Raw genomic sequence first — 247,061 nt, 5'->3', positions numbered from 1 at the left:
CATCTGGGTTTTTCCAGAATTTTCTGCTTTTCCAATTTGCCAGGATTAGAACCGATACTTAGAATAAAAAACTTGAAACCTCAACAGCCTATGCGATAGTGGATCCAATCTTGGAGTTCTGTTATATATTTACATTGTTGAGTTGCTACCAAAGATGGTTTTGAAGTTGGCAGAAAATCAACGTTGTAAATGAAGTGATGCTTACCAGAGTTGATTTAGGTTGGAGCCTCTGATGGCAACGTAGATTCAAATCTGCTGCCATGTTTTGTACATGAGCGTCTTTTTTTGCTTCACTGCTGGAGAATTTGACTGGCGATATGAAAGGGGAGGATTTTGCAATGTTGGCTGATTTGAGGGATATATTGAAGAAGCACTTATTAATATCTTTATATGATTTGTCAATTTGTTATAGCCATTAAAAGAACTATGTAACTAAATCTGTGATTACATATTTGGCTTGATTTAAAGTTTTTTTTATTATAAGGATATGGAATGCTCCACCAACAACAGTGTGGAAGTGTAACCCATAATAACTCCCAAGGGAATTGGATAATTTTTTTTTTAATTGTTTATAGAATCATAGAATGGTTACAGCACAGAAGGAGCCATTTGGTTTGGCCTGTCTGTGCCACTCTCTAAGAGCTACTGAGCTAGTCCCACAAACCTGCCTTTTCCCAGTAGCCCTGCATTTTTTTTTCCACTTCAGGCAATTGTCCAATTCTCTTTTGAAAACCATGATTGAATCTGTCTCACCACACTCTCAGGCAGTTCATTCCAGATCCTAGCCATTCGCTGCGTAAAAAAACAAAATTCCTCATGTCGCCTCTGGTTCTTTTGCCAATCACCTTAAATTGGTGTCTTCTGGTTCTTGAGCCTTCCACCAACAGTTTCTCTCTATCAACGCTGTCCAGACCACTCATGATTTCGAACACCTTTATCAAATCTTCTCTGGATCTTCCTGTCTCGAAAGGGAACAGCCTCAGCTTTGCCAATCGATCCATGTAGCTGAAGTCCGCAATCCCCGGGACCATTCTCATAAATCTTTACTGCACCCCCTCCAATGCCTTCACATCCTTCCTAAAGTGTAGTGGCCAGAGTTGGACACACTACTCCAGTTGAGGCCGAACCAGTGTTTTATGAAGGTTCACCATAACTTGCTTGCTTTTGTACTCTATGTCCCTATTTATAAAACCCTTGGATCCCATATGTCTTCTTAACCACTTCCTGAACCTGCACATACACCCCCAGATTCTTCTGCTCCTGCACCCCCTTTAGAGTTATATCCTTTATTTTATATTACCTTTTCTTATTCTTCCTATAAAAATGTATCAGTTCGCACTTCTCTGCATTAAATTTCATCTGCCACGTGTTCACAGTTCACAATACTTCCAAATTTTGTCATATGCAAATTTTGTAATAGTGCCCTGCACACCCAAGTCTAATAAAAAAAATATGGGGAAAAGGACAGGAGAGTGTGATAGTGAATGGTAGTTCCCTGAGAGCTGGTACATGCATGATGAGCCATATGGCCTCCATTAGTGTAAAATATTACGATTCTCCCATTCAAAATACATAGCTGTGACTTAACTGATTCCTGGGTTGCACCCTTCACTACCCCATCCAGATGTCCTCCATATATTCACACTTTGTGAAGAACTTGCTGCCATCATTACTTTTTGTAGCTTGAATTTGTGCTCACCTATTTTACTATTTAATTTGAAGCAGTTTTCCTGTTTTTTTTTTTTATGTACCACTTACTATTTTATATAGCTCAATAAAATTGTCCTTATCGTCTCAATGCTCAGTGGTAATAGTCACTTCTGATTCTGGATTCAAGGCCCACTCCAGAAACTTGAGCACAAAACCTTGGCTGATATTTGAGCACAAAAACTTGGCAGTATTGAGGGATTGCTATACAAAGAACAAAGAAAATTACAGCACAGGAACAGGCCCTTCGGCCCTCCAAGCCTGCGCCGATCCAGATCCTCTATCTAAACATGTCGCCTATTTTCTAAGGGTCTGTATCTCTTTGCTTCCTGCCCATTCATGTATCTGTCTAGATACATCTTAAAAGACGCTATCGTGCTCGCGTCTACCACCTCCGCTGGCAACGGGTTCCAGGCACCCACCACCCTCTGCGTAAAGAACTTTCCATGCATATCCCCCCTAAACTTTTCCCCTCTCACTTTGAACTCGTGACCCCTAGTAATTGAATCCCCCACTCTGGGGAAAAAGCTTCTTGCTATCCACCCTGTCTATACCCCTCATGATTTTGTACACCTCAATCAGGTCCCCCCTCAACCTCCGTCTTTCTAATGAAAATAATCCTAATCTACTCAACCTCTCTTCATAGCTAGCGCCCTCCATACCAGGCAACATCCTGGTGAACCTCCTCTGCACCCTCTCCAAAGCATCTACATCCTTTTGGTAATGTGGCGACCAGAACTGCTCGCAGTATTCCAAATGTGGCCGAACCAAAGTCCTATACAACTGTAACATGACCTGCCAACTCTTGTACTCAATACCCCGTCCGATGAAGGAAAGCATGCCGTATGCCTTCTTGACCACTCTATTGACCTGTGTTGCCACCTTCAGGGAACAATGGACCTGAACACCCAAATCTCTCTGTACATCAATTTTCCCCAGGACTTTTCCATTTACTGTATAATTCACTCTTGAATTGGATCTTCCAAAATGCATCACCTCGCATTTGCCCTGATTGAACTCCATCTGCCATTTCTTTGCCCAACTCTCCAATCTATTTATATTCTGCTGTATTCTCTGACAGTCCCCTTCACTATCTGCTACTCCACCAATCTTAGTGTCGTCTGCAAACTTGCTAATCAGACCACCTATACTTTCCTCCAAATCATTTATGTATATCACAAACAACAGTGGTCCCAGCACGGATCCCTGTGGAACACCACTGGTCAAACGTCTCCATTTTAAGAAACTCAAAACTGTGGAGATGCTGTCTTTTGGATGAGATCTTAAACTAAGGCCCCATCTGCCCTCTCCGGTGGATATAAAAGATCCCATGACACTCTTTCAAAGAAGAATTAGAATTAGAATATTACAGCGCAGTACAGGCCCTTCGGCCCTCGATGTTGCGCCGAGCTGTGAAACCATCTGACCTACACTATTCCATTTTCATCCATGTGTCTATCCAATGTCCACTTAAATGCCCTTAAAGTTGGCGAATCTACTACTGCTGCAGGCAGGGCATTCCACGCCCTTACTACTCTCTGAGTAAAGAAACTACCTCTCACATCTGTCCTATATCTATCACCCCTCAACTTGAAGCTATGTCCCCTCGTGTTTGCCATCACCATCCGAGGAAAAAGACGCTCACTATCCACCCTATCTAACCCTCTGATTATCTTATATGTCTCTATTAAGTCACCTCTCCTCCTCCTTCTCTCCAACGAAAACAACCCCAAGTCCCTCAGCCTTTCCTCGTAAGACCTTCCCTCCATACCAGGCAACATCCTAGTAAATCTCCTCTGCACCCTTTCCATAGCTTCCACATCCTTTCTATAATGCGGTGACCAGAACTGCACGCAATACTCCAGGTGCGGTCTCACCAGAGTCTTGTACAGCTGCAGCATGACCTCGTGGCTCCGAAACTCGACCCCCCTACTAATAAAAGCTAACACACCATATGCCTTCTTGACAGCCCTATTAACCTGGTTAGCAACCTTCAGGGATTTATGCACCTGGACACCAAGATCTCTCTGCTCATCTACACTAACAAGAATCTTCCCATTAGCCCAGTACTCTGCATTCCTGTTACTCCTTCCAAAGTGAATCACCTCACACTTTTCCGCATTAAACTCCATTTGCCATCTCTCAGCCCAGCTCTGCAGCCTATCTATGTCTCTCTGTACCCTACAACATCCTTCGGCACTATCCACAACTCCACCGACCTTAGTGTCATCTGCAAATTTACTAACCCACCCTTCTACACCCTCTTCCAGGTCATTTATAAAAATGACAAACAGCAATGGCCCCAAAACAGATCCTTGCGGTACACCACTAGTAACTAAACTCCAGGATGAACATTTGCCATCAACCACCACCCTCTGTCTTCTTTCAGCTAGCCAATTTCTGATCCAAAGCTCTAAATCACCTTCAACCCCATACTTCCGTATTTTCTGCAATAGCCTACCGTGGGGAACCTTATCAAACGCCTTACTGAAATCCATATACACCACATCCACTGCTTTACCCTCATCCACCTGTTTGGTCACCTTCTCGAAAAACTCAATAAGGTTTGTGAGGCACGACCTACCCGTCACAAAACCGTGCTGACTATCTCTAATGTACTTATTCTTTTCAAGATGATTATAAATCCTGTCTCTTATAACCTTTTCCAACATTTTACCCACAACCGAAGTGAGGCTCACAGGTCTATAATTACCAGGGCTGTCTCGACTCCCCTTCTTGAACAAGGGGACAACATTTGCAATCCTCCAGTCTTCCGGCACTATTCCTGTCGACAATGACGACATAAAGATCAAGGACAAAGGCTCTGCAATCTCCTCCCTAGCTTCCCAGAGAATCCTAGGATAAATCCCATCTGGCCCAGGGGACTTATCTATTTTCACACTTTCCAAAATTGCTAACACCTCCTCCTTGTGAACCTCAATCCCATCTAGCCTTGTAGCCTGAATCTCAGTATTCTCAACAACATTTTCTTTCTCTACTGTAAATACTGACGCAAAATATTCATTTAACACTTCCCCTATCTCCTCTGATTCCACACACAACTTCCCACTACTATCCTTGATTGGCCCTAATCTAACTCTAGTCATTCTTTTATTCCTGATATACCTATAGAAAGCCTTAGGGTTTTCCCTGATCCGATCCACCAATGACTTCTCGTGTCCTCTCCTTGCTCTTCTTAGCTCTCCCTTTAGATTCTTCCTGGCTAGCTTGTAGCTCTCAAGCGCCCTAACTGAGCCTTCACGTCTCATCCTAACATAAGCCTTCTTCTTCCTCTTGACAAGCGCTTCAACTTCTTTAGTAAACCACGGCTCCCTCGCACGACAACTTCCTCCCTGCCTCACAGGTACATACTTATCAAGGACACGCAGTAGCTGCTCCTTGAATAAGCTCCACATTTCGATTGTTCCCATCCCCTGCAGTTTCCTTCCCCATCCTATGCATCCTAAATCTTGCCTAATCGCATCATAATTTCCTTTCCCCCAGTTATAATTCTTGCCCTGCGGTATATACCTGTCCCTGCCCATCGCTAAGGTAAACCTAACTGAATTGTGATCACTGTCACCAAAGTGCTCACCTACATCTAAATCTAACACCTGGCCGGGTTCATTTCCCAGTACCAAATCCAATGTGGCATCGCCCCTGGTTGGCCTGTCTACATACTGTGTCAGAAAACCCTCCTGCACACACTGGCCAAAAACTGACCCATCTAAAGTACTCAAACTATAGCATTTCCAGTCGATATTTGGAAAGTTAAAGTCCCCCATAACAACTACCCTGTTACTCTCACCCCTGTCGAGAATCATCTTCGCTATCCTTTCCTCTACATCTCTGGAACTATTCGGAGGTCTATAAAAGACTCCCAACAGGGTAACCTCACCTCTCCTGTTTCTAACCTCAGCCCATACTACCTCAGTAGACGAGTCCTCAAACGTCCTTTCTGTCGCTGTAATACTCTCCTTGATTAACAATGCCACACCCCCCCCTCTTTTACCATCTTCTCTGTTCTTACTGAAACATCTAAATCCCGGAATCTGCAACATCCATTCCTGCCCCTGCTCTACCCATGTCTCCGAAATGGCCACTACATCGAGATCCCAGGTACCAACCCATGCTGCAAGCTCACCCACCTTATTCCGGATGCTCCTGGCGTTGAAATAGACACACTTTAAACCAGGTTCTTGCTTGCCAGTGCCCTCTTGCTTCCTTGTAACCATATCCCTGACCTCACTACTCTCAACATCCTGTACACTGGCACTACAATTTGGGTTCCCATTCCCCTGCTGAATTAGTTTAAACCCCCCCGAAGAGCACTAGCAAACCTCCCCCCCAGGATATTGGTACCCCTCTGGTTCAGGTGAAGACCATCCTGTTTGTAGAGGTCCCACCTACCCCAGAAAGAGCCCCAATTATCCAGGAAACCAAATCCCTCCCTCCTGCACCATCCCTGCAGCCACGTGTTCAACTCCTCTCTCTCCCTATTCCTCGCTTCGCTATCACGTGGCACGGGCAACAACCCAGAGATAACAATTCTGTTTGTTCTTGCTCTAAGCTTCCACCCTAGCTCCCTAAATTTCTGTCTTAAATCCCCATCTCTCTTCCTACCTATGTCGTTGGTGCCTATGTGGACCACGACTTGGGGCTGCTCCCCCTCCCCATTAAGGATCCCAAAAACACGATCCGAGACATCACGAACCCTGGCACCTGGGAGGCAACATACCAACCGTGAGTCTCTCTCGTTCCCACAGAACCTCCTATCTGTTCCCCTAACTATGGAGTCCCCAATGACTAATATTCTGCTCCTCTTCCCCCTTCCCTTCTGAGCTACAGGGACAGACTCTGTGCCAGATATCTGTACCCCATTGCTTACCCCTGGTAAGTCGTCCCCCGCAACAGTATCCAAAACGGTATACCTGTTGTTGAGGGAAACAGCCACAGGGGATCCCTGCACTGCCTGCTGGTTCCCTCTCCTTCCCCTGACGGTAACCCATCTACCTACTTCTTTTACCTGAGGTGTGACTACCTCCCCATAACTCCTCTCAATAACCTCCTCCGCCTCCCGAATGATCCGAAGTTCATCCAGCTCCAGCTCCAGTTCCCTAACGCGGTTCTCGAGGAGCTGGAGTTGGGTGCACTTCCCACAGATGCAGTCAGCAGGGACACTCTTGGCGACCCTTACCTCCCACATTCTGCAAGAGCAGAAGAATTTTCCCAATCAATATATATCCCTCAACCAACATCACTAAAAACAGATTATCTGGTCACTATCCCATTACTGTTTGTGTGACCTTGCAGTGCACAGGTTTTAACATTAAAATAGTGACTATACTTCCAAAGTACTGCATTGGCTATAAAGCACTTTGGGATATACTGAGGTTATGAAAAGTGCTATTTAAATGCAAATCTTTCTAAGGCTGTAAAGTTTCTCTGGTATGTCCTCTGATGCTAGGGATCAGTTCAGGTGACTTGTTGCACCATCTCTTGTGCTTGAAAATCTTTCTTGTACCTTGGTGACCAGATCAGGACACAGTAGTGCTAACTCTCTAATCAAAGCTAAAAATAGCCTGCACTATCAATGAACCCAAGTGTACTTGCACTGATTACTTGGCAGTTTGATTTTGCCTGATTTCACAGGGTGAGATCACTTAAATATATTAGGCTTGTTAGCAAAATTGAACCCCATGCTATAAAAGGGCCAGTGGCAGCATGGATACCATATTAGCTAATTATCTCATAGAGTACAGAGAGCTGTAGTGAATGGTTCTTTTTTTTGGACTGGACGGAGATATACAGTGATGTTCCCCAGGGTTCTGTGTTCGAGCCACTGCTGTTTGTGATCTATATTAAGGATTTGGACTTGTGGATTCAGGGCACAATTTCAAAATTTGCAGATGACAATTTTGAAGTGTGGTAAAGGGTGAGGTAGGCAGTAATTGACTTCAAGCAGACATAGACAGGCTGGTGGAATGGGCAGACACATGGCAGATGAAGTTTAATTCAGAAAAGTGTGATAGGATCCATTTTGGTAGAAAGAATGAGGAGAGGTAATATAGGCTAAATGGTACAATTTTAAAGGGCGGGGGAAGAACAGAGAGATTGGTGGGTGTTTGTGCACAAGTCTTGGATGTGGCAGGTTAGGTTAACAAAGCTGGTAGTAAAGCATATGGGATCCTGCGTTTTACAAATAGAGGCATAGAGTACAAAAGCCAGGAAGTTATGCTAAACCTGTATAAAACACTCGTTTCAGCTTCAGTTGGAGTATTGTGTTCAATTCTGGGCATTGCATTTTAGAAAGGACATGAAGACTTTGGAGGGGGTTCAAAAGAGATTTACTAAAATGGTGTCAGGCATGAGGGATTACAGTTATGTAGATAGACTCGGGAAGTTGGGTAGTTCTCTTAAGAATAGGGAAGGCTACGAAGAGATTTGATAAAGGTGCTTAAAATCATGAAAGGTTCAGATAAATAAAGACAAACTGTTTTCAATGGCTGAAGGGTCGAAAATGAGAGGGCACAGATTTACGGTGATTGTCAGATGAGCCAGAGGTGACATGAAGATACTTAAAGGAGAAAAATTGCAGGAACATGGGGAAAGAGTTGGGGGGTGGGACTAACAGGATTGCTCTTTGAAAGAGCCAACACACACTTGATGGGCCAAATGATCTCCTCCTATGCTGTACTATGATTATATCATTCTTGTTTGTCACATTCTACAAATATTGCACCCAGAGGAGCAGAAAGTGAATCTTGAACATAGCAACACTTAAATTTAAACAGAGGCATATCTTTGTTTCTGACTGACTTCCAGTGCTGAAGGAACCCAAAGACCTGTCTGCTTTACTAAAGAGAACCTGGAGGTCCTGCTCGAGGAAGTGGCGCTATGTGAGACTGAGGGAAACCCTCCTAATAGAGCTAATGTAAACAGGCATGGAAGTGTAAGGAAAAGGTTAATCGCACTACCATGAAGTCTACATAATTAATGTACTAATGTGAAGTCTGCTATTGACTTTTCTTGTAGCAATTAGCCTTTGTTAAGTAGGGAAGTATAAGCTAATTTTAAAGTAGTGAACACTGAACTGTTGAACTGACGCTGACCATACAGCAAGTCAATTTTAGGAAGAAAGAATCGCCTGTGTAATGAGGAAACTTTTCAAAGCCAAGCTGATTCAGACCACTAAACCGTTTTTTGCTACAATCCACCTTCTGTGCCTGGGAAAGAGAGAGTGCGGCCTGGGAACTTCAACCTTGCTCCCCTCCCTGTCCCTACACCCACACACCTCTGAAATAGGGGCTCAGTCAACCACTATTTCAATAGTACTCATAAGCCTGTGGTGAATACCTACCATTTTGTTGTATGTGCAGGAGGTTCACATGTATCTGCTTTAGCTAATTATCCTGCTATGTGAAAAGAATGATCTCACAAAACCCTGAGAAAAAGCAGATATTTTACAAGTATGACTACTTAACACTTAAAAACACTATTGTGAGCCTTATAGTCTGCTGCCTCATGATTAAGAAAAATTGGTGCATACAGCTATGGGAGTTAACCCCTTAAAAGCTGAATCTGACGCTACAAAAATATCTCCTTAAAAAATTCAACACAGGCTAACACATTGCAAAGACGCAGCAGAAGCAAATTGCACAACACTATAGTGAACAAAGTTCAATGTGACAAGTCAAAAACAACAGAAAGAATCCAAGACCAAGACTGGGAAGTGAATATTCAAGGATATTCAACATTTAGGAAAGAAGGGACAGGAGGTGGTGTTCTGCTGATAAGGGAGGATCTCAGATTGGAAGAACAAAATGTGGAATCTGTTTGGATGGAGCTAAGAAACAGCAAGGGCAGCAAACATTGGTAGTGTGGAGCATGGTGTTAATCAGGAGATTAGAGAAGTATGTAGCATGGGTAATACAGGGTCATGGGTGATCTCGATCTGTATATAGACTGGGTAAACCCAATGAGCACTAATGCTGTGGAGGACAAGTTTCTGGAGAGCATTAGGGAGGATTTCCTAGAGCAGTATGCTGAGGCACCAACTGGAGAACAGGTTATTTTAGATCCAGCATTATGCAATGAGAAAAGGCTAATTCATCTTGTTGTAAAAGAATCTTTAGGGATGAGTGACAATAATATGATAGAATTTAACATTATGTTTGAAAGTGAGGTAGTTCAATCTGAAGCCAGGGTGTTAAATTTGAACAAAGGAAATTATGACGGTATGAAGGGCAAATTGGCTGAGTTGGATTGGGAAAATACATTAAAAAGTATGACAGTACATAGACAATGGATAGTCTTCAAAGAATTCTTTTATAGTTCACAGCCACTATATATTCCTTAAAGGCACAAAAAACCCAAAAGTAAAGGCTAACAAAGGAAGTTAAGGATTGTATAAGATTAAAAGAAAAGGCCTATAAAGTTGACAGAAATAGTAGTAAACCTGAGGAATGGGAGGATTTTACAATACAGCAAAGGAGGACCAAGAAACTGATAAAGAAAGGGAGAATAGAATATGAATGCAAGGTAGCAAAAAACATAAATACGGACTCTAAAAGCTTCTATAGGTATGTAAAAAGGAAACGTTTGGCTAAGACAAATGTGGGTCCATTACAGGCAGTCAGGGGAATTTATATTGGGGAATAAAGAAATGGCAGGGAAGCTAAATGATTACTTTGTGTCTGTCTTCACTGAGGAAGATGCAAGAAATCTCCCAGAATTAGAGATCTAAGGAATTAAGGAGAATGAGGAATTGAAGGAAATTAGTATTAGTAAGAAGGTTGTATTGGAGAAGTTAATGGGGCTGAAGGTTGATAAGTCCCCAGGACCTGATATTCTACATCCCAGAGTGTTGAAAGAGGTAGCTATGGAGATACTGGATGCATTGGTGATCATCATCCAAAATTCTACCGATTCTGGAACAGTTCCTACAGATTGGAAGGTAGCAAATGGCACCCCACTATTTAAGAAGGGAGGGAAAGAGAAAACAGAACTACAGACCTGTTACCTTACATCAGTAGGGAAAATGTTAGAATCCATTCTAAAGGATGTGATAAATGGACACGTGGATAATAATGATATGATTGAGCACAGTCAACATGGATTTATGAATGGGAAATCATGTTTGACAAACCCGTTGGAGTTTTTTTGAGGATGTTACTAATAGACTTGATAAAGGGGAGTCAGTGGACGTAGTATACTTGGATTTTCAGAAGGCTTTTGATAAAGTCCCCTGCAGGAGGTTGGTTAGCAAAATTAAAGCACATGGGATAGGAGGTAATATATTGGCATGGATTAAAGATTGGTTAACAGGCAGAAAACAGAGAGTAGGAATAAAAGGGTCATTCTCACATTGGCAGGCTGTGACTAGTGGGGTACTGCAAGGATCAGGACTTGGGTCCCAGCTGTTCACAATAAATATATAAATGATTTGGATGTGCGGACCAAATGTTATATTTCCAAGTTCGCGGATGACACAAATCTAGGTGGGCATGTGTGTTTTGAGGAAGATGCAAAGCGGTTTCCAGGGGATTTGGACAGACTTAGTGAGTGGTCAAGAACGTGGCAGATGGAATATAATGTGGAAAAATGTGAGGTTATCCATTTTGGTATGAGTAATATATGTGCAGAGTATTTCTTAAATGGTAAGAGATTAGAAAGTGTATATGTACAAAGGAACCTGGGTGTCCTCGTCAATAAGTCGCTGAAAGCTAGCATGCAGGTGCAGCAAACAATTAGGAAGGCTCATGGTATGTTAGCCTTTATCACAAGAGGATTTGAGTACAGAACTAGTGAAGTCTTGCTTCAATTGTATAGAACCTTGGTTAGACCGTACCTGTGTGCAGTTTTGGTCCCCTTACCTTAGGAAGGATATTATTTCCATAGAGGGAGTGCAACGAAAGTTCACCAGACTTGTTCCCAGGATGGCAGGACTGTCCTATGAAGAGAGATTGGGGAAACTGGGCCTGTATTCTCTGGAGTTTCAAAGAATGAGAGATGATCTCATTGAAACCTACAAAATACTTAAAGGGATAGACAGAGTAGATGCAGGTAAGATGTTTCCCCTGGTTGGGGAGTCTAGTAGCAGAAGACATATTTCAAAATAAGGGGGAAGCCACTTAGGTCAGAGATGAGGAAAAATTTCTTTACTCAGAGTGTTGTGAATCTTTGGAATTGTCTACCCCAGAGGTCTATGGAAGCTCAGTCATTGAGTATGTTTAAAGTAGAGATTGACAAATTTCTAAATATCAATGACATAAAGGGGGATAGTGTGAGAAAAAGGCATTTAAGTGGATGATCAGCCATGATCATATTGAATGGTGGAGGAGGCTCGATGGGCTGAATGGCCTCCTCCTGCTCCTGTGTTCCTATGTTCAAACATTAAGTAATGCAGTTCTGCAGCAAACAGCAATGGAGGCCTCCCAATGCCTATTTTATGTGGGCTGCTAGCAAATGAAATGCTCCAATGCAGAAGAATATCAGATGTTTGTCATGCAACTAGTTATCAATGATTTAGATAATTCTGTTGAACCTAATAAGTCCAGAGCATAACTGTAGCACAGCCTCAAAAATGGTCAAAATTTCCTCTGTGAAATTGGGAGTTCAGTTGCCAAGTGCACATGGCCTTATTGACCCAATTCTGAGGGCCACTCCTGAACATCGAACATCGAAGTGTGATCTGACCAGGGCATTGTGCAATTTAAGTTTGACTTCCTTTGACTTGTACTCTACTGTTTTGGCGATACAGTTCAGTATTTTCTTTGTTAATTGCTGCTCTGCAATGATTGGGTGTCTGGCCTGAGGGTCTGTATTTTTGTTTATTTCCCATGTGATTTTTGTTTCACGTGATTTTTGTTTCACATGATTTATCACACCTTTTTCAATATTTTATTTCCTGATTTTTACATTTCTGGGAGAGATTCAGTGGGCTGGATTTTCATTATGGAGATGGGAAACAGGAACCGGGTCTAGTTTTGGGTCTGAAACCTTCCTCCTGTGGGAAGCTGATTCAGATTGCAATTTTCAAGTGGGAAAGCCCTTAATTTTGGAGACGGGTTTCCTGTCCCCTTAGAGCCAGAGGGATTGAAAATGGTAGTGGCTCAGATCAATTATTGTGCTCATGTAGATTTCCACGGCAGCCATCACTGAGGTTGCTGGTTGTCCTGAGGGAGAGATCTGCCTTCCACACAACCAGAGGGAAGCAAGATGTCACAGGGGAGCTGGAGGCCTGGCACTAGGGACAGGGCAGACCCTTGCTTCATCGATGCTGACCTGGATCTAATGTTGGAGGTCATGAGGGGGAGGAGGGCAGTCCTCTTCCCAGAAGGTGGCAGGATGAGGCCACCCTTTAAAAATGGCATTGCATTCTGGAGGCAGCAGGTCGCAGTGCCAATCTCCATGAACGTGATCTTCAAATCATGCTCACTGCCGTACCCGCCCTCAGCAAGCTTTGAAATCTGGCTCTATGTTTTTCAAAAGTCCCCACAAATAATCCAGTTAATCGAGATGAGATTCATAGACTCCAAAACATACAAAGTAGAATGTACGGAAAAAATGTTTAAAAGTTAATGATCTGTGGCGGTGCACAGGTAACATCTAAGGAGACATTTTTATTTAGATGCCTTTGCAGACTCAGAACTTCAGGCTGTTCCAAAGTTACAGCAGGTAACAAGGCCTTGCAACTACATGCAGCCGTCAGATATTGCATTAGCAACTATTGTTGGCACGACCAACTCTGACTGACCATGGGCCTCCAGTGTGAGGCTACTCTGAGCTCACTGTGGACGCTGGTCCCTGATCATGCCCAATGCACGGGTTAGCCACTTCGCCTGACATCTCCTGGGCGCCATTTAAGATATGCAAGGCTGTGAGCTTGCTATTGTAAATGCCACTCACCTTGCCAGACCGTACCAGGTCATTGAAATGCTTCTGGCACTGCACCCATGTTCGTGTGACCAACCCGTCGCTACTGACTTCCTCTGCTACCTCCGTACAAACATACAAATTAGGAGCAGGAGTAGGCCACTCAACCCCTCGAGCCTGCTCCCCTATTCAATAAGATCATGGCTGATCTGATTGTAACCTCAACTCCACATTCCCGCCTACCTCCGATCACCCCTTTGCTTATCAAGAATCTATCTACCTCTGCCTTAAAAAAATTTAAAGACTCTGCTTCCACTGCCTTTTGAGGAAGAGAGTTCCACACACTCATGACCCTCTGAGAGAAAACATTTCTCCTCATTTCTGTCTTAAATGGGTGACTCTTTATTTTTAAATAAAATTTTTTTAGGGTGGCACAGTGGTTAGCACTGCAGCCTCACAACTCCAGCGACCCGGGTTCAGTTCGGGGTACTGCCTGTGTGGAGTTTGCAAGTTCTCCCTGTGTCTGTGTGGGTTTCCGCTGGGTGCTCCGGTTTCCTCCCACAGCCAAAGACTTGCAGGTTGATCGGTAAATTGGCCATTGTAAATTGCCCCTAGTGTAGGTAGGTGGTAGGAGAATGGTGGGGGCATGATAGGGAATATGGGACTGATGTAGTATAAATGGGTGGTTGATGGTCGGCACAGACTCGGTGGGCTGAAGGGCCTGTTTCAGTACTGTATCTCTAAATAAATAAATAAATAGTGGCCCCTAGTTTTAGATTCCCCCACAAGAGGAAACATTTTTTCTACATCCACCCTGTCAAGACCCCTTAGGATCTTATATGGTTCAGTCAAGTCACCTTTTACTCTTCTAAACTCCAGCAGATACAAGCCTAGCCTGTCCAATCTTTCCTCATATGACAACCCGCCCATTCCAGGTATTAGTCTAGTAAACTGTCTTTGAGCTGCTTCCAGTGCATTTACACCCTTCCTTAAATAAGGAGACCAATATTGTACACAGTACTCCAGATGTGCTCTAACCAATGCCCTGTATAACTGAAGCATAACCTCCCTACTTTTGTATTCAATTTTCCCTCGCAATAAATGATAACATTCCATTAGCTTTCCTAATTACGTGCAGTACCTGCATACTAAACTTTTACAATTCATGCACTAGGGCACCCAGATTCCGCTGCATCTCAGAGCTCTGCAATCTCTCACCATTTAGATATATGCTTTTTTATTCTTCCTGCCAAAATGGACAATTTCACCTTTTCCCACATTATACTCCATTTGCCAGATCTTTTCCCACTCACTTAACCTATCTATATCCCTTTCTAAGCCTCCTTATGTCCTTTTCACAACTTACTTTCCTACCTGTCTTTGTGTCATCACCAAGTTTAGCAACAATACCTTCAGTGCCTTCATCCAAATCATTACTCTAAGTTGAGGCCCAGCACTGATCCCTGCGGCACATTACTCATTACATCTTGCCAACCAGAAAATAACCCATTTATGCCTACTCTCTGTTTCCTGTTAGCTAGCCAATCTTCTATTCATGCTAATATGTTATCCCCTACATCATCAGCTTTTGTTTTCTGCAATAACCTTTGATGTGGTACCTCATTAAATGCCTTCTGAAAATCTAAGTACAGTACATCCACTGGTTCCCCTTCATCCACAGCACGTTACTTCTTCAAAGAACTCTAATAAATTAGTTCAACATGATTTCCCTTTCACAAAACCATGTTGACGCTGCCTGATTACCTCAGATTTTTCTAAGTGCCCTGCTATAATGACTTTAATAATAGTTTCTAACATTTTCCCTAAGACAGATGTTAAGATAACTGGCCTGTAGTTTCCTGCTTTCTGTCTCCCTCCCTTCTTCATGAGGCTTGCTGGCCTCCTCCTCCTGTCCACTGGGAAGAGCACCTCCCTCCTTCCCTCGCCACCTGCAGGAGTACTTCCAGGGAAATATACTAAAGCTTGGAGCCACCCTTCCTCTAACTTCAGCTATTCCTGCACAGCCTCCCTCGTTCAGTCCCCTTCCAATGCCCTCAATATGTTCAGACTGTATGAAGGCTGTTTTCTGCCCTTTAAATATGATGACGGCCTTTGACATGCTGTAACTTCCTGCCATCCACCACTCGGTATTGGTCGGCTCTTCTGTCTGCAGCCATCAATTGGCTGCAGACATGAAAGTCCCCGAGGATGTCCCACCATGCGGTTGCACAACCTGAATTTGACCCTGGTGTTGGGACTTCCTCTCAATTTGTAAAATTCTGCCTTATGTCTCTATTTATAAAGTTCAGGATCCAGTATGCTTTATTAACTGCTTTGTAAACCTGTCCTGCCACCATCAGAGATTTGTGCACAAATACCCACAGGTTGCTCTATCCTTTTCCGTTCCCCATTAAAATTGTACCATTTAGTATGTATACCTCTCCTCATTCTTCCAACAAAATGGATCACCTTACACTTTTCTGTGTTGAATTTAATCTGTGTCTGCCCATTCCACCAGCCTGTTTATGTCCTCTTGAAGTCTATCATTATCTTCCTCACTGTTTACTGCATTATTAATTTGTCTGTCAACTGTACATTTCCAAATTGTACCCACAAGTCCAAGTCTTTAACGTATACCAAAAACAGCAGTAGTCCCCATACTGAACCTTGGGGAATGTCATTATATACCTTTCTGTAGTCTGAAAAACAGCCATTCAACACAACTCTGTTTTCTATCGAGTAGCCAATTTTGTATCTATGCTATTGCTGCCCTTTTTAACCTATGGGTTTAAATTTTGCTAATAGGCCTAATATATGGCTTTTTATCAAATGCCTTTCTAAAGTCCGTATACACAGCATCAACTACACTGCCTCATCCACCCTCCATGTTATCTTTTCAAAAAATCAAATTCGTCAAACACAATTTTCCCTTAACAAATCCATGCTTGTCCAAGTAGTTGTTAATTTTCTCCCAGAATATCATTTTTAAATGCTTCCCCACCACTGATGTTAAACTGACTGGCCTGTAATTACCAAATTTTTCCTTCTCCCCTTTTTTGAACAAGGGTGTAACATTTTCAATCTCCAGTCCTCTGGCACCACCCCTATATCTAAGGAGGATTGGAAGATTGTGGCCAGCACCTCCATAATTTCTACCCTTATTTCCCTCAGCAACCTTTGATGCGTCCCACCCAGACTTGTCCTCTTTCAGTACTGCCAGCCTTTTAGTACCTCTACTTAACTATTTTTATCTTGTCCAGTATCCCATCAGCCTCCTCATTTATGATAACTTTGGCAAGTCCTCTCCTTGGTAAACTTTGATGCAAAGTATTCATTTAGTACCATAGTCATGCCTCTGCCTTCACCAACAGTTCTCCATTTTGGTTCCTAAGTGGCCCCACCTCTGTTAATATGCCTGTAGAAGCTGTGGATTTCCTTTTATGTTAGTTGCCAATCTATTCTTGTACTCTGATGCTTATTTCCTTTTTCACTTCTCCTCTGGTCTTTTTATAGTCAGCCTGATTCTCCCTTGTATTGTCAAGCTGACATCTTTTTCTATTTCATCCTACTGTCTAATTCCTTCATCATCCAGAGAGGTCTGGCTTTGATTGGCCTCCCTTTCCCCCTGGTGGAAATGTACCTATACTGTACCCGAACTATCTCCTTTTCAGAGGCTGCCCATTGCTCTATTACATATCTGCCTGCCAGTCTTTGACTCCAATTTATCGAGGCCAGATCCCTCCTCAATTCTTTGAAATTAGTCCTCCTCTGGTTAAGTATTTTTATTGTAGATTTCGCCATATTCTTCTCCATAGCTAATCTAAACCTTATGATACTATGGTCATTGTTCCCCAAGATGCACTGAAATTGTGACATTCTCCACTTGACACACTTCATTTCCCAGGCATAGATTTAGTAATGCCTCCTTCCTCATTGGGCAGGTTATATACTGATCAAGAAAATTCTCCTGCATACACTTCAGAAATTCTTCCCCTTCTCTGCCCTTATCACAATCACTGCCCCATTCAATATTGGTGTAGTTAAAGCCTCTCGTTATCATTATTCTATAATTTTAGCACCTCTCAGTAAATTCTTTGCAGATCTGCTCCTCTAGCTCCTTCTCATTATTTGTTGGCCTATAATTAATGGGAGCAGGAGTAGGCCATTTGGCCCTCAATTCTGCTCTGTCATTCAATAAGATCATGGCTGATTTGATTGTGGCCTCAACTCCACATTCCTGCCTGCCCCCATAACCTTTGACTCCCTTGTAAATCAAAAATTTGTCTAACTCAGCTTTGAATATATTCAATCACCCAGACTCCACTGCTCTCTGGGGTAGAGAATTCCAAAGATTCACGACCCTCTGAGAAAAGAAATTCCTCATCTCCGTCATAAATGGGAGACCCCTTATTCTGAAACTGTGTTCCCTAGTTCTAGATTCCCCCACAAGGGGAAACATCCTCTCAGCATGTGTTTATGATTTCAAGAGTTCTTTGTTATACTTGCTTTTCCACAGGGTGAAGACTTAAAACGATGCAGGTCTGTAATCCTTTTTTGTCCACTGAAGAAAACCCTGGAGGTTTAGGAGCATGAATTCACTGTTGTTTTACATTTGCATTAGCAGTCAAGGTTCAATGGCGATGCCCTGGTTTGGGTCCTCAGGTGGAGAGTTCAAGGTCAACTCCAGTCTCTGCCTACATTTTGTTTAAATCTGGTGGTCTTAGGCAGGGTCTTTACTCTTCGTTGGCATAGATCTTTCTGCCTAGAATGTGCCTTATTAAAACCTTCATCAGAAACTTAGTTTCTGTCATGTGACTAGAACATCTCTTTCCATTGTCCTCATAAATAGTTTCTGATGATTAGGCCATTGTCAGATAATGGAGTCCAGGTATCACTCATCCACATACCATCTTGATAAAATAGGGCTTTTCACACCCATTCTCTGGATTTCAAGTTTGGCGTCCAAACATCTGCAGGAATATTGTGAACCCAGTTTTTTTTAATTAATTGGAGAAATTCAGCCATTACCACAGGAAGGATCATTTGCATTTTAATGGATTCTCAAAGATATGTCCAGAAAGGTCATTTGCATTTTAATGACTTCACCAAGCCTTGTCCAATCATAAACATTAGCTCAGGTTTCTTGCAGTTCCCTGTGAATTGGCAGAAAAGAAAATGTCACCTGACCTCTCAACTCCATTTGTTTGAGAGGGAAGTGCCTGTTTCAGGTTTACATACAAATTAGGCCAGGAGTAAGCCATTCATTCCCTGCTCTGCCATTTGATAAGATCATGGCTGATCTGAATGTGGCCGCAACTCCATTTTCCTGTCTGCCTCCATAACAATTGACTCCCTTGTCTATCAAGTATCTATCTAACTTAGCCTCCACTGCTCTCTGAGGAGGCAAATTCCACAGACTAACGACCCTCTGAAAGAAAAAAAATTCTCCTCATCTCCATCTTAAATGGCAGACCCCTTATTTTTAAATTGTCCCCTTGTTCTAGTCTCACCCATAAGTGGAAACATCCTTCCAGCATCCCCCTCAGGGTCTTATATGTTTCAATAAGACCACCTCTCAGTCTTCTGAACTCCAATGGGTATAGGCCCAAGCTGTTCAACCTTTCCTTGTGAGATAACCCCTTCATCCCAGGAATCAGATGAGTGAATCTTCTCTGAACTGCTTTTAATGTAATTTTATCCTTTCTTAAGTAAGGAGACCAAAACTGTACACAGTACTCTTAGTGTGGTCTCACCAAGACCTTGTACAGTTTAGATTAGAGATACAGCACTGAAACAGGCCCTTCGGCCCACCGAGTCTGTGCCGACCATCAACCACCCATTTATACTAATCCTACATTAATCCCATATTCCTACCAAACATCCCCACCTGTCCCTATATTTCCCTACCACCTACCTATATTAGTGACAATTTATAATGGCCAATTTACCTACCAACCTGCAAGTCTTTTGGCTTGTGGGAGGAAACGGAGCACCCGGAGAAAACCCACGCAGACACAGGGAGAACTTGCAAACTCCACACAGTTGTAGCAAAACTTCCCTACTTCTATATTATATTCTTCTTGCAATAAGTGACAACATTCTATTTGCCTTCCTAATCACTTGCTGTACCTACATACTAACTTTTTGTCATTCATGTACCAGGATACTCATATCCCTCTGTACAGCAGAGTTTGGCAGTCTCTCTCCATTTAAATAATATTCTACTTTTCTATTCTTTGCCAAAGTGGACAAGTTTGCATTTTCCCACTTTATACACGATCTGCCAATTTTTTGCTCACTCACTTAACCTCTCTATATCCCTTTGTAGATTGTCTGTGTCCTCTTGACTACTTAGCTTCCGACCTATCTTTGTGTTATCTGCAAATTTAGCTACCATACATTCGGTCCCTTCATCTAAGTCATTGATGTAGATTGTAAATAGTTGAGCCCGCAGCACTGATCCCTAAATAGTTGAGCCCGCAGCACTGATCCCTGTGGCAATCCACTAGTCACATCCTGCCAACCCAAAAATTATCCATTTATCCCTACACTCTGCTTCCTGTTAGCTGACCAATCCTTTATCCATGCTAATATGTTATCCCCTGCACCATGAACTTTTATTTTGTGTAGTAGCCTTTGATGTGGCACCTTATCAAATGCCTTTTGGAAATCCAAATATACCACATCTACAGGTCCCCCTTTATCCACGTTGCATATTACTTCCTCAAAGAACTCTAATAAATTAGTCAAACACAATTTCCCTTTCACAAAAACATGTTGACTCTGCCTGACCTCATCATGATTTTCTAAATGTCCTCTTTAATAATGGATTCTAGCATTTTCCCTATGACAGATGTTAGGCTAACTGGCCTGTAGTTTCCTGCTTTCTGTCTCCCTCCTTTCTTGACTCGAGGTGTTACATTCGCTATTTTCCAATCCTCTGGGACCTTTCCAGAATCTAGGGAATTTTGGAAGATCACAGCTAATGCATCTACTATCTCTGCAACCACTTCTTTTAAGACCTTAGGATGCAGGCCATCAGGTCCTGGGGACTTGTCAGCCTTTCGCTCTAATAGTTTTCCCAGTACCTTTTCCCTGGTGATTGTGATTGTTTTAAGTTCGTCCCTCTCTTTTACCTCTTATTTTTCAAATATCTTTGGGATGTTTTTCGTGTCTTCTACAGTGAAGACCTGTTCAGAGTTTGCACCATTTCCTTGTTACCCATTATTAATTCCCCAGACTAACGCTCACTTGAGTTACTCTTCCTTTTTAAATACTTGTAGAAACTCTATCTGAGAGTCTCATAGCTGAGCTATATTTTTAAAGTCCTCAGCCACTGGTCAAAAGCTAGCTGCTTACTTCTTTCAAAATCCAGATAAGTTTGATTGGCTTGCTTTTTGAGGGCTCTAAACTTTTGGCTGTAGGCTTCGGGTACAAATACATAGGCCCCAAGGATAGCATTTTTGGTCAGTTCATAATTTGATGAACTCTCATCTGGCAGCAAGGAATAAACCTCATGGGCTTTTACAGTTAGTTTGCTTTGCAGTAAAAGAGACCAGGTCTCAGCTGACCATTTTAGCTGCCTTGCCAAATTCTCAAAGGACATGAAAAGCACTTCTACATCCTCCTCATTGAATCTTGGAATTAGTTGGGTGGGTTTTAACAATCTTGTACCCAGTCCTGAATTCTGATCCTCCATATTGGCTATGCTTTCACATGCTCACTGTTACCCCCTAGTTAACTCAAGGTGCTTCAACTCTCGTTCTTCGCATTCTTTCCGGAATATTCTTTCTCTCTCTCTTGCCTGCCTTTCATTTTCTTCACATTCCTTTTGGAAGGCCTTCTCTTTATCCCTCTCCTGCCTCTCTCTCTCTTTTTCTCTTTCCTCCAATTCAAGTTTCCTCTGTTACAATTGTATCTTTGCTAACAATACCCTGTCTGGGTCTGCTTCTAAGCCTGTTTCTACTTCTTCAGATTCAAGGGAAAAATGGTGGGCCACTAGCCTTAGGAGTTCAGACTTCCTAGCCTTGCCACGTACAGTGATCCCACACTGCTCAGTCATTTTTCTCAACTCCCCCATAGACAATGCTTTTAATTTATCCCAAGTTACTTCACTCTGGCTTGGAGAGCTACTCGCTTCAGTTGCAGACATGGTAGTATTCAATCACACACAATCACAAGAAAACCTGTATTGATATTTTGCTCTTTTTGATTGGGAACAATTTGGCTTCCCACTTCAAATTTCACTTGTTTGTCTGTGGGTAACAATCTGGACCCCAGCACCCAATTTCTTTTACGAACAGGTGCGAAGGATGTCTTGGGGTCTGTTACTATCTTCACCTGGTCTTATTGTAACAGGTTTTAATTTTAAACACATTGTGTTTTGAGCTCCCCCTTTGTGAATCCTTGTTCACAACTTTCCAATTATAAGGGAAAGAAATGAGCACAAACAGGCTTTCTTTGGTTTAAAGATGAAATTTATTAAACCTTAAACTTTAAATTCAAATATGGTTCATGCCTACGTATATACAACACGCCCATGCTAGCATGCACACGCGATATCACATGCAGATAGGGACAGAAAAGAGCAGAAGAAAAGATAAGTAGAATAGTTTGAGGCAATATCTTATTACTGTTTCTCGAACTCGCTGTAGTTCTTGATTGAAGATATGGTCTTGCGTTTCGTTGGGGCCCAGTATTTGTCTTAATTCTGGTCTTGTTCACGTAGGAGACTGTTCTCTCTTTGAGTTTACATGTCTTCACAAGATTCAGTTCCATAGGAACGAGATGGAGGCAGGCAGACGGGAGAGATGCTCTCAGTGTATGAGCACGCGGCCTTCAGTTCAAATCCTTTGCTAGTCATGTGACTAAAACTGGTCTGACCACTTTTGTGTAATGGGGAAGCAACTACTGGGTCCCCATTGTTTCAACATTGTCTGGTACTATGCAAATGTCCTTCAGGTCAGGGCTTGCAATTTTAAGTTTTTGTTCATGTGGTGAGATAATGTGAGCCTCAGTCTCGGCAGGTGGGGGATTTATCTGAGAATTGGTTAAGACTTGGTTTATAATAAACAGATAATTTTGTTATTTATTAAAGAAACCTGGTTGGTGTGTGTATTCTGGGGAAAATAGAGTACATGATTGACTGTATCGGTAAGTGGGAAAATGTTGTGATCTATGGAGAATTGGGACTAGAATAAACAATGCACTCCTCCCACCTCAGTCATAACACTATTAATCAAAACAACAACAAATGTGCATTTTTGTGAAGAAGCTTAAAATGAGATGATTAATTTAATTTAATGACAGGTGATGACATCAGAAACAGCAGTTTCCCAACTTCGGACAGATTCAATTTTTCTGGTGAGCTTTTAAAAGTGTTGGACTGTGAGCCATATGGTGGACAACCATGCTCTAGATAAAGGGGGAAAAAACGTACCCAATGTCACCCTCATCCTGATCGCCACCCTTGTATGTGCGTAGACCCTCAGTACACAAACACCAAGTGTTACTACATACTGATGTTCTATCTGTCCCTGGTGTTGTGATAGATGGGTCTGGCCTTGTTGCTGTACTCCATTCAGTTGGACCATGCCATACCCACCTGTCCCTTGTGGAAAAGTTTGTATAGAAAAACACCTTTGGCCACAAGTCCATCAGACAGTGGTCCACACGTAATGTCCTCAAGGCCTTGAGGGAAAAGTAGATGGTAGATCCTATTGGATGGTTTTCCGAGCAGACTGTCAAATTCATTTGGCAGAATGCCCATCGTCAGAACTTTCAAACAAGCACCAAGATGTAAGGTGGTGAGAAGGGCCCTCCCCATCAGATCCTTTCTGTACGCCCAGAGTCTCACTGCCTCCGCATGCTGCTCTCAAAGCAGCTACAGTGGGGAAGAGACCATCACCCACCTCCTTTTGGAATATGTCTTCGCAAAGCAGGTCTGGAAAGAGATGAAGCGGTTTTTGTCGAGGTTCATCCCAAGCAGCTCCATAATGTAGGTCTCAGTGCTCTATGGGATGTTCCTAGGGACACATACGAGATAAACATCAACTGCTGCTGGAAGACCATCAACTCAGTGAAAGACACTCTTTGGTCAGCCCGAAATTTGTTGGTTTTCCAGTGCAACGAGTTATCGATGACTGAGTGTTGCAGACTGGCATATTCCAAGGTCCAGGACAACATGTTGAGGCACGCACTAAAACTTAAGGCTCAATGGGGAAAGGTAACTGCGTAAAGCCCCTCGGGCTGTATGAACCAGAGAATGTTTGACATGAAATATAAATGTACACTGTAAATATAAACTGTAATGGCAAGTGTAGTGAGGCACCTCATGTTCTGCATTGAAAGAAACAGATCTGTGCTGTACTTTATGTAATGTCAAATTTGAACAGTTATGTAATGTGCTTTTACAAATTTTATGAATAAAGTATATTTTTAGGGGAATAAAATGACCAGGCTGGGTCTCTTTTCTCTTGTACAAAGAAGGCTGAGGGATGACCTATCAGAGGTCTTTAAAATTACGAAACTCATTATTTATGACAGACAGAAAGAATGTTTCCAGTTGTGGGGAAGAGCAAAACTAAGATTATCAATAAAAGGTAGTCACCAAGCAATCAAATAAGGAATTCAGAAGAAACTTTTTTATCCAGACAGCGATGCAAATGTGGGACTTGCTACTCAGGGAGTGGCTGAGGTGAACATTATAGATGGATTTAAGGAGTCATTAAATAAGGATATGGGGAGAAGGGAATAAAGGGTTATCCCAATAAGAGTTAGAAGAAGAAGGGAGGAGGCTTGAGTGGAGCATACTGGCATGGACTGGTTGGGATGAATATCCTTTTTCTGTGCTGTAAATCCTATGTAAACTTTCAAATGGGATGTAAAACCGAGGCACGTCTGTTCCTTCGGGTGGACATAAAAGATCCCACGGTACTATTGCAAAGAAAAGAAAGGGAGTTCACTTGGGTCTTGTTCTAGGTGCTATTGTTCCACTGTTCACCCACACCAGGTTGCGATGCTTTGCTTGGTGCTGTTGCCCGATGCCCCTGCTGGGTATTTCTGCCCCATGTGGTGTTGCCCCCACTCGGCACTGGGTGTCACTGTGCTGCCAGGTGCCTTTTCCCCTGGTCCCGCTGGGTGCTGCTCTGCTGCCAGGTGCTGATTCCCCGGGCACCACCGAGCACTGGGTGCTGTCCACTCTGGCCGCGGTAGCTGCTGTTCCTCTGGTCCTGTTGGGTGTCGTTTTCCCTGGCCCTGCCCAGTGCCAATTGCCCGAGCCCCGCCGGGTGCCACTGTGCTGCCAGATGCCATTCCCCGGTCCCGCTGTTCCATCGGGTGCCATTCTCCTTGTCACCGCCGGGTGTCGCTGTCGTACCGGGCGCCATTCTCCTCACCGCCAGGTGTTGCTGTCGCACCGGGTGCCATTCTCCTTGTCACCGCCGGGTGTCGCTGTCGTACCGGGCGCCATTCTCCTCACCGCCAGGTGTTGCTGTCGCACCGGGCGCCATTCTCCTCACCGCCAGGTGTTGCTGTCGCACCGGGTGCCATTCTCCTTGTCACCGCCGGGTGCCACTGTCGAAGGTGCCATTCCCTCTGGCCCCGCCGGGTGCCATTCCCTCTGGCCCCGCCGGGTGGAGCTGTCGCACCGGGTGCCATTCCCTCTGGCCCCGCCGGGTGTAGCTGTCGCACCGGGTGCCATTCCCTCTGGCCCCGCCGGGTGTAGCTGTCGCACCGGGTGCCATTCCCTCTGGCCCCGCCGGGTGTAGCTGTCGCACCGGGTGCCATTCCCTCTGGCCCCGCCGGGTGTAGCTGTCGCACCGGGTGCCATTCCCTCTGGCCCCGCCGGGTGTCGCTGTCGGGTGGCTCAGACCAGCTTGGACGGGATACGCGCCATTTTCAAACCCCTTACCGCCGAGATTCGGAGTCCGGACGGTGGCAGCAGGAAGCGGAGTCTTGGAGCGGCCGGGGAGACAGCGGTAAGGGGATCAGAGGCCAGGAGAGTCTGGACTGCGAGGGGCGCTGAGTTCATTCTTGGAAACCCCAGTAACTGTCTTATAAATCAGCGGGGTGGTGGTGGTGGGGGAAGGAAAGGCAAGGCCCCGGGTCCGGCCGGGAGAGAGGGGACTGGGCTTCTTTCGGCCGGCGGTAATTGTATTATTTTGTGAGGTCCGGTCCTCGGTGTCTCCCTGCTCCGACCTGGGCCGGAAACCGGTACCGGAACATTGAGGGGCTGGGCCGAACTGAGCCGAGTGCGACTGCGTGTTGCCGGCCATGCGCATGCGTGGATCTGGAGCCCGGGAGACTTTTATGTTGATGGATGCTTCACCCTGGTTGCAGGTTATGTTGTTCAAGTCATAATGATCACTAATGCCTGACTGACTTCTATCAGAAATATTGCTTCATTGTTAATATGCAGGCGAAACATTTTGCCTTTTTTGTCTGAAATTGCAAGACTTAATCTGATATTCGAGCAGTCCTTCCCAACCTGAATAATCCTTCAATAAAAACAGAAAGTGCTGGAAATACTCAGCAGGTATGGCAGCATCTGTAGCGAGAGAAGCAGAGCTAACGCACAGATACAGCCACACCTGCTGAGTATTTCCAGCACTTTCTGTTTTTATTTCGAATTTCCAGCATCCGCAGTATTTTGCTTTTATCTTAATAATCCTTTGATTCCTGAGCCTTCCAATCTGACTAGTTTATGTGTCCCGGCTGAATTCTCTTCCCTAACCCTATGATATCCACCCTACCAATGGCTCAGTTAACATTAAGTTGAAGTTTTAGAAAAATTAATTAGACCATTTGGGAACAACTTAAAAGTTTAGTTCACTTTGGCTTTAATTATGCTACATTTGGTGAGAAGCCTAAAAAGTGACAGATTATCTTTGAGATACCAGAGATAGGCTCCTGGGCATCGATCAAGAATTTGCAGCAATCTGGGATGGAAAGGTGTGGCTGCAAGCCTGTGTTGGAGGGCTAAGAATCTTGTTACTTGATGCACTTAAATAGGCTCCTCATCCAGGTCAAACCTGGTACCCCTTCTGTTAATTTCTGAATGATGATTGCCAGGACATAACAAGCAGCCCCTGTATCCAGTTTTCTTCCTTGGCTACTTAGTAGTGCTCTCACCTCAAAGTTCATGCCACACTCCAGGACTTGAATAAAAATCAAGGCCAGCTGTGGGTGTGCTGCACTGTTCTTTGGATGTGTTGTTAAACCAAGCCTCCACATATATGTTAAGGGTAGCTTTCTGTCCATGACTCTCTCATTCTGTAAGTCTGTCATTCCCTGACTTGTGTGTGTTTCACGCAGTGCCCATATACATATCTCACATTCCTTCATTCATTTGTTGAATTTGCAGCCAGTACCTTTTTATAGATGGGATGCACAGCAGAGGAATGGAACTGACTGGATAGAGAGCAGGCATGGTCTCAATGTGCCAAATGGTCTCCTGCAATGCCATAATGACAGAAAGATGAAAGCCAAAATGTATCTGATAGGTATCTGGGCCAAAAGGTGGTGCTGTGAGGGCAACTGGGATTTGAGTCTTGGCCTGAGAAGAAGCATAATATTGAGTGGGAGAAGAGGAGTGGGGGGTGATTGGTTGGATACGACCTCAGAAGTAGCAATAGATGCAGATCTTGCATCCTCAGTTCAAATGATCCTGTTGGTGTCATGGTAGTAGTGAAGCTAATGCTTTGAATAGTACTGCATGCTGATGAGAGAAACGGTAGATGAAGGCCGAATGGAAGTGGGGACACACCATAGGATTCAACCTTGTGGCGGAAGGAGAGTCCTAGATTGGAGGAAGGCAATGCAGGAGAGCCCAGAAACTAGATTCACAGGGAATGCAGCAAGGCCTGAACCTTGACAGAGCAGTCTGATGCTGTCCTCTTTGTGTTTGGGGACCAACGAGGCATTTCCAGGTACCTGATATAGGGTCATTGCACTGCTGGTACATAAAAAAAAGTTTAGAAGGCATAGAGGATTAGCCAGTATCAGGACTGGCTGATCAGCTGGTTTCCTGAATGTTGCCTCTGCTGCTTCTCTAATTTCAAGAAACAGCAGAGGCAATGCTCAACAATCAGCTGATCTGGAAGTTCTGAATCCAAGGGGGCCTGTGCCGATGCTTAAAACTTGTGCTTGTCGTCTGCAGCAGCACCTCAATTTGCTGTCAGCCAAGGAACTGTACTTGGAGCTGAGATAAAGGTGCAGGGCGGCCTTGCCTAAAAATTGATAGAATATTGATATGCCTTTGAGGGATGGAGGAGAGCAAAGCTGCAGCACTTGGAGTGGGTCTAGGAAAAGCAGAGGTTAGGCATGTGGGTGAATACCGAGTTCGAGGTTTAACAGAGGAACGGGGAGCTGTCATTGTGAAAAAAATGGATTGTGTTTTTTCCCCAATGATCTGTGATATCATGGACTAATGCTGGGTTTGATTGGACCATGATATCATATGGTTAACAACATTAGAGACTCACTACAATATTGCCAATGCAAAATGTTTAATACGAATAGGTTTTTATATCATGCTGAAGCAATATGGGTACAGAACTAGTTTAAACAGTAATTACGAAGTGATAAAACTTAATGTATCAAACCTTGTCTTCATATCGATATCTGCACAGTACAATTGATGTAGTGAACGCAAAGCAGTTTGAGAATTTAAACTACTGTCCTGAATAGTTAATTCTTTGAATAACAAGGTAAGGACTGTAATTAGAAACTGTACAATGCAGAGAAAGGTGTTTAACTGTGCAGCCCATTAACGAATGCATGCAGGATCTTTGTGTCAACTGTGATTAAAAGTAAACTTGATATCACATACTGCTTTTGTTGTCTTGTAAACTGACTAAGGCACATAATACTCCTCTAATGTAGAGATGTGAGTGTTAACATGACCCTTACTGCTAGTTCCATATCACATTAACAGCTCATGCTACCGTAGTAAAGTACTGCTTAACACAGAACTTCAACAAACAGGACTTGAATTGGTTAAACTGATTGTAAATTAAGGCCATTCGAAATAAACTAAATGCCTCTTTAGAGCAGTTAAAGTGGCAAAGAAAAGGGCTTTGTTCGCTGGCTCCTTCACCCCCTTGCTGGAAGAATTTTATAGGATTAAGCTCTAGCTCGCAACACAGTAAAAAATGCATGCTGCAAAAAGAAGCATGCTCAGCAATTACTGCATATGCAAACTTTAAAGTTTGTTACTCCTACCCATGGTTGACTCTTAATACTGTCTGAAGTGGCCTACCAAACCATTGTTTGACTATTATTGGCGCCATCATCATCTCACAGCAGCTTGCCGTGCGCATTCATGAACTTTGTTTTGAAAGTGGACTCTGTTGGGAAAAAGTATAACCCTAGTTCAAAAGCTGGAAAATCGTGCCTAATATTAATTTGAATAATTTTGCATGCCCTCTGCTTTAATGAGGTTGTGACACAAAATCTAAGTAACAACTCTGGCACACAAAATGCATCCAGTTGCAAAATTATGGTCAAACAGAATTGGGTGCAAATTATGCCAACGGTGATGCCCTTTGACCCATTCTGCATTTGCACAACTGATGCAGATGACCTGAAAATTCACCCTGGTCTATTGAATTAAAGTTCATTATGCAACTTGTACCGTGAGGACATTTGTGTGAAGCTATGGATGAAGTGGAATAAAAACAAGAAATGCTGGAACCACTCAGCAGGTCTGGCAGCATCTGTGAAAAGAGAAGCAGAGTTAACGTTTCGGGTCAGTGACCCTTCTTCGGAACTGACAAATATTAGAAAAGTCACAGGTTATAAGCAAGTGAGGTGGGGGTGGGGCAAGAGATGACAAAGGAGGGTATGCTTTCATCATATTTCAATTGATCTGTAAATGTATGATGGAAGTTTTATTCAGTGGTGCTTCAGCGTCATACAAAATGTGGCCACATGGCCAAAGAAATAGTGAATTGCAACTGAACTTGCATTCATGAACTGTAGTTATACAGAATCGAGTAATTTGGATCAGCAGATAGTGGTATCACTGTTGCAAATTTTGCTGAAGAGCAGGGGATCTATCTCTCTTATTGCTCAACTCAAAAGGTAGAACAGATATGTGGAAATGCATGGTAAAGGGGACATAGTGCAGAATTCGATAACAAAAAATTGATTGTTTCTGAGAGCTCACCGTGCTAATACACGTTACATAATTTGATGAAAGGTCACAGACCTGAAACATTAACTCTGTTTCTCTCTCCACAGATGTGCCAGACCTGCTAGTATTTCTGGCACTTTCTGTTTTTATCACATAATTTACTGTCTGTTGCACATGTAAACATTTTAAGGTTAATTTTTCAGCTTTACCTGCTGGCACTACTTGTTGGAAATTGGGGAGTGCAGTGTTTACAATGTTCTGCCCATTCATTTAAATAGTTGGGAAATCATATTGCCCAGGTATGATCTGTACACTAAAAGTAGGGCAAGTCCAATCCAGCCAATTACCGCCCCATCAGTCTACTCTCAGTCATCAGCAATACACTTACACAGCAATAACCTGCTCACCAAAGCTCAGTTTGGGTTCTGCCAGGGCCACTCAGCTCCAGACCTCATTACAGCCTTGGTCCAAACATGGACAAAAGAGCTGCATTGCAGAGATTGACTGCCCTTGCCATCAAGGCAGCATTTGATTAACTGTGACATCAAGGAGCCCTAGTAAAATTGAAGTCAATGGGAATCAGGGGAAAACTATCCTCTGGCGGAGTCATACCTAGCATAAAGGAAGATGGTTGGAGGCAATCATCTCATCCCCAGAACACGCTATAGGAGTTCCTCGGGTAATGACCTAGGCCAACCATCTTCAGCTGCTTCATCAATGACCAATGGGGGCGGCACAGTGGCGCAGTGATTAGCACCGCAGCCTCACAGCTCCAGCGACCCGGGTTCAATTCTGGGTACTGCCTGTGTGGAGTTTGCAAGTTCTCCCTGTGTCTGCTTGGGTTTCCTCCGGGTGCTCCGGTTTCCTCCCACATGCCAAAGACTTGCAGGTTGATAGGTAAATTGGCCATTAGAAATTGCCCCTAGTATAGGTAGGTGGTAGGGAAAATATAGGGACAGGTGGGGATGTGGTCGGAATGTAGGATTAGTATAAATGGGTGGTTGATGGTCGGCACAGACTCGGTGGGCCGAAGGGCCTGTTTCAGTGCTGTATCTCTAAACTAAACTAAACATAAGCTCCCAATTGGGGATGTTCGCTGATGATTGCACAGTATTCAATACCATTCGCAACCCCTACCACAGTTTTGTAAAAGGCAGATGGTGTTGAGTAATCTAATTGAATTTTTTGATGAAGTAACAGGTAAGGTTGATGAAGGGAATGCAATGGATGTTGTCGATATGGGTTTTGAGGAAATGTTTGACAAAGTACCACATAAAAGGCTGGTTAACAAAATTGAGCCTCATGGAATAGGGGGGTCAGTGTCATTAGAAGGACAAGGGCAGCAAATGCATGGGAACACCACCACCTGCAAGTTCTCCTCCAAGTCACACACCATCCTGACTTGGAACTATATCGCCGTTCCTTCACTGTCGCTGGGTCAAAATCCTGGAACTCCCTTCCTAACAGTACTGTGGGTGTACCTACCCCACATGGACTGCAGCGGTTCAAGAAGGCAGCTCACCACCACCTTCTCAAGGGCAATTAGGGATGGGCAATAAATGTTGACTTTGCCAGTGACACTCACGTCCCATGAACAAATAAAAGAAAAGCAGTATGCGTAAAAATATCCATTATACAATCCTGGTGAACTGTGGTCCTTGCTGGCAGACTGAAGTTGTGTCAGAGGATTGACCTTAAGGCTTTACATTTTTGAGGGTTCTCTTGATTTTTGAGGATTCTCATTTGCCAGTTGACTTAACTTGTGCCTTTATTCATATCAAGTGTTCTTGTCACTAAAATTTGTCCTGAACCCTAATTTTAAAATTTGAGCCACCTTGTTGCTATCTTGCTGAGCAGTGGAAATGATCTGTCATTACTATATCATTACTATTTCTTGAACACCTGTACCACGTCATCACAGAAGCTTCTTTGCTGTAGTGAAAAAAGCTTTAACTTCCCAGCTGTCTATAACTGTAATCTCTCATTCCTGATGACATCCTAATGTCAGTGGCCTTCATAGCAGCCATTCATTATTCCTATCTCAAATGGTTTAATTTAATGTAAAAATTACAGCAAGCCCTTCGTCACAGAACACTGATCAACCAACCTACTTCAAATTTATCATGTCTTTCTATCTGTTTGGGAGATGAACAGATAATGGATTTATTTTTCTACAGAATATTGTATTCTTGGGTTATAAATGCCAGAGTTCTGCAGTGATTGTCTGCCATTGTGCAGTAGACTTTTCCCTTTGTTCTAAGGTCTTTGTTGTCATGTACTTATTGCAGATTCTTTGTTCTTTCTATGGCCATTAGATTGGAGTCTGGCAAACTTGGCAGAAGTATGGAATGCCTCCTTGAGATTCATATTCATTTAATGTTTTGCCTGCTTTTGTTTTGGTCACTTTTATATTATACTTCCTACTTGTTTTAACATCTAGATTTTTACCTAAATTTGCAGAGAGGCATTTCTTAATATGACTGCCACTTCAGAGAGAAAGTTTATAAACTTGCGGAAGCGTTTAGATCAACTTGGCTACAGGCAGCCCCTCGGGATCGAGACGCTCCCACTGGTGGAGAAACTTTTCAGGTATCTAAAGAAAAAAATCCTTTGTTGCTGTACTGCACTTTTGAGACAAGCTGAGAGGATAATTCTGTGGAGAAAAATGTTACATATGTTATGTTTCAAAGCATTGTAATTTCTTCAGTTGATTTAAAAAGTATTCTGTAATATTGTATTGTTGGTAGTAAAATTACCAATAGAGGAGTAATTCTACTACTAATCCAAATATATACCCATTTTTTTCTCCCAGCGCACTTGAATGTCACACTTTTCTATCTGCAAATTTTGTGCCAGGCTTATACTTGATAGGCTGAAATTTCAAATTCATAGAACCGATTGGAGATTGGCAACATACCAAACACAGCACAGCAAGTAGATACACTTCTAATGATAAGCTGCTAAGAATATACAAAAATTGCCAATTAAGATTGAGAAATCAGCAAGAGCTGCTGAAAAATTAATAGGAAAAAGTAAAGCAATTATTCTAAATATTTTTTGAAATCTTTGTTTCTCCACTAAGCTAAGGACTTATTATGGAGATAAAGTTTGTAACAAACTACAAAATTTATAAGAAAATTATTAAGCTTACTTTTATAAGAGCATTTTCATGCTTTTGAAATTGCCTTTAGCAATGTTTTCCTTCGGCGACATGATTTTTTGAGAAGCCCAAGGTTTAGGAGTTCGTAGGGCCTCCCTGACCTTTCACTGTAAGTTTGCAAGACTCAGCAAGGTAGAAGACTACAGCTTCCTACAGTGGCGCAGTGGTTAGCACCGCAGCCTCACAGCTCCAGCGACCTGGGTTCAATTCTGGGTACTGCCTGTGTGGAGTTTGCAAGTTCTCCCTGTGTCTGCGTGGGTTTTCTCCGGGTGCTCCGGTTTCCTCCCACAAGCCAAAAGACTTGCAGGTTGCTAGGTAAATTGGCCATTATAAATTGCCCCGAGTATAGGTAAGTGGTAGGGAAATATAAAGACAGGTGGGGATGTGGTAGGAATATGGGATTAGTGTAGTATTAGTATATATGGGTGGTTGATGGTCGGCACAGACTTGGTGGACCGAAGGGCCTGTTTCAGTGCTGTATCTCTAAACTAAACTAAACTAAGAACAAGACTGGGTTTCAAAACAATCCAAGTTCGGTATTTTTAACTTTCAATTTATTTATCGATAGAAAGTTAATAAGGACAAAAACAACCCGGTGAGGGAAAAGGAAAGAGGGTTAGAAGGAAGACTGAGGAGAGGAAGGCACAGTGGCGAGGAAAGTAAGAGCGGGGCAGAGGATAACAGCAGGGCAGGAGAGGAAAACAGGAGCAGAGACGGGGAGCATGAGAGAAGGGGCGAGGAGGGGGAGGGCAGAGAGAGAGATAAGCAGTAGGGAAGAGAGGGAGGTGTGGTTTAAGGCACAAACCAGAGTTTGCTTTAGCAGGAGGAGGGGGTTGTAGGACTGGATTGTTCTAAGGGATGAAAGGGGGCCAGTGTTCAATTTCTGGGGATGGAAGGGGTTTCACTAATTTTTGCATGAGAGGTTTGAAGGGTTGAATATTTCTGCAGAGTACTTTCACTGGTTTATGGATGATTTTAGGTGCCTCCCACATTTTCTGGAGGGTGGCAGCAAACATTCTTTGGTGTTTGTCTTTGTGGCTTTATGGTTTCAGCACTCGCTGGCTGGTTGGTGCTGAATCCTGAAAAGTCTTTAGAGAGTTGAGGAGTATTTCTTTTTCCCAGATCTGTTGAATTCACTGCTTTACCTTTTTGTGGCCTTTGGGTGTCTTTCATATAAAATCTTTGATTCTCCCATCTGAAGCAAGAGCTGAGTTTTAAATGTTTCTTTTCAATACCCTATTAAGTAACATTATGTTAAGTTACACCATGCAACATTTCCAATATATAATGGGTGTGTGTTTGATTTTTTTTTACAGGGTGTCTTTTTTTTTATGCAAGTCAGTGAGGCTCACCATAGACAAAGTCAGCAGCACTCTAGCCCTGTGCTTTTTGTAAATATTTTATTTAAATGCTTGTGAATCAACCAGACATTTAAAACCTATTTTCATGCGTTGCTCACCAGTCTTGCACATGAATCTGGCTTGCTGCAAAAGGCTGACTACCTCTGCCTTACTGGTTGGTCTCACTAGTGCATTTTTAAATATCTGTAGTTAAAAATGAAATCAAATTGATGTTGGTGCCTCAGTGAAAATGTTAAATAATACAAAAAACAATTACACCTGCACTTCTGTAATTTTTAAAGAAGCTACTACTAATTGAGTTTAATGGGTATCTCCATCACTGTGTAGTGTTCTAAACAATAGTTAACGTGTTGCAGTGATTTGGTGCACACAACAGAAAGCCTTCGCAATGCCAAACTGTCATCTGGAAAAACGGAAAAAGAAAGCAAGAACTTGGACTCTGTACTTGAACCATATAGAGCCGAAAATGCACGTCTTGTGCAAGAGAACAACAAGATCCACCAGGAATTACTGAAACTTAAGGAAGAGTCAGATCAACATATGAAAGGTATGAGTGAGCTTGGAACACATTCTTAAAGTATTGATGTAACAATATTGCAGTTTTATTTGTAGACAAATGGAGTTTATTTTGTCTGCATGCATTTTAAAATATTCTTTAACAGCCACTTGCATTTATATGGCACCTTTAAAGGCTAATCAGACAGAAATAGATACCAAACCAAAGAAGGAGGCTTTAGGAGAGCTGACCAAAAGCTTGATCAAAGAGGTGGGTTTTAAGGAGCTCTCATCAACATGCCATGGCATTTCACAGGAATACATAAAGTTAAATATGACAATGAGCCACACAAGGAGATATTAGAGCAGAAAAGTAGATTTTAAGGAGCATCTTAAAGTAGGAGAGAGAGGTATAAAGAGGCAGAGGAATTTAGAGAGTGAATTCCAGAGCTTAGGACCCTAGCAGCTGAATGCATGGCCACCAGTGGTAGAGCAATTAAAATCGGGGATGCTCAAGAGGTCAGAGTTAGAGGAGCGCAGATATCTGAGGGTTATAGGGCTGAAGGAGCTAACGGAGATAAAGAGGGGCGAGGCCATGGAGGGATTTGAAAACAAGGATGAGAATTTAAAAATAGAGGCGTTGTTTAACTGGGAGCCACTATAGGTCAGCAAACATGGAGTGATGGATGAACAGAACTTGGTGGGAATAAGGATGAGGGCAGCCAAGTTTTTGGATGGCCTCAAGTTGAGGGTGGAATGTGGGAGGCCAGTTAGGAGTGCATTGGAATAATCAAGTCTACCGGTAACAAAAGCATGGAGGAGGGTTTCAGCAGATGAGCTGAGTCAAGGCAGAGTTGGGGCGATGTTGCAGGGTTGGAAATAGGTAGTCTTATTGATGGTGCAGATATGCGGTCAGATGCTTAACTCTGGGTCAGGTATAACACCAATGTTGTAAATAGGCTGGGTTAGTCTCGAATATAAGAATTAGGAGCAGAAATAGGCCACTTGGCTCCTGGAGCCTACTCTTCCATTCAACAAGATCATGGCTGATCTAATTGTAGCCTCAATTTCACATTCCCGCCTACCCCCGATAACCTTTCACTCCCTTTCTTATCAAGAATCTATCTACCTCTGCCTTAAAAATAGTCAAAGAATCTGCTTCCACCACCTTTTGAGGAAGAGCATTCCAAAGACGCACGATCCTCTGAAAGAAAACAGTGACCCCTAGTTTTAGATTCTCCCAAGAGAGGAAACATCCTTTCCACATCCACCTTGTCAAGACCCCTCAGGATCTTCTATGTTTCAATCAAGTCGCCTTTTACTCAACTAAAGTCCAGAGGATACAAGCCTAGCCTGTCCAACCTTTCTTCATAACTCAACCTGCCCATTCCAGAAATCAGTCTAGTAAACCTTCTCCGAACTGCTTCCAAAGCATTTACATCCTTCCTTATATGAGGAGACCAATACTGTTCACAGTACTCCAGATGTGGTCTCACCAATGCCCTGTATAATTGAAGCATAACCTCCCTACCTTTGTATTCAATTTCCCTCGCAATAAACGATAACATTCTATTAGCTTTCCTAATTACTTGCTGAATCTGCATACTAACCTTTTGTAATTCATGCATTAGGACACCCAGATCCCTCTGCATCAGAGCTCTAATCTCTCACCATTTAGATAATATGCTTTTTTTATTCGTCCTGCCAAAATGGACAATTTCACATTTTCCCACGTTATACTCTATTTGCCAGATCTTTGCCCACTCACTTAACCTGTCTCTATCCCTTTGTCATCTCCTTATGTCCTCTTCACAAGTTACTTTCCTACCTATCATTGTGTCATCAGCAAATTTAGCAACCATACCTTTGGTCCCTTCATCCAAGTCATTTATATAAATTGTAAAAAGTTGAGGCCCCAGCATGATCCCTGTGGCACACCACTCGTTACATTTTGTCAACCAGAAAATGACCCATTTGTGCCTACTTTCTTTTTCCTGTTAGCTAGCCAATCTTCTATCCATGCCAATATGTTACCCCTGCATCATGAGCTTTTATTTTCTGCAGTAACCTTTGATGTGGCACCTTATCAAATGCCTTCTGGAAATCTAAGTACAGTGCATCCACTGGTTCCTGTTTATCCACAGCACATGTTACTTCTTCAAAGAGCTCCAATAAATTGGTTAAACATGATTTCCCTTTCACAAAACCATGCTGACTCTGCCTGATTACTTTGAATTTTTCTAAGTGCCCTGCTATAGCATCTTTAATAATAGCATGTAACATTTTCCCAATGACAGATTCTATGCTGTTTTTTATATTCTGTCCAATCTTCTGACCTGCCACCCATCTTTGTGCAATTATATGCTTTTTCTTTAAGTTTGATACCATCTTTAACTTTTTTAGTTAACCACGGATGGTGGGTCCTCCCCTTGGAACTTTTCTTTCTTGTTGGAATGTATCTATTCTGCAATATCCCTTAAATGTCTGCCAATGCCTCTCTATTGATCTATCCCTTAACCTAATTTGCCAGTTCACTTTAGCTAGCTCTGCTTTCATAATTGCCCTTATTTAAGTTAAAAAGTCTTAGACCCACTCTTCTCTCCCTCAAACTGAATGTAAAATTCAGTCATATTATGATCGCTGTTGCCTCAGGGTGCCTTCACTATGAGGTGATTAATTAATCCCATCTCGTTTCACAATACCAGGTCCACTATAGCCTGCTCTCTGGTTGGCTCCAGAATGTGCTGTTCTAGGAAACTGTCCCAAAATCATTCTATGAACTCATCTAGGCTACCTTGCCCATCTGATTCTTCCAGTCTGTCTTTTATTTATTTATTTAGAGATACAGCACTGAAACAGGCCCTTCGGCCCACTGAGTCTGTGCCGACCAAGAACCACCCATTTATACTAACCCTGCAGTAATCTCATATTCCCTACCTACACTAGGGGCAATTTACAATGGCCAATTTACCTATCACCTGCAAGTCTTTGGCGGTGGGAGGAAACCGGAGCACCCGGCGAAAACTCACGCGGTCACAGGGAGAACTTGCAAACTCCGCACAGGCAGTACCCAGAATTGAACCCGGGTCCCGGGAGCTGTGAGGCTGCGGTGCTAACCACTGCACCACTGTGCCGCCCTAAGCCCGTCTGTAGATTAAAATCTCCCATGATTATCACCGTACCTTTCTGACAAGCTCCCATTATTTCTTTCTTTATGGTTACTGTTAGGGGGCCTGTACACCACTCCAACAAGTGACTTCTTGCCTTTACCATTTCTCATCTCCACCCAAACCACTTCTACATCCTGGTTTCCTGAACTTAGGTCATCCCTCTCTATTGTGTTAATACCATCATGAATTAACAGAGCCACCCCTCCACCTTTTCCTAGCTTCTGGTCCTTCCTGAATGTCGTGTATCCTTCAATATTCAGGTCCAAATCTATGTCATCCTGCAGCCATGTCCCTGTAATGGCTATCAGATCATACTTATTGTAATAAATAATTGGCAGGGAGAAGGATGGAATTGGTGATTAGAGAACAGAGTTTGTAGTGGGGACTGAAGATAATGGCCTCAGTCTTCGCAAGATTTAATTGGAAGAAATTTCTGCTCATCAAGAATGGGATGTTGGATAAGCAGTCTGATGATTTAGAGACAGTGGAGGAATCGAGAGAAGTGGTGGTGAGGTGGAGCTGCGAGGCATCAGCACAAATGTGAAAACTGAGGCTGTGTATTCAGATGATGTCACTGAGGGGCAGCATGTAGATGAGTTATAAAAGGGGGCCAAGCATAGATCCTTGATGAGCACGCGAAGTATTGGTGCGGGAGCAGGAAGAGAAGCCATTATAGGCGATTCTCTTTATACCATTAGATAGCTGAGAATTAAACTGGGTGAGTGAAGTCACACCCAGCTGGACAATGGTGAGGTCTTGGAGGAGGAGTGTGGTCAACAGTGTCAAAGGCTGCAGAGAGGTCAAGAGGTTTACCCTTGTCACAGTCCTTTGATAAGAGTACTTTGGCAGGGATGGAAACTTGATATGAGGGATTCAAACATGGAGTTCTGGGAAAGATGGGCATGGATTTGGGAGGTGACAACACATTAAAGGACTTTGGAGAGGCACAAGAACACAAGAAATAGGAGCAGAATGGCCCATCGAGCCTACTTGGCCATTCAGTATGATTATGGCTGATCTTGGGCTTCAATTCCACTTTCCTGCCCACTCCCCATATCCCTTTATTTCCTGCGCGATCAAAAATCTTTTATCCCAGCCGTAAATGTATTCAACGATGAAGCATCCATAACCCCCTGGGGTAGAGAGTTCCAAAGATTCACAACCCTTTGAGTGTAGTAATTTCTCCTTATCTCAGTCCTGAATGATTGACCCCTCATCCTGAGACTGTGTCCCTGTGTTCTAGATTCCCCGACCAGCGGAAACAATCTCTCAGCTTCTACCCTATCAAGCGCTTTCAGAGTCTTGTTTGTCTCAATTAAATCGCCTCACATTCTTCTGAACTCCAGAAAATACAGGCCAAATTTACTCAGCCTCTCACTATAGGAAAACCCCCTCATCCCAGGGACCAATCTAGTAAAACTTCACTGCACTGCCTCCAGTGCATGTTTCTCCTTTCTTAAATGTGGGGACCAAAACTGCACACAATATTCCAGGTGCGGTCTCACCAAAGCCCTGTACAATTTTGTTAAGAATTCTTTATTTCTGTACTCCAGTCCCCTTGCAATAAAGGCCAACATGCCATTTGTCTTCCTTATAGCCTGCTGCACCTACCTGTTAACTTTGTGCATTCTTTGTACAAGTACACCCAAGTCTCTGAACATCAACACTTAGCAGTTTCATATCTCTTTAAAAAATTCTGTTTTTCTATTTTTACAACCAAAGTGAGTAACTTCACACTTCCCTACATTATACTCCCTTTGCCATCTTTATGCCAACTCACAGAACCTGTCTATATCTCTTTGCAGCCTCTCCATTTCCTCCCCCCAGCTTACCTTTCTATCGAGCTTTGTGTCATCAGCAAACTTAGATACATTACTCTCTGTCTGTTCATCCAAGTTATTAATATAGAGTGTAAATAGCTGAGGCCCCAGCACTGAACCTTGTGGCACCCCACTCTTCACTGCCTGCCAACTTGAAAATGCCCTATTTATGCTCACTCTTTGCTTCCTGTCTGTTAACCAATCCTCAATCCATGCTAATATATTACCCCCAACACCAAGAGCCCTTATCTTGCCTATTAATCTTTTATGTGACACCTTAGTGAATGCCTTTTAGTAATCCAGGTAGACTACAACTACTGATTCCTCTTTACCCTACTAGTTACATCCTCAAAAAATTCTAATTAATTAGTCAAAGCAGGATTTCCCTTCAGTAAAATCATGCTGACTTGTTCTAATCATACTATGCTTTTCCAAGTGCATTGTTAATTATGGTTTCCAGCATCTTCTCAATGACTGATGGGAGGCTAACTGGCCTATAGTTCCCTGTTTTCTCTCTACCTCCTTTCTTGAAAAGCAGTGTAACATTTGCTAACTTCCAATCTGTTGGGACCATTCCTGAATCTAAGGGATTCTGGAAAATCATAGCTAGCACCTTCACTATCTCTGTAGCTATCTCTTTTAGAACCTTAGGGAGTAGGCCATCTGTTCCCGGGACTTGTCAGATTTTAGTCCCTCAGGTTTCTCCACTGCTTTTTCTCGGCTGATATCAATTTCCTTAATTTCCTCACTCTTTTTAGCCCCATGGTTACTGCCTATTTCTGGTATAGAACTTGTGTCTTCTACTGTGAAGACGGACACAAGATATTTGTTCAATGCCTCTGCCATTACCTCATTCCCCATGTTGATTTCTCCTGTCTCTGCCCCTAAGGGACTAACGTCTACTTTAGCTACTCTCTTCCTTTTTATGTACTTATAAAAACTCTTACAGCCTGTTTTTATATTGATGGATAGTTTACTCTCATTCAATTTTTTCCCTTTTTATCAACTTTTTGGTGGCCCTTTGCTGGTTTCCAAAACACTCCCAATCCTCAGACTTGCTACTATTTTTTGCAACATTGTAAGCCTCTTATACTTTCCTTAACTTCCTGAGTGAGCCACAAATGGGTCTTTCTAGCTGAGTTTTTGTTTTTCAATGGAATGTATTTTTGTTGAACATTTTGAATTGTTTCTTTAAATATTTTCCACTGTTCATTTACCGCCATGCCTTTTCGTCTATTTACCCAATTAACCTTAGCCAGTTCTCCCCTCATACCATTGTAATTGGCTTTGTTTAAGTTTAAGATTCTTGTTTATGATTGAAAATGAAATTCAATAGTATTATGATCACTGTTTCCCAGTGGATCTTTTATGACATTGCTAATTAACCCTGTTTCATTACACAATACGAGATCTAAGATAGCTTTATCCCTAGTTGGTTCTACAATGTATTGCTCCAAGAAACTGTCACAAAAACATTCTACAAATTCATCTTCTCGACCACTGTTGCCCATTTGATTGTCCCAGTATGTATACAGATTAAACTCCCCCACAATTAATACATTACCTTTGTTAGAAGCTCCAATAATTTCCTGTTTAATGTTCTGTCCAATAATATAACTGCTGTTAAGGGGCCTGCAAACTACTCCTATCAGTGTTTTCTGACTCCTGCTATTCCTAATTTCCACCCAAACTGATTCTACTTCATGATTTTCTGAGGCCAGATCCCTTCTTATTAATGTCCTTGGGCTGAATTATACCAGCCTCTCAACGCTGTGGGTTGCGGCGGGGGGACCCGTAAAATTCAGCGGGGTGTGGCCCACCTCGACCCCCGACGTCGAGAAGGGCCCGCCACATATTAGCGGTGGCAGGGGGACCTTGGTGAAGCTCCCCCCGCCGCTTGGTGGTGGGGCCTTCATCTAAATATTTAAATTAACAGATATTAGAGGTAAATGAACTTAGCTGCTGGCGACGGCCGTCCCACACTGATTTTATGGCCGTCGATCGTGCGTTGCGCGCCTTCAGAACTCAGTATGGAGTTCCAAGACAAGAACCTGGTGGGGAGGGGGGAGGAATAAAATTTTCATGGCGGGTGGGGTGGGTGATCGGGAAAAACAACTTTTATCGGCTGTGGGGATGGTGGGAAGGGGTTGAAGGTCAAAGGGAGCAAATTTCGGGGGGGGATGTTCGGCTTATTAATAAAAGTTTATTGTGGGGGGGGAGAGGGCAATTTATATATAAATTACCCATTGTGGGGTGGGAGACAGGATTTAGAGTTGAAATAAAATTTTATTTTTATTTCCCGGAGACCGGGACCTTTAAATATTAAAATGTTACTGAAGGGCTTAAAGCCCTTTACAAATGGCGGGGGCGCCGGACGCCGTTGTCGGGGACACAGCGGCAGCCTCCTCTACGTCATTGAGGGTGGCTGCTCCGCCCCCTCTGCTTAAATGAGCCCCCGCATGTAATATTGCAGGGGCTCGATGGCGGCACTCCGTGTCGCAAGGCCACCGAGTTCAGAGCGCAGCACGCTAATAAAATTCAGCCTGTTGTGTCATCCTTTACTATCGGGGCTACCCTTCCTCCTTTGCCATTCTGTCTGTCTCCAAAATATTTTGTACCCTGGAATATTCATTTCCCAACCTTGATCTCCTTGTAACCATGTCTCAGTAATGGCAATTAGATCTAGATCACTTACCGCTATTCATGCCACTAATTCATCTATCTGATTACAGATGTTTCGTGCATTTAGATAAAGGAACTTTAATTTAATTTTTTTACCTCTATTCCCTGCAATGACCTCCTTTGCTGATGTACAATTTTTGTGAAACTCTCCGTCCCTTCTTGTCCCATTCTGTTGGCATTTACCCACATCACTATCCTGTTCTAATGCCTGACCTCTCTGTTTGGATTTCTAAATTTCTCTACCCAAACCCTCCCCGCACCCCGCTGTTAGTTTAAAGCCCTATCCAGATTCCTACTTATGTGATTGGCCAGGATACTGGTCCCAGACCAGTTCAAGTGAAGTCCATCCCAACAGAATATTTCCCTCTTCCTGAGTACTGATGCCAGTGCCCCAAGAATCGAAACCCCTTCTTCCCACACCACTCTTTGAGCCACGCGCTCAGTTCTGTAATCTGCTTGACCCTGTGCCAATTTGCGTGTGGCTCAGGTAACAATCTGGAGATGATTACCTTTCATGTTCTGCATTTTAGCTTGGACCCTAACTCCTCAAATTCTCTAAGCAGAACATCATTTTTGGTTCTATCTATGTTGTTGGCTCCCACATGGACCACGGCAACTGGATCCTCCCCCTCCCAGTCCAGGTTCCTGTCCAGCAGCAAGGAGATGTCCTTAACCCAGGCACCGGGCAGAACAACATAGCCTTCCGAGCTCCTGGTCATGGTTGCAGAGCACACATCTATCCCCCGTAATATACTGTCTCCTATCACTCCCCCCACTGGAATGACATCTTTCACCATGGTGGCATGGTCAGTCTGCTCATCCACCTTGTAATCCTTCATCCATACAGGTAGCAAGGACCTCGTACCCGTTGGACAAGGCCAGGAGCTGAGGCTGGTCCATCACTACATGCTGATTTCCCCCTACCTGCCTTACTCACAGTCACACCCTCCTGTCACTGACCATTGGCCATCTCTAATGTTCTCCCTACTCTAATGGGTGTGACTGCCTCCTGGAACAAAGTGTCCAGGTAACTCCCACCCCTCCCTGATGCTCTACAATGTCTGCAACTCAATCTCCAGCTCAGCAATTCTGAGCTGAAGTTGTACAAGCTGCAGACACTTACTACAGACATGGTTGTCCAGGATCGCAGTGTATTCCACAGATTCCCACATGCTGCAGTTGCAGTATACCACTGGCCCTGCCATCTCTGTGCAATTTTATTTTTTTAATTAGTAATTAGTTAATAATTTACTCAGCTGAAGGAATGAAAAGTTGCACTCACTTACCTTGGAGTCAAAGGAAGAAGACTCACCAGCTGCTGGAGGCTAAAAAAGATAGGAAAAGGAGCCCCTCTTTCCCTCTCTGCACCGAATTCCCACATGCACCAAATTTTCAACTTCACTCTGGCAATGTCTCACTCAGGCAGATGTCACCTCTCACTGTGTCCCCTCACTCAAGGGAAGGGAGTTTGGAGATAGGATGGTAGTTTGCAAGGATGGTGGATTAAGGGTTGATTTTTTGAGGAGAGAAGGGTGTTGGCAATAGATTTGAAGAAGAGAGAGAAGAGTTAACATTGTCAGCTAATGTGGGGAGCAGGTGGTCAGCCTTTTAGTGGGGATAGGATTGAAAGAACAGGAGTTGGGTTTCATGGACAAGATGAGCTCAGAGAGGGCATGAGGGGAGAGTGAAGAGGAATTAGGGAAAGATGCGAGGGCAGAGGCAGTTTTGAGGAAGTTTGGCCTGGTGGGCTAGTGGAAGGGAGGGATATGGCAGCCACAGCTGATTGGTTAGTCTCAATCTTAGTGACAGAAGTCCATGAGTTTCTTGCATTTGTTGAAGGTGAGGGTGGAGGAAACATGGGAGCGGGGTTTAAGAAGATAGTTTGTGGAGGAGGAAAGATGCCTGGGGTTATCTTTGCGTTCCAGGATAATCCTGGAATAATGAACAGATGAAGAGCAGGACCTGATAGTACTTTCAAACTAATTTATGTGGGGAAAGTTAAGAGCTTAGGGCCTTGACATCTGAAGGCAACAGCTACCAATAATTGAGTCTAGTTAATGGAGAAGGGATATCCAAGTGGCCATAGTTGGAGGAACTGAGAGTGGGGGGGGTGGGGAGGGGAGGGGTTGTAGGGCTGGAGGAGTTTATAGAGATGGGATGTGATGAAGATATTTAAACACAAGGATGGGAGTTTTAGATTGGAGGTGTTGGGAGACTGGATGTCTATGTGGTTAAGCAAGGATAGAGCTCATTGCGAGTGGAATTTGGTGCAGGATAAAATACAGATAATGAGAGATTTAGATTTGCTGGTCTTTGGAGGATGGGAGGCTTGCCAAGAGAATATTGCATTTGTTGAGCCTGGAGGTGACAAAGCGTAAAAGTATACTGTCTTTTTCCTTCCAAAACTCCCTTCATGATACATCTTTTCACACTTTCAAAAGCCTCTTTAACATCTCCCTCTTTGAATATTGTGTTCCCTAACTCTGCCTTTACTTCTGCTTTGATCTGACCTCAGCCTGTGAAACATCTTGGGAAGTTTCATGACAGTGAAGTGCTTTTCTTTCCAAAAAAATTCATTAAAATTTGTAAAACTACTCTACTTAACATTTGAAATTTGACCACATAAAGTGCAATACAGATCCGTTTCTTTCACTATAGTACATGAGGTACATCAGTACACTTGACATTACAGGTAATATATTTTTTCTCTTTGGCTTCCTTGTCTCGAGAGACAATGGGTAAGCGCCTTGAGGTGGTCTGTGGTTTGTGGAGCAGCGCCTGGAGTGGCTATAAAGGCCAATTCTAGAGTGACAGACTCTTCCACAGGCGCTGCAGATAAAATTGGTTGTCAGGGCTGTTACACAGTTGGCTCTCTCCTTACACTTCTGTCTCTTTTCCTGCCAACTGTTAATTGTCTCCGACTTGTCTCTCTTTAGCCCCGCTTTTATAGCTGTCTGCTAGCTCTGGCGATCTCTGGCAACTGACTCCCACAACTTGTGGTCAATGTCGCAGGACTTCATGTCGCATTTGCAGACGTCTTTAAAATGGAGACATGGATGGCCGGTGGGTCTAATACTAGTGACGAGCTCGCTGTACAATGTGTCCTTGGGGATCCTGCCGTTTTCCATTCGGCTCACATGACCAAGCCATCTCAAGCGCCGCTGGCTCAGTAGTGTGTATATGCTGGGGATGTTGGCCGTCTCAAGGACTTCTGTGTTGGAGATACGGTCCTGCCACCCGATGCCAAGGATTCTCCGGAGACAGCGAAGATGGAATGTTTTGAGACATCACTCTTGGCTGACGTACGTTGTCCAGGCCTCGCTGCCGTAGAGCAAGGTACTGAGGACACAGGCTTGAAACACTCAGACTTTTGTGTTCCGTGTCAGTGCGCCATTTTCCCACACCCTCTTGGCCAGTCTGGACATAGCAGCAGAGCCTTTCCCATGCGCTTGTTGATTTCTGCATCGATAGACAGGCTGCTGGTGATAGTTGAGCCTAGGTAGGTGAACTCTTGAACCACTTGCAGAGCGTGGTCACCAATATTGATGGGTGGAGCATTTCTGACGTCCTGTCCCATGATGTTCGTTTTCTTGAGGCTGATGGTTAGGCCAAATTCGTTGCAGGCAGCCGCAGTCCTGTCGATGAGTCTCTGTAGATGCACTTCCAAGTGGGATGTTAATGCAGCATCGTCAGCAAAGAGAAGTTCCCTAATGAGGACTTTCCGTACTTTGGTCTTCGCTGTATGATGGGCAAGGTTGAACAACCTGCCATCCGATCTTGTGTGGAGGAGAATTCCTTCCTCTGAAGACTTAAACGCAAGTGAGAGCAGCAGTGAGAAGAAGATCCCAAACAGTGTAGCTGCGAGAACACAGCCCTGTTTCAAGTCACTCAGGATAGGAAAGGGCTCTGATGAGGCACCGTTATGCTGAATTGTGCCTTTCATATTGTCACGAAATGAGGTGATGATACTTAGTAGCTTTGGTGGACATCCGATCTTTGCCAGTAGTCTGAAGAGACCACGTCTGCTGACGAGGTCAAAGGCTTTGGTGAGATCTATGAAAGCAACGTAGAGGGGCATCTGTTGTTTACAGCATTTCTCCTGTAACTGGCGAAGCGAGAACAGCATGCCAATGGTGGATCTCTCTGCTCGAAAGCCGCACTGTGCCTCAGGGTAGACACGCTCAGCCAGCTTCTGGAATCTGCTTAAAACGACTTGAGCAAAGGCTTTCCCCACTATGCTGAGCAGGGAGATTCCACGGTAGTTGTTGCAGTCACCGTGGTCCCTTATTCTTATAGAGGGTGATGATATTGGCATCAAGCATGTCCTGTGGTACTGCTCCCTCATCCCAGCACAGGCAAAGCTGTTCATGGAGTGCTGAGAGTATAGCAGGCTTGGCACTCTTGATTATTTCAGGGGTAATGTCGTCCTTTCCAGGGGCTTTTCCACTGGCTAGAGAATTGATGGCATTACTGAGTTCCGATTTTGTTGGCTTTTCGTCCAACTCATCCATGACTGGCAGAGACTGGGCTGCATTGAGGGTGGTATCAGTGACAACATTTTCCCTGGAATACAATTCTAGGTAGTGCTTGCATTGGTCAGTGATCATTTCCCCTGATTTAGACTTGAGGGGGACGAGCTTCTTGATGGTTGGCCCAAAAGCTCTCTTAATGGCATCGTACATTCCTCTGATGTTTCCGGTGTTGGAGGCCAGCTGAATACGACTGCATAGGTGTTGCCACTAGTCATTTGCACAGCTCCTGGCTGTTCTTTGCGTGGTGCTTCTGGCGGCTTTCAGTGCTGAGGATGTTAACTCGCTGGGGGATTTCTTGTAGTTATATTTACAATGTGCATTTAAGTGCTGTATAAATGTAAGTTGTACCATCTCTACTGCCTACCTAGCTAGGAGGCTGAGATGGTGTGAATGTGTACTTCTCTATGACACCATTTCATATCTACGGGAGTATCAACAAGAACTTGCCCACTGAGGATTAGTGAATTTAAGTATTGTGGGGTTTTGAGCCATGTATCCCAATTCTACAGTAGTGTGCTATATTGCCTAAAATGTATACTTACCACAGTTTAAGTATGTTAGCAGATTTTCCCATGTTTACAAAGGGTTGTTAGTTCCCTAACAATAACTCTGCTCATGATTTATGACAAGTGGTGTTTATAACGTGCTTTAATAGATTGTGTTATCGTGGTTTTACAATATATTAAATAACAAGGTGGCATGCAAATAATATAGCCTGGTTCCCAATCTCCAACTAGCTCAAGGGCATGTTCCACCCCCAGAAGATGCTTGTTGTTTCTTAAGACCTGGAGTGCCCAGCTTCAATGCTCAAGGCCATCTGGGCAGCTATGTGGCTCCTGACCATCCTGTGAGTGCTCTTGCCTTGGGGCAGATGGAAACCGGTTGTTTTCTTAAACTATCATACAACGCTGGACTGAGTCTACGTACAGCTTAATACATATTTACACATTTTCTGAGGCTACGTTTTCATGTGCTAACCTTGCTTCTAATGCTTTTAGTCTTTCACTCTGTTCAACAAGCTTTGATTATTATAATGACCGAGGTGGGAGCAATGCAGTGTCAGTTTAGTCCCATCACTTCACACGTCACAGCATGTTATTAAAGTTTTCCCACCCAACCAGAAAAAGAGACAAATTAAACACTCTAGTAATCCCCAGAATAAAACAGACCAAACCAGGTATCTTTAGACAACAAATTAATTATTTATTAAAAAAACTATATCTTAAACACTATTAAGATAAACCTATGTCTAAAGACCTTATAACTTATTATTTTAACTTAACTCCCCGATTCACACACATACTTTCAAAACTAACAGTTAACCGGTTTTAAAAGTAGTGTTTTTAAAAAAAAGTTAGTTGTTTCTTCAGAATAAATAAATAAGTAAGTCTTTGTGGGTTACGTTCCTGATGGGTGGTGGAGGTGGCTCCACAAATATCCTCATCCTGTACGATGGGGGAGCCCAGCACATCAGTGCGAAAGACAAGGCTGAAGCATTTGCAACAATCTTCAGCCAGAAGTGCCAGGTTGATGATCCATCTCGGCTCCCTCCTGAAGTTCCCAGCATCACAGATGCCAGACTTCAGCCAATTCAATTCACTCCGCGTGATATCAAGAAAAGACTGAAGGCACTGCATACTGCAAAGGCTATGGACCATGACAATATTCCGGCAATGGTACTGAAGACCTCTGGTCCAGAACTTGCTGCGCCCCTAGCCAAGCTGTTCCACTACAGCTACAAAACTGGCAACTACCCGGCAATGTGGAAATTGCCCAGTTATGTCCTGTACACAAAAGGCAAGGACAAGTCCAACCCGGCCATTTACCGCCCCATCAGTCCACTCTCAATCATCAGTAAAGTGATGGAAGGTGTCATCGACAGTGCTGTCAAGCGGCACTTGCTTAGCAATAACTTGCTCAGTGACGCTCAGTTTGGGTTCTGCCAGGGCGACTCGGCTCCTGACCTCATTACAACCTTGGTTCAAATGTGGACAAAAGAGCTGAACTCGAGCTCAGGTGAGAGTGACTGCCCTTGACATCAGGGCAAAATTTGACCGAGTATGGCATTAAAAAGCTCTAGCAAAACTGAAGTCAATGGGAATCGGGGAAAATTCTCCACTGGTTGGAGTCATACCTAGCGCAAAGGAAGATGGTTGTGGTTGTTGGAGGTCAATCATCTCAGCTCCAGGATATCACTGCAGGAGTTCCTCAGGGTAGTGTCCTGGGCTCAACCATCTTCAGCTGCTTCATCAATGACCTTCCTTCAATCATAAGGTCAGAAGTGGGGATGTTCGCTGATGATTGCACAATGTTCAGCACCATTGGTGACTCCTCAGATACTGAAGCAGTCCGTGTAGAAATGCAGCAAGACCTGGACAATATCCAGGTTTGGGCTGATAAGTGGCAAGTAACATTCGCGCCACACAAGTGCCAGGCAATGATCATCTCCAACAAGAGAAAATCTAACCACCTCCCCATGACATTCAATGGCATTATGATCGCTGAATCTCCCACTATCAATATCCTAAGGGTTACCATTAACCAGAAACTGAACTGGAGTAGCCATATAAATACCGTGGCTACAAGAGCAGGTCAGAGGCTAGGAATCCAGCGGCAAGTAACTCATCTCCTGAGTCCCCAAAGTCAGTCCACCATCTACAAGGCACAAGTCAATAGTGCGATGGAATACTCTCCACTTGCCTGGATGGGTGCAGCTCCAACAACATTTAAGAAGCTTGACACCATCCAGGACAAAGCAGCCCACTTGATTGTCACCTCATACAAAAACATTCATTCCCTCCACCACCAACGCACAGTGGCAGCAGTGTGTACCTTCTACAAGATGGACTGCAGCAACTCACCAAGGTTCCTTAGATAGCACTTTCCAAACCCGCGACCTCTACCAACTAGAAGGACAAGGGCAGCAAATGCATGGGAACACTACCACCTGCAGCTTCTCTTCCAGGTTACACACCATCCTGACATGGAACTGTATCACTGTTCCTTCACTGTCGTTGGGTCAAACACCTGGAACTCCCTTCCGAACAGCACTGGATGTTCCTACCTCCCATGGACTGCAACGGTTCAAGAAGGCAGCTCACCACCACCTTCTCAAGGGCAATTAGGGATGGGCAATAAATGCTGGCCTGGCCAGCGACGCCCACATCCCATGAATGAATGAAAGAAAGGGTCAGGTATCCTCGTGTAAAAATAATCAAATGCATCTCAAAGTCTTCACATGGGTTTGATGTAACTGTCTGTTCTTGATTGGCATTCAGAGCAATTCAGCTGCAGCAGGCATCAAACAGTTCTTTAAACAAGGAGGGTACCAGTGGGTTCACTTGGATTTTAAAAACCGACAGTCTCTCAGTCGAAACTTTACTCCAGCAATACACATGGTCTCTTCAAAGGGTTTTTTTATCCTTCGATAATTAACTTGGCCTGTTTGCTCATTGTAGAATTTCTGCTGAAAGAAATAGACAGCTCTTTCCTTCAGTAAGTACGCTTCGCTGGTGGCTGGTTCCGACTGGCATTTGCCAGTTTTTACACACAATCAAATCAAAACATTATACCATGTGACCTCTCCTGCAGTGGTCTCGGGACAGGTGCAGCTGGCACACTGTGCTCAGTCTTAAAGGCACACTGTTTTCAAACAGATTCTTAAAGGCACACACTGAATTTTACTGGCCCCTTGACGCTGCGGGTCGCAGCACGGAGGCCGGTAATATGCTGCGGGAGAGGCCCACCTCAACCTGTGACGTCAAGAAGGGCCCACCGCATATTACCGGCGGCAGTGGGACCTTGGTGCGACCCCCAATTAGCATATGGTAAACAATACTTACCTTTGCTGATTTTGCAGCCTGCCGTCTCTCACAGAATCACAGAATAATGCAGTGCAGAAGAGGCCCTTCAGCCCATCGAGTCTGCACCAACGCATTAAAGGCACCTGACCTGTCTACCTAATCCCATTTGCCAGCACTAGGCCCATAGCCTTGAATGTTATGACGTGCCAAGTGCTCATCCAGGTACTTTTTAAAGGATGTGAGGCAGCCTGCCTCTACTACCCTCCCAGGCAGTGCATTCCAGACCGTCACCACCCTCTGGGTAAAAAAGATTTTCCTCAAATCCCCCTTAAACCTCCTGCCCCTCACCTTAAACTTGTGTCCCCTCGTAACTGACCCTCCAACTAAGGAGAACAGTTGCTCCCTATCCCCCCTGTCCATGCCCCTCATAATCTTGTACACCTCGATCAGGTCACCCCTCAGTCTTCTCTGCTCCAGCGAAAACAACCCAAGCCTATCCAAACTCTCTTCATAGCTTAAATGTTCCATCCCAGCCACCATCCTGGTGAATCGCCTCTGCACCCCCTCCAGTGCAATCACATCCTTCCTATAATGTGGCGACCAGAATTGCACACAGTACTGCAGCTGTGGCCTTACCAAAGTGCTATACAACTCCAACATGACCTCCCTGCTTTTGTAATCTATGCCTCGATTGATAAAGGCAAGTGTCCCATATGCCTTTTTCACCACCCTATTAACCTGTCCTTCTGCCTTCAGAGATCTATGGACAAACATGCCAAGGTCCCTTTGTTCCTCGGAACTTCCCAGTGTCAGGCCATTCATTGAATACTTCCGTGTCACATTACTCCTTCCAACGTGTATCACCTCACACTTTTCAGCGTTAAATTCCATCTGCCACTTTTCTGCCCATTTGACCATCCCATCTATATCTTCCTGTAACCCAAGACACTCAACCTCACTGTTAACCACTCGGCCAATCTTTGTGTCATCCGCGAACTTACTGATCCTACCCCCCCACATAGTCATCTATGTCGTTTATATAAATGACAAACAATAGGGGACCCAGCACAGATCCCTGTGGTACGCCACTGGACACTGGCTTCCAGTCACTAAAACAGCTGTCTGTCATTACTTTCTGTCTCCTACAGCTAGGCCAATTTTGAATCCACCTTATCAAGTTACCCTGTATCCCATGTGCATTTGCTATCTTGATAAGTCTCCCATGTGGGACCTTGTCAAAGGCTTTGCTGAAATCCATGTAAACTGCATCAATTGCACTACCCTCATCTACACACCTGGTCACATGCTCAAAAAATTCAATCAAATTTGTTAGGCATGACCTCCCCGTGACAAAGCCATGCTGACTATTCCTCATCAAATTCTGCCTCTCCAAGTGGAGATAGATTCTCTCCTTCAGAATGTTCTCCAATAGTTTCCCTACCACTGACGTGAGACTCACTGGTCTGTAGTTCCCTGGCTGATCTCGACAGCCTTTCTTAAATAGTGGGACCACATTAGCTGTTCTCCAGTCCTCTGGCACATCCCCTGCGGCCAGAGAGGAATTAAAAATTTAGGTCAGAGCCCCTGCAATCTCCACCCTCTCCTCCCACAGCATCTTGGGACACAAATCGTCCAGACCTGGAGATTTGTCCACTTTTAAGCCTGCCAAAACCTCCCTCAGACAATTTGCTCAAGAACCTCACAGTCTCTGTCTCTAAGTTCCATATCTACATCCTCATTCTCTTAGGTGAAGACAGATGTGAAGTATTCGTTCAACACCCGACCAATGTCCTCTGGCTCCACCCACAAATTTCCCCCTTGGTCTCGAATGGGTCCTACTCTTTCCCTGGTTATCCTTTTTCCATTGATATACTTATAGAGTATCTTGGGATTTTCCCTACTTTTACCAGCCAGAGCTTTCTCATATCCCTGCTTTGCTCTCCTAATTGCTTTCTTAAGCTCCATCCTACACTTTCTGTACTCCACTAATGCTTCCGTTGATTTGCTCTCCTTGTATTTGCTAAAAGCCTCTCTTTTCCTTCTCATCGTACCCTGAATGTTTCTGGTCATCCATGGTTCTCTGGGCTTGTTGCTCCTATTACCCTAGAGGGAACATGCTGGGCCTGTACCCTCCCCATTTCCTTTTTGAATACCCCCCACTGCTCTTCTGTAGATTTCCCGACAAGTAACTCTTTCCGGTCTACCTTGGCCAGATCCTGCCTTATTTTACAAAAATTCGCTCTCCCCCAATCCAAAACCTTTTCTTGCAACTTGTCTATTTCTTTCTCCATAACAAACTTAAATTGTACCATGTTGTGGTCGCTATCACCAAAATGCTTCCCCACCAACACTTCAACCACCTGTCCGGCTTCATTCCCCAGAATTAGGTCCAGCACTGCACCCTCCCTTGTTGGATCCTCTACACACTGAGCTAAAAAGTTCTTCTGTATACATTTTAAGAGCTCCACTCCATCTAAGCCCTTAACACGATGACTATCCCAATTTTCAGCGCAGGCTTGGAGGGCCGAATGGCCTGTTCCCGTGCTGTACTGCTCTTTGTTCTTCGTTCTAATGTTGGGAAAGTTGAAATCACCTAATATAATTACCCTATTATTATTTTTACACACCTCTGCAAATTGCGCACATATTTGCTCCTCAATTTCCCGCTGACTATGTGGGGGTCTATAATAAACACCCAGCAATGTGGCTGTCCCTTTTTTATTCCTAAACTCTACCCATAAAGCTTCATTTGATGCCCCCTCCAAGATATCATCTCTCCTTACTGCAGTAACTGACCCCTTAACTAATATTGCAATGCCCCCTCCTCTTTTACCCCCTCCTCTGTCTCGCCTGAAGATTCTCTATCCCGGGATATTGAGCTGCCAATCCTGCCCCTCCCTCAACCATGTCTCCGTGATGGCGACTATATCACAATTCCACTTGTCAATCCTTGCCCTTAACTCATCCGTTTTACCTGCAATACTCCTTGCATTAAAGTAGAGGCCATCCATCCTCGTCTTACTCCCTTGAAACTTACTTCCGCTGTATTCCCTCTGACTTTTTATTTATTTAGCGATACAGCACTGAAACAGGCCCTTCGGCCCACTGAGTCTGTGCCGACCAACAACCACCCATTTATACTAATCCTACAGTAATCCCATATTCTCTACCACATCCCCACCATTCTCCTATCACCTACCTACACTAGGGGCAATTTACAATGGCAAATTTACCTATCAACCTGCAAGTCTTTTGGATGTGGGAGGAAACCGGAGCACCCGGCGGAAACCCACGCAGACACAGGGAGAACTTGCAAACTCCACACAGGCAGTACCCAGAACTGAACCTAGGTCGCTGGAGCTGTGAGGCTGCGGTGCTAACCACTGTGCCGCCCATACCACTGCGCCACTGTGCCGCCCACTTGTTTGCTTTCCTGTGTTTAGCTGTGTCCCTATTCTGCTTGGAGTCTGTGTCCCCTCCCCCTGCTAAATTAGTTTAAACTCTTTCCAACAGCACTAGCAAACCCACCAGCAAGGATGTTAGTCCCCCTCTGGTTCAGATGTAGACCGTCCCGCTTGTACAGGTCCCACCTTCCCCAGAAACGGTCCCAGTGTTCCAGGAATCTAAAACCCTCCCTCCTGGACCAACTCTTAAGCCACACATTCATCTGTGCTAGTCTCCTATTTCTATACTCGCTAGCACGTGGCACTGGGAGTAATCCAGAGATTACAACCCGAGAGGTCCTGCTTTTTAGTTTACTGCCTAACTCCTTGAATTCTTGATGCAAGACCTCATCCCTCTTTCTACCTATGTCATTGGTACCAACATGTACCATGACCTCTGCCTTATCACCTCCCCCTTCAGGATGCCCTGCAGCCATTCAGTGACATCCCGGAGCCTGGCGCCAGGGAGGCAACACACCATCCTGGAGTCACGTTGATGGCCACAGTAACGCCTATCTGTTCCCCTGACTATAGAATTCCCTATTACTATTGCTGTTCCTCTCTTTCCCCCTTCCTGTGCAGACAGGCTGATTGTGGTGCCAGAAGCTTTACCGATTTTCAAGCAGGACCCCAGGGGACTCCTGAACTACCTGCCTGTTTCTCTTGGACTGCCTGGTGGTCACCCATTCCCTTCCTTCCTCAAGTCCCTTCAGCTGCGGTGTGACAACCTCTCTAAATGTGCTATCCACGATGCTCTCAGACTTGCGGATGCTCCACAGTGTTTCCAGCCGCCGTTCCAGCTCTGAAACCCGAGCTTCCAGGAGCTGCAGCTGGACACACTTCCTGCACACCTGCTGGTCCCAGGGTGTGGAATTGTTCCCGGATTCCCACATGCAGCAAGAGGAGCACACCACGGCTTTAAGCTCTCCTGCCATGACTAAACCCTTTAAATTTAAAACTTTAGAAGACTGTTATAATAAAAAAAATAAATCAACTAAGTCTTGCTAAAACAATGACTTACAATTCAATCCAGTTTGAAAAATACCCACCAGGACATACTCACCAGTCAGCTGTGCTCTTTGGAAACTCTCTGCTCCCCTCACGCACTTTGAGGACAGGTAGGAAATGAAAGGAGCTCCTCGCTCTCTCCTCACCGAACTCCCTCAGTCACAAAACTCCTACTTTAGCACTCTAATGCAGCCCCAAGTCGGCACTCCAGTGCTCTCCATTGACACTTCCTGATTTTTCGATGAATGGGCGGTCGTCACGTGCCGTCCCGTTCACAATTGGAAAAGCCGGTGGGTCCACAGAGGCAGAAGGTGAATTTCTTTTCAGGGGACTCATTCTGCATAACTAGAGGGAGGAGGGCATTACAGGGGTCTCACTCTGCATACTGGAAGGGAGGAGGGAGGGGGCATTACAGGGGTCTCACTCTGCATTCTTGAAGAGAGGAGGGAGGGGGGGCATTACAGGGGTATCATTCTACATTCTTAAAGGGAGGGGGTCTGGGATTACTGGTGGGAAAGCTCTGCTGGCATATTGGGAGGTTCTGTGTACCATCCCTCTGTTAACAGTGTATGCTCTGTGATTGTGAGGGAGCAATGGCACACTAGGCACCCTGTGTATCAGGAGGGTGCCAGAAAGGACAGGAGCATTAAAGTTGTATGGATGGTGGGGGCATCAGCTGGTAGGATCTTGATGTGGTCATACTGTGCACTCTGCGTGTTGGCCAGGATGGGCAATGCCATGGCACGCCACATAGTTGATCCAGGAAAGTAGCCGATGTACCTGTCAACACAAGTCCCTGCCCTGTTTGGAACCTTCGAATACATGCAGGGTTCAACTTTATTGATCACATGGAAATAGGTATGGCTCATCCTACATTGTGTGATCCTCTGCTCGTGAGGATCGGTATGCGCCAGAGGCAATATCAACAGGCAGGTGCGATCCACGTAGAGGCCCCCGGTCATGAGCCGCAGCCCCCAAGGGGAGCTTGCCATTACAGTTGCTGTGCATCTACAGGCCCCACATGACATGCCTTCAGATGTCAGAGCACCAGTGTCAGAGGTGATTGCGCATGTAGACAGGGTGATGACACGTCTCTGTGCCCTGCTCAAGGACGACCTGCAGCCCATGGGCTCTGGTGAACAACCCATGCCTTTGCTCCTCATAGTGGTAGCAGTTTTCAAGTCTGATGCCTCTGTACCTTTTTAGGGGCCCAGCTGAAACCTTTGTGGGTTCACACAGTCAGCAGTGCACCGCTGCATCAGGGAGGTCACCAATGCCCTGCACCAGAGGGCCAGTGAGTATGTCCGCTTCAGGGCAGACTCTCTCAGCCAGGCCCAGAGGGCCATTGGTTCTGGCGCCATTGCCGGAGAACCATAGGTTGTAATGTTCATAGACTGCACTCATGTGGCCATCAGGCCTCCAGCCAGGCTACCAGCTGCAAACGTCACCATTAAAGGAGCCCTTTCAATCTAGGTGAAGCTAATATGTGATCACCGCAGATGCTTGCTGCGAATGTGACCGCTTCTCAGGCAGCTGCCATGACACCTGGTTCTTGCGCCAGTCCCAGCTGCCACTCCTGCTCACTGAACTGGCTCAGATGGAAGGGTGGCTTCTTGGAGATAAGGGCTATCCTTTGCAGACATGGCTCCCGACACCAATGAGAGACCCCACCCCTGCTGCAGAGGAGAGATACAATGCCAGCCACTGAGCTACATGAGCCACCATTGAACAGGAGATCGGCATGCTGAAAGAGCACCTCCAATGCCTGTATGGATAGGGTGATGCCCTGTACTACAGGCCGAAAAGGCCAGCTCCTTTCTTTGCTGCTCTGCACAACTACGTACCCAATAGGGGCCAGGCCTGGCATGATGAGGAGAGACGTCAACAGGATTCCTCCTCGGACTATGAGGACACTGAGGACCTGCAGCATGAAAGACACATGGGAGGGCAGATGGCACTTAGGCTCTGCACGTAGGGTTAGCAGTGAGCTAGGGATGTATGGAAGTGACTTATCAGACAAAGGCTGTATGCTCCATAGGTACCAAAATGAGTTCTGCAAGCCACACATCACCCTCGCCCGCCTGCTGTGCACCAGTCCACATCTGCAGCATCCCTGTGTAAGCCATTAGAGGCAGCAGCTGACTAAGCCAATGTCCATGTCACTGCATCCGTGGAGACACTCATGAGTAATGGTGGTATGGCAATGATGTTATTGCATACATTGGCTCTCCTGAAGGGCCAACAGTGCAAAGGGATGTGACATTGGCGCTACATGCTGGCACACATCATTCGCACAGAGAAAAGGACACGCATCTTGGTGAGGAACATTTAGTGAAAGATGTATTTACATTGTTGTGACACAAGTGCATTCCCATTTGTGTCAGTGTGTTTTGTGTAAACCTCTAATACATTTTATGGTCTATTTAAGCCTCATACCCTGGAATGTGCAGATTTACGATTATTCACCCAGGTGCAGCATGCCTACAAGAAGGAATGTTACACTAGAGTGGGAGAAGAGGATCGCAACTTTACAGGACACTGGGACTCAGCAGGCTAAGTATGTGGCGGCAAAGCGGAAAGTGCTGAGGGGATTTCTGCAGCACTTTCTGCTTTGCTGCCAGATTGACAGCAGCCCCACTCTTCAGCAGTCAGGTTAGATTTGACAGCTGTCGGGAAGCAGGTGCTGGAGTGCTAAAAATAGGGCCCCAGCACCTGCTGCACAACTGTCAAAAACTCTCGCTGCGCTGAATGTCTCGCCTTTCCCCATGTAATTTGCAGCAGCGAATGTCTTGCCTCTCCCCATGTAATTTGGAGGGAACGGCGCGCGGCCTCTATGGAAATGAGCCCCCGCGATTAATATCACGGGGTCTTGGCAGTGGCCAGCGAATTCAGTTCACTGTTTTTAATCTGAGAAGATAAAAAAGAAACAGTTCCGTGACAATAGCATAAGTCCTCAGTCAAATCTTTAACTTTTACTGCTGTATATGGTGTTGTGGCAACTATTCTCTTACCGGGGTATGATCCTTTCCTTGACTAGGGTGTGTATCATTCTCTACCGTTGATTTTTCAAACTACCTATTATTCAGACATAGAGACAAGGTTAAAATTACCCTTTCCTCCACATTTTCAGTAACACTAAAAATGCTGAGGGAAAGAATGCTGGGATACCTTGACCATTTAAATTATAAGGCATTCTTACAAAATATTAACATCAAATTAGTGTAAATATTTTCAAGTGTAAATGAATGTTAAAATTTATTGTGATGTCCATTTCAAATACCACTGTATAGAATTCCAGTTTATGCATGTAAAATGAACATTACCAGTTGGAAAATTGAGTGGAGATCCATCAGTCTGGACCTTTGCTGCTTTATTTCTGTCTTGCTCACTTTTGCAATGTAGTGATGCCTGGACTCCAAGGATTAAATTATGAGGAGAGATTACACAAACCTGGGTTGTATCACCTGGAATTTAGATGGTTAATGGATGATTTGATTGATGTTTTCAAATTATTAAGGGGAACAGTTAGGGTAGATAGGGAGAAGCTATTTCTGTTGGTCAGGGAGTCTAGGGCTGGTCGCATAGTCTCAAAATCAGAGGCAGACCTTTCAGGAGTGAAATTATGAAACATTTCTACAAGCAAAGGATTGTGGAAGTTTGGAATTCTCTCTTCCAACAGCAATTAATGCTGTATCAGTTGTTAATTTTAAAACTGAGATTGATAGATTTTTGTTAACCAAAGATATTCAGGGATATGGGGCAAAGGTGGGTAGATGGAGTTCAGTTCCAGATCAGCCATGATCTCAATGAATGGCGACAGAACAGACTCGAGGGGCTATATGGTCTACTCTGGTTCTTATGTTGCTGTGTAATTATAAGGGATTGGGAAAGCAGCATCAGCTTATCAAGGCCAAAAGAAATTTGAACACTGTATTTTTCCTTATTTCTGCCAGTTTAGTACTCCTTCCATTATGCACCCATACAAATTAGGTGTTTGAGACCTGAGCTATTTTTGGAAGTAAGGTTACTGCCACCTCCTCTGGACCATGCCACGTCCTTCTTCGGAGGGCACGTTTCTGTGTGAAATCCTCTGCTACTTCCTGGCCAGTTGCAGTAGAGGCCATCACTGTTTGTGCTTTATTCGACTAAGACTGGAATGGTATCTAGGTCATCACCCTGGCCAGGTGTGCGACTTTTCATCTTTTCTTTCCCATCTCAAACTTTGTTTAATGATTTGTCATACCAAAAAGAAACAGTGCTGCTGGCAGGATTTCCTGTTAATATTGCAAATTGTCAGCCTATTGCTCCATTGATTTTCTTGCTTTTATTTTGACTTATTTAACTGGCTGCTGTGTTATGAGGTGTGATTTTGTTTCAATTTTTTTTTTAACCCAAAGATTTAAAATTCACCATTAGAAAACTGGAACATGACACTGCAGATTTGAAGTTCTTAAATAACCAGTATGTGCACAAAGTGCGATCTCTAGAGAAGGAAAGTAAAGCAAAGACTGAAAAGATCCAGCAATTACAAGAGAAAAACCTGCAAGCGGTGGTACAAACTCCAGGTAAGATTACTACTTTTCGATCTGATTTTTTTTCCAGTTCCTTCAAAGAAAATATGAATGTAGGTATGTTGCTATAATTTGGGAAACACTGATGTGCTGTTGGGCAGTGATAGAATATACCATATTACTCTGTATTGAATTAGAATTATGGCGAGAAAAACAGTGATATATAATTTGAAATCTATTCTAGATTCTGTTACATGGCTGTTATTATCATCATACAAGTTCTTGCATGTGCAGAGGAAAGAAAGTGAAAATGCTCCCTCATCTAAAATGTTAAATATCTATGTTCTCTACAATTAGATACCAATTCTGTAGTCTCAATAGACCTATCACTTTGGATCTGTGCTTCCGTCCTCCATTGCTTCAGTAATATCTGTTATCAGACACAGGTCAGCTTCATTCTCGTTAATGGAAGGCAGTACTTCAGAACTGTATAGGAAACAATTCAGTGCCAACTGTCTTGGCGTGGAGTGGGGGCAGGAGGAGGTGTTGGTGAGAGTGGAAATCACTTGCAATTGAATATCATTTCAAAATCTTAGTCGTTTTAGCGTATTGGAGTGTTTTGAGTTTTCGTGTACAAAAAATAGATATGAAGAAAGTAAAAATATCTTGTAAATTAACTACTTTGAAAATATTTTCATAGTTTTAATTGAGCTATATTGTGTAGAAAATACTATTGAGAACCAGGTTGAATATAGAAGGGCCAGAGGGGAAGTGAAAAAGCAAATAAGAGAAACAGAGAGAGCATTAACATTGAAGGGAATCCCAACGTTTTCTATAGATATATAAATAGTGAAAAGGTGGTAAAAGGAGGAGTGGGGCCAATTAGGGACCACCAAGGGGATTTATGCATGGAGACAGAGGGCATAGCTGAGGTATTAAATGAATACTTTGCATCTGTCTTTACCAAGGAAGAAGATGCAACCCAGGCAATGAAGAATGAGGAGGCAATTCAGACACTAGAGGGTTTAAAATTGATAAGGTGGACCTATTAGATAGGCTGTCTGTACATAAAATGAATAAAGCATCAAGACCAGATGGGATGCATCCAAGGATACTGAGGGAAGTGAGGGTGGAAATCGCGGAGGCACTGGCCATAATTTTTCAGTCTTCGTAGACTCAGGGGTGGTGCCAGAGGACTGGAGAATTGCAAACGTTACACCCTTGTTCAAAAAAGGATGTAAAGATAAGCCCAGCAACTGCAGGCCAGTCAGTTTAACTTCGGTGGTAGATTCAGGACAAAATTAATAGTCACATAGACAGATGCAGGTTAATTAAAGCCAGCATAGATTTCTTAAGGGAGAATCAGGACGGCACAGTGGTTAGCACCGCAGCCTCATAGCTCCAGCGACCCGGGTTCGGTTCTGGGTACTTCCTGTGCGGTGTTTGCAAGTTCTCCCTGTGACTGCGTGGGTTTCCGTCGGGTGCTCTGGTTTCCTCCCACAGCCAAAGAGTGTAGGTAGGTGGTAGGAGAATTGAGGGAAAGTGGGGATGTGGTAGGGAATATGGGGTTAATGTAGGATTAGTATAAAATGGGTGGTTGTTGGTCGGCACAGACTCGGTGGGCCGAAGGGCCTGTTTCAGTGCTGTATGACTCTATGACTTTATGACTCTAATCATGTTTAACTAACTTGCTGAAGTTTTTTGAGAAGGTTACAGAGTGTTGATGAGGGCACTGCAGTTGATGTGGTGTACATGGACTTTCAAAAAGCATTTGATACAGTGCAAACAACAGACTTGTGAGCAAATAAAAGGGATGGTAGCAACATGGATATGGAATTGGCTGAGTGACAGGAAACAAAGAGTAATGGTTAATGGATGTTTTTCAGGCTGGAGGATGGTTTGTTCTGGAGTTCCCCAGCGGTCAGTGTTGGGACCCTTGCTTTTCTTGATATATATTAATGACTTAGACCTTGGTGTACAGGGCACAATTTCAAAGTTTATGGATGATACAGAGCTTGGAAGCAATGTGAACTGTGAGGAGGATAGTGTAGAACTGCAAAAGGACATAGACAAGTTGGCGGAATGGTTGGACAAGTGGCCAATGAAGTTCAATGCAGAGAAATGTGAAGTGATTCATTTTGGTGGGAAGAACATGGAGAGACAATATAAAAAAAGGGTACAATTCTAAAAGGGTTGCAGGAGCAGAGGGATCTGGGTGTATATGTGCATAAGTCATTGAAGGTGGCAGGATAGGTTCAGAGAGCAGTTAATAAAGCATACAGTATCCTGGGCTTTATTAATAAGAGTGTAGCGTACAAGAGCTACGAAGTTATGTTGAACTTGTATAAGACACTAGTTCAGCCTCAGCTGGAGCATTGCATCCAGTTCTGGGCGCCGCACTTTAGGAAAGACGTGAGGGAGTTGGAGAGAGTACAGAAAAGGTTCATGAGAATGGTTCCAGGGATGAGGAATTTCAGTTATTAAGATAGATTGGAGAAGTTAGGACAACTTAACTGGAGAAGGTGGCTCTACAAATTCCCCATCCTCAATGATGGGAAAGCCCAGCACATCAGTGCAAAAGATAAGGCTGAAGCATTTGCAACAATCTTCAGCCAGAAGTCCCAAGTTGATGATCCATCTCAGCCTCCTCCTGAAGTCCCTAGCATCACAGGTGCCTGTCTTCAGCCAATTCAATTCACTCTAGAGAAATCGCCAAGCCTGTTTGTGAAGAAGACTCTGAGACTAGGATGCATTGGTGGAGATTGTTTATTGCTTGTCACAGAGCTTACTGCTGCTCTCCAAACAACACCACCAGCCAGTGCTGGCTGGCACTTTACATATGCACACTTGAATACATTTAACTAATTAACACCCAACACCTGTTCACCCTATTATCTTGAACTACCAGGTATTTATCATCCATTAACAGAACTTCAGACACTGACATACGTGATATCAAGAAACGAATGAAGGTACTGGATCCGCAAAGGCTATGGGCCCTGACAACATTCCGGCAATAGTACGGAAGACTTGTGCTCCAGAACTTGCCAGGCTCTGGCCAAGTTGTTCCAATACAGCTACAACACTGTCATCTACCCGACAATGTGAAAAATGGCCCAGATTTGTCTTGTACACAAAAAGCAGAACAAGTCCAACCCGGCCAATTATCGCCTCATCAGTCTACTCTCAATATTCAGTAAAGTGAAGGAAGATGTTGTCGCCAGTGCTGTCAAGCGGCACTTGCTTAGCAATAACCTGCTCACAGACGCTCAGTTTGGGTTCCAGCAGGGCCACTCAGCTCCTGACCTCATTACAGCCTTGGTTCAAACATGGACAAAAGAGCTGAACTCAAGAGATGAAGTGAGAGTGACTGCCCTTGACATCAAGGCAGCATTTGACTGAGTTTGGCATCAAGGAACTCGAGCAAAACTGGAGTCAATGGGAATTGGGGAAAACTTTCTGCTGGTTGGAGTCATACCTAGCGCAAATGAAGATGGTTGTGGTTGTTGGAGGTCAATCATCTGAGCTCCAGGACATCACTTCAGGAGTTCCTCAGGATAGTGTCCTAGGCCCAACCATCTTCACCTGCTGCCTTCTATCATAAGGTCAGAAGAGGGGATGTTCACTGATGATTGCATAATGTTCAGCACCATTCGCGATTCCTCAGATATTGAAGCAGTCTGTGTAAAAATGCAGCAAAAGCTGGACAGCATCTTGATTTAGACTAATAAATGGCAAGTAACATTTGTGCCATCTCCAACAAGAGGGAATCTAACCTTCTCCCTTGGCATTCAGTGGCATTACAATCGCTGAATCCCCCACTATCAACATCCTGGGGGTTACCATTAACCAGAAACTGAACTGGAGTTGCCACATAAATACCGTGACTCCAAGAGCAGGTCAGAGGTTCAGAATCCTGCGGCGAGTAACTTACGGCCTGATTCCCCAAAGCCTGTCCACCAACTACAAGGTATAAGTCAGGAGTCTGATGGAATACTGTCACTTGCCTGGATGGGTGCAGCTCCAATGACACTCAGAAAGCTCAGCATCATCAGGACAAAACAGTCTGCTTGATTGGCACCCATCCACCACCTTCACCACCGATGCAGAGTGACAGCAGCGTGTACCATCGACAAGATGCACTGCATCAACGCACTAATGCTCCTTAGACAGCACCTTCCAAACCCACGAGCTCTACCACCTAGAACGACAAGGGCAGCAGATGCATGGGAACATCACCACCTGCAAGTTCCCCTCCACACCGCACATATCCTGACTTGGAACTGTATCGACGTTGCTTCACTGTCGTTGGGTCAGAATCCTGGAACTCCCTTCCTAACAGCACTGTAGGTGTATCTACCCCACATGGACTGCAGCAGTTCAAGAAGGCAGCTCACCACCACCACCTCAAGGGCAATGAAGGATGGGCAATAAATGCTGGCCTAGCCAGCAATGCCCACATCCAATGAATGAATAAAAAAAATCTCGGTGCTTCTGCCTTGTGGTTGGAAAATAATTTTTTTATTCGTTCATGGCATGTGGGTGTCGCTGGCTAGGCTAGCATTTATGCCCATCCCTAATTGCACTTGAGAAGATGGTGGTCAGCAGCCTTCTTGAATTGCTGCAGTCCTTGTCTTTTGTTAATAAATGAAGTTTAGAATATATCTACAACTTTTTGCCAATCTAAATTTGTGAGGATCTAAAAATAAGTTAGGCTTCAAAAAAAACTTCCATTAGAATTTGTATCTCAACAGTAGGAAGTGAGACAAGTATTGGAATAAATAAAGAATTCTTAAAGAACCTTTAACGGGTAAATTTATTAAATTGTGTTGCACGTATCTTCCGATAAAGCACTACCCCATCATTACTGAATGGATTTGTTGCCCAAGAATATTTTGGGATACAGTATATGAGTAATTTGAAACTTGACATATGGTGCAAGTGTCGTTCCTGAGAGGAACAGGTAACTTTTGGACCTATGGGGTGGAATTTTCCTGGGCCAAAGAGGCAGGTCTGGATGCATTTGCGGGATTAAATCCCCTAAAAATGATGTCGGGAGTGGATCCTGACATCATCCTGCCCTTTTTTGAGTTTCACCGGGGTAGGCTCGAAGGCAAGCAAGGGTGCTGTTGGGTGAATAATTAAAATAAACAAATGGCTCATTTAACAGCCAGCGCACCTGTTTCCTGACCTGTCAGCAACTTGCCAGAGTCACTGAGACAAGTGCACAGCAGGGAAGACTTCTTCTGTGATACTGACAAGCTGGGAAGCCTTTGATTGGTAAAACTGAAGAGCTCCAGCGATGGCCAGATGAGAGACTGCCTTTCATCATACTTCTCTGAAAGAGTGCTATCACTGCTTGACAGGTGAAAGCCAACTTCTTGAAAGGCACTTCACCTGTCTGGCACTTCACTCACCTTCAGCTGCACTTCCCTCCTGCTAACCTTCACCACAGCATGGGAGCAGCTTATGCAGCTCCACTTTGCACCTCTGATGAGGGACAAGAGGAAAAGCAACAACAACACCAACAACACCACCAGCAGGAGCCAGAACAACAGCAGCACCAGCTGCCCTCTTCTCAATCTCATGCCTCTCCACAGGGCAGAGGGGATGGACACAGAGGAAGGAGGCAAGACCCACAACAGAGCTTACAGGCAGAGGCTCAGCTCTCTGAATATGTCTGAGAATCAGTGCCTGAGGAGGCTCAGGCTCTCATGGCAGGTCGGCACTGACATCTGCAGCCTCCTGGAATAAGACCCCCTTCTCAGTGGACCAGGTGGCATGCATTGCCATTGACTGATGAGTTGCTTGTCATGGAGGGTCACCCAAATACCCCCACTCTGAGTCTTTGCCTGTGCCAAGATTGTGTGCTCTTTTCTGCAAGGAGAGAAGGAAAAGAGGTGTGAGTGTTCATAATGGATTGTGTGGAGAGGAGGGTGGATTGTGGAGGGTGACTGTGAGACGTGTGCAAGGGGGCAATAGGGTGAAGGTGTGTTGGCTACTCAGATGGGGATGTGAGGAGATGTCTGGAGCGAAAGGTGTGCTGTCATGAGGAGTGCTGTGCAGGGGTAAGTCAGAGTGTGGGGCTTGGCACCTGAAAGTGTTATGCCACTCACCTGTCATGTCCTCCTGAGAACCTGGATCCTCTGTGCACTGTCTCCAGGTTGGAGGGACCACACTCATGCTGCTGACTACCTGAGTCATTTCCATCCATGACTGCTTGGTTGGAGAGGCTGTTCTCTTCCTCTTGTGCTTAGGAGAGTTCACCTCACTGTAGTCCTCAGATCCTGCAGTTGGACCTCCAGGTAAGAGTGAGAGACCTGGGGAAGCAGCCTTCACAGGATCCTCTCCATTCCTGTGGTTGCCGCAGCCATAGTAACCCATGTTGGGGTCTCTTTAATTAGAAATCTTTCCTTTGACAGATCCAGCACAAGGCTCCACCCACCCTCCCAGATTGGCCAAGGACCAAGGAGGTGGGATGCTAATGCCGTGGCTCAGTTAAAGAACCTCATCAAAGCCTGTGCCTTCACCATTCAAGTTCCCAATGTGCAAATGGTCCCACCATTTGGTCAGAGTCTAAGTTGGGAAAATTCTACCTATCGTTTCCAAAGCTTTCCACTACAGGGAGTTTCCCCGCTTCATGTCTGAATATTAACTAATTATTCAAGATTGATTGTGAGTGTTTGTCAAAAACTCCATTATTGTTGTATCATGTGACTACCAGGATGGTAAATGGTGAGCCAGCTGGCGCGGTGGTTATAATATTCATGTTGATGCTGGATAATAACCATAAGATTCTGCCTAATGTGCAATAGGAGGTTATCAGGAAAAATCAAACTTTCCTGCAAAAGTTAGCAATTTATTTTGCACCCCTCTCCTGAAAGTGGTGATGCAGCTTTTAATATTTCACCCAATTACCAATATGTGCATCTCGATAAGCTATATTACCATGGGGGCATCACACCCAAGCCTGATATCTGTCATGTAAATCCATACATACATGCATACCTTCATGTGCACACCTTTCCAGTAGTGGATCACTGGATAAGAGTTGGAACCATGGACAGCTTCTTCTGTGGCATGTGGATCCTGAGGCCAATAGTAGTGGCCCAATATCCGTTCAATTGCACACTCATGAGCAGCCTGAGACTGTCTTTGTTTGGAAAGTTTGTACCCTACCACAATAGAAATTACCCACTGAATCACTGGTATGTGACTACCTTTTGCTATTTTTGTCACTGCAGAGCTTTGATACTGACTTGATGAAATCCCTTCTTGTGATACCGATGGTACCAATGAACTGTCAGATCTGCTCTGTAACTCCTGGTTAATTACAGTGTAGAACATTGTAGATATACATATATGGATCAGAAAGACAACAAAATATGACCTTGCAGTCATGCCATCACAATAGCACTAACATCATGTAAATGCTTAGTAAATAATATTGCATCACAGAAGGTTAGGTCACAAAATTACATCATAGAACAAATAGACCAGTGTAACCCAGTTACCAAGAATTTTGTATACTCCTGCAAGGAGGAAGATTACCGAGATCAGGGGTCGAAATGTTGTCAAACTGTAGAGATGTGAAAAAGTGTTGGGGTAGTTTATTTTGTTTAAATCACAAAGTTATTTCAAAGCTGTGCCTGAAAGTAAAGGAACGGGATCTGGCAAACCAGTCTTAGTGTCGTGTCAAATATGGAACGTATGTACAGTGCAATATGAAGAGAACTGGGCATTGAAATTAAATCTAAAATATTAAAATTTATTGCAAAACAAATGACATTTTTTCCTTTTGCAGGTGGTAGAAAGCGCACCATCCCATTCCGCCGACAACGAATGCAAATTGATCAGCCAATCCCTCCTTCAGGAATTGCATCAGCACCACAAATTCATACTGAAGATCCTTATTTTATGGACCTCTTGAGTGTGGCCGATAATAGGTATTTATAATTTATAACTGAACAGTAAAGCTAGATCAATTGAATTAGTATAGAACTTAATAATGACAAGTAAAATAGTTTATTCTTAAGATAGTGAAATAGAACATTAGATTGTAGGTTCAAATGGAGCGTATGGTTGTCCAAGATAATTCTTTTGGATCAAAACTTAGGTAAGATGAGTAAAGTGGATAGTTTCCCACTTCAGACTGCAAAATGAGGGACTCTGCATTTACAAAGACTAAGTTCAGCAGAATGGAATCTGCAAAAATGCCTTGCAGGCAAGTGATCCGCAGGATTTTAGTTACTGGAGCACATAGAACCCACATAGATGTAGATGGAGAATAAGACCTGCAAGTTGTTGAAAGCAATATAAATTAATGGTTCCTTTCAGAAACACAAGTGATAAGTTATAGTTTTGGGGTTTCTGCGCTTATAGATTTTCTCACGTTCAACATCTGGTCACTACCGTAGGTTGACCTTGCGTCTACTCTGATCTGCAATGCTTCTTTTTCTAATCATTATGTAGTTAAACAATAGCATGACTCAGGCTCCATAGACCAGCTACTGGAATGTATCACAGAATTGATACACTGTGCCGGGTGGCACAGTGGCACAGTGGCGCAGTGGTTAGCACCGCAGCCTCACAGCTCCAGCGACCCGGGTTCAATTCTGGGTACTGCCTGTGTGGAGTTTGCAAGTTCTACCTGTGTCTGCGTGGGTTTCCTCCGGGTGCTCCGGTTTCCTCCCACATGCCAAAAGACTTGCAGGTTGATAGGTAAATTGGCCATTATAAATTGCTCCTAGTATAGGTAGGTGGTAGGGAAATATAGGGACAGGTGGGGATGTGGTAGGAATATGGAATTAGTGTAGGATTAGTATAAATGGGTGGTTGATGGTCGGCACAGACTCGGTGGGCCGAAGGGCCTGTTTCAGTGCTGTATCTCTAAAACAAAACAAAACAAAAACAAATTGTTACAGCACAGAAGGAGGTCAGTTGGTCTGTCTTGTCTGCGCTGGCTCTCCAAAGGAGCAATTTATCTGAGCCACTCCCCTACCACCTTCTCCCCATGCATATTCTTCTTTTTCAGATAACAATCCAATTCCCTCTTGAATGCCTTGATTGAAACTGCCTCCACCACACACTCAGGGAGTGCATTCCAGTTCCTAACCACTCGCTGCATAAAAAAATTTTTCCTCATGTCGCCATTGCTTCTTTTGCCAATTACTTTAAATCTGCACCCTCTTGTTCTCCGTCCTTCCACCGATGGGAACAGTTTTTCCCTATCTACTCTGTCCAGACCCCTCATGATTTTGAACACCTCTATTAAATCTCCTCTCAACCTTCTCTTTTCTAATAAAAATAGTCCCAACTTCTCCAAGCTATCTACATAACTGAAGTTCCTCCTCCCTGGAACCGTTCTTGTGAATCTTTTCTGCGCTGTCTCTAATGCCTTCACACCTTTCCTAAAGTGTGGCACCCAGAACTGAAGGCAATACTCTAGTTGCAACCGAACCAGTGTTTTATACATGTTTAACATAACTTCCTTGCTTTTGTACTCTATGCCCCTATTAATAAAGCCTCGGATGCTATATGCTTTATTAACCATTTGAATTTTTCCTTCACTACCGACGGTAGACTGGATGAACACTCTCATATAGGTGAGATGCCGGCTTCAAACCAACAGATTTTCTTTTATGTAGATGAATGAACACTGCCCCGTTTTACACAGGGAGATATATTTTTGCTCCACTCTTGATGTATAAGGTGACAAAGTCGCAACTTGCTTTCTCTCTAATAATGGTGATGGCCAATTAAGCAGCTAACAGGAGAAGGAAGCTCTTTTATTTGTTCCAGTGATGTTGGCATTGCTAGCAGGCCTGCATGTGTTGCCCATCCCTAATTGCCCTTGAACTGAGTGAACCATTTCTGAGGGCAGTTAAGAGCCAACTACATTGCTGTGGATCTGGAGTCTCATGTAGGCCAAACCAGGTAAGGATGGCATATTTCTTTCCCTAAAGGAAACCTGATGGGTTTTTACAACAATCGATGATAGTTTCGTGGCACCATTATTGAGACTAGCTTTCAGTTCCAGATTTTTAAAAAATTTAATTGAATTTAAATTTCACCAGCTGCCCTGGTCAGATTTGAACTGTATCCTAGGGCATTAGCCCAGGCCTCTGGATAACTACTAAAATAAAAGCAAAATACTGCGGATGCTGGAAATCTGAAACAAAAACAAGAAATGCTGGAATCACTCAGCAGGTCTGACAGCATCTGTGGAAAGAGAAGCAGAGTTAACGTTTCGGGTCAGTGACCCTTCTTCGGGTCACTTCTTCTTCTTCCGAAGAAGGGTCACTGACCCGAAACGTTAACTCTGCTTCTCTTTCCACAGATGCTGCCAGACCTGCTGAGTGATTCCAGCATTTCTTGTTTTTGCCTCTGGATAACTAGTCTGGTGACGTTACCACTGTCTCCCTGCTATGAACATATTGATCCACAAGAATGCTGGTGTCCGGCACATAAGTGCAAAAGAAAATATTGATGGGTTTCCAACCATCTTTGGCTAGAAGTGCCAATGATCCTTATCTGTCAATCTTCAGCCAATACATTTCACTCCACGTGACAGCAAGAAACATCTGAGTGCACTGGACACAGGCCTGGCTAGGAACATTGACAACATCCTGGCTGTAGTTCAGAAATCTATCCTCCAGAATTAGCCATGCACCTAGTCAAACTATTTCAGTACAGCTACAACACTGGCATTTACCTGACTGGAAAATTGCCTGAGCAGGCACTGTCCGCAAAAAGCAGGACAGAGAGAACCCGACCAATTACTGCACTACTAGCCTACTACCAATCATCAGCAACATAATGAAAAGAGTCATCAGCAGTGCTATCAAGCGGCACTTGCTCACCAATAACCTACTCATGAAGACTCAGTTTGGGCCACTTAGCTCCGGACTTCATAATAACATTGTTACAAACATGGACACAAGCTGAAGTCGAGAGATGAGTTGAGAGTGACTGCCCTTTAATATCAAAGCAGCATTTGACCGAGTGTGGCACCGAGGAGCCCTTGTAAAACTGAAGTGAATGGGTGTCTGGGAGAAACTCTCCATTGGGCAAGAGTCATAACAGATACAAAGGAGGATGGTTGTTGTTGTTGGATGCCAATTATCTCATCCTGTGGACATTGATACAGGAGTTCCTCAGAGCAGTATCCTAGGTCAAACTATCTTCAGCTGCAAAATCAGTGGCCTTCCCTCAGCGAAGATCAGAAGTGGAGCTTTAATAAAAGCAAAATACTGCGGATGCTGGAAATCTGAAATAAAAACAAGAAATGCTGGAACCACTCAGCAGGTCTGGCAGCATCTGTGGAAAGAGAAGCAGAGTTAACGTTTCGGATCAGTGATCCTTCTTCGGAACTAGCAAATATTTGTGGAGCTGTTTACTGATGATTGCACAGTGTCCATTGGCAGTTCCTCAGATAATAAAGCAGTCCATGCCCACATTCAGCAAGACCTGGGCAACATCTGTCCTTGTGCTGATAACTGAGAAGTAACACTTGTGCCACCCAAGTGCTAGGCAATGACCATCTCCAATAAGTGAGATCCTAACCATCTCTCTTGCCAGTCAATAATATGATCATCGCTGAGACTCTCACCATCACCATCAGTAGTCACCATTGACCAGGAACTGAACTGGTTATTACAACAGGTCAGACACTGTATATTCTGTGGTGAGTGGCTCCCCAAAGCCTTTGCACCGTTTAAAAGGTGCAAGTCAGGATTTTGATGGAATATTCTCCATTTAACTGGATGGGTACAACTCCAGCAACACTTCAGAAGCTCAACACTATCCAGGGCAAAGACATCTACTTGATCAGCACCTCATCCTCTAGCCCAGTAGTTCTCAAACTTTTTCGTCCACGGTCGACTTAGGCAGGGCAAAAGACCCCGCAGACCACCTGCTGGTCCTGCCTGTACTGTTTTCGCTTGCCACCGCAAAAAAATCTCGTCAGACTTAATGGAAAGAATACCACTGTTTTTGATGAGACACCAATGAGGTGATATCTGGTTTCAAATTGGAGAGCTTCAGTCTCATGTCGGGCTTCACGTTCAGCCGGATCGTCATCTTTGTTTTCAGCCCCACTAGTGTTGAAAATCAATCTTGCAGTTGTATGTTGTAATGGTAACATAAATCTTGCTTATAAAACTACAGTGTTGTTGTTCGCGCTTAAGACAACTTGTGCTGTGCATGATTCAAATGTAATTGAGATTTTAAACTCATATGTTAGAATTTGCAAACCTTAGAAGTTTATTCCTTTAAAAGAACTGTAATTTCTATTATAACACATATATGTTAATTTTCAATCAATCTGTATATCATATTGCTATTCTATCAGGAAAAAAACACTGAATAAGAATCAGCATTTTTAGTAGAACTTATACGGGAACTTGACTTCTATACTGTTAAATGTGCTCAGTCTTTAATAATTACAACCCATGCTGAATGAGCAAATACAAAACCAGGCGGTGAAAAATATATTTTCCTTCATGCAATAGTAGATCATGTCACAGCTGAAAAATTGCAATGGGCAGCACAAGTGCTGTATAACTGAATATTGGTACTGGCAAGTGATAGAAAGAATGCCGCATAGGAAGAGGCCGCATGGAAAGGAAAAGATGAGATGATGGGGCTGTGTATGGGCACACATAAAAGAACAACAAGAAGATTAACTGTCAGAAAAGAGGAGAATGTATTGGCACCATCTTGTGCTGTAGATTGGCAGCTTGATTACCATAACTGATGTTACAGTGGATTGGAAGTGCCTTGGGAGAGATGGTAATAAAATGAATGTGATGCTATCATTTGTCTCAACTATATTTTACTTCACAAAATGCAGTTGAGTTAATGTCAGATGAATTAACACAGCAAATTTGAAATGCTTTTGTTTTTGTTACATTTGGCTATAATTATTTTCTTTTTACTGTTATACATGATGCTTTATACATTTTAATGGAAAAAAATCATAATTTGAGCATGTAAATATGCAAACATATGTATTTTAAATTCTAATGTTAATGAAGAGCTGACAGGACAGCCATTTGCTAACATTTAAATGATTAGTTCAGGGTTTGATTTCAGTTACTTGTGGTATGATCTAAAGGCCTGCTCCAGTCTGCAAATGAGACCCGACCCGACCTGATCATCAGTTAACTTACCTTCTGTTTTTCACTCGTTCCTTACCTGCACAAGCTTAAAATAACTAACAAAATCACCTTTGAAGTCCAAAAAGTAAATTAACATTAGAGTCACTTACCTGAGGTTGTGAGAGAGCGTGTCCGATCCGGTCTGACCTGACTTGAGCCTGAATACCGGACCCGGAAGTGCAACCCAACCCGTGTTCAGGTCGGGTAGCAGGCCTTTAGTATGATCGTCCAGCAAACAATGTGACTCTAACTCATTGGTCCAGGTATTGACTTTAGTACAGCGTAGGAAGAAAAGTCGGCCATTAGATTCCTTGAGCTTGTTTCATTCAAGTAGGTCATAGCTGATCTCTACCTCAACTCCATTTGCCTGCCTTTGATCCATAATGCCTTATAGCCTTATCCAATAAAATATTCATCTAGCCTTTTGAGAGGGAATTCCACATTTGTTACGACTGAGGCAGGAGGAGTGAAATGTTAATTCAGTCCCACTTCTCCACAGGTCACAACATATAAATAAATGTTCTCACTTACCAAAACCTTCTGTGCTGTAAGACTCTATGACTTTAAAACAATCAATTAGATACTCTATTTGTCCCCAGAATAAAGCACACCAACCAGGTTTCTTTACTAAACAACGAAATTATCCATTTATTATAAACCAAGTCTTAACCAATAATTAAGTAAATATATAGACGCGAATTGAGATATTAAAGCCTCTTTTTTTCCCCTAGCCCTCACACACACACACACACACACACACACACACACACACACACACTCATACACAACCGGTTAACTGGCAGGGTGGGGGGAGAATTTTGTTTGCACCTGTTACTAAGAAATAGAAGGAATAAAAAAAATTAGACTGCAGAGAAGATATAGAAGAAAGCCCTTTGTTTTGGTGTGGTGTCCCAAAGTTCAGTAGGTGGCTGCCACTCTGAATCTTCCTAGGCGACGTTGATGAACAGTCTGTTTGGGTTAGCGTTCAAAGAAATTCAGTTACAGAAGGCTGCCTTAGGTATTCCATCAGGTGTGCAGCAACAAAGCTTTCAGTTCTCTCACATTCGATGCAAAGGTCTTTTAAAGATGCAAGTTTTCTGCAAACATTCAGGATTTCTTCAAAATACAGGAGGCAGCAGTACAGCTTCATACAGGGTTTGCTTTTCAAGAGCAGGGATTCTTCAAAGAGCGGGGACAGTGGTTTGCATTTTCTTCTGATCTCCTGGCAGGTCAATAAGCAAATTCCAACTGCCTCTTTTAGTCCAAAAAACAGCTGGCTTTTAACAGTTTAAAATGAAACCAACTTTTTTCCAGGCAAGTCTTATGATAATCATAAATCCTGCCTTGTCGATAAGCAAAAGCTTGAGTCAAAACACAACCCCTCGCTATGTTTGCTTGAAGCCATGTGCCTTCCAGTAAAAACTTGTTTACTGGTCAACTGTTTGTTGACCTTTTATATAAAAAAAACACCGACAAAGTTCAACAATCTCTAGATGTCTATGAAATCCTTTTCAGTTTAAAAAAAAATATAGATTCTCAAGTTTTAACAAAAAATGGAAACCTTTCAACTACCCTTTGAGTGGAAATTTCACTAAATGGCCTAGCACTAATTTTAATATTGTGCCCCCTTGTTCTGGAAACCCAATTTTCATTAACTGATTTTCTTTAAAAACGTAATTTGTTCTTCCTCCATTATATACTTGTTCCTCTCAGAGAGACAGATAATCCTTATTTGAACTTTACTTGTGACTTTTTGTGATTTTTTTGCAGAATACTGGATCTACAGTCTACTGTTGATGAGCTGAAGAATGAACTGGAAAAATCAGATCGTGGGATGAGAAAATTCCGGAGGCAGGTGAGATGGTCGTATCTGAACACACAAACTTTTGATGTTTGTTACGTTTCTTTTTAAAAACGAATGGGAGTCATTTTCAAAATGGCAAATATATATCTTGATTTTTTATCAAACTGACGTCAAGCAAAGTCCTGCTTCTGAATTCTAACAAAATGTGTTCAGTACCTCATTCGCAAAAGACTTTATTGCTTTTATTGTACATGAAGTACCTTTTTGGTTTGAAGATGAATTAAAAGGCAAATAAATTAAATTGTCCTCCATTGAAGGTGTCCAACTATCTCTCAAGCCCCATTTTCCAGCCTTCAAAGCTCAGCCAAGTTGTTTCTTATATGACCAAGGGGCAATTGTGTACATATGTTTTTGACCCTCCTTAGCTTGATAATTGGAAAAGACTGCTCCAACATTGGTGGACTTACTTGAGGAAGAAATGTTTTACCGCCAATCAGAGAATAGTCTTTACCAATCTTCCAGGTTTGGGAGGTTCAAAAGACTTCTTCATTCCTTCAAAATAGGCAGTTGCAGAGGGTGACTGCCAGCAGTGTATAGAGCAGACAGTGCTGGAGGAGATCCGGTTTGGCAACAGGATTGCAGGCAGTGATGGAGAAATCTTGACCGTGTCAGAAAACATAGAGTGAGAAGTACTAGCTAGAGCAAAGGTAAGCAAGGAGCTGGTAATTTTTGCATGAGGTTCTGAATTATTTAGTATTTGGATTCAAATGTGTTTGTATCTAGTACTGTATACTATATAGGGTCTTTGAATTATTTTAGGGTATGGATGTCTGATTTAAAATATCATTTTAATATATGGCAATATGATTTTTTATGAATGCCTTTGGGGATTAGTACACACATTGCAGCCAGTCCTTTCAAAGTCTGTAACATTGGGGAGTATTTGTTTAAATGTTTGTAAATCACTCAGATAAGAGTAGGAATGTTTTATTAGAAAATAAGTAATTGTGTTGCAGTGGTGTTTAATTATGATTCTGTCTGATTCTAATGTATTATAGTCATGTGATACTTTTCCAGTTGTAGCAAATGGTTGCATTTCCTTGATGTCTGTGTTGTTTCTCAGTTACCTCTTGTTGCTGTATTTAAAGTCCATTGAATGCAGCCTGGAAGCTGATACTTTGGTGCCCCCATTACATGGGATTATACTTAAGATCTTGAATAGAAACCACTGGTAAATCCACTTATAGCCAACCCTGCCAAGGCTAAATTTGCACACACTGCCAACCCCTTGAGCTTTCCCTTTGGAATGAACTCTTATTGGAAAAAAATGTTCATGCCTCTGTTTGCATCTACCAGTCATCTTCTGTAAATGTTTGACTCAATTCCTTCTTGAGTGAGAGAACAAGAAACATTCATCCTTGAAAGTACCATTTAGTCTGCCAAAACAACAGTTCTACAGCATTTATTGTAAATTGTTCCCTATGATCCTGATAATCTCACCTGTAAAATTAAGAATTACCCTTTCAGCAATCCTGTACTGGATTATCTGTCGACTTGACAACAAATTGAACTAGTGAATGTCAATCACCAAAACTTTACATTTGAACTTCTCCTAATGGGTTTCGTCCCTTCAATATTCTGCGGAATGACAGATGCTTTTCTTTATTAAAGCTACAGTGCAGATGGAAATTATTGTAAGGTGAAAAAAAAAAGACTTGCATTTATATGGTGGTTTTCATGTCTGCAGGATAACTCAAAGTGCTTCACAGCCAAAGAATTGCTTTTTTAGTGTAGGAAAACGTAACAGCCGATTTATGCAGACCACTTTATCTGTTTTGGTTGAGGGAGGAATGCTAGCCAGTTCATCTGAACAGGTTGATAGGGCCTTGTTTTAAATGTTTCACCCAGAAGATTGCACTTCCAGCAATATAGTACTCACTCAGTAATTTACATGAGTGCCCATCCAGATTATACACTCAAATTTAGGAGTGGAGTTTGAACCTGTAACCTTCTGACTCATAGGTGAGCATGTTACCACTGAACCAAGTTGATACTGTGTAGCTGAAGTATTCCAATTAAATGGAAAACGTGAAGCACAATTAAATTTGGCAACTAAAATAGTACCATAATCGAATATAGATAGATTGAATGAATAATGTTCATAGGGTTTTAAAGGCTTTTCAGTGATTTCTGTTGAGATGATGAGAGAGTCCATTCTATGAATGGGCAGATTGTGTCTGACTCATGCTCATACTGCTCACAGTCTCATGTTGCTGGATGGGTATGATGTACATAACACCACTGGATGTTACAGAACCATTGTCTTCTGGTCTAACCTCAGAATTCTGCAATGCACTGCAGTTTTCTTTCCAGTGTCCTCTTTAACAAGGGATTTCCAATGGTCAACAAACAGCTCTAGCTTTTTTTTTAAATCCAGGCACATAAGCTTTTATGTCAAGTGCAGACGATAATAATTTTTAAAATGTACTTCATCTACTCTGAGAGCAAAGTTTTTGGGATTCAGAGACCCACTGGTGCCAGTTTCCTTCGTAGATTGACAAAGACCATAAAAAGAAAGATTATGAACAGTGTATTTTAAAAGTTTATTAGTCAGTGAATCACTTGTTAATATGTATTAAAGGCCTACTCAGGTCGGGAAAAAGGACCCAACCGAACCACAGTGGACCCGAGCCCAACCCGGCCCGAGTCCCTGCGATTTTGCTCCAAGCCCAACTTGACCCGATCCGAGCCCAACCCGACCATCTCTTTACTTACCTTCCAACTCGGAACCTACAGGAAGCTGCAGCGCATGCGTGATGACGTCATAGTGACGTCACTCGCTCACTGCGCAGACTCAGTTTTGTCTCGGACTCCCAGCTCAGGTAAGTTTTTTTTTAAATTTCGGTACTTACCAGCAGAGCACTTATCGTGTGTGTCTGGCCCGACCCGAGCCCAAAAGCCGGACCTGGCAGAGGAGCCCGACCCAGCCTGAATCTGACACATATCATCAGGTTCGGGTCGGGTAGCAAGCCTTTAATATGTATATCAAATTTCAGATTGATATCTTTGGCTGATTGCTAAAGCATTATTTAATGTTGGCAAAAATTCTGAGCATGAAACATGTAAAAATTGCACTACATTTCGGGTTAGATCTAAACAGTCAGGACTTCAACATAAAAGAATTTATATGCTTTATGGAGTAGATCCACATCACAGCCCCATATAAAATCTCAATTTTGCTATATTATACCAACCTGTAGTGAATCGCAAGGAAAACTGCATGAAGATACTTGCAAACATACGAATTAGGATCAGGAGTGGGCCATTCAGCCCCTTGAGCCTGCTCCGCCATTCGATAAGATCATGGCTGATTTGATTATGGCCTCTACTCTACTTTCCTGTCTACCTGCTATAACCTTTGACTCCCTTGTCAATCAAGTATCTATATAATAAAAGCAAAATACTGCAGATGCTGGAAATCTGAAATAAAAACAAAAAGTTCTGGAAGTACTCAGCAGGTCTGGCAGCATCTGTGGAGAAAGAAGCAGAGTTAACGTTTCAGGTCTGTGACCTTTCATCAGAACTCCTGGTGTTCTGATGAAAGGTCACAGACCTAAAACGTTAACTAAGAACTCTGCCTTAAAAATATTCAATGGCCTTGCCTCCACTGCTCTCTGGGGAAGAGAATTCCACAGACTAACAATCATCTGAAGGAAAAAAATTCTCCTCATCTCCATCTTAAATGGAAGACCCCTTATTTTTAAACTGTGTCCCCTAGTTATAGTCTCTCCCACAAGGAGAAACATCCTTTCAGCATCCACCCTGTGAAGTCCCCATAGGATCTTATATGTTTCAATAAGATCACTTCTCATTCTTCTAAACTTCAATGGTTATATGCCCAACCTTTCCACATAAGATAACCCCTTCATCCCAGGAATCAATCGAGCGAACCTTCTCTGAACTGTTTCTGATGCAATTATATCCTTTCTTAAGTAAGGAGACCAGAACCATACACAGTACTCCAGATGTGGTCTCACCGACGCCCTGTACAACTGTAGCAAATCTTTCCTACTTTTATATTCTGTTCCCCTTGCAATAAACGTCAACATTCCATTTGTCTTCCTAATCAGCTGCTGTACCTGTCTACTAACTTTTTGTGATTCATGTACCAGGACACCCAGATCCCTCTGTACCACAGAGTTCTGCAATCTCTCTCCATTTAAATAATATACTGCTTTTATATTCTTCCTGCCAAAGTGGACAAGTTCACATTTTCCCACATTATACTCTATCTGCCAAATTTTTGCCCACTCAACCTATCTATATCACTTTGCAGACTAATTTTTTTCCTCTACACAACTTACTCTCCCACCTATCTGTGTGTCATCAGCAAATTTAACAACCATACATTCGGTCCCTTCATCCAAATCATTGATGTAGATTGTAAATAGTTGAGGCCCCAGCACTGATCCCTGTGGCAATCCACTAGTGACAGCTTGCCTACCCAAAATGCTTCATTTATCCCTACTCTCTACTTCTTGTTAGCTTGCCAATCTTCTATCCATGCTAATATGTTACCCCCTACACCTTGAGCTCTTATTTTGTGTAGTAACCTTTGATGTGGCACCTTATCAAATTCCTTTTGGAAATCTCAGTATGCCACATCTGCAGCTTCCCCTTTATCCACGTTACTGTTACTTCCGTGAAGAGAATGTGCAACAATTTTCTAGTAACAGCAGTATATCTTCTGTTGGGGAGCTCTGGTATTACTGTAGCTGGAGGCTGGGATGGGTTCTGGTGAAAGCAGCAACAATCAGTTTATAGCATGTTTGCGCGATTGTGTTTTTATATTCATGTCGCTTATCGTAGTTGGCTTCATTAGTTTTCCTGTCGATGTTACAGCAGTTATATAGTTCAAAAGCTCGTGCTTTGCACAAAAAAAGTTCACAGCTACCTTCAAAATATTTTCTCCCATCATGGTAATGACTTCCAAGGTAGGCTGCTTCATTATCTTGCGGCAATGAGGCAACAGGTGGGTGGAAAGGGCAAAATATCTTGCATTTCAAGTGCTTCAAGCAACCCCTTTAGCCAGTACCACTTGCTAATGATATGCCTCTCTTTGTATTAATGAATTTTTTCAAATGAACTGACTGTGAACATTTGAGGGAAGTTGGCTTACTGCACTTCTGACTGGCTTTACAGCAAAAACTAGGCAGCCAACCCTAAACTTAACATGGAGTGGAAAATGAGGCCTTGTATGTTTGCATTAGTCACTGCTTTAAGAATAACAATAAAGAAGAAAATTGAAAGGGGAAGGTGTAAATAGATGTGATTATGTAACCTGCTGAATTCCACTTGAACGAGGCATTATTTCATTTCTGTTATTATGTCAAGCTCAGCACATAGTTTGTAAAGTCATTTTGCAATCTGGATATTCAAATATAATATGTTTCGATGGCCACCACCTTCATGCTTCTTATTCTGATAGAACTCAGTTAATTAAAAGCTGTACAGATGAATTATGAAAGGCAACTATCATCACAAACTCTGCGGGCAGAATTTTAGTCGTCATGGGGAAGGAGTGGTGAGGGGGGCACCTTCGGATATGGGTTAAATCCCCGAAAAATGCTGTCAGGCCAGAAACCTGAAATGATCCCATCCACTTCCAGCTTTTACTGGAGCAGATTTGGAGGCGAGCGGGAAAATTTGTGGAGCTGTTGGGTAAGTTATTTAAATGGTCAGTTAATTGTGGATTTAAACCAGTATTCTGACTTTAAAAGCTAATGCATGGGTTTCCTGAACTGGGTGGAACTCACCAGGGTCAACAAGGTGAGAGCACAGTGGAGAGTTATTAAAATGTTCAATGAAAGCCTTTAAAAATAGTGAAATTGCATAGCAGTTCTGAGTTCACTGCTTCATGGGTGATTTCCAACTTTTTTGTAGTCATTTCACCCACCATGGACTTCACTTACCGCAGTCTGAACCTCACTGCTGTCAACCTCACTGCAGCATGGGCGAAGCTGATGCAGCTATGCCATGGACCTCTAATGTGGAAGTACAGCAGCAGCCACACCATCACCATCAGGAGCAACAAGAATACCAACTCCAGCTGCCTTCTCTGCAGCTACATGCTGCTCCACATGACAGAGGATGGACACAGAGATCCAGCTCAAAGTAGGCAATACACCCAGCACAGGGTATGCAAACAGAGGGTCAGCTTCTTCGACATGACTGAGCAACAGTGTCTCAGAAGGCTTAGGCTTTCACGGCTGATATCTGCAGCCTTCTGGAACAAGACTTCCTTCCAGAGGGCCAGGTGGGCACGCGCTGCCAGTGGCCATCAAGATCACCACAGCCCTGAATTTCTTCACCTCTGGCACCTTTCAGGGATCTGCTGGTGACATCTCCAGGATCTCACCATCTGTTGCCTATAATTTCATCTCCCAGGTGTCTGATGCCTTGTTGCCAAAGCTACCACTTTTGAACACTTCAACACTGATGAGGCCAGTCAGATACATAGGACATTTGCTGCAGTATCTGGATTCCCACAGGTACAGGGAGTCATAAACTACACACATGGCAATCAAGGCACCCTCAGGTAGCCTGGAATATATATCAATCGGAAGGGATTACAATACCTCAATGTTCAACTTGTACATGACCACAGGAAGTTTATTGTGTATGTCCAAGATATCCTGGAAGCTGCCATAATTCATTCATTGTGACAGTTACATCTCCCGCAGGTCTTCACACCATCACACAGCATGAGCGGGTGCCTCCTTGGAGACAAGGGCTCTCGTCTGAGGACCTGGCTGATGATTTCTGTGAGGAACCCTACCACTGATGCAGAGGAAAGGTACAACAGGAGTTGCATGATCACAAGGATGATCATGGAGTAAGCCATTGGGTCGCTGAAGGTGCGATTCAGATACCTGGACAGATCTGGGGGTGCCTTCAGTATGCCCTTCAAGGATCCCCAGAATCATTATGGTCTAGTGTGCCATGCAGAACATCGCATTGAAGAAGAGGATGGCACAGACCAGTTGGCATCCTGAGAAGAGGAGCAGAAGGAGCCAAATGTGGCCAGGGTACCTGCAGCTGCTCAACTGGCTGCCAGAGAGGCCTGCGATGACCTCATATAGGCACGGTTCAGCTATTGTGAGTACATGAGACCATATGGCAGTACAATCATAAACCAAGTTGGCCCCCATCCGTGCCACCAACACTAATCATACCAAGTCAAAAATTCTACCGTACATTCACACCCTTTCCTCATCATCCAACCTGGTCATGCCTTTCACTTGAAGGCTACTGTCCAAGCGGAATTTGGGATATATTCACGACCTACTAGAAGCCAGGAGAATGAGGAGTTCAATTCAAGTGTTTGATTCATCGAAAGAAACATAAACAAATACCATGACTATTGTTATACACACATAAGTAAATTCCCTTGTGCGACTGTTATGCCTTTCTCATCTCCTTACTGTTACTCCTATGTGGTGGAATCCCTGTAGCTTCAGCAGAGCCCGAGGCAGGCTGTTCATTTCCCTACTCTGACAGATGTGTTACCTGTTGTGGACACCCTCTGGGTTTTGGAGGCTGTGAGAGGCAAATCAAAGATTGCTGCACCTGTGGCAGTGGCATACTCAGTCATTGGATTAGGAGGTAGCATGTGGGGTTTTGTCTGAGACAATGAGGGTAAGCAAGGGATGAGAAGTGGGAGCACCTTGAGTCCCATGTGCCCTTTTTCCATCTTCCCTCTCCCGGCCCACCTGTACTTCCCCTGCTAGCCAAGAGCTGGAGGACACAAAGTGGCAGGCTGAGCGTGTAGGTATTTGATCTGATACTCCATGCTGTTGGCCACTCTTTCCATGGAGGTGGATAATAGCACATATGCCTGAGACATCACGGTACTCGTACAAGAGATGGACTCTTCCAATGCCTCTCCATTGCCTCTGGAAATGCTGACAGATGCACACGCTGCTCCACAATTTTCTGTTTCGTGAATGACGCATCTTTTTTATCCATTCATCGGATGTGGGTGTTGGGGGCAAAGCCAGCATCTATTGCCCATTCCTAATTGCACTTGAGAAGGCACTGGTGGGCCACCTTCTTGAACTGTTGTAGTGCATGTGGTTTAAGTACACCCACAATGCTGTTAGGGAGGGAGTTCCAGGATTTTGACCCAGCAACAGTGAAGGATCGACAATATATTTCCAAGGCAGGATGGTGTGTGACTTGGAGGGCAACTTGTAAGTGGTGGTGTTACCATGCACCTGCTGCCCTTGTTCTTCTGGGTAGTAAAGGTCCAACTGATCATTGCACCATCTGACAGGCACAGTCCAATGCTGTGCCTGTTGCCAGCTCCTGCTCACTTGTGGTGTGCACCTCAGCATGTGACAACCTAGCTCACTCCACTGCAGCACCCACCGAGGTGTGTGTATCTCCGCTGGTGGAGGGTGTGCATGAGTCATGTGTTTTTTTTTATTCGTTCATGGGATGTGGGCATCACTAGCTAGGCCAGCATTTATTGCCCATTCCCAATTGCCCTCGAGAAGGTGGTGGTGAGCTGCCTTCTTGAACCGCTGCAGTCCTTGGGGTATAGGCACACCAACAACGTTGTTAGGAAGGGAGTTCCAGGACTTTGACCCAGCGAAAATGAAGAAATAGCGATACAGTTCCAATTCAGGATGCTGCGTGGCTTGGAGGGGATCTTGCAGGTGGTGGTGTTCCATGCATCTGCTGCCTTTGTCCTGCTAGGTGGTAGAGGTCACAGGTTTGGAAGGTGCTGTCTAAGAAGCCTTGGTGCGTTGCTACAGTGCATCTTGTAGATGGTACACGCAGCTGTCACTCTGCATCGGTGGTGAAGGTGGTGGAAAGGGTGCCAATCAAGCAGGCTGCTTTGTCCTGAATGTTGTTGAGCTTTCTGAGTGTTGTTGGAGCTACACTCATCCAGGCAAGTGGAGAGTATTCCATCACACTCCTGACTTGTGCCTTGTAGATGGTGGACAGGCTTTGGGGAGATGGGAGATGAATTACTTGCTGCAGAATTCCTAGCCTTTGACCTGTTCTTGTAGCCACAGTATTTATGTGGCTAGTCCAGTTCAGTTTCTGACCAATGGTAACCCCCAGGATGTTGATAGTGGGAGATTCAGCGATGGTAATGCCAATGCACATCTACAGGAGATGGTTAGATTCTCTCTTGTTTGAGATGGCACTTGTGTGGCACGAAATTTGCTTGCCACTTATCAATCCAAGCCTGGATGTTGTCCAGGTCTTGCTGCATCTGGACACGGGTTGAAGACTGGCATCTGTAGAAATCATAGAAAATCATAGAATTATATAAAGTTTAAGGCACAGAAAGAGGCCACTTGGCCCTTCGCGTCTGTGCTGGCCGAAAAATGATCCACCTATTCTAATCCCGCTTCCAGCATTTGGTCTGTAGCACTGCAGATTACAGCACTTAAGGTGCATATCCAGATTCCTTTTGAATGAGTTGAGGGTTTCTGCCTCTACTATCCTTTCAGGCAGTGAGTTCCAGACCCCCACCACCCTTTGTGTGAAAAAGTGTTTCCTCATCTCCCCTCTAATTTTTCTACCAATCACTTTAAATCTATGCCCCCTCGTCACTGAACCCCCTGCTAAGGTGAATAGACCCTTCACCTCCACTCCATCCAGGTCCCTCATAATTTTGTACATTTCAATCAGTCTTCTCTGTTCCAAGGAGAACAACCCCAGCCTATCCAATCTTTCCTCATAGCTGCATTTTTCCAGTCCTGGCAACATCCTCATGAATCTCCTTTGTACCCTCTCTAATGCAATTACATCCTTTCTGTAATGAGGTGACAAGAACTGCACACAGTACTCAAGTTGTGGCCTAACCAATGACTTGTATAGTTCCAGCATAACCTCCCTACTCTTGAATTCTATACTTCAGCTAATAAAGGAAAGGATGTCATGTGCCTTCTTAGCCACCTTATTGACGTGGCCTGCTACCTTCAGGGATATGTGGACATTCACTCCAAGGTCCCTCACTTCCTCTACGCTTCTCAGTATTTTCCCTTTAATCGTGTATTCCTTTGCCATGTTTGACCTCCCCAAATGCATCACCTCACACTTCTCCAGGTTGAATTCCATTTGCCACCTTTCTGCCCATCTGACCAGACCATCAATATCTTCCTGCAGCCTGCAACTATCTTCCTCGCTATCTACCACACGACTAATTTTGTGTCACCTGCAGACTTCTTGATCATGCCCCGTACATTTACATCCAAATCGTTAATATATACCACTAAAAGCAGGGGACCCAATACTGAGCCCTGCGGAACACCACTGGAAACAGCACTTTAGTCGCTAAAACAGCCGTCAACAATTACCCTTTGTTTCCTGCCACTGAGCCAATTTTGCAACCTTGTTGCATTTCCCTGAATCTCATGGGATTTTATTTTTATAACCAATCTGCCATGTGGGACCTTGTCAGAAGTCTTGCTAAATTCCATGTAGACTACATCAATGGAACTACCCTCCTCTATCTTCCTTGTTACTTCTTCAAAAAATTCGATCAAGTTGGTCAAACAAGATCTTCCCTTAACCAATCCATGCTGACTATCCTTAATTAACCTGTACCTTTCTAAGTGACAGTTTATCTTGTCTCTCAGAATAGATTCCAATAATTTGCCCACTACTGAAGTTAGACTGACTGGCCTGTAATTTCAGTCTATCCTTCGCTCCCTTTTTAAACAGAGGTACAACGTTAGCAGTTCTCCAATTTTCCGTCACCACACCTGTATTCAGTGAGGACTGGAAAATGATGGTCAGACTTTCTGCTGTTTCCTCCCTTGCTTCTTTTAACAGCCTGGGGTACATTTCTTCCGGCCCTGGTGATTTATCAACTTACAAGGATGCCAGTCCCATTAATACCTCTTCTTTCCCTATGCTTATCACATCCAATACTTCACACTCTTCCTCCCGAACTACGATATCTGCATCATTCCCCTCTTTTGTGAAGACAGAAGCAAAGTATTCATTGAGAACCATACCAATATCTTCCACCCCTAAACATAGGTTACCTTTTTGGTCTTTAATGGACCCTACTCTCTCCTTAGTTATCCTCTTACTCTTAATTTATTGATAAAACATCTTTGGGTTCACCTTGATTTTGCTTGCCAATATTCTTTCATGCCTTCACTTTGCTTTCCTAATTTCCTCTTTAATTTCACCCCTCCACTTTCTATAATCCTCTCGGCTTTCTGTAGTATTGAGTTCTCAGTGTCGGACATAAGCTTTCTTTTTCTACCTTATGTTACCCTGTAGGCTCCTTGACATCAATGGGGCTGTAGATTTGGCTGTCTCACCCTTTTTCTTTGTGAGAACATGTTTACTCTGAACCCCTTGAATCTCCCCTTTGAATGCCTCCCACTGCTCTGACACTGATTTACCTTCAAGTAGCTGCTTCCAGTCCACTTTCGCTAAATCACTCCTCAGTTTGGTAAAATTAGCCTTGCCCCAATTGAGAACTCTAACTCATGTTCTATCTCTGTCCTTTTCCATAATTATGTTAAAACTGACTGAATAATGATCACTAACACCAGAATGCTCTCCCACTGCCACTCCTTCCACCTGCCCATCTTCATTTCCTAAAACTAAGTCTAAAATTGCGCCCTCATGTTGGTCTTGCCACACACTGGGCAAAAAGGTTCCCTCAATGCACCCCAAGAATTCTGCTCCCTCAAGTCCTTTCATAGAACCAAAGAAAAATTACGGCACAGAAGGAGGCCATTCAGCCTATCGTGTCCGTGCCGGCCACGAAATAAAAACAGCCGCCCAATCTAATTCCACCTTCCAGCACCTGGTCCATAGCCTTGCCGGTTACGTCCAGGTACTTTTTAAAAGAATTGAGGATTTCTGCCTCCACCACCATTGCTGGCAGTGAATTCCAGACACCCACCACCCTCTGGGTGAAAAAGATTTTCCTCATGTCCCTTCTAATCCTTCTACCAGTCACCTTAAATCTGTGTCCCCTGTTAATTGACCTCTCCGCTCGGGGAAATAGATCCTTCCTGTCTACTCTATCTAGGCCCCTCATAATTTTGTACACCTCTATTAAGTCACCCTCAGCCTCCTGCGTTCTAAGGAAAACAACCCTAGCCTATCCAATCTTTCCTCATAGCTGCAACTTTCGAGCCCTGGAAACATTCTTGTAAATCTCTTCTGTACCCTTTCCAGGCAATTATGTAATTTCTGTAATGTGGTGACCAGAACTTCCCGCAATACTCCTGCTGTGGCCTAACCAGCGTTTTATACGTTTCCAACATTACAACCCAGCTTTTGAATTCATACCTCAGCCAATAAAGGAAAGCATTCCATATGCCTTCTTCACTCTTATCTATCTGTCCTGCCACCTTCAGGGACCTTTGGGCATGCACTCCAAGGTCTCTCACTTCTTCGACCACACTCAATATCCTCCCGTTCATTGCGTATTCACTTTATTTGCCCTCCCCAAATGCATTACCTTACACTTTTCTGGATTGAATTCCATTTGCCACTTTTCCGCCCACTCAACCAAACCATTGATATCTTTCTGGAGTCTACGGCTATCCTCTATCAACTACATGGCCAAATTTTGTGTCATCAGCAAATTCCCCAATCATGCCTCCCACATTTAAGTCCAAATCATTAATATATACCACAAACAGCAAGGGACCCAACAGTGGGCCCCGTGGAACACCACTGGAAACAGCTTGCCTTTCACAAAAACATCCGTCGACTACTACCCTTTGTTTCCTGACAGTGAGTCAATTCTGGATCCAACCTGCCACATTCCCCTGTATCCCATGGGCTTTCAATTTACTGACCAGTCTGCCATGCGGGACCTTGTCAAATGCCTTACTAAAGACAATGTAGACCACATCCACTGTACTACCCTCATCAATCCTTATTGTTACTTCCTCAAAACACTCAATTAAGTGAATAAGACATGACCTTCCCTTATCAAATCCATGCTGACTATCCCTGATTAATCCATGCCTTTCTAAGTGGCAGTTTATCCTGTCCCTCAGACTAGATTCTAACAATTTACCCACCACTGAGGTCAGACTGACCGGCCTATAATTATTTGGCCTATCCCTCACACCCATTTTAAACAATGGTACAATGTTCGCAGACCTCCAATTGTCTGGTACCTCTCCTGTATCTAGTGAGGATTTGAAGATGATCCTCAGCGCATCTGCTATTTCCTCCCCGGCTTCCTTTAACAACCTAGGATGCAATGCATCCGGCCCTGGCGATTTATCCACTTTCAAGGATGTCAGACCCTCTAGTACTTCCTCTCTCATATTCTTTATCATATCTAATATTTCACATTCCTCCTCTTTAACTACAATGTGTCTGCATCAACCCTCTCCTTTGTGAAGACAGAGACAAAAAACTCATTAAGAACCCTGCCCACATCTTCTGAATCCGCGCATAAGTTCCTGTACATCTCTGATAGGTCCTACCCTTTCCTTATTTATCCTCTTGCTCTTAATGTACTGATAAAATATCTATAGGTTTTCCTTGATTTTACCTGCCAATATTCTTTCATGTCCTCTCTTTGTTTTTCTAATTTCCTTTTTTCCTTCATCACTACACTTTCTATACTGCTCTAGGCTTTCTAAACATTAGCAACAGTGGAGGAGGCGGTAGAAGTGGTGGTGAGGTAGAGCTAAGTGCCGCCAGCCTACATGTGAAAACTAATGCTGTGCTTTCAGATGATGTCGCCGAGGGGCAGCACGTAGACGAGAAAAAGGGGGTCAAGGATAGATCCTTGAGGGAAACAGATGTAATGGCGCAGGAGTAGGAAGAGAAGCCATTGCAAGTGATTTATTGGCTACCATTAGATAGATAAGAATGAAGCCGGGGAAAGCAGTCCCACCCAGCTGGACAACAGTGGAGAGGCGTTGGAGCAAAATGGTGTGGTCAACCTTGTCAAAGACTGCAGGCAGATTGAGAAGGACGAAGAGGGAAAATTTACCTTTGTCACAGTCACACAGGATGTAATTTGTAACTTTAGTAAGAGCTGCTTCAGTCTTGTGGCGCAGGTGTAAATCTGATTGGAGGGATTCAAACATGGAATTCTGGGAAAGATGGGAATGGATTTGGAAGGTGACAACATATTTAAGGACTTTGGAAAGGAAAGGGAGGTTGGAGATAGGACAGTAGTTTGCAAGGGCGATGGGGTCATGGGTAGGTTTTTTAAGAGAAGGGATTTTGAGGAGATGGTAGATTTAAAGGAGAGAAGGCCAACACCTGAAGAAAGAGAATCATTTACAATATCTGCTAACATGAGGACCAGGAGGGGAAGTTGGGTGATCAGCAGTTTAGTGGGATAGGGTTGAGGGAACAGGTGGTGGGGCTCATGGACAAAATGAGCTCAGAGATGCCTGCTTAAACTAAAACCTTCTGCACTTGTAGATGGTACACACTGCAGCCACGGTGCACTGGTGGTGGAGGGAGTGAATGTTGAAGGTGGTGGATGGGTGCCAATCAAGCAGGATGCTTTGTTTTGGATGGTGTTGCTTTTTGAGTGTTGTTGGTGCTGCACTCATCCAGGCCACTCCTGACTTGTGCCTTGTAGATGGTGGAAAGGCTTTGGGTTGTCAGGAGGTGAGTCACTCGCTGCAGAATACCTCTGACCAGCTCTTGTTGCCTCAGTATTTATGTGGTTGGTCCAGTTAATTTTCTGGTCAATGGTGGCGCCCCCAGGATGTTGATGCTGGGGTCTGCAACGATGGTAATGCAGTTGAATGTCAAGGGGCAGTGTTTAGACTCTGTCTTGTTGGAAGTCGTCTTTGCCTGGCACTTGTGTTGTGTAAATGTTACTTGCCACTTGTCAGCCCGAGCCTGAATGTTTTTCAGGTCTTGCTGCATGCAGGCATGCACTGCTTCAGTACCTGAGGAGTTCTAAATGAAACTGAACACTGTGCAGTCATCAACAAACATCCTACATCTTACTTTATGAAGGAGGGAAGGTCATTGATGAAGCAGCTGAAGATGGCTGGGCCGAGGACACGAATCTGAGGAACTCATACCATAATATCCTCGGACTGAGATGATCGGCCTCCAGTGACCACAGCCATCTTCCTTTGTGCTAGGTATGACGCCAGCCACTGGAGAGTTTCCCCCCCGATTCCGATTCACTTCAATTTTAGTAGTGTTCTTTGATGCCACACTCGATCAAATGCTGCCTTGATATCAAGGGCAGTCATTCTCACCTCACCTCTGGAATTCAGCTCTTTTGTCCATGTTTGGTCCAAGGCTTTAATAAGGTCTGGAGCCGAGTGGTCCTGGTGGAATGCATACTTAGCATCACTGAGCAGGTTATTGGTGAGTAATTACCACTCGATAGCACTATCGATGACCCCTTCCATCACTTTGCTGATGTTTGAGAGTATGCTGATGGGGCAGTAATTGGATGGATTGGATTATAATTCTGATCCTGGATCTAGCAGCCTCAGTTTTAACTGTTTTTTAAAACCTCATGCATAAAGACAATAAAAAAAACACTATCTGAAGTGGATTACTTAACTGATGGTCTTGGTTCTTCAAAGCAGTGTGTTGTCAGCTCTGAAACTGATTCTTCCAACACATTGGGGTGATTTTATCATGGTCATGAAACTAAACTTCACAGCTGACACTGGCAAGAGGGGTTGGGGAAGGAGGATATAGACTGACTTCGTTATTTAACAAAATAGCTTACAGTCATTATATTTGGAATTTATGTCCTGATTTGGAAGATGTACCAGGAACTCTGGGGATGGAGGTTTCTGCTGTGGCAGACCTGGGTTCCTCATAAAACTTCCTTTTCACAGATTGACATGACAATATAAATTTCATAATGTAAAATTTATATTAAAATATGTAAATTTAAAGTACCTTTTTAATCATATCTCACTGCATCTTCACAGTGTTACTTGCACTACATTTATAGAGGAAAATGCTGCTTTTCTTCTTTTAAATGTCCATGTAAAGTACTGAATACACTGGATTATTAAGAACATCAGAATTTTTTAGGAACTTACAAAGGCCATTTACCTCAATAAGCCAGCCACTTTTCAGAGTTCAACCCTACCTACCTGAATTCTCATAACTTCTCTCAAGGATTTCTATCTCTAGAAAGCATGCATAACTGTCTTTTGAGCCAATTCAATGGTTCTGATGGCAACTTATTTCACAACTTTGTTTACACTTTGGGAAAGAAGTTCAAACTGGATCTGAATATCTGCAAATGTGCCTTCACTTCTGTTCATCATTAATTGATCAAAATAATATCCAACACGTGTCACAACCATGAGCTGGCATGTTGAAATTTAACAATGGTAATGACCAACCAGGTTACAAATTGAAAATATTTTAATTTATGTGTCACTTGCACTAATGCTTTATGAAAATAAAAATGGAAGTAATTAGAATTTAAGCTTTGTAAAAGCACCCTATCTTCATCAGACACAATCACCACTGCTGAAAATTCACGAACTGTGACAGCCAACGCTTCATAAGAACATAAGAAATAGGAGCAGCAGTCAACCATATGGCTCCTAGGCCCTGCTCTGCCACTCAATACAATCATGGCTGATCTTCAGCCTCAACTCCGCTTTATGTGATTCCTGCCTGCTCCCCATATCCCTTGATTCCCTGAGAGACCATTTACGGTCAAGTAAGGAAGGGCATCTCTCTTTATCCTCCTTGTTTTACCACAACAGGTTTAATTCTTAAAGTGTATGTACTGGCCAATTCAGTAGGTGTTTGATTGCTTACTTGCTATGATCATAACGAGAACCAATTGGACAGGTTTTCTTGAATTTTACAAAGAAAGAGGTTAACTTTATAGTACCTAAACCGAACTAATAACAATAAACAACACGCCAACTTTCACTTTCTCTCTCACACACACATGTGCACACACACACTAGAGGTTTACACAGGCAAATTGGTTATAGAGTGGGGAAAGGTAGATTGGTTGAGTTAGAGTCCATGGAAAAAAGGGGTATACAGTCTATGGCGTTTGGTGATTCGGCTGGCTTCTAGCTGAATTTGGTGGCCCTGAAGCTTTTCGTTTAAAGAGGTAGATGAATGGTTCGGTTGGTCTCTTTGGAGACTGTGATGCAGATGATTTCCTCCAGTGGGGTTTCTGATTCTAGCCGGAATTTGCAAAGGAGTCAACAAGCAGGATATGAAAGCTTTCAAGCTGGAATGGAGAGAGAGGAACCCGCACCCCCCAAAAAAAAAACTATCTTGCATGTGTCAGAGTCCAGTTGCTTCTCCTCTTTCTGCTGCAGAAAGATGCAAGCTTCAAGCCACAGATGGGGAGGGGCTTGTCACATAACAGTCACTCAGTTATTCCAGCATAGCAGTTAGCAGTGTTTCTCTCTTGCTGAGAAGAGCAGGTAGTTCCTTTAAACTGCCTGGGTCTTAGTTCTTGCTGGGGACTGAGCAGACATTTCATCTCCCTCCTCACAAGCATTGCAGTGAAGGATGCAGTGTTGCAAATTAGATAGCCATCTTAAGCTGCCAGCAAAACCATCCTTTTAGCTGGTCTTTTTAAAAATGTCTTTTAAGAAAAATATAAATTCAGATCTCCAGTTTGTGTATTAAAGAAAATTATCATGCAACAAACCACATCGGCGTAACAGACCAAAAATCTGTTTATCTCAGCCTTAAATGTATTCAACGATGGAATGTCCAGAACTTTCTGGGGTACAGAATTCTAAAGATTCACTAGCTGTTGAATGAAGAAACTTCTCCCCATCTTAGTCCTAAATGATTGACCTCTTATCCTAAGACTGTGCTCCCATGTTCTAGGTTGCCAAGCCAGGGGAATCAACCTCTCAGGGTCTACCCGGTCAAGTCCCTTCAGAATCTGTATGTTTCACTGAGATCACCTCTCTAAACTCCAGAGAGTATAGACCCAATTTACTCGGCCTCTCATCATGGGACAACCCTCTCATTCCAGGAATCAATCCAATGAATCTTCACTATGCTGCCTCCAATGCAAGTATATCCTTCCTTCAATAGGAAGACCAAAACTGTACGCCCTACTCCAGGTGTAGTCTCACCAAAGCCCTGTACAATTGTAGCAATGCTTCATTATTCTTGTACCCTAATCCCCTTGCAATAAAGGCCAACATGCCTTTTACCTTCCTAATTGCTTGTTGTATTTGCATGCTAACTTTCTGTGCTCCTTGGACAAGTACACTCAAATACCTCTGAACATCAACACTTAGAATATTGCGTGCAATTCTGGTCGCCACACAACCAGAGGGACGTGGAGGCTTTGGAGAGAGTACAGAAGAGGTTTACCAGGATGTTGCCTGGTCTGGAGGGCATTAGCTATGAGGAGAGGTTGGATAAACTCTGATTGTTTTCACTGGAACGACGGAGGTGGAGGGGCGACATGATAGAGGTTTACAAAGTTATGAGCGGCATGGACAGAGTGGATAGTCAGAAGCTTTTTCCCAGGGGGGAAGAGTCAGTTAATAGGGGACATAGGTTTAAGGTGCGAGGAGCAAAGTTTAGAGGGGATGTGCGAGGCAAGTTCTTTACACAGAGGGTGGTGAGTGCCTGGAACTTGCTGCCAGGGGAGGTGGTGGAAGCAGGTACGATAGCGGCGTTTAAGAGGCATCTTGACAAATACATGAATAGGAGGGGAATAGAGGGATACGGAGCCCGGAAGTGCAGAAGGTTTTAGTTTAGGCAGGCATCAAGATCGGCGCAGGCTTGGAGGGCCGAATGGCCTGTTCCTGTGCTGTACTGTTCTTTGTTCTTATTTACAAGTTTCACGTCTTTTAAAAAATATTCTGCTTTTCTGTTTTTACTACTAAACTAAATAACCTCATACTTCCCTACATTATACTCCATCTGCCACCTTGTTGCCCACTCACTTAACCTGACTGTATCTCTTTGCAACCTTTTTATGTCGTCTTCACAGCTTACGTTCATACCTAGCTTTGTATCTTCAGCAAATTTAGGTACATTGCTCCCTGTCTCCTCGTCTAAGTCATGAATATAGATTGTAAATAGCTGAGGCCCCAGCACTGATCCTTGTGGCACTCCACTAGTTACAAACTGCCATCTTGAAAATGTCCCGTTTATCCCTACTCATTGCTTCCTGTCCATTAACCAAACCTTTAATATATTACCCCCAGTTCCACAAGCCCTTATCTTGCATATTAACCTTTTGTGTGATGCCTTATTGAATGCCTTTTGGAAATCCAAGAACGCTACATCTACTGGTTTCCCTTTATCTACCCTACTAGTTACATCCTCAATTTGTCAAACAGGATTTCCCTTTCATGAAACCATTTTGACTTTGATCATACTGTGCTTTTCGAAGTGCATTGTTAAGAATTTTGTAATAATGGATTCCAGCACTTTTCCAACTGCTGATGTCAGGCTAACTGGCCTGTCGTTCCCTGTTTTCTCTCTCCCTCTCTTGAATTGTGGTGTTACATTGGCTAACTTCCAAACCACTGGGACCATTCTAGAATCTAAGGAACTCTGGAAAATCATAACCAGCGCATCCACTGTCTCTGCAGCTACCTCTTTTAGAACTTGAGGATATAGGCCATCAGGTCCTGGAAATCTGTCTAATTTTAGTCCCTTAAGTTTCTTCAGTATCTCTTCTCTACTGATATTAATTACCTAAGTTCCTGACTATTATTAGCCCCTTGGTTACCCTCTATTTCCACACCTTCGCCTCCAGCTTTGATGCCCTAGTCCCCAATAAAAAGATCAGTCTTTCTCATCCCCACCCTCCCCAGCACAGCCTTCATCTCCGCTTCCTGAAGTCCAAGGGACACAGACTTGAAAGAATATGGCGGTCATTGGTTTAGCCATCCATTGCCAGATCTGGCTGCACCACTTACAACACTGTTGGGTCCTGCTGTTGTCTGCTAAAACTGCTCACTATTCCAGGATCATCTTGGAATGCAAACTCCTGGCTTTTCCTCTTTACTGCAAACTGTCGTCTTAAATCCCTTTCCTTTTCCCCCTCCACCCTCACCTCCAAAAGTAAGTGCAAGGAACTCGTGGCGTTCTTTGTCTCTAAGATAGAGACTATCTGATCAGCTGCTTCTGCCATGTCCCTCTCTTCCAAAAGCCCACCTGGCCAAACTTCCTGTAATGCTCCCTCCTTCCTTGCCCTGATCTCGCATCTTTCTCTTTTTTTCCTATCTCCCCTCATGCCCTCTCTGAGCTCATTTTGTCCATGAGCCCCACCACCTGTTCCCTCAACCCTATCCCACTAAACTGCTGATCACCCAACTTCCCCTCCTGGTCCTCATGTTAGCAGATATTGTAAATGATTCTCTTTCTTCAGGTGTTGGCCTTCTCTCCTTTAAATCTACCATCTCCTCAAAATCCCTTCTCTTAAAAAACCTACCCATGACCCCATCGCCCTTGCAAACTACTGTCCTATCTCCAACCTCCCTTTCCTTTCCAAAGTCCTTAAATATGTTGTCACCTTCCAAATCCATTCCCATCTTTCCCAGAATTCCATGTTTGAATCCCTCCAATCAGATTTACACCTGCGCCACAAGACTGAAGCAGCTCTTACTAAAGTTACAAATTACATCCTGTGTGACTGTGACAAAGGTAAATTTTCCCTCTTCGTCCTTCTCAATCTGCCTGCAGTCTTTGACAAGGTTGACCACACCATTTTGCTCCAACGTCTCTCCACTGTTGTCCAGCTGGGTGGGACTGCTTTTCCCGGCTTCATTCTTATCTATCTAATGGTAGCCAATAAATCACTTGCAATGGCTTCTCTTCCTACTCCTGCGCCATTACATCTGTTTCCCTCAAGGATCTATCCTTGACCCCCTTTTTCTCGTCTACGTGCTGCCCCTCGGCGACATCATCTGGAAGCACAGCATTAGTTTTCACATGTAGGCTGGCGGCACTTAGCTCTACCTCACCACCACTTCTACCGCCTCCTCCACTGTTGCTAAATTATCAGACTGCTTGTCCAGCATCCAGTACTAGATGATCAGAAATTTTCTCCAATTAAATATTGCGAAGACTGAAGCCATTGTTTTTGGCCCCTGCTCCAAACTCCTTTCTCTAGCTAACGACTCCAATCCACTCCCTGGCAACAGTCTGTTCACAACCTTGGTGCTACATTTGACCTCAAGATGAGCTTCCGACCTCATATTCATGCCATCACTAAGACCATCTGTTTTCACCTCTGTAACATTGCCCAACTTTGCCCAGTCTCAGCTCATTTGCTGAACCCTCATTCGTGCCTTTGTTACCTCAAGACTTGACTATTCCCACACACTCTGTAAACCGGAGGTCATCCAAAACTCTGCTGCCTGTGTCTTAACTCGCACCAAGTCCTGTTCCCCTATCACCCCTGTGCTCGCTGACCTGCATTGGCTCCCGGTCAAGCAACGTCTTCATTTTAGATCTCTCAATGTTTTCATATCTCTCCATGGCCTCGTCCTTCCCTATCTCTGTAAGCTTCTCCAGCCCCACAACCCTCCAAGATATCAGCACTCCTAATTCTGGCCTCTTGTGCATTCCTGGCTTTAATCACTCCACCATTGGTGGCCAAGCCTTCAGTTGCCTAGGCGCCTTCAGTTGCCTAGGCCTCAAGTTTTGGAATGCCCTCCCTATACCTCTCCACCTTGCTTTCCTCCTTGAAGACACTCTTTAAAACCCACCTCTTTGGCCAAGCTTTAGGTCATCTGACCTAAGATCTCCTTTCGTGGCTCGGTGTCAAACATTTTGTTATAATGCTCCTGTAAAGCGCCATGGGACGTTTCATTATGATGAAGATGATATATAAATATAAGTTGTTGTTGTGGTTCTCATATGTACTTTTTGTCTTCTACTGTGAAGGTAGACAGAAAATGTTTGTTCAACGTCTTCTGCCATTTCCACATTCCCCATAATAATTTCTCCTGTCTCTGCCTCTAAGGGGCCAACGTTTACTTTAGCCACTCTCCTTTTTATATACTTGTAAAAGCTGTTGCACACTATTTTTATATTCTTGACTGGTTTACTCCCTTCTGTTTTTTTTCCGTTATCAACTTTTTGGTGTCCCTTTGCTGGTTTCTAAAACACTCCCAATGCTCAACCTTACCACTATTCTTTGCAACATTATAAGCCTCTTTATTGTAAGCGTATGCTATCCTTAACTTGCTTCTAACTTCTGTGCGCAGCCAATTTGGACCTCGCAGCCCTTGAAGATTGGTATGCATTGCTTTTGCGTGGCCTGTTTGCACCCGTTGTGACGCATTCCCAATTGCTGCACGATCACGCATCCATGCAGGGAGGATTGGTGACAACTGAATTTTTGTCTTTTACGTTTTGATATACAACATTATTTAATTATCTTGTTATAATGTACAGTGCACTGCCAAGAACTGTTAAAATGAGGGTGCAGTGTATATTAAGAGTCATTCAAGTTCAGGTTATTTGCATTCAGAGTCTGCATGTTCACCTCAACTGCAGTGCATTGAATTTGCATAATTTTGAGCACCAATTGTATAATGGTTTTGAGAGAAACATGACAGGAACTCTCCTTCAGTTCAGTGTACAGAAAACATTTATTTTCACTTTCCTCGTTATATGTTAAACGGCCACTCTTTTACAGGTTGAAGCAAGAGACGAGGAAATAGAACGATTGAACAGAACGTTGGAAGGTGGTCGTCCTCATGATGTTATCTCTCTTGAAGCTAAAAGCAAAAGTAATGAGCGACTTATAGCACACTTAAATCTACAGGTGCGAGCTAACATCTTTAGTTTGTAATATTTTATGAATAAGTAATCAGATACTGAGATTTAACTGAAATTCTTTGAGGTAAATTTTCTTGTAGGTTTTTTGTAGCTTGTATGCATTGAAGTTCACCAGTGACGAGTAGCATCCCTGAGAATAATGATTCTGTTCTTCTGTAACACAACCAAAATATTTTCCTTTTCTAAAAAGTAAGAGAAGTAGTGGTGTTTCTTAATATTATTTACAGATGGTTGTGAGTCTTATACAGCACAAGGTTACAAAGTAAAGGGAATTTGATAACCGCAGTAAATGAGCTGTTTCATTGTGACTAACGGTCTGATTTTAAACTTGCCTGTTAGACGGAAATGGGGGGAGCATGTGATTAAAATAGCAGTTGTGTACTTACCATTACATTCTCATCCACTGCCATTTTAATCATACGGATTTGGATTTGTAACAGGCACCTTCTACAGGCAGGCAGGGTGCTCATTAATATATTAAAATTGGGGCATTATGACACTGATGCCATTTTAACTAAAAATTGTGTGAAACCTGGTGGGGTTCCTGTCTCAGCCACTGACGCAATAATTGAAGTGAGCTGAGCTTTGGTTAAGTGGACCATCAGATCTTTTTGATGTTTGGTTTTGCAGGAGACCTTCCAACTTTTAGGTTACTTTCACATTTATTATCTTAGGAATTACTAGATGTAAAAAAAATTCAAGGTCCATTTAGTTTGCCTTCTACCATCCTGGTAGTCACATAATGCAACATTTTCAACTGAGAGCTGCTGAGTTTGGTAAGTCTGGTGAGAAGGAGTTTTTAAGAGTTAATTTTGATCTAAAGTCTAGTTTTTCTTCAATTCAGCAGTTAACTAAAAATTATTCCTTGAGTTAAGAGAAGTGAAGTTTTATATTCCGGCCTTAAAACAGGGGTATACAAGCTGTCTGGGAGCAGCTGCAGCTAGTTACTTAGGAGCTGGCGTAAACTGATTTTCAGAAGCTTGAATCAGTTGTTTTTCAGAAAGTATGAAAACAGGGCTTCCTCAGTGCTGCTTTGAGTGCACAGAGTGTAAAGGGGGAGTTTAGTGAGTGAGGGAGTTCAGCGAGGGAGGGGCTCCTTTCTCTCTTTCTTTCACCTTTTTTCAGCTGCCAGTAGCTGGCTCTTAATTCTGTACAGGGGAAGGCACTAATTGGTGAGTAATCGGTAAGTTATTCTACTTATTCTAATTATGATAAATAGTTTTTAAAATTACGGTATGGCAGGTCAGCTCAGCCAAGTGGAATGTACATCCTGTGGTATGTGGGAAGTCATGGACGCATCATGTGTCCCAGACGAACACATCTGCAAGAATTGTCACCGGCTGCAGAAGCTTGAGCTCCGGGTTTCATAACTTGAGTGGCAGCTGGTGTCACTGTTGTGCATTTGTGAGGTGGAGGACTACGTGGATAGCACATTTAGGGAGGTGATCACAACACAGGTTAGGAGCATGCAGGCAGAGAGGGAATGGGTGACCACCAGGTGATGTAAGACAACCAGGCAGGCAGTGCAGAAGTCCCTGAGACTATCTTGCTTCCTAATCGGTTTTCCATTTTGGATACTAGTGAGGGCTATGGTTCTTCAGGGGAGTGCAGCAAGAGGAAAGTCCGTGGCACCACGGGTGGCTCAGCTGCACAGGAGGGGCGGAAGAAGAGTGGAAGAGCAATAGTGATAGGGGATTCGATAGTCAGGGGATCAGACAGGCATTTCTGCTGCAGTAAACTTGACTCCATGATGGTGTGTTGCCTCCCTGGTGCCAGGGTCAAGAATGTCACAGAGCGGCTGCAGGACATCCTTCTGGGGGAGGGTGAACAGCCAGTGTCGTGGTCCACATTGGTACCAATGACATAGTTAGGAAGTGGGATGAGGTCCTGAAAGCAGATCTTAGGGAGTTAGGAAGGAAATTAAAAAGCAGGACCTCCAAAGCAGTCGTCTCAGGATTACGCCCAGTGCCACGTGCTAGTGAGCATAGGAATAGGAGGATTGATCGATTGAACACATCTGATCTGCAGTGCAAGCTGCATTAAGCAGGTTAATGCCACCCTGTTCACCAGGACTAACAAGTACAATACATTCCCTGTTGACCAAAAAGACAACACGAGAGTTATTGTGATTTATAGCAGTGGCTGGCTTCTGTCCAGAGAACATTGACTACACGCATTTTGCCATCGGGCCATCAGAACAGCAGCCAGCAGCATTTGTCGATAAAAAGGGTTACCTTTCAAATAATGTCCAGCTGTTGTGCAGTCATAGAAACAGGCTCATGCAAGTTTGTGCAAGGTATCGAGGCAACTGTCACAACTGTGACTGTCAGTCTACCATCCTCCAGTATTCAAGCTTCCCCTCCCAGGAACGTTTCAGGATGGCTGCTGTAAACAAAGGATTCCACCCTGCACGTGTGGGTCCACATGAAATTGTGGGCCCACCCGCCTCTGAACCCGACCCTGAGCTGCTTTTAAAATCCAACCCAACACCACCACTAACATTCCAAAGACCTGGGTTGAATCTAGAAAGGGCTTTGATCGCACAAGAGCCGCAAGGGTGAGTATAGCTCCACAACCTCACCACCAACCTGAGCAACACGAGTATAATGAAAGCCTAAGGGCTACCAGGATCTTTACTGAGCAAACAATGAGGATGCTGAAGCATAGCTTTTGAAAGAATCTTTTGCATCATAGTGGTGTGCTGTACACTGCACAACCTTGCCGTACAGAAACCTGCATTTGGAAGAGGCAGAAGGCCTCATCAGACGGGAAGGGCCAAGTAAAAGATGAGGAAGTATCAGGAGGAGAGCCACTATACACCTTGCAGCAAGAAGTGAGAGGGATCAGCTAACACCTCAGTGATTTGTGCTGATTTTTTCATTCCCCTGCTCTGAAGTTACACAGAGTCACTCTGCTTAGCATTGGTTGTTTAGATCATCACTTTCATTCTGCGTTTAAGAGCATTAAAACAATTCAAAACTTCTATGTTAATGACTTACTGCCAATGCAAATGTAGAACCTGCTATTAAACAACAATGCAGACTAAAGTGCAAAATGTGATGAAGGTAATTCATTCAATGGTAAACATAATTGCCTTCTCTTCATTTCTCACCTTTTGTTAAAAGGTTTACTAGCTTTGCTACTCTGAAGATACGCTCACCTACTGGCTTCAGCAAAGCTGGTGGATGACTGTTGTTTCTCATGGTGGGATACTTGGGTGCTCACGGCTGGTGATTTCTGGATGCAGGAGCTTATGAGGGCCCAGCTGCAGACTACTCCACATAAGCTTCTGCTAGGACGGTCTGGCGCAAATGACATGCAGGCAGGTACTGATTGAGGGCTTGGTGAAGGGGAAGATGTGTTACCATCCTGAGAGGGGGTAATGCACCCGCTGTGTCACTGACACTCTTGTGAGGCTAGGGCTCATCATTTCCAGTAATCTGCGGTATTTGCATAAGACAGTCTTCAGAATGCAGCTTAATGTTATGAAGCCTGCTGCATATTTGCAGGTCTGTGACCTTTCATCAGACCTGAAACGTTAACACTGCTTCTCTCTCCACAGATGCTGCCTGACATGCTGTGTATTTCCAGCATTTCTGTTTTTATTAAAGATTTTAGAGCTTATGTGTTGAGAGATTAAGTGATAAATGTAAAGCCAAGTGTGTGTAATGTGAACTAATGGAGGAGTAGTGGTTGTCGAAGTGCTAGTATGTGAGAAGAAAATGGTGTTAGTGTGTGGTGTGAAGAGAACAGAGGAAGTGAGTATGTTTGGACAGAGCAAGACAGGAGTTGCAAAGTGCTTTTGTGATTTTACACTGAAGAATGTGATGGGGGAGGGGAATTGTTGTGAGTGGTGGAGAATGGATGAGAGGAGAGAGGTGAAGAGCTGTACTCACCCTTGTGGCTCTTGTGCGATCATCAAAGCCCTTTCTAGATTCAACCTAGGTCTTTGGAATGTCAGTGGTATTGGGTTGGATTTTAAAAGCAGCTCAGGGTCGGGATCAGAGGCGGGTGGGCCCGCAATTTCGTGCAGCCAGCAGTTATGCTGGGTCAGTGCCACGATCCTGACCCTGAGCCACTTTTGGAGAGGCCAGGTTGGGGTTGGAATGGCTACCCGCCTGCAAGCGGTGGGCAGCCAATTGAGGGCACATAGGGCCAATTTCTGGGCCGATTAAGTCCCCGTTTCCGCACCAACTGGGATTTCCAGTTGGCAATGTGTGCAAGAGATATTAGCCTGGACTATGGCCAGGCAACCATGGGCAGGCTCACATCGGGAAAAGGAAGGAGGCCATGCTTCATCACGCGAGGGAACCCCCTCACCCACACCAGTCAAGGCCACTGGGCTGTAGCTGCGGCCGCTGGCCATCCCATGGAGGGGGAACCCCTCCATGATCATAGCCAAGCAGCTGTAACTGTTTTAATTTTTTTTTTAAAGTACCTCTTCAGAGGGTGCCTCCATGTTGAGCCCTCTCTCTCTCCCCATCACAAATCGGCAGCTCCCACCTCGTCCAGTTTGGCTGCCAATGTGTCAGTGCCTCCTGTTGGCCCTCCAGCCTTGGGAGCTAGCCCACGTTCCTTAATTGGACAGTGGGCCCACTCTACCATTAATTGGTGTGGCCCTTTAAAAATCAGGTTGGGCGTGTATGGAACATGCCACGTAGCGTCAGGACCTGCAACTGCTCCCAACTTCCGGTTCCCGACTCCAGACTGAAAATCCAGCTCATTATCCCTGTCAAGGCCTACTTCACAGCGGCCCTGTTAGATGCTCTTGCAGCTGATGGAGAAAGTCTGGCCCTGACCTCATCAAGAAAGATATAAAAGCTGGGGGCACCCCTTCAACTTACCTCTGGTGACAAAACTTCATCCACAGTTGGCCAAGCAAAAATCAGAGTGCTGATTGCAACCTCGCTTTAAGCAGTGCTTAAATCCCTGCTTTAAATTGTTCTCTGGAGGTGGGCTGGAAATTTTGTGCATCATGTGGGCAGGCTGCCCGACTCCCAATGCAGTCGATAGGGAAGCTGCCAGTCAAATAGAAAAATGCCAGGCCTCACACCAATGATGTCATGAGGGATACCTGCTTGATTCACGCCTAGAATTAAAATCAGAGCTTAAATGTCTTCAGTTATGACTTGAGAATAAAATGGTGCTTGTGTGTGGAGTGAAGTGAACAAAGGAAGAAGTGAGCATGTTTGGGAAATAAGTGAGAGATGTGTTGTCAGGTTGCTGTGATAAAATGTCTTCAATTGTCACTTTAAAAATGACAATTTAAAATAATTAGTAAATTTTAATTGCTAATTCAGTATGCTTCATATAGAAGCATAATCAAATGTAAAACTTAAGATGTAGGTTTGTCCTCTCAGAGTAGATAAAAGACCATATAGAGTGGAGGCTATGTGAGGGGATTATTTGTTTTAGATTTAAGGACCAAACTTGCAAGATGCTTTTCACGTAGTTGTGATAGAGATTAATTGATGTCCAAATGCTTTGGTGGCTTTATCACAAGACAAAACATGTACATCAAGCAGTAGTTCACACAGTAGAAGATCATTGCAAACCAATTAATAGGGTGTTCTGGACAGTGATGGCATGGCTGGTTTCCACTTTTCACCTCCCACTGATGATAGACAGTGGTTTTGTATACCAGTGTTTCAACCCCTGTGTTTTATTTGCCAAAACAGACAGTGACAGGTTTTCTCGTAGGTTTAAAACAGAAGATTAAATATTTATTGAACAATATTCATCACCCAAAATGTTCGCAACACCACCCACGTATGAATTCACTCTCACATGCACACACAAGAGAAGATAGAAGGGAAAGGGTAAAAGGTGGTAAGAGGTCATGGTGCAAAAGTCTGGTGTTTCAGGAAAAATCTGTGGAATCCTCTGAGAAGGTGAGTTTTTAAAGTTGCAGGCCTGTTTTCTAGTTGTATTTGCTGGGTTGCTGAAGTCTTCTGGCAGTTCACTTCAGTTTGAAGATGGTGCTGCTTTTTTAGTTCAGTTTTCACAGGTGGAGGAGTGGTTTAAAAGGCACTCTTTTCTTTGCTGCCTCAACTTGTCTCAGCAGGGTTCAACAGTGTTAGCTGGAATTGATCTCTCAGCCTTATGCTGGAATTCAAGATGACTTTTGATATTGACCATGTGGCTGGAGAGCCTAGATTGATGTTAATGACTGATGTTCCGAATTGGAAAGACCATTTTGTTCTCCAAAACGATTACCTTTAAAGGTGAACTTATTCGTGTTAGTTTCTCCCATGTGATTTTAGGTTTCAATTCTTGATGGGCTGTTACAATAGCATTTGATGGCCCCATGGTGATAAAATGAGGGCTGTTCACACTGTATTGTGGTGAAGGGTAGCTGGAGACGTAGGCTGGAATTTTATGCCGCCCCAGCGGGTCAGATGGTGGCGTGGGGACAGCGTAAAATTGAGTGGCAGGCTCTGGGAGGCCTACCCGCCCCGATTCCGCCTCCGACCAAGTTTACGGAGGTCCGGCAGCAGGCGGGGGGTAGGAAACGGCCCGCCCGCCTGAGGCCAATCAAGACCCTTAAGTGGCCACTTAAGGGCCCTCGCCCACCTCCACGGTTATTTTACCTGTGGCAAGCATGTTTGCTGGGGACATGAAAGGCTGCCCAGCAATAGCTGCCGGCCTTTCCACGCACTGGGGGGACATGGCAGTTGGGCACAGGGTGCCCGATTGAGGGCCGCCCCCACCTCCCAACCCAACCCTGGGATCCAAGATGCCTCCCTCCCAAATGACCACTCTAGCCTCATCAGGGCAGGACCGATCCCCCTGGTGAGGCAACCCAAACATACCTACAGTCCCGGCTCCTTGGTATCCTCCTCGGTCGGCTGGGCTGTAGTCCCAGCAGTGGCCACCGCTCCCGGTGGCGCTGCTGAGACTAAGAGCTGCCAGCCCGCTGATTGGCCAGCAGCTCACTGAGGCAGGACCTCCTCCCTCAAGTGGGTGGAAGTCCCGCCTCGGGCCAATTAAAGCCTGGGGGTCCGTAAAATACTGGACGGAATACAGTGGGCGGAAGCGGGTTCGTCATCGACATTTACGTCGGAGTCCAGCTCCCGTCCTCTCACTGTAAAATTCCGGCCGTAGAGTCTGGGGCGTGCCATTGTCTTAGTTCGTTTTGTGTATAGCTCACATCCATGTGTGATAAGCTGACACATTTCCATGCAGATGGAATTAATTGGTTTCAGTTCCAGTAACAATAATGTGGATTTTAGTGCAGGAGTTGGTATGGGTCATGTGACATATCCTCCATTTTGTTGACGGCAAATATACCAGTCTTTTAAAATTGTTCTAATTTTTTATAACTCTTCAATATTTTCATCACTGCACTTCTGGTGAGCATGACAAGGGCAATAGCTGTACAGCTTTGAAGATCATAGAATTTGTAGAAGTCATTTTGATCATTAACCTTTTGTTAATTCATACTTGCACCCATGTTTTGATATGGTATTCTGTAGGTGCCATACTCAATTATTTTTCCCTCAAACGATAATTGCAGGTTGAATATCTTCAGCGAACTAACTGTGATCTGGAGAAGCAGATGAAGGAGCTTCTGGAGAAAAAAAGTGATGCAGCAAATGAGGTTGTAAACCTGAGTACCAAAAATGAGCACTTATGCAATGAATTGAATGAGATTGACCATTTGGCACAGCAGTTGGAGAGAGACAAAGAAATTGCGCTAGAAATTGCTGATAAGGAAATTCAAGAAGCAAAGGTACTAAAATATGTTATATTTTTGCCTGGAAGCTCAAAAATTATGCTCTTAACATTTTGGCATATTCATTGATGCACCGAAGTTTCATAGAATTTTTGAATAGCTGTGCACTCAAATGTATTTTTATTTTAATCTAAGGTGGTAAATTATTTTATGTATTTATAATGTAATTATGGACTATTAATTTGAATCAGGCATCTTTTCTGGTTTCAAGGCATTTTTTGGTGCGGTACAAAACAAAGGCTGCCTTAAATGGATACATTTTATTTAGTTATTCTGAAATATGTACTTTTTATTTTGGAACTGGATGGTGCTGTGGTCAGACCACACCTTGAGTTCTATGTCCATTTCAAGTCACTCACTGAGCCACAAGGGAGATATTCAAGTGCTGAAACCAGTGTAGAGGAGAGCCATAAGGCTGATTGCTTGTCCAATAAAGTCTGAATTATGAGGAATGATCCAAAGAAAATTGGGCTTTTCAGTCTGAAAAGGTGTCTTCTGAGAGGTGATCTTAAAGGTATAGATAATAGTAACAGGAATGAAAATGGTAAATCTGGAAAACTTTAGATTAAATTGCAGGAGTAGTATAAGGGGTTACAGGTTCAGGCCAGCAAAAGGTAAATTCAGGACTGATTTCAAGCAGTTCTTCACATAAAGATTGACACTTAGAACAATCTTCCAGATAGGGCAATGAGCATTCTGGAATCATTTTAAGAAACCATTGGATGCTGCAGTGGGGAGTGCTCCAGGTCCTTTCCGGATGGATAAACCAAGAGCATAACAATGGTCATCTTAATCTGCAATTATCTTGTGAAAAGAAAACTGAAAGGGCTGGAAGTCTGAAGCAGAAAATGCACAGCCAGTCAATCAGAATCTGACAGAAACAAGCTAACATTGTAGATATTCTTACCAAATATAAAAGGCAAAATACTGCAGATGCTGCACAGTGGCGCAGTGGTTAGCACCGCAGCCTCACAGCTCCAGCGACCCGGGTTCAATTCTGGGTACTGCCTGTGTGGAGTTTGCAAGTTCTCCCTGTGTCTGCGTGGGTTTCCTCCGGGTGCTCCGGTTTCCTCCCACAGCCAAAAGACTTGCAGGTTGATAGGTAAATTGGCCATTATAAATTGCCCCTAGTATAGGTAGGTGGTAGGGGAATATAGGGACAGGTGAGTATGTGGTAGGAATATAGGATTAGTGTAAGATTAGTATAAATGGGTGGTTAATGGTCGGCACAGACTCGGTGGGCCGAAGGGCCTGTTTCAGTGCTGTATCTCTAAATCTAAATCAAAATCAAACAGAAAATGCTGAAAATACTCAGCAACCCAGGCAGCATCTGTGGAGAGGGAGAGTTAGCATTTAAGGCCTGTGATTTCGTCAGAACTGGAAAATGTTACAGATGCAACAGCTTTTAAGCAAGTACAGAGGCAAGAGAAAAGGTATGGGGAAAAGGAAAGGCCTGTGATAGGGTGGGAGGGAGGAGTGATTTAAATATAAAAAGGAATGATGATATAAGACAAAAGCAGGTGGTAATAGGACAAGTAAAGAAACAAAAGATGGATTTAGAGCAGCTGGTGTAAATATCTACAACAGAATCATCACCAGCAACTGTTGTCCAAAAAAATAGGATCAGTGGTTATGATCTTAAATTGTTGAATCGTGTTGAGTCCAGAAGACTGTAAAGTGCCTAATCAAAAGATGAGGTACTGTTTCCCAAGCTCCCATTGAGCTTAATTGGAACAGTGTAGGAGGCCAAGGACAGAGAGAGGTCAGAGCGGGAGTGGTGTAGATAATTAAAGAAGTGAGTGACTGGAAGCTGAAGGTCACGCTTGCAAACTGAGGGGAAGTGTTAAGCAAAGCATTCACCTAATCTCTATTTGGTCTCCTCAGTGTAGAATACTGCATTATAAGCAACAAATACAATATACTAAATAGAAAGAAGTTTTTTAAATTCATTCATGGGATGTGGGCATCACTGGCTATGCCAGCATTTATTGCACATCCCTAATTGCCCTTGAGAAAGTGGTGGTGAGCCACCTTCTTGAACCACTGCAGTCCATGTGTGGTAGGTACCCCACAGTGCTGTTAGGAAGGGAGTTCCAGGATTTTGACCCAGTAGAAGGAAATGCTGTTTTTCCTAGAAGGGCCCTGGTTGGTGGGAAGGGAGGAGGTGAAAAGGCAGATGTTGGATCTTCTGCACTGGCATGGAAAGGTGCCATGGGTAAGGGAGCAGGTCTTCAGGTGATTGAAGAGTGGACCAGGATGTTGCAGAGGGAGCGATCCTTTTGAAATGCTGGGATGAGAGGTGAAGATGTTCCTTGTGGTAGCATCACGCTGGAGGTGGGAGCAATGGCAGAGTATGATCCATTGCATGTGGAGTCTGTTGGCATAGCAGGTGATGAGAAGGGGAATCCCGTTGTGGTTTTGGAAGGGAGGGGAAGGGGTAAGCGGAGGTACGGGAAATGGAACTGGCATGGTCGAGGACCCTGTCAACCACAGCAGAGGGGAATTCTCAGTTGAGAAAGGAAGACATATTGGAAGGTGACATAGTCAAAACAGATTTGACTGAGGAGGTGAAACTGGGATGTCCTTGCTGGAAGCAGGGTGGCAGGAAGTGTAATCAATGCATCTGTGGAGTCAGTGAGTTTATAGTAGATATTGGTTGACAAGTTTATCCAGAGAAACGGAGTTGGAAAAGTTAAAGGGAAGGAACGAGTTGGAGATGGACCATGTGAAGGTGAAAGATTTGGTAGAGAAAATGCAGTTATTTCTCCAGCTTTGGTACAGGTGATAAGTGGGTTTGGGTAAAGAGATAAGCAGTCAAGGAGATAAATGGAGTCTGGGCAGGTGACACAGAGTTCAGAAGATTGACTGCTCATGAGGATCAAAGTTAGAGAAGTAGTACATTGTTATTTACGATTATTTTTGGACCGGCATGTTACACTTCCATATTATTTATGTAACTGATCTCTAATCGTTCATTATTTCACAAAACAAAATCTGATGGTCTATTCATCGTGCACAAATGGATTCACAAGGATTTATTATTGACTTTTTCAGAATGAAACCAAGAGGCAGTGTAGAGAAATAGAAGAACTTCGAGACCAGTTAGCTAAATTCAGGGTTGTAAGTCAGATTTCTCTATTATAAGAAGATAAATATAAAAAGCTATTTAAATAAAGTTTAATTATGATTAATCCCAAAAATTAATTGTGTTTACTTCTAATATAAACACACAGATGAAATTATCATCTGATTGTTTAGTGAGAAAGTTGCAACATTATCTAGTTTAGTTTGTGTATAGGTCCTCATGTCCTAAAATTGCATGAGAAAGTTTGATCTTGCATAATGTTTAGTCATCGTTCTTAAGTGATACTTTGGTGCGCGAGATTTTATTTCACTACAACAATAACTTGTATTTATATAGTGCCTTTAACGTAGTACAACGTCCCAAGATATTTCACAGAAGCATTATCAATCAAAGTTTGACACCAAGTTACATAAGGAGATATTAAGTCAGATGACCAAAAGCTTGTTTAAAGAGGTATATTTTAAGAAGCATCTTAAATGAGGACAGCAAGGCGGGGATGTTTAGCAAGGGAGTTGCAGAGCTGAGGGTCATGGCAGTTGAAGGCACAGGCACCAGTGATGGAGCAATTAAAATCAGGGATGCTGAAGACCAGATTTAGAGTAGTGCAGATGTCTTAAAGTATTGTGGGGCTGGAGAAGCTTACAGAGTTAAGAGGGCAAGGCCATGAAGGGATTTGAAAACAAAGATGAGAATTTTAAAATTGAGGTATTGCTTAACCAAGAGCCAGTTTAGGTCAGTGAGCGAAGGGGTTGATGAGTGAATAGGACTTAAGAAACGAGCAGCAAGTTTTGAATGACCTCAAGTTTGCAGAGGGTAAAACATGGGAGGTTGGCCATGAGTGCATTGGAGTGGTCAAGTCTAATGGCGACAAAGGCATGGACAAGGGTTTCAGCAGCAGATGAGCTTAGGTAGGGGCAGAATTAGTTAATGTCACAGCGGTAGAAATAGATGATCGTAGTGATGGAGCAGATATGTGGTCAGAAGCTCATTTCAGGGTCAGATATAACAGCAAGGTTATGAATAGTCTGGCTTCAGCCTCAGACGGGGAGGGATGGAGTCAGTAGCTCGGGAATGAAGTTTGTGACTGGGACTGAAGACAATGGCTTTGGTCTTCCCAATATTTAATTAGAGGAAATTTTTGCTCATCCAGTACTAGATGTCGGTCAAGCAGTCTGACAATTTCAAGAATGTGATGCGTCAGTCGAGGTGGTCGTGAAGTTGAGCAGGGTGTCATCGGCATACATGTGGAAACTGATGCTGAGTTTTTGGATGGTGTTACCGAGGGGCAGCACGTAAATGAAAACATAAGAAATTGGAGCTGTCGGCCATTCAGCCCTTTGAGCCTGCTCTGCCCTTCAATGAGATCATGGCTGATCTTCTGCTTCAACACCGTTTTCCTGCGCTATTCCTGTATCCCTTGATGTTTTTAATATGTAGAAATCTGTCGATCTCAGTCTTGGACATACTCAGTGACTGAGCCTCCACAGCCCTCTGGGCCAGAGAATTCCAAAGATTTACCACCCTCTGAGTGAAGAAATTCCTCCTCCTCATGTCCTAAAAGGCCTGTCCCTTATTCTGAGACTGTGTCCCTGGTTCTAGACTCACCAGCCGGGGGAAATAGGGGGCTGCATTTAGTTCCTTGGGGGTCACCAGAGCTAACAGTGTGGGCACAGGAAGAGAAGCCAATGCAGTGATTAGCTATGATTGAGCAAGAATTGAACCAGGCTTGTGTGCAGTCCCACCCAGCTAGACGACGGTGGAGAGGCGTTGGAAGAGGAGGGTGTGATCAGCAGTTTCAAAGAATCACAGAATTGTTACAGTGCAGAAGGAGGCCATTTGGCCCATCGTGTCTGCACCAGCTCTCTGAATGAGCAATCCATAGTGCCATGCCCCTGCCTTCTCCCCGTAGCCCTGCACATTCTTCCTTTTCATATAACAGTCTACCTCCCTTTTGAAAGGCTGCAGACAAGTTGAGAAGGACAAGGAGAGATAGTTTGCCTTTGTCACAGTCACATTGGATGTCATTTGTGACTCTGGTAAGAGTCGTTTTGCTACTGTGACAGGGCAGAAACCATATTGGAGAGATGAAACATGGAATTCTGGGAAAGATGAGCTGAATTTGGAAGGCAGCAACGGGTTCAAAGAATTTGAAGAATGGGAGGGTAGTTTGCAAGGACAGAGGGATTTAGGGTTTTTTTTTTAAGGAGAGGGTGATGGCAGACTTGAAGGGACAGTACCTGAGGAGAAAGATGTTAGCAATATCAGCTAATCTGGGAGCCAAGAAAATGAAGTTGGGTAGCCAGCACATGACTACCCAATTGCCAGGATAATTATCATAAACAAAAAAAACACTGTATCTATTGTTGTAATGGAAAACCTCTAGCTTTATCAACTAATTATTAAAACAATACACTACACTGTTCAGAGTTATCGTAATATCATTACAATGGTATTTATACTTGCAGGAATCTTTATAATGACTCGCAGTGGAACCTTTCATATCATTAAAAAAGAAACTGTACTTACAAGAACCTTATAACTTGGCCTCATTTTTGGCCCTATCAACAACGAATACAAGTCACTAGGAGTTTCCGTGTATAGAGAGAGATGTCTGTGAACTCTTCTCTTTTATTTTAAACTCATGACAATGCACGTCATTACAACCCCTGTCACTAGCAATAACACTTCTTCCCAAATCCTTGTGGAAAACTGTTTTTAAAAGTTCTGAAATGTGATACCCCTTTATCATTGCCAAAACATTACCATCTCCGAGTTATTAATTAGTGACGATGTCCTCGTGAATCATTTTTGCATCAACTTAACCCCATTCTGTCATTTTCACATCAACAACAGACTCTCTAACTTGCTCTCATTTGATCCTCCACATACCATGATAGCAATGTCTCAGTTGATCTGCTCAACAACGCCCTTGATTCTGCCTTTGACATGCTCATCCTAATTAAGTTTTTCACAATTTTCCACACTTCCCATTCCCCTAATAAGTTGCCACCTTCACATCCTCAGGTCAAACTTGCAGGGACCATGATTGACTTTGTTGTCCATGCTAGATTTAGCTTAGCCATCTCCAGAAATGCTGCACCTCATCTTAGAAGGTAAAGACAATCCCAAACTCTTAATAACAGTCGCTTTCTTTGACTATTTTTCCTGTTCCTTAATGTTATTGCACTTACATAGTGCCTTTATCGGAGCAAGATCTCAAGGCATTTCACAGGAATGTAATGAGACAAAAATGACACTGAGCCAAATAAGGAGACATTAGGACAAGTGGCCATTATTTTTATATTATTTTTGAACTGTAGGGGAGTCGAGGGTTATGGGAGCAGGCAGGAAAGTGGAGTTGAGGCCCAGATCAGATCAGCCTTGATCTTATTGAATGGGGCCATATGGCTCCCATTTCTTATGTTCTTGCATTCTTATGACCAAACACTTTGTCAAAGTAGTAGGTTTTAAGCAGTGTCTTAGAGGAGAAAGAGATGGAGAATATCAAGTAGCTGAGAGACCCCATGTGCCATTTTTGTTCCAGTTAGTTCCTTCTCATCCAGGCCTCCCCTGACCTCCCCAAGTCCATCATTTCTATAATGACAGTTCTCAACCTTATTGCTTCTGATGCCCCTGTCCTATGTTATAAAAATTCCATGGACCCCCATAACACAAGTATTTTTTCTACAAGAATTAGTTATACAATTAATAGATTCTCCCGTCACTTTGATGGATGAGAGTTCAGCAAGGTGACTGGTTATTCACCGTCTGGGTTGGTGTCGTCTCATATGTGATGTTAAACCAAATCTTGATTTGCAGATCCAATTGCAAATATCACATATGAGGGATGGGTGAAGGCACTGGCTTTGTGGTGTGCTCACTTGTCGGGACCTGACTGTTCTCCTCAAATGTTGAGATTGCTTGATGCCAAAGACTTCTCCATTTGGATCTTACCATGGTTTTTTCCCATGTAATGGGGTACATACAAGGGGCTGAATTTTACCAGCCCCTTGACGCCGTGGATCGCCTGACTGCAGGCCCCTCATCTGCATATTAAAATGAACCTAAATGATATGCAAATAAACTTACCTGCAGGCAGCGGCCATCCCACACTGATTTTACAGCCAGCGTTTGTACTTCGAGAACCTGGTGGGGAGGGGGAGGAATAAAATTTTCAGGGCGGGAGGAGTGGGGGAACGGGGGAAACATTGTTTATTGGTTGTGGGGATATTGGGTAGGGGTTGAAAGGGGGGCAAGTTTGGGTAGGAAATAAAATGAGTTTTGTCAGAGGGCCAATTAAATGACCATTGTGGGGGTTGGGGAATGGCCTCCATATCATAATTGTATATTTTTTAAAAATCGGCACTACTGTAACTTTATAAATTAAGGGCTTAAAACCCTTTAAAAATGGCGCCAGCGCGGTGGCGGTGGACAGCGTTGCCGGGTACATGACGGATGCCCCCTCTGCATCATCGGGGGAAGCTGCTCCGCCCCCTCTATTTAAATCAGCCCCCACGCATACTATCATTGGGGCTGTGTGGCAGCCCTTCCATGTCGGAAGGCCGCCAAGTTCAAAGCGTGCTGCCTCGTGTGTGGCTTGTGAATAAAATCCAGCACTAGTTGTGCAGCACCTTGCAAGAACTTCAGTGTTAGGGATTTTGTCCTGCCACTTCATGTTGCAGATAGATCTTAAGCAGCGAAGGTAGAATGTATCTAGTTGCTTTATGTGATCCTGTAGGTTGGCCATGCCTCACAGCTAGAGAGCAATGATGTGGGAACCACTGCCTGCCAGACTTCATGCTGTTTCCAAAGCCTGTGTCTGAGCCTGCTGAATGCTGAACTTGCTTTTGCCAGGCGATGGGTGATTTCATCGTCCAATGTGGTGGTGTTGGAGAGGATACTCCCAAGATAGCAGAACTTCTGAACTGAGTTGAGGGGTGTATTGTTGATTGTGACTATGGGGTCTTGGAGTTTGTAGCCAGGGGCAGGTTGGTATAAGATCTCTGTTTTTTTCAGGCTTATTGTAAGGCGAAGCATTCTGACGCTTGGGCAAAACGGTCAACAAACAGCTGGATGTCCTCCGGAATGTATGCTAGGAGAGCACAGTCGCCGGCAAGCAAGAGTTCACTTATTAGCTGTTCTTTGATCTATGTGCGAGGCTTGAGCCTTTGCAGAATGAAGAGGTTGCCATCTGTCCTGAGTTGAATGCATACTCCTATGTCGAGATCTTTGAGTATATACAAGAGCATGGCCGAAAAGTCGATGGCAAACAGAACTGGAGCCATTACACAGCCTTGCTTGGTGCCATTGGTGACAGAAAAGGCATCTGATAAGGCACCAAAACCTGTATGAACATTGAGTGACCCTGGCTCTGATTCACCCTCATTAGATTCCTTGACTAACAGGCATCTTGGTCGCCACTTGTCCCAACTCCAATTCTGATTGGTCTGTTGTCACGTCAGTCCTTTTTATATTTTTGCAAATTTCTCACAGACCCCGGTTGAGAACCCCTGCTCTATAAGGTGCACTTTCTCACACAGTCCCCTCCAGATTCAACTCCTTTTTTATGTTCCAGTACTTACAGAATTGTAAATGGCTCCCTTTGCTTCGGCACCATTGCTGTGCTCAAGACACCCATCCTAGACTCTGCACTCCAACCACTGCTCCTTTTCTATCTCTCAAATGCACCTCTTGCTCAGTGCTCACCACTACCACAATTCCCTACTCATATCCCTTCAGTCAGTTTTTCCCTTGTCTACACCATAAATGTTGCAAATCAAAGGCGCTAATTAAATCTTTGTGCATGCAGCTGCAGTGCATTATCCTTTCTGTGGTCCTTCTACACATTAGTTGGAATTTTATGAGCCCTGCGGGGGTGGGGGGGTGGGTGGCGGTTGGTGATGCCTATTAAATTGCGAGGGTTGTCAGGGGGTGAAGTGCCCATCGTCTTCCCAACACGTGGAATTTAGTCTGGGGCGGGGAACGCTGAGGATTGCCTTCCCACCCAGAGACCAATTGAGGCGTTTAAGTGGATGGCCACTTAAGGACCTCTTCACGCCACCACTGGCATTTTACCAGCGCAGGGTTGCCTGTGCCATGTGCGAAAGCTGCCCAGTAACTCCAGGTGACCGCCATGTGGGGTGGGGGGGCCCTCCTCCGTGGGCAATCTGTGGCCCACAGAGGGCTTCCAGTGGCAAAGGCCATCCCTGTGTCACCACCCACACCCCACTTCTTCAACTACCCATAACCCCACCCCTCGATGGGGCTCGGCAGACTGGCCCCAGTGAGCCTGCCCCACTTAGCTGAGGGTCCAGGCTTCAGCGCTGCTCCTGGTCCCAGGCCACTGGTCCTGGTGGCGCTACTGGTATTGTTGAGCTGCTGGCCTTCATTGGCCATCAGCCCTTGGGGGCAGGATCTCTGTCTTGAACAGAATGTGGACCCTGACGCAGGCAGTTAATTGACTGCCTGCCATAGAATTCAGCTGGGGGTCTAAAACAGGGCCAAGCCGGAGGTACCACCCCACGCCTTCCGGCCTATCGCCTGGACCCCTGCTATCGGGGTAAAATCCAGCCCATTGTTTCACCCCTTTCCTCCCTAGGCCATCTCTTCAAGGCTTCGTGGTTCCACTCTTACCTTACCCAACACAGCCAGTGCATCTCCAGCAATGGCTTCTCCTTCCACCAAATCATAGTGACTTCTAGAGTGCTCTAAAGTTCTATCCTTGGTCTCCTCTTCCTTATTTACAGATTGCCCATTGGAAACACCTCTGGTTTCCATATGTATGCTGATCCCACCCAACTCTCTCTCCATGATATACATGCCTGTCTAACATCAAGTTACAGATAAGCCAAAACCACCTCCAATTGAACACTGGGAGGGCTAAAGCCATTATATTCAGCTGCCATCAAAAACACAGTACCCTTGTCACTGATGAAATTCTCTGAGGTTGCATGTCCATTCTGAATCGGACATTGCATGATTTTAATAACCTGCTTAACCTAAAACTGAACTTCATATTCCATATCCTATCTGTCCCTACAATTGCTTTGTTTTGGCCTCCATGGCATTTCCCAACTCCTGCCTTTCCTTGTTTCCATCACCGCTGATTTATTCAAAAACCTACACTGCTGCTAGATTCAACTTCTCAATGCCTTGGCCACCTCCACCCTTTACAAACTCCTAAAAATCGGCCACCTGCATCCTGTTTTTTCTCCCATTAATCCCAATGACCTCCATTATCTCCTTGTCACCTAATGCATCAAATCCAGAATCCTCTCCTTAATCTGCAAACCTCCTATAAACTCAGCCCCACCCCCATCCTACCCCAATCTTTACAACCGTCTCCAAGTTCATGGACCATGGTCTTTGGGCCTACAATTCTGATCTCCAGTCCCATTACTTCACTGGTGGCAGAACCCTCAATGTTCTGAACATTTTCAGTAGCATAGTGGTAATGTTACTGGACTAGTAATCCAGAGGCCCGGACTAATGTTTTGTCAACATGAGTTTAAATCCCATCGCAGCAGCTGGGGGAATTTAAATTCAGTTAATCAATAAATCTGGAATAAAATGCTAGTCTCATTAATAATAATCATGAAACTGCTGGATTGTCATAAAAACCCATCTGGTTTACTAATGTCCTTCACAAGAGGAAATCTGTTGTCCTTAATTGGTCTGGCCTACATGGGACTCCAGACCCACAGAATGTGGTTGAATCTTAACTGCCTTTGAAATGGCCTAGAAAGCCACTAGTTCAAGGACAATTAGGGATGGGCAATAAATACTGGCCTTGCCAGTGACGCTCACATCTCAAGAATGATTTTTTAAAATCAATAGTTTGGTTTGGAGACTGGTTGATGGATCTTTGCTTGTTTGACACCTGGCTGACAGAAGAAGGTGTGGAGTTGCCCAATTTCCATGAAGCATGGGGAATGGCATCACGAAGAATGAAGTAATCTACCTTTATCCTTGCAGGATGAAATCCAGAAGCAGCACAGAGAACTGGAAGGATTTGAAGAAACAATAGCTAAACTGACCAGAGTAAGTCACTTTCTTTATATTATAAGCCCATGGAAGTTTGAGTAGTGGGGAAAATCTTGCATTCTGTATTTGATCAGTGTTCTGAAGATGCAATTCTCATTGGCTGAATGTTCCACTTGTATACTCAGGAAGGATTCATTGCAAATGCTCCAACATAGCTAACAGTAACTCCCTTTAGTACATCAATAGAAATAGAGTATGTTTTGATACAGATGGGCCTGTAGCACCCCTGCACATCCTGTGTCCATTTTTAAAAGACTCATGTTATTTTGCTTTTCGTTCCAATTCTCAGCACTATTTTTGATACTACTAATTCCCCACAGATAGTAGCAAGGGCAACTATTCACTACTCACTTTTTTCAGCCCCCTTGCATGAAGTCCATTCAGACTTGAGCCTGTCTTCCTGTTAACTTCCTCAGTCTATTATGACTGTCTTAGCTGAAAATGTTAATCTTGTAATGCCTTCTCCACAACGCTTTGCCCAACCCTATCACCACCAGAATTCATCTTCAGTGCAGAATAGATTGCCCATGGTTGTCTCTGTGATTGTGAAAAAGAAGAATTTGTTTCGTGTGCTAGTCGGTTGTCCATGGCATTGCACATGGGGAGTCCAGACCAAATAAGCTGAAGTAGAATTGGATGGCAGGGAATAATTGGCCACAACAAACAGATGAAATTCAGTCCACATATTAAAGTCATGCATTCTATTCTGTCCTTATTTTTTGTGAATTAAGAGTAGGGTTATTGGGAGCATTGAAGTTTCTTTGCAGTACAGGCTGAATAGTTAGGAGACTCAATTACAGCACGAGGCATTTTTTTTTATTTGTTCATGGGATGTCAGCGTCGCTGGCTATGCCAGCATTTATTGCCCATCCCTAATAAGATGGTGAGCTGCCTTCTTGAACTGCTGCAGTCCTTGTGGTGTAGGTACACCCACAGTGCTGTTAGAAGGGAGTTCCAGGATTTTGATCCAGCGACAGTGAAGAAACGGCGATATAGTTCCAAGTCAGAATGGTGTTTAGCTTGGAGGGGAACTTGCAGGTGGTGGTGTTCCCCTGTATCTGCTGGCCTTGTCCTTCTAGGTGGTAGAGGTCACGGGTTTGGAAGGTGCTGTCGAAGGAATCTTTTTAATTTGTGCAGTGCATCTTGTAGATGGTACACACTGTGCTGCCACTGTGCGTTGCTGGTGAAGGGAGTGAATGTTGAAGGTGGTGACTTGGGTGTCAGTCACGTGGGCTGCTTTGTCCTGAATGGTGTTCTTGAATGTTGTTGGAGCTGCACTCATTCAGGCAAGTGGAGAGTATTCCATCACACTCCTGACTTGTGCCTTGTAGATGGTGGACAGGCACTGGGGAGTCAGGAGGTGAGTTACTCACTGCAGAATTCCTAGCCTCTGACCTGCTCTTGTAGCCACGGTATTTGTGGCTGGTCCAGTTCAGTTTCTGATCAATGGTAACCCCGAGGATGTTGATAGTGAGGGATTCAGCGATGGTAATACCATTAAACATCAAGGGGAGATGGTTAGATTCTCTCTTGTTTGAGATGGTCATTGCCTGGCACTTGTGTGGCACGAATGTAACTTGCCACTTATCAGCCCAAGCCTTGATGTTGTCCAGGTCTTGCTGCATCTGGGCAAGGACTTCTTCATTATCTGAGGAGTTTACAAAGGCAGTTTCCATTTATAAATGTGGACATAGGAATTTAGAATGAAGAATGTTGACAACAGGAAGCAAGAGTTCGTAGACAGAAAATGTGTGCGACATTGTGGTTTTAATAATTTAACTATTCCTTGGTCACTTGATATTATATTGGCTTTCATTGGCTCACTGTTTCCTTTTTGATCTGTTTTCTGCAAATATCTAGAATATATTAAAAAATCTTGTTTCTGTGCCTCTTGACTTTCTATTGTCACATTTTGTCATACTCCTTTTGTTATAAATTTCGATGATCATATTTATAATGGGATTTTGTCTATGTAAACTCACCAGTCAGTTGCAGAATCTGGCTTGGGTTCTGACCATTCTTTCAAAGTGCTTTCTGAACATTTTTTCTGAGCTGCATTTTTCTTTCACAATTAAAATCTCTAATGAGCAAAGGTTTGAAACAAAATTTAAAAAGATTACATATTTCACAATAACGCGACTGAACTCATCTATTGAATTGTCTTTAGTGTGATTTAATGCCTTCATTAATTTTTCACATAAAGGCTTCAGCCTCCCTTAAAAGCTTGGCCTGCAGTTAGTTACCAGTTCAATTTTGAAGACTAATTATCTCACCTGCTCGTTCCTATGAGGCAGCGAGAGACTGGGACTAAACAGAGAGTGGGGCAGAGAAGCAGTTTTATTGCTTATTTTTATTTGACGTCTTTGTTGGAGGGCAGGGGTGGCAGGTGGTGGGAAGACTATTTAACGTTTGCAAGCAATCCAAGCCTCTGAAGGAAGTGGATAGAAAGCCAATATAGGAGGGGGTTGGGGACATGAGAAACAGGTTTCAAATATGGGGCATCTAGTTAACCCTGTCTGTTTACCCAATCCATGTAATTGTTGAACCAGGTCTCAATGACATTTATGATATCACAGCCTCCCTCTCCAGCAAGGATCTCCAGGTCTCCAATTCACAAGACTCCTAGCATTCATATACTCTGAGGCGTTCATTTCTTCTACTCCCTAGACTGATGCACTTATTTTCTAGGAATGGTCTGTATACTCCTCCCACTGCCTGCTTAGTTTAAATCTTCCCCAACTACCTTATTTACCCTCTTTGAAGGGCATTATAAGAGAGATGAACACCAAATTTTGATTAAATACAGTAGCTTCGCAACTTTTAAAAAAAATCATTCATGGCATGTGGGCGACGCTGGCCAGGCCAGCATTTATTGCCCATCCCTAATTGCCCTTGAGAAGGTGGTGGTGAGCTGCCTTCTTGAACCGCTGCAGTCCATTTGGGGTAGGTATACCCACAGTGCTGTTAGGAAGGGAGTTCCAGGATTTTGACCCAGCGACAGTGAAGGAATGGCGATATAGTTCCAAGTCAGAATGGTGTGTGACTTGGAGGGGAACTTGCAGGTGGTGGTGTTCCCATGTATTTGCTGCCCTTGTCCTTCTAGTTGGTAGAGGTCGCGGGTTTGGAAGGTGCTGTCTAAGGAGCCTTGGTGCGTTGCTGCAGTGCATCTTGTAGCTGGCACACACTCCTGCCACTGTGCGTCGGTGGTGGAGGGAGTGAATGTTTGTAGATGGGGTGCCAATCAAGCCGGCTGATTTGTCCTGGATGGTGTCGAGCTTCTTGAGTGTTGTTGGAGCTGCACCCATCCAGGCAAGTGGAGAGTATTCCATCACACTCCTGACTTGTGCCTTGTAGATGGTGGACAGGCTTTGGGGAGACAGGAGGTGAGTTATTCGCCTCAGGATTCCTAGCCTCTGACCTGCTCTTGTAGCCACGGTATTTATATGGCGACTCCAGTTCAGTTTCTGGTCAAGGGTAGCCCCTAGAATGTTGATAGTGGGGGACTCAGCGATGGTAATGCTGTTGAATGTCATGGGGAGATGGTTAGATTCTCTCTTGTTGGAGATGGTCATTGCCTGGCACTTGTGTGGCGCGAATGTTACTTGTCACTTATCAGCCCAAGCCTGGATATTGTCCAGGTCTTGCTGCATTTCTACACGGACTGCTTCAGTATCTGAGGATGGCGCCGAACATTGTGCAATCATCCGCGAATATCCCCACTTCTGCCCTTATGATTGAAGGAAGGTCATTGATGAAGCAGCTGAAGATCGTTGGGCCAAGGACACTATCCTGAGGAACTCCTGCAGTGATGTCCTGGAGCTCAGATGATTGACCTCCAACAACCACAACCATCTTCCTTTGCGCTAGGTATGACTCCAGCCAGCGGCGAGTTTTCCCCCTGATTCCCAATGACCTCAGTTTTGCTAGGGCTCCTTGATGCCATACTCGGTCAAATGCTGCCTTGATGTAAAGGGCAGTCACTCTCACCTCACCTCTTGAGTTCAGCCCTTTTGTCCATGTTTTAACTAAGGCTGTAATGAGGTCAGGAGCTGAGTGGCCCTGGTGGAACCCAAACTGAGCGTCACTGAGCAGGTTATTGCTAAGCAAGTGCCGCTTAATGGAACTATTGATGACACTTTCCATCACTTTACTGATGATAGAGAGTAGGCTGATGGGGCGGTAATTGGCCGAGTTGGACTTGTCCTGCTTTTTGTGTACAGGACATATCTGGGCAATTTTCCACATTGCAGGGTAGTTGCCAATGTTGTAGCTGTACTGGAACAGCTTGGCCATGGGCGCGGCAAGTTCTGGAGCACAGGTCTTCAGTACTATTGCCGGAATATTGTCAGGGCCCATAGCTTTTGCAGTATCCAGTGCCTTCAGTCGTTTCTTGATATCACACGGAGTGAATCGAGTTGGCTGAAGTCTGGCATCTGTGATGCTGAGGACTTCAGCAGGAGGCCGAGATGGATCATCAACTCGGCACTTCTGGCTGAAGATTGTTGCAAATGCTTCAGCCTTATCTTTCGCACTGATGTGCTGGGCTCCCCCATCATTGAGGATGGGGATATTTGTGGAGCCACCTCCTCCAGTTAGTTGTTTAATTGTCCACCACCATTTACGGCTGGATGTGGCAGGACTGCAGAGCTTAGATCTGATCCGTTGGTTATGGGATCGCTTATGTCTGTCTATCGCATGCTGCTTACGCAGTTTGGCACGCAGATAGTCCTGTGTTGTAGCTTCACTAGGTTGACACCTCATTTTGAGGTATGCCTGGTGCTGCTCCTGGCATGCCCTCCTGCACTCTTCATTGAACCAGGGTTGGTCTCCTGGCTTGATGGTAATGGTAGACTGGGGGATATGCCGGGCCATGAGGTTACAGATAGTGGTTGAGTACAATTCTGCTGCTGCTGATGGCCCACAGCACCTCATGGATGCCCAGTTAGTTGTTTAATTGCTAAATGCATTGCTAGATCTGTTCGAAATCTATCCCATTTAGCACGGTGATAGTGCCGCACAACCTGATGGACGGTATCCTCAATGTGAAGGCGGGACTTCGTCTCCACAAGGACGGTGCGATGGTCATTCCTACCAATACAGTCAAGGACAGAAGCATCTGCTGTAGGCAGATTGGTGAGGACGAGGTCAAGTATGTTTTTCCCTCATGTTGGTTCCCCCACCACCTGCCGCAGACCCAGTCTAGCAGCTATGTCCTTTAGGACTCGGCCAGCTCGGTCAGTAGTGGTGCTACCGAGCCACTCTTGGTGATGGACATTGAAGTCCCCCACCCAGAGTACATTTTGTGCCTTTGCCACCCTCAGTGCTTCCTCCAAGTGGTGTTCAACATGGAGGAGTACTGACTCATCAGCTGAGGGAGGGCGGTAGGTGGTAATCAGTAGGAGGCTACCTTGCCCGTGTTTGACCTGATACCATGAGACTTCATGGGGTCCGGAGTCGATGTTGAGGACTCCCAGGGCAACTCCCTCCCTACTGTATACCACTATGCCACCACCTCTGCTGGGTCTGTCCTGCCGGTGGGACAGGACATACCCAGGGATAGTGATTGCAGTGTCTGGGACATTGTCTGTAAGGTATGATTCCGTGAGTATTCCGATGTCAGGCTGTTGCTTGACTAGTCTGTGGGACAGCTCTCCCAACTTTGGCAGAAGCCCCCAGATGTTAGTAAGGAGGACTTTGCAGGGTCGACAAGGCTGGATTTGCCGTTGTCGATTCCGGTGCCTAGGTTTATGCCGGGTGGTCCGTCCGGTTTCATTCCTTTTTATTGAGTTCGTAGCGGTTAGGTCCAACCGAGTGGCTTGCTAGGCCATTTCAGAGGGCATGTAAGAGTTCACCACATTGCTGTGGGTCTGGAGTCACATGTCGGCAGATTTCCTTCCCTGAAGGACATTAGTGAACCAGATGGGTTTTTACAACAATCGATAATGGTTTCATGGCCATCATTCGACTAGCTTTAATTCCAGATTTATTAATTAAATTCAAATTCCACCTTCTGCTGTGGTGGGATTTGAACCCATGTCCCCAGAGAAATACCCTGGTTCTCTGGGTTACTAGTCCAGTGAGAATGCCACCGCCTACCCCGCATGGAATTCCAATAAATGATCCATATTAATCAAAAGATTATCAGACCAATCTTTTCCCATTTTTCTACACATGCACATAGAGACATTGGATTCATACCATAACATTTATGATATATGAACTAGCTGTCCTTTTGACTGTTTCACTCAATCCAGAGTAATCATTAAGCAAACCAATTCAATCACAACAACATGCTGAACATACTGAGTGAAGTGTAATTAACTTCGATTTGGCAGAGTCATCATTGGTGGTTGCACAAGAAATCCACTAACTAACACTACTTTATTTAACAATACCTACGATAAGACAGCTAATACCATTACAGGTTACAATGTGTACTTGGTCAATCAGTGGCGCAGTGGCTAGCACCGCAGACTCACAGCTCCAGCGACCCGGGTTCGATTCTGTGTACTGCCTGTGTGGAGTTTGCAAGTTCTCCCTCTGACCGCGTGGGTTTCCACCGGGTGCTCCGGTTTCCTCCCACAGCCAAAGACTTGCAGATAGGTAAATTGGCCATTGTAAATTGCAATGGTAGGAGAATTATGGGGATGTAGGAGGGAATATGGGATTAATGTAGGATTGGTATAAAATGGGTGGTTGATGGTCGGCACAGACTCGGTGGGCCGAAGGGCCTGTTTCAGTGCTGTATCTCTGAATAATAAAATAAAAATAAATAAAATATTATTGATTGACAAGAGCACAACCATAACCTAAGTGTATCACAGTATCGTTGTCTTTAACAACAACTTGCATTTATTTGGGACCTTTAACATTGTAAAATGTCTCAAGAACTTCACAGGACTATTATCAAACAAATTTGACACCGAGCCAAAAAATCAGATGTTACTGCAGATAACCGAAAGCTTGGCAAAAGAGGGAGGTTTTAAGGAGCCATCTTAAAGGAGGAAAGCAAAGCAGAAGGGTTTAGGGAGGAAATTCCAGAGCTTAGGACCCCAGCAGCTGAAGGCATGGCTTCCACTGGTAGAACAATTAAAATCGGGGATATGCAAGAGGCCAGAATTGGTTAGAATGTGGAACTTGTTCCACAAGGACTAATTATGGCAAATAGCATTGATGCATTTAAGGGGACACAAGTTAAACACATGAGTGAGAAAGGAATAGAAGGATATGCTGATGGGAAGAGATGAAGAGGTGGAGGGAGGCATAAATGTCAGCACAGACTTGTTGGGCTGAATAATAAAAAAAGAAACTGTTTCTAGGTTGCAAATTCTATGTATTCTTGAGTTGTTGAGCTGAAGGAGCTTACAGAAATAGGGAGGTATAAAGCCATGGCTGGGCTGGGTTTTGTTTATATTAGTATCTTGGAGCTATATTCATTGTCCAAGATTACAATACCACTTAAGATGATTAACTTTATAGTGAGTGTTCAACATTTCAAAGAATAAGTTTTGATTTGGCTGTCCCTCTAATACGAACGTTAAACATTCAACATCTTCTCTTCAGTAGATTGGCTGCTGCAGCATTGGGTAATTTTATCTTCCTCTAGGAATCTTGGCTTCTTTGGGGACGTCTGTAGCGAGGTTATCCATGACCACCTTTCTTCAGCAGTCATCTTGTCCTAGTTTAACTAGCTCTGCATGTACATTGCCCCTCTATATTGTAATACTGTCTGGGTTCAGAGACTGAAGTGATTAATAACTGATGCTTTTCTATTTATTTTATGCTTTCCTTCACTATCATTCTCATTGTCCTCCTTAACCTCCTCCATCTGTTCCAAAGTATGTCTCTTTCTGCCTCCTCCCTTCTAACTTACCAGTTTAGATTGCTATGCTCCTTCAATGTAATTATCTGTAATTAATCATTAATTATCCCTCCCTGTATACATTTAAGATTTCCCCCTCCCTTTGCTCACTAGATTAAACCCTCCTCTTGCTCTACTTGCGTAGAGAAGAAATTAATACCAGTTTGGTTTAGGTGCAACCCACCCAGTCTAGACTTTCGCTCTGCTCCCATAGCATCTCAATGCCCTAGAAATCTGAAAACCACCCTTCTACACCATCACTCCTGCTAGTCAGTGATTTGCCTAACTTGCTTTTCCTCAGCTGATCCAGCACACTGCAGTTGGAGCAATCCTGAGATTACTACCATTCTTTTTAGTCTAACACCTAACTCCTCAAACACCCTTCGCAAGTTCTCCATCATGCTCATCTTGATGCAAAATGGAACCATTGATATAATGTTATGGCATGACCGCTCAAGACAAAGCCCCCAATCAAAATATATGATTGTGATTGCGGTGGGAGCAATGCACGGTCAGTTCAGTCCCGTCACTCCTCCGGTCGTATAACATATCCCTTTAAGCTTTCCCAAATCAAAGAAAGCCACAGCCGAGTTGAATAATCTAGTAACCCCCGAAACGGGTGAAGCAAACCAGGTCTCTTTAGATATTAACAAATTAACTGTTTATTAGAAAAACTAAAAAACCTTAAACACTACTAAGGTAAACCAATATCTAAAAATAGAAATAACAGGAACAAAGTGATTATCGACAACGCATCCGGCAGCTGACTTCATCAGACTGGGCCAAACTGCGCACATGCGCAGATTAGCTCCTATTCTCTGCGCATGCGCTGCGTTCCGCATGCCAAGACTGGTTGGTGCATGCGCAGATTACGTCGTCGAGTAACACGTGCAGAGAGTCGGGTTGGGGCAAGCGGGGAGAGAGCTGGGGTGGGGGAAGCGGCGAGAGCGCAACTGAAGACCTTGGTGATGGTGGCGGGTGCGCTCTCCTCCTCCACCCCCACAGGCCCGCCCGCTCGCTCTCAGCACCACCCCCCCCCCCCCCCGGGCCCGCCCGCCCGCTACCCCCCGGCCTGCCCGCCCACTCGCTCCCTCTTGCCATTGTGTACTGCCATATGTTTAGGTTGCCTTCGTGTGATTATTTGAGCAGCGCCATCTTTAGTCCTGGCAGCTGCTGCCGTCGCACAGGCTGCATTTGTGCATGTGCCACTGCAGCGCCACCAAGTGGTAGCGTTGTCAGCAAACGCAGCCTAACAGTAAAGTCCTTGCAGATTTACGCTTCCTGACAAACAGTTCTCTGATTCAAAGTCCACTCGCAATCTTCCAGGGTCCGATGAGGAAAGGAAATCAGTTCTTCATCAATAGGCCATTCAGTAATTCAGCTCAATATTTGAACCTTCAAGCTCTTCTTTCCAGCAATGACCACAGCAGATCAACAATTCACAACCACTTTCAATAGAATCATTCTGACTTAACTTTTAGAATTTTGAGAGGTCAAAATAAACAGTTTAAATTGACTGAGAGATCTCTCCTATTTCCTTCAGTACATGCTGGCAGGACAGTCTGTGTCTAAAACTGTCTCTCAACTGTCTCTGTAAATCCAGTTTTATTTCAGCTAGTTTCAAAGTTAAACGGCAACATTGTATATCCTGTTCTCTGTCTCTGTATGGTTGTTTTCAGGGCAACCAAGATGCACTTTCCGATAACTCCTGAAGCTGGCTTGTTCTCCCTCTCTGTATGGTTGTATCCATAGCAACCAAGATGCACTTTCACTTGGTAACTTCTGAGGCTTGCTGCCTTAAAGAAGTACCAATCTCTTACAGTTGTAAAGGCACACCACATATTTCCCCAAAAAAACCCAACAGGATCATGACAATAATGACTTCATGCTGCTTACAGTTCTTTTTCAAAATCATCTTAACCCACTCCTTTTCGTCATAATTCAATCCTTTCCCAGTGTCACACTTATTGCGATCTATAAAGCAGTATGTGTAATAATGTCACTTGAACAAAGTAAAGAAATATGAAAGAATGTTAATCATAACTCTCTGCTTATTTTTTTAAGCAAAATTTGATGGCAAAGCACCATTTAGGACAGTATTTCAATCTCTGTGGTTCTAATGACATTTATTCTCTGCTCAAGGTTTGCTCAGGCAATTTATAAGGTACTCACAGGGTTATTTGATTGAATTGGTACCTTGTAACTTGCTGTCAACTAACTCTTAACCTATATTTATTACAAGGGTGTGAATCATTTCAACACTCGAGTATAATTCATTGATGTTTTCTTCACTGAAGGGAAAAAGTGCACTTGCACTTGTGGTATGGTAAGTGTTTTGACCACAATTATTCACAATTTTAAAAAAGTAGCCAAAACTTCAGTCACTAATCACATCGATAATGTCCTGCTGATTGTGCACATGGGATTCCCCTGACACCAACAGCAGATTATCAATAAAAGGAGGCAAACCCTAATACTAAAGGTGTATAAGGCCCAAATTTTTATGAATCCTAAGAGATGAAAGTGGCATTCATACATCATGGGGATCTTGGCTTAAGCACCAGTAACTCAGCATCCTACTGTCAATGTAACAAACACTCGAAGTTTCCTCTCTCTAAAGGAATGGCATAGCGAGCATGCTGTGACCAGTTACTGGAGTTTCCTCAACTCATGTCTGTTTTATTGGGACAGATGCTACAATAGACTGTGTGTGAATGTGTTTGGTATAAAGTTTAATTTTAGGATGGCTATCTGGCCGCAATTGTGATTATAACAGTCGAATGAATACTGTGATTTGATTGCTAGATAAAGTATTGAACTCTTTTTCTAAGTGTGATTATATACTGTTCCAGGAATTGACTGCAACACATAATGACAACACCAAGCTTCAAGAAGAGTTGCAGTGTAAATTGGAAGAAAATAATACTCTGACTGATTTTATAAATCAAGTTAAACAGGAAAAGCAAAGGCTGATTGATCGAGTTGATAAACAAGTAGCAACAGGTAGCCATAGATCAAGTATGAAAATTGAAGTATCATATTTCCTAATTCTGTCTGTACATCTGAAATAGTAAACATTATAGATTGCTTTGAGTTCCTGTAATTACTAAATGCTAGTATTTTCTTTTTATTTATTGTATTTGTTTGTAGTTGCTTCTAATTTGGTTTAATTTCACTGAATTTGCCTTGTTGGTGTTTTAAATACATATAGAAATAGCATGGTCTAAAATTAACTTTGTTAGTTTGAAAAAAAGACAGTCGTTTTCTTTCTCTTGCCCCTCTAGTAGCATAAAGTCTGTTGATTGTGACCTTGAACAATTTCTTTAAAGCATTTGTATCACAAAGTACATTTAATATCACAAGTCTTCTAGTCTTGAGGATACTGTGGCTAATATGAAAGCTAACATCAATAATTCTCTAAGTTAACATTTTTACTAGTAGTTTAATAAATAGTACTAAGTATCTTTAAAATGCAGTTAAACAACTTGCATTTATATAAAATCTTTAATGTAGCAAAACATGCCAAGGTGCTTATAAAAGAGAGTTATCAGTAAAAATTTGACACCGAGCACAAAAAACAATATCAGGAGAGATAACCAAAGGTTCGGTCAAAGAATTAGGTTTTAAGGAACATCTTAAAGGAGAAACGAGAGAGGCAGCGAGGTTTAGGGTGGGAATTCTACAGTTTTAGGGCCTTGGCAACTGAAGGCAAGGCTGCCAATGGTGAAGCAATTAAAATCGGAGATGTACAAGCTGCGAGAATTAGAGACTGCAGAGATCTCAAAGGCTGGAGGAGGTTGCAGAGATTGAGAGGAGTGAGGCCATGGAGGGATTTGAAAACAAGGATGAGGATTTTAAAATTAAGACGTTGCTTAACCGGGAGCCAGTACAGGCCAGCAAGCGCAGGGGTGATGGGTGAAGGGGACTTAGTGCGAGTTCAGATACAGGCAGCAAAGTTTTGCATGAGCGGAGGCTTATTTATGGTGCAAGGTGGGAGGCCAGCCAGGATAGCATTGGAATAGTTAAGTTTAGAGATAATAAAGGCATGTGTTACGACCTCAGTGAGATTGTTAACATTAAAACATGAGATATGAACCCCCAGACTACTTTAAGGAAGTACACAACAAGATTTCACGTTTTAAGACTTTTACTACAACAGAGGAGACTGAACTGGCATTGCAGGAAGATGACCACGCTGTCTGGTTGTCTGAAACTTTCTTTGGGAAATTAGAGGACATGGGGGAAATTAGAAAAGAGACCCTCCTCACAGTACATAGAAAAAGGACACAAAAATGTCCCAAATTGAACAGCACTTATGTGACTCACCAGAACACACAAAGTGAGGTCAGGGTGGATCTACCCACTGTAGAATCCAATGATTAGGGCTCAAGCCCAAAGCTAATCAAATCCCACAATTTCACTTCAGAATCTAGCAAGAGCAAGGGCCCAGAGGAAATCTCTAGACACCTCACAGGGGCTTAAAACCAATTTATTATCCAATACCACCATAGGGAGAGAAATTAGCAAGATACTGGAACCTGAAGGATTAGAACCATGTGTCTCAGAAACAGCAGCTTAGGGGTTAAAGCATGCAGGAGAACTTGCCCTAAACAATCATGGAAATTTGCAGACACTAAGCTTCCCCAACAACCCAGGTTATTACAAATTGATACTAAAGAAACTTTAAACCCATTGGACAACACATATCCATCCCAGACAAACTTCAAGGGAAAAAAAGGCAATTAAATCAGAGAAAAAAAAGACAAGCTGCAACAATTCTTAGATTATTGCTGAAAATAGAGACTTCTTGTCGAAGCTTTTCGTCTTGCACTCATCAGGACAATCCGCAAGAATGCCAATGTAACAACTTTATACTGTATGAGAAGAGAGTGCTGATTGGTTGGCAAGTGAACTCTGATTGGTAGACGCCATGGAGAACGCCAGTTTATGGTGACTGACAGTTAACTGCCAAGCTTTTTTTGAAATTTAAACCAGGCAGCTCGTCTCTGATTGGCCAAGGCATTGCCCTGAGGAATGAACTAGTAAATGTCTTTTATTTATTTTGTTTGGCTGAAACAGGTGCAATGTGTGTACATGTTCTTTCTGTCTGCAAAGTACAGGGCCCTATGTATTAATATGTGTAGCTTCCAGTAGGCGCAAATGTGCCACACTGCGAGTCCGACTGACAATCTTAAATTGTACACACATTGCGCCTGTTTCAGCTAAACAAAATAAGTGACAGCCAATTGCTGAATTCTTAGCACAATTACACTGACAACCAATTTAATGACAGCCATTCACTGGTTCATTCCTCGGCAATGCCTTGACCCATCAGAGTCAAGCTGCCTGGTTTAAATTTCAAAAAAAGCTCGGCAGTTAACTATCAGTCATCGTAAACTGGTGCATTCTCCATGGCAATGCCTCTACCCATCAAAATTCACTTGCTAACCAATCAGCTTTCTTTTCTCATACAGTATAAAGTCGTTTTCCCTTACATTGGTATTCTTTCAAATTGTCCTGATGAGTGCAAGACGAAAAGCTTCGACAACATGTCTCTATTTTAAGCATTATGCAAGTTTTGTCCAACAAACGACTATTTGCCTTTATTTTTCCGAAATTGTCTCACCGGCCCCCCCTCGTAAGACAAAAATTGTAATGCGACCCTCCATGTGAAAAGGTTGGACAACCCTGCTCTAGACAGTAGAAGTGAGGGGAGGGAACACATGAAATTATAGGGATAAAAGATCTGACTTTACTTATTGCTGCAAATGATTTTGGGTTTTTTTGGTGAATACCTATGTTGTGGTCAGGTTGTTTGTAAGTGTGGGTTGGGAAGAAATGGGGAGTCAAGAGGGTGGAGAAGGAAGAGCTCAGAGTCATGGTGAGTTTCATGTAAGGTGAAGGAGATTTAAATCTAGTCCATGCTTAAAATTCTGAAGTATTTAAGCTCAGTCAAGATTCACAGTAGCCTTTTTGCCCAAGATATTTTCAAAGAGAGTCCTTTAAGCTTAAGTATTCATGGGTGGGGCAAATGGACAGAGCATTGTTTAATCTAAGAAAATGGTGGTAACAATATTTTATCATAAATCCATTCTGTTCAAGGTACAAGACTGTGTAAAGGACCCAGAGGGCAGACATTATACATTATATAGTCAGGTTCTTTTGCATGGGCAGTCCTCGGGGTATTTTATGTAGCTCTAATCCTGGTTAGACACATTTCCTGGAGGTGAGGTTGGATAACTACCCAAACTTCTATTAATTGTAGGTGGGATTTTAAATCTTGTACCAGATCAGGTTTTGGACAATTCTTGAAGGTTTTGGAATTTTGTGGGAGGGAGGACAGGTGATAGAAGGAGGTTATACTACCCCACCTTACAAGATTTGTACCCAGTATTCTCCATATTGCGATACATATCGACAAATTTAGAGTTCTTGCTTGTTGAAGGAGGATATCACATGTTGCTGGTATTGACCAAATAGTGGTCTCTAATATACTGAACTCATTCACAATGTATCCTTTACCGACAACAAGAAATGTACTCAAGGCGACTGCGCAATAATTTCCTCTTTGACTCCAGCTTCATACCTGAAGGAAAAACAAGGCTTCACTCAACTTTGAGTGTCCTCGTGCAAAATCCTGAAGGATCCCACTGGGGAATGCATTCTTCAAAATATAAACCTGGAGGGGCAGGCATTCTATAATGCAGAAAAGGGCAGAGTCTGTCATCAAACTTAGGCGGGGATGAGAAATTGAGAGGCCCTGAGATGTAGGATCCTCTCCAGCAGACTGCTCACTGGATACTAGTTCATGGTGCCATGTACAGGAGCTAAGCTAGGATACAGAGCACTTCTGGGCTGGGCATGGCACTTTTTTTCCTTTTGTTGTACCCACCCCACCCTTTTTTCTATATTTGTTCCTGTAATGATTTTGAGAAAGGGGGTTGCAGAAGAAAAAGTTGAGATTTTATTGCAACATTTGTACCTTATTTAGACACCATGTTTGTTAGACTGGAGATCAGTCCATGTTTATACTATTGACTTTCTGTGATTCGGTCTGAACGTGAATACAAAATTGTTTTCATATATTTGGAAGCTATTCAGTTTTGAAACTAAATTAAAGTATTAATCAGATATGATAGCATGCCTGCAGTAGTCTTGTCGATTTCTAAATTATTGCCTTGGTTAATCTGGCTTTTGTATGCTTTCAACAATATATAGAACGAGAAATAGTGTTGGAATTGGAAAGAATGCGAACACAGCACGGTGTTCTGAAAGGAGACTTATCACCATCTCGTCTGGATAAATTTGTAAAGACTTTGGAAGAAGAAAGGGATTATTACAAAGGTGAAGTAGAATATCTGCAGGATATAGTATCTGGCAAAGCCAGCCCAGTCTGTTCTCCGAGACGTGGCCGGAGTCCAACACGAGTTTCACCTGTGAAGGTACTGAAAACCTTAATGAGTATTGGGGTCAAGGTGATGGTTTTAGTTTTCAAATACCTAAAATTACTCAGGTGTAACTTGCATTTCTGTGTTTACTGTTATTTACTTTCCAATCTTGTGTCTTTATATCTCGTAATCGTATCAGCAAAGTAAGTTTTGAAAACCTCGTTTTTGTAAAAGCAATGCTCACAGTGCACAGTGTTATGTCAAGTAGCCTATAATATATTATCAAGGCCACTGATCTATGATTAAGTCAAATTGTGTTTTTATAACTCAGCCTTCTAACAGTGTTCGCATTTTCAGGTTTGAATTACACAACAAAATTGCCTTGGTAATAATTAAGTATATATACTCAATCTTATCTTTTACCTTTTTTTTTAAAGTCCCAGAATAAACAAAATGATGGGGAAGGTGTTCAGGTTACATGTAGGCAGGAGGCATAAAAGTCCTGGTAAGTGAAGGGAAAGATTAATGCTGGGAATGTGGTCCTGGTTCTAGGATTACTTGGATAGGAATGGTGGAGAATGAGGTAAGTGAATGGGGTCTGGAAGTGGTGGGAAAGGACCCTAGCATGTAGAACTGTTGAAGACAGTGCCACCCACAGCCTGGAGATGCAAGCCATCAGCCAAGATTACTAGAACTGGAGTGAGTTACATGGGAAGAATAATCTAATCAAAGATGAATATTAGAAATACAGTTAGAATGGGAAGTCTGAAAGCATGACAAAGTGTTACAGAAAGATGTGATGGAAAAAATGTAACAGGAAAGTTACAGATAGTGCATGCTATACACAAGACAGTATATTCCCAGTGAATCTCCTGTGACCGTAATCTCAGTTAGAGGCTATGCTATGTGTTTTAGATGTATTGGGTGCAAAACATTGTGGGAGAATAACCTCAATAGAAGAGTAATGGAGCAGAACTCCCATCTACCCATATACTTTCCACTGACCCTGGCAAAAATTGTGGTGATGGTTATTTGGGGCAGGCTGCTTGCACTGTAAGGATGCTTCAATGGGATCCATCCCTATATAGCCTTGTAATACAGAACTGCCCACAGCTGCATTGCCTGAGTTTCCTCCAGGCTCTTCTGGGCCAGAGGGAAAAGTTAACTTCACAAGTCTTCAGCTCCAAAGGAAACTTTGTCAAGGAGCTTACAGGGTATTATGAGGCAGGAAAGGAAAGCTTATGTCAGACTCCAAGAACTCAATACTACAGAAAGCCAAGAGGAGTGTAGAAAGTGGAGGGGTGAAATCAAAAAAGAAATTAAGAAAGCAAAGAGAGACCATGAAAGAATGTTGGCAAGTATAATTAAGAAGAACCCAAAGCTGTTTTATCAATACTTTACGAATAAGAGGATAACTAAGGAAAGAGTAGGGCCCATAAAAGACTGAAACGGTAACCTATGTGTGGAGGTGGAAGATGTGGGTATGGTTCTTAATGAATACTTTGCGTCTGTCTTCACAAGAGAGGGGACAATGCATTTATTGTAGTTAAGGAAGAGGGGTGTTGGATGTGATAAACATAGGGAGAGAGGAGTATTAAGGGGATTAGCATCCTTGAAAGTGATAAATCACCAGGGCTGGATGAAATATACTCCAGGCTGTTAAAAGAAGCCAGGGCGGAACGAGCAGAAGGTTTGACCATCATTTTCCAATCCTCACTGGCTATAGGTGTAGTGCCAGAGGATTGGAGATCTGATAACGTTGTACCTTTGTTTAAAAAGGGAGCGAGGATAGATCGATAATTACAGGCCAGTCAGTCTAACCTTGGTAGTGGGCAAATTATTGGAATCAATTCTGAGAGACAGGATGGACTGTCACTTAGAAAGGCACGGTGTTGTGGAGTACTATTGAGAACTCTTCACGCGAGATGGCTATAGGTGAAGCAAGCAAAATTTATTCAGAGATACAAGTATGCATACAGGGGAGTAAGTATCTCTGTGAGATCCAAGAGGTGACTCAAAACTCCTTTGTTCAATCCGCATACTTATACATTAACTTCATGTGACATTCTCTGCCTCAGCTATTTTCACATATTGACTTGGCCAGCTGCTTATTCCAACAAAAGCCTTCCTTTGCTTCTACATATCAGTTCTTTTTTAATCATCTAACCGTTCCAAGAACATCAGTTTGTGGTTCGATCGCTCAATTCCCTTCCTTGTTATTGTCCCTTCCCCCCGTCACGCCTACCTTTAATTATATCTTCACATGGCTCATAGATCCACACTTCTCAATAACAAGTTGAGGTTATACATTATTTGCAGTGTTAGCAGTTTTCTACTTCAGTGGCCTACCTAGCAGTGTTAGTAGTTTTCAGCATTCTTCTTGCTAATTATCCAATGATTCCCTACTTCAGTCCCCCATTTTGACCGCTGGTCAGATACTGGCTGGCCCAGGTGGTCATTCCCCGAATCCTCCGCCTGTCGAACAATCCGGGGATCTGACCGGGCCTTGAGAAGCTTCAGATCCCTTCCTATCGTCCTCTTATGACCTTACCAAGGTCCTAGTGACCTAGGCTGAGTCTAGGGCCGATCCTACCTATATTACATAATTGTTACCTCTCTGAGGTTGCCCCCCTGAGTGGATAGGCAACCCTGTGGGCACTGGGGTGTATCCTTTGGTGGCCAGCATCACCATTTGCTCTGCTTGAGATATCATCAGTCTCTGGTAACAGCAGATACACCAGCTGATTAGCAGTACTACAATGGATGTGCCTGCTGCATCAACTCTCCCTATCCCACCAATCATATTGCATTCTTGCCACTGTTGCACTGTCATGTGTTGAATTCTCCAGCTTTCTCTGTTGCCAGGTATATTTGTACTCTCCCCCTGGTTACTGCCTGGTGACCTTCCTTCACATATTTACTAGCCGTAATCAGGACTTTACCTCCAGGCTATTTCTCCCAGGCCATCATCTATGTTTAGCGTTCCGTCCCACCATGGGCTGAACATGTATCCAGTGAGAGCCCTACTGGCTAGGTGGAAGTCTCTGACAGTAAATGTGTCAATAATCTGCAGACAGAAAGTGTGGTTGTTGCCACATTCTAAACCTCCATAAAAGATTCGCGTTCTATCTGTCAGGAAACACCATTGCGTGAGAAAGGTTTGGACCGCCTTGAAAGCCTTTTCCAGAGGATTCACTGACACGATGGCAGAGTTATTACTGGTGGGCTTTAGGGTGTTGCATGAGCAGACAATGAAATGCTGTGATTCCATACAACATTCCCGTGATGTCATCAGTAAGGTGGTATTCTTATTGGCCACCAAGTATCCCCGGGATCCCTGCTGGTATACCTACCCATTCTTTTCTATTCCTAACGATTCGGATTTCCATCTCCCTTGGGGCCTAGGCATCAGAAACTTTATTATTTTCTTTCCTCCACCCATAGTGGGTCTAGTAACCACAAGTTCCTGCTTTTCTTCATTTAGGTTGATGAGATCCAGTCTCTTAACTGCGTGATACGTGTGCCTAGGTGCAGAACCAAATCTTATATCTTTAATGTCTGATCTAACTTCATCTATTAAGTCCTGAGCCACCGTGTCGCACGCCCTTCCCGTTGCCCATGAGTCGGTCACCTTAGTAACAGCCTGTGACAGCAGCTCCAGTCTCTTCACTGTCCCTTTTCCCTGAAGTTCAGTTGCTTTTAGGGCATATTCTGTTCCCCAGACTGTGAATCTCCGCCCTCCGGCTGTTTCCTTAGCAACCCAGGACGTGTAATCATTTATGTCAAAAATCTGTAGTGAATTTAACGCAGAGATGGCACTTTCAAATATTTCCCCTATATCTCCGAGAAAATTACGTTTCTTCCTCACCCTCCGTTCCACTTGCTGGACTTCCGGGCTATGCGCGTTTGATTCTTCTGTAATAGCTGCTCCAACTTGCGCTCTGCCCAACTAGCGGCCTCCTTATGGTTACTACAATTAAGCTACAGGGTAGGAATCATTCTCATGAGGTTGTAGATCACCTCTAGTGACGTCATGCAATACTGTTTTAGGTTTACCTATCCTAGTTATCCTGTCCTGGGGTGGGGCCACAGTGGTTGGACATTTGGCGGGCTTCTGTATCCACAGGTGGCCAAGTTAAAACATCACATATCACTACAATCCAAATGATTAACAACATCTTTACATAGTTCTTGACAATATTGTCCTTCCAGCCTTGGTTCCCACACAAATGGGAGAAGGTTAGTCCATCCTTCTATGAAATTCACTTTCAGTTGTGCCTCAGCAAATATCAGTTTGCTATTCCTCCAAGCTGTTGAATATGTACCTAATCTAGAGTTGGGGTCATAAATGTTTTTCACATCCTTATCATTACCCGTACTGGTGGCATAGGTCAAGTTAGACTCATGTATGCGTTGCCGACAGGAGGAGTTAATGCAGCCTGCAGGCTCGTACAGCCAAGATGCTACTTCGTCTCTACACGAGGACCACGGATTTAGCAGGCGGGACGTAAGACCCAGTCTGGACAGTGATACCTGCGTTGTCCAGTTCCTCAACTAATCGAGATGACCCTGTGGCTGTCTCCAGTCACCCTGTCCGATATCCAGACGTTGGATCTCCTTGCTCACTCTCCACGGCCTCCTTTGGGCAGCTGTATGTACTGGCCAGGATGCAAACAGGTGTTGTTTCCAATACATACCAAGGGCTTTTCCCAGGCTGCCACAGTGCCCAGGAGGATGGTTGCGATGATCCCAACTCTCCAATTCGCCATTACACTGTTGGGAGAAATCACAGAGGACACTGGTCATCACCGGTTAGTTCTTATTATCCTTTGCACCTATAAAGGGTTTAAGTTGGGTCCAATGTTTCCATCTACCCTTTCCTCCCATATGCATGCGTAAGTGTCGCCAGTCATTCAGACCTCATGGGGTCCTTGCCACCTGGGTGCTAAACCTGCCTTTTCAGATGAAATCTTGACCATTACCTAATCTCCTACTCCCGGTATATTTTTCCTTTCCTCCGCTCCATCCTTTTCCATATCTCGAATAACCTGCTGGTCCCTGACCTCACACCTCAGCTCATGCAACTGTCTACACAATTCTTGAACAAATCTCCGAACTCACTCTTTTGCAGGACCCATGTCTTTGCTCCCTACGCCTGCGTCCCATGGCAGCCTCATAGCTTGTCCCGCCATTAGCTCAAACTGCATCAGTCCAGTAACCTGGTTAGTTGTGGCTCTCAGTCTCATCAGGGTACTGGGCAACAAGTCTGCCAAGCCCTGACCAGTCTCAGCTATTGCTTTTGATAAAGTGATGTGTTCTGTTGATTCTTTCCACCATTTTGAAGCTCTGTGGGTGATAGGGTACATGAAATTTCTGTCTTATGTCCAGTAAGGTACAAGTCTGCTTGATTACCTTTCTGGTAAAATGTGTCCCTTGGTCAGAGTCTATCTGGAGTGGTAGTCCCCACTGTGGTATTATTTCTTCGGCAAATATCCTAGCCGCAGTGCTGGCGGAACAGTCTCTGGTTGCAAAAGCTTCTACCCACCGAGTGAACTGGTCTACTGCTTATGGGGTTTGTTTACTGGTCCCCAAATGATAACAGGTGGTATCCCCAATCCTGTTTGTCCCTTGCCCATATGTATGGCACCTGGTGACAGATCAGCCCCCAAATGCCCCATCCTCCCAATCAATCTGGTATACTGAAGCCACGGTGATGCCAGCTATCTGGTCCCGTGGGGTGGATCTGAGTGCTGTTTCCTCCTGGCCATATCACTTTCCGCTCCCTGGGGTCTGTCAGTGTCCACAACTCTTGTAATATATCAATTCCTAACACCGTTCCTTCACCAGTTTTGCACACACTTCACACAGATTAATCAAGGATAGCCAGCATGGATTTGTTAAGGGGATGTCATGTCTGACTAACTTGATTGGAATTTTTTGAGGCAGTAACAAGGAGGATTGATGAGTGCACACAAGAACACAAGAAGTAGGAGCAGGAGTAGGCCATTCAGCCCCTAAAGCCTGCCCCGCCATTCAATAAGATCATGGCTGATCTGTCCCAGGCCTCAACTGCTCTTTCGGGCCTGCTCTGCATAACCCTCAACTCCCCAAGATTTCAAAAATCTATCCACCTCCTCCTTAAATACAATTAGTGACCTAGCCTCCACAACTCTGAGGCAGAAAATTCCAGAGATTCACCACCCTCTGAGAGAAGAAATTCCTTTGCATCTCAGTTTTAAATGTGTGCCCCCTTATTCTGTAACTATGTCCCCTAGTTGGAGGTTCCTCCACCAGTGGAAACATATTCTCAACATCTACCCTATCAAGCCCCCGTAGCATCTTATATGTTTCAATAAGATCACCTCTCATTCTTCTAAACTCCAGTGAGAGTAGTGCAGTTGATGTGGTCCACATGGATTTTAGCAAGGCTTTTGACAAGGTCCCATATGGCAGACTGATTAAAAAAAAGCCCACTGGATCAAGGGAATTGTAGCAAGCTGGATACAAAATTGGCTCAGTGGCAGGAGACAAAGGGTAATTGTTGACGGGTGTTTTTGCGACGGGAGGCTGTTTCCTGTGGGGTTCTGCAGGGCTCTTCTAGGTCCCCGACATTTTGTAGTATATATGAACAATTTGGACGTAAATGTAGGGGGAATGATCAAGAAGTTTGTGGACAACACAAGAATTGGCTGCATGGTTGATGGGGATAGCTGTAGACTGCAGGAAGCTATCAATGGACTGGTCAGTTGGGCAGAAAAGTAGCAAATGAAATTTAACCCAGAGAAGTGTGAGGTGATACATTTGGGGAGGTCAAACAAGGCAAAGTAATACATAATAAATGGCAGGATACTGAGAGCTGTAGAGGGAGTGAGGGACCTTGGAGTGAATGTCCACAGATACCTGAATGTAGCAGGACAGGGTGATAAGGTGGTTCAGAAGGCACATGGAATCCTTTCCTTTATTAGCTGAGGCACAGAATGTAAGAGCAGGGAGGTTATGCTGGAACTATACAAAACATTAGGCTACAATTTAAGTACTGTGTGCAGCTCTGGTCACCTCATTACAGAAAGAATGTAATTGCACTAGAGAGGGTACAGAGGGGATTTACAAGGATGTTGTCAGGACTGGCAAATTGCAGCTATGAGGAAAGATTGGATAGGCTGGGGTTGTTCTCCTTGGAACAGAAGAGGCTGAGGGGAGATTTGATTGAGATGTGAGGGGTTTGGATAGAGATGATGGGAAGAGCCTATTTACCTTAGCAGAGAGGTTAGTGACTGGGGGCATAGATTTAAAGTGACTGGTAGAAGGATTAAAGGGGAGATGAGGAAAAATGTTTACACCCAGAGTGGTGTGGGGCCTGGAACTCACTGCCTGAAAGGGTGGTAGAGGCAGAAAACCGCAACTCATTTAAAAGTGCCTGGATGTGCACTTGAAGTGCTGTAACCTGGCAGGCTTTAAAAAAAATGAGAAAACCCCAAATCTGCCCGATGTTTAGAAATCACTTCCCACTCTCATGCAACACCTGTCAGCTGTGAAAGTGACACTTGCGATTATTTTTTTAAAAAGCCAGTCTGGAAGAAGAAGCCAATGGAAAATTTCTCATCTCTGAAATTACCAGTCACGGATCCCTGATGAGGATGAGGAACAGCCGGGTACAGTTTATATCCAAGGGCTGGATGGAATCCTTTGATGGACTGGATTTAGGCCTGCGGGCCGAATGTTGGACAACCCTGACCGAGAAGAACAAGGGCAGCAGATGCATGGGAACACCACCACCTGCAAGTTCCCCTCCAAGCCATCCTGACTTAGAACTATATCGCCGTTCCTTCACTGTCATTGGGTCAAAATCCTGGAACTCCCTTCCTAACAGCACTGTGGGTATACCTTTCCCACCTGGACTGCAGTGATTCAGGAAGGTGGCTCACCACCACCTTCTCGAGGGCAATTAGGGTTGGGCAATAAATGCTGTCCTAGCCAGCGACACTCACATCTCATGAATGAATAGAAAAAAAAGTTCACAGACAGATTTTTAGTGTGTGTGTAGATAGAAGCAACAGAGGTCCTTTTAAGCAGAAGAAACCTGCTGCCTGGGGGTGTGAAGATGCAATGTTGCTTGTCCAACTGCGTCTTTGTCGGATAGTTTTCCGGGAGCAGTAAATGTCTATCTTGTAAGTAGTTTATTAAATAAAATTATGAATTCCTGAATGTGTCAGAGCGATGCGTAAGGGATCACTGAGGACCTTGCTCAGACACATGCCGTAATTGTTTTTGTGTGTGTTTTTGCAACATATTTTCATTTTATTTCTGCACACTGATTTGATGGCCTTGAAATAATTTGCCAGCCAGCCCCTTAATACAATAGTGGGCGCCTGGCATTAAATAAGACTGCAAAATCAGGGGTATTGATTTTGTGGGGACAGCTTGAGAAACATTGGAATACAATCTGATCTCTGGAGATGCAGTCGTTTAAAAATATGTTTCATCTGAAATGGTGGCATCATACTTCTTGATATTATGAACTTTGATTCCTGGATAAATATGCGACAGGCTAAAAAGGTTAATTTTTTAATTTTATAATTTTCTATTTTAATACTGCAAACCACCAGCTCAAATGGTCAGTCCTACTTTTGCATTTGGTTCTCGAATATTAACATTGAACATTGAAATGTGCGATTCAGCTGGTTTGGTGTTTCAGAGATTGCCACAAAGCATGGAGGTTTCAAATATTTATTTACTTGGGAAAGAAGATTTGATACTGTTATAGTAGTTATCAACTGTTATAAAGTTGTAGATTATTAATACACATAGTTTTCCCAGTTTATCTTAATAACACGGATGCATTTAAGTTTGGAAAGAGGAGTGAATTTATTAAAGACACTAATTGTTTGCTTGCCATATTTTCAGTAAATAAACAACCATTAAGAATCCTGCCAAACATGTTAACACAACCTATAATAAAAGCAAAATACTGCAGATGCTGGAAATCTGAAATAAAAACAAAAAGTGCTGGAAATACTCAGCAGGTCTGGCAGCATCTGTGGTGAGTGAAGCAAAGTTAACATTTCAGGTCTGTGACCTTTCATCAGAACTGGCAAAGGTTAGGAAAGAATTAGATTTTAAGCAAGTGAAGGGGAGGGAACAAAGGGGAAAGCGTTTGATAGGGCAGAGGGCAGGAGAGATTAAATAACGAAGCTGTCCTGGGACAAAGAGTGTGTTAATGCTTGTGGTGAAAGACAAAGCATTAATCCAGAGAGAGTGTTAATCGCAGAATAATGAGCAGCACTGACTACGGGGCCCTGGTACTGAGCCTTGCGGAATATCACTGGAAATAGCCTTCCAGTCACAAAAACACCCGTCAACAATTTGTTTTCCTGCCACAGCCAATTTTGTATCCAGTTTACGATATTTCCCTGGAACCCATGGGCTTTTTCTTTTAACCAGTCTGCCATATGGGGCTGAAGGGCCTGTTTCTCTGCTGTGTAACTCTGTGACTCTATGACATGAAAAGCAGGCACACGGTTAAAAAATAAAATGTTTAAAAAAGGCCAGTCATGCTCTCAAGTTATTGAACTCAATGTTCAGTCTGCAGGGCTAGAGAGTGCCTAATCGAAAGATTAGGTGTTGCTTCTCGAGCTTACATTGATGTTCACTGGAGCAGGCCAAAGACAGAAATGTTGGCATGAGCGCAGGGGGTGCATTTTGAAATGGCAAGCAACCAGAAGCTCGGGGTCACTTTTTCTGACTGAGAGGTGTTCCGCAAAGCGGTCACCGAATCTGCATTTGGTCTCCTCAATGTAGAGGAGACTGCATTGTGAGCAGCGAATACAGTATACTAAATTGAAAGTAGTACAAGTAAATTGCTGCTTCACCTGAAAGGAATGTTTGGGGCCTTGGATAATGAGGGGAAAGAAGGTAAAAGGGCAGGTATTACACCTCCGACAATTGCATGGGAAGGTGCGGTGGGAAGATGTTGGGGGTAATGGAGGAGTGGACCAGGGTGTTGCGGAGGGAACAATCCCTTCGGAATGCTGACAGGAGAGGAGGGGAAGATACGGTTGGTGGTGGCATCACGCTGGATGTGCTGGAAATGGCGAAGGATGATCCTCTGGATGTGGAGGCTGGTGGGGTGGAAAGTGAGGACAAGGGGAACCCTGTCGCGATTCTGGGAGGGAGGGGAAGGGGTTAGGGGTGTCAACCACAGTGGGGGGGGGGAATCCTTGGTTGAGGAAAAAGGAAAACATATCAAGCGCTATTGTGGAAGGTTACATCAGAGCAGATGCATCGGAGACGGTGAAACTGGGAAATGGATTGGAGTCCTTACAGGAGGCAGGGTGTGAAGAAGTGTAGTTGAGGTAGCTGTGGGAGTCGGTGGGCTTATAATGAATATAAGTGGACAGTTATTATTTATGTTTACACAACCTTTGCTTCTAACACATTTGTAAGTAAAACTTGTGAATTTTAGGAATTTGAAACCATGCACATGATAAATATGGTAAAATACTGTGCTGCGAATCAATTAATCTCCTCCATTGTGCAAATCCTGACCTTAATATGCCAGAGTTCATCAAATCTGTGTATAAATTATATATTATTTGGAAATAAAGTCTATCTAAAAATAAAGTCAGTTGTTTAGATCTGTTGTTGCTGGAGATTTTGATGCCTGGCCTGGGGAATGTTTCAGAACTATAAATAATGCCCATATTCTGGTGATGTTTCTGGGTCACATATTTCTATTTTATTGAGATATCTTGTGGCTGTGGTGGTGTTTCTGTGCATTTATACCAAAATCATAATCCTGCTGTTCATAAATAGATTCATAACATTGTTACATGAAGTACTTATGGCGTGTTTCTTCCAGGTGAACTGTTTGAAGGATGATACCATTTGTACTCAGACAGTATAAACGTGATAGATCACACTTTATAGAGTTATAGAGACAGAATGAGACCAGTTAGCCTTTTGTATCTTGCTGGCTCTTAGTTGTACAATTAAATAGATTTTTATACGCATAAAATACCTGTGTTGTGTTACAGGGGCCCATAAAAGTTTTAGAACACGGGAAGCAGGGGGACCCTCAGAAACAAAACAATTGAGAACCCCTATTCTAGATGTTTGGTGTTTGTTTATATTTAGTATATATAAAACGATACATTGCACTTTCAGCAATATTGTGCTGAATAGATTCATGCAGGTAGTAATTACAATGCAATATGTTTACTGTTCATATGCTACTGTCACAATATTAGTTTTAATGCATTAAACGGAAATTCTATTTCTTCCCACAGAATAGTAGCCTCAGCTCTGAGCTGTTACAGGCTATCAGAGAACGGGATGAGTTACAATCAGTGCTAGATAAATTTGAACAACACATGGCAGAAATCCAATCAAATGTCAAGATGGTGACTGCAGAACGTGACAAGTTGCTTATGATCTATGAACAGGTATTGGAATAAGAATGAATTGTGAATTTTTCATTTGGTAGACTATATAGAAAGATATCTAGTCAATGAGTGTGTCCCTTTAGAGGATTTGTGGTCAGGCCATTTTCAAATGACTGCGTTTGCTGACAATGCAACCACTAGGTGGTGCACTACTGGCACATGGACAAATGTAGCCGCACGGACTGAAACATAAGAACAAGGAGCAGGAGTAGGCAATTCAGCCCCTCGAGCCTGCTCCACCATTCAATATGATCATGGCTGATCTCATCTCGGCCTCAACTCCACTTTCCTGTCCGTTCTCCATAACCCGTCAACCCATTACTAATTAAAAATCTGTCGATCTTCTCAAATTTACTCAAAATGTCCTGGCATCCACCGCACTCTGGGGTAGTGAATTCCACTGACTCACGACCCTTTGAGAGAAGTAATTTCTCCTCATCTCTGTTTTAAATCTGCTACCCCTTATCCTAAAACTATGACCTCTCGGTCTAGCTTGCCCCACCAGAGGAAACATCCTCTCTACGTCTACTTTGTCAATCCCCTTAATCATCTTATATACCTCAATTAGATCCCCTCTCATTCTTCTAAACTCTGGAGAGTAAAGGCCTAAACTGCTCAATCTCTCTTCATAAGACAAACCCCTCATCTCTGGAATCAATCCAGTGAACCTCCTCTGAACTGCCTCCAATGCAACTACATCCCTCCTCAAATAAGGGGACCAAAACTGTACACAATACTCCAGGTGCAGTCTCACTAATGCCTTGTACAGTTGCAGCAACACTTCCCTACTTTTATACTCTATTCCTTTAGCAATAAATGCCAAAATTCCATTTGCCTTCCTTATTACCTGCTGCACCTGCGTACTAGTTTTCTGCGATTCATGCACGAGGACACCCAGATTCCTCTGCACCGAAGCACTCTGAAGTTTCTCTCCATTTAGATCATTTGCATTTCTATTCTTCCGACCAAAATGGATAACCTCTCACTTATCCACGTTAAACTCCATCTGCCAAATTTTGACCCATTCACTTAACCTATCCATATTCATTTGTAAATTTCTTATTTATTTTATTTAGAGATACAGCACTGAAACAGGCCCTTCAGCCCACCGGGTCTGTGCTGACCATCAGCCACCCATTTATACTAATCCTACACTAATCCCATACTCCTACCACATCCCCACCTTCCCTATATTCCCCTACCACCTACCTATACTAGGGGCAATTTACAATGGCCAATTTACCAATCAACCTGCAAGTCTTTGGCTGTGGGAGGAGACCGGAGCACCCGGCGAAAACCCACGCGGTCACAGGGAGAACTTGCAAACTCCACACAGGCAGTCCCCAGAATCGAACCCGGGTCGCTGGAGCTGTGAGGCTGCGGTGCTATTACAACTTACTATCCCACCTATTTTATTGTCATCTGCAAAATTTGGCTATAGTACCTTCTTTCCCTGCATCCAAGTCATTAATATAGATTGTAAATAGTTGGGGCCCGAGGACCGAACCCTGTGGCACCCCACTAGTTACATCTTGCCAACCAGAAAAAGACCCATTTATCCCGACTTTCTGTTTTCTGTTGGTTAGCCAATCCTCTATCCAAGCTAATAAATTGCCCCTAACCCCATGTGATCGTACCTTGTGTATTAACCTTTTGTGTCGCACCTTATCAAATGCCTTCTGGAAGTCCAGATGTACTACATCTACAGGATCCCCATTATCCACTTTGCTTGTTACAGCTTCGAAGAACTCTAGCAAATTAGACAAACATGATTTACCCTTCATAAAACCATGCTGACTCTGATGGATTGCGTTTTGACTTTCTAAATGTCCTGTTATTACTTCCTTAATAATGGATTCTAACAATTTCCCAATGACAGATGTTAAACTAACTGGTCTATAGTTTTCTACTTTCTGCCTCCCTCCCTTTTTGAATAAGCGCGTTATATTAGCTTTTTTCCACTGGAACCTTTGCCACATCCAGGGAAGTTTGGAATATTATAACCAATGGATCCACTATCTCCGGTACCACTTCCTTTAAGACCCTAGGATGTCGGCCATCAGGCCCTGGGGACTTGTCTGCCTTCAATCCCAAGAGTTTGCTCAGTACTTTTTCCCTAGTGATGATGATTGTTCTAAGTTCCTCCCTTTCTATAACTTCTGCATTACTTGTTACTATTGGATTGGTACTAGTGTCCTCCACCGTGAAAATTGAGGCAACATACTGATTCAGTGTCTCTTCCATTTCTGTGTTTCCCTCTATTAACTCCCCAGTCTCATCCCTCTAGGGACCAACATTCACTTTAGCTACTCTCTTCCCTTTTATATACTAAAAGAAGCTTTTGCTATCCGTTTATATATTTTGTGCGAGTTTTCTTTCCTAACTTACCTTTGCTCTTTTTATTACTGTTTTAGTAACCCTTTGTTGATCTTTAAAAGTTTCCCGATCTTTCAGCCTGCCACTGGCCTTTGCAATATGGTATGCCTTAGTTTTTGTTTTTATGTTATCCTTAACTTCCTTGCTTAGCCATGGATGTTTTTCTCCCTCTTAGAATCTTTCTTCTTCTCTGGAATGTATTTTAGTTGGGAGGAATTGAATATCTCCTTAAATATTTGCCACTGCTCATCAACTGACCTACCTTTTAGTCTTCCTGCCCAGTCCACTAGGGCCAAATCTGTCCTCATGCCTATGTAATTACCTTTGTTTAACTCCAGAACACTAGTGTGCGACTCCAGTTTCTCGCCCTCAAACTGAATTTGCAATTCTAGCCTGCTATGATCACTCTTCCCTTGAGGGTCCTTAACTATAGAACATAGAACAGCACAGTACAGGCCCTTCGGCCAACGATGTTGTGCCGAACCTTTAACCTACTCTAGGATCAAACTACCTACATACCCTTCATACTACTATCATCCATGTACCTATCCAAGAGTCGCTTAAATGTCCCTAATGTATCTGCTTCTACTACCACCGCTGGCAGTGCATTCCACGCACTCACCACTCTCTGTGTAATGAACCTACCTCTGACATCTCCCCGAAACCTTCCTCCAATCACCTTAAAATTATGCCCCCTGGTGATAGCCCTTTCCGCCCTGGGAAAAAGTCTCTGGCTATCCACTCTATCTATGTCTCTCATCATCTTGTACCCCTCTATCAAGTCACCTCTCATCCTTCTTCGCTCCAATGAGAAAAGCCCTAGCTCCCTCAACCTTTCTTCGTAAGACATGCCCTCCAATCCAGGCAGCATCCTGGTAAATCTCCTCTGCACCCTCTCTAAAGCGTCCACATCCTTCCTATAATGAGGCGACCAGAACTGAACACAATATTCCAAGTGTGGTCTAACCAGGGCTTTTTAGAGCTGCAGCATAACCTCGTGGCTCTTAAACTCAATCCCCCTGTTAATGAAAGCCAACACACCATACGCTTTCTTAACAACCCTATCAACTTGGGTGGCAACTTTGAGCGATCTATGGACATGGACCCCAAGATCCCTCTGTTCCTCCACACTACCAAGAATCCTGTCTTTACGCCTGTATTCTGCATTCAAATTCGACCTTCCAAAATGAATCACTTCACACTTTTCCAGGTTGAACTCCATGTGCCACTTCTCAGCCCAGCTCTGCATCCTGTCAATGTCCCGTTGCAACCTACAACAGCCTTCCACACTATCCACAACTCCAGCAACCTTCATGTCTTCGGCAAACTTGTTAACCCAGCCTTCCACTTCCTCATCCAAGTCATGTATAAAAATCACAAAGAGCAGAGGTCCCAGAACAGATCCCTGTGGAACACCACTGGTCACCGAGCTCCAGGCTGAATGCTTTCCATCTACTACCACCCGCTGTCTTCTATGGGCCAGCCAATTCTGTATCCAGACAGCCAACTTTCCCTGTATCCCATGCCTCCTTACTTTCTGAATGAGCCTACCATGGGGAACCTTATCAAACGCCTTGCTAAAATCCGTATACACCACATCCACTGCTCTTCCTTCATCAACGTGTTTTGTCACATCTTCAAAGAATTCAGTAAGGCTTGTGAGGCATGACCTGCCCCTCACAAAACTATGCTGACTGTCTCTAATCAAACTATGCTTTTCCAAATAATCATAAATCCTGTCTCTCAGAATCCTGTCCAATAATTTGCCCACTACTGACGTAAGACTGACTGGTCTATAATTCCCAGGGTTATCCCTATTCCCTTTCTTGAACAAAGGAATAACATTTGCCACCCTCCAATCATCTGGTACTACTCCAGTGGACAGTGAGGACGCAAAGATCATCGCCAAAGGCGCGGAAATCTCTTCCCTCGCTTCCCGTAATATCCTTGGGTATATCCCGTCTGGCCCCGGGGACTTATCTATCCTCATGTCTTTCAAAATTTCCAGCACATCCTCCCTCTTAACATCAACCTGTTCGAGCATATCAGCCTGTTTCACGCTGTCCTCACAAACGACCAGGTTTCTCTCACTAGTGAATACTGAAGCATAGTATTCATTTAGGACCTCCCCTACCTCCTCCGACTCCAGGCACAAGTTCCCTCCACTATCCCTGATCGGCCCTACCCTCACTCTGACCATCCTCTTCTTCCTCACATAAATGTAGAACGCCTTGGGATTTTCCTTAATCCTACCCGCCAAGACTTTTTCACGTCCCTTCTAGCTCTCCTAAGTCCATTCTTCAGTTCCTTCCTGGCTACCTTGTAACCCTCTAGAGCCCTGTCTGATCCTTGCTTCCTCAACCTTAAGTAAGCTTCCTTCTTCCTCTTGACTAGCTGTTCCACATCTCTTGTCATCCAAGGTTCCTTCACCCTACCATCCCTTCCTTGCCTCATCGGGGCAAACCTATCCAGCAGTCGCAGCAAGTGCTCCCTAAACAACCTCCACATTTCTGTCGTGCATTTCCCTGAGAACATATGTTCCCAATTTATGCTCCCCAGTTCCTGCCTAATCGCATTGTAATTTCCTCTCCCCCAATTAAATATTTTCCCATCCCGTCTGCTCCTGTCCCTCTCCATGACTATAGTAAAGGTCAGGGAGTTGTGATCACTATCACCAAAATGCTCTCCCACCGAGAGATCTGCCACCTGGCCTGGTTCGTTGCCAAGCACCAAATCCAACATAGCCTCCCCTCTAGTCGGCCTATCTACATATTGAGTCAGGAAACCTTCTTGGACACACCTGACAAAAACTGCTCCATCCAAACTATTTGCACGAAGGAGGTTCCAATCAACCTGGATTAGTATAAATGGGTGGTTGATGGTCGGCACAGACTCGGTGGGCCGAAGGGCCTGTTTCAGTGCTGTATCTCTAAACTAAACTAATATTAGGGAAGTTGAAGTCACCCATGACAACAACCCTGTTACTTCTGCACTTTTCCAAAATCTGTTCCTCCGTGTCTCTGTTGCTATTGAGGGGTCGATAGAAAACTCCCAAAAAAGTGACTGCTCCTTTCCTGTTTCTGACTTCCACCCATAATGACTCAGTAGACAAACCCTCCTCGACGACCTCCCTTTCTGCAGCTGTGATACTATCCCTGATTAGCAATGCCACTCCCCCACCTCTTTTACCTCCCTCCCTTTTCCTTTTGAAACATCTAAACCCCAGAACATCCATTCCTGCCCCTGTAATATCCAAGTCTCCGTAATGGCCACAACATCGTAGCTCCAAGTACTGATCCATGCTCTAAGTTCATCACCCTTATTCCTGACACTTCTTGCGTTAAAATAGACACACTTCAACCCATCATACTGGCTGCAACTTTGCCCTGTCAACTGTCTAACCCTCCTCACAGACTCTGCACTCTGTATCTGCCTGTTCAACAGCTACCCCATCCACTGATCCGTAGCTCCGGTTCCCATCCCCCTGCCAAGCTAGTTTAAACCCTCTCGAAGAGCGCTAGCAAACCTCCCGCCCAGGATATTGGTGCCCCTCCAGTTCAGATGCAACCCGTCCTTCTTGTACAGGTCCCACCTTCCCTAGAAGGTATCCCAATGATCCACATATCTGAAGCCCTCCCTCCTACACCAGCTGTGTAGCCATGTGTTCAGCTGCACTCGCTCTCTGTTTCTAGCCTCACTAGCACGTGGCACCGGTATCAATCCTGAGATTACTATCCTGCTCGTCCTGCCTTTTAGCTTCCAACCTAACTCCCTATATTCGCTTTTCAGGTCCTCATCCCTTTTCCTAGCTATGTCATTGGTACCTATGAGATCATTAATTAATCCCACCTCATTACACAATACCAAATCTAGAATAGCCTGCTCCCTGGTTGGTTCCACAACATATTGCTCCAAAAAACAATCTCTATTACATTCAATGAACTCTCCCTTGAGGCTCCCCTTGCCAATTTGATTAATCCAGTCTATATGCATATTAAAATCACCCATGATTATTGCCGTACTTTTCTTACAAGCCCCCAGTATTTCCTGATTTATACTGTGCCCCACTGCGGGCTACTGTTTGGGGACCTATAGATTACTCCCACCAGGGACTTCTTTCCCTTGCTGTTGCTTATTTCTACCCAGACTGATTCTACGTCTTGACCTCCAGTGCCTGTATCGTTTCTCACTACAGCACTGATCTCTTCCTTTACTAACAAAGCTACACCACCTCCTTTTCCTTTCTGCCTGTCCTTCCGAAATACTGAGTACCGTTGGATATTCAATTCCCAAACCTGGTTTCCCTGCAACCACATCTCAGTATTCGCCACTAAATCATACCCATTCGTCTCTATTTGCGCTGTTAACACATTTATTTTATTCCAAATGCTTCGTGCATTCAGATACAAAGCCTTTAAGTTTGTTCTATTATCAAATTTCCCTATTCTTGTATGATTCCTTGGTTCAATATGACGTTCACACGTTCTGTACCTTCCTTTTATTTTCTGGTAACAATCAGCCTCATCACTAACCTGTACTCCTACCTTCTCCTTTAACTTCCTAATTTTCCATGCAACTGAACCCTCCCCCCCACTATTTAGTTGAAAGCCCTATCTCCAGTCCTAGTTGTGCGATTCGCCAGGACTCTGGTCCCAGCATGATTCAGATGGAGCCCGTCCCATCAGAACAGCCACCTCCTTCCCCAGTACTCATGCCAATGTCCCATGAATTAGAACCCATTTCTCCCACACCAATCTTTGAGCCACGCATTTACCTCTTTAATCTTATTGATCCTGTGCCAATTAGCTCATGGCTCAGGTAGCAATCCGGAGATTATTCCCTTTTTGGTTCTTATTTTTAATTTAGCCCCTAGCTGCTCAAATTCCCTCCTCAGCAGAACCTCCATCCTCGTTCTACCTATATCGTTCGTACCTTGGACCACGACAAATGGATCTTTCCCCTCCCACTCCAAGTTCCTCTGCAGCCCAGATGAGATATCCTGAACCCTGGCACCAGGTAGGCAACACAGCCTTCAGGTCTGTTGATCCTGGCCACAGAGAACAGTGTCTATGCCCTTAATTCTAGTATCCCCGATTACAACTGCATTTTTTCTTTTCTCCCGCCACTTGAATGGCTCCCTGTACCACAGTGCTATGGTCAGTTTGCTCATCCTCCCTACAGTCCCTGCTCTCGTCCACACAGGGAGCAAGAATCTCGAACCTGTTGGCCAAGGGCTGAGTCTCCTGCAACGCCAACTCATGGATCCCTCTACCTGCCTCACTCATAGTCACACCCTCCTGTCCCTGACCACAGGCTGAATTCAAGGTAGTTAATCTAGGGGGTGTGACTGTCTACTGAAATGCAGCGTCCAGATAACTCTCCCCCTCCTTGATGTGTTGCATTGTCTGAAGCTCAGACTCCAGCTCATCAACTCTGAGCCGGAGTTCCTCAAACAGCCAACATTTGCTACAGATGTGGACACTAGGAACCACACTGGGGTCCACCAGCTCCCACATCATGCAGGTACAACACATCGCCTGGCCCTGCATCTCTATTTTATTTAATTAGATTTTAATTTGCTTTTTAAATTTCCGACTGGTCTTTAGTTTTTTAATCCGCTTTAGTTTTTAGTTTATATACTGATAAATCGATCAAGTCTTACTCTAAAAGCTTACCTAAATACTGACCCCAGTGGCTCTCTGTTTCCCTGCTCTCACTGTTGAATGTGACGTCACTCTGATGTCACTTTTCGACGTCTGTGATGTCTCAGGCAGCTGTCAGTAATAAAGAATGTATTGCTCCGTTCGACACAAAAAAGTGAATTGGGCCAAACTCCTTCACCCCTCAATGACCGCAATCACCACCTCCATCCCCCTCAACAGTACCCCGCAATCGCCATCCTCTCTTACCCCCATGCTCCGGCAGTCACCACTTCTCTTCCCCACATTTGCTGCTTCACTTCCCAGCTTTCTCTTCCCTGCTCCCTCATACGTCTGCCTGCTCACTGTTCCCTCCCGTTGACCACCGCCTCGCCACTGCCCGGTTGGTGTGTGGTTACATCATAACATGTGTCCATCGTTACATGTGATATCATTATGTGGTGACGTCGGTGTGCATGTGCAGATTCATGCTGGCAAGTGTTCAGATGCACTGATGTCGGCGATTTCTCTCCACATGTTGTGCATTGTCAGGAGACATTCATTTTCAAATAGCTTTTCAAAACAACCTCAAAAGGTTACCACTTATATCTGGCACTTGCTGCCAATACCTGAAGCTGGAGTAAAGATACAATGACTAAGTGAATTAAGTCTTTGTATATAAGACTTTCGATAGAACCACAGAAAAGTTACAGCACAGAAGGAGACCATTCAGCCCATTGTGTGTAATCCCATCTTCCAGCACCTGGTCCATAGCCGTGCAGGTACATGTCCAGGTACCTCTTAAAAGAGTTGAGGGTTTCTGCATCCACCACCGATCCGGGTAGTGAATTTCAGACACCCACCACCCTCTGGGTGAAAAAGCTTTCCCTCATGTACCCTCTAATCCTTCTACCAATAACCTTAAATCTGTATCCCCTGGTAATTGGCGCCTCCATTCGGGGAAACAGGTCCTTCTTGTCTATTCTATCTAGATCCCTCATAATTTTGTACACCTCAATTAAGTCACCCCTCACCCTCCTCTGTTCTAGGTAAAACAACCCTAGCTGATCCGATCTTTCCTCAAGCTGCAACTTTCAAGCCCTGGCAACATTCTTGTAAATCTCCTCTACTCTCTCCAGAGCAATTATGTCCTCCTTGTAATGTGACCAGAACTGTACGTAATACTCCAGCTGTGGCCAAACCAGCATTTTAGACAGTTCCAGCATTACATCCCTGCTTTTGTATTCTTCTTTCTTTCTTTGGCCTCCTTGTCTCGAGAGACAATGGGTAAGCGCCTAGAGGTGGTCAGTGGTTTGTGGAGCAGTGCCTGGAGTGGCTATAAAGGCCAATTCTAGAGTGACAGACTCTTCCACAGGCACTGCAGATAAAATTGGCTGTCAGGACTGTTACACAGTTGGCTCTCTCCTTGCACTTCTGTCGTTTTTCCTGCCAACTGCTAAGTCTCTTCGACTCGCCACTCTTTAGCTCCACCTTTATGACTGTCTGCCAGTTCTGGCGATCACTGGCAACTGACTCCCGCGACTTGTGGTAAATGTCACAGGACTTCATGTCGCGTTTGCAGATGTCTTTAAAGCGGAGACATGGACGGCCAGTGGGTCTGATACCAGTGACGAGCTCGCTGTACAATGCATCCTTGGGGATCCTGCCATCTTCCAGGCGGCTCATATGGCCAAGCCATCTCACGCACTGCTGGCTCAGTAGGGTGTATATGCTGGGGATGTTGGCTGCCTCAAGGACTTCTGCGTTGGAGATACGGTCCTGCCACCTGATGCCAAGGATTCTCCAGAGGCAGCGAAGATGGAATGAATTGAGGCATTGCTCTTGGCTGGCGTACATTATCCAGGCCTCGCTGCCGTAGAGCAAGGTACTGAGGACACAGGCTTGAAACACTCGGACTTTTGTGTTCTGTGTCAGTGCGCCATTTTCCCACACCCTCTTGGCCAGTCTGGACATAGCAGCAGACGCCTTTCCCATGCGCTTGTTGATTTCTGCATTGAGAGACAGGTTACTGGTGATAGTTGAGTCCAGTTAGGTGAACTCTTGAACCACTTCCAGAGCGTGGTCGCCGATACTGATGGATGGAGCATTTCAAACGTCCTGTCCCATGATGTTCGTTTTCTTGAGGCTGATGGTTAGGCCAAATTCGTTGCAGGCAGCTGTAATCCTGTCAATGAGTCTCTGCAAACACTGTGTGGGATGTTAGTGCAGCATCGTCAGCAAAGAGGAATTCCCTGATGAGGACTTTCCGTACTTTGGTCTTTTCTCTAAAACGGGCAAGGTTGAACAACCTGCCATCTGATTTTGTGTGGAGGAAAATTCCTTCTTCCGAAGACTTGAATGCATGTGAGAGCAGCAGTGAGAAGAAAATCCCAAACAGTGTAGGTGCGAGAACACAGCCCTGTTTCACGCCACTCAGGATAGGAATGGGGTCTGATGAGGCACAGCTATGTTCAATTATGCCTTTCATATTGTCATGGAATGAGGTGATGATACTTAGTAGCTTTGGTGGACATCCAATCTTTGCTAGTAGTCTGAAGAGACCACATCTGCTGACGAGGTCAAAGGCTTTGCTGAAATCTATGAAAGCAACGTAGAGGGGCATCTGTTGTTCACGGCATTTCTCCTGTAGCTGGCGAAGGGAGAACAGCATGTCAATGGTGGATCTCTCTACTCGTAAGCTGCACAGTGCCTGAGGGTAGACACGCTCAGCCAGCTTCTGGAGTCTGTTTAAAACGACTCGAGCGAAGACTTTCCCCACTATGCTGAGCAGGGAGATTCCACGGTAGTTGTTGCAGTCACGGCGGTCACCCTTGTTCTTATAGAGGGTGATGATATTGGCATCGCGCATGTCCTTTGGTACTGCTCCCTCATCCCAGCACAGGCAAAGCAGTTCTTGGGGTGCTGAGAGTATAGCAGGCTTGGCACTCTTGATTATTTCAGGGGTAATGCCGTCCTTTCCAGGGGCTTTTCCACTGGCTAGAGAATCAATGGCATCACTGAGTTCCGATTTTGTTGGCTGTTCGTCCAGCTCATCCATGACTGGCAGAGACTGGGCTGCATTGAGGGTGGTATCAGTGACAACATTTTCCCTGGAGTACAGTTCTAGGTAGTGCTCCACCCAGCGGTCCATTTGCTTGCATTGGGCAGTGATCATTTCCCCTGATTTAGACTTGAGGGGGACGATCTACTTGATGGTTGGCCCAAAGCTCTCTCAATGCCATCATACATTCCTCTGATGTTTCCGGTGTCGGAGGCCAGCTGAAGCGCCTGGCTGTTCTTTGTGCAGCGATCCTGGCTACTTTAAGTGCTACGGATGTTAACTTGCTGGGGGTTACCTTGTAGTTCAACAGTGCAGTGTGCTTAGCGGCTATGACAGGTTCCAGCTCTTCAAAGTGAGATTGAAACCAGTCTGAATTCTGCTTCTCATGTTTCCCAAAGGTGGTCATTGCTGACTGATAGATGGCATCTCTGATGTGGGCCCACTTCGTCACTGCATCCCCTGCAGGAGTGTTTTGAAGGGCTTTTTCAAGTGAATTCAGAAACTTATGTAACAGCTGTGGATAGGAAATTCTGTTAGTGTTGATGTGCGGGCAGCCCTTCTGCTTGGAGTGATGTAGTTTCTTTGGTTTGAGTCTAACTTTGCTGCACACCAGGGAGAGATCAGTGTCGCAGTCCGCACTGTGGAAGCTGCGTATGATTTGGACACTGTTTATAGAGACTCGCCTTGTGACGATGAGGTCCAGCTGGTGCCAACAACGTGATCTTGGGTGTCTCCATGAAACCTGGGTACAGGGTTTGGTATGAAAGAATGAGTTGGTGATGCAGAGGTTGTGATAGGTATACAACTCCAGCAGTCCCTGTCCATTCTCATTCATCCTTCCAATGCCATAACGCCCAAGGCAGGAGGGCCATGAGTCATGGTCGGCCCCAACCCTGGCGTTAAAATCCCCCAGCAGGAACAAATGTTCGGTATTGCGAATGCTACTAATGATTTTGAGTTCCTCGTAGAACTGGTCTTTAACTTCATGTGGGGAGCAGAGTGTTGGAGCATAGATGGTGAGTACGTGTACTGGACCAGAGGCGGTGAGCAGTCGGGTGGACAGTATGCATTCTGAGCCATTTGAAGGTGGCTCTATCATGCTGAGCATAGAATTTCTGATAGCGAAGCCCTCTCCATGCTGTCTTGGTTCTTCAGGATCCCTACCCTGCCAGTAGAAGGTGTAGTCTTGCTCTCTTAGAGATCCGCTTGCAGGGAGGCATGTCTCCTGAAGTGCTGCAATGTCCACATTGAGTCTGCTGAGCTCGTTGTTAATGATGGCGGTCTTCTGAGAATCATTGATTTGTGTAAGGTCTTCCAGCAGGCCAGGACACATAGTTCTGACCTTCCAGCTTGCAAAACGAAGGGCTGGTACCTTCTTTCCTTTTTTTGTCGTACTGTTTGGTGCGGTGCTACAGTCCACTCGTCAGGCAATGACCCTGAGCTCCAAGTACCCATTAAAGCAGGTGGACTGTGGCGCGATAGAACCTTTCTGACCGGGGGCTACCTGCTTTGAGGCGGGCAGTAGCTGTCCAGTGAAATGCGATGACCTCTCCCACCGACAGAGGCAACCCGTGGCGCCCTATCTCTACGCCAGTTGAGCTGGACTTATAACCCGTAACTGCTGCCTTCCATGTTGTTTTGTTCGCTGTGAGGCAACTCTGGAGTGACTGCTCCATGGCGCATGCCTGGGCAGAATGTATGGAGGTTGTGAGTTGCCCAAGCGTCAAAACTCCCCTCTCGGCCTTCCTGGTGGGGTCCAACGGAGTGCAGAGCATGATGTTTGGCACCGGTATGGCTGCAGGAACTGCTGGAAACTTGCCAAAGGTGACACATGACCACCTTAGAGTTCCGCTCCGGATTTTCTGTTAGGGTTAACTCCCTTCGCCCTGGTCTCTCCCGAGACGCCCACAAAGCAGTGGGGTTGTTAGCTCAGGGTTCTATATCTTGGCCAATAAAGGAAAGCATTCCATATGCCTTCTTCACTTCATCTACCTGTCCTGCCACCTTCAGGAACCTGTGGACATGCACTCCAAGGTCTCTCACTTCTTCTACCTCTCAATGTCCTCCTGTTTATTGTGTATTCTCTTGCTTTGTTTGTCCTCCCCAAATGCATTACCTCACACTTCTCCAGATTGAATTCCATTTGCCACTCTTCCGCCCATTCAACCAAACCATTGATATCCTTCTGGAGGCTACAGCTATCCTCTTCACTGTCAACTACGTGGTCAATTTTTATGTCATCTGCAAATTTCCCAATCATGTTTTCAAGACTTTAAGACAAATCAAGCACACATCTTGAGTGTACTTGTGTTTCTTTGATGAACGTTATTTATCCCATATTGCGTAACTTTTCTCTTGGCTCCACAAAGGTTCTCGACAAAATAATCTAAAGTGCTCCAGCTTATAGCTGCAAAGCTATGATGAATTAAATTTAATATGGGTATAAATGCACGGGTAATGTACATTGATGCAGAAAGTGTGTATGGAGCATATGAGTGTCTATTGACAAATGTAAAACACCAAATAATAGATTATGCTGTTTTTATTATGTATTTAATGTCGTGTTGGTTCGCTCTGTTAAAAATAAGCCAGGTGAATATTTCTAACTATGATCTTAAAATTTATATGGGTAGGTATAGATGTCATCGATAAAATGTACTCTGTGAAGTGCCATAGTTTTGGCCTTTTTGGGACCAGAGGAATATCAATTTTGGATCCAAGACTAGTATTTTAAACTTAAATGAGGCACATTATGAAAGCAGAGATAGCTAAAGTGAACTGGCAAATTAGGTTAAGGGATAGGTCAATAGAGATGCAGTGGCAGACATTTAAGGGGATATTTCAGAATACACAAAATAGATACATTTCAATGAGAAAGAAAAATTCCAAGGATGGGACACGCCATCCATGGTTAACGGAAACAGTTAAAGATAATATTAAACTAAAAGAAAAAGCATATAATTGCGCAAAGTTGGGAGGCAGGTCAGAAGATTGGACAGAATATAAAAAGCAGCAAAGAATGACTAAAAGATTGATAAGGAAGGTAAAATTAGAGTATGAGAGAAAGCTAGCTAGAAATATAAAGACAGAGTGTAAGAATTTCTGTAGATATTTAAAAAAGAAAAGAGTACAAAGTGAGCATTGGTCCTATAGAAAGTGAATTTGGGGCATTAATAATGGATAATAAGGAGATGGCAGATGAATTGAACAAGTATTTTGCGTCGGTCTTCACTATTGACAATACAAGTAACATCCCAATGTTAGCTGTAAGTCAGGAAATGGAGGGCAGGGAGGAACTCAAGAAAATTACAATCACCAGGAAAGTGGTACTGAACAAATTGCTGGAGCTGCGGGCTGACAAGTCCCCGGGTTCTGATGGACTTCATCCTAGGGTGTTAAAAGAAGTAGCTAGTGAGATAGTTGATGCATTAGTTTTAATTTTCTGAAATTCTCTAGATTTGGGGAAGGTTCCGTTAGATTGGAAAAAGGGAGGGAGACAGAAAGCAGGAAACTACAGGCCTGTTAGCTTAACATCTGTCTGAGGGGAAAATGTTAGAAGCTATTATTAATGAAGTTAGAACAGGGCCTTTAGAAAAATGCAAGGTAATCAGGCAGAGTCAACATGGTTTTGTGAAAGGGAAATCATGTTTAACCAATTTATTGGAGTTCTTTGAGGGAGTTACATGTGCTGTGGATAAAGGGGATGTACTGTACTTAGATTTCCAGAAGGCATTTGATAAGGAGGCACATCAAAGGTTATTGCAGAAAATTAAAGCTCATGGTGTAAAGGGTAACATATTGGCATGGATAGAAGATTGGCTAGCTAACAGGAAATAGAGAGTAGGCATAAATGGGTCATTTTCTGGTTGGCAAGATGTAATGAGTGGTGTGCCACAGGGATTCGTGCTGAGGCCTCAACCTTTTACAATTTATATAAATGACTTAGATGAAGTGACCGAAGATATGGTTGCTAAATTTGCTGATGACACAAAGATAGGTAGGAAAGTAAGTTGTGAAGAGGACATAAGGGGGCTACAAAGGGATATAGATAGGTGAAGTGAGTGGGCAAAGACCTGGCAAATGGAGTATGATGTGGGAAAGTGGGAAATTGTCTACTTTGGCAAGAAGAATAAAAAAGAAACATATTATCTAAATGGTGAGAGATTGCAGAGCTCTGAGATGCAGAGGGATTTGGGTGTCCTAGTGCATGAATCGCAAAATGTTAGTATGCAGGTACAGCACGTAATTAGGAAAGCTAATAGAAAGTTATTGTTTATTGCAAGGGGAATTGAATACAAAAGTAAGGAGGTTATGCTTCAGCTAGACAGGGCATTGGTAAGACCACATCTGGAGTACTGTGTACAGTACTGCTCTCCTTATTTAAGGCAGGATGTAAATGCATTGGAGGCAGTACAGAGAAGATTTTCTGGACCCTGGAATGGGTGGGCTGTCTTATGAGCAAAGATTGGACGGGCTAGGCTTGTATCCACTGGAATTTAGAAGAGTAAGAGGCGACTTGATTGGAACATATGAGATCCTAAGGTGTCTTGACAGGGTGGGTGTAGAAAGGATGTTTCCCTTTGTGGGAGAATCTAGAACTAGGGGTCACTGTTTAAAAATAAGGGGTCGCCCATTTAAGACAGAGATGAGGAGAAATTTTTTCTCTGAGGGTTGTGAGTCTTTGGAATTCTTTACCTTAAAAGGCGGTGGAAGCAGAGTCTTTGAATATTTTTAAGGCAGAGGTAGATAGATTCTTGATAAGCAAGGGGGTGAAAGGTTATCGGGTAAGGTAGAAATGTGGAGTAATCAGTTCAGCCGTGAACATATTGAATGGCGGAGCAGGCTCGAGGGGCTGAGTGGCCTATTCCTGCTCCTAATTCATATATTTGTATGAATGTAAGTGGTCAGTGTTTACTTGTGCTTGTATTTCCAATCATGTGTGAACACAAAAGGAAATAGCCTGCAGCAAGATTTGCTCTTGCCTGACAAAATGATGGTTGACCTTGTCATAATTTACAAGGTCTGTTTTGTTATAATTTTTTACAGCAGCTCCAGACATCAGAAACTCTTACTGGGAGCTCTCCAATTTAGAAGTTGGAAATAGTGTCCTGCAACAGGAGTTAAAGACCTGCAACTGTTTAAAGGGGCAGGCATTATTATCATTTTTGTAGCAAAATGGATTGCTCGCTGGCTTCAAAACAGAAAGTGGAGAGTAGGGGTAAAGGGTAATCATTCAGAGTGGCAGAAATTGGGAAGTGGTGTTCCACAAGGACTAATGCTCGGGCCACTGTTATTCACATTTTATATTTGTGATTTAGACTTTGGAACCAAAAACACAATTTCTAAATTTGGAGATGACACCAAATTGTGGCGGGTGGGGTGCGGAAGGATAGTCAGTACTGAGGAGGACGAAAAAGAGAGTGCTGGCAATACTCAGGTCTAGTAGCATCTGTGGAGAGAGAAGCAGAGTTAGCGTTTCAAGTCGGTGACCTTTCATCAGAACTGACAAAGGTTAGAAACGTAATAGGTTTTAAGCAAGTAAAGCGGGGGTGGGGGAGGGAAGAGAACAAAAGGGAAGGGGTGTGTTAGGATAGAGGGACGGAGAGATTAACAGACAAGGAGGTCATGGGGCAAAGGCAAAGAGAGTGTGCTAATGGTGTAGTGAAAGACAAAGCATTTGTGCAGAGAGAGTGCTAATGACAGAATAATGAACAACCCAAGCCAAAATCACAAACATGAAAAACCCAGTAGACAAGCACGTGGTAAAAAAATGATGAAACGAAATAAAATTAAAATAAAAAAGGGCCAGGCTTGCTCTGACATATTGAACTCGATGTTCAGTCTAGAAGGCTGTGGAGTGTCTAATCAGAAAATGAGGTGCTGTTCCTCGAGCTTGTGTTGATGTCCACTGGAACACTGCAGCAGGCCTGGGACAGAAATGTGAGCATGAGATCAGGGGGGTTTGTTGAAATGGCAGGTAACGGAAGCTTGGGGTCATCTTTTCTGACTGAGCAGAGGTGTTCTGCAAAGCAGTCACCCAATCTGCGTTTGGTCTCCCCAGTGTAAAGGAAACCACATTGTGAGCAGTGAATACAGTATACTAAATTGAAAGAAGTACAAGTAAATCGCTGCTTCACCTGGAGGGAGTGTTTGCGGTCTTGGCTAAAAGTAGCAACACAAGGCCATAAAAGGGATAGAATTGAAAAGTAGTTATGCAAACTTATAATGAACCTTGGTTAGGCCACACTGAGAGTGCAATGTACAATTCTGGTCGCCATATTACAAAGAAGATATATATGCATATGAAGATATGAATTAGGAGCGTGAGAAGGCCATTCAACCCCTCGAGCCTGCTCCGCCATTTTTGATAAACCATGGCTGATCTAGTTGTGGCCTCAACTCTACTTTACTGTCTACCCACTATGACCTTTGACTCCCTTGTCAATCAAGAATCTATCCAACTCAGCCTTAAAAATATTCAGTGACTTTGCCTCCACTACTTTCTAGGGAAGAGAATTCCACAGACTAACAACCCTCAGAGAAAAACATTTCTCCTCATCCCTGTCTTAAATGGGAGACCCATTATTTTAAAACTGTGTCCCCTAGTTCTCTCCCACAAGGGAAAACATCCTTTCAGCATCCATCCTGTCAAGCCCCCTCAGGATCCTACATGTTTCAATAAAATCACCTCTCATTCTTCTAAACTCCAATGGTTACAGGCCCAACCTGTCCAAACATTTCCTCATTAGATAATCCTTTCATCCCAGAAATCAGTCAAGTGAACCTTTTCTGAACTGCTTCTAATGCAGTTATATCCTTTCTTAAGTAAGGAGACCAAAACTGTACACAGTGCTCCAGATGTGATCTTACCAAAGCCCTGTACAACTGTAGCAAAACTTCCCTACTTTAATATTCCATTCCCCTTGCCATAAATGGCAACATTCCATTTGCAATCCTAATCACTTGCTATTCCTGCATACTAGGTAAGGGGAGGCGGTGGCGTAGTGGTATTGTCTCTGGACTAGTAACCCAGAAACCCAGGGTATTGCTTTGGGGACATGGGTTTGAATCCCACTACAGCAGAAGGTGGAATTTGAATTCAGTTCATAAATCTGGAATTAAAAGCTAGTCTAATGATGGCCATGAAACCATTGTTGATTGTTGTAAAAACCCATCTAGTTCACTAATATCCTTTAGGGAAATCTGCTGTCCTTACCTGGTCTGGCCGACATGTGTCTCCAGACCCACAGCAATGTGGTTGACTCTTACATGCCCTCTGAAATTGCCTAGCAAGCCACTCTGTTGTATCTAACCGCTACGAAGTCAATAAAAAAGAATGAAACCGGACGGACCACCCGGCATCGACCTAGGCACCAGAAACGACAATGGCAAACCCAACCCTGTCGCCCCTGCAAAGTCCTCCTTACTAACATCTGGGGGCTTGTGCCATGTTGGGAGAGCTGTCCCACAGACTAGTCAAGCAACAGCCTGACATAGTCATACTCACGGAATCATACCTGACAGACAATGTCTCAGACACTGCCATCACCATCCCCGGGTATGTCCTGTCCCACCGGCAGGACAGACCCAGCAGAGGTGGTGGCACAGTGGTATAGGTCGGGAGGGAGTTGCCATGGGAGTCCTCAACATCGACTGCTGACCCCATGAAGTCTCATGGCATCAGGTCAAACATGGGCAAGGAAACCTCCTACTGATTACCACCTACCGCCCTCCCTCAGCTGATGAGTCAGTACTCCTCCATGTTGAACACCACTTGGAGGAAGCACTGAGGGTGGCAAGGGCACAGAATGTACTCTGGGTGGGGGACTTCAATGTCCATCACCAAGAGTGGCTCAGCAGCACCACCACTGACCGAGCTGGCCGATTCCTAAAGGACGTAGCTGCTAGACTGGGTATGCCACAGGTGGTGAGGGAACCAACAAGAGGGAAAAACATACTTGACCTTGTACTCACTAATCTGCCTGCCGCAGATGCATCTGTCCGAGACAGTATTGGTATGAGGACCACCGCACAGTCCTTGTGGAGACGAAGATCCGCCTTCACATTGAGGAGAAACTCCATCATGTTGTGTGGCACTACCACCATGTTAAATGGGATAGATTTCGAACAGATCTAGCAATGTAAAACTGGGCATCCATGAGGCGCTGTGGGCCATCAGCAGCAGCCGAATTGTACTCTACACAATCTGTAACCTCATGGCCTGGCATGTACCCCACTGTACCATTACCATCAAGCCAGGAGGCCAACCCTGGTTCAATGCAGGAGGGCATGACAGCAGCAGCACCAGGCATACCTCAAAATGAGGTGTCCACCTGGTGAAGCTACAACCCAGGACTACTTGCGTATCAAACTACGTAAGCAGCATGCGATAGACGGACCTAAGCGATCCCATAACCAACGGATCAGATCTAAGCTCTGCAGTCCTGCCACATCCGGCTGTGAATGGTGGTGGACAATTAAACAACTAACTGGAGGAGGTGTCTCCACAAATATCCCCATCCTCAATGATGGGGGAGCCCAGCAACTCAGTGCGAAAGATAAGGCTGAAGCATTTGCAACAATCTTCAGTCAGAAGTGCCGAGTTGATGATCCATCTCTGCCTCCTCCTGAAGTCCTCAGCATCACAGATGCCAGACTTCAGCCAATTCGGTTCACTCCACGTGATATCAAGAAACGACTGAAGGCACTGGATACTGCTAAGGCTATGGGCCCTGACAATATTCCGGCAATAATACTGAAGACCTGTGCTCCAGAACTTGGCACACCCCAAGCCAAGCTGCTCCATTACAGCTACAACACTGGCATCTACCCTGCAATGTGGAAAATTGCCCAGGTATGTCCTGTAAAGAAAAAGCAGGACAAGTCCAACCCGACCAATTACCACCCCATCAGCCTACTCTCAATCATCAGTAAAGTTATGGAAGGTGTCAACACAGTGCCATCAAGCGGCACTTGCTTAGCAATAACCTGCTCAGTGACATTCCGTTTGGGTTCCGCCAGGGCCACTCAGCTCCTGACCTCATGACAGCCTCGGTTCAAACATGGAGAAAAGAGCTGAACTCCAAAGGTGAGGTGAGAGTGACTGCCCTTGACATCAGGGCAGCATTTGACCGAGTATGGCGTCAAGGAGCCCTAGCAAAACTGAGGTCAATGGAAATCGGGGAAAACTCTCCGCTGGTTAGAGTCAGACCTGGCGCAAAGGAAGATGGTTGTTGGAGGTCAAACATCTGAGCTCCAGGACATCACTGCAGCAGTTCCTTAGGGTTGTGTCCTAGGCCCAACCATCTTCAGCTGCTTCATCCTTCCATCATAAGGTGAGAAGTGGGGCTGTTCGCTGATGATTGCACAATGTTCAGCACCATTCGGTTTCGGCAGGCATCAAGATCGGCGCAGGCTTGGAGGGCCGAATGGCCTGTTCCTGTGCTGTATTGTTCTTTGTTCTTATTCGCAACTCCTCAGATACTGAAGCAGTCCGTGTAGAAATGCAGCAAAACCTGGACAATATCCAGGCTTGGGCTGATAAGTGGCAAGTAACATTTGCTCCACACAAGTGCCAGACAATGAACATCTCCAACAAGAGAGAAAATCTAACCATCTCCCATTAATATTGTGGCATTACCACCGCTGAATCCCCCACTATCCTCGGGGCTACCATTGACCAGAAACTGAACTGGTGTAGCTATATAAATACTGTGGCTACAAGAGCAGGTCAGAGGCTGGGAATTCTGAGGCGAGTAACTCACCTCCTGACTCCCCAAAGCCTGTCCACCATCTACAAGACACAAGTCAGGAATGTGATTGAATATTCTCCACTTGCCTGGATGGGTGCAGCTCCAACAACACTCAAAAAGCTCAACACTATCCAGGACAAAGCAGCCCGCTTGATTGGCACCCCATCCACAAGCATTCACTCTCTCCACCACTGACACACAGTGGCAGCAGTGTGTACCATCTACAAGATGTACTGCAGCAACGCACCAAGGCTCCTTAGACAGTACCTTCCAAACCCGCGACCTCTACCAACCAGAAGGACAAGGGCAGCAAGTGCATGGGAACACCATCCTGACTTGGAACTATATCGCCGTTCCTTCACTGTCACTGGGTCAAAATCCTGGAACTCCCTAACAGCACTGTCGGTTTACCTACCTCCCATGGACTGCAGCAGTTCAAGAAGGTAGTTCACCACCACCTTCTCAAGGGCAATTAGGGATGGGCAATAAATGCTGGCCTAGCCAGTGACGCCCACATCCCATGAATAAATAAAAAAAATGAACTTTTTGTGATTCATATACCAGGGTATCCAGATCCCTCTGGACAGCAGAATTCTGCAATCTCTCTCCATTTAAATAATATGCTGCTTTTCTGTTCTTCTTGCCAACATGGACAAGTTTACACTTTCCCACATTATATTCCATCTGCCAAATTTTTACCTGCTCACTTAAGAACAAAGAAGAAGCACAAAGAACAGTACAGCACAGGAACAGGCCATTCGGCCCTCCAAGCCTGCGCCGATCTTGATGCCTGCCGAAACTAACACCTTCTGCACTTCCAGGGCCCATATCCCTCTATATTTGTCAAGATGTTTCTTAAACGTCGCTATCGTATCTGCTTCCACCACCTCCCCTGGCAGCAAGTTCCAGGCGCTCACCACCCTCTGTGTAAAAAAACTTGCCTCGCACATCCCCTCTAAACTTTGCCCCTCGCACCTTAAACCTATGTCCCCTAGTAACTGACTCTTCCACCCTGGGAAAAAGCTTCTGACTATCCACTCTGTCCATGCCGCTCATAACTTTGTAAACCTCTATCATGTCGCCCCTCCACCTCCGTCGTTCCAGTGAAAACAATCCGAGTTTTTCCAACCTCTCCTCATAGCTAATGCCCGCCAGACCAGACAACATCCTGGTAAACCTCTTCTGTACCCTCTCCAAAGCCTCCACGTCATTCTGGTACTGTGGCGACCAGAATTGCACGCAATATTCTAAGTGTGGCCTAACTAAGGTTCTGTACAGCTGCAACATGACTTGCCAATTTTTATACTCTATGCCCCGACCGATGAAGGCAAGCATGCCGTATGCCTTCTTGACTACCTTATCCACCTGCGTTGCCAGTTTCAGTGACCTGTGGACCTGTACACCCAGATCTTTCTGCCTGTCAATACTCCTAAGGGTTCTGCCATTTACTGTATACCTCCCACCTGCTTTAGACATTCCAAAATGCATTACCTCACATTTGTCCGGATTAAACTCCATCTGCCATTTCTTGGCAACCAACCGATCTATATCTTGCTGTATCCTCTGACAATCCTCATCATTATCCGCAACTCCACCAACCTTTGTGTCATCCGCAAACTTACTAATCAGACCAGCTACATTTTCCTCCAAATCATTTATATATACTACAAACAGCAAAGGTCCCAGCACTGATCCCTGCGGAACACCACTAGTCACATCCCTCCATTCAGAAAAACACCCATCCCCTGTTACCCTCTGTTTTCTGTGACCGAGCCAGTTCTGTATCCATCTTGCCAGCTCATCTCTGATCCCGTGTGACTTCACCTTTTGCACCAGTCTGCCATGCGGGACCTTGTCAAAGGCTTTGCTAAAGTAAATATAAACAACATCCACCACCCTTCCCTCATCAGTCATCTTCGTCACTTCCTCAAAAAACTCAATCAAATTATTAAGACACAACCTCCCCTTCACAAAACCATGCTGTCTCTCACTAATAAGTTCGTTTGTTTCCAAATGGGAGTAAATCCTGTCCTGAAGAATCCTCTCTAATAGTTTCCCTACCACTGACGTAAGGCTCAACGGCCTATAATTTCCTGGATTATCCTTGCTACCCTTCTTAAACAAAGGAACAACATTGGCTATTCTCCAGTCCTCTGGGACCTCACCTGTAGCCAATGAGGATGCAAAGATTTCTGTCAAGGCCCCAGCAATTTCTTCCCTTGCCTCCCTCAGTATTCTCGGGTAGATCCTATCAGGCCCTGGGGACTTATCTACCTTAATGCTTTGCAAGACACCCAACACCTCCTCCTTTTTGATAATGAGATGACTGAGACTATCTGCACTCCCTTCCCTCGGCTCATCATCCACCAAGTCCTTCTCCTTGGTGAATACTGATGCAAAGTACTCATTTAGCACCTCGCCCATTTCCTCTGGCTCCACGCATAGATTCCCATCTCTGTCCTTGTGTGGGCCAACCCTTTCCCTGGTTACCCTCTTGCCCTTTATATATGTATAAAAAGCCTTGGGATTTTCCTTAATCCTGTTTGCCAATGACTTTTCATGACCCCTTTTAGCCCTCCTAACTCCTTGCTTAAGTTCCTTCCTACTGTCTTTATATTCCTCAAGTGCTTCATCTGTTCCTAGCCTTCCAGCCCTTACAAATGCTTCCTTTTTCTTTTTGACTAGGCTCACAATATCCCGTGTTATCCAAGCTTCCCGAAACTTGCCAAACTTGTCTTTCTTCCTCACAGGAACATGCTGGTCCTGGATTCTAATCAGCTGACGTTTGAAAGACTCCCACATGTCAGATGTTGATTTACTCTCAAACAGCCTTCCCCCAATCTAAATTCTTCAGTTCCTGCCTAATATTGTTATAATTAGCCTTCCCCCAATTTAGCACCTTCACCCGAGGACTACTCTTATCCTTATCCACAAGTACCTTAAAACTTATGGAATTATGGTCACTGCTCCCGAAATGCTCCCCCACTGAAACTTGGACCACCTGGCCGGGCTCATTCCCCAATACCAGGTCCAGAATGGCCCCATCCCTAGTTGGGCTATCTACATATTGTTTGAAGAAGCCCTCCTGGATGCTCATCACAAATTCTGCCCCATCCAAGCCCCTAGCACTAAGTGAGTCCCAGTCAATATTGGGGAAGTTAAAATCACCCACCACTGCAACCCTTGTTACCTTTACATCTTTCCAAAATCTGCTCCTCTACCTCCCGCTGGCTTTTGGGAGGCCTGTAGTAAACCCCCAACATCGTAACTGCACCCTTCCTATTCCTGAGCTCCACCCATATTGCCTCGCTGCATGACCCCTCTGAGTTGTCCTCCCGCAGTACGGCTGTGATATTCTCCTTAACCAGTAATGCAACTCCCCCACCCCTTTTACATCCCCCTCTATCCCGCCTGAAGCTTCTAAAGCCTGGAACATTTAGCTGCCAATCCTGCCCTTCCCTGAACCGAGTCTCTGTAATAGCAACAACATCATATTTTCAAGTACTAATCCAAGCTCTAAGTTCATCTGCCTTACCTGTTATACTTCTCGCATTGAAACGAATGCACTTCAGACCACCAGTCCCGCTGTGTTCAGCAACATCTCCCTGCCTGCTCTTCATCTTAGTCCTACTGGCCTTATTTACTATGTCCTCCTCATTTACTTCACTAGCTGTCCTACTGCTCTGGTTCTCACCCCCCTGCCACACTAGTTTAAACCCTCCCGAGTGACGCTAGCAAACCTTGCAGCCAGGATATTAGTGCCCTTCCAGTTTTGATGCAACCCGTCCTTCTTGTACAGGTCCCATCTGTCCCTGAAGAGAGCCCAATGATCCAGATATCTGAAACCCTCCCTTCTACACCAGTTGCTCAGCCACGTGTTTAGCTGCACTATCTTCCTATTTCTAGCCTCACTGGCACGTGGCACAGGGAGTAATCCAGAGATTACAACCCTAGAGGTCCTGTTTTTTAACTTACTACCTAACTCCGTAAATTCCCCCTGCAGGACCTCATCACTCTTCCTGCCTATGTCATTGGTACCGATGTGTACCACAGCCTCTGGCTGTTCACCCTCCCCCTTCAGAATGCCCTCTGTCCGTTCAGAGACATCCTTGACCCTGGCACCAGGGAGGCAACATACCTTCCTGAGTCTCTTTCACGTCCACAGAAGCGCCTATCTGTGCCCCTGACTATAGAGTCCCCTATAACTATTGCTCTTCTGCGCTTTGTCCCTCCCTGATGAACAGCAGTGCCAACCGTGATGCCACTGCTCTGGCTGCTGCTGTTTTCTCCTGATAGGCCATCCCCCCCCCAACAGTATCCAAAACGGTATACTTGTTGGAGAGGGGGATAGCCACAGGGAATTCCTGCACTGACTGCCTGCCCCTTCTAGCGGTCACCCATCTATCTGCCTGCACTTTGGGTGTAACCACTTCTCTAAAACTCCTGTCTATGACGTTCCTAAGTGCATCCAGTTGCCGATCCATGCGGTCTGTGAGGAGCTGCAACTGGGTACACTTCCTGCAGATGTTGTCGCCGGGAACGCTGGAAGCATCACGGACTTCCCACATCTCACAGGTGAAGCACTTCACCTCTCTAACTGTCATTTCTATCTGTCATTTAACCTGTCTATATCTCTTTGCAGACTCTATGTCCTCTTTGCAACTTACTCTCCTTTGTGTCATCAGCAAATTTAGCAGCCATATATTCAATATAGATGCACTGGAGAAGGTGCAAAAATGATTTTACAAGGTTGATACCAGTACTGGCGCAGGGGTATACCTATCAGGAGAGGATCTCGACGGCTAGGTTTCTTTCCTCTTGAAAAGAGAAAGCTGAGGGGTATCCCTTTGACAGAGTAGATACAGAAAGAGTGTTCCCAATTGAAGGGAAGAGAAAAAAAATTTGAGGCCATCAATATAAGATAGTTACCAATCAATCAAATTGACAGTGGAAGTGGAGAGATACTATTTGTCACCAAGCACTGCAGCGCCCCAAAGGGAAAGAGCGGAAGCTAACTAAGGCAGTGAGTACTACTAGATCCCACTCAACTGGACAATGGCCTTTCCAAATCAGCCCAAATAATAGAAACCACACACGCCTTCCACTGTACCAAGTAGGCCTGTCCCTCTCTAGTGATTTCTGCAACACCTGTGCTTTAATAGCTTATTGTCAGTGCTCCATGAGGTTCTGCCATGCTTTTGATACCCCGCCCTTCACCTGAAATTTTTGCTTCAGTTGCATCCTCCATGCATTCACCTTGCAAAAGCCTTGGATAGAATGTCATTGCTTGTTGTATGTATATGTCATCATACCCATTATGAGCTGCGGGTTATAGAACCAAAAGATATAATTGTTTTTAATTATTTTTCAAGAAGATCGCCCATAATACCAGAGACAGCTCCTCTCACCCATAACTGCTGTGCTCATTGACCTGTATTAACTCCCGGTCCGCCAGCACAATATCAACTGGAGCAATGTTCTTCGGATGCTGCCCCACACCTTGAAGTACATGAAGTTCAAAGTCAGCCCATTAATGTAACTTTGTGGTGTTCCACTGAGCAGCACAGAACATGTTAGAAGCACACTGAAGTCAAAGGGTAGCTGGTCAACCTTAAAGCTGTTCTACATGGAGAGCCAAAATGGCCAACAAGGGCATTAGTTAGGACTACTTCATTCGATGAAACACAAAATGGTGGACCTTTGTGGACTCATTCTCCAGTCAAGAGCAGGCCTCAAGTAGTATGGATGGAGGTGGTTGAAAGCTCTGTCACCTGTAGAGCAATTTTGGGACAAGTGAGGAAGAACTTGTTGGTGTTCAGAAGGGGATTTGTTGCCGAATTGTGCAATAATGCTTACAATGCATCTTAGAGCTCTTCACTATCAGCTTGGTAAAGCTTCACAATGAGAGAGATTCACAATGAGGATATGGGCCCTGACAACATTCTGGCAATAGTACGAAGACTTGTGCTGCAGAACTGGCCAGGCCCCTAGCCAAGCTGGCATCAGCTTGGTAATGTGGAAATTGCTCAGGTATGTCCTGTTCTCAAAAAGCAAGACAAATCCAACCCGGCCAGTTACCAGTCTATTCCTGATCATCAGCAAAGTGATGGAATGGGTCATCAACAGTGCTATCAAGCAGTACTTGCTCAGCAATAACTTGCTCACTGATGTTCATTTTGGGTTCCGTGAGGGCCACTCAGTTTCTGACCTCCTTACAACCTTGGTCCAAACATGGACACTTACCAGCAATACTTACTTTGTGTGTCTGACCCGAGCCCGAAGGCCCAACCCTGACACATGGCGTCGGGTCCCATCAGGTTCGGGTCGGGTAGCAGGCCTTTAGTTTAAGAAGGCAGCTCACCACCACCCTCTCAAGGGCAAATAGGGATGGGCAACAAATGCTGGCCTGGCCAGCAATGCTCAAAACCTTTTAGTTTTAGAGATACAGCACTGAAACAGACCCTTCAGCCCACCAAGTCTGTGCCGACCATCAACCACCCATTTATACTAATCCTACACTAATTCCATATTCCTACCACATCCCCACCTGTCCCTATATTTCTCTACCACCTACCTATACTAGGGGCAATTTATAATGTCCAATTTACCTATCAACCTGCTAGTCTTTGGCATGTGGGAGGAAACCGGAGCACCCGGGGGAAACCCACGCAGACACAGGGAGAACTTGCAAACTCCACACAGGCAGTACCCGGAATTGAACCCGGGTCCCTGGAGCTGTGAGGCTGCGGTGCTAACCACTGTGCCGCCCTTTGCACTGGTTATAACTTCAGCCAGTCCAAACTAGGTACAGGTGGCAGGTTTCCTTTCCTGAACCAATTAGGTTTTTGGAACACTCTGGCAACTTTGTTCAGTTTTCTTGGTGCTATCCCATAATTTACCAGATGCATTAAATTCAGTTTCACAACTTACCATGATAGAATTTCAACTCACAGCCTAGCTTACTCCTAGACATCCAAATAAAATAGTATTGGCAAAAGCACTGTGACCAATTGCAATGGTGAAACTTTAGGGTTCGTTTGGAAGAATGAACTGAGATGGTTCAAATGTCTCCCCCACACCCTTAATTATCTAGTGATCCAATGCTTCCTTTCCTCTTCCAGAAACCGCAATTAGATAAGGCTGTCCAGTGAACACCTATTTTGACTGCCCACAATTAAGTTCTGTTGACAAACACCCACAGATGGGAAGCAAGATGCATGTTTAAGAAGGTCTGAATTTGTTTTAGCACTGAGTTGACATTCGGGTAGCAACCTTTAAGAATGGGAACTCAACATGGATGAACTGGCCTACTGTGTAGTGCCAGTTTAAGATGGGCATTTAGCATCTGCAACACTTGCCAGTGTGAACATGTTATAGTGCCACAATTTGCATAATTTTGAAAGCCCTTAATGAACCTAGCCTGTGCCTGGTGTGCAGGCCCTCAGCTGATTATGGTGTGCAGTGGGTGCTCAGCATGTCTTACGCCTCGACTTTCTGAGGATTACTTGCATCCAACATGCATCAGTAATCCAGTGCATAGCATTGTACTATTAATACCTAAGTGACTATCAAGAACAACAACAACTTAATATTTATATAGCACCTTTAACATAATAACACATTCCAAGGCGCTTCACTGGAGTATTATAAAACAAAATATGACAGAGCCACCTAAGGCGATATTAAGTCAGATGACCAAAAGCTTAGTCAAAGAGTTAGGTTTTATTGAGTGTGTTCGAGGCCAAAGCGAGGCAGAGAGGTTTAGGGAGCATATTTCAGAGTTTAGGACTTAAGGAAATGAAGGCACGGCCACCAATGGTGGAGCAATTAAAATCAGGGGTGGTCAAGAGGCCAGAGTTACAGGAGCGCAGATATCTCAGAGGGTTGTAGGGCTGGAGGAGATAACTGAGATAGGGAGGGGCGAGGCCATGGAAGGAAATGAAAACCAGGATGAGAATTTTAAAATCAAAATGTTGCTTCACTGGAAGACAATGTAGATCAGTGAGCACAGGTGTGATAGGTGATTGGAACTTGGTTAAGATGCGGGTAGCAGAGTTTTGGATGACCTCAAGTTTATTAGTTATTGTGCTAACCTATGAATGAACTTTTGATTGTATTGGTGGTTCAGTGGTAGAATTCTCGCCTGCCACGCGGGAGACCAGGGTTCGATTCCCGGCCAATGCAGTGATGCTCCTGTTGCTATTTCCATCCATCCTTCTCCTGCTCTTTGCTCTGCACCACCCCCACCCCTCCCCCCTGCCACATCGCAGCGTCTTTCCCATTTTAAATCTGATATGACCTCCTTTTTCCTCAACCGAGGATTTCCCCCCACTGTGGTTGACAGGGCCCTCAACCGTGTCCGGCCCATTCCCCGCACCTCTACCCTCACGCCTTCCCCTCCCTCCCAGAACCGTGACAGGGTTCCCCTTGTCCTCACTTTTCACCCCACCAGCCTCCATATCCAAAGGATCATCCTCCGCCATTTCCGCCACCTCCAGCGTGATGCCACTACCAGTCGCATCTTCCCCTCCCTTCCCCTGGTGCATTCCGAAGGGATCGTTCCCTCCGCGACACCCTGGTCCACTCCTCCATTACCCCCACCACCTCGTCCCCGTCCCATGGCACCTTGCCCTGCAATCGCAGGAGGTGTAATACCTGCCCATTTACCTCCTCTCTCCTCGCTATCCCAGGCCCCAAACACTCCTTTCAGGTGAAGCAGCGATTTACTTGTACTTCTTTCAATGTAGTATACTGTATTCGCTGCTCACAGTGTGGTCTCCTCTACATTGGGGAGACCAAGCGCAGACTGGGTGACCGCTTTGCGGAACATCTCCGCTCAATCCGCAAGCAGGACCCTGAGCTTCCGGATGCTTGCCATTTCAACACTCCCCCCTGCTCTCATGCTCACATCTCTGTCCTGGGATTGCTGCAGTGTTCCAGTGAACATCGACGCAAGCTCGAGGAACAGCATCTCATCTACCGATTAGGCACACTACAGCCTGCCGGACTGAACATTGAGTTCAATAATTTCAGAGCATGACAGCCCCCCATTTTACTTTCATTTTTAGTTATTTTTTCTTCCTTTTTTTTCCATTCTTTTTTACATTTTTTACAACCTTTTTTTTTTTGCATTTAGTTCATTTCATCTTAGTTTGTTCAGTTTGCTTCCCCACTTTTTTTTTCAGGTTTGCACTTGCTGCTGTTCAATATTCAGTGTATTAACAGCTAATCTGTACTAATGCTTTGTCTTTCAACACACCATTAACATATTGTTTGCCTTTGCTCCGTGACCTTTTGGTCAGCTATGTGGCCTGGTCCAATCTAGACCTCCTTTGTTATCTCTTGCCCCACTCCCACCTCACTTGCTTATAACTTGTGACTTTTCTAATATTTGTCAGTTCCGATGAAGGGTCACTGACCCGAAACGTTAACTCTGCTTCTCTTTCCACAGATGCTGCCAGACCTGCTGAGTGGTTCCAGCATTTCTTGTTTTTATTTCAGATTTCCAGCAGCCGCAATATTTTGCTTTTATTAAATAATTTGGAGTCTATTGCAAAACTTCATTTTTTTTCCTGCTTGCCTTAAATGGGATTTACTTGCAGAATCAAGATGAGTTGAACAAATTAAAAAAGGAAGTGCTAATCTCACCAATATGTCAAATGCGTATGGAAGAAGAAAGGGACGAAGCTAAAGCAGATTTGAAGAGAATGGCAGCCGAGAAAGAGAGTTTGAGAGAGAGAATGAAGGTATTTAATTAAATAAAGCAGAAAGTGACGATGTGAAGCAACCTTATTTAATACTTCAACATTTTAATTATTTAAATTCTAATAATGCATGATCATTTCACTCGTTTTTAAAGCTGTTTAATTGACAAACATTTACTGCCACTAGAGGGACCTATCCTCACATAGTGTCAATAGAAATTTTTTGTGTGTCTGGTTGGTTGCACCTATTTATAGTCAATTTGTTTCACTGAATGTATCTTGTCACATTTTCCATTTTATTTTGAACGGGCCATTTATATGTTTTATCCATGTCTCATAGTATTTTTTTAAATTGAATTAAACGCTTCCACTTGATGTCTTTTGATCTTAAACTTCAAAATAATGTCAGGCATGTTGTGAGCAGGGCCACTGGAAAATTAAGTTCTTATTGTCGGTGTTGCCGAAATCATTCTGCTCCACCCCCATCCTGCCCCTCACATATTCTGGGCCATATCTGATGCTCCAGGAGCTCAAACGCTACTGCACATTAGGAGTGAGCATTCCCCATTGGCATAATGACTGGATTTTGCAGTAAAATAGACACTGGGTTGAAATCTGACCTAGAGTAATGGAATGAAAATATCCTGGCTTTAAGGGTGATATCATTTCCTTAGTGAACATGAGCCCTTAGATAATTTTCCCCTAATTTAGCAATGATTGGCAGTCTCTCTCCTGAGAGATCATAGAATGCCCAGCATGAAAAATAGGAATGTCATATCAATGCAGTTTTGAGGCTGAGGTATATTATTGAGGCAAAGTAGAGAGGGCGTCATGTGCCATACCTACCATCCTGCCCCCTTGATGTGCACAGAAGTTGTTACCAAAAACTTATTAAAAATACAACCATTTTAAAATAAATTGGAGATATCTGTTAGGCGTCCTTAGTTTTCGATGACTGATGAGATTTCAATTATTTTTTTTCTGAAATAGAATAATTAAAAGGTTGATTTCCTAAAGTTGTGCCAAATTGTAAGTATTTAAAATGTATTTCCTTACTAGGGCATCCTTGAAACAGCTGATCGTAACACAAAACAGATGGAACAGAAGATATCACAGTTAGAAACTAAAACGCGTGAAGTAAGTATCTTATGGCAAACAATCTTAATGATTGCATATGGATGAGAGACAGCATATTTTTTCATTTCATCTGAATACAGCATAGTTCTGGTTGAAATTAACTAATATTGTCTCAGCAAAACATAATGATCACAGATGCCACTGAAAGATAATTGTTTTTTATATATATGATACATAATGAATTTATCCATCTGCATAGGGTGTTTTAGTACCACTGGATAGATATTTCAGTTTTTATTTAAATATTTTTCCTATGTACTTTGTACTTTGCAATGGTTTTCTTAGAGCATAAATGTGGAACAGCCAGAGGGCATCTGCTACAAAAGGTCTAAATTAAAACTGTTGCGTCGCATCAATAGGGACTTAGTTCTCTCTACCTACTATCTGCCAGGTACCACCAGTTGGGATTGATTAGAATCTGAGACTTAGACCACTAAATATCCTATATAATTGTACACAACATTTTGGCAATAATGGAAAGTAGCGTGTTCAGAAACTACTACTTGTATTTGTATAGCGTTTTTAATGTAACGAAATGTCCCATGTCACTTCACAGGAGTGTTATGAATAAAATTTGACACCAAGCCGCATTAGGACATTTTAGGGCAGATGACCTTGGTCAAAAAGCTAGGTTTTAAGGAGCATCTTAAAGGAGGAAAGAGAGTTGGAATGGTATGGGGAGGAAAATCCAGAGCTTTAGGACCTTGACAGTTGAATGTATGGTCACCAATGATAGAACGATTAAAATCATGGATGCTGAAGAGGCCAGAATTGGAGGAGTACAGCTATCTTGGAGGTTCTGGGGCCGGAGGAGATTGCAGAGATACGAAGGGGCCAGGCCATGGAGGGATTTGAAAACAAGGATGAGAACTTTAAAATCATGCCATTGCTTAACCGGGAGCCAGTGTAGGTCGTCAAGCAAAGGGATAATGAGTGAACTGGACTTGGTACGAGTTAGGACACAGGCAGCAGAGTTTTGGATGACTTCAAGTTTACAGAGGGTAGAATGTGGGAGGCCAGCCAGAAGTGCGTTGAAATAGTCAAGTCAAAGGCATGCATGAAGGTTTCAGCAGCAGATGAGCTGAAGCTCACATACAGACTCCATCTTTCCTCAAGCGCAAGGACACAAACTTGCAGGTATCTAGTGTACAACAGGTTTAGAAATCTAGTAACAGATCTGGCTGAAGCATATTAAGCGCCATTGGACATCACTGAAGGGAACTTTGGATCCAATGTCTATTTTTGTTCTCACTCTCCCACACTAAGTTCATGACCCTAGAATTATGGTGAATAGGCATCCGAACAAAACAAAGAACTACTCAACACACTGACTGTGGTTAACTCACAGTAGTACCTATTCAACATTAATTCAAAATTTACAGTTACCCATAAATTCCCCTCACGAGTTCCTGTTTCTAGCTAGCTTTATTTTCTTTCCTAGAATGTAAATTTACAACCGCTCCCAGGTAGTCACTCAGTCAGTGATGTAGGTCTGAACTGGCTGACTAGGCACCGTTCACTTCCTGTGTCCATCTGCAGATCTTTGGCCCCGAACCCAAAGCCAAGCTGATATTTATACTGTCCTTGTCACATACAAACTCCATCCGTTTCGATGGCCCCGCCTTGATGTCGTTAGTGACTTAATGACTTCAGCACTCTGCCAGGGAGATCTGATCAACACAGATCAATGCAATTTGCAGACATCAGCTCAGTCAGCCGTAGCTAACCCATTGTCTTCCTCCATCACTTTCCTCTAATGAAAAGTGTGCACTACACCAGGATCATCATGGAGAACAAGAACCTCTGCCTTCTTCCACTACCAAACGGCTCATTAAACCCCTCTCCCCTTCCCCCTCCAACAAGTGCAAAAGTTTCTTGGATAGCTTTGTCACTAAGCCTTCAGGCTCCCCATGCGCTTAATCTGAAGTCATATCTTCCTAGTTTCTCTCCTATCTCTCTTCATGCCCTCTGCAAGCTCATCTCGTCCATGAGACCCACCCCCTGCTCCCTGCCTCCCATTTCTACTACTATTTATCACCCAAATTCCTTTACCACCCCCATGCTAGCTGACATCGTAAATGGTTCCCTCTCCTCGGGTACTGTCTTTCTCCTTTTCAAAATTGCCAACATTTCCTCCTTCCTCAAAAAAAAACTCGACTCCTCTGTCCTCACAAACTGCAGCCCCATCTCCAGCCGACCTTTCTTCTCCAAAGTCCCATTTTTCTCCCCTTGTTTGAATCTCTCTAATCAAGTTTCTTATCCTGCCATAGCACCAAAACGACCCAAACCAAAGGATCAAATAACATCCTTAGTGTCTGTGACCATAATTCATTATCCCTTGCTTACCTGATTCAACCTCTCTACATCCTTTGTCTTAGGCTGCATTGTTTGGTTCTTGGCAATCCTTTTGGCCCTGACCTGAGTTTCCAAAGATCACCTACTTACACCTCCATAACATTGCTTACCTCAGCTCAAATCTTCACCCATCAGCTGTTGAAACACTGATCCAAGCCTTTATTACCTCCATACTCAACTATTCGAATGCTCCTCTGGATGGCACCCACCCTCTGTGCTCCGTAAACTTCAGCTCATTGAAAACTCAGATGCCTGCATCATGATCTGCTCATCAATCGCCCTTGTTCTTGTTGACCTACAATGCATCCCAGTGCCCCAAATTTCAGACTCCAGCAATATTTAAATCCCTTCATAGCCTTGCCCCTCTCTATCTTCGTAACGTTATCCAGACCCGCAATTCACTGACCTCCAAAGCTCTCTATTCCTCTGTCTTTTTGTGCCTCTGAGATGCCTTGTGGTATTTTTTTTACATTGAAAAGGCTATATAAGTGCAGGTTGTTATGGTGTATTTTTTGTTTTTATTTTTGTGCAGCTTGATGATGAATGCTTCACCCTCAGAAAGAAAGTAACAACACAAAAGGAAGATATATCAGCACTTGAGGAAAAGACTAAGTGTCAGTCTCAAAAATTCTTGCAAGCCAGTGACGATGCTGCTCAGCAGAAGGCAGAGCTGAGTTCTGTTAGGTTGGTGTTATTTTTGTGCCATGATATTCATATGTTGGTTCTAAAAACTAATATCACTGTGTATCATTTTAATTTGCATAGGTTGAGGTAAAGGCCTGCTACCCAGCCCGAACCCGATGACATGTGTCTGGGTCAGGTCGGTTCAGGCCCCTCTTCTGGGTCAGGCTTCCGGGCTCGGGTTGGGCCGGACACACAAGGTAAGTGCTCTGGTGGCAAGTATTGAAATTAAAAAAACTTACCTGAGCTGGGAGTCCAGGATGAAACTGAGTCTGCGCAGTGAGCGAGTGACGTCACTCTGATGGTGTCAGGAAGGTAAGTAAAGGGATGGTCAGGGTCGAGTCGGGCTCGGGGCAAAATCGGAGGGACTCAGGCTGGGTCAGGCTCAGGTCTGCTGTGGTGCAGTCGGATTCGGGTCAGGTTCTTTTTCCCGACCTGAGCAGGCCTTTAGGTTGAGGAGTGGTACTGTGAAAAAGCTTGACAATTGATGTTCTATGAATCGTGCTTAGAACAGTCAGCCAAGTGAATTCTTATTTCAGTCACACTGATCAATATTGTATTCATGTGGATGTTGCAGTCAGCTGCAGTTTCAATTTACTGTGCCATTGCTCATCGAAATAAATATTAATCAGGAGTGGTTTGGACTAATGGTCCTTCAGTTTTATATGAAACACATCAATGCCAGTGATTTTGTTTGTGATACTACTGATCAGTTGAATTTTTAAAAATTCATTCATGGTTTGTGGGTGTCACTGGCAAGACCAGCATTTATTGCTATTCCCCAATTGCCCTTGAGAAGGTGGTGGTGAGCTGCATTCTTGAGCCTCTGCAGTCCGTGTGCTGTTAGGAACGGAGTTCCAGGATTTTGACCCACCAAGTCAGGATTGTGTCTGAATTTGAGGGGAACGTGCATCTGCTGCCCTTGTCCTTCTAGGTGGTAGCTGATGTGGGTTTGGGAGGTGCTGTCAAAGACACTTTGGTGAGGTGCAGCAGTGTGCCTTGTAAATGGCACACAATGCAGCAATGGTGCACTGGTGGTGAATGCTTAAGGTGGTGGATGGGGTGCCAGTCAAAGGGGCTGCTTTGTCTTGGATGTTGTCAAGATTCATTAGTGTTGTTGAAACTGCAGTCATCTAGAGTACTGGAGAGTATTCCATCACATTCCTGACTTGTGCCTTGCAGATGGTGGAAAGGCTTTGAGGAGTCAGGAGGTGGATAACTCACCGAAGAATACCCAGCCTCTGACCTCCTCTTGTCGCCACAGTATTTTACAGATGGTTCAGTAAAATTTCTAGTCCGTGGTGATTCCCGGGATGTTAATGTTAGTGGTTCGACAATAGTAATGCCATTAAATGACATGGGGAGGTACTTAAACTTACTCTTGTTGGAGATGGTCATTATCTGGCACTTGTGTGGCACAAATGTTATTTGCCGCTTAATCGCCCCCAAGCCTGAATGTTGACCAGGTCCTACTGCATGTGGGCATGGACTGCTTCAGTATCTGAGGAGTTGCAAATGGTATTCAACACTGTGTAATCATCAGCGAACATCCCCACTTCTGACATGTTGGAGGAAAGGTCATCGATGAAGCATCTGAAGATGGTTGGGCCTAGGACACTACCCTGAGGAACTCATGCAGCGATGTCCTGGGGCTGAAATGATTGGCCTCCAACAACCACAACCATCTAGCCCATTAAATCTTATCCCGCAAGTACTCTAACTCTTTTGTTATTGCATGCAGCTGCATTTGTGTGTATCCTCTGGTCCAATTTTCCTGATTTAGTGCCTGCCATAAACAGGTTGGTCCCCAGTAATTGCTTTTAATATTCTGGCAAGAAAACTGGTAAGCATGTAAATTGGGGGAAAAAATAATCATTTTGAAGCTGCTTTATGATACGAACAGGAGTAGGCCATTTAGCCACTCGAGCCTGTTCGACCTTACTGCACCCACCCTTTCCCAATATCCCTTTATCTCTTTGATTAACAGAAATCTATCAATCTCAGACTTAAAATTAACCATTAACCCAGCATCATCTGCCTTTTGCAGAAGAGGGTTCAAAACTTCTCCCATTCTATGTGTAGAAGTGTTTCACAGTTTCACTCCTGAAAGGTCTGGCTCTAATTTTGATTATGCCCCCAAGTGCTAAATTCCCAAAACAACGGAAATAGTTTCTCTTTTTCCCTATCAGTTCCCCTTAATATCTTGAAAACTTTGATCAGATCATCCCTTGATCTTCTAAATTCAAGGAAATACAGTCCAAGTTTGTGTATTCCCTTTTTGTAATTTAACTCTTGGACTCCAGGGATCATTCTAGTAAATCTACACTACCTCCCTCCAAGGCCAGTATATTCTTCCTAAGGTATCGTTTCCAGAACTGAACACAGTACTACAGGTGTGGTCTAGCCAGGCTTTGTACAGCTGCAGCATGATTTCTACCCCCATATATTCTAGTCCTCTAGATATAAAGGTCAGCATTCCATTAGCCTTTTTGATTATTTTTTGTACTTGTTCATGACATTTTAATGATCTATGTACATACTGCCCCAAGTGTCTTTGGACCTCCACTGCTTCTAGCTTTACCCATTTAAGAACATAAGAAATAAGAGCAGGAGTAGGTCATATGGCCACTCAAGTCCGCTCCGCCATTCAGTAAGATCATGACCGATCCCTGACCGCAATTCCACTTGCCCGCCCTATCCCTTGATTCCCCAAGAGTCCAAAAGACTATCTTAAGCCCTGAACATACCCAACAACTGAGCATCCACAGCCCTCTGGGTAGAGAATTCTAAAGATTCACAACCCTATGAGTGAAGAAATGCATCCTCATTTAGAAAGTACTGTGATCTGTCCTTTTTTAGGTCGAAAGTGGATGGCCTCACACTTGATTATATCGAAATCCATTTGCCACAGTTTTACCCATTCACTTGATAGTACCTGTTTCTAATTTATGCTTCCATCTACATTGCTTACAATGCTGCCTATCTTTGTGTCATCAACAAACTTGGACATGTGGCTTTCTGTCCCATTATCTGAGTCATTATAAATACAGTGAATAATTGAGGCCTCAACACAGATCCCTGTGCAGACCCCAAACTAACAATTAGCATGCCTGCCCATTATCCCTTCTTTCTGTCTCTTACTGCTCAGTTATTTCCTGACCAAAGCCATAATTTTCCCTCAATTCCATATGCTTCAACTTTAACTAACTATCTCTTATGAGGGACTTTATCAAATGCCTTCATGAAGTCCACATAAATAATATCCATCAACATTACCCTGTCCACTACTCTAGTCACCTCTTCAAAAAATTCAGTCCAGTTCATCAGGCATGACCTGCCCTTTACAATCCTTGCTGCCTCTCTCTGATCAAAATTTTCAAGGTTTTCAATCACACCATCGTTAATTATAGATTCTAGTAATTTCCTGGCAACAGATGTTAGGCTAACTGGTCTATAATTCCCTGGTTTCCCCCTCATACCTTTTTTAAATGGTGGAGTGACATGCAATTTTCCAATCTAAAGGAATGGTTGCCAAGTTGAGAGAACTTTGGAGCTTCAGCAATGTTCTCACCTACATCCCTTAAAACCCTACCTGGTTCTGGGCATTTGTAACTCATTAGTGCCATTATTTTCCTCATTACTGTTAGTTTGCTTATGTTAATTTTGGTGAGTCCCTGTCCTTGACTTAGTATTAGTTTCCTGCCATCCTCTTCCTCTACTATAAACATTCTGAAAAGTAATTATTTAATATGCCTGTCATTTCCTTATTTTCATTTACAATATCACATTGTCAATTTTTAAGGGGCCCACATTGCTCTTAACCACCCTGTTTTCCCTAAAATAATTGTAAAAGTATGTTTTTGTGTTGATTTTGATATCCCTTGATGTCATCCATGGTAGCATAATTATTTTCCCGAGTTATGGGTTGATAGTGAGTTGTGGCTCAGGAGAAGGGACCAGTGAGCTTGTTGAAACTAGCACAGCCAACAACAAATGAACTGACTCAAAGGCAACATTTCCTCAAATTGGAAAAGGGTGATTTTTACCTTTTGAACAGTTCATGTATGAAACATAGTTACAAAAAGTTTCATCTGTACAAAGTCAGTTGTAATAAGACAGCCTTAGGTATCACAAGAACCCATTGTCACATTCTCACCTCTGCTGCCTCCCCTAGCTGAATCTGCCTATTGCAACTCTTGTAATCAGATTTTCTCATCTAGTTTCACCTTCATGGATTTGCATTTGCATGTACTGTTTTAGCTGCTGGGATCCATTATTTCACCTGCCCAAGTTGCAACTATACTGTGTGTTCAGCCTGTTCTTGAAAAATGCTTTGTTGCTGCACGTAGATCATTACTTCAGTGCTGTTTACACTGTCATGCAGACCCCCACTTGCCAAGAATGAGGCATATTCATTTCGTCATATGAACATTAATTTTAAACTGTTGCTGGAGTGGAGAAATGACTTGTTAGATCACCAGACCTTTGACCGGAGGATATTTGCATACTAAGAGATGGTGCTTGTGGAGACCAAGAACTATTCCCTGATCCAGTTAACCCAAATGGATTTTGATCACCAAACATTGAAGGTGTAAGGAAGTGCATTCCAGAGACTGCTAAGATGACTCTTAGGACTGGTTAAACCAGCTGGTCACATGACTAACTGGCTGGTCCAGGTTTTTGAATGAGAAAGAAACAGAGGGAGTTTGCAACTGAAGCTGGAACAAGGAAGCCTCTCTCCTGGCTGTCTCTCTCTCGCTTTCTCCCAAGCCACTGAACCCACAAGTAAACCTCAAGAGAGAAAAGACTCCAATATCGAAACAAGTTGAAGCATGAACTCATGAACTGGGCCCCAACGAAGGGCAGGACTTACTGACAACGAAAGACTCCACATTGAACTTAAAGGACTGTAATTATAATCCCGAAATTGCCTCAAACTTTTCCCCTTTATTCTTTTCTACTTTATCTGTCTCTATCTGCGTGTGTGTTTATCGCGTATGTATGCCAGCATGGTCGCGTTGCATATTTGTAGTCGTTAACCGGATTAGAGTTTAAGATTAATAAACTTACACATTTGGTTAAATCTAAGGAAACCTGTCTGATTTCTTTGCCTTACAATTGGAGCAGTGAACAAGGATTCACTGAGGGGGAGCTAAAAATACAGTGTTTCTAAAATTAAATCCTGTTTAACCAGGCACTACGAATATGCGACGCGACCACACTAGCATGCATAGGCAATAAACACACACGCAGATAGAGACAGAAAAAGTAGAAAAGAACAAAGGGGAAAAGTTTGAGGTAGTCTCGGGATTATAATTACAGTCCTTTTAGTTTAACGTGGAGTCTTTGGTTGCCAGTAAGTCCTGCCATTTGTTGGGGCCCAGTTCATGAGTTCATGCTTCAACTTGTTTCGATGTTGGAATCTTTTCTCTCTTGAGGTTTACGTGTCTTCCGGGGGTCCGGTGGCTTGGGAGAAAGCAAGAGAGAAACAGCCAGGAGAGAGGCTTCCTTGTTCCAGCTTCAGTTGCAAACTCCCTCTGTTCCTTTCTCATTCAAAAGCCTGGACCAGCCTGTTAGTCATGTGACCAGCTAGTTTAACCAGTCCTGTCTCTGTGGATTGTATCCTGTTAGCAGTCCCTGGAATGCGCTTCCTTACACCTTCAGTGTCTGGTGATCAAAATCCATTTGGGTTAATTGGATCAGGGAGTAGTTCTTGGTCTCCACAAGCATCGTCTCTTTGTAGGCAAATGTCCTCCGGTCAAAGGTCTGGTGATCTCTTTAACAAGTCATTTCTTCACTCCAACAGTTTAAAATTAACATTCATATGATGAAATGAATATGCCTCATTCTTGGCAGGTGGAGGTCTGCATGACAACACTGATGCCCTCCATCCACAGCATGCTCCAAAAGCAGTCTGTGCACCCTTGTGTGTAGCCAGTTCTCAGCAAAGCAAAAATGTGAACTAGACACAAGCTTCATAAATTCTCCTCCTTTTCACATACCATACTATGGCTCTGTTCCCCCAGAATGATGTATTAAGAGAAGTAGAGCAGATTGTATGGCAGATAAGGAAAGTGAAAATCTCAGGCTTATGCTGAATTGTTGCTGGAAAAACTTAAAGATGAAGTTGAGACGGACTAAAGTGGTGAAAGACCTTCATTGTACCGTCCAAATATTCTGGAGAAACAAGAAAGGACTTACAATTTGAAAACTGGCAATAACTACATTATGTAAGCAGGAGGAGGAAGGAATGTACGAATGCAAGTGCCAGTGAAGGTGTTTACTATAGTGTCCCTGAATTGGATACAAAGACTTCTGTGGAAATCTGTTGGAAAGTCAGTGTAACTCCAGAAAAGAATGTAAATTGTGACCAGATCTTCATGCTGAGACAGATGACTGAAAAATGCTGAGAATATGGTTAAGAATCAGTTTAATTGTTACAATTTGTGCAGGGCCATCACTGGGCCAAACTGGAATATAGAATTAAATCAAAGCAAGATCAACTCTTGTTTCAAACTATAACCAACTGTCACAGATCATAGATTGGAGAAATAACACTCCTAATTTGGACTGTGTCTTGTGAATCATCCCTGGGGTGCTCCATTAACCTTCACTCTCAGCAAAAAGTAGACAGGTACACTAACAAAATCTAGCAGCGTCTGGCTGTAATATCATCAATCAAAATAAACTTTTAAGCTACCCAGGCCTTTTCCTCAGAATAACTTTGAATTGGACAAACCAGAGTTTGATTGAATGCTGAGACAGCTATATTCATCTGGTGGATCTTCAAGGGCCTGGTATAATTGCACACAAAATATACAGCTTGGTGATCAATATTATTTGTTTATATCACCTGATTAAGCCATGAGTCATCTCTTTGTTGAGATGAGTGAACTTCCATTTTCTAGAGCTGGAGTCATGGTTGTGTGCCCTTATTTTCAGATGTAATTAAAGATGTTGAGAAAGAAAAAATAGAGTCACCCTATCTCCATAGACATGAAGTACAGATGGCAAGAGTCCTGGTCCAGATAATATGTATGCTCCATCTAGAGTGGCTGCTTGCAACTGTACTATAACCAATTTTAAATGACCAGGATTCTGGCAAGCTCGGAATTCATATAAAGAAAAATTAAAATATAAAAGTCTCAGATCTCTGTCACAGTGCTGACTGAATTTTCATATTGACATGGATGATTGAAGAATGATGGAAAATGATTAAGAGTCTGGATATATTTTGTACTTCAAAATATTACTCATATATCCAGAAGTAGCGGCAGGCAGATGCCGGACCACTGAATAAGGTGAACGGGAGTTGAAAAAAAAAACCAAGAATGATTTGAAGTTAAGACAGAAATGCATCAATGATCATCTTTTTCAATATTTTAATGGATCATGTTATGGGTGAAGCCAAGGGTTAGAATATGCAAATAAGGTCATTATCATCAGATCTTTATTTGCTGCCAGCATGGTGATGAAGGAACTGAAGGCCAATGGAAAGAAATGGGAGATCAACATGCAACATTAAATTTATAATTCTAAATTACTAATTATAAAAAGAATCAACCAATTAAATGAACGAAGTAAGAAGGGCATATGGTATATAGTATGGATAAATAAACAGTGCATGTGAACCTGAAACATCATCTGTTTCTCTCTCCATGACGCTGCTTGACCTGCTGAGTACACGCTGCATTTTTTTATTTAATATTTTATTTTGTATTAAAGAACAATGAGATCTAGGGGTGTAGGTACACAAGTCTTTGAAGGTGGCAGGACACCTTCCTCTGACAAGTGTGTCAGTAAGCAGAGGTCATAGATTTAAAATAATTGGCAGAAGAACTAGAGAACAAATGAGAATTTTTTTTTTCATACAGAGGGTTGTTAAGATCTGGAATGCACTATCAGAAAGGGTAGTTAAATCACATTCCATAGGTAATTCAAAAAGCAATTGTACGTATGCTTGAAGAGAACTAATTTGCAGAGCTATGGGAAAAAGCTAGTGTGTGAAACTAATTTAAACAGCTCTAATCAAACTGCCATCGTGGGCATGACGGGCTGAATGGCCGCCTTCTATACTGTAATATTCTATGACAAGTGAGGCCATTAAAAGCGCATCTGGAATTCTTGGCTTTAGTACCAGGCATAGAGCTCAAAAGCAAGGAAGTTATGCTAAAGCTACATAAAATACTGATAAGTCCCCAGTTAGAGTATCATGGCTCATTCTGGGCACCATACTTTAGAAAGGATGTCAAGGCCTTAGAGGAGTGCGGAAGAGATTTACTAGAATGATACCAGAGATGAATGACTTTCAGTTACATGTCGAGGCAGAGAGGCTGGGGTTGTTCTCCTTGGAACAGAGAAGGTTAAGAAGAGATTTGATAAAGGTGTTCAAAATCATGAACATAAAGTAAATGAGAAGAAACTGGCATAAGTGGCATAGTTAGGTAACCAGAGGACACAGATTTAAGATAATTGGCAAAAGAATGACATGAAAAAAATAAGAAGTGAGTTGTTATAATTTGAATGCACTGTTTGAAAGGGTAGTGGAAGCAGATTCAATAATATCTTCCAAAGGGAATTGGATAAATAATTGAAGGAAGAAAATTTTCAAGGTTATGGGGGCAGAGCTGGGGAGTGGAAAAAATTGTATAGCTCTTTCAAAGACCTGGCACAGGCATGTTGGTTGAATGGCCTCTTTATGTGTTGTATCTTTCTATGATTCTACATAAATATAGCTATTGTTATTCGAACCTTGATTTTTGGTAAGACCAACTTTAAAATATTATTCTCAGCTTTGGCATTTTAACTTCAAATGGACATTGCTGCGTTGGAAAGCATCCAGAGAACAGAGAGTCATAGAGTCATTGTGGCACAGAAGGTAGTCATTTATCCCATCAAGTCCATGCGGCTCTCTGTAGAGCAATCCAGTTAGTCCCATTTCCCAGCTCCGTCCCCATAGCCCTGCAAGTTTATTTCCCTCAAGTGCCTATGCAATTTCCTTTGAAATCATTGATTGTCTCCGCTTCCACCACCACCCTTGTAGGCATCGTGTTCCAGGTCATTACCACTCGCTGTGTAAAAAAAGGTTTTCCCTGACATTCCCCCGCATCTCTTGCTCAAACCTTAAAGCTGTGTCTCCTAGTCTTTGTACCATCAGCTAATGGGAGCAGATTTTCTTTAAAAATCTTATCTAATTCTGTCATAATCTTGTACAGCTCTATGAAGTCTCCCCTTAGTCTCCTTTCTCCAAGATGAGCAACCCCAGCTTCTGCAACCTAACCTTGTAGCTAAAATCCCTCATCCCTGGAGCCATGCCGGTAAATCTCCTCTGCATCCTAGATGCATTAATCTAGTTTGGGCCTTACTAGAGCTTTATAAAAGTTCAGCGTAATGTCCCTGTTTTTGTACTCAATGCCACTATTTATGACACCCAAGCTCCCATATGCTTTGCCAATTCTCTATATGTCCTGCCACATTCAAGGATCTGTGCACATGAAAGCCCAGGTCCCCCTGCACACTCTTTAGAACCGTCATTTTGTCTATATTGTCTCTCCCTAACCCTTCTGCCAAAATGCATCACCTCACACCTCTCTGTATTAAATTCCATCTGCAGCCTGTCTGCCCATTCTGTTCACCTATCTATATCCTGTTGCAGTCGATTTGTATCATCCTCACTGTTTGCCATACCTCCAAATTTGATATTGGCAAATTTTGAAATTTTACTCTGCATTCCAATATCCAACTCATTTATATGTATCAAAGAAAGTGGTTCTAGCACTGACCCTTGGGGAATACTTCTCCAGTCCGCAAAACAACCATTTACCACAATTCACTGTTGTCCTTAAGCCAATTTTTTAAAATCCAAACTGACATTGACCCTCCTATTCCATGAGCCTCAATTTTGTTAACCAGCTTTTTATGTACTTTGTCAAACGCTTTCTTAAAATCCATATAGACAGCATCTTTTGCTTTCCCTTCATCAGCCTTCTCTGTTACTTCATCAAAACATTTAATTAGATTAGTCAAGCACCACTCCCTTTTACAAATCCATGCTGGCTCTCCTTAATTAGCTCAAACCTCTCCAAGAGCCTGATGATTTTTTTTCCCTGATCATTGTTTCTGAAACCTCATCTACTTGTTACGGACAGGTGATGAGGGATGTGGGTGGTTCCCGCTGTTTATATCCCAATTGTGTTTTGTTTAAAATGATGAGTTAGCCCCTGAATGTTTTACTTGCCAAATAAGCAGACAGTGAAAGAGTTTTTTTGTAGGTTTGAAAAAGATTTACTATTCAACAATATTCATTTCCCAAAATGTTCACAACACCACTCATGCACACATTCACTCTTGAGAAGATAGATGGAACGTAAAGGGTAAGAATTCAAGGTGTAGTAGTTGTTCATGGTTTATGGTAAACCTGTTGAATCTTCTAAGTAGAACAGTCTCTTTTAAAGGTGCAGGCCTGGGTTGTTTGTAGTCTTGACTTGTTGAGGTGTTGTAGATTTCAGATTGGAAGTGGTGGGTCACTTTCAGTTCTCTGCTACACCAAGTTGAAGTGTAGAATTCGCAGCAGAGAGAGGTCACCCAGATTCTCTGATGCAACTCTGGAGGCAATAGTGCAGCAGTCAAGATGGGGAGTGAGGTGATGTTTCTACAGGGGGCCAGAAGGTCCTCAAGATATAGCCTGTGAAGAGGTCAGTTCCCAGAGTCTGGCCCTGAGGATCTGGCTGCAGTGCCAGAAAAAGCTCAATGTGCTAATGCAGGAGGTCAAGGTCAGTAAATGAAAAATGACATCTTCTACCCACCGCACTACCAACCTGTCACTGCTCAATACACCACTCACCCATCAGGATGCCTAATATTCAGGTTCCCCACCTCACTATTTCACATTTACCAATTCTGCCAACCTCACCCACCTCTTGCAATTTCCATATACTTCTAGCTGTTCAGCTATGGCAGACATATCACCCAAACATATCACAACACATTCACTGACATTCTTTCCTGTTTCTTGAAGGACAACATCGCACATAACCAGCAGAGAACCGATGCAGGTACAGGCACGCCTGCATCTCCAGAGCACTTTGGAGGCGATGGTGCTCTGCATTACAGGGTCGCAGTCACTGAGACCGTAGCATGTAGAGATGCCGAGAAGATTCAGATAACTATATGTTCCTGCTTTATACACCTCCTCAAATCCCACTTCACCCTCATCCTGCTATCTGACATGAATTGCAGATAGTAGTGTGGCCATGAACCTCTTGCTTTCCACCCACCCCCGCAGCCCCCAGCCCAAACCCCTCACCTTAATCCTCCCTTTCTGCAATTTTGCTCTGTTATCCAAGAACTGCTGCCTGGTCAGCCACTACAGCCTCACCCTGAAGGGCACAAGCAACATCTGACATCTGATGAAAAAGCATCATTGCTTGATCTGACACGTGCAGACCCCTCAGCCCAGATAGTGGCACTGCACGAACTTTAGTGGGCAGTAAAGCAATGGAATCAGCACATGGTGAGTCACCAGGCATGATTGGGCTGCAGCTAATTCAGAGGAAAGGAGTAGTGCATGTGCCAGCTCAGAAGTGGGCGAGGTCACAAGAATTCTGCTGCAGCGGACTCAGATGAGGACGGCAGGAGAACCCTGGGCATGTAAATGGAGATGTTTGGTGCATTGGTGGGCCTGTGACAAAGACTGTTGTCACTGTCAACAAGCATGAAAGAGTCCAGCTGCAACTCGGCACGTAGCTTCACACTGAGCTTGGAGCCCATCCTTTCCAGCGTGGAAGTGGTGATCAACTACAGAACAGCACTTGCGTTCCTAGCTGTGATGCGGCATCTAGTGGTCGATGTCTCAGTTTTCATTGCAGCGCAGGCAGAAGCCACCCAGCATCTCAATGCTGCGTTGGAAGCTCAGACTGACTGCTTGAGATCCATGCTTGTTGCCATGCAAGCCCAGCTTGGTGCCATGCAGCCTCAGACTGTTGCCATCAAGGCTGCAGGTACCAGTGCCTGAAGGGGCTTGCAGGCCCTCACGGCAGTTTAGCAATGTATGCCCCAGCAGATTACTAGGATTGCTGAGGTGCCACCCTGGGGAAGTTGCAGTGGCTCTGTGGAGCATGACCCTGCTGTCCTCTCTGTTTAATAGCATTCATGCTCCCATTACTGCCACTCTGTCAATGCCCTTGCTGTTTCCTTTCAGCCAGTCAGCCCAGACTGCTGCCACCCATAGGTGATAGAATTCTGAAGTAAAGTCTGGCTCGGGTATAAAATTAAAACCCGACCCGACAACAGCCAACCCAACCCAGGCCCGAGTCCTTTAATTTTTTTAAATACCGGACCCGAAAATAACAAACATATTATTGAAACAGAAAAAAAATCGTAGATTAAAACGAAAACAATATGAAACAAAACAGTACAGTCCAGCCTAACCTGACCCGAGCCCACATGCTGGACGCAGAATACAGACCCGACCCGGTCCCGACACGTAGTCAGGTTTGGTCGGGTTTGGGTCGGGTCACCAGGCTTTATTCTGAGGGGACTTAACAGGGTAGATGCGAAGTGATGTTCCCCCTCATGGGGGAATCTAAAACTGGAGGGCACAGTTCCAAAATAAGGAGTCTCCCATTTAAGGTGGAGATGAGGAGGAATTTCTTTTCTGAGGATCGTTAATCTTTGGATTTTTCTACCCCAGATTGCAGTGGAGGCTGAGTCATTGAATATAATCAAGGCTGAGTTAGACAGATTTTTGATCTACAGGGGAGTCCAGGGTTATGGGGGCAGGCAGGGAAGTGGAGTTGAGGTCATAATCTTATTGAATTATGGAGCAGGCTTGAGGGGCCGAATGACCATCTGCAGTCTCTCTCAAAGAAAGTCATAAGCCTTCTGCCAGCCTCTCTGCAAGTTGGGTCAGCACAGCACAGGGTCAGACAATGACACCCGTGAGTTAGGCACTAAGAATGCACAGTGGTGAACAGCTCAGTTTTGTATGTCTTATTGGAAGTGTTGTTGGATAAAGTTGTTCTGGAATTTTTTTTTGTGGCGTCTTTTATTTCAGGATTTTGGCCAAGAGGACGCTGTGATGATCAGTAACGGGTATCGAAAGGTAGGAATTTTGCAGCAAACCATTGGTATCTGTCACGTTCCTGACTTTGCCTTGTAATTGGTGGACAGGCTTTGGGCAGTCAGGAGGTGAGTTCCTTGCTGCAGAATTCAGTCTCTGACCTGCTGTTGTAGCTGCAGTACTTATATGGCTGGTCCAGTTAAGTTTCCGGTCAGTAGTAACCTCCAGATTGTTGTTGGTGGGAGATTCAGCGATGATAGTGCTGTTGAATATCAAGGAGAGACGGTTAGATTGTCTCTTGTTGGAGATCATCACTGCCTGACACTTGTGTGGCGCAAATGCTCCTTACCACTCAAATCCCTGTGTAAATTCATGGCACATTTTGGCAGCTGCTCCAGACCCAAGCCCATCACTTCTATTTCTACTTGTTGCTCCCTTTTTTTCTCTTTACCCCTCTGAACTGTCATCATGTCTCTTTCCATTTCTCCCCTCTTAGGTCCTCTGCCCTCCCACATCCCTGCCCCAACACTTCAGCACTGATAGACATTCCTATTCTCCTGCCACTGTCCCAGACTTGACACCCTCTTAGATACGCCTACAGTTTTCCTCTGTGCCTCTCTTGGCATCTTCTGAAGGGGCCATCGAGGCAATCATTGCTGCCTCCTTACAAGCAATAACCTCAACTGCCCCATCCTATACTTTCGCTGACTCTTCTTGCTCAGCTTATCCACTGGGAGCTAATCTTACCTCCTTCCCATCCTCTCCCGATGCTGGCGCTATGGATTCAGCAACTAAATCAGCTATCACTTCCTCTAACCACATCTCCCTCCAGAATGTGTGTTCACTTGTGAACACAGCCTGCATTTATGATCTTACTGTGGATGATTGCAGTGACATCATGGCTATGACAGAAAACTATTTGATGACACCATCCCCCTAAATGAAACCCTGCCTAGCTATGTCTTCCCCCACTTGCTCTTATCGTCAAATCATACCTTGGCCGGCCCCTACTCCTCTGGCATTTTCTCCTCCTTTGAGCACCTCACCTTGTTCTACCATTTCACCTCTCATTTAAAAGCTTTCTTCTCTACCACCCACCCAACCATATACCTTTCCTCCCTTAGTCTCCGTACTGAATGACTTCTAATCCTTGGTGATTTCAATCTCTATCCTTACCATGATGTCTGAGTTCACTGCTCTCCTATCCTCCCTAAATCTTTGTCTCTGTTAACTCCACAAACCATATTCATGGCCACCCCCTAGACCTTGCCATCTTGTGTGACCTTGCTATTCCCTTCATATCAATGATACATAAGGCTGTCTTTGATCACTTCCTTGAATCACTCTCCACTCACATCCCCCTTCCACCCTAACCCTATCTCCTTCTGTATCCGCCCAGAAAAACCTATGCTGTGTTATGCTAGTTCCACTTCTCCGCAGGTCACAACATCTATTTTAAAAATGTTTACCCAGTTACCGATTCAGTCAATCCTATACTCTGCTCTTTACCCTGAATACAATACACCAACCAAGTTTCTTTAATAAACAACAAAATTATCAGTTTATTATCAAACAAGACTTATCCAGTAACGAAGCAAAACATTAACACAGTGATTGAAATATGAAAGCTCCCTTTTTAAACTCTTCCCCCCCCCCCCCCCCCACACATACACACTGAAAAAAGTACGAAATTCTCTCTGCAGAGGTCTGTTACAAAAAAAAAAACAATTGGCCAAATAGTTGCTAATTCTTGAAGAATAAAAAAGATATGGAAGGAAGTCAGTTGTCCCATTTGGTCTGGCGTCCAGGTATATGGAGACGGTCACTGGGATCTTTTCAGAAGCAATTCATTCTGGAAATGTCGAGAAATCATCTAGTAGGCTTTCCAGGAGACATGTGGCATCAGGAGTTTCAGCCAACACACACTTGAATCACAGGGTTTTTCCAAAGACAGGAGGAAAGAGGAGCTGCCACACTGACCTTCTCAGGGTCTCTTAGAGAAGTGCAGGCAAAATGAGCTGGGGTTTCTTTTTCCTTGACAGACAAAACACCAACTGTCTTCGAAACAGTTCACACCCAACTGAACCAAAACAATATTTCAGAAGCGAAACCACAAACAGAAAGTCAACCTCTTGACCTCCATAAACCTTGACATGTGGTTTCTCTGTAAACATCTTCCCCAGGTCACCAAGGTTTCTGTTGTTTATTGAGCTTAAAGCACATGACTTCCAGCAAAGGTTGTTTACAACAGTGAACTGTCATCAACAAAACAAAGTCCAGCGTTTATAAAATCTTCGGCCTTCCAATGAATCCATCTCTACAACTTAAATATGAATCCTTAAGAAGAAATATGGAAGCACCTTAATAACAGCCCCAATTCACTCACAACTGCACTTTCAAAATCCCAACAGTCTGGCCTTTGACCCTCCATTCACCACATTTCTGCAGCTACCGATCTGCTCAGACACACCCACCCCTCTGCCTTTGATGCCCTAGTCCCCATTAAAACCTTTACTCTCTCTCACCCTTGTTCAACAATTTTGAGAAATATGAAATTTACGAAAGGAAGCCAATTATCCCATTGTGTCTGCTGGCCAAGAAAGAACTCTCCAGCCTAGTCTCTTCTTCCAGCTCTTGGTCCGTAGCCTTGTAGGTTACAACACTTCAAGTGCATATCCAAGTATTTTTTAAATGCATTGAGGGTTTCTGCCACTACCACCCTTTCAGGCAGTGAGTTCCAAACTCCCACCACCCTCTGATTGAAAAAATTTCTTCTCAACTCCCCTCTAATGCTGCTGCCAATTACCTTAAATCTGTGCCCCCTCGTTATTGACCTCTCTGCTAAGGAACATATTCCTTCCTATCCACTCTATCTAGGCCCCTCATAATTTTATACACCTCAATTTAATCTTCCCTCAGCCTCTTCTGTTGCAAAGAAAAAAATCCCGACCTATCCAATCATTCCTCATAGCTAAAATTCTCCATTTCTGGCAACATCCTCGTAAATCTGCTCTGTACCCTCTCTCGTGCAATCACATCCTTCCTGTAATGTGGTGACTAGAACTGTACACAATACTGTAGCTGTGGCCTAACCAGTGCTTTATACAGTTCTAGCATAACCCCCTTTCTCTCTCCTTTATTAGTCAAGGTGTAGAATGCAAGTATCCCATATGCCTTCTTTGCCACCATATCTTAACGGTCCTGCTACTTTTAAGGATCTGTGGACATGTGCTTCAAGGTCCCTCTGTTCCTCTACAATTTTCAGTTCCTACCATATATTTTGTATTCCCTTGCCTTATTTGCCCTGTCCAAATGCATTACCTCACACTTCTCCGGATTGAATTTCATTTCCCACTTTTCTGCCTACCTGACCATTCCCTTGATATCTTCTTGCAGTCTGCAGCTTTGGTCCTCACTGTCTACCACAGGACCAATTTTTATATCATCTGCAGACATCGTGATCATGCCCCCTACATTTAAGTCTAAATTATTGACCTACACCATGAAAAGCAAGGAACCTAGTACTAAGCTCTTCTGAACCCCACTGGAAATAGCCGACCAGTCACAAAAACACCCATTGACTGTTACCCTTTGCTTTCTGTCACTGAGCCAATTTTGGATCGAAAACAGCAGCATCGTGTATTTGCATAATGTAAATTGCACATAGTAAATCCTCCCAAGGCACATCACAGGAGCAATAAGAAATTTGACACCCAGCCACATAAAGATGTTGTTGGAGCAGGTGACCAAAGCTTGCTCAAAGGTGTAGGTTTCAAGGTTCATCTTAAAGGAGGAAAAGAGAGGTAGTGAGGCTTCTTTATGGGATGTGGGCATCGCCATCAAGGCCAGTATTTGTTGCCCATCCCTAATTGCCTATGCTCAGCCACTTCAGAGGGCAGCTTAGAGTCAACCACATTGCTGTGAGTCTGGAGTCACATGTAGGCCAGACCAGGTAAGGACAGCAGATTTCCTTCCCTAAAGGACATTAGTGAACCGGATAAGTTTTTTTCAACAATGGACAATGGTTTCATGGTCACCATTAGACGAGCTTTTTATTTTAATTCCAGATTTATTAATTGAGTTCAAATTTCACCACATGCCATGGTGGGAGCTGAAACCTGTGTCCCTACAGCCTTAGCCGAGGCATCTGAATTATTAGTCCAGTGACATTACCACTACATCACCACCTCCCCATTTAAGGAGAGAATTCCAGAACTTGGGCCTTGGCATTGAAAGTGTTGGAGGTCAGAATTGGAGGAACACAAATATTTCTGAGGCTTGTAGGACTGTAGGAGATAGGGAGGGGCAACGCAATGCCAGGATTTTAAAGCGAGGATGAGAATTTTAAAATCAAGGTGTTGCTTCAACAGGAGCCAGTGTAGGTCAACAAGTACAGGGTGTACAATATTTGCTGCAATTTAGGACATGGTAAGCAGAGTTTTGGATGAGCTCAAGCTTACGAAGCATAGAACATGGGTGGCAGCCAAGGAATGTGTGGGAGTTGTCAAGTCTAGGGACTGGAATTTCAATTAGTCTTGGAGGCGAGCATAGGTGCGGACACACATTGAAAATTGCATTCCCAGAAGGTGTCACTGGATCCTGAAGTCTCCAGAATGCAAAGCAATTTTCAAAGGGAGGGCGGGGTGGGGGAAAACGGAAACCCACACACCTTCAATTAAGTGGTAGTTGAGCTCGCTGCTGAGCTCATTAAAAGGCTTCCGAGGAGCAGTTTGAATTGTTTGATCTCCAGGGACAGGGATAACGCAGTACCTGGGGTTCGCCTGTTGGGAGCACTGTGGGGAGATGAATTGCTGTTGCTGATGAGTAAAGTGAGTGGGAAAAAAGGTTGATTAAAAAAGAACGTATCAAGTATCTTCTGTTTGGCCACTTGTGATGCTGCTGGCCCTCTGATCACCTGCCTGCTCTATTCTGTAAGGCAACAGAAAACCCTGTAATGGCTGCCATCTGCCTCTGATCATTCCAATGTAGAGCCAGATCCCTCCCTCCAGGCAGCGCCTGACGCCACTAATTAGGTGCGAAGCTCACCTCCTGCCCAATTAGTAGCTTTCTATTTTAAAATAGGGTTGCATTAGCGACGGGAACACTGTGCGGGGTCGAGACCTGGAAAAGAGCCAGGTGTAGAGTTCCTGACCCTGGATAGAAAATCAAGAGGTCACAAAGGCATGGATGAGAGGTTTAGCAGCCAGTGAGCTGAGGCATGGGTGGAATTGGGCAATGTTACGAAGATGGCAATAGGTGGTCTTAGTGTTGCTGCAGGTATGTGATTGGTAGCTCAATGTGGGAGTAAGTATGACACCAAGGTTGTGAACAGTCTTGTTCAGCCTCAGACACTTGCCAGGGAGAGGGTTGGAGATGGTGGCTTGGGGACAGAGTTTGTGGCGAGGACTGAAGATGACATCATCTGAAAAGACAGTGTCACTTTCCACTTGTACGTTGACGACATCTAATACTGAATGAGCAGAGATTTCCTGCAACTAAATATTGGTAAGACAATGGCTTCGATCTTACCAATATTTAGTTGGAGGACATCTATGCTCATCCAGTATTAGATGTCATCAATGTACACGTGGAAAGTGACACTGTCTTTTCGGATGATGTTGCCATGGGGCAGCATGTCGATGAGAAATAGGGAAGGGGCCATGGTATGGCCCCTTTTCTCCACTCCCTTAAGTCCAATGGTTATAGACTTGAATATGTATGGCTGATAACTGGTGTAGCCATTTAGCACCAGATCTGGCTGGACCACATATAACACTATAGGGTCCTGCTCTCCTCTACCAAAACTGCTCACAATTCCAGGATCATCCTAGAATGCAAAAATAACCCTGACTTCTTTTCTCTATGGCAAACTGCTTTCTTAAACCCCTCTCCCCTGCCTCCTTCATCCTCAGCTCCATCAATAAGTGCAATGAGCTCAAGTCCTGAACTCTTATTGTTCTCTAATTTTTATCCTGTCTCCCCTGGCGCCTTCTCTAAGGTCATCTTCTCCATGCGAACCACCTCCTGATCCCTCGACTTTATTCCCACTACAGTGACCACCCAGTTGCCCTTTGTGGTCAACATGTTAGCTGATATTGTTAACTGTTCTCTCTTCTCAGTTACTGTCCTTTCTCCTTCAAACCTGCCATCATCACTGCTCTCCTCAAAAACCAACTCTTGACCCTTCTGTCCTTGCAAGGAACCACCTTCTCTCCAACCTCCCTTTCCTCTCCAAAGTCATTGAATGTGTTGTCCTCCAAATCCATTCTCATCTGTCCCAGAACTCCATGTTTGAATCCCTCAAATCAGGTTTCCACCCCTGTCACAGTACTGAAACAGCTCTTAACAAAGTCATAAATTACATCTTATGTGACTGTGACCACGGTAAACTACCTCACCTCATCCCACTCAACCTGTCTGTAGCCTTTGATACAGTTCACCACACCATCCTCCTCCAGTGCCTCGTCACTGACTTGCTGGGTGGGACTGCACTCCTCTGGTTCCATTCTTATCCATCCAGACATAGCCAGAGATTCCCCTGCAATGGCTCCTCTTTCCGCTGCCGTACCATTACCTCTGGTGTCCACCAAGGATCTTTCCTTGGCCCCCTCTTGTTCCACATCAACACAGAGTCACATTCCACATGTACGCTAATGACAGCCAGCTTTACCTCAGCACCAGCTCTAGACCCCTCCACACTCTAAATTGTCGGAGTGCTTCTTTGTCATTCATTACTGGATGAGCAGAAATTTCCTCCCAACTAAATATTGGAAAGACAGAAGACGGTGAGCAGAATCTTATGAGACCCACGCAAGCGGGGTGAACGCTAGACCGCGCGAGAAATCGAAAAAGTCACCGGTGGGCCAACATGTTCTCCCCCTCCAGGCGATCGTGCCGGAGACAGGTGAGCAATTGAAGCACTACCTGCCCAGCAGAGGCGGGTAACCAATTAATGACAATTAACTGGCCACTTGGGGCCAGACTGGGGACGCTGTTGGGATATTACCAGTGGCAGACAGTCGCCAAGCTGCAGACGGTCCAGGAAGGTCCCCAGAGGCAGCCTCCCAGTGGCAGGCCAAGATCCCAGCGAGGCCTTCTTTATTTATTCCCAACCTATCCCACCCTTGCTTCTGTCACAGGCTCACAGCTACACCACATCCTGTGGAGGGGTCCCCTCCACAGTGATGGCTTGCAGCTGTGGCCACAAATAATTATAATAATTTCACATTTTCCAAGGGTACCTCCATCTTGAGGTACCCTCGCTTTTTCCTTCCTGCCACAGCAGCGCCCACCCCTCCCAGTGGGGCAGCTGGCAGGACATCACTGCAGGCCCTCCCATTGGGCCAGCCGAGAGCCTGTTCCACTCACTGTCCGGTGGGGCAGCTGGCGGGCATCCAGGTATCACTGGCAGGGATGGGACCCCCTTTTGGTCCCGACCTCAGAAAATCTTCAAAGGCAGTCAGGTTTCGCCCAGTATCTTTGGACCCCACCACTCCCATTCCTAGCCACTGGCCTCAACCCTCTCTCTGGCAACTGTCTTAGGTTGACTCCAAGGTGAGCTTCCGACCACATATTTGCGTCGTCACTGAAGCCACCTATTTCCACCTCAGTAACATCGCCGTATTTTGCCCCTGCCTCAGTTCATCTGCTGCTGAAACCCTCATTCATGCCTCTGTAACCACTAGATTTGACTATTCCCATACGTTCCTGGCTGCTCTCCCACATTTTACCCTCCATGAAGGTCATCCAAAACTCTGCTGCTCATGTCCTAACTCTCACCAAATGCTGTTCACCCATCACCCCTTTACTCGATCACCTACATTGGCTCCCAGTCAAGCAATGTATTGATTTCAAAATTCTCATCCTTATTTTCAATCCCTCCATGGCCTTGCCCCTTCGTTTCTCTGTAATTTCCAGCAGCCCCACAACCCTCCAAGATAACTGTGCTCATTTAATTCTGTCCTCTAGAGCATCCCTGATTTGATCACTCCACCATTAGTTGCCTAGGCCCTAAGCTTGGAATTACCTCCCTACACCTCTCTGCCTCTCTATCTCGCTTGCCTCCTTTAAGATGTTCCTTAAAATGTACTTCTTTGACCAAGCCTTTGGTCATCTGACCTACCTAATGTCCCCTGATGTGGCTCGCTCTCGCATTTTGTTTGATAATGCTTCTGTGAAGCACCTTGGGGCATTTCAATACGTTAAAGGTGCTTTATAAACATAAGTTGTTCTGTAAACTTGAGGTCATCCAAAACTCTGCTGCCATGTTCTAACTCACACAAAGACTTGTTCACCCATCACGCATGTACTCGCTGACCTATATTGGTTCCTGATTCAGCAATGCCTCAATTAACCTTGTTTTCAAATCCCTCCATGAATTGAAATCAGGCGCTAAAAAAGCAGAGATAATTGATGTAATAGTCCAACATTTAAAATTGGATGAAGAAGAACAAGAAGATAGTAAGTCAGTGAATGATGCAGTTGAATTGGCTAAGATTCAGTTAGAAACGAAAAAATTTGAGCAGGTAAAAGAAGTAGAATTAAGAAAACTTGAACAAGAAAAAGAAACAGCGATAGCATTGGAAAGACTTGCGCTTGAATTTCAGAAAGTGAAAAAGAAGCAAGGGACTTTGAATTGAGAAAGATGGAGCTAAGACAATGGGGTGGTCTTGACTCCAGGGAAAATTCTGGTCAGGAAGAATCTGAATCCAGCTCAGGACCCAGCGAAAAGCTGCTTAAATTTATACAGGCTCTCCCTAAGTTTGAGGAAAGGGACGTAGAGGCAATACAAAAGGGAATTAGACACTTGTATGAAAAGGAAGAATGTGCAGTGTTATGGGGAGAAGGCAGAGGAATGGAACTGAGGGAGTTGCTTTTTCAGAGAGCCGGGCACGATGGGCCGAATGACCTCCTCAAGCACTGTAATGATTCTGTAATGGCCTTCCCCCTCTCTATCTCTTTAACATCCTGCAACCCCACAACCCTCTGAGATCTCTGCGCTCCTCCAATTCTGGTCTCTTGCGAATTCCCAGTTCTAATTGTGGCGGCTGTGCCGTCAGCTGCTTGAGTTCTAAACTTTGGCTTTCCCTCCCTAAACGTCTCCATCTCTCTCTATCTCTCTCCCTTTCCTCTTTCAGGCTCTCCTTAAAACCTACCACTTTGACCAAGTTTTTGGTCATCTGTCCTCCTATCTCCATATGTGGTTCAGTGTCAAATTCTGTTTGATAATGCTCCTGTGAAGCACCTTGGGGCATTTTACTATGTTAAAGGTGCTATATAAATGCAAGTTGTTGCTGGATTTAGACCAATGTGCAAGTACCCTTTACGTAACTCTGGACTGGAAAGCTGAAAATGTTGAAACCAACAGTGGAAGAAACACCAATGAAGTGCTTTTGGAGAGCTAATGGATAGGTAGGACCTAATGGGTGAGCCATTGGAGTAGAGAAAGAAGATCGCAGCAAGTAGTAAGCAGTGAAGGTGGATGAAGGAAGCAGAGCAAACAGCAGCAATCAGTGATTTCGCAGACCAGGCTAGGCAGTGGATGGCACTAGAGCATATCATGCCAGTCCAGGAAGTGGAAGTTATCAGCTGACATCACAATGAATGTGGAGCATCAGCCACCCAAGAGGTAAGCATTCAATAAATATAGAAATACTTTATTGAAGAAGGAAGTGATTTTGTTGGGCATGGTGTTCTGTCAACAAACTGCATGGCCCACTTGCTGATGTGGCAAATGGATGGACAGCAGCTACAAAAGGTTTGGACATAGGCATTCCATTCCCCTACACCTTCAGGGAAACATGGTTGAAGGAAGGTGAGCAAGTCCGGTTGATCACTTAGCAAGAAGCTGTTGCCACCATTTTGTGGGTCAGGAGATACCATTGCCAGTGAGAGATGCATAGGGTAAGTTGCCAAATTCAAAGGCAAATCCTGTGCTGCTTTTGAGTACTCATTACTTTCTATTGCTAAACAAATCTGTAGGTATCACAATCCTTACCAACAAATGACTGCATTGTATTAATACTTCAGGTTGCTGAATGAACACCTAGAGAAGTCTCTTGCAGACACACAGCATCGGTTGGCTATGAAAGCCAAAGAGCTTCAAACATTTCAAGACCGAATTGCCAGACATGAGGAGAGACTAGGTAATAATGATTTAAAATGAAATCTAATGAGCCATATTAATTAATCATTCAAAAAACTGTACAAAACCAGTACAGGTTAAGTCTTGACCTTTAGAAATTTAACCTGGGGTTTAAAATGTTGCAAAATAACACAATTACTTGTATTTATATGGCACTTCTAACATAGAAAAGTGCTCAAATTGCTCCGCAAAAGCAAATTAAAAAACTGGATTTTAAACCAAAGAGGAAGGTATGGCAACAGTGGCCAAAAGCAGTCAGTCTTAAATGAGGGAGATGGAGAGAGGCAAAGTGGTAGGATATACTAGAGCCTGGGGCCTAGGCATTTGAAGCCACAACCATCAAGGGTAGGGTCCATTGAGCATTGACCTGGGTAGAACTGAGAACCTGTTGTGTTGAGCATTGTAATTGAGAGTATTTTCTGCACTTTTACTGTCAAAAGGAGACAAATATAACAGTAAAATTTCTATGTAGACAGTGGAGATGGATTGCAAGTGTTCTAACAAGCGTTTTTGTATTTTGCTACATAGGTGAGTTCAGTAGACAGAATTCTGCTCAACGAGAAGAAATCAGCTTATTAAAGAGTACGATATCTGCCCTAGACCAGGAAAAAGATTGCCTACAGGAAGCTGTTGATGACAAAACCGAGAAAATTGCTACTTTAGAAGATAATCTTACCAACCGGGTAAATGCCCTAATGTGACCATTCCAGTATTAAGTTAATCTTTCTGTCACAAGTTAAACATTCAGCAGATGATAATATCTGGCAGTTTGCCATTCACTGCCTGAATTAAACAACTTGCCCAAAAATTATATTCAAAAAAGTGCTGACATTTTGCTTTTTGAGGCATGGTATTGTATCCAGCCATGACTAAATTGAGTGTCCTCCCTTTTTCTGATGATGAATGTTCAGGGTAGAATTGTTACAGGCAAGGGGAAGCAGGTTTGGGTGCGGTGAATTAAATCCCCTAAAAGTAACGTTGAGCCGGGATCCCGACATCATCCTGCTGTCTTCTGAGTTTCACCCGGGAGGTTTGAAAGTAATTGGGAAACCACCACCCCCCTCCACACCACCACCGTGCAACTGCCAGAAAAGGTATTTAAATATTCTAATAAACAATGAAGTTGTGTTATAACCAAGGATTATGGATTTAACAGGCAGCGGACCTATTTTCGATCTCTGCGGAACTCGCCAAGATCACTGAGGCGAGTACTCAGCGGGGAGAGTTTCTTCAGTGAAACTGACAAGCTGGGTGGCCTTTGATCAGTAAAACTGAGGAGCTACAGCCATGGCAAGGTTAGAGGCTGTTGCTCACAGCACTGCTTCTCAGAGAGTGCTTTGAGTGCTTGACATGTTTTCAGTAATGCTATCCAGGAGAATACTGGGCAAGTTAAGAGTGTGGGACTTGGCAACTGAAAACATTCTGCCACTCGCCTTTCCCATCCTCCCGAGGTCCTGGATCCTCTTGGTGCACTGTCTTCAGGTTGGAGGGACCATACTTCTGCTGCTGATGACCTTGGTTACTTCCATTCACACCTGCTTGGTTGGAGAGGTTGTCTTCTTCCTCCTATTCTTGGGAAAGATCACCTCGCTGCTGTCATGCAGATCACGCATCAGGACCTCTAGGTAAGAGTGAGAAACCTGGGAAACAGCCTTCCCAGGTCTTTTCTTTATTCCTCTGGTTGCTGCAGCCTCGAAAATCCATGTAACCTATGCCATGGTCCCTTTTAATTAGAAATCATTCCTTTGACAGTTCCAGCACGTGATCCCAACCGCCCTCTGATGGGTTGGGGAACCTCGATGCGGGATGCTAATGCTATGGCTTAGTTCAAGAGCCACAGCAAAGCTGGATACAAAATTGGCTTGGTGATGAGAGGCAGAGGGTGGTGGTGGAGGGTTGTTTTTCAGATTGGAGGCCAGTGACCAGTGGTATGCCGCAGGGATCGGTGCTGGGTCCTCTGTTGTTTGTCATATATGTTAATGACTTGGATGAGGATGTAGGGGACATGATTAGTAAGTTTGCAGATGACACCAGAATTGGTCGCATAGTGGACAGGGAAGAAAGTTGTCTAAGGTTATAGATCAACTGGGAAAATGGGCAAGGGATTGGCAAATGGAATTTAACGCAGACAAGTGCAAAGTGATACATTTTGGGAAGTTAAACCAGGGCAGGACATATACAGTGAATGGCAGGGCCCTGGGGAGTGTTGAGCAGAGAGACCTTGGGGTGCAAGTACATAGTTCCCTGAAAGTGGCAACACAGGTAGACAGGATGGTGAAGAAGGCGTATGGCATGCTTACCTTCATCGGCCGTGGCATTGAATACAAGAGTTGGGACGTCATGTTACAGTTGTACATAACATTGGTTTGGCCGCATTTGGAGTACTGTGTGCAGTTCTGGTCGCTGCACTACAGGAAAGATGTGATTAAGCTAGAGAGGGTGCAGAAAAGATTCACAAGGATGTTACCAAGGGCTTGAGTTATAAAGAGAGATTGGATAGGATGGGTCTGTCATCCCTGGAGCGAAGGAGGCTGAGAGTGGACATGATAGAGGTATATAAAATTATGAGAGGTGTAGATAGCCAGAGTCTGTTTCCCATGGTAGGGGTGACTAAAACTAGAGGGCATAGATTTAAGGTGAGAGGGAGGAGGTTTAAAGGGGATCAAAGGGGTAGATTTTTCACACAAAGAATAGTGGGTATCTGGAATGAGCTGCCAGAGGAGGTGGTGGAGGCAGGAACAGTAGCAACATTTAAGAGGCATCTGGACAGGTACTTGAATGAGCAAGACATAGACGGATATGGAATTAATGCAGGCAGGTGGGATTAGTATAGATAGGCATTATGGTCAGCATGGACGCGGTGGGCCGAAGGGCCTGTTTCTACGCTGTACGACTCTATGACTACAAACAGTAAGGGTCCCAGTACCGATCCCTGCGGTACGCCACTGGTCACAGGCTTCCACTCGCAGAAACAACCCTCTACAATCACCCTCTGCCACTAAGCCAATTTTGAATCCAATTTGCCAAATTACCCTTGATCCCATGGGCTTTTACTTTCTTAACTAATCTCCCATGCGGGACCTTATCAAAAGTCTTACTGAAGTCCATGTAGACGACATCAACTGCTTTACCCTCATCTCCACATCTAGTCACCTCCTTGAAAAATTCAATCAAATTTGTTAGATATGATCTCCCCCTGACAAAGCCATGTTTACTATCCCTGACTAATCCCTGCCTTTCCAAGTGGAGATTAATCCTGTCTCTCTGAAGTTATTCCAATAATTTCCCTTACACTGATGTTAGACTCACCGGCCTGTAATTACCTGGTTTATCCCTGCCACCCTTCTTGAATAATGGTACCACATTCGCTGTCCTCAAATCTCTGGTACCTCTCCTGTGGCCAGAGAGGATCTGAAAATTTGTGTCAGAGCCCCCGCTATCTCCTCCCTTGCCTCACATAGCAGCCTGGGATACATCTCATCTGGGCATTATCCAGCTTTAAGCCCACTAATACAGCTAATACTTCCTCCTTTTCAATGCTAATTTGATCAAGTATATCACAGTCCCCTTCCCTGATCAGTACACCTACATCATCCCTCTCCATAGTGAACACAGATGAAAAGTAATCGTTCAAAACCTCACTTATGTCCTCCGGCTCCAGACACACTTTGCCTCTTTGATCCCTAATGGGCCCAACTTTTTTCCTGTTTATCCTCTTGCCCCTAACATATTTATAAAACGCCTTGGGATTTTCCTTTATCTGGTCTGCCAGTGATTTTTCATGCCCCCTCTTTGCTGTCCTAATTAATTTTTTAAGTACTCCCCTACACATTCTATACTTCTCTAGGGCCTCCGCTGTTTCCAGCACTCTGAATCTGCCATACACCTCCTTCTTTTCCTTATCCAATCCTCTATATCCCTTGACATCCAGGGTTCCCTTGACCTGTTGGTCCTACTCTTCACCTTTACAGAAACATGCTGCACTTGAACCCTCACAATTTCCCTTCTAAATGGCTCCCACTGGTCTGATGTAGACTTTCCTATAAGAAGCTGCTCCCAGTTCACTTTGGCCAGATCCTGTTTTATCATATTGAAATCTGCCTTCCCCAATTCAAAGAACAAAGAAGAAAGAAAATTACAGCACAGGAACAGGCCCTTCGGCCCTCCAAGCCTGCACCGATCCAGATCCTCTATCTAAACATGACGCCTATTTTCTAAGGGTCTGTATCTCTTTACTTCCTGCCCATTCATCTATCTGTCTAGATACATCTTAAAAGACGCTATCGTGCCCGCGTCTACCACCTCCGCTGGCAACGCGTTCCAGGCACCCACCACCCTCTGTGTAAAGAACTTTCCACGCATATCCCCCCTAAACTTTTCCCCTCTCACTTTGAACTTGTGACCCCTAGTAATTGAATCCCCCACTCTGGGGAAAAAGCTTCTTGCTATCCAACCTGTCTATACCTCTCATGATTTTGTACACCTCAATCAGGTCCCCCCTCAACCTCCGTCTTTCTAATGAAAATAATCCTAATCTACTCAACCTCTCTTCATAGCTAGCGCCCTCCGTACCAGGCAACATCCTGGTGAACCTCCTCTGCACCCTCTCCAAAGCATCCACATCCTTTTGGTAATGTGGCGACCAGAACTGCACGTAGTATTCCAAATGTGGCCGAACCAAAGTCCTATACAACTGTAACATGACCTGCCAACTCTTGTATTCAATACCCCGTCCGATGAAGGAAAGCATACCTTCTTGACCACTCTATTGACCTGCGTTGCCACCTTCAGGAAACAATGGACCTGAACACCCAAATCTCTCTGTACATCAATTTTCCCCAGGACTTTTCCATTTACTGTATACTTCACTCTTGAATTGGATCTTCCAAAATGCATCACCTCGCATTTGCCCTGATTGAACTCCATCTGCCATTTCTCTGCCCAACTCTCCAGTCTATCTATATTCTGCTGTATTCTCTGACAGTCCCCTTCACTATCTGCTACTCCACCAATCTTAGTGTCGTCTGCAAACTTGCTAATCAGACCACCTATACTTTCCTCCAAATCATTTATGTATATCACAAACAACAGTGGTCCCAGCACGGATCCCTGTGGAACACCACTGGTCACACGTCTCCATTTTGAGAAACTCCCTTCCACTGCTACTCTCTGTCTCCTGTTGCCCAGCCAGTTCTTTATCCATCTAGCTAGTACACCTTGGACCCCATGCGCCTTCACTTTCTCCATCACCCTACCATGGGGAACCTTATTAAGCACCTTACTGAAGTCCATGTATATGACATCTACAGCCCTTCCCTCATCAATCAACTTGTCACTTCGTCAAAGAATTCTATTAAGTTGGTAAGACATGACCTTCCCTGCACAAAACCATGTTGCCTATCACTGATAAGCCCATTTTCTTCCAAATGGGAATAGATCCTATCCCTCAGTATCTTCTCCAGCAGCTTCCCTACCACTGACATCAGGCTCACCGGTCTATAATTACCTGGATTATCCCTGCTACCCTTCTTAAACAAGGGGACAACATTAGCAATTCTCCAGTCCTCCGGGACCTCACCCGTGTTTAAGGATGCTGCAAAGATATCTGTTAAGGCCCCAGCTATTTCCTCTCTCGCTTCCCTCAGTAACCTGGGATAGATCCCATCCGGACCTGGGGACTTGTCCACCTTAATGCCTTTTAGAATACCCAACACTTCCTCCATCCTTATGCCGACTTGACCTAGAGTAATCAAACATCTGTTCCTAACTTCAACATCCTTCATGTCCCTCTCCTCGGTGAATACCGATGCAAAGTACTCGTTTAGAATCTCACCCATTTTCTCTGACTCCACGCATAACTTTCCTCCTTTGTCCTTGAGTGGGCCAATCCTTTCTCTAGTTACCCTCTTGCTCCTTATATATGAATAAAAGGCTTTGGGATTTTCCTTAACCCTGTTTGCTAAAGATATTTCATGACCCCTTTGAGCCCTCTTAATTCAGTACTCTTATTTCCGGTCTCTCTATGTCCTTTTCCATAACAACCTTAAATCTTACAGAGTTATGGTCACTATCCCCGAAATGCTCCCCCAAAGCCACTTCTACCACTTGTCCGGCTTCATTCCCTAGGATTAAGTCCAGTACTGCCCTTCCTCTTGTAGGACTCTCTACTTGCTGGCTCAAAAAGCTCTCCTGAATGCACTTGAAGAATTCCACCCCCTTTAAGCTTTTTGCACTAATACTATCCCCTCTAATATAGGGGAAGTTGAAATCCCCTACTATTATCACCCTATTATTATTGCACTTCTCTGAGATTTGCTTACATATCTGCTCCTCTACCACTGCCTGACTGGACGCCTGCAGTACACTCCCAGCCAAGTAATAGCCCCCTTTTTGTTTTTAAGTTCTACCCATATGGCCTCATTAGAGGACCCTTCTAAGATATCATCCCTCCTGACTGCAGTAATTGTTTCTTTAATCAACAGTGCAATGCGACCTCCTCTTTTACCCCCACCCCTATCACGTCTGAAGATTCTATATTCTGGGATATTAAGCTGCCAGTCCTGCCCTTCCCTCAACCATGTCTCAGTCATAGGAATAATATCATATTCCCATGTGTTAATCAATGCCCTTACTAGTAAGACTCTTTGCATTAAAATAGATACAATCCAGCCTTGCATTATTTGCCTGAGCCTTAACAGGTCTACATTTACTCTGACCTCCGGACTGACATAGCTTCACATTTATATTTGATTGTACATCACCCCCTACTGTGCTTCCACTCTGTATCCCAACCCCCTCCCAAATTAGTTTAAACCCCCCCCCCCCAACAGCACTAGCAAACCTCCCAGCAAGGATGCTGGTCCTATTCTGATTCAGGTGCAACATGTCCATCTCATACAGATACCACCTTCGCCAGAAACAGGCCCAGTGATCCAAGAATCTAAAGCCCTCCCTCCTGCACTATCTCCCCAACCATGCATTCATCTGCTCTAACCTCCTATTCATATACTCACTAGCCCGTGGCATCAGAAGAAACCCAAAGATTACAACCTTTGAGGTCCTACTTTTTAATCTGCTGCCTAGCTCCCTAAATTCTTTTTGCAGGACCTCTTTCTACCTATGTCATTGGTACCAACGTGGACCACGACCTCCGGCTGTGCACCCTCACCCTCCAGAATACTTTGTAGCCGCTCAGTGATATCCAAGACCCAAGCACCAGGGAAGCAACATACCATCCTGGAATCACATCTGTGACCACAGAAATGCTTATCTGTTCGTCTAACCATAAAATCCCCCACCACGATTGTCCTCTTGTCCCTTTTTCTCCATCCCAGCACAGCTGAGTTTGCCATGACATTCCGGTCATGACTGTCAGTGCATTCTCCAGAGGCACAGAATTTCAGTGATGTCACTTTTTTTTTACTAAATCCAAACAGATTGTGCAGAAACAGTCAGCGAGTCCGCCGCCACCCCGGACGTCAGGTTGGTGAAGGGCCTTGTGCCCCGCTCTTTATTTATAGGTTTTCAGCCCTGTATCTTTTAGGTCTGCCGCCGCCCCGTACATCAGGTTGGTGAAGGGCTTCGAGCCCTGCTCTTTATTTATAGCTTTTCAGCCCTGGGCCTTTTAGGTCCGCTGCCACCCCGGACATCAGGTAGGTGAAGGGCCTCGAGCCCTGCTCTTTATAGGTTTTCAGCCCTGTTCCTTTCAGGTCCGCCACTGCCCCAGACATCAGGTAGGTCCATTGAAAAGTCCAACGGAATCCTGACCCAATACAGGCCCTATTGTTTAGGCAGGCACTATGTTTTTAAAATTCCAACCTTAGCCTTTGATGACTAACTGCAGAATTGTGGGTTCTGGTGAAAAGTCATCGACATGAAACATAACTCTGATACTCTCTCCACAGATGCTGCCTGACCTGCTGAATATTTCCTGCATTTTCTGTTTTTATTATGTGGGCTTTGAATAGTCCTGCAATGTTGAAAATATTTTAATTTTTGATTAAAAAGAATGATGGAGACATTTAGCGACACTAGAAGTCCAAATAGCCCTGAGGTCCTTGTGAGAGAAGGGGTGAGGGAGTTTAATCTTGGCATTACAGAATTAGTGAAGGTGTCCAGAATCAGCTGCACCTTCCCATACTCTCTGGCCATTTAAGTAAAACTAAATTAGCAGTTGCTTCAACAGCTTAACATTCTGGTCAAGCAATAGGTGCTGCAGAAAGGAGATGGAATGTGAACATTTATTCTAGTAGTGGTATGCAAGGGAAAGTGGCTGGCTTCCCAAGAGACTACAGTAAGCTGAAACTGTACATGTATACCCATTCTTGTCTTTAACATTGCAGAATTTCTGAGGTGTCCACTTACCATTGGGTAAATGATTGAGCGTGGAAGCATTATGCGCATCCCCAGCGCTGAAATCATCTTGCTTTATGTTCTGCTTTGTTAATCCAACTTCTCCATTTCATTGTTGCCTTTTCACAAGTCAACAGTAATAACATGATCTGTTGCCACTTCAGACAGTGCATGAGGGAACAGAATAGTTGAAGTTATCCTTATCTCTGCATTGGGAAATATAGATGTGTTTGGATCTCATCTTTAAAATGTTCTCATTGACCATTCTTATGCAGAGGATAGATGAAGCAGAGAATATCCACTTTTAAAAGTACAATGTACTTACATTTGGAAGAGAAAGAAATACAAGGCAATGGGGAAAAAATAGGCTGTGGGATTCATTTTAGATTGCTGCAGCAAAGATCTAGCACAAACATGGTAGGCTGAGTGGTCTCCTGTGCCGTAACTTCTAGTGTGAAACCATGATTTTGGTGCCAAATTTAAAACATAGATTATTCATTCCCTTCCCAAGAAAGTTGGTGCAGTCACAAAACCAAATTGCAGTTTTGGATCCTCATTAGGTTATGTATAGGATAAATCTTTCAGTCAAAACTTCTCCCATCCATGTTACTATTAAGGCACAAGAATAGAATAAGGACAAAAAAAAAGTTCCTTTTTCCACAGAGTGAAGTTAAGAGTGAATTTGAACACTACTGGTGTACTAATGATGCGTCTTGTTTTCCTTTGCTCATAGAAGTGACCGATACAATTAGTGTTTTCTCCTTTTATAGGAAAAGGCCATAACTAATATGAAGATTACAGTGACTGAACTAGAATCTGCACTAGAGTAAGTACAATGATTAACACAACAGAATTGATGTACAAACTTGTATTTTTTAAACTTGATATATTAATTTTTTTTTAACTCTTTTTAATAATCAGTCTTTTGAACGACACTCTAAGTAACAGAGACCGGGAAATAAATTCCTTACGTCGACAACTGGATGCCATTCATAAGGAGTCGGAGGAATTAGAACAGTCTCGAGATGATGCTTTTAAAGAAAACCGTTGTTTGCAAGATGACTTGGCTCAAATGACGAGGGAAAATCAGGTAATATACATGATTTATTTAAATATTTAATCAAGTACAAATTGTACCTCCTTTATCGTACTTGTTATACAGAAATGCTCTTTCATCATACAAAACTGCATTTGCACTTTGATTTAGTAAAAACATTGCTTGATACATTTCTGAATTCATTCTACTTTGAGTTCTTAATTGTGATATACAGTGTAATCTTTGCATTTCATGCAAATGCCTAGATAGCCATGCAAAGTGATAAAATATTTGCATTTTTTTTCCAAAATTGACTTAATACTTCCAATTGTTTGGTATCAATGCAGCATGAAAATCTCAGTTAAAAAGATGCCAAATTCAAAGTTATTCCAAATGTGTTCTGCACAAAAGCCCACCAAGGTGCTGATCTGTTAGTGCAGAACTGCTGTTGCATAAGACCAAAAATGAATACAAATGACGGAGGCCATTTGGGCCCACTTTGCTCATTCATCTAGAAAGAGCCTACAGTTCAGTACAGAAAACTGCTCGCCACCACTTTATCAAGAGCAATTAGGGATGGGCAGTAAATGCTGGCCTTATCAGTGACATCTGCATCCCATGGTTGAATGCATAATAATAAACTTCTGGTGAATCTGCCCTGCTATATATCTCTTCTGAGGTGCGGTGACCAGAAATAAATGCAATATTCCAGATGCAGTCTAACCAAAGTTTTATACATAGAAACATAGAAAATAGGAGGAATAGGCCATTCGGCCCTTTGGGCCTGCTCCACCATTCAAATAAGATCATGGCTGATTGTCTTACTCAGTACCCTGTTCTCGCTTTCTCCCCATATCCCTTGATCCCTGTAGCATAACTTGAAACCCTATGTATTCCAGTCCCCTCACCAATTAGAAAATATTTTTATAACTATAGTGCAAAGCTGAGGCCACAGTACAGATCCCATTGGACACCATTAGTCGCATCCTGCCAATTAGAGTATGTATCCATTATCCCTATTCTCTGTCTTCTGCCTCCTAACCAATTCCCTACCCATGTTAATAGGTTGCCTCCAATTCCATGCACTTCGATTTTTCCCAATGGTCTCTTGTGTGGAACCTAATGAAATGCCTTCTAGAAGTCCATATAAATAAAATCCTGTGATATTTTTAGTTTTCTTTGTATCTCTGGTACTTTAACCTCTTCCTATACAATAATACAAATTAATTATTCAAGTCAGCTTTTCCTTATTTTCAATTACAGTATCACCTATGTCTGTCTTTAAGGGGCCCACATTACCCTTAACTACCCCCTTTCTCTGAATATGAATATCTTTGTAAAAACCTTTGGTGTTATCCTTGATTTCCCTCCCAGGTTTTTTCTCATGTTCCAATTCTACAGCTCTTACTACTTTCTTTGCATCCATTCACTGTTCTTTGTCTCTCACCACTGTTCTTTGTCTCTCACCGCTGTTCTTTGTCTCTCACCACTGTTCTGTGTATTCTTTGAACACCTTCCACTGTTAATCTGTACTTTTATCCATTAACAGCTCTGTCCAATCAGCTGTAGTCAATTTCATAGAATCATAGGAACGTACAGCATAGAAAAAGGCCAATCGGCCCATTGTACCTGAGCTAGCTCTTCGCAGTCGTGCTTAGTCTCTCATCCCCATTTCTTTGTTCGTAACCCTATAAGTTCTTCATCCTCGAGTACTTTTCCAACTCCCTTTTAAAAATATTTATGGAATCAGCTTTCATCAGTTTCAGGTAGAGCAGTCCTGATCCCAACTATTTTGCCTCAAGTAATCCTCAAGTATACTTCTAATCAATTCCACTATTTTATACAGTATTGAAGAAAGACAAATGGCTCTATCATTGCCTGCACCTGCTTTGTTACCCTTTTTGAAAATAGGCACACGTGAGCCTGTTTCCAATCTACCGCCATCATTGACTTCTGCTTAATGAGTATCAATGCCTCACAAATCTGTCTTGTCTTTCACAGTAGTGCAGATCGTGTACTCCTGAGGATTTGTTTGTTGTCTTTTGTAGCTTGTGTAGGATTTCAATTCTTTTATATTTAAATTTTGAACTCTGCGCTATTTGGGGTGGGCCTGTTGTTCATTTTCCTCAGTGAATACTTGGAGGGAAGTCATTCAATGCCTGAGTTATTTTGTGTTCCTCTTTTAAAGTTCTTACCTCTTCCCTGATTACTCTTTACTGTTAAAATAAAGACATTTCGTTCTTTTGTGTTTTATGCTTTTTTTCAAAGTCCCCTTTGACTTTTTTACTATCTTTTAACATATTTCAGTATGTTTCTACATTCATCCAAGTAAACCTCTTCTTTAGTCCCCTGCAGGATTTGTATAGGTTCTTTCTCCTCATTTCACTTTTATTAATTTGTTAATCCATTTATTCACACTTGTTTCGTCTACGCATGCTGATCCAAGGAATAAACTTACCTTATATGCTGCGTATTATCCTGCCTTTAAAGATGTTGCACTTGGCTTCTATAACAGTAGCTTTGGCTCCTATGTGTCAGCCTTGGCTCCTATGTGTCAGCCTTGGCTGAGTTGGAGCACTCTTACATCTGAGTCAGAAGGTCATGGGTTCACGCCACACTGCAGAGATCAGCACATAATCTAAGGTGACATTTCAATATAGTCCTGAGGGAGGGCTGCATTGTCTGAGGCTTCATCTTTCGGATGTTGCATTAAACCGAGGCCTTAACTGTCCTTTCAGATCCCATGACAATATTCGAAGAAGAGCAGATGAGTTCTAGTGTCCAGGCCAATATTTATCCCTTAATAAATGTAATGAAAATAGATTAGCTGGTAATTTATCTCATTGTTTGTAGGACCTTCATGTGTGCAAATTGGCAACTGTGTTATTCTACATTAACAACAGTGAGTCCACTTTAAAAGCTCCTCATAGGCTGTGAAGCACTTTGGGGCATCCTGAGGGTATGAAAGAAGCTATATAAATGCAAGGTCTTTCTTTGAAATGTGGTTTAGTAAATGCCCCCCCCCCACCCCTTTCCCCAACCCCCCCCCCCCCCCCACCCCTTTCCAAAATCAATTTGCTCTAAGTACCAATTGTTTCAGATTTTGGAGTCACCTTGATGACACTATTCTGTAAGAAAGACAGACCTGCATTTATATGGCCCCTTACATGACCACCAGACATCTCAAAGCGCTTTACAGTCAATGAAGTACTTTTTGAAGTGTAGTCACTGTTGTAATCCAGGAAACGGGAAAGACAATGAAGATGCTTAATATTTCTTGGAAATTAACCTGTTTTAAATTGTATATACCTGGGTCCCTGTCCTTAGTATTTCTGAATTCCTGATCATGTTGAACTTGATCATTTTATGGAGCGCGACAACTTCTGTTGTCTTTTGCCAAGTCAAGATGCGTATTGTTTCTTGTGGCTTACCTGACAAAACTTAAGTCATGAAGTGGTGATGCATTATTTTATTATGAAACAATTATTAACGTTACATGTTATGGAGGGACAAAGTTATGCTCAGAGCTTTCTTGAGATAATGTGCTGGTGTGTATGGGCCATGTTATGGCTAACAAAGAAAAACTGGATATTCCAACTATTCTAACACTGAGTTCCTCTGTGTAATTTACACATTACAATGCACATCTGTCTTCAACTGCAGAATGGTGCTCCTAAGTTTCAGTATAAGCCGGAATGCTCTAATATGCACAACCAGGGAATCTAAAGTACGATGATTTAATAAATTTCAGGAGTCAGGACTTGCACTGGGATTTTAAATATTATAATGGCATATGATTTTGCACTTGCCTGTTTAGAGATGCAGTGTGGCATTAATGGTATCTGAAGTTTCCTTGTTGAATATCTTGTTGGATACAATAATGTAATCAAGGTAAGTTCAACATTTGAAACAATTAGTACCCAGAGCACCTTGTGGAAGTTACTTTAGGTACAGATGAAATGGGACCATAGTCTGATGCCATCAACAAAGCATTCTATTCAATATTTTTGCTTTAGAAATGGTAAATACAGTAAGCAGAAAGTATAACCTATGATAATTGTGATTATTTTGCTTTTTGTCTTTAATAAGTAGTTTAGTAATTATGTGTATATTATACTAAATTAATAAGGAGCTTACTGGTACCCTCCACAAATTTTCATCCTAGGCAATCAACAATGAACTAGAACAAGCTTTGCATGAAAAGGATGAATTCAAATCAAGAGTGCATAGCTACATCAATGAGGTGGCAAGAATAGAGAGCTTAATGGTTGCCAAGGTAAGAAGTAAAAGCAAGACTTGCATTTATAGAGCACTTTTCACAACCACCAGACGTTTTACTCTTTACAGCCAATTAAGTACTTTTGAAGTGTAGTCACTGTTGTAATGTAGGAAAATTCAGCAGTTAATTTGTGCACATCAAGATCCCACAAACAGCAATTTAATAATGACCAGATAATCAGTTCTTGTGATGTTGATTGAAGGATAAATATTGGCCAGGACACAGGGGATAACTCCACTGCTCTTTTTCGAAACAGTGCCATCGGATCTTTTACGCTCACCTGAGAGGCCTGACTGAGCAGCTCATCTGAAAGATGGCACCTCTGACAGCGAGCGCTCCCTCAGTACTGCACTGGAGTGTCAGTTTTGATTTTTGTCTTCAAGTCCTGGAGTGGGACTTTGAACCTGGAACCTTGTGACTCAGAGGCAAGAGTGCTACCAACTGAGCCACTGCTGACACTCAAGTGCAAGTGATAAAAGATGATCAGAAACCTAGTACATTTGCTTGTTGTTAACCATAACAACGTATTTTCTTACTTAGAGCTGGATTCTTAATGTAAGTTTTGAACAGAGTAAGACTGATCATTCTCTAAAAAATTATCTAAGTTATTCAGCCAATTGATTGACTTGTCTTTCAGCCAACTGAACACATTTTGGTATTGTGCACACATTAATATCTTCATCAGATCCTGCTGACAGAAGAATTGTGACATTGTAATAGTAAAACAGAAAGAAATCCATCTTTTTTGCCTTTAATTTATTCAATTAGTTATTTCTTTATTTAGCGATTGCTGAAAGTAATCCAGTTGAGTCAATGGAATTTTAATGCCCTTTCATATAAGCTTTTGGTAGGAGACAGTGATATTTTATGAATGTATCCAAGAGTTCTATTAAGTATTTAATTCATGGATACAGTATTTGATTACAAAATTAGCTGGTTGATCGATTTAGAATCCAGAACATGATTGGAAAAAATGCCTTATTAGAATTTTGAATGGATGGAAATTACATTCAAGCTATGTAATATAGTTAGAATACTAATGATTATTGTCGAAAATCAGTTTTAGTTCCAAACATGCTTGTAGAACAAATTACCTTGCTTTCTAAATAAACTGCAAATTGGCATCAGTGCAGTAGATTCAGATGTTACAGGCCAGTCCTCATTAAAATTAACATCTGTTACCTGCATTATCTTGCTTTTAAGTGGCTCAAACTGCAAAAATTATAAGTTATATTTTCAAAAACTCTTAGCTGAGAACAGACTTACTGGGCTGAATTTTACCAGCCCCTCGATGCTGCGGGTCGCGGGGTGGGACTGGTAAAATTCTGTGGGGAGAGGCCCACCTCGAAGTGCAACGTCAAGAAGGACCCACCGCATATATCTGGCGGCGGGGCGACCTCAGTGCAGCCCCTCCACTGCCTGGTGGAGGGCCTTTCATCTGCATATTTAAATCAACCAAAATGATATGCAAATAAACTTGCCTGCAGATGGCAGCTGTCCCACGCCAATTTTACCACCACAAAACGCAGCTCGCGCGCCTTCGGAACTCCATAAGGAGTTCCGAGACGAGAACCTGGCGGGAGGGGGGAGTAATAAAATTTTCGGGTGGGGGGAGGACCAAGGAAAACATTTTTTATTGGCTGTGGGGATGGTGGGAAAGGGCAAAGAGTGAAAAGTTTGGAGTTTAAAAGTCGGGACTGTCAGTAAAAGTTTTTCGGAGGGGAGAGGGAAATAAAATTATTTTGTGACCATTAGGGGGGGGGGTGGTGGTCGAAGTAGCGCCTTCATGTTGCATTTAATGATTTTATTAACATTTGAATTGATGGTCTCTTTAAAATTGTAAATCAGCGGTCAGGGCTTGAAGCCCTTTAAAAATGGCACTGGTGCCTGCACAGTGGCGTCAGACGCCATTGCCAGGACACAGCGGGCACCCCCTCTACGTCACCGGGGCGACAGCTCTGCCCCCTCTATTTAAATCAGCCCCAGTGCGTAATATCACGGGGGCTCAGGGACAGCGCATCCACGCGGGATGCACGCCGCCATCAAAGTGCGTCGCCACAAACTGCAGTACACTCGTAAAATTCAGCCCACCGTCTTTGGTTTCAATTCCATTTCAAATCTTGGTCTCATTTTTCTGCAGTGCAGCTTCCTAGGCTATTAATTCTCAGTGATGGTAATGCCATTGAAAGGGTGATAGTTAGATGCTTGTTGGAAATGGTCGCTGCTTGGCACTTTTATTTTTATTCATTCATGGAATGGAGGCGTAACTGGCCAGGCCAGCATTTATTGCCCATCCCTAATTGCCCTTGAGGAGGTGGTGGTGAGCTGCCTTCTTGAACCGCTGCAGTCCATGTGGGGTAGGTACACCCACAGTGCTGTTAGGAAGGGAGTTCCAGGAATTTGGCCCAGCGACAGTGAAGGAATGGCGATATAGTTCCAAGTCAGGATGGTGTGTGACTTTGAGGGGAACTTGCAGGTGGTGGTGTTCCCATGTATTTGCTGTCCTTGTCCTTCTAGTTGGTAGAGGTCGCGGGTTTGGAAGGTGCTGTCTAAGGAGCCTTGGTGCATTGCTGCAGTGCATCTTGTAGATGGTACACACTGCTGCCACTGTGCGTCAGTGGTGGAGGGAGTGAATGTTTGTAGATGGGGTGTCAATCAAGCGGGCTGCTTTGTCCTGGATGGTGTCGAGCTTCTTGAGTGTTGTTGGAGCTGCACCCATCCAGGCAAGTGGAGAGTATTCCATCACAATTCTGACTTGTGCCCTGTAGATGGTGGACAGGCTTTGGGGAGTCAGGAGGTGAGTTACTCGCCTCAGGATTCCTTGCCTCTGACCTGCTCTTGTAGCGCTGGTATTTATATAGCTACTCCAGTTCAGTTTTTGGTCAATGGTAGCCCCTAGGATGTTGATAGTGGGGGATTCAGCGATGGAAATGCCATTGATTGTCAAGGGGAGATGGTTAGATTCTCTCTTGTTGGAGTTGGTCATTGCCTGGCACTTGTGTGGTACAAATGTTACTTGCCACTTATCAGCCCAAGCCTGGATATTGTCCAGGTCTTGCTGCATTTCTACACAGACTGCTTCAGTATCTGAAGAGTCACGAATGGTGCTGAACATTGTGCAATCATCAGCGAACATCCCCACTTCTGAACTTATGATTGAAGGAAGGTCTTTGATGAAGCAGCTGAAGATGGCTGGGCCTAGGACACTACCCTGAGGAACTCCTGCAGTGATGTCCTGGAGCTCAGGTGATTGACCTCCAACAACCACAGCCATCTTCCTTTGCGCTAGGTATGACTCTAACCAGCGGAAGGTTTTCCCCCGATTCCCATTGACCTCAGTTTTGCTAGGGCTCCTTGATGCCATACTCGGTCAAATGCTGCTTTGATGTCAAGGGCAGTCACTCTCATCTCACCTATTGAGTTCAGCTCTTTTGTCCATGTTTGAACCAAGGCTGTAATGAGGTCAGGAGCTGAGTGGCCCTGGTGGAACCCAAACTGAGCGTCACTGAGCAGGTTATTGCGAAGCCAGTGCCGCTTGATGGCACTGTTGATGACACCTTCCATCACTTTACTGATGATTGAGAGTAGGCTGATGGGGCGGTAATTGGCCGGGTTGGACTTGTCCTGCTTTTTGTGTACAGGACATACCTGGGCAATTTTCCACATTGCAGAGTAGATGCCAGTGTTGTAGCTGTACTGGAACAGCTTGGCTAGGGGCGCGGCAAGTTCTGGAGCACAGGTCTTCAGTACTATTGCCAGAATATTGTCAGGGCCCATAGCTTTTGCGGTATCCAGTGCCTTCAGTCGTTTATTGATTTCACGCGGAGTGAATGGAATTGGTTGAGGTCTGGCATCTGTGATGCTGGGGACTTCAGGAGGAGGCAGAGATGGATCATCAACTCGTCACTTCTGGCTGAAGATTGTTGCAAATGCTTCAGCCTTATCTTTCGCACTGATGTTCTGGGCTCCCCCATCATTGAGGATGGGGATATTTGTGGAGCCACCTCCTCCAGTTAGTTGTTTAATTGTCCACCACCATTCGCAGCTGGATGTGGCAGGACTGTAGAGCTTAGATCTGATCCGTTGGTTATGGGATCACTTGCTCTGTCTGTCGCATACTGCTTACGCAGTTTGGCATGCAAGTAGTCCTGGGTTGTAGCTTCACCAGGTTTACACCTCATTTTGAGGTATGCCTGGTGCTGCTCCTGGCATGCCCTCTTGCACTCTTCATTGAACCAGGGTTGGTCTCCTGGCTTGATGGTAATGGTAGAGTGGGGGATATGCCAGGCCATGAGGTTACAGATAGTGGTTGAGTACAATTCTGCTGCTGCTGATGGCCCACAGCGCCTCATGGATGCCCAGATTTGCATTGCTAGATCTGTTCGAAATCTATCCCATTTAGCACGGTGATAGTGCCACACACAACACGATGGACGGTATCCTCAATGTGAAGGCGGGATTTCGTCTCCACAAGGACTGTGAGGTGGTCACTCCTACCAATACTGTCATGGACAGAAGCATCTGTGGCAGGCAGATTGGTGAGGTCGAGGTCAAGTATGTTTTTCCCTCGTGTTGGTTCCCCCACCACCTGCCGCAGACCCAGTCTAGCAGCTGTGTCCTTTAGGACTTGGCCAGCTCGGTCAGTAGTGGTGCTACCGAGCCACTCTTGGTAATGGACATTGAAGTCCCCCACCCAGAGTACAAGTTGTACCCTTCTGTGCTGCAAATGTTACGTGCCATTTATCAGCCCAAGCCTAAATGTTATCCAGGTTTGCTGCAAATGGGCACAGACTGCTTCAGTATCGGAAGAGTTGTGAATGGTACTTAATAATGTACAGTCGTCAGCGAACATCCCCACTTCTGACCTTATGTTGCAGGGCAGGTCATTAATGAAGCAGCTGAAGGTGGTTGGGCCTAGGACACTACTCTGAGGAGCTCCTGCAGCGATGTCCTGGGGCTGAGATGATTGGCTTCCAACAATCACAACCATCTTTCTGTGCGCTCGGTATGACTCCAACAAGCGGAGAGTTTCCCTCCGATTCTCATTGACTTCAATTTTACTGGGGCTCCTTGATGCCATACGGTCAAATGCTGCCTTAACATCAAGGGCTCTCACCTCACCTCTGAAGTTCAGCTCTTTTGTCCATGTTTGGACTGAGGCTGTAATGAGGTCTGGAGCTGAGTGGCCCTGGCAGAACCCAAACTGAGCATCAGTAAGCAGGTTATTGCTATGTAAGTGCTGCTTACACTCTTAGTAACACCTTCCAACACTTGGCTGATGGTTGAGAGTAAACTGATGGGGCAGTTATTGGCTGTATTGGATTTGTCCTGCTTTTTGTGGACGGGACATACCTGGGCAATTTTATATATTGTCAACTAGATGCCAGTGTTGTTGCTGTACTAAAACAGCTTGCTCAGGGTGTAATTAGCTCTGGAGGACAAATCTTCAATACTATACCTGGGAAGTTGCCAGGGCCCTTAGATTTGCTGTATCTAGTACTTTCAGCTGTTGCTTGATATCACATGGACTGAATCGAATTGGCTGAAGACTGGCATCTGTGATGGTGGGGACCTGAACAGGAGGCCAAGATGGATAATTCAATCAGCATTCCTGGCTGAAGATGGTTGCAGATGCTTCAGCCTTTTCTTTTGCACTGGTATGATGGGCTCCACCACCTTTGAGGCTGGGGATGTTTTTGGAGCCTCCTCCACTGGTTAGTTCTTTAATTGTCCACCACCATTCATGACTGGATGTGCCAGGATTACGGAACTTTGATCTGATCTGCTGGTTGTGGGATTGTTTAGTCTGTCTATAGCATGCTGTTTCTGCTGTTTAGCACGCATGTATTCCTGTGTTGCAGTTTCACCTGATGCTGCTCCTTGAGTGATCTCCTATAGTCCGCATTGAACCAGGGTTGGTTCCCTGGCTTGATACTAATGGTAGAGTGAGGGAAATGCCAGGTCATGAGGTTAACGATTGTGGTTGAATACAATTCTGCTGTAACTGATGGCCCACAGCGCCTCATGGATACTGAGTTTTGACCTGCCAGGTCTGTTCTGAGTCTATCCCATTTAGCACGGTGATAGTGTCACACAACATGATGGAGGGTGTCCTCATTGTGAAGTTGGGACTTGGCCTCCACAAGAATCGTTCAGTGGTCACTCCTACCAGTACTGTCATGGACAGATACATCTGTTACAGGTAGTATGGTGAGAATGAGGTCAAGTAGGTTTTTCCCTCTTGTTGGTTCTCTCACCACCTGCCACAGACCCAGCCCGGCACGGCACATATGTCCTTCAGGAAGAGGCCAGCTAGGTCAGCCACTCTTGGTGATGGACTTGAAGGCACTCACCCAGTGTACATTCTGTGTCCTTGCTACCCTTAATGTTTCTTCCAAGTGGTTTTCAACATGGAGGAGTATTGATTCATCAGCTGAGGCAGGGCGGTAGGTGGTAATCAGCTGGAGGTTTCCTTGCCCATGTTTGACCTGATGCCATGAGATTTCATGGGGTCTGGAGTCAATGTTGATGACTCCCAGGGCCACACCCTGTATACCACTGTGCTGCCACCTCTGATGAGTCTGTCCTGCTGGTGGGACAGGATGTCCCCAGGGATGGTAATAGTGGTGTCTGGGACATTGGCTGGAAGGTATGCTTTGTTGAATATAATTATGTTAGGCTGTTGCTTGACGAGTCTGTGGGACAGCTCTCCCAATTTTGGCACAAGTCCCGAGATGTTAGTGAGGAGGATTTTGCAGGATTGACTGGACAGGGTGTACCTTTGTCATTTCCAGCGCCAGGGTTGATGCCAGGTGGTCCGTCCAGTTTTTTTATTCTTCAACTTTTCCGTAGCAGTTTGACACAACTGAGTGGCTACTAGGCCTTTTCAGAGGGCAGTTAAGAGTCAACGGTGTTGCTGTGGGCCTGGAGTCACATCTGAGCAAGACCAGGTAGGAAAGCAGATTTCCTCCCCAAAGGACATTAGTGAACCAGATAAGTTTTTACAGCAGTTTCCTGATTTCCAGCAAAATTGCAAGAACATTATGAAAGAGCAACAGCGCAAACTTTTACTGAAGTAATGGTGCTGCTCTCTTACAGTTGTTTCTGAGGCAGACTGTAATGGACATAGACCACTACTTGAGGTGCAGTTACTCCATATCAGTCATGGCCCAGCAGCACGAAAATATTCAAAAGAGTTGTATCATTTTATTAAAGGGGAAGACAATAACAATGAAAGAACGCAACTTTTGGTGTATGTAATTAAGAACTCATCAGTACTCACCCGCATCTGTCATGTTAAATATTTGTTGTTCAAATCACCAGTAAATCTCCAAGAATTATTTCTTTTCTGAAGTTTCCATTGTGCATGCCCTTTAAGGTGAACGCCATGTTTAAGGCTTAAGATGCACCCAGAGCTTCTCCTTCCTATTGTGGCTGCAGCCAATACTGGGCCCAAATGCATCTGCACAATTAAAATGAGGTCCCATAGGAAGTTTGGGCATTCAGCTCCTGAACCCACAGGTTGCACTCCCTGTTCACTCTCCTCTTAATTGTTGGCTGACAACGCTGGGAGAGGAAGGATAGTTCTACTGAGTTTTGTGTGAAATTAACCTGTTCTGTTAAAAATAATTTTGTCTTGTGAAAAGCAACTGGAGGTTTCATAATCAATATTTTCTATATATGTGAAATGCCCACGCAAAACTCATCCTACCTTGGCCATTGGTTGTCAATGGGAATAGCTACACAGATTTGTTAGATTACAACATAAATTGGAGGAGGAGAACGCCATTTGGCCCTTTGAGCCTACTCCGCCATTCAATATGATCATGGCTGATCTACCTCAGCTCCACCTTCACACACTATCCTCATATCTCTTAATTTCCTTAGTACCCAAAAATCGATCAACCTCTGTCTTTAATATACTCAATGACTGAGCATTCACAACCCTCTGGGGTAGAGAATTCCAAAGATGCACAACCCTTTGAGTGAAGTAATTTCTCCTCACATCAGTCTTAAATGGCTGACCTCTTATTCTGAGACAGTGACCCCTAGTTCTACACTGCAGTCAGGGGAAACATCCTCCCAGCATCTACCCTATCAAACAAACCCCTTAAAAATTTTATATGTTTCAAATAGATTACCTCGTTGTTCTAAATTTTAGATTAGAGATACAGCACTGAAACAGGCCCTTCGGCCCACCGAGTCTGTGCCGACCATCAACCACCCATTTATACTAATCCTACACTAATCCCATATTCCTACCAAACATCCCCACCTGTCCCTATATTTCCTTACCACCTACCTATACTAATGACAATTTATAATGGCCAATTTACCTACCAACCTGCAAGTCTTTGGCTTGTGGGAGGAAACCGGAGCACCCGGAGAAAACCCACGCAGACACAGGGAGAACTTGCAAACTCCACACAGGCAGTACCCAGAATCGAACCCGGGTCCCTGCAGCTGTGAGGCTGCAGTGCTAACCACTGCGCCGCCCTAAATTCTTGGGAATAAAGGCCTAGTCTACTCAATCTCTCCTCACAGGACGATCCCCTCAACACAGGAATCAGTCTCGTGAATCTTGTTGCACTTACCGATGGATCAGTACCTAATAATGATGAAGAAAGGAGAATCAGGTTTGGTCTGTATGTTGTGTAGGTATTTGTCAGTCTGAAAGACTCACTTATCTTTTTTGTTAATAATAGGAACAAGAACTCCATCATATCCTGGAGCAATTCCGAATGGCAAGTAATCAGGCTGAGAATTGGGAGCATAAGGCCCATCAAGCGGAGGGAGAGAGCACTTCAATTCGACTGGAGCTCATGTCTGTAGATACAGAGAGACGACATCTTGGGGAAAGAGTGGTCAAGCTTGAAAAGGAAATACAGGAGGTATTAGATATCAATAAAGTCCGTAAAATTTAAAATATAGTTTTATACATAAAACTTAATATCCTATTAGTCACTTTAAGTAGTGTATGAACAGGAGTAGGCCATTTGGCACCTTGATCCTGTTCTGCCATTCAGTGAGAATCATGGCTGATCTGCAACGTAACTCCATGTTACCACCTTTGCCCCATATCATATAACAAAAATTGATCAATCTCATTGAAAATTTACAATTGATCGAGCATCAGTTGCTGTTTGTGGAAAAAAGTAGCAAACTTCTACCACCCTTTTTGTCTAGACATGTTTCCTAATTTCACTCCTGAAAGGTCATAGTCGTTTATGACACAGACGGAGGCCATTCGGTCCATCAAGTCCATGCCAAGCAATCCAGTCAGTTCCACTCCCCCACTCAATCCCCATAACCCTGCAACATTATTTCCTTGAAGTGTCCATCCAATTTCCTTTTGAAATCATTGATTATCTCCGCTTCCACTACCCTCGTGGGCAACGAGTTCCAGGTCATTACCACTCTCTGGACCCACAAACCAGAAGAAATAGTGGCCAGAATGTTATCAAATGGTTGGGTGTCACACAGCTGAGACCAAAAGCAAGTCATGAACTCGCGTAGGCCTGCAGCAGGACCCTAGGCGGCATTTTACCACCAGCGGCCAATTAAAAGGTTGCCGCTGGCATCGCCATCCAGTTGAGGATGATCGCCGCTGAGGCTGCAGGAAGAAGAGGAGGGTGTCTCCATGCTGAGGCATCCTTGAAGGTAAGTTTTTTTTTTACTGTCAGGGGCCAGGTAGGCAAACCACAGCAATCGGTGGGGGGGGTGCAGCCTCCAGCAGTGGTGCCGGAGCCGCAGGGGCACCATTGACCCCAGGGGGCCCTCCCTGGGTCATGGAGCAGCCATAAATGAGGTCCCCCTTTCCGGGAACCTGCTGGGAGGCTGGTAGGGTTCATCCGGCCGTCTCCCCACGCAGTGGCGACCCCTCCCAAAGCCAGTGAAATTGGGGCAGGAAGGGGCTCTTAATTAGCTACTTAATTGATTTAATTGGCCACCTGCCTTCAGTTGGGGGCAGCCATGCCACTCTGATCCCTGCTGCCCTCCCAATACCTTCCACTGCCCATCTCCAGAAGACTGTTGAAATCCAGCTGGTTTCTGTCAATCCACCCTATCTGTTACCCTTAATATTTTGAAAACTTCCATCATCACCTCTTAAACTTCAAAATTCCAGGAATACAACACTATTTTATTTAATCGCTCCTCATAATTTGGAGTCCAGGTATCATGCTAGTAAAGTTATGCTGCACTTCCTCCAAGGTCAGTCTATCCTTATTAAGGTATGGTGACCAGAACTGCACACAGTACTCTGGGTAGGTGTAGCTGAAGCATGACTTCTACTCCCCTGTATTCTGTCCTTTAGATGTAAAAGCCAGCATTTCATGAGCCATTTTGATTATTTTCTGTACCTGTTCATGACATTTTAATGATCTATGTACCTAGACTCCCAAGTCTCTCGCCATCATTTAAAAAGTCTCCTGTTCAATCCTTTTTATGTCCAAAGTGGATGTTCTTACATTTGTCTATATTAAAATCCATTTGCCACAGTTTTACCCATTCACTTAATGAATGAATATCTCTTTGTAATTTTATGCTTCTATCTACACTCCTTACAATGCTGCCTTATGTTTGTTACATCAGCAAATTTGGATATATGATTTTCTATGCCTATGTCATCATCTAACTCATTAATAAATACAGTGAATCGTTAAGGCTGCATCACAGATCCTTGCAGTGGACCACTTGTCACATCACGCCAATTAGCATAGCTTCCCATTAACTCTACTTTCTGTCTCCTGCTGCTCAGCCGATTTCCAATCAAGTCAATAATTTGCTTTCAATTCCATGAGCTTCAAATTTAGCTGACAGTCTCTTATGATGGACTTTATCAAATGCCTTCTGGAAGTCTGTATAAATAACATCTGTAGATATTTCCCTGTCTACTACTTTAGTCACCTCTTCAGAAAATTAAATCATACAGCAATCATGTGAAGAGAAGTCATCTGGAAGCACTTTGCTGTAAATTAACACCTTCCTTTGATTGAAAGACTCTTCCATGTGATATAGAAATAGATGTTCACCAGCATCGAATAGCAGGATCCTCATGGAGAGCATTCGCAAGCCAACACAAAATTCATATAGTTGATCAGTTTTAAAACAAATCAGAAGGCATCTTTTTTTCTTTAAGCTGTCACTGCTGAACAAAGTAGTATTTAATGGGAATTGCATTAAAGAGACACACTGATTGTGTAAAAGCCAAGTAATCAATCTTGGCTAATGTGAGATGGGCATTCTCATGAAGATTGATTGGCCAGTAAGGCTAGTGACATTTTTTGCCGAAAGCCCCAGCACAATATCATTGCAGATTATCAAAACAGTTACCTCATTGTGCATTTCTGCAGCAGGATCAATACATATTGGAATATACATTTGGTCAACTAGGGACAATCAATGACTTCAAAAGGAAATTGGATGACTGCTTAAAGGCAATAAATTTGCAGGGCTACGGGGATCGAGAGGGGGAGTGGGACTGACTAGATAGCTCCATGGAGAGCCAGCATGGACTCGATGGGCCGAATGGCCTCCTTCTGTGCCGGAAATGACTCTGTTACTCTGGTCAGGCTTCCAAACCTCAGCAATTCACTTTTTCGAGCATAATTTCCTTCAAAATGCAGCCGTGTAGTCTTGAATTTTTTTCTTCCTACTTTAACCTTTCCTTTCCTATCAAATTTATTCACTCAACAAATCTTTAATAATTAGCGATTGTTTCTCCCCTTTTTTTTCTAGTATGTTTAACATTTGCTGTATGCTGCCTTCTGCCTGACTTAAAATGCCACCCCAGGAGCGGTAGGCCCAGGGAATTATTGCCGCGACCACAGTGACTGCTGGGAAGAGGGTGAAAGGTCATTCCCCACCAATTTGGAGGACCTACCACCTCATTTCTGCTGGACAGGAGGCCTGAAAGTGTAGCCCAAACTTTATGTAGTGGAGTATGAAAAGATTACAGACTGCTGCTGGTGGAATTTCCTTAAAAGTAATGCACCATGTGATTACACCTTATGCGACATCTGTCAACATGCTGTTGTATTTAGAGGTTGAACTTTTATTAAAGAATAAGGAAGAACATCACATTTTTTTATTTTCATATTTACTTGTTTATAGATTGTGCCCTCAATGAACTTTCATACTATGGTTTACTGTAATTTCTATGTTAATGTGCCAAATGTATGCATATTTTGTGTGCTTTACTTTAAATTCTCCTTTAATTTAGCACCTGTCTGCCCAACAAACATATGAGAAAGAGATTTCATGTACTGCTAAAAGCATGTCGAAACTGGAGGAAGAGTTACGACAGACACAAGCTGAGAAATGCCATGTTTTAGGGGATCTGACTTCAGTCAGAGAACTGTGTGCCCAACTGGATTCCAATAAGGAATTGTTGTCGCGGCAACTTGCTTCTAAGAATATGGAACATGAAAGGGTATGGTTCGATGAGATATTGGCTATGCTTAATTTGCACTTAATTTAAACTAAGATTTTTAAATGTTAAATTAAAATGACTATATAACAGTCAAGAACTGTCTATATAATCATTAGTAATTGTAGGTTTGTGTTTCCTGCTTTTGTGAACCCATTTCCTAAATATAACAGGCTACAGATGTGACTTTAAGAAGGTTAAATCAGATGGTAACGTTTCAGGACTTCGACTTTGGAGTAGCAGGTCAAGAGCACATTACAATATAAGTCACCTTCAAAATTATCATTTAAAGTGAGCTTAAAATTGTACATTTTCTCAGCACACTTAATATTGTTACCAGAGCCTCCATTATATACTGGATTTTTGCAGTCGTTCATGTTAGTTATTCCTACCGAATGTCTAGAAGGATGGAATGTGAATATATTGTAATCACTCTGTGGCAAGTTCTTCATTATAGTAAAATAGGGTTGCATTGTGAGTCTTTAGTAGATCAGCCTCTAAATGAGAGCCATTATGGAGCTATAGGTTACCATTATTCCATGTAGAGTTACTTGACGCAGCACTGAAGAAAATATTTACATGGTCGCCTAGACTTGAGCATATAATCTAGGCAGACACTCCAGTGTAGTATTGAGGCGCCCTGCACTGTTGGAGTTGCTGGGTTTTAGGTGAGATGTTAAAATCGTGATAGATGCCGTCAGATGTATGAAAAAGATCCCACGTTAGTATTTGAAGAAGAACAGGTGTCTTGGCCATTTCTTTTATCCCTCAACAACATCACTAAAACAGATTATCTGGTGTTACTCATTGCTGGTTATGTGGGAACTTGAGGTGTGGAAATTGGCTGCTACATTTCCCACATTATAACAGTGACTACACTTCAAAAATACCTTGTTGGCTCTAAAGCACTTTAGGACTGCCTGCGGTCATGAAGAGCGTGATACAAATGTAAGTTCTTGTTCAGCTATGAAGAGAGACTGAAAAGGCTAGGGTTGTTTTCCTTAGAGCAGAGAAGGCTGAGGGGAGATATGATTGAGGTATACAAAATTATGAGGGGCATTGGTAGGTTAGATAGGAAGAAACTTTTTCTCTTAGTGGAGGGGTGAATAACCAGGGGGCATAGATTTAAGGTAAGGTGCAGGAGGTTTAGAGGGGATTTGAGGAAAAATGTTTTCACCCAGAGGGTGGTTGGAATCTGGAACGCACTGCCTGAAGAAGTGGTAGAGGCAGGAACCCTCACAACATTTAAGAAGTATTTAGATGAGCACTTGAAACGCCATAGCATACAAGGCTACGGGCCAAGTGCTGGAAAATGGGATTAGAATAGTTAGGTGCTTGATGGCTGGCACAGACACGATGGGCCAAAGGGCTGTATAACTCTATGACTCTAAAAAAAAAAATTTATATTAAAAACTAAGGACTGCCACATTATAATGTAACATTAAAGAGTTCTCTAGTCCTGAAGGTCTCCCAAGTAAGCAAGGAAATAATATTTAGTCATTCTTTTTACATATGGGCTGAATAAAATAGGAATAAAGCAAAAGCCCAGTGCCAATGCTTACTTATAGTGAAGAACAGTTGAAGTTAGCTGTTAATTGATTTGCTCTAGAATGCATATTAGATGTAAGGCCAAAGTTTTCTAAAATGGTTCTGCAATGCTTAATTGGTACCTGATCTTCATTTACTTTTTGTAGCTCAGTATTATAATTCCTGATCTCCTCATGATTTCGACAAAGGTCTTTTCGACATGCATTTTTACGGTTTTCAGAAAATAATTATAAGTGAGGGAGGTCATTCTTAATTCACATCTTAATTCATTCATCCAGGAGGATCCTAAATTTCTTCCTGTGGTGGCATCTAATTGTTTCGTAAATGATCCCAGTGTTGTCACCTCCACTATTTTTATCTAGGTGTCCATTCCACATGTTGATCGCTTTTTGTGAACTACAATTTCCTCATTTAAATCCTAAATTTACCTCTTATTGGTTTGAACCTATATACCCTCGTTCTCCTCTTGCAGTTTTAATTGATTAAATGTGATTTACCTTTTCCTTACTTTAGTTAATTTACATATGTACAAATGATCTGTAAGATACTTCTTTTCCAGGCTGAGAGTCCCAAATTTTTAGAATTTTACATCATAGTTCAGACCTTTGACACTCGGGATCAAACTTGTAGTTCCTCTCTACACTACCTCCATTGTTTGAATGTCTCTCTGCAAATGCTACATTCCTGTTTTTAAAAAAATGGAAAGCAGCTACAGGCCTGTCAGCCTAACAACAGTGGTGGTAAAACCTTTAGAGACTATAATCCAGAACAACATTATTTGGAAAACTATGGGCTATTAAATGAAAGTCAACATGGATTTGTTAAAGACAAATCATGCTTGACTAACTTGACCAGCTTCTTTGAAGTAACGAAGAGGGCTGATAAAGATAATGCAGTTGAGGTTGTGTATATGGATTTTCAAAAGATGTTTGACAAAGTACGACATAATAGACTTGTTAGCAAAATTAAAGCCGATGGGACTAAAGGTAAGGTGGCAGCATGGATATAAAATTGGCTAAGGGATATAAAGCAGAGCATAGTGATGAACAGTTGCTTTTCAGACTGGGGGGAGGTCTCCAGTACTGTGCTCCAGTATTGGCAGGAGAGATAAAATAACAAAGGGGATGATGGTGCAAGGTACAAGATGGAAATAACCAAAGTAAAGAAACAGTAGATGGGTTTACAGGAGGTGTAAATGAATAATAGAATCATCACCAATCATCAATAGGAATAATAGAATCATTCATTGTTAAGTCCGAAAGGCTGTAAAGTGTCTAATCGAAAGATGAGATGATATTCCTCGAGCCTGCGCTGAATTTCATTGGAACTGTTTAGATTGATTTAATCTTCCCTTGCATGCCTGAATCTGACAAGTTGTGAATTTTTTTTCTCTGCTTAAAAACGCTTCCTAATGTCTACGTAGACTTTAAGTGAACTGGAAGATTTGAAGTCTGAAGTCGAGCTTTTAAAGAAACAGATGTGTAGTGAACGGATCACAGTAAAGAACCTCGAGACATTGTTGACATCAACTCGAGAAAAGGAGTTTCAGTGTAACCTGACAAAGCATGAAAAAGAGACAGAAATACAGCTTCTTGGGGACAAACTGACTCTGGCAGAGAGCAAAGTGTGAGTGGTACTTATTTAATATCACTAGCATCTGTTATTGTACAGTGTTTTTCTTCTAAATAGAGAAACGCCTGCAACAAATAATCCTGAGAGGTTTCTTCAGAATTAAACCAGTTGCGTTTGGCCACATTTATATAGAAAACATTTAACAATCTTACTATTAAAAGGCAGATTAGTTTAAAAAATCATTTACAAATGTAGCTAGTTCTTTACTTGTTATATTTCAGAAAACATATTGCTTGTCCTACCAGAAAAAAAATATTTGCATTTGTATATTGCTTCATGCTAACACTAAAAAGTGTTTCACACAGTGAATAATGTTTGGAGTGCAGAATTGCTAGGCAAATTACAGGAGTGCTTATTCTTTTAAGAGAACTTTATGATTTTCTCCCTCCCCCTCACTACAAACAATAGTCCAGGTCTTTTTTCCTAATTCTTGTTAATAATTACATCATAAATGGTCCATCACAAGAGAAGCCATTCTTGACCAGACAGCTGCTTGTGACCTGCTGTTGGAAGTCAGTTCTGCTGCTGTGAAGGGAGAAAGAGAACTTGCAGATCTACTGATCTCACAAACTCTGAAGACTTCTGAAGTACTTTTCTTCTATAAATATGCCAATGTTTTACAAAAAGTCATCAAAAGTTCAAAACAAAAATTGAAGAGAGTTGAACAGTAACTGTGAGTTAATTATAAAATGGCTATTTCCCAACCTTTAATGCATAAGGTCTGCTTCTCCCCTCCCAGTCTCTTGAAGAAAACCGTGTAGACACATCTATCCTCTTCAAATCACTGTGAAAAGTGGGGCCTGTGACAGTGCGTTAGAGACTGTCCTTTTACCTCTAGCACTTAGATTCAAATCCAGCCCAGACTGATGTAATGAAAGTCTCATCTGTCTTTTTTTTTATTCATTCATGGGATGTGGGCATCGCTGGCTAGGCCAGCATTTATTGCCCATCCCTAATTGCCCTTGAGAAGGTAGTGGTGCGCCACCTTCTTTAATTGCTGCAGTTCATGTGGTGTAGGTACACCTACGATGCTGTTAGGAAGGGAATTCCAGGGTTTTGCCCCAGCGACAGTGAAGGAACAGCGATATACTTCCAAGTCAGGATGCTGTGTGGCTTGGAGGGGAACTTGCAGGTTATGGTGTTCCCATGCATCTGCTGCCCTTGTCCTTCTAGGTAGTAGAGGTCGCGGGTTTGGAAGGTGCTGTCTAAGGAGCCTTGGTGAGTTGCTGCAGTGCATCTTGTAGATGGTACACACTGCTGCCGCTGTGCATCAGTGGTGGAGGGAGTGAATGTTTGTAGATGGGGTGTCAATCAAGCGGGCTGCTTTGCCCTGGATGGACAATTGTCTGCGGAGCTTTGTGTGAAATGAACCTTGGGCAGTTTTAATCCAGTTCCTAATGAGCACAGTTTGATGCTAAATCTAACTATAAGTGTGAGATAGTGGGCTGGATTCTAAGAATAAAATGCGCCCTGCCCACACGGGCACCGCATCACGGAGCCTCCGCAATTTCAAACGCGGTGGCTCATTTGCATGGCTGTGGCGCCCGCCCCCTGCAATCAAGTGGAGGGGGCGGGCGAGCCGCCACGGGCAATGGCGTCTGGCACCAATACGCAGGCGCCAGTGCCATTTTTAAAGGACTTACAGCCCTAACTGGAGATTTTTACATTAAAGGGCTAGATCAGTTCAATGACCAAAAAAATTTTTTAATTTTCATTAAATTCATTCCCCCCCCCACAATGGCATTTCAAAATATTCCTGCCCTTTTCCATCCTGGAATTTGTATCTTAACAAATCGACCTTCCCCCCCACCCCCCCCCCCCCCTCCCTCCCTCCCAAAACTCAGCACCTTTTGCCTCTAATCGTCATTCCTCCCCCCGGACCTCAGCGAAGTCACCCCACTCTTCTCCCCCCCCCCCACACAGAGAAACAATCCTCCCCCCACTTTCACTCCCCACAGGTGTCGCGCCACGTTTCCCCGAACGGGGATTTGAAGGCGCGGCATTGTCGGCCACCCGAATGAAAATCAGTGCAGTGATCAAGGAGGCTACGGGACCCTCATTAAATCAGGTATGTAAATTAGTTTACATATTTATATGTGGGTCCGAGATCGGCACGGGGCCTGCCACTGTTGGGGTTGGTGGCAGGCCTCTGCTGCACTGATCTTCATAGCCCCCCGCCAACTTTCCCGACGGCAGAGAAGCTTTAAAATCCAGCCCGGTATATTTTTGTAGGAAGAATAGGACGCCACATATTCCTTGGAAAGAAAGTGTCTAAATGGAGTAGAAGAACAGAGGGTTCAGACAGACAAATCGCTAAAAAGTAGGGACACATGTTAATAAGGCCACTTAAAGCAAAAAAACAAAGCACTGGGGTTCATTTCTAGAGGGATAGAACAGAAATTCAGAGAAGTCATATTATACTTGTAGAAGACCTTGGTTAGACACAGTTGGAGTGCTAGGAACAGTACTGGTCTCCATAATATAAAAAGGATATAAAGATAGTGGAGAAGGTGAAAAATAGGAGTTCCTAGAATACTACCAAAACTGAGAGTTATAGCTATCAGGAAACATTGAATGTGCAAGGACTCTTTTCTCGAGAAAAGACTGAGGAGTGAACTGATAAAGGTCTTCAAGATTAGGAAATGGTTTGTTAAGGTAGACGTAGAGTAAGGGTTTCCACGTGTGGATGAGACCAGGCCATAAATGTAAGATGGTCACTAATAAATCTAACTGGGAATACAGGAGAACCTTCTTTACCCAGAGAGTGGTTAGAATGTGGAACTTGCTATCGCAAGGAGTAGTTGAGGCAAATTGCATAGATGCATTTAAGGGCAGGCTAAGTAAACTCAAGAGGGAAAGAGGAGAAGAAGGATATGCTGACAGGTTTAGATGAGGGAGGGTGGGAGGAGGCTCATGTGGAACATTAATATTGGTATGGACCTGTTGGGCTGAATGGTCTTTTTCTGTGCTGTAATGACTGTAACTTTGTAAATCAGCAACCCTGTTCACAAAATGGCAGGTATGGAAAATGTTACTCTGTTGCTAACCATATTATACAATTCCTAAGTATGCTTAATGCTGACACTGCATACCTGAAATAGAAAATGCTAAGCAGCAGATTCACAGAAAAGTTTTGAAATAGTTACTGAAGAATGGTTGCAGTTTGTTAAAAATAGAATTGTATTGGTTGAGTAATGTATAGCTTATTTAACTGGTAGAAATTTGTAGGGATCTGCTAAATCTTTTAGTGATTTCTCTGTAACTTCCTAGAACTTGTGTGGCATCTTAATTTCCAGTACACGTTAGTCCATAGATTGATAGGATAGTGAGCTATTAATCTCAAATGGTATGTAACAGTGAGTTTCACTTCCACAGCTCCACCTGCCGTCTACACTTTCAGGAAGTAGAATTCAGTATCATCCTATCTTGTTTCTGTCTGGGGTACAAAATACTTCACCAGAGGGCAAGATATACAGTTGGAGCACAAGTCAATTTAGGCTACTTTTACAAATGTTAAGTTTTAAATAGAAAAACGTTAGCAGCCTTCCAGCAGACTTGTATATTCTGCATTTAGTAGATTCCCCTTAATTTATATTCTAAAAATAGGTAAAATTTCCAAGAAAGCTCTGTGAAATAACTTCCTGCCCAACAAATATGATTGAACAAAAACACTTGAAAAGGTGTTAACAGTTTAAGAGTAGTGTTGTATTGGTTGAGTAATTATGCCTCTCAGTTGAGGAAGAGCGTATGATAGGGGAGAAATAAGACAAAATAGTGGGAGAAATTATTCTCAGCAGTGTGTACATTTAAAGTCATTTAGTTTAATCATACTGGAGAAAATATGTTTCATTCATGAGCCAGGGTCCATTAGCCTTTTCGATGAGACTTTAAGAGTCAGGATGGAGGTATGAACCTCAATCTTTCACTGTGCTCTTTTACCAGCGCAAGTACAACATGGCAGGATTTCTTGTCTCTGCAGTATTGCACCCCTGACCAGCTGATTTTCCAATATTGGTCATTTATATTATTTTAGTGAAGATGCCAAATTTAAGCACAGGTTAAATAGAAGCATTTATGCAGAACCGTTCACAACCCCAAGATGCTCTCAAGGGCGTCACATCGAATTAATTGCATTTTGAAGTGTAGTCAGTACGGTGGTAGCACTGTCTCCTCTGAGTTAGAAGGTTGTGGGTTCAAGATCCACTCCAGAGACTTGATCAGAATACTGGGAGAACCCTCATGTTCTTTTGAATTAGTACAATGACTTCTACCCAAGAGGGCAGACGGAACCTCTGATTAACTTATCATCTGAAAGATGGCACGTTAGACAGTGTAGCAGTCCCTCAGTACTATATTGGAGTGTCAGCCTAGATTATATATCAAGTCTCGAGTGGGTCTTGAACCCACAACCTTCTGGCGTAGATGCAAGAGTGCTATCAGTGAGTTAAGGCAAACACCTTTATAAAAGACATATGCAACAGCATGGGAAAATGAGATTATGACTATTGCTTGTGTGGAGGACAAAATCAGTTAAAGGGTGGGCGGAACAGCTTGTTGCTATGTTGTAATTTTGATGCAATTTTATGTAATATATGGGCAGATGTACTGTACTTTTGGTAGTAAATCTTGAAAGTGATGGAACTGAGCATCACTAACAGATTGGCTCTTAATGCATTTCCCAGTCAAGATCACTCCAGTTAATCCTGGGAGAAGATATAACTCGTGAAAAATCTAGACCACTGCGTGTACAATTGTTACTCCATTTGATGATTTGTCTGTAAAATACTGATGCATATTTTATATCTAACATAACTAATAATTATTCACAGCTCAAGCCAGAATCGAGAAATAATTCAGCTTCGTACTAAGTCTTCACAGCTTCAAACAGAGCTTGATCTTATCAAACGTCAGCTAACGACTGAACGTTTTGAAAGGTAATGTCTACAGTACACGAAAGAATTGATGATTTTAAATGCTCTAACTTGAACAGACAGCTTATTGGACCGTAATATCTAATTTTCCACATTATCCATCACATAGAATATAGGTTGGTTTGGGTGACTGGAAAAATTACCAATTTCCAAGGCTGCTTATAATTTTTTAGTTAACAGCACTGTTTGAATCTGTTGTCATATTGACAGAACACTATTTCGTATTGTAATAATCATTCCTTAAACATGTGCAATTGATTGTAGATGTTATTGAAAGTCACCAGTTTCCAGAGTACATGTACAATTAGTAGAAATAAAGGCTCTTTTTGTCTTTTCAATTTATCATTCCACAGAGAGCGTGCAATTCAGGAGATGCGTCGCCATGGCCTTTCTACTACCATCAGTTCCTTGACCCCACTGAGAACATCAGTGAGCCCTGTTTCACATTCCTGGGATACATGCTCTCCTAAAAAAGTAACAGAATGATCTACTGACTGTTAAATGACAAGTGAGTAGTTTATAATTCTTAAGTAAAATCTAACAGTTCAGTAGTATTTACAAACATGCCATTTATTCCAAATAGATGTTGCTGCAATTCAGTCTAGTCTTTAATTCTTTTTATTCTTTTGCACATTAACAGTATGATACTTGCAAGTTTTTCTCACATTTATTGTGAGGTCTTGAGTAGAGACCAGACACTTCCCCACAGCAAAGGTGAAGAGTCATTGCCAGTCCATACTCTGTAAGAACACTGGGATCAATACTCTATTTAGATGCTATCTGTTCCTCCTGGAATCATTGCTCCTTGGTGAATTCACTTTCCACATTGGTAGCAGTATCTGAACTAACTGGATGAAATCTCACCGCACATCTAAGTGACACATTTCTTATCTAGCTGGCATAGCTTTACAGTATTAACTGCTATAACCTTTTCCTCTATCGGAGATGCACTTCCGAATTTACAAAGGCACCTCCAATGTATACAAGACAAAGAACTATACCTTCTACTACAAAGATAACTACAAGAATTATTAAAAGAATTAAACTAAGGATTGAGGACTGAAGACTTGTCCCCAAGCCTGTTCTGCCATTCGGTTAGATCAATTCCATTTGGCTGCCTTTGCTCCATATCCTTTGATATCCTTACCTACCAAAAATCAATTGATTTCAGTCTTGAAAATTTCAATTGACTCTGAGTGAGCAAGCTAGAAGAGCTCAGCCCCTCTAGTTTCAATCACCAAACAGCCCCATTGTTCCTCCTAATGACCTCTAAATCAATGAAGCACAGGTTGCTCATTTACTGCCTAGCTTTCTGGTCTTTATTAACAAAGGGGTCATCCAGATAAGGTAGGACATCTGTATATCCCCCTTAGCAAGCCATCTCCAGGCCTATGGTCTTATGGGTTTGTCTTGTATACCTGATAAGGAATTAGTTTTTATTAGCCTTCATGATTTAATTAGCCCTTTTCTTTCCCAGCATTCAGTATGACTACTAGACCCATTTTCAGTACACATTCAAAGCAATTCTGAGGGCATTTCAAATCTTAGTCAATTCAACAGTGTCATAGGTGGCATATTGCCTGCTTCCTGTCCCAAGTATAGTTGATGTACAGAGTAGGGATAACTAGAAATGTAGGGTGTGAAGAAAAAAAACACCAAAATAGGATACATGCCTATGGCTCAATTAATCCTATAGACAGAGTGCCTTAGTGATTAACAGTTCCAATGTAAAATTATTAATTTAATGACCTTGGGAGGGAGTAATGCTGTGGGGTTGTGTGGCGATGGGGTGCGGTTATGGAATTGGGATGATGCAGTATATATTAAGGCCAAACAGCGGCCATTTGTTCCAGCACGTACAGGTCAATAGCCTGCCTTTTCCAACACAAGCAGCAGTGGTAATAACCTATACAACAGCCTCACATAATTTGTAGTTGGTTGATATATTTGTAATAAATATTCTGATTATCTTTCTCTTCCCAGTTTTAGAAGTTTACTTTAAGGAGTAGGCTTCACTCAAGCCAGTTCAATATTTCACAAATGGAGCTGCAGGTCTCAACAAAAGAGCGTTTCAGAAGTTGCATGCTGAATCATTTGCAGTATTAGTTTCACCCGTCTTGCAGCATTTGGAAATGAAGGAAACTTAAGTTCAAGAAAAGATTCTTTATTACATTTCTAGTCATGGAGTGGACTGTGATAATTCATTGACAGGTCCATTTTCTACTCTACACATTTGTCAGCTTGTTTAACATTTTACTTTTATTAAAAAGATCAGCATTTTTGCCATTTGTTCGAAGAACATCTAGCCTGTATGTTTGACTTTCTACAGTGCTTATTAAAAAGGGCTTGCCCACCATTTTCTTTTCTATAATGTATGACACAAAAGCAGCAAGAATGCAGGCCCTTTTTAAACTTTATGGCTGCACAGCATTACAGTTATAGATTGCTATTGATCAATTTTCAAATAGATTTTCTTAAAATCTTCATTGAACATATACTTACATTTATTTCATTGGATCAGATATACAATTTTTGTTGTCAGTCCCTCGAAACAAGGATGTTACTGGACTATATTATAATGACAATTGAGCCATATAAAACTGTTTTTTTCTGCTATGGTAAAGTTGCAAGGTAATATATAAAGCATTTAGGAAATAAAAACACTCCTTTTTAAACTATGTGAATTAAAATTTACTGAATTATGGAATCTGAAAATGGTGTTATAAATTGTAATTTTTTCACATACTTTCATACAGACACGAACAAAATGGGACACTGAGATTCTCACCATAATCTGATGTAATGCCCATCTTGTGCTGTAAATATCTGTACCGTACTGTCAATGTTTGTGAAGATATTTTTATTCTGCAAAGATATTTTTATACTAAATTAGGTTTTCAATGTTATATGTAGGTTATTTATTGATGTGTTTGCTCCCAGTAACTGACAAATATTTTTGCTACCAGCTCCCAAATCACCTTCCATTATTACAAACTGTCATTGCTTTGCCATCTCATGGTTAACCATACAATGTAAACTAAGTTTCACCATCTTGACAATTCTCTTGAGGCATATATAGTGAAATAGGCTTATAACTTGTTTAATATATGAAAAGCAGCTTCTTGGGCTATATATCACTAATGGTTTCAACATAAAACTATTGAGAAATGAGTGCTGATTTCTTGAGAGTAATTCATAAATATATTTTTTAATGGCACTGTTGCATTTTATGATCAAATATATTTTGCCAATCATTCCTTGTGCCATAGAGATTACATTGGAATGAAATAACTGAAATGGAGATCACTGATTACTGATTTTAAAAAATGACAATTTTCCCATTAAAATAGTAAATCTTTTTCACATTACTGATTACCAAATTTATTGTTCCAGAACTGTGTTCCTAATGTCAGACCACTTGGATACCTCAAATCTTGTGTAGCTGCTTGATGTAATTACAAACTGAAGTTTGTGATAATGGTACAAATTAATTTGTAAGCAGACATTTATTTTCTTGATGCATACCAGTCAAACTTATTTGGTATTCCAAATTTTGTACCACATAAAGTATCTTCAGCATATTCTTTGTTACTAAAAACAATTTTAGCTATGTTTATAGTTTTATTTTAATACTGAATGCATGCCAATTGCCAATTGTAATTAATCTATCATCTATAATAAATTAAATAAAAGTGGAGATTCTTATACTATTTCGGCAAGTTAGTCCTCAATTTCTTTCTAATTAATACTTTTAAGAAGGGAGTTGTGATTTTTACTTGTACCTATTAACTTCATAGTTTTGCTTTTTCTACTCCCTCACTCAATCCCTTTGCTCATGCACATTACCCAGGCCCCTCCAGCCTGTGAAAGGTTGTCAATGAAGAAATTATCAACAAAAAAATTCTATCTTTGGTCATCCAGGGCGCCTGCCTGACCTGAAATCACCGCCCAGTGAAGCATTTATGGTACTCCTGATATCACTGGTCGTAGCATCCTCTAGTACTACACTAGCTCTCAAAAGAACCAGGGAAGCGGGAGCTCCCAGCGAAGGGAGATCCCTCCCCCAACTCCTGACAGCAGTTGCCTTGCAAGGGGTGGGCAGAGATTCTGCCCCTTCCAAGGCAGGCTACAAAGCATAAACCTTTTCTATCCTGAAACCCAAGTGTGAAATGTCTGCATTTTAAGCATAATCCATTTTAACATTCTGTAATAAAACTAATACAAAAATTTTCAGTAGAGACAGTGTAGCCACAAAGCATCCAAACAGAAGGGTAACAATTCTGGCCATTTGCATTTTATCTGCACATCTATAATGTAATACTGGGATCATGACATTACCTTCAGGAGTGAATCTCAAAGTAGTGTGCCTGTTTGGTTCATCAGACATATCTTTATCCACGTGCCTAACCTTTCCTGATAAATCTCTCTAATGCCCAATGTTCTCTTGAAGTATTTTCTGATTCCTAACATAACTAAAGTAAACTAACTTATTTAAATGTGCCTAAAATGTAAATTATGTAAGTAATTTCCCCTTCTGGAGAAAGATTGTATTTTGTCCTAGTCCTTATCATTTATTTCTTAAGGGACATGACCTTCCCTCCATCACTGATGTTCACTGATGATTGCACAATGTTCAGCACCATTTGCAACTCCTCAGGTACTAAAGCAGTCCATGTCCATATGCAGCAAGACCTGGACAACGTTCGGGCTTGAGCTGGTAAGTGGCAAGTTACATTCGCACCACACAAGTATCAGGCAATGACCATCTCCAACAAGAGAGAATCCAACCATTTTCCCTTGACATTCAATGGCATAACCATCGCTAAATCCCCCACTATCCTAAAGATTACCATTGACCAGAAACTGAACTGAACCAGCCATATAAATACTGTGACTACAAAAGCAGGTCAGAGGCTGGGAATTCTGCGGCGAGTAACTCACCTCCTGAATTCCCAAATCCTGTCCACCATCTACAAGACATAAGTCAGAAGTGTGATGGAATACTCTCCACTTGCCTGGATGAGTGCAGCTCCAACAACACTCAAGAAGCTCAACACCATACAGGATAAAGCAGCCTGCTTAATTGGCACCCCATCCACCAGCTTTAACATTCACTCCCTTCACCACCGACACACACGGGCAGCAGTGTGTACCATCTACAAGATTCATTGCAGCAACTCACCAAGACTCCTTCGACAGCACCTTCCAAATCCTCGACTTCTACTACCTAGAAGGACGAGGGCAGCAGATGCATAGGAACACCACCACCTGCAAGTTCCCCTCCAAGTCTCACACATCCTGACTTAGAACTATATCGCCATTCCTTCACTGTTGCTGGTTCAAAATCCTAGAACTCCCTACCAACACTGTGGGTGTACCAACATCCCAAGAACTGCAGCGGTTCAAGAAGGTGGCTGATCATCACCTTCTCGAGGGCAATTTGGGTTCGGCAATAAACGCTGGCCTAGCCAACGATGCCCATGTCCCGTGAAAGAATAAAAAAGCACATCACACTAGGTTCTCTTGTGCAGCCAGTAAATCAAAGAGCAGATATTCATTTTAATGTTGGTGTAACTGTAATATTACATGTTCCGTATTGAACTATTGTAAGATTCACAGGACAACAAGTAATATCCAAAGAAAATGTTTTTTTACCACGAACACGTTGCCAATCCCTGCCTGCTTGTCAGAGATAGATTTGAGTTAAAAAGGATAGTGGACAAGATCAATGTGTTACCTTGTCCTCTTAAGAGCTCAATAACAAATGTAAGAATAGGTGTGGACATGCAATGTAAATTGTCTCTGATTTTTTTCCTACCGTGTAGTGTACTGGAACTGCCAGAGAGATAGAGAAGGGGGACAACATGGTGGGGGGGGGGCAGGGAATGACACAGGGGAACACAGAAGGGATAAACCGAGATGGCGGGAGAGAGAGAGCGATCAAGATCATTTCTGACAGATGGACATCTATCCGGAATACTCTGCATCTATCTCTGACTAGTAGGCAGAGGTCAGCAATGTGTCCGTAAATGGCCACCTGTGTCTGTGGTAAAAAATTTAGAGGTCCATCACTGCTAATTTCAGGGATGAGCAATTTCGCATTTGCTTCTTCTTTTCGACCAGAACATTTTTTTTTAAATCTCAAGTGTCAGTTTTACAGCTGACAGGTGCTGAACTGGAACACGCTTCCAAACCTTAGACAGATTCTGGGTTTTCCGGCGGGTTCTGATTTTTTAAAAGCCCTCGTGAAAGCCAGTGTATCTGGCCATAGTTCAGAAACCACTGTTCCCACTCTCAGCAACAGTCAAAAAGAGAGAGGGGACAGAGAGATGGGGTGGCAGAAGGGGCAGAGAGAACAGGGCACAGAGATAAAGGGGGATGTCACAAAGGAGGGGAACACAGAGAAGGGAGAGAGAGCAATCGATCACTCCTGACCGATGGACATCTATCCGGAATACTCCACATCACTACAAGAAGTGTGCGGGCAGACTACTTGTGCAAGCAAATAAAAACTAGGTATCATTAAATTAGTGTCCAACATAGTGATCAAAAAGTAAGTCAATAAATTAGTCTCATTTAAAGTTTCTTCACAAAACTGCACATTTGTTGTTTTGATTCATAGTAAGATAAATTTTTCATGCCTTTGTCTTCCCAAAATTCTCTCACTGGCCTCCTATGTTAGACAAAAATTGCAATGTGGCCCCCCCCCACCCCTGCCATGTGAAAATGTTAGCACCTAGGCTATTTTAAAACACAAGTTTAAAGGCTTGTGTTATGTAAACTCATTCTAAAATAGCAAGTCAGGGAATGTCTGAATTTCAATGCTCTAGCGCACATTACTTTCACTTGGAACACAGTGACATGTCGAAAGTTGCTGAACTTTTACTTCTATATAAATGTCGCAATTCTGCTGCTATCCATTTGGAATCACATTGTTCCAGAACTGCTATTGAGGGCAAAACAGGCAAGAAAATCCAAGCAATCTCCAGAAACCAGCACTGTACGTTCCTCATGAATACAAGGGTACAGTATAATGGGGTTGAATGATATTGGCAAAAACAGTCTGCAGTTGACCCATATATAATAGTTAGTAAACACAGCGGAACAGTCAGCTTTAATGAACCTTAATCTATGATGAGCTGTCTACGATTCTGCAACAAAATCCATGCTGCATTTGCAGTTTTAAGAACTGTCGGGGAAAACATAGTAGAAATTTACTATGTTCTGATGACCATGTTAAAAACAGTCATTATCTCTTTTTTGCTGAAAATTGGATTAAAGGACAAGGTTTACAAGCAAGACTTGCAGGTTGATAGGTAAATTGGCCATTATAAATTGCCCCTAGTATAGGTAGGTGGTAGGGAAATATAGGGACAGGTGGGGATGCGGTAGGAATATGGGATAAGTGTAGGATTAGTATAAATGGGTGGTTGATGGTTGGCACAGACTCGGTGGGCCGAAGGCCCTGTTTCAGTGCTGTATCTCTAAACTAAACTAAACTAAACCTGTAACTGTAATGTGCATCATTTACTATCCAATTTGAAGGCACATAACCTGAGTGACCCATGTCATTTGAAAGTTGTCTGTATCATATAATTACATTACACTAAAAGTGCACCTTTGCTAACAGGTAAGAGATTTGGCTTGGACATAAATTGGTTAGGCTGGAGTACAATCTTACAGATAGTGACTAAACCTTTTGTAACTGAATAATACATGCAGTAACAACAGCTCAACATTTTGCAAAAAAGCTTTTTATTAATGATCTTGTCAGAGCTGAATCAGAATCCAACAGTGATAGACTGAGATATAGACATAAGTGAATTTAAGGGAATCGCTTTATTAGAGGAACTGAAGGACGGTCTTTACTTGTAATTGTGTTTATCTAATTTTGTCACTAGCTTTGGTGAGAAAATAATATTTTGTCCATGGGAGATGCTGTTGTTTCTGTATTCTAGAATCTAGGACCTAGTTTAACAGCCCATAAATTAGTCTTGGCTGCCTACCATTAATCTCTCTGCCTTTTCCTGTCCCTCTCTGCTTTTCTGGTTTACATGAGTCTTCCGAGGTACTACTCTGCTCCACCCTATAAAATTCTCCTGATTTGGAAATCACTGCCCTTTTGTTGGCTGCCCTGTCTTCGGACATATGTTATGTAGGAGAAGAAGTTGCACAAACATTGACCATCACAGGTTAAATTGTCTTGTGACAATAGCAGTGTGAGAAATGGTCCATCTTCCTATTGCTGATTTTTCTACTGCCTCACCTCAATAACCACAATAACAATTCTCTCCTTGAGTTTCAAGGTTTATTGGATGAATTTGCACTCCTGACAGTTTAAATCTGCAGAGGTCATCCGATAAGGTCAATCCACTGCCCATGACATGGTTCTCTGTCAACAAAAGTAATTCACATTGGCATTGCATACTATTCTGCTTGCTAGCTATCTAATACAGTTGTGCTGCTCTCCATTGATGTTTGTATGCTTAGTTACTTATAGGGAGAAATATGTTTTAAATCGGACAGTATTTTGATGGCATTAGATTGGCTATACATTTTATATACAGAATAATTGTCCTCATGTCCGTGGCTGAATCAGTAATTTTGTCAAATGTCCATGGTGCAACATGTCTGTGTGTATCCCTGCGAGTAAGATGAAATTCTCAATCTGAAAGGTTCCTATAATGAAATGAGTTTGGCAGTCTTAATCCAATTCTTGATAGATACGGGGGGACAATTTTCAAAAAACAATGCCCATGATTCAGTACAAATTGACATTTTCAATCAGGTCATAAACATGAATGAAATGGAAAAATTACAAGTGAGCAGTAAGATGAGGCTGGGAAGAGCAGTGAGAATTTACTTTGCACTTGGTCCTGCTATACCTAATTCTAGGGTTGTTTGACACTGGCTAGGTTCCACAGCAGAAAAAAAGGTTTTCATTCTATAGCCCATCCATTGTTTACATTAAACCTCAGCAAAACATTATCTCAATCTTTAAAATACATAGGCCTTGAAATTCCCCTGCAGGATTCTCCTGACATTTCCCTGAGGGTTCTGCTGGATTCAAGGCAGGAAACTGAAGGTCCTATAAGCGTTAACAAATACAATTGTTGGAAGAATTATTCAAGTAGGCACTTCACATATGAAAGTCATGTCTTTCTGACACATCAGCCCCATAGTTAGGTACTGCTGACTTATGTAATTATACTTTATTTGGAAAGAAATATAAAAGTGTAAAACATGACTAAAAATAAATTACCTCCCACCTCGTTAAAGCAACTATTAATGAGTGATTCAGAATCAAATGTCTTTGTACAGAGCACAAGAGCAGTCTTTATTGTTGAATGGTTTCCCTGTTGCAGAGGTAACTTTCAAATAAATTAGTTGGTTTGGCACACTTCCATCTCAGTTCCTTTTTTAAAATAAATCCAACAGTTAAACTTAAAAGCCAAATACTGCAAATGCTGGAAATCTGAAATGAAAACTTGAAGATTCAAGCTTTTAAAGTATGTATCCAAATTAATATTTCATCAAACAATTCTTTCTAGCATGATTCTTAATTCATTAATTACAACTCAATCAAGGTCTATTGCTTTGTAATCATCGTTTCTTGATGGGTTACTACTCAATACAGTTTCTGATACAAGGAACAAAAATAACTTCTTTGGTCATGTGTTAGTATTAAAATGGCTTACTTAACCTTGTTAGTTATTACAGAGGATACAGTGTGAAAATGGTCCAGTTAAGCGAAATTCTAGCTACCCAAACCTACTTAAAAAGTTCTCAACCAGGGAAACTGGCATCTGGAACCTGAGTGAACAGGGCTGTTTATCTCCTTAACCAATCAGGTTGAAGAATTATTAAATAAACAGTGCAAAGACAGACTAGGAAGTTAAATGAGTGTGTGAGTTCATTGACAAATCAGGTATGTAAAAGAAACGGGGAAGGATTGGATTTTAAATGTCATATTTTTAAAATAACCAATAATTAAAATTAAAGGTTTTAAGGGATATAGAAAAAGATGGAGTTAAGTTACAGATCAGCCATGATATTTTTGAATGCAACAGGTTTGGGACTAAATGGCCTACTCCAATGCCTATGTTCCATACTTGTAAAGTTAATTTTCAGTACAGCAGAGATTCATTAGCAGTAGTTAACAATTAGCTCATCATCAAAGAATCTGACAATTAATCCAGGCTGGATTAAATATGCACGGACATTAAAAAGCTCCAACACAGACTCCTTGCATCACTTCAGACTAGCTCAGACTTTCTGTGGTGAGTTCAGTTCTTATCTGCCATGCAAGTTCTGGAACTTCACACCCTCAATGCATTTCAATGGTGAGTCAGGGAGCAGAATGTTATTTTTGCAAATCTAACAGCAGAGCAGTGCAACTCAGACAGTAATTTCTAGATTTCTGCCTTTAATTGTACACTTGGCCTCGCCTGAAGTTTCTGCAGGATTTGTGTATAAATAATGAGCGTAATTAACTTCATTCTTATATTGACAGTAAATTATGTGCCAATAATTTTCTGCTGTTGAGTTATAGACACATTATAATTAAATCACAATTTGATTAGGCAGAATCAACATGGCTTTATGAAAGGGAAATCATGTCTGACAAATCTATTAGTATTATTTGAGGGTGCATCCCTAGCCAAGCTATTCCAGTACAGCTACAACACTGGCATCTACCCGGCAATGTGGAAAATTGCCCAGGTATGTTCTGTATACAAAAAGCAGGACAAGTTCAACTTGGCCAATTACTGCCCCATCAGTCTACTCTCAATCATCAGCAAAGTGATGGAAGGTGTCATCAACAGTGCCATCAAGCAGCACTTGCTGAGCAATAACCTGCTCAGTGATACCCAGTTTGGGTTCCAACAGGGCCACTCAGCACCTGACCTCATTACAGCCTTGGTTCAAACATGGACAAAAGAGCTGAACTCAAGAGGTGAGGTGAGAGTGACTGCCCTTGACATCAAGGCAGCATTTGACCGAGTATGGCATCAAGGAGCCCTAGCAAAACTGGAGTCAATGGGAATCAGGGGGAAAACTCTCTGCTGGTTAGAGTCATACCTAGCGCAAAGGAAGATGGCTGTGGTTGTTGGAGGTCAATCATCTGAGCTCCAGGACATCACTGCAGGAGTTCCTCAGGGTAGTGTCCTAGGCCCAACCATCTTCAGCTGCTTCATCAATGACCTTCCTTCAATCATAAGGTCAGAAGTGGGGATGTTCGCTGATGATTGCACAATGTTCAGCACCGTTCGCGACTCCTCAAATACTGAAGCAGTCCGTGTAGAAATGCAGCAAGACCTGGACAATATCCAGGCTTGGGCTGATAAGTGGCAAGTAACATTTGTGCCACACAAGTGCCAGGCAATGACCATCTCCAACAGGAGAGAATCTAACTATCTCCCCTTGACATTCAATGGCATTACCATCGCTGAATCCCCCACTATCAACATCCTGGGGGCTACCATCGATCAGAAACTGAACTGAAGTAGCCATATAAATACCGTGGCTACAAGAGCAGGTCAGAGGCTCGGAATCCTGCAGTGAGTAGCTCACCTCCTGACTCCCCAAAGCCTGTCCACCATCTACAAGGCACAAGTCAAGAGTGTGATGGAATACTCTCCACTTGCCTGGATGGGTGCAGCTCCAACAACACTCAAGAAGCTCGACACCATCCAGGACAAAGCAGCCCGCTTGATTGGCACACCATCCACAAACATTCACTCCCTCCACCACCAACGCACAGTAGCATCAGTGTGTACCATCCACAAGATGCACTGCAGCAATGCACCAAGGTTCCTAGACAGCACCTTCCAAACCCGTGGCCTCTACCACCTCGAAGGACAAGAGCAGCAGATGCATGGGAACATCACCACCTGCAAGTTCCCCTCCAAGTCACACACCAATCTGACTTGGAACTAAATCGCTGTTC

General features: G+C 43.6%; 1 protein-coding gene and 1 non-coding gene across 5 annotated transcripts; both read left to right on the top strand.

The window, feature by feature from the left end:
- The first annotated feature begins 25,479 nt into the window (after nt 1-25,479).
- On the top strand, nt 25,480-238,803 carry cep135 (centrosomal protein 135). Of its 4 annotated transcripts, none has more exons than XM_068035028.1 (26): nt 25,480-25,562; nt 32,180-32,308; nt 34,597-34,787; nt 59,591-59,758; nt 67,509-67,650; nt 74,635-74,719; nt 97,299-97,427; nt 104,958-105,173; nt 116,236-116,301; nt 127,018-127,168; nt 131,384-131,607; nt 142,839-142,994; nt 173,425-173,568; nt 174,586-174,663; nt 177,551-177,702; nt 200,789-200,904; nt 201,432-201,586; nt 210,026-210,081; nt 210,177-210,345; nt 214,457-214,567; nt 223,276-223,461; nt 226,794-227,003; nt 229,972-230,174; nt 235,010-235,114; nt 235,465-235,619; nt 237,095-238,800. In XM_068035028.1, exons 2-25 carry the CDS (start codon nt 32,196-32,198, stop codon nt 235,595-235,597), a joined length of 3,459 nt encoding a protein of 1,152 aa, XP_067891129.1. In that variant the 5' UTR covers nt 25,480-25,562; nt 32,180-32,195; the 3' UTR covers nt 235,598-235,619; nt 237,095-238,800. The 4 variants fall into 4 exon arrangements, with proteins under 4 accessions (XP_067891129.1, XP_067891136.1, XP_067891120.1 ...); XM_068035019.1 differs by lacking the exon at nt 25,480-25,562 and adding an exon at nt 25,848-25,923; XM_068035035.1 differs by lacking the exons at nt 25,480-25,562; nt 235,010-235,114 and adding an exon at nt 25,840-25,923 and having other exon boundaries at nt 237,095-238,803.
- On the top strand, nt 171,936-172,006 carry trnag-gcc (transfer RNA glycine (anticodon GCC)). The gene has a single exon. It is a non-coding gene; the product is annotated as a tRNA-Gly (tRNA).
- Nucleotides 238,804-247,061: the final 8,258 nt, after the last annotated feature.

This window comes from Heterodontus francisci, chromosome 1, assembly GCF_036365525.1.
Source record: "Heterodontus francisci isolate sHetFra1 chromosome 1, sHetFra1.hap1, whole genome shotgun sequence".
NCBI classification, from domain to species: Eukaryota; Metazoa; Chordata; class Chondrichthyes; order Heterodontiformes; family Heterodontidae; genus Heterodontus; species Heterodontus francisci.
The sequence above is the reverse complement of the archived record's forward strand: the minus strand, read 5'-3'. Positions and strand labels throughout refer to the sequence as shown.

Coding starts and splice junctions, on each gene's coding strand:
- cep135 (XM_068035019.1), top strand. CDS start 25,904: ATGCTTCACCCTGGTTGCAG. Junction 174,664..177,550: donor TAGAAACTAAAACGCGTGAA/GTAAGTATCTTA, acceptor ATTTTTGTGCAG/CTTGATGATGAATGCTTCAC. Junction 201,587..210,025: donor AAGATAATCTTACCAACCGG/GTAAATGCCCTA, acceptor CTCCTTTTATAG/GAAAAGGCCATAACTAATAT.